Source organism: Arvicanthis niloticus, chromosome 11 (assembly GCF_011762505.2).
Source record: "Arvicanthis niloticus isolate mArvNil1 chromosome 11, mArvNil1.pat.X, whole genome shotgun sequence".
In the NCBI taxonomy this organism is placed as follows: Eukaryota; Metazoa; Chordata; class Mammalia; order Rodentia; family Muridae; genus Arvicanthis; species Arvicanthis niloticus.
Genome location: NC_047668.1, coordinates 59,248,427 through 59,533,826, shown reverse-complemented (window position 1 = coordinate 59,533,826; position 285,400 = coordinate 59,248,427). Strand labels below are relative to the sequence as shown.

General features: G+C 46.4%; 2 protein-coding genes, 1 long non-coding RNA gene and 1 pseudogene across 11 annotated transcripts in view; 3 read left to right on the top strand and 1 right to left on the bottom strand.

The window, feature by feature from the left end:
* The first annotated feature begins 58,532 nt into the window (after positions 1-58,532).
* Plb1 (phospholipase B1) lies at positions 58,533-191,209 on the top strand. 5 transcript variants are annotated; one of them, XM_076942263.1, is made up of 59 exons: positions 58,533-58,614; positions 72,071-72,285; positions 84,405-84,466; positions 85,675-85,747; positions 87,007-87,065; positions 92,824-92,870; positions 93,364-93,407; positions 95,445-95,535; positions 95,806-95,857; positions 98,571-98,657; positions 103,899-103,961; positions 104,525-104,604; positions 108,626-108,701; positions 109,548-109,646; positions 110,619-110,675; positions 116,339-116,410; positions 117,720-117,794; positions 119,665-119,731; positions 126,388-126,446; positions 130,824-130,897; positions 131,543-131,586; positions 134,560-134,668; positions 137,289-137,340; positions 138,901-138,981; positions 140,677-140,742; positions 140,995-141,095; positions 143,353-143,434; positions 143,753-143,857; positions 143,962-144,057; positions 144,200-144,271; positions 145,272-145,310; positions 145,727-145,787; positions 147,258-147,316; positions 148,245-148,312; positions 152,575-152,618; positions 153,244-153,352; positions 154,938-154,989; positions 155,369-155,449; positions 155,971-156,036; positions 156,794-156,894; positions 157,730-157,811; positions 158,508-158,612; positions 159,919-160,014; positions 160,790-160,861; positions 165,581-165,646; positions 169,387-169,447; positions 169,959-170,017; positions 172,184-172,251; positions 172,625-172,668; positions 172,906-173,005; positions 177,044-177,095; positions 178,013-178,093; positions 179,183-179,248; positions 179,653-179,747; positions 181,164-181,242; positions 182,322-182,426; positions 182,867-182,962; positions 189,629-189,703; positions 190,834-191,209. In XM_076942263.1, the coding sequence occupies exons 2-59, from the start codon at positions 72,231-72,233 to the stop codon at positions 191,062-191,064; spliced, it is 4,413 nt and encodes a 1,470-aa protein (XP_076798378.1). In that variant the 5' UTR covers positions 58,533-58,614; positions 72,071-72,230; the 3' UTR covers positions 191,065-191,209. The 5 variants fall into 5 exon arrangements, with proteins under 5 accessions (XP_076798378.1, XP_034369996.2, XP_076798379.1 ...); XM_034514105.2 differs by having other exon boundaries at positions 58,534-58,614; positions 119,668-119,731; XM_076942264.1 differs by lacking the exons at positions 58,533-58,614; positions 72,071-72,285 and adding an exon at positions 77,983-78,068.
* A 5,402-nt stretch (positions 191,210-196,611) lies between these two features.
* Positions 196,612-201,093, bottom strand: LOC143443905 (large ribosomal subunit protein uL11 pseudogene; annotated as a pseudogene).
* A 5,303-nt stretch (positions 201,094-206,396) lies between these two features.
* Positions 206,397-223,795, top strand: LOC143443904 (uncharacterized). Of its 3 annotated transcripts, XR_013113302.1 has the most exons (5): positions 206,397-206,524; positions 207,246-207,375; positions 213,161-213,761; positions 216,540-216,803; positions 219,088-223,795. It is a non-coding gene; the product is annotated as an uncharacterized LOC143443904 (long non-coding RNA). The 3 variants fall into 3 exon arrangements; XR_013113300.1 differs by lacking the exon at positions 216,540-216,803; XR_013113301.1 differs by lacking the exons at positions 213,161-213,761; positions 216,540-216,803.
* Positions 223,796-280,861: 57,066 nt separating this feature from the next.
* Positions 280,862-285,400, top strand: part of Ppp1cb (protein phosphatase 1 catalytic subunit beta) — a 33,963-nt gene continuing 29,424 nt past the window's right edge. Inside the window, exons 1-2 of one of the 3 annotated variants that reach the window (XM_076942261.1) lie at positions 280,862-281,106; positions 281,222-281,355. In XM_076942261.1, coding sequence (XP_076798376.1) covers positions 281,304-281,355 — 52 coding nt within the window. In that variant the 5' untranslated portion in view covers positions 280,862-281,106; positions 281,222-281,303. Of the gene's footprint in view, positions 281,107-281,171; positions 281,356-285,400 lie in introns of those variants that run through there. The other 2 variants (XM_076942262.1, XM_034513970.2) reach the window with 2 other exon arrangements.

Below are 285,400 nucleotides of genomic sequence, written 5' to 3'. Positions count from 1 at the left end.
TCTCTTGGAGAGACCACCATCACCCTAAGTAGCATTACTTCTTCAAACTTACACACACGTAATATATATTATATGTTACAATTATTTTCACAAACATGAAATAGTATGTTTCTTTATGGTTTCTTCAAACAGCCTTAGTTTATCCCTCCCCCTGCCTGCCCCCCATTTTTGTTCCCTTCTTCATACCACCTGTGTATTTTTTTTGTAATTTAATTTTTGGTCAGCACACAAGGATACTGGCTATTATGACGTTTCCCATTATGATGTTTTCATGTAGACATCTCCTGCCGCCTTCTTCACCATCGTCCCGCCATGGCTTTCCCTCCTCCCTGCCTTCTGTCTTCTATCCTTCCATTCTTTTCTTCTCTCTCCCCCCACCTCATTCCCTCCCTCCTCTCTCCCTTGCTCTGCGTTTTCTCTCTGCATAGATTACTTAGTACTTTTACACGTGTGATATTGATCTGTATTTGTTACCTTTCGTTTTTTTGTTTGTTTGTTGTTTGGTTGGTTTTCCCCTTTTAATAAAACTGGCCATAATGTCACCTAGAGTATTTGAGCAGGAGGATTTCCATGATCTCAAGACCAGCCTGGGCTTCATAGTGAGACCCTGTCTCATAAGACAAAACAGATAATTGATATTTATATGTAAGCAGCATAATGTTCCCCCACACATGTCCCCATTCTGCTCCTGCAGATCTATGACTGGCATCTTAACATAGCTGAAGGAACTGTGTTGATGTGATTAAGGTTCCTGAGATGGGAAGCTGTCCTACACTATCTGGGCAGATCTGATGTCATCATAAGAGAGGAGAACCAATGAAGGACACATTTGAATATGGCTGCTGTTGAGGCTGGAGGAGTAAGTCAACAGCCAAGACTATAATGTGGGAAGACCCATGGAAATGGCTGCTCCCCTGGTGCCTCCAGAAGGAAGGTCGCCTGCTGACATATTGATTTTACCCAGTGACTACAGAGCAATACTTTACAGACTTAGGAGCAGGACACTCAGTAATTTGTTATAGCAGCAATAGGAAGCTCATACAGTGCTGAGACAATGTCATGTTTATGATAGCGATTAGCATGGGTTGAATATCCTTTGCCAGGTACAGTGCTTCATGTGGGACTTCTGGCTTCAGCCACAGAATTTATCTTTATCTTCTCGTGGTTCGGCAGACTGGAAATCTATGGTCAGGGTGTGTGTGGGACTCATTTCTACAGCCTCTTTCTAGCTTTGTAGATGGCTGTTGTGTGGCTGCCTGTTCATACCCTAGGTGTTCTCATGGTCTTCTTCTGTGTTTGTATGGGTCCCCAGTTGTCGTTATCATTTTCCTCCTCCCCCACCTCCTCTTTTCCTCCTCCACCTCTCCTCCTTCTCTTTCTCATCCTATTCCTTCTTTTTTGCTCTTCCTCTTTCTCTTCTTCCTCATCCTCTTCCTCTTTTCTTCCTCCCCTTCTCCTCCTCCCCTCATCCTCTTCCTCCCCTCCTCCTCCCTTTCTCCTCCCCTTCTTCATCCTTCTCTCCTCCTCTTCCACTCCTCCACTCCTCCTCCTCCACTCCTCCCCCTCCTCCATTCCTCCTCCTCCACTCCTCCTCCTCCATTCCTCCTCCTCCACTCCTCCTCCTCCACTCCTCTTCTTCCACTCCTCCCCCTCCTCCACTCCTCCTCCTCCACTCCTGCCCCTCCTCCATTCCTCCTCCTCCACTCCTCCTCCTCCACTCCTCTTCTTCCACTCCTCCTCCTCCTCCACTCCTCCCCCTCCTCCACTCCCCCTCCTCCACTCCTCCCCCTCCTCCACTCCCCCTCCTCCACTCCTCTTCTTCCACTCCTCCTCCTCCTCCACTCCTCCCCCTCCTCCACTCCTCCTCCTCCACTCCTCCCTCTCCTCCACTCCCCCTCCTCCACTCCTCTTCTTCCACTCCTCCTCCTCCTCTATTTCTCCTCCTCCATTCCTCCTCCTCCACTCCTCCTCTTCCTTTCACATGAGTCAGGTTGAATTCAGGTCGAGCCTAATGTATCCTTTTCACTCAACCATCCTTTTAAAGATCTTATCTCTGGACACTATTCCATCAAGCACTCCCGAGGGAGGGCTAGTATTTCAGAATATGAATTTTAAGGAGAACCATTTTGCGTATTCCGTATGGATCATCTTATTCACTGGTTACAATCACCTATCAAAGCAGAATACCTAAGGAAACTGGTCACAAAGTTGTTGTTACTTGCCAAAAATTCACACAGCAAGTAAAGAGTTGAGTCACGTTCAGGAATTTAACCTTCTCTTTTCTCCCCCTTTCTTGTCCTCCCCTTCCTCCTCCACTCCGTTCAGTAGCCGGATCAAGCCTGGGCCCTCACACATGCTCTCTGCCACTGAACTACCCAGCCCTTTTAGTCCCTTAAAATTTTTTTTTAAATTGTGACCAGATCAAACTTATAAAACCAGGTGGGTCTTGAACTTGTGATCCTCCTGCCTCAGCCTCCCAGAGATCACGGGCTTGTGCCACCAGGCCTGATTCTGACCATTTTTCTTTCTTTTTTTTGGGGGGGGGGGGCAGAAGGGGGTTAGAGTACATAGGTACTCAGTAGGTATTAATTACAGAAAGAGGGAACAGCTCCCAGGACTCTTAGAACATGGGCCAGCTGTGCCAAGCCTGGTACACTATCCCACAGCTGGCCAAGTGTGTCTATGGAGGAGGAGAACCAGACACTAAGAAAATGGGTGGAAAGAGAGGTCCTGGGAGAAATGGGTTTCACTCTCTATTCACCACTGAGCACAGCCCTAGAGGCTTTCTCAAGAAAAGTGGATTTGGTCCACCATCGTGTAACCCTCGTGTGAGATGTCACATGGACAGTGTGGTCACATGGACAGTGCTGGGATCTACTATCAAACCCTCCACCCAAATACCAGATTCTGAACTCCAGGTGCTCATACATCCGGAGAGAACGCTTCTCAACAAGAAGTATCCGGTTGGGCAAGACTGCATAGGACAGATGATCAGTTAATCACATGACAAGCTGAATCCTTCGGGCAGATGGTTGGCTGGCAACCTTGGTCAAGTTGAGACCAGCCTCTGCCCAGTCTAACACCTCATTTTGGTCACTGTGGCAAAGGGCACAGTTTCTCTCAGGGCCTAGGCAGGTCTCTGGCTCACTGTGGGAATGTTCTGGTTACCCATCAGAAAGGCAGAGAATGGTTGCCTCAGAGTGCTCATCCCTCAGAGGAATGGAGCTTAAGATGTGAATTCCGTGTCAGCCAAGCTTGCTGCAGCTCAGGAGCAGCACATGCATACATACACATACATACATACATACACACACATACACACATGCTCACACACATACATACACACGCATACATACATATACACATATAAACACATGCTTATACACCCATACACACCCATACATACACATATACATACACACACATATGCAGGGCATGTGGGACTGTGCTACCAGACAGGCATAAGAACCAGTGACCTGGGGCATGCTCAAACCCCAGGAATCTCAGAGATCTGAGCTGTTAGGAATGGAGATGCCCCCTCCCAGCTTCCAGTGTTGTTCTGGAATGTGTAACATGACTACCAGCTGAAAGGACCACGGGCACTCAGGCACTGTAGCATAGCATCTGGAGCTCTTCCCCCATGGTAATGATAGCCTTCGCCTTCAGCCAGTGACCTTCCTGGACATTATCATGCCCCTCCTCCCAAAAGTATATAATCCCTGGTTCACCCCAATTAAAGTGTATGACATTCACATCCACCCCCAATAAAGAACTCTGAACAAGCTAAGAACATCTCAGTGAACTGCTTAACTAGAGATCGCCATGAGGAAGGCCTTTGCCTAAAAGAGCCGGGACTCTAAGACTCCTGAAGAAGGCCTTTTCTTTTCTGCTCCCTCCAGTACTGGACTTGCTCCCAATTGGACCAGATCCCGCTCATTCATCTGAGCTCTGCCTTTCCCTTCTTGCCTGGTGTGCAGATACCCTGAGGGGAAATGTGGACCTCAGACCTCCGTTCCTGACTTCCTCTCAGGGTGGGTGTATTGAAAGCACCCAGGCACTCTGAGAGGAGACCTGGAACCACAGCGTTCGTCCCAGACTCTGCTTCCCCTTCCGGTTTACAGTGCAGTGGCACCTGATGCCCCAAGGAGAAATGTGGGCTGGGGACTCCCCATTCCAGATTTTTCCCTGCCTTCTCTGGGCCAGACATCCCCAGGAGAGAGGCAGAACACCAAGAACACCATACCACACACATATATACATACATACACACGTATACATAGGGTCATACACACACATTCATACATATACCTATACACACATATATACACATATGTACTCACACACATACACATATACCTACACACACACACACACACACACTCACACACACTATTCTTATTGCAGACTTGTTTTGTCATCTCTCTTTTTTTTGGTGAGGTGGTGGTGGAGTGTTGGGTGGTATCAAGACAGGATTTCTCTGTGGTTTTGGCTGTCCTGGAACTTGCTCTGTAGACAAGGCTGACCTTGAACTCACAGAGATCCACCTGCCTCTGCCTCCTGAGCTCATCTCTCTTCTTATCTCTTAACCAAAGGTAGTAGCAGGAAGAGCTCTCTCTTGCTCTAGGAGAGCTCCCATAGACAGACATCAGGGGCTCAAACAGAAGAAACAAGTTCTCATATTACACACAGGCTGTTGGTGTGAGAACACAGGAATACCATACATCCCATTACTCCCACTCACCCATGCATGGTTAAATATCCTCTATAACACTCCCAGGCACACTGTTACTCAGTCTTTGTTTGAACTATCCCATCGATGGGAAGTTCCCACCTTCCAAGCAGCCTGAAACATCCTCAGGCAGGCCCTGTGACTAGCAATCTGCCCTTATACTGACCCATCTCCTTCCTGTTTGGTTCTCAGGTGACTGCTAGCTCTCATGGCTGTTCAGGTATTTGAAGGCAGGTAAAAGCGTTCTTCCTTAAAGGGGGCTTGTCATGAAGTGCTGCAGCAGAGAGATCCACCTTCAGGAGAGGTTTGTCCTGCGTTTCTACAGATCCACAAATAGCCGTGGGATAACCACACGGCAGGTTTATAGGCCCTCTGAGAGTAGACGTAATACCCTTGTTCTGAGAGGGCCTTACCTCACTGTGTGGACTCTGGTGGAGGATCTGCAGGTCTCCAGTCTTGGAGAGAGGGACACCATGTCTGGGAGCATGGATTACCCTTTGCATTTATCTACCACACTTCCAGGCCCAGTTTAACTATTTCCAGGTTGGGACTGTGTGACGCTGAAGCTTCACTGTCGTGCTGAGTAGACTTGCTGTCACCCAGGAGACATGCTTCGGCATGTGTCACTGAGAATGAAAGACCCACTCTGGATGTACTAGTTTGCTTTCTGTTGCTTTGATAAACACGTGGTATGACCAAAAAGAAAGAAAGAAAAAAAGAAAAAGAAAAAAGCAGTTTGTGGAGTAAAGTATTTATTTTGATCTTATACTTCCAGGTAATAGTTTATCACTGAGAGAAGTCAGGGCAGGAACCTGGAGGCAGGAACAGATGCAGAGAACACAGAAGGATGGTTCTTACTGGCTTGCTCCTCCCAGCTCACCCAGCCTGCTTTATAGTACCCAGGACTACCACCCACAGTAGGCCAAGCCCTTCCACATTAGTCAGCAATCAAGGAAATACCCCACGGACAAGCCCACTGGTCAACCGGATGGAGGTAACTCCTCTGTTGAGTTTCTCTCTTCCTGAGTGACTCTAGCCTGTGTCAAGTTGACAAAAGCTGACCAACACTGGTCTCGAACAGACTAAAATGGAGCAAGCAAGCACAGGACTCACTATTCTCTCTACTTCCTAACTGTGGCAGCTCTGTGCACAGATACCTCAAGCCCCAGCTGCCACAACTAGAGCCACCCCCATCACAGTGCCTTCCCTGCCATGGCCAGAGTGGATTGCACCTTCAAACCTTGAGCCAAAAGAAACCCCTCCTCCCTTGCATTGCATCTTGGGTGTTTTGTTGTAGCAACGAGAACTAGAAAAGTAACTAATACAGATCCCTAAAGCAAACTGCTTAAACCCACCGAACTTCATCTAGCTTGCCATATAATGAATACATCTCTACTGTCTTGTTCGGATGCTCAGATGACGTTACGAACGTGCCAAATACTTTGTAAACCAAAATAACACCCTACAAATGATTAACCAGAGTGAATAAGGAGTAAATAATATGTAAATAAGAAGCTTGTAGAAATGCCTTTGTCCCAGGCCCTTCTAAGAGATGACAGTGTCTAGCAGAGTTGGCCTTAAGGAAGAAGACACTGGTACTCTGAGGCCCCCAAGGACAGTCAGTACTCCCATTCCCCATCTTCGTGACCCATCTGCTCAAGTTCTCTCTGCCCACATGTCCAGGAGAGGGCTCTGAGCCCAAGTGTCCAACCCTGGCTTTGGAGGCCTGAGTGGGGCCAACCTCATGAAATGGGTTTGAGATAGGTCCTCCTGGCTATTCATGGGCTCCCTCTATTTCTCTCTTCTGTCCTGAGGCCCCAAGGCTACCTGCTATGAAGTCCCACAGCCTTTGCTTATCACCACCACCATCATCCCTGTTCTGCCTCTAATTTAGGAAAAATTCTCCTCCCCAGTTAGAGTGGATTTTATTGAGAGAAGCAAGTAGAAACTGGGGTCCAGGAAAGATGGCCTCATGACAATGGAGGCTCACGAAGAGGCTCTTGTTATATGTGGGCCCCTGGTAACACACAAAGCGAGGTGGGAGACAGCCCTCTGGTTGTCAGTGGTTGGGTTCAGGCTATTGCATCTCTTGTCTAAATGAGGGCTCTTTCTGAGACCCTGGCTCTCTATTACAGACTCTGTGCCTTCCAGCTGGCCATCTATAGCTCCATGTTGGCACTCCGAACAGTCGCATGACCAGCCAGGGATAGCTGCCACGCTCACCTCCCAGTGTCACGGGAGCAGAAGGCCAGGAGCCTCTGCAAGTAGCAGTGTGTCACCACTCGCCTAACCTCAATCCGGTTTGTCTTGAGTTAGCAGAATTGCCTGGGAGATGTACTTCCCAGGTGGGGTTGGGCCAGGCACCCTGTCCTTCCTCATGCCACACGGTGCCTCAAGGATGGTAGTGCCATAAGTGAGGGACCCTGCCCAAGGGGCCTTGGAGACAGAAGATGTAGTAGCCCTGCAAGAGAGAAGAGCAAAGAGGTCTGAATTTGTGTGTGTGCCTCCCTCTGTGTCTCTGTCTCTGTCTCTGTCTCTCTCTCTCTCTCTCTCTCTCTCTCTCTCTCTCTCTCTCTCTGTGTGTGTGTGTGTGTGTGTGTGTGTGTGTGTGTGTGTGTCCTGCATCCCAGGGACAGCAGCCTGGCCAGCAGAGGCATTTCCCATGTATAGGACAGGTGCCGGGCAGTGCCTGACAACTTCCTTTCTGCCCATCCCCTCTGCTTGGCTTCCCCAGCTATAAAGTAGGAACAAGTCCCATCCCTTGCCTGCCCCAGGGGGATGTTGAACAGGGGTGAGATAATGTCTGCTGCTACTCACGCTCCACCAGGAAGGCAGATCCAGACTGTCTACTTTTAACACTGAGAACTCAGTCCTGCTCCCAATGGGATGTCTGCCTGCTGTGGCCCTCACTCAGGTGCAGGGGGCCAGGCCATCTCACAAGACCCAAAGGCCTCTTGGCATCCTGAGGGAGGATCTCAGAGCCAGCTCCAGCTCTCTGGGGCCTGAGGCCCTGGGCCCTGATTAACTACAGCACAGCCCATTGTTTGGAGTTCAAGGGGACCGCCTTGGGCTCCTGGCATTCTGGTTCAGCCAGGAATGGGGCAGCTGGGTGTGGCCATGGCCTAATGAGCTGGGTGTGCCCAGAGGAGTTAAGAGCCGGGGGTGACAGCTGTGGGCAGGTCCCCACCCACGCAGGTGGGCAGGCCGCTTGCAAAACAGTCACCTGTGTGCTAGGCAGCCATTCGGCATTCTTGCCCTGTATTTATTTTTACAGAAACAAGTGTTCAGCTTTGGAGGTGAGGGTGGGACTATTTCTAAATATATAAAAGTCATTGTGCTGGTGCTTTTGAACCTCGAAATCTATTGTGTGAAGAAAGCTGATGCCAATCTGAAGTTTCCACCAATTGCAAGAAGGCAGAATGCTGGAAATGCAACAGGTTTCCCTCACTCCCCACACACCCTCATCCCACCCCCACCCCATCCCACACACCCTCATTCCATGCCCACCCCCATCCCACACACCCTCACCTCACCCCCACCCACCCCACACACCCTCATCCCACCCCCACCCCATCCCACACACCCTCATTCTATGCCCACCCCCATCCCACACATCCTCACCTCACCCCCACCCACCCCACACACCCTCATCCCACCCCTACTCCCACATCCATACCCTCACTTCATCCCCACCCCCATCCCACACACCCTTCTCTACCACTATAAAACGCAAGAAACTTGGGTCTTTCTCTGTCTGGGTGGACAGGGACGCCGCCCTCTTCCGTCACCCTCTGCTCCTCACCCTCCACTCCTTGATTCTGTGAGGGGAGACCCTCCCTACCCTCTAGTGCTCTTGCTGGGAAATGGAACCATGACCTTCCTGCCTGGGTCCTCTTCCTATTTTGTTGACAACAGGATGTGAGTGTCTGGTGGCTTCCAAATAAAGACCAGATGAACTCACAGTATCGTCCATGGACCACTGAGTGAGGAGCCTTCCATGGGCCCTTTCTCTCCTCTAGAGGAGCCAGTCTTCTGCCACAGACCAGTTTATCACGGCAGGAGTCGGACCAGGGCACTTGTTGCCTGACTGAAATGCCCACATTTGTCCCTGGAGCCTGCATTCCAGGCTGTGAGGGCAGCAAGAGTTTAGGGTAGAAAGACTGGTTTGTGGTCCTTAGAGACCTTCATGGGAAAAACAGGCAGAGGACAATGGGGGAGGGGAGCCTGGGAAGGAAGGCGGGCTTTGTGAGAATGTGGTCTTGTCTACCCAGGGTGATGGCTAGTGAGGTCTAACAACAGACCATTAAGATCTGGAAACATGGGACTTTGGGGGTGGGGGAGACCCTGAATGCAGGTGGGTTCTCTAGATCAGTTCAGGCTTTCCAGCTCTCAGGCTCTGTGAGGGCGACTCAACATTCCCATCCATGAGGTAGTAATAGTGAACCTATCTCTTGGGGTACTGTGAGGAACAAATGATGTCATCCTTAGAGTTTTCAGTGTGGTCCTGACCTGTGGCTAGTGTAGCTTAAATATCATCTCTTCTCTTTTCCAGAGCAGCCATCACTGTTCAAGGCCAGGCCCTACCATTGCCCTGAGGGTGTTCTTAGGCCAAGGAAGAGACAGAAGGTCTAGTCAGCAGGGGTTAGGGAACTGTAAAGGCTGGGTGTCATGATAGCTCAGCACAGGCTATATGTCTGTCTTGTAACTGGCAGAGTTCATTAATTCATTGTGGTGCCAAGGATAACAGCCTTCTCTCTCCCCATAATCCACCATCACTGCTCAACCTACCTGCCAGGTTAGCTCTTCTCAGTCTCTTGTGTCCCTCCACCCTGCCCCATTCTTGGTTCATGAGTTGTCAGAGCCAGGAGGACTATGGATGGTCCTAGCCAGAGCTAAGGAGCTCGTCATAGAATGACCAGAGCTACTCCATCCTCAGAGTTCCTCACATCCTTACAGATAGTAGCTTAGCAAAACCCACAGAGTAAAGGTCATAGGGCCAAAGGCCATAGGGCAGAGGTCATGGAGGAAGGCTCAAGAGAAAGACAGAGTCCAGGCTAGTGGGACTGGGCCTCCCACAGCATGCTCCAGGGAAGCAGGCTCACCATACTTACTTCCCTTGACCCCAGCACAATATGAAGTAGACTTAGATCCAACGAGGGAAGTTTCCTTTCTTTGTATGTCCCTCCTGGGCTCAGACTGTCTCACAGAGAGTCTTCCAATCTTTGCCTCTTTAGAAAACAAGCTAGGACAGCCTATTAAAAGTTTAAGAGTGGAGGGCAAGAAGTCACTTTGCCTCTGAATCCCAGGGGCAAATCCGTAGAGGAAAACCTCTGGCACTCCTAAGGCTACAGGGATAGGGGTGGGGGGGGGGAATTGCCAAACCCCTCCCTTCTTTTTAACTTTACCCTTGGATACCATCAAGGCCAGAGGATGGAAGCAAAGGAGCATAAAATAGACAAGTACATTGTCTCAATAGAGAAGCCCGAGAGTCTAGCGTAAGTGGAGAGTCAGAGAAGGATGTCCCAAGTTTTTCAAGAGTAAACCAGAACTTCCCCCAGGGCTGAGCCTTGAGGTCACCACACCGGTCACCTCATCCAGACTTGAGGTGGTAAAGTAGGCCTTTCCAACAGCCAAAAGGAACCTGAAACAGAAAGAGAAGAGGAGGCAGCAGCCAGAGAAAGACGCTGAGGCCTTGAGCAGGACTGTTGATAAGGTGTCTCTGGGAGACACAGGCCCAGCACTCAGTGCTCTCCAAGGCTCCCAGCCCACCCTTTAGCTGCCTCTGATGCACCGGACTCTGCTGCCACCACAGAGAAACTAAGGAAGAAACAGTGGCAGGTGGAGGAGCTGGATCAGAGCATCCAGGCTGGTGAGGTCAGCCAGTCCATCAGAGAAGCTGGCCTAGCAGAGGGCGGGCTCTGTAGGAGGCGCCCGGAGGACTTGGAGCCAGGCCTTGAGGCTTCAGGAGTAGGGGAGTGGACTGCAGAACAAACTATGGGGTGCTCTGGGTGGGGTCCAGGGAGTGTGGGAAGGGCACCCCCAAACTGGCTCACTTCCATCCCCTGTGGCCCGACTGCATCCTCCAGAGTCTACACACCCCTTCTTCCCGTCCCCTTTTTCCTCAGCTCCTATTTTTGGACTCTCCCTGCCCCCCACCTCAATTCCCAGTGTTCAAAATCTGAGTGACAACTCTAGATACCTCTACCTCTGCTCTGGATGTTTTGTTAAAAAGAGAATGGGGTGAAAGGCTGTTAGAGAGCTGAGGCTGAGGTACAGTGAGTACCTTGAGTCTCAGAGCCTTGCTTCCTGTCCAGTGTTTCAGTTACTTCCCTGACCATCCCGAATTTCTTACCCCCTCTTTTTTTTTAAAAAAAAAAAAAGAAAGTAAGAATAAATTCAAATAGACACAACAAAAGATTTAAGAAGCCTATGACATCTCTCAGTCTGACAACTGGGCTGTCTTGTGTAGGAATCCTGACTCTATTGAGTCCATCTTAGCCCAGATGTCTCTGGTACCACAAATGCTGTCTTCACGCTCCCTGCTTAATATGTCGACACTGTGACACTAGGTTGGGGCTGCTGCCAGATGCAGTCCTGCATGCTGAGGGCAGAGGGACATTGGTTTTCAAGGTTGAAAGCCAAGCTAACCACTGGGAAATTTAAGAATTCCTCATCCCTTGTCCCTTCCTCCTGAATACTCCAGAAAGTAGACGAGATGCTGACTACAGCAGCCAGGCACACAGATGGACCGTGTCCTCTGCCGAGATTAAGGTCAAGAGCATGGGGGTACACCCTACGCCCTGTCAAAAAGACTCACAAGGCAAATGAACCCAAGCAGCTTCAGACTGTCCTTATAGGCTACCTCTTTACTGAAGGGCTTTGCTGGGTCAGAGGAAGTTGTAGAGGGGAGACCGTAGTCACCCTGATGAGTACCTGTTACTGTCTGAAGTGTCTGGAGGTGGGATTGGAACAAGAGAGGTCAGTTATGGAAAAGACCCAATACGGAGACACAAGAAACCAGCATCCTTGAGATTAGGACTTGTCAGCGCATAGTTCTAGAATTTGCTCCACTCAGTGAGGAACAAAAGCCATGCAGCCATTTGCTAAGGTCTTCCTCCAAACCATGTGGGAAGTTACGATGCCATCAGGAGCACAGATGCCAACAGTCAGAACAGGGCTGAGCCATGGGTGCCCGCGAGCCCGTTTAATGGCAGTTTTATACTTTAGTATATCATGGTAAGATGTGCCTCATATGACATGTTCCTCTCTTATCTTATGAAACAATATAACTGTCGAGTTAAGAAGTCAAATTGTGAATCAGGTGTAGAGGCTCAGACATGTAATCCTAGTACTCAGGAGACAGGCAGGATAGAGTCTGAGGCTAGCCTGGAATAAACAGTGAGACCCTGTCTCAAGTTAATAACAATTATAAATCATATTTTGGAACCTAGGGAATAGGACTTGGTTGAGAGGTAGCACACTTCTCTGTTGTTGTTGTGTGTTTTGCGGTGATAAAATGTACTTTTTGACCATCTCTAAGAGCAGAGTTTGCTGGTCCTAAGTACAGTCCTGCTCTGTGCCAGCACAACTCCTCCATGTCGTAAAGCTGGGGCTCTCTAGCCAGAAAACAATCTCTCGGGCAGCTCCCTGCTATCAAGGCATGGGCTACAGATAGCATCGAGGGTGAATCTCAAGAGTAAAACCCAATGAGTTTTGACAGACACAAACCCCAAGTTACCACTGCTGCAAGCAAGACAGAGTGCGCTTCCTCCCCCAACAAAGCCTCCTTTTCGCTCTTGACAGTTTCCAGCACTCTCCCCGAGGCAACCAGTGTTCTGATTTCTATCGTGGTAGATTAGTCTCGCCTGCTTTAGAGCTTCTCACAGCAAGCAGTCTCTTGTGGTGACCTCGTGCAGCAGAACACTTGAGATGGACGTGTTGCCTCCTTCGTCTGTCTCTTCATCTTTATTGCTGAGTAATGGTCTATCTTGTGGAGCGGTCTCGAAGCTTTTGTTTCTCTATCCCTTGATGGGCACCTAAGTTATTTCTGGTTTTTTTTCTCTTATGAATAAAATTGCTTTGAATTTTTTGGGTATGTTTTTATGGTAAAAAAAATGTTTTGATTTCTTTGGGGGAAAATACTTAGGGGCGGAATGGGTGACTCACAGTGTAGGTAGCTGTGTAACTTTGGAAGAAACTGCTAGTTTTCAGAACTGGTCTTCACTTTATAGCCCCAGCAAGGATGCATGGGTAGTAGCTGCTGTAGGTACTCGCTGGCATTGGGGATTGCTGATCTGAAGTTTAACCATGCTAGCAAGGGTGAATGATACTTCGTGTTTGGTTCACACCTTGTCAGTGAACATGGAGATGCTTAAACCATGCTTAGTTGCTCACCTACAATTTGTAATCTTTGTTTATGGCATGTTTCTTCAAGTCTTTGGCTCTCCTTTAATTTTTTTTAAACCAGGGTGTCAGTGTTATAGCCTAAGCTGTCTTCCAACTCACAATCCTCCTGCCTCACCCTCCCTGGTGCTGGATTGCAGGTACCTGTGGCCACCCTCGGCTGTTTGCCTCTCATTTGTCAGCTTTCCTCGTTTAGGTCTTTGAATTATCAATCGGTTGATATTACTATACCCTGGATGTGAGAATTTTAACAGACACACATTTTGTGATATCTTTTTTAGATTGGCTTGCCTGTTTATCTGTGTCTTTTATTTTGAGAAAAGAATCTTGCTGGCCTGGGACTCACTATTTAGCCCAGGTGAGCCTCAAATTCATAATGCTCCTGCCTCAGCCTCCCATGTGCTACTTCACCAAGCTCAACAATACTTTTTGATTTAAAAAAACCATGAATTTGTTTACTCCAATGAAAATATTTCTGTGAAACCCATACCTTGTATAAGAGTGAAGCTATGCCAGTTTAAATATGACTTTGGATGGGCAGTGTTGGACTCTTCGTGAGCTTAGACAGGAGGATAATGAATTTGAGGCCAGCCTGGACAAGATAGTAAGGTCTGATTTGAACAATAAGGCCAGAGATAAGCAGAAACATTCATAGCATCCAACTTATCAGTGGGTTTTCTGGTGTTTGTGTGTGTGTGTGCTCACGTCTGTGTGAATATGTCTGTGTGTGCATGCGAGTGGTGTGTATGAAGGTCAGAGGTCAACACTGGATTATTCTTTGAAACAAGGTCTCTCATGGAACCTGAAGCTCATGGATTTGGATAGACCATGTGGCTCAGGGATCCTCTTGCCTCTACCTCTCCAGCACAGTCATTACCAGCATATACCATTACCATGCCTGGCTTTTTACCTGAGTACTGGGGATCACACTCCAATCTCCATTCTTGTGCGGCAAGCATTTTATTGCGTCATCTCTCGTGCCTCCTCCCAACTTGAGACTTTATTTATGTATGTATTGATTGATTGCTTGATTGATTGATTTTTTACTGATTTGGATTCTTTGGGGTCCGTTTAGGAAACTTCTGTGAGGACTGGTAATAGATATTTGTAATCCTCGCTACTGCAGAGACTGAGGCAGGAGAATTGCATGTTGAAGTTCTTCCTGAAGTATAGAGTCCAGCTCAGGCTAATCTAGTTACCAGTGAGCTCCTGCCTGGGAATGAGGGATGAGAAGCTCTATGTGCACTTGTGTAGCATTCACAAGGCCCTGGTTTCAATATTTCCTTGTTATTTCTACGAAGATTGAGAAGACTTCAAGCTTTAGAGTTTTTACACAAGTCTGTGTCCATCTCAAAACAATGTTTGGTTATGAGGCGAGGTAATACTTTTAAATATCCAGTTGCTCTAGCAGCCTTTAATTAAAAAGGACTTTCCTTTGCTCACAAAAGCACACGGGTGCCTTTGCTGGTGGTACGAGTGCCTGAGGGTCCACCTCTTGCCTCCACTCTGTCCCCTCCGTCCTCTTGTCTGGTCTTCTGTCACTAGCATATGTCGTGACTCCTACAGCTTTCCTGAAAGTCCTAAATCAGGCAGCCAGAGCTCTCTGTGAGGTAGAGTTTTTGTGAATCTGGGACTCTTTCCCCTCAGTATCTACTTGGTGCTTTGCTATTTGCTCCGGGCTGGTGCTCAACCAAGAAAGCCTGTCTTGGATTTGATTTTCAGAACCTCTCGGTCCTTGAGGCAGCTAGGGCACAAATTTGGAAAACAGCATGGCGGAGCATAGCTTTCTCACCCTCCAGTCAGAAACTCTTCTAGAACTGGAGGGAGGACTCCTAGGCTGTGTGGAGAAAAGGGAACTGGGAAGAATTGGGGGCAGAACAGCTGTCTGTGCCTACATTGTGGGTAGAGTTCAGGAGCCAGGAGACCCAGGGAAGGCATGAAGCAGCTCCAAGGCCCACACCCACACAGGTAGCCCTGGAACAGCAGAATATCAATCCTGGACTCTCAGCTCTACTCAGAAAACGCCTCACTCTGAAGGCTCATTGGGCAGAAATAGTGGCCACCCCAGCAGAAATTTACATGGACAGGTCACCCCAGTGAACCCCTGAAAAATTACTCTTTACACAAAGAAAGATGAGGGATCCTGAGTCTACCAATGAAGCTGTTTGTTTGTTTGTTTGTTTGTTTGTTTGACGTTTTAGCATCAGAAATCTTCACTGAGTTATGGGGGGGGAAGGGTTTTATCTCTTATCTGCTGAGTAGATGGCGCTGGAGCTAATGGCATGAAACTAGGGGAGCCCTGGATAAATGAATCCTTGTTCTCTCTGCTGTCTTAGCCCATGCCTGAGACATAAAAGTACCATCAAGCAATTCATTTTGAAAGGGGGGTTTCACTGTGTGGCTCCAGCCAACTTCCAATCAATAATCCTCTTTCCTCAGCCTCTTAAGTGCTAGTATCGCGGGCATGTGCCCTGTTCCCAGACCAAAATATGTTCTTCTGAATTCTAGTCCCTCTGTCCTGAAAGGTTTAGATCATGTCCTTCTATTCTCGTCTAGATCAACTGGAAGAAAATCCGAAGGGTCCCAAGCAGCAGTCCTCAAGATCAATGTTTGGAGCAGTGGCTGTTTGGGGAGCATAAAAGAAAGATCTCAGAGGTGGGGCTGCCTCATGCTTCACGGTCCTGGTGTTATTTTCCATACCATTCGTGTCCTGGCTACACCCATGTTAGGTATGGGGAAGCTGGTGCTTCAGCCCTATTTACCGAGTGCCAGGAGAGGCTAGCTCGCGTGCTGTTTTGCCTCTATTAGTATGCTCAGCTTGCACTGTAACTCCAAGAATGTTAAAGAGACATTTCAAAATGCATTGAATTAATACATTCCTTTGCAGTGATCCCATGTCCGCTAAATGTTCCAAAATGAGACACATGGGAAACGGAAAACAGACCTAAACTATTTGTTTGAGTGACACTGTGAATTAGGGTATCCCTCAAAGTATAAACACACACACCCACTGCACGCACACACCACCCCTGCAAGGGTAAGCCCTGGGGTTAGAGCCCTTCTAAAGTAGCTGAGGCTAGATCACCAATTTCAGGACTGCTGCTATACCTCGCTGTGCTGGGGCAGAGCTGGGTAATTAGGTCAGTAGAACAGTCAGATAGGTCTCCAAGGGGGTCAGTCCTCTGAGCCTACTTGCCTAGAGAAGCATTCAGAGAGGTGTTATGGTTGTAACCAGTTGCTGAGAAAGGATAGCATCACTCAGGGATTAGGAAGAGAGAGCAATGGATGAGGGCTTATATGTAATTCATTGCTAAATAAAGGCCACCCCCCCCCCCCCGCCACACACACACAGGTACACACACATACACACATACACACACTGTACACACATGTACACACAGACACACACAGGTACACACACATACATGTACACACAGTATACATACATACACACATGTACACACATACACACACTGTATACACATGTACACACACAGGTACACGCACATACATGTACACATACACACACTGTACACACACATACACACACATGTACACACAGACACATAGACACACACAGAGGTACATGCACATACATGTACACACACATACATGTACACATACACACACTGTACACACACACACACACACACACATACACACACACACACAGACACACACACCAAGCCTGTTGTCTTGTCTGGACTCCTGGTGCACATCTATGTGACTGTGGTCTAGGGAGCACTGAACTCATTCACCCTCCCAGCAGTCGGGCCATGACGTGCACGAGCCTCTTACTCATCTGGATGTCATCAGTCGTATTTCCAGGAGTGAGTAATTCGGGGAGGGAGGTGTGGTGGTGAGTGGGGTGGGGTGGGGGGGGGGAAGGTTGAAGAGGCAATGTGGTCCAGGAAGAGCCCCATCCCTCTTCCTCCAAAACAGGAAATGCTCCTCTTCTTAAGAAAAGATGCACTCTGACTGTGCTCTGAAGTGGGCGGGCACGCATCGAGTGCCGGCAGTGTAGGGACAGCAGAATCCGAAGCTGCTGGGACCTGTCTCTTCACCCCACCCCCGGGCATTCAGGGAAGTGTGTTAGCCAGAGAGGGGCAGTGGACTCTGTTTGGACTTAGCAATGAGAACTCATGCTATCAAGCACATGATTCCCACTCTGGACTATAGGTTTCCCAGGGTTTCATCAACAGAAAATATAAGGCTAGGATTTGAATGCAGAGCCCTTGACTCCCAGTCCAGCCTCCCCATGGGCTGGGAAGATTTGACACGGAGGCCCTGCCCACTTTGGCTTGTTTTGCTCTCTGGGATTCCAAATTGCACTCAGCCTGGATCTGACTATTTCTTTGTCATACTTTGAAATCCCAAGAGTGAGTGATCATGGATGGGCTTCAAGTTCAAGACAGACCTGGACGCCTTTGAAATAGAGTCATCCCAGCCCCCCCCCCCCCCCCCCCAGTCCTCTGGTTTTTGAGACGGGGTCTCCTGTAACATCCAAGGCCAGCCTTGAACTTTTAATTCTGCTGCTTCTAATTCAATACTCTAAGATTATAGGCAGCCACCACCGTATCTAGCTTAAAATGCCCTTTGGACACAGTACTGGGCCAGAAGATCCTGAGTCAGATGAGGGTTAGTAATTCTGCCTATAGTCTTCAAGGTGCCCTAGTGTCTTAGTGCCTCCAGGCCTGAGAGGCTAAGGGCCAGCAGTCAACATTCAGCTGTGGGCTGACAGGGGACCTGGTATCCTTGTCTTTGTTTCTTAGATTTCCTACCTCATTCTTCCCCAGAGAGGTCCTAGGAAACATCCTTAGTTTCCTGTGGGAAGAATCTCCAGGAGGAAAACATGCTTAGGAAAAGAACTTGAATCTTGTGAGCATGCTCAAGGCCTGACACTGCCTCTTACACTGAAGAACTTTCTGGATTGCAACTTACATTGCCTACGACGCCAACAACATCTTCCTCGTGTTTCTGAGAGAACTGAGGCTATGTCACCTCGATACTTAAGTGAAGGAGTGAGGTGTGAACCAGATCTGGTAGAACCAGATCAGTACTCTAACTGCAGACACTCACCAAAGAGAAAGACATGGTTGGGGGTTGCCGCCTTCATCCCTCCAGATTTATATACTGAGACTGAAGGCCCCAGGACCCCTGAATGTGACATTTATTTTTTTGTATTTATGGTTTATTTATTTACTTTTTTTTTTGAGACAGGGTCTCATGTAGCCCAGGCTAGACTCAAGCTCAACTGAAGATGGCCCTGAACATCTATCAGCCTGACTGCTGGGATTACAGGTATGTGCCTTTAAAAAGGCCTTTAAAGACCCTACTCCAATGTGACCAATAGCCTTTTATTGTGTTGTTGGCTTTTTGAAACAAACTCTCACTGTGTAACCCAGACCAGCCTGGAACTCACTACATGTAGCTCAGGCTGGCTCAGACTTGTGGTGTTTTGACTTTTGCCTCCTCAGCGCTGGGATTACAGGAGTAAGACACCACACGTGGCTTGTGATTTAGACACAAACAGAGGAACAAGCAGGGGAAGACAAGGGGAAAGTTAGCCAGCTGTAATCTTGGAAGGCCTCCAGAATTTCAATTTCGATTTCTGTTGTGTGAGTTTGCAACCAGCCCCCCAGGCCCCAGGTCCGAGCCCCTCCCCTCTGCACCAAGTATGATGTTCTGGAAGATACTGCAACCCTCCCCAAACAGAAACTCTTCTTTTAAAATCCCCTGTGTCCCCAGGCCCTGCACACAGTAGGTGCTGGATTGTTTGTTGACCATCAGATTGGAACACTGAACACACCTCTCCAACAGGCAAGGACAATTTCAAGTGTTGATTTTTGCAACTGTCCTTCCTTCTGTTGAAACTTCCTGTTTCTGAGGAACGGATTTTTTTTTTTTTTTTTTCTTCACAGATCCCAGAGGGTGTCCAGTAAACCCAGCAGCTATTACCAAATTGTTCTGGTTTTGATGAGCTCAATGGGCGTGAATCAGAAGCGGGTAGACTACTGAGTTTCCCTTGAAATAGACTCAAATTAATGTTAGCAGGAGAAGCACAAATATGTTTGGGACTTTAGTGACTGGAAGAAATGGGCAATGATGGTGACCAAGGCCAGGTGGGGTGGCTTCTGGAAGAACAGGGTCTGGGGAAGCCCCTGCAGAAGCCACCGTAGCACCCGGGGCCCGTGGGAAAGTTCACGCCTGGTCTCCTCTTTGAAGAAAAAAATCTCAAGGCTGAAAGTCCCTCTTGGAGTCTGTGGCCTCCTGGGGTCTGGTTACTAGGAGGGAAGCCCAGTGATCTCCCTAGAGATGTGGAGGACTGACTGGGATAAAGTGTGGCAGTCTCTTCACAGAAGCAGAGTCTTCCTTTTGGGAATGACGAGCCCTGGAGTCAGACGGCACGCCTGAGAACTGAGGCTGGCCAGGAATGGGTGACTTGGGCTTGCCTGTTATTAAGGATACGATACTAGCAATGATCACACAAGAGCTGTGTCCAGAAATCAAGCAGGGCTCCTCAGGTGGCCACAAGCTCCAGTTGCTCTGATTCTACTGCTGTTGACTGTGGGGTCTGGCACACTCTGCTCTCCTCCAGGCTCGCCCTTTCCATCTCTCAGGGTGGACTCTGGGCTGCCTCTGAGGAAGGACAGAGCTGGTATGGGATAGGCTTATGAACCATCACTTACTGCAAGGACCAGTCTGTCAAGGTCACATTAGCCAGCCCTGAATGTGAAGGATGTAGCCACACCTCCATGGCCCTCTACTTTAGAACACTGTGGCCGTTCTCTCTCCAAGAGCATTTCTGTTTCCCTTTTACATTTTAAAGCATTTGTTTATTTCTTTATTCTCCCCTCACCCCCGTGTGTGTGTGTGTGTGTGTGTGTGTGTGTGTGTGTGTGTGTGCACATGTGTGTGCGTGCATACACACGTGTGTTCGTACACTCACTCATGTACCACAGAACACATGTGGAACGCAGAGGACAACTTTTCAGAATTGGTTCTCTTTTCTTCCACCATGTGGGGCCTAGGGATCAAACTCAGGTCAGCAGGCTTGGCAGCAGGTACCATTACTGGACAGGCCATGTCACTAGCCTTCAAGCATAAGTCTTGCTATAGTCATCTTGTCTCGGGTGCCTGTCAGTTCCCTATGCTTTCAGAGCCTGCCCTCCTTCCAGCCTTTCAGTACATACTCTTTCTACCCATATCTGGGTTTCTCCTCCTCTCCCCTTCTTCCTCCCCTCCCCCTTCTTATGTTCCTCCTCTTCCTTCCCCTCCCCCCACTCAGCACCTTTCCCTACCTTCCCTCCCAGGGGAGTCTTTCTTGGCCACTACCTCTTCCAACGAAGCCAGTCTGTTGCCTCTGTGTCTGCCATGCACTAGAATGCCTGTCACAGGTCCCTCTGCTCCTGCACACACCCACACACAGCAGTGGCCTCATCTCTCCCCTTTGGGCCTCGAGCTCCCAGTCCTGGCAGTGATCTCTGTCTTCTGAAGCCTGGTCCTGGGCCTGAAGCATAATAACGACTCAATAAACGAGTGTCGAAACAATTAATGGCTTACAAAATAAATGAGTGCTGCAGACACAAAGCCCATTCCTATAAATGAGTCACCGTGAGCCCCAGCCACTGGACCCCGCCCCCACCCACTGACCCCAGCAAAACCCTTCTGTGATGATGTCATCATGACCCTTAGTTCTCAGAATCCTCCAACCTCCTTCCTTCTCCTTCGTGCCTATCTACTTGTCATCCCCTCCCCCTCCTTCCCTTTCTCCTTCCTCCAGGGCACCATGTCTAAATAAGGCAAAGTGCTAGGGAACTCTGGGGTTTTCATGCAGTCACCCAGGATATTGTGGGATGGGGTCAGGACATGCTCTGCTGAGAAGCAGGACAAAGTTCCCCTGTGACATCGGTGGATGGACAAGGAGAGTGCCCTCAAGTTAACTAAGCAGGACACAGAGGACCTAGCTCAGAAGGACCAGGGGGGCTTACAGACAAGGCGAGGGGTTGGGAGAGTGGGTTGTGGGATGCTGGCGAGGGGTTTGACATTGAAATGCCTGCACCTTGCAAGCATCCCTGGTTCTAGGATAGGCATGTGACTGTCTCTAGCCCTTGCGTCAGGGCACCATCCTCCTGCAAAACAGTTCAGATGCCCCAGGAGGATCCTGGCCAGTGCAGGGAATACCATCACCTAGTTCATCATATATATATAGCAGAACATGGATTAGCACCACTTCTAGCTGGACATGGCACATGCCTATAATATAATGCTGGTTGACCAGATGGTTCAGCCTATAATGGCACTTACCATTAAACGTGACCACCTGAATCTGACCAAGAGACCCACATGGTAGAAGGAGAGAACCAACTCCCACAAATTGCCCCCTCTGACCTGCACCTGTAGGTGTACCCCTATACAGAATGTAGAGAACACACAACTGTTTGACCAGCATACACAGAGACAAATGGATAGGTGCAATTAAAAAAAAAAATTCCTCTGGGCTGGAGAGACGGCTCAGTGGTTAAGAGCACTGACTACTCTTCCAGAGGTCCTGAGTTCAATTCCCAGCAACCACATGGTGGCTCACAACCATTTGTAATGGGATTCGATGCCTTCTTCTAATATATGTCTGAAGACACCTGCAGTGTACTCATATAAATAAATCCAAAAAAAAAAAAATCCACAGTTCTTGGAAGTCTGAGGCAGGAGGATTGCCATGAGCTACATAGTAAATTGATTTTTAAAAAAGCAACTTATAAATCTGGAAAAATACTAAAATCCTATGATTCTGAATAAACCAAGAAAGGTAGATCTATCCAAAGATGTTTCTTGGCATGTTCTTGAGGGGACTTCCAGCAGCATGTCCAGCCCCACCTTCCCCATTCATTTCTCAGTCTGTGTCCTCAAGGAGTAGTGGAACCTGGAGAGTGGCAGTTGGTACATCATCTCCCTCCCCATCCCCCATGCCTGGCACCAACCCTGGCACACAGTTGGTGCCCAGTAGGTGGTACCATGTAGTTGATTCTCCCAACTGGGACACTATAAGGGGGAAGGGAAGGTTATTAATAATTGTGTCATCTGGAACCATATTGGACAAACAGGTGTCTGTCTGTTCTCTACCCTATGCATAGATGTCTGTCCATCGGAATGAGGCTCTGTCTGACACTGAGGCATCTGTGACTTCTATTATACAACTGCTTGCTGCTTTGCCAAAAATTTCGTCTGGGTTCAGTGATGTTTCCCTCGTGTCTTAATACCCATCTCTGCCTATTGCAGAGGCACCCCTCTACACAGAGAAAATTGGTGAGTCTAAGAACATCTCAAGCCATGTGTCACCATAAGAAATGGTCATCTGGGTGCCAGGAATGGAGCCACAGGCTTTTTGTTCTTTAGGGCATACCCTCACATGAGCCTAAGGAAGGAAACACTATTGTTATGAGAGTCAACTGGGCTTAGAGGGGTCAATAATATGCCTGAGGTCACACAGATAGAAATATCAGAAATGCAGCCGCGTCCATGGTCCATCCCAGTCAGTGTTCTAAGTCTTACTGTGGAGCCCAGCGTGCGGCCTGACAGGAGGATGGCCAGGCTGGATGGAGTGAGTCTAGTATCTCTCTTCCCTCCTGGACCCTCGTGCCTAGTTGAGCTCTCTCTGCTGGGCAGATGGAAGAGGTGGATCCAGCTGGGTTGTAGCAGGCCTGAGCAGAGCTGGGGTTCTGTAAGGAGGCTGGCTGGGTACTTCCTCAGCTGCCTCCACCTACCCTCCCACAGGACCAGTGCCTTTCCAGAGAGAAGCCAGACAAATCCAGCTCACTGGTGCCCTCTGGTGGCTGACTCTTTCGGCCCTGTTGCTCCTCTAAGGAACATCACATGATGCACAGGACGCTCTCTCTGAGCAGGGCTTGAGCAAGCAGTCACCCAAGGTAGAATCAAATTAGGATACCGAGCATGAGAATGATAGTCTGTCAGTAATGGTTCTGAGATAGCAGACGGAAGATGGAGCTATTCCAGGCTCGGTGGACATATGGTTTTCCCATCTAGGCTTGGAACTATCTCACTGTAGCCTCCAGAACCATCTCAGGGAACTGCTTGGTGAAGTCACCGGGATAACATATGTAAGTGCTAAGCAGGAACGTGAAGGAGTCACTGGCTAATGTGGGCAATGATCGACTATTAGCCCTTTTTAGGAGCAGTCGGCATCCTGGGATTGCTCTGGGAGTCCATTTCCAGTTGTTTAGACAGGAGAAGCTGCACCCAGAGCTGTCAATGAAGCAGGGATGAGGGGTCTGGTCTTTGGATGGGCTGAGGGGGTTGCTTCTGGGGCTCAGTCATGTGGTATGAGCAGCAAACCCAGCAGCCTGGCTTATGAGTGGTCCACACACCCCTCCTCTGGAAATTTGGGGTCTTGTCAAGGCAGGGAGTACAAGGGAAACTTCATTGTCACTGAGACAAGGCCATTTTGGAGTCAGCTTTTGTAGTGGTCCTCCTGTCCACTAGCCATGTCCTAATGCTAACCGAGGTGACCTTTGCCCTGCTGAGTACCCAGCAGGTATGAGAGAGCACCTGTCCTTGCTTCTGCTGCACACTCTGCTCTCTGTTTCCTCTTCACTGCCTCCATCCCCATCAACCCCTGGCCTCTGGTAGAACAGCCTCAAGGCCTTTGCTAAGCTGCTGGTACCCCAGGGATCTCTGATGGGGATTGATGCAGGATGACCAGCAGCTGCAACACCCCTAAAACCAAATGAGGTCTGGTACAGGCACAGGGCCTTGAGCCCTGCCCTCTGAAGCTGCCAATTACAGGAAAGGTGCCAGTGACCGACCGGGGCCAGGGTAGAAGGACCAACTTAGACATTGAGCAGAAGATGAAGGTGCCTCAGGAACAGGAAACAGAAAGTGTCAAGACAGAACTCATAGGGTCCCCAAAAGGGGGACCTATGGGTCTCAAAAGGCATTGGTGGGAACCAAGGAATGACCGAAATAGATCATGGGCTTCCGGGGGCAGGGGAGTGCAGCGTCTGGGTGGCTTGGACATTGTGTGTTAATAAGTAGGTTTGATTCAGAGGCTTGTAAGTGACTTTAGCAAAGACAAGAGAGGGGCGTACACCATTTAGAAAGAATTCTTGTGGCCTAAGAGAAATGGCTCAGGCCTGGTGCCTCGTCCAAGAAAGAGGAGAAAGCTTGGAGTTGGTTTTGTGTTCCTCAAACCTGTTTGCCCACATCTTTGGCATCTGTGCTCCGTGAGGAACCTTCAAGGAGCTGGGCAAGCCTGGGCCTGAGAGTGGCAGTCTCACAGGAGGCCATGCACTTCCTGCAGATCATCCCCAACTGAGGTCACGGGCCCCTTGAAAGGTCTTTGCTCACTAGAGCAGCGCAGAGCCCCATACCATAGCAGGCGGGTCTGCTTTCTTCCTGCCCACCGGCCCCTTCCTCAGTGCCCTGGCTCAACAGGAGTCTTCCTACCCATGCTCACTCACACTTGAGCTCTGCAGGCCAGCCACACACACGTGCCTGTAGCATTGAGTCTAGAGAGAGAGCTTGAGTTTGAACTCAGCCTCTACCATTCACCTGCAGTGTGGCCCTGGGCAGTTCGAACCCTTTGTGCCTTAGTTATCTCATCTGTGAATTGGGGATAATGAGACCTAATAACGCTTATCTCATGGGCTTGTCATGAGGATCGAAGGAGCTGAGGCAAGTACAAACAGCTCACTGAGGGCTCTGTGGGTGGGAGGGGATCTACTAGTGCTGTTTGCATCCCACACAGCACTTAGCCAGGAATAGAAACATGCATGGCTGGCATGTGCCGTTCCTTACTCATTCCAGAATAATCTATAGGGCTGCTGGGTGCTGGGCACTATCGCAATCCAAGATACCTGCCCTCTTGAAGATGCCATTCTAGGGAAGGCACCCCCAACAACACTCATCTACCAACACACATTCCCACCTCCCTGGGAGATTCCTCTGGATCTGAAGACCCTCAGGCAGGAAGGTGTGGCAACTCCAGGCCCCTGGAGGTGCAACCCCTAAGCACCTCCCAATCATCCTGTGGCCCAAGAAGCCCTTGAGTCAGAAAACAAGGTCACTCTGATCCTGGCTGGGACACGCAGAGCGTTGAGGCAAGACAGTGCAATTATTAAGTATAATTGCCCATTTACAGATGAGTAAATTGAGGTCCAGGAAGGTTTAACTGCTTTACCCTTGGCAATACAGCTGGTCAGTAACAGGGTTATTCAGTCAACAAGTATTTACTGCGCTCCTATGTATTATGCCCCCTGCTGTTGTAGGCACCGGGGACAGAATGTCTGCCTTTTGTGGTAATTACCTTCTATTGGTGTGAGTGGCAGAAGCCTGTGAACAGGTGCATTTTAGAGAGTGGTGTGTTTCCAGGCAGAACACCATACTCTGGAGGAGACATTGGGTGGGAGAAGGGTGGTCAAGGGAGACCCAGGAAGATGGCATTTAGCTGAGTGACTATGTAGAGGACTCTACCTGCAAATTGCCCTAAATGGCAACCCAGATTAAGGATGACCCTACCACACTAAAAAGCTAACGAGATTGGAGGCTGGAGAGAAGAGATTTTTCTGAACCCTGTGCTGAGTAACTGGTAAAATGTACACTGGAATGCCTTTGCTTTGTTTCTTTAAGTAGTCTCTGTCTGTCTCTGTCTCTCTGTCTCTCTTTTTCTCCCCTTTTCTCTGTCTCTCTCTCTCTCCTCCCTCCCTGCTTCTGTGTATTTGTGTATATATGTGTCAGAGGGAACTCTTACTTATGTTAGTTAGTTAGTTAGTTAGTTAGCTAGCTAGTTAGCTAGTTAGTTAGTTAGTGACTTTCACTAACCTGGAATTTGCTAAGTAGGCCAGGTTACCTAGCCAGCAAACACTGGGGATTCTACCTGTCTCTGTGTCCCCATCAGTGGACTTAAAAGCATTCACCACCATGCCTAGCTTTTTCCACATAGGTTTGCAGGGCTCAAACTTAAATCTCTTAGCTTGCAAGGCAAGCACTTACTGATCAGGCTATCTCCTCAGCCCAAACTACTTTTTAAAGAGCAGTTTTAGGCCCTGAGAAACTGACTACCAGGTATAGATGGTCCCCGGTTCTCCATTCTCCTGCGTGTGTGCTCTGTGTGTCACAATCAGTGGAGTTAGGTGTCACGGTCACCAAAGGTCTACCTCTTAGGGCTCATCTTGACATATGTTCTCTGAGTTTCACTGAAACTGTAACGACAGCTTGTTGTGAGGTCTGGAGAGTGGCATGTGAGAGCTGTGGTTGTGGATTTCAGTGAGTAAGTTTGTCAGGCTTACAGCAAGCAAGCACAAGAAAACTGTGAGCAGACAGTAGACAGGAGCTTCAGACTGGGTGCTAAGAGCATCCAGTTGAAACCAGCTGAGGACTGTAAGCTGGAATTTCAATTGTTCTTTCCGGGGATGAGTTCCCGATTTCCCATCTTCATCCCAGGCAGCTTCAGATAATAGAATAACCATAGCAACGGCTCAGAAACAGCTCGTCTTCTAGTCGTTCTCAAGGACATAGTGCTTTTATAATGATTTTTAAAAATTATAATATAATTACAAAATTTTACTCTTTCCCTTTCCTCCCTTCATCCATGAACTGCCTTTATATCTCTCAAATCTATGGCCTTTTTTCTTTAATTGTTGATATATGTATATATACATATATAGGCATATGTATATATACATATATAGGCATATGTATATATACATATATAGGCATATGTATATATACATATATATGTGTGTGTATATATCATGTATGTCTGTGTATGCAGGTATATGTATATGTATGTATATATGAGTATGTATGAGTCTATGCATAATTTTCTAAATACATAAATGCAACCTTCTCTGTATACTGTTCCTTGTGTGTATATGAGTCCAGGGCCACCTCTTCTGAGTTTCCCCTTCGTTAGCATGCCTACTGGTGCCATCGTTGTTCAGGTCTTAGACACCGGTGTTGATGAGACTTCATGGGCACAGCTTCTGACATTCCTAGGCGACACAGACTTATCGCAAACTTCCTGTTCCTCTGGTTCTTACAATCTTTCTGCTCCCTCTTCTGCAATGATACCAGAGCTGTAGATGCAGAGGTTGCATTGTAGATGCATCAGCTGGGACTGGGCTCTGCACAGTGTCTTGCTCTCTGCATTTTGATGGTTGTGGTTTCTGTGATGGTCTTCATCCTTGAGGAGGGCTAAGAACTACACTCACCTGTGGATATAAGGACTAAGACTTAGAATGCAGTTAGGGATTGTGCTGGTTTAGTTAAGTGTCAGTTGTAGGTTCTGCTGCAAGATCCATGACTTCTCAATCTTCATATGGTTGGCTACTTGTTTAATCCCAGGCATGATCTCCCTCTTGTGAGGAGGCCTTAAGTCTAGTTGGAGAGCTGTTGGTCACCATCAAGGTGTGTGTGACACTGATTGCTTCCTTAGGGTGATCAGGCCACGCTGGTCATTGTTATGGTTCATAGGTGTCATGGCTGCGTAAGACTGGTGATTGCTTCCTTACTTTAGATCTCAAAGTAATTCCTGGGGGCTTTCTTATGCCCCCTTTGCTCTCAAATAACTTCAGAGTGTTTTTACACCTCCTCTTAGCCCATTTTAGCTCCTGAATGAAAGACACAAAGACCTGGTATTTTTAATTAACAAGTTGCTAGCATTAAGCTGGGCAGATTCTGATCTATTGTAGCCTGTCTAGGCTTTGAGTACCCAGCCAAATGCCCCATTACTTGCCATCTGGTCTTGCCTTGGCTGTCACTGGTCCATGTGTGTCCTCAGAGCTGCTCTCTCATCTCGACCTAATGATAAATCCCCCTGGTCAATCCATATGGTGTCTCCACACCTTCTTCTCATGGTCCTCTTTACTCTGGTTTCTACCACTGGGATCAGAAGTTCCACCCTATTCTTTTCTAGCCAGCTGATTGGCTGTTCAACTCTTTATTAACCAATCAAAGGTGATGAAAAACAATTTTTACATAACTTTGGGACCTTTTGGGACTGTAACCTGGTGTCTGGGCACAGGAATCAGCATCTGAATACACAAGTGCCCAAAAAAACTTGGATGGTGCCTTCTGGTACCATAAAAGCTAGTTGTCAGGAAAGAGGATTTCAAGTCAGATCAAGCCCAGGACTTCTAGATCCTGTGTCCAATGTCCATGGTTTCTTCAGCCATGGGGACTTAACTTCCACTTCTAGGGGGCAAAAACCACAGGGCAATGCAATAGCCTATAATGTTTTGGGAGTCTCTTGGACAACCCTGATCAACAACTCTAATGGGGCCTTTGCATGCTTAGTGTTGGAGTTCTTGATAGACAGTCTATGGTGCTAAGGGGGACCATTATCAGCCCAGATGAGAAAATTCCATTTGAACTATGTATGAATATTTACACACCAACATATATGTATTTATGTAACTTTAGATGATGTAGCTAATATATGATTCCTTATACGGTTCCCAGAATTCTTACTGTTATTTTACTCTTCTTCCTTTCTCTTCTGTATACCTCTCTCTCCTTCCATGATTAACCACTCCCAGGGGAGCATAATTTTTCTAAGACGCTCAACTGTTGCTGTTTTTCATTTTTCTTGTTACACAGTTGGTGGGGGGTAGCCTGCTCTAGGACAGGGGCGGTGGTGGTCTTGGAGGACACTTGGAGATAAAGATGCTTGGGTCTAAAGCATGGTGGCAAAGAGCCAGCTTCCTGATAAGCTCCAATAGCACAGGATGATTTACCAACATAATGTATGTCACAGACAGGTGTCCAGCCCGATGGGATCCCAGGTGGATTCTCTGCCTTAAAAGTCTCCTATGACCTGAGTGTCACTCCTCCTCCCAAGCCTGGTGGCCACAGCCACTGGTCTTTTCATTGTCTCCATGGTTTAAGAACCCTATGATACATAGTCTTCTCACACTGGCTTCTTCCATTTAGTAACACACACACTCACACACTCAAACACACACTCACACACTCTCACAATACTCACACTCAAACACACACTCATACACTCACACTCTCTCACACACACTTATACACTCACACACACACATACTCTCTCTCACACACTCATACACTCACACACACTCACACATACACTCTCACACATACTCATACATATACTTGCACACACTTACGCACATGCACATACACACTCACACACACAGTCACAATACTCATACACCTGCATCCACACACGCTCTGTCACTCACACACACACACACACTCTCACACACTCATACCCACACACTTGAATATACTCACATATACACACACAGACTCATACACTCACACACTAAGACACACATATTCACACACTCATACCCATACACTCAAACACACTCATACACACTCACACACACACTCACACACACTCTCTCACTCACACACTCACATAGACTCACACACACTCATACACACTTACGCACACTCTTACATGCTCATGCACACACACACAGACTCTCACACACATATATCTATGTGTATCAGGCTCTCCTGTTACTCTTTTGACAACTTGACCACTTTTTCCTTCTAGTGTTGAATATGTCCCATTTCATGGATGCAAGGGCTGCCTTTCGTTGTATTTTGTATTTTCGTGTATTTTGGTTTTCATCTAGTTTATCCTAGAGGGATGTCAGCTCTTTCATCTATGGGGTGGGGCTCACGCACTACAGAGGATGAGGCTTTCCAGGGTTCCAAGACTGCTCTGCTCCTTGTGCCCAACAGAGGTGGCCACACTCTTCTGCTCTGCACTGTTGTAGCCGGTGGGCTTGAAGGCAGTGGCATGGCTTATTAGGAGGTTGTGTGAGAGAAAAAGAGACAAATGACTGCGACTTTTATAGTCTCCTTGTCTCTTCTGTTTCCGAAGGTGATTTCAGCTGGGGGCTTACTCAGTATTGTCTCCTAGAAGACTAGAGACTTCTGGGAAACCTGGTCCTCACAGTAGCCTCTGATTTCAAGTAGGTGCTTTCCTGTGCACATAGCTCTGAGTGTGGATGAGGAAGTTCATGTGCACACAACTCCACCTGCAGAGAGAGGCTCCTGTGGTGAGGGAGGGTATTGCAGCTAGCAGCCTAAATGAGAAAGGTTTTGATGAACGAAACTGCAAGTCTGAGCCATGGCAACAGTGAAACGGGCAAACAAAATGTGGTATGTCCATGCAATGAAATATCATTCAGCCCTGAAGAAGGAAATTCTGACACTTGCTATGACACATATGAATGTCGAGGACATTTGCTACACAAACAGACACACAAATAGCAGTACAACCCACAAATGTTTTGTGGATACACTTACGTAAGGGACAAAACTTATCATGGAGGCCACATCCTGATAAACTCACTGTAAGTTAAAATGTGCATTGGAAATGCATTTATCGAATGTACCCAACTGAACATCAGAGCTTGAGCACAACCACTGTACAGGGCTGGTCCCTTCCTTTTGTGGTCTCTCAGGGCCAACTGTGAGCTGTCACTGTTCAGCATCATAAGAGAGGACAGGAACAAACACCATTATTTCAGGGACAGGTTAACACCCCTCAACACAGTTTATACTGTGTGCACATTATAAAGCTGATATGTCACAAACAGAACTATTGTGAGTTCATGACTGTTTATAGGACAGATGTTATTGCCACCATGATCCTGTGCTGAAGCCCTCCAGGGATAGACATTCTAAAACAAGACACCGTGCCCTTCAGTACCCCTTCAGCAGTAGAAACAGTTATTCTAAACAATGGGTCAATGGATTGTAGGCATATACTTTTCTCAACCTACTTTAATAAGGGTTAAATCTCCCCAGAGGAAGTGGGAAAGATATGTTATTAGGATACAGGGGGAGTGAACCTGTTTAGAAATAGTTCTTTGCAGTGATTCTAATGTTTGATGTTCTCAGTCCAGTCCACTAGCAGACACCACACACGAATCAGCAGCTACAGAGCGGTCCACTCAGCAGACACCACACACGAATCAGCAGCTGCAGTCCAGTGCACTTAGTGGACACCACACACAAACCAGCAACTGCAGTTCAATCCAGTAGAAACCGGGATGCTCACCAACTGGCCCAAGTCCCACGAACCTCATAAGAAGTTCTTTGGTGAGTTTCTCCCTCTGTAGCATCACCAAAAGTGGAACTCAGCAATGGAAGGCAAACCAATACATGCATGCCCGTCAGTGAAGAATAGCAAGGAATAGCAAGGCAAAAGTGAACCAATGCTCAAGCTCCCACTGTCTATGGGGTTATATTTACATTCCTCCTAAACATCACATGTCCTTTTACATGTTTACTATAGCAAAACATATTCACCTATGTCTGCTTCAGCAAAACATATTCACCTATGTCTGCTTCAGCAAAACATATTCACCTATGTCTGCTTCAGCAAAACATCCTTACACCTTTGTGCCCCAGCACAACATCATTTGACACAACTGACTTTCCAAAGAAAGGAGAAGTTTCCAAAACTTCAGAGGATCACCTGCTGTGTCAAGTAGAGGGACTAAAGCCTGCTGGGGGGTCTCCCTGGGTTCTGAGGGCTTATTGCAAAGTGGAATTAACTTGCTTATTTCCTGGATTTGTTAATCTTTCCCAGAAACTGTTGAACTGCTAGAGAAAAGGCAGAGAGAAGAAATGAGTAGTTATTCTAGCCTCGCTTGCTAGTCAGACCACAGCCCATGGCTTGCCTATTCCTGGGTTTAGAACTCAGGGCAGCCTTTGGGTTTTGACCAGGTCCCACGTATGAAGAATCCCTGTGTTGTCCAGCTTTTTGAACCAGAGTTAATTCTCACAGTCTGGAGCTTGGTTTGCTTTGTGCTCTTGGTACAATTTGTAAAAGGTACATTTGAACGGCCTGCCGTTGTAACGGCTTGCGGATCTACTAGCTGGATTGTTTTGTTAAGCAACAGGACACTTCAGATCTTGTGTACTCTTGTACATCTGAGACCGTCTCAAAGCAGTACAATGGAGGGTGATACAGCAGGACTTAGAGTGTCCTCCTCTGGCCTTTGGACACACGTACATGTATGTTCATATTCCCATAAATGTGCATACACCACACACACACACACACACACACACACACACACACACACACACACAGTCTGTTTGCATTTAAATTTGAGTAAATTTTCAAGATACCCCTGCTATAGTCTGTGTAAGCATAGGAAGTAGTAAGTCCACACCACCTTGGTGGGGCTTGTTTGCTGACTATTCAGCAAGTAAGCCTTTCACAAGTCCTCTCTGAATTAATGCAGCTTCGTTATGGCTTGTCTTGTGAATACGTCCGTGTCTGTGATACCTGACTTCATGAAGGCTGTAGCAATGGACCCATTAGTGGTTAGAGGTTTACACACATAGAAGTTCTCTGGACTCCAAAGACAAGAAAAAAGTTCCCTGTGACCTCCCCTGGGGGGATAAGTGGCTTGCCTTGGCTTCAAAGTAAACCACATAAGACGAACACATCTCATTTCTAGGCTGGAAAAACTCTAATAGCTTGTTTGGGTATATCATAAGGTCACCCCTCACCTTGACTCACCCCACAGCCCTTGGTCTTGGGACTTCCTGGACGTGTAAGAGAGGAAACCTTCCTACCGAAGGCATTCTGGGAAGGAATCCCCAACAAGCTGCACACACAGATACAGACACTCTTCTGCCACTAACTTTTGCTTTAGCTGACAAGGTGAGCTGCTAAAGTCAAACTCAATTTGCCCTGAAATCTCAAGATAACCGTAAACCATAAAGATTAACCACTGTGGTGGTCCACCCCTCTCCTTTAAACATTTTTTTTTGAAAACTCATTGCACACTAAAAATCATACTTATTGGCATGCCTAGTTTAAAATATTTGAATTTTGGACCTAGGTCACCACTTTTTTGGGTCTAGTTCCCCAGCCCTTGAACCTAAAAACACTTTATGTTAATTAAAATATTCCTAAATCTCATATATTATAAAGGGTGTTCTCTTAGCTGGTTTAACTGTAACTCTTGAAATGCTAAATTCAAGCTTTTGATAGAATGGTAAATACCCAGGACTTTTTTAATTGATGTTTTAAAGGTGTTTTTAATTGATATAGATTGACAGTGATTACTTCACTTCTCCCCTTTCTCCCTCTGGCCTCTCCCCCAACCTGTTAACCTTCTCTCAAACCCCTACTGTGTTCTCCATTCTCAAGCTGGTAGCCTCTTTTTTTCTCTGATGATATTTGGTGCATACATACACATATATGTGTGTGCGCGCACAAATATGGATATAAATAGAATCTAAGTCTGTTTTCTTTGTTTGTGGGTGTGTCTGGTTTCAAGACCAACCATGCTGTGTTGGATGACTGAGCTGGGTGCTCCTCCCTGGGAGAGGCTCACTCCCTCTCTCCCAGCAGTCTGAAGCTGACTGCGGTTCTTTGTTCAGGGGTGGGACCCCACAGCAACTCCCCCTCCACAGTCACGGGTCCACTGACATTGCTAGTGTTCTAGTCTTGTGTGCGCAGCCGTTTCTAGGAGGGAGAGTTTCACCAGACTTCCTGGTGGTCTGGCTCTTGCGGTCTTCCTTTTTATCCCCTCTTACGATGTCCGATGTCCAATGTCCGGAGACAGAGACGTGAGGCAGATGTATCCTCTCCGGCTGGGCCGCCCACAGTCTGTTGATCTTGACACTGAGGACACGGCGCTTTCAAATGCTAGTTTGGGAAACTGAGGCTGAGAATAAAGCAAGCAAAGCAACACTTCTTAACAGACTACAAAATAATTCACAACAAGGTTTTTTTTTTTTTTTTTTTTTTTTTTTTTTTGGTTTTTGGTTTTTTTTAAAGTAGATGTTCTTCATTTGACATAAATGCAGTTTGGATTTAACTATCTGTTCCAAGACCTTAGCTGCCTCATACACATGGCACTCTTAGTTCCATAAAACCTATTAAAACGGTATTGATGAGCCAGGCGTGGTGGCAGTTCTTGGAGGCGGAGGCAGGTGGATCTCTGTGAGTTCGAGGCCAGCCTGGTGTACAGAATGAGTTCCAGTCCACCTAGGGCTACACAGAGAAATCCTGTCTCAAAAACAAACAAACAAACAAACAAACAAACAACCGAAATGAAACAAACAAACAGACAAAAAAGGTCTCTGGGGGTCTACTTAGTATGTTTTATAAAAAAAAAAAAAATTAAGAATGCTTTGAAATCGTCAGATTTTAGAAGAATGGTAAGCATCTAAAACACCTTACTGAAAATAAAAGGATTTTTTAAAATTGTAAAGTAGCATTCATTGAGTCTTACTTTTTTTTTTTTTTTTTTTTTTAAGTTACAAAATTCTGTATTGGCTACATAAACCTTGGTAAGGACTTTCTTCCAAATCGGATTTTACTAAGAAATTAAATTTTATTCATTTTTCTGAATAGTCAAGTCACCCTTAAGAGGAGCTAAGAACACAGGATGTTAGTTAAAATACCCTTAAATCATGTACATTATAGACCCTCTTCTGAAGAGGATTTCTTATAGATATGTTTGTTTTTTCCAGGAGTGCTCATATATAGAACTGATAAACAGGAGATTTTTTACTAAGGCTCTGATACATACAAAACGGTGGGTGTCTATATTTGTTAAAGAACCTCTTGTCAAATTTCCTTGTCATAATGGAATTACAGGAAATACCAATCTCTACAAACAGGAACATTTAGGATCTGAGTAACCTTATTTTTTATGTAATTGTCTTTGTAATTAAGTCTTACTCAGAAGAGAGATAGCTAATATCTTGCAGTTAAAGGGTGACTAGCTTGTCAAAATATGGGGCTGGCAGATGGCTCAGTGGGTTAACATACTGTCACTATGTGTGAGGACTTCAGCTTAATCTCCAGGGCCCAGGTCATGGAAGAAGACAGCCCCGTCCCTTTGGCTGTCCTTAGACCTCTGTGTGAGCCGTGGCACACATGATATTCCCTGACCCACCCCGACCCAGAAAATAAGTTATTTAAAAAGGAAAAAAGCTTTACTAAGATATGCCTTTGTTGATGCTTAGAAAATAAGCTATTCCGTGCTAGCCAAAATTAATAAATTAAAAAGATAAAAATATTTTGTCATTGTTGAGATGGGCTATTTTTTTGTTGGGATGATCAAGTTGTTCACCTGTAATTCACTCTTAGTAGGTAATGCATTTTATTATAAATGATTACAACATTCAAAAATTTTAATCTCTAACTTGGTATGTATATACATTATAAAATTAAGTACACCAGTACTGTTCACAAAGGGGCAATGTTAGAGCCACTATGTACATCGGATCATTAAATTCAATATTTATGTTTATAACTGACAATATCTTATGACACATGACGTATAATCCCAAATAAGTGTGCCTCTGACAGATGCAAAATGGGAAAAACATCATTTGAAAAAAATTTTTTATGGTTTTCAGATATGTTATGCTTTTTAACAAGAGTTTTAGAAATGTTTTATACTAAAGGCAATTAGACTTTCTCAGAATGCTGATGTACTTTTTGTAAACTTGTATGAGGGCTACTTTGTTTTGTTTTATTTTTGAGATAAGGTCTCAATATATAGTCCTCATTGGCCTGGAATTCTCTATATAGACCAGGCTAGCCTCAGACTCAGAGATCCACCTTCTTCTGCCTCTCAAGTGCTGGGGTTAAAGGTGTGACCATCTCACCTAGCCAAAAGGTTTGATATTCCTTTCTCTCTCTCTCTCTCTCTCCCTTTCTTCATTCCTCCCTTTCTCCCTTTGTCTCCTTTCCTGTCTTCCCCTCCCACTTTCCATCTCCCTCCCCCCTTGTGTGTCTGTGTGTTGTGTCTGTGACTGTGTGTCTGTGTGTGTGTGTGTGTGTGTGGTGTACAGGCACATGTAGGTATGTTTACATGTGTCTGTACATGCATGAAGACCAGAGGAGGACACTGGGTCTTACTGATCTGTCTCCGCTAGACTGGTTGGCCAACCAGACCAGAAAATCTCTGTCTCCACCCCTGCACTGCTGGGGATGTAGTCACAGCAAGGTTTCTCATGGATTCTGGGGATCCAGACTCAGGCCCTCAGGCTCACACCATGTGCCATCTCCCCACCCCCACCCCCCATGCTTCTGTCAGGCTTTAACCCTCATTTACATTTGTTTAGGCTGAAATCTTCCACAACCACGTTCTAGCCCTGGTTAAATAGGACTGCTGCCTGAGAGGGATCCTGGGCACCAAGCGGTGACAACGTCAGCACTGTGTTCACAAATGTTTTGTAAATGATGTTTTAAATTCCCAAAGGACTCTCTAAGGTCAAGATTTAAAGCACTAAAGTAAAATAGAACCAGATTCTCTGTGTCCCAAGCATTGCAAGCATAATTACCATGAAGGATAAGATTTCATGTTTCGTAAGATAACTGTTTACATTTTCTGCTGACTTTGTCAGGCCCTGTCTGGTTAGGTAAGAAACTAAGTCACGACAAACCTGAGATTTCTTGCAATGTGTGCTTACGTTACAGCTTTTTTTTTTTTTTTTTTTTCAACTACCTTGATACCCAGTTATTATTTTAAGGTGTTCTAGTACACTTACTGTCTTCTGTGTCTATGACTAAGAATGTGTAAGACTATACTCCTGAACCTTAACACTGTGCAAAAGTTCAAAGCTGGCAGAGTTACAGCTATGTGTAAAATATACGCAAGATGACCGGATTAAGTATTCTCTCCATACACATCTGGCCTTTAAATTTTTAAATGACATCTCAATTAGTTTTTTAAAGATGTATTTATTAATTTAATTTAGTGTGTATGTATGTGTGTGTGTGAGTGTGTGTGAGTGTGTATGTTCCTGAGTGTGTATGTGTATGTACCCCATACAAGCAAGTGCTCTCAGAGGCCAGAGGAGGGTGTCAGATCCCCTGGGACTAGAGTTACATGAGGATCCTGAGCCAGTGGTGATGGGGGCTGAGAACTCAACCTGGGTCACCTGCAGGAGCAGCGGGTGCTCTTACCACAGACCTATCTCTCTAGCTCCACCTTTGTTCTTTTCAGTCAGTACCAATTGGAAAAAAACCAGATATTGGGGCTTCCCTGCTGTTTAAAACCCTGGTCTGCTTCTGTTAGCTTTGAGTGAGCACTTGTACATGAGGAAGCTGGCTTGTATGTGGCCATTACCCTGTTACCTGCCTACGTTTCTAAGAGATACAAAGTCTTGCTTTCTGTCAGTGCTAAACACCTATTAGATTACTGACCTAGCTAGAGTTACCATTGCTGTGATGAAACACCATGACCCAAAGTGAGCTGGGAAGAACGGATTTATTCAGCTTATGTTTTACATCATAGCCATCACTGAAGGACGTCAGGACAGGAACTCAAAGGGAGAAGGAACCTGGAAGCAGGAGCTGATACAGAGGCCATGGAGGGTGCTGTTCGCTCAGCCTGCTTCTTATAGAACCAGACCACGGCTCAGGGATACCCCACTCACAATTGGCTCAGTCCTCCCCTGTCAATCACTAATTCAGAAAACATCCTTTAGGCCCAATCTTAAGGAGGCATTTTCTTACCTGAGGCCCTCTTCTCTGCGGTGACTATACCTTGTGTGGAGCTGACATAAAGCACAGTTATGGGGCGTACTTACTAGTATGGTGACAAAGATTACATGCCAGTCTTCTAAAGTTTGCTTTGAAAGTAGAATACACCTAGACACAGACACACAGGCACACAACTTCTATGTAGCCCTGTAATAATTGCTGCTGTTTTTTTTTTAAATGTTTTTCATTGCAATAGAATTACATCACTTTTTCCCACTCTTCCTTCTCTCCAGCCCCTCCTGGCTACCCTCCTTTGAACCCCTCTTATTCCCCCTCCTCATGTTGATAGTCTCTTTTTTCTTTGCTTATTATTGTTGTGTGTGTGTGTGTGTGTGTGTGTGTGTTGAAAGAGGCTAATTTCCCTCCTCCCTGGCCCTCTTGCATGCTGGGTATATTCATGTTCCTCCCAGAACACACTTAAGAGAATACTTGACCAAGATGGCATCCTCCAAACTAGACTTGTGAGTGGTGCCATCCTTTCCCAGGTACGTCCCTGTGTTCCTGATCATACCGGAACTTTCATCTTTAAGCAAAGGCGACTTCAATGCTCAGCAATTGCCGAGAATTCTGAAAAATTCTAACCCTGGGCTACCCTAGGTCTTCCTGTAAAGTTCAGCTCTGTTCCTTCTTGAGAATTTCAACCCCATGAGAAGGACTGCAACAAACACTTATGTTCCCAGTAGTTTCTCAGTCCATGTCTTCTTTTGGGGTTGTGTTTTGTGTTCTCCTTGTAAGACACTGTTTCTGTCATCTGCCAGCAGTCTACAGAACTCCTAACAAAAGATCTCGGGTGAACAAGGAAACCATCTCCAGAAGATGCAAAACTAAAGTCAACAATGGATCCCGGTTGGACTCCACCTGAGAGCTGGTATTCATCTACTTCCTCACTTATATTTATCTAGTGAGTATTTTTATTAGCACCAAGTCCTTGACATCTGTCATTTACCACCTACAACATGGGCTCAAATCAGACCAACTGGGGCTGAACTTATCTCAGATGAAGGGCGGCTGAAACCAGAACTACTATAGAGTGAAACCGAGATGCCTTCCAAGAAAATTGTTGTCAGAATGAAAACTGGACAACATGCCTCCTGGGTCCCAGCATCAGTGAGGCTAAAGCAGGAGGATCCTGAGTTTGAAGCTTCATAGTGCAACTCTGCATCAAAATCAATAGTGAAAATGGAGTTGCTTATGCCAGCCCTTACTTAAAGCTAAGAGTTATACTGAAAGAATTCTTACTCATGGTTACCTGGCACCAACCGTCCTCTAACCTTGGCTCCTACTTGAGTTCTGTTTATATTTGCTTCAGGCACAGGCATAGTTCAGGAATTTGCATACTAATTCCACCATATTACCCCATAGCCCCAAGATTCACATCTCTGACAGAGGAGAGTGACAACTCTGACAGGAGAGGAGTTGATCTAAAGGAGACATTGTGTCCGTCCCTTCAGCTGTCACACCACTGAAACAAGGGCCCCAAAGAATTAACATTTCCCCAGGAATTCCATGGGAATTCCCATGAGAAAAGGAGAAGGCTGGCTCCTAATGCCAGCCCGAAGAGGAACTTGCCTCCTAAGGAGAGATCTTACAGTTTTGACAAATTAGCTCACGTGTGTTTCCTGGCCTCCTTCCCATCTTTTCTATAAAACTGTGGCTACAGAAAAGGCAGGAGAAGCTGGAGTTGTCTTATCCTTAGTTTGTCCAAATAGTGGATATGTTTACCTTTTATTAAGAATTTTTTTAAACATTTTTTTCTTGTGGATCTAAGAGTCCCCATATAACTAGACCTTCTTGAAGAATGAGGTGTTATTTTCTTCAGAAAGCCTTCCCAATACTCTGTTCTCTCCCCTCAACTGAGCCAAAGTGAGTCTTGGGAGAAATGAGTGAAAAAAATATTATACATATGTAATCAATTATATAGTATATATGTTGTTATAGAGAAGTGGGTCTGAATTTTCCTGCTACCATTTAACATGTATCCATGTGTGATGCTGACAAAATACTAAACTTCATTGGGCTTTACCAACTGCCTATAAATGAGTAGTAATATATTACTTAATAGTATGGTATTGAAGATAAATTAAATACTATAAAGTAACAGGCTAAACATGCAGGCAGCTGAATCGGTAACAGTTTTGTTCCTTTGAACTTTCAGAGCTGTGTCTGTACTTTCTGATTCGAATCTTAGATGTCTGTATGTCCATTTGCTCATGTAATATAGATTTAAGGATGACGAAGGCCCCGAGTGTTAAAAAGAGACCTGGAACAAGGTGGGGTGGGACATGCTTTGTTTTATTTAGGGTAGTTTTGGAAAAAGCAGCATCTGAGTAGTAGAACTGAGGGAGGGAACCCCGTAGTTAGCAGAGATGACAAACACCAAGGAGCAGTCATGGTGGGGTGGGGTGGAATAGTGACAGAGCCAGCATAGATTTTCAAAGAAGCCAGAGTGGAAACCGGAAGGCCGGTTTGCAGGAATGGTGGTCCTTTGCTGGTCTTCAGTGGGCCGCCTTCCCCGTTTCCACCCCTTTTCCTTTCCTACCTTGTTTCCACACAGCAAACAACGGGACCCTTTAAACACTGGACAGCCCTTTCATTCTCTTGCCCACTCTGTCTCCGACTCGTTGGCTTCATTGCGGCTTTTGATTTGAAGACAGAACCAAGATTTTTGCCGGGAGAAACAGCTAATGGCAAGGTCAGTTAGGGGATCCCCAGTGTGAGCGGGGTGCAAGTGACGCAGAGCACGAAGTAGCATTCGTGGTTTTGTAATTGCCCAAAGGTCATTTGTAACCACAGACCCCCTCCTGTTGTTGCACACACACCATTCCTCCCTCCCTCCCTCTACCCTCTCTATTTCTGAGCTTTAGAAGATTTGATTTTAAGTTTTCTTTTTAAAAATTATGCATGTTGGTATTTGCCTGTATGTTAAGTCGCCAGGTGCATGCAGTACCTGCAAAGGCCAGAAGAGGGCATCAGATCCATGGACTTGGACAGTAGTGAACCGGCCAGCACGTGGGTTCTGGGAACCAAATCAGGGTCTTCAAAAAGAGGAGCAAGTGCTCTTAACCACTGAGCCACCCTCCCATCTACGGGTTTTAATTTTTTAAAATAACTTTTTGTTGATTATTTGTGAAGTTCATATGCACCCCAGTTCCAATCATCTTCCCACCCCCTCATATCTGTCCTTCGCCCTTGCAACCTCTCTTCCAAAATAAAAAAACCTGCACCACCTCCACCAATAAACAACAACAAAAGCCAAAAACAAAGCACAGAAAACATCGTGGGACCTGTAGCATGTCAGTATGTCCTACAAGTACATCCCTCTGTCCACATATCTTCACTTGCAAATGTTCATTGCAATGTGTCATCGTTCTGGTTCAAGATCTCTGGTTTCTGTGACACTCTCAACATTGGATCCTCATTGGAACTCCTCCCAATTATCCTGTTGTTGCCCTGTGTCATGGAGATCCTGAAGCTTTGAATCAACAGGACTGGCTCTTTTATGTGTCCCAGCTGTCTACAGCTGAGATAGATTTTGGGGTGGGCCAACTCAGTGCCCTGGGTTTAGGCCTGGGTGGTCAGCAAACTATTGTGGGGCAAGTGGACAGTGCCACCAGACAGAACTGGTGAGGCTGAGCAGGCTCAGACCCTGGGGAATCTCAGAATTGAGAATGGCAGGAGTGGAGCCAGCTCCCTGACAAGATCTGCTTGTTCTGGAACTTGTAACCACGACACCCCACTGAGAGGACCATGGCAGTCAGTCCCATAGCTTAAAAACCTGGAGTTCTCCATGCTAATGAGGTGTCTTGATAGGCACAGAGTGTTCAGCCAATGAGCTTCCCTTCCAGGGCGTTCCTTCCTGCGGAAGGTATGTAATCCCTGGTTCACCCTGAGTAAGGTGTATGCATACACATCCACCATCAAATTTGGGCAAGCCAAGACCATCTCTTCATCAAGGATTGCTGCAAACGGAGGGCTTCATCATAAAGAACTGCGTCTAAATCTCCTGAGAAGGCCCTGTCGGCGCTGTCTCTCCCAGCCCTTCCAGGACTCTCCGAACCAAATAGGGTCCCATTCCCGTCCTGGGTCCTGGACTCAGCCTTCCCCTTCATGCCTGGTTCATAGATGCCCTGAGGGGAAGCACTGACTGGGGATCCAGTTCCCAACTCCCAGCTGTATGCCAGCGGCACCTGGGTACACAAGAAACGACATCACAGCCATTGTCCCAGACCCCACTGTTTCCCACTCGAGAAAACATGGACCGAGGACCTTCATTACAGACTGTGTTCTGTCTCCCCCGAGTGGCTTGTGTGGTACTCTGGTGGAACTCCCGGCACCCCAGCTGCAAGGCAGACATACAGCCCAGCAAACCAGCTCTCCCTTAGGCACACTGCCAGGGTGAGCTCCCCAGCACTGCTCAACCTAGGCCACTGGAGCCGCCATTGGCAGGAGACAGGGTCCGCTTTCCTGCGCATGCCCTGGGGGCAGGCTCACCAGCACCCACACCTCAGAACCAGCTCTACTGAGCTGCCCAGTCAAGGCACAGAGCTGGCTCTCCCATGTGCTGCAGCCAGCCAAGGACAGGGACAGCTCAACTACTCTCATGACCCCAAGGCCAGTTCTCTAGACCGCTGGAGGAGGGGAGGGGGATGGGAAGGGATGGAGAACATCCCTCCTCCACCCAAGACACCTCACAGAGAAGTGGTGGGGCCAGTTCTCCCATGCTCTCACCCTCAGGCCTGGCTCACCTGGACCCCCACACCAGGGTCAACACGACTGTGCTGTCCAGGCGAGGTGCAGGACCCGCTCTCCCGAGTACTACAGCTGGTGAGGGGGTAGGTCTAGCTCTCCAGAGCTCATGACCTTGTGGGGAGCTTTTCTGACTGCCAGAGATGGCGAGGGGTTGGGGTGGGGAGCTCACCTCTGCACTTGTGCCACCCCATGGCAGATGAGTGGCAGGGTCAGCTCTCCCACACCCCCACTACTAGGCCCAGCTCCACTGTGCCACCTGGACAAGGCACAGGGCTACTTTCTCGAATGATGCCACTGGTGAGAGATGGGGCCAGCTCTCCAGGGCACAGCAGCCAGTGAGGGGTGGGGCCAGTTCTGCACAGCCACTGGATATCCACATGGTCCTCGGGCAGGGACATCCCCACATTCTGCGTCATCACGGACTCAGACATGGCCCTCAGCAATAGCTCTGGCTGGGACTGGCCACTCAGAACAGGATCCTCCTTTCTGACACTGAGTGTCCAGCTCCATCTCTCTCCATAACGCTCAAGCTGCTCCACTTCTTCTCTCCCATCTGACCTCACACATTGTGGTGGCCCCTGGGTGCCATCCTCCATCCCCACTGTGTATTGTGACAGCGACTATCTATGGCCTGCCTGTGCTATGCTGAGTACAGAGTGGGGGCCTGTGGTCTGGGTTTAGCCCAGGGCAGGGGTTAGTGGGGGCAGAAGGAGAGCTCCAGCTAGTCCCACAGGGGGAGTCCTTGGCTTAATAGGCAGAGGCAGGCTTGGTGGAGGTTATGGCTGGGAGCACAGAGAGGCCTTCTACGGAGACTGGACGGCGGCTCTGTAGGCAAAGGTCTTCTCCATGGCTTCCCACGGTTGATGAAAAGAGTCAGCCTTTGGTTCCAAACCATTTACTGTCATGGTGGAAAGTCGATGTGTAAAACCATACCCCATTTCTCAGGGTGGACCTTTTGCTAGGAGGAATGTCTGGGAAGGAAAGCTTATTGGCTAAGCCCTCCGGGCCTCCAGGTACACGATTAGCACGGAGACCTCTATATTGAGCCTATGTGTCAGGTCTCTTTTCCATTGTCTTGGTCTGAGATGTTGGAGATGCTCATCTACATGTGGAAGGGCTTGGGACCTTGCCCTTACCTGACTGATGACCACAAATCTATGGGGGTGGGTTGCAGCTAGTGACAGGGGCCTGGTGCCTGGGAGCAGGCGAAGCTCCTACAATCCCTTCAGAGTCTCCAAGGCTTCAAAGCCTCTAGTTTAACTGAGGACCAGGCTACCTCTCATGGTCCACTACCCACAGTGTCTCTTTGCCCATTGCTGGGGAGGAGGGGCAAGGTCTTAAATATCTGAAAGAGAACAGAAAACACAGACTCTGGCTTAGCTGTCTTCTGATAGGGAAGAACGTATAGAAAACTATTTGAAATACATACAATCTGTAAAAGAACAGACCTATTTGGGGAACCTAATCAAAGGCTCCATATCAAAGCCATTAAAAGTCACCAGGAGACTGTTTCACCAGAGATGATTTGGCCTCGTCAGTGTAAGTAAGACTGAAGAAGGTCTTGAAGCAGATGAAGGGCCAGAGCAGGACTGGAGACAATGCAAAGGTTGCTACAATGCTTGTGATCAAGCACTCACAGTCACATCAGCCACAGGTACTTTGCTCTCTGACGACATTCTGTGAGCTTTTACAACTTCATCTGTCACTGTGATAAAACACCCCAAACAAAAACCAACACAGAGCAGGAAAGGGTTTGTTTCCTCTTTAACTTCCAGGTCCCAGTTCATCTCTGAAGAAAATCCTGGCAGGAACTTGACGCAGAAGCCATGGAGGAAGGCTGCCTGCTGGCCCAGTCGCTGGCTCAGTCTCTGCCTTGTCCTCTTATACATTCCAGGACCATCTGCTGGAGAATGGTGTCTCCCATGGTGGACGGGACCCACCTTCATCAGTTAACAATCAAGACAGTCCTTCACAGATCCATCCTCAGACCAACTTAGGGACTGTCTTGATTGTTAACCTCTCTTCTCCTCTCAGATGACTCTCCTGTGTCAGGTTGACAATGAAAGTTAGCCAGGACAGATGCTTTAAGAATGCAAACTTTTCCTTCATTTTAATCCTCATTAGATAGACCAAAATGTCATACTTCTAAAATGAGTGACCTTTCTCTGTGACATTGATGTGACTTGGTGCCATGGATTAACCTTCTAACAGCACTCAAGCCAGGCATGACAGTAAAGCAATGGTTCTTTTTGATACCCTGCGGGCTCATGTCAGAGCAACCTACGAGCACACAGGTATCTGCTGACGTTTCAAACAAATGGAAATAATCTTTGTGCTATGGCTCCTGTGTGTCCACAGATATTCAGGAATGGCAACAAGTTAATTAATGATCTTAGGTCATTGTCAATAAAACCATAAGGCAGAAGGATGACCTGGCAAGATGTTTGGCATAGAACACAGATGTAGCATGAGTTAGCATTTCCAAGGAAGACTGCACTGATATCAGATCCAATTCGATTAAACATTGGTGATTCACATGTGTTCCAAGACCTCTTCCCATGAATCTGAAGTGGGGCAGGTCAGCTGAAGGGTCTGACAATGACAACAAACTGCTGTGATATCTCACTGAGGTAATCACAGAGCGCAAACAAGATGCCACCACACTATGAGGAAGGGACATGAGGTCATCTTATTGTCATGACCGTGAGCTGTGTCTTAACCACTGCCTGAATTCCATCTCTGTGGCCTCCCTCTGAGTGCATTGGGTTCTGACAGGAGCTACCTGAATTCACTCCACTCCACAGGACCTGTCACCCCACCACCCCACCCCCACCCCCAGCCACATGTCCAACCTCACTTCATCAGTCTGTGGTTGCCTTTCGGGATCAGGCTAGTGCACAACACAGTGGCTGAAGCTCAGCTGGAATTCATGCATGCTCACAGTCTGAGAAACAAATGAATATCAATGAAGGAAGGTTCTAGATTCCAGCTCAGGAAGGGCTATGAATCTCAGTATGGTAGCTTTCCCATGCAAACTGTGATCTTACTTCTCTGTGTTTCTGTTCCTAAAAGTTAAATATCCTCATAGCCACTTTAAATAGTCTAGATTGTTCCTTTTTGTTTTGTTTTTGTTTTGTTTTGGTTCTGGTTCTACAGAATCTGTTCCTGTGAGCTGGCAGGGGAGTCAGAGATCTAGGTCTGCAACAGAGACTCAAGAGTAGAACCACCTACTGAGCTTCCTCTGGGTTGGAAGCAACCACTCTGCAAGTTCATTATCAGATGTCCTTTCTAAAGATTTCTTCTCAGTTGGGATCCATGTCTTGGTAAATTCACACACACTAACCCTTTTGTCACCTTTGTCCCAGCAGCCCACTCTGGCCATAAATACCGGCTTCTGGTTCAATGGCTCCTGGGGCTCACTGGTGAGCTGGTCCCCCTCCCCTCACCTCCCCCACCTTCCTGCTGGCCTAGGTCTAGATTCTTTTAGTTTTTCTTTTTTTTCATTTACTTCTTTCCATCTTTCCCTCTCCCACACGTTGGAAATATCTTCATTTTTAACTTCATTTTTTAAAGTCAACTTTTGCTGGAAATAGATTTCTGAATTTTGCTTTCAGTATTTTAAAGATGTTGGTCACTGGCTCTGACCTCTGTTGGTAAGTCAGCAGTAATTTGAGCCATTTCTTCCCTCACTTGTAGTATCTCTTCTCCCCAGTGGCTGCCATGGCTTTCTCTTTGTTTTTGGCAGTTTGATTATAATGTGGGACCATTTACAATGTTATGCTTTGGAAATGATGATAAAAAGGGACGTTCTTATTCCAACTACTGGGGATGCTGAAGCAGAATTACAGGTTCAAGGCCTACCGAGGCGACCTAGCCTAAAAAGGAGGCCTTGCTGGGATGTGGCTCAGTGGTAGAGTACTTACAGAGCTTGGATGAGGGTGTGGATTCAATCTCCAGCACAAAAAAACGAAAGAAGAAAAAAGGGGGAAGGAAATAAGAGAAGAAAATGAAAATCCTCTGTGGTGGTTTGAATATGCTTGGCCCACAGGAAGTGGCACTATTAGGAGGTGTGGCCTGGTTGGAGGAAGTGCGTCACTGGGTGGGTGGGCTTTGACAGCTCCTAGTGCTCAGTCTCTGCCCAGCGTGGAAGAGAGCCCCCTGCTGGCGGCCTTTGGATCAAGAAACAGAACTCTCAGTTCTGCTGCCTGGATGCTGCCATGCTCTCTGTGATGATAATGGACTGGACCTCTGAACCTGTAAGCCAACCCCAATTAAATGTTGTCCTTTATAGAAGTTGACCTGTCATGGTGTCTGTTCACTGCAATGGAACCCTACCTAAGACACCCTTTTTGCTTCCTGGAGGACACTGGATTTCTTGTATCTACAAATGCATGTTTTCTCACCAAAGTAAGGGAAATTTTGAGAATTATTTCTTTAATTTGCTTCCCCCTGCTTCTTTCCTGGATCCTTTCACTGCTCCCTTTGATTCCAATCCTATATGTTAAATTTTGATATTGTTTTTCAGCTCTGCCCCAGGCTGGCCTTTCTCCTCCTGCCTCAATTCCCTGGACCCTCAGTTCTTCAGACTGAAAACATCTAACTTCAAGACCATTCACTCCTTTCCTCTGTCATTAAGTTGATCCAGATGATGTTCCATTTCAAAACTCACTTACAGCCCTGATATTTCCGCTTAGTTTTCTGTTAAATAAAGTTGATCACTGTGTTGCACTTCTACGTTGAAAATATATAACCCTTCACCAGTGAAGCAAACTTGTAGTAGCTACATTAAAAATTATGATCTAGGGCCAGGGAGATGGCTCAGTGGACAGAAGTGTTTGCTAAGTCCTGGTGGCAAGAGTTCCTCCCTGAGACCCACATAAGGGTGGGAGGGGAGAAGAGGCCCACAAAGCTGTCCTCTGACCTCCACACATGTGCTAGACACAAGTATGCCTGTGCATGCATATTCTCTCTCTCTCTCTCTCTCTCTCTCTCTCTCTCTCTCTCTCTCTCTCTCTCACACACACACACACACACACACACACACACCTTTTCTCTTAAGATTGAGTCACATTTTCATTGATTCTTTCATATGTTTAACAATTTCCTATATTCTTTTGGGGGTTTGTTTGGTTGGTTGGTTGGTTGGTTTGGTTTTTTTGAGACAGGGTTTCTCTGTGTAGCCCTGGCTGTCCTGGAACTCACTCTATAGACCAGGCTGGCCTTGAACTCAGATATCTGCCTGCCTCTGCCTCCCAAGTGCTGGGATTAAAGGCGTGTGCCACCACTGCCTGGCAATTTCCTATATTCTCATCACACTATGATTCTTTAGTTGCAGAACCCTTGGGCTCTGCTGAGCAGCTCCTAGAAGATGCTGCGTTTATTTGCATTTTTGTAGTAGACGATGAACTTCATCAAGTATAAACTGTCTCTTGAGTGACAGCATTAAGTCTCAATTCCATCTGTCTAGTCTTTGACAGCTGCCTGAGCACATTTCATGCTGGGATCAGGACCTCTCCTGAGTTTGAACAAAGTCTATTATAATTTATAGTCTGTTTTTCTGTGCATTCTCTCTCCTCACTTCCATGGCCGCAGTTGCCTCAAACACAAGCATTTGATTCTTTGGACCAGGATTCTATTGCCATCTTATCTATTTTATAAAATCCTATTAAAAATGGGAAATGCATCCTAAATAGTCTTTTTATTCCAGCATTGACTAAGTTCCAGAAACTGCCTGCTTTTTATTAATCAATTAATTTATTCATTCACTTTACATCCCAATATCAGCCCCCGTCTCCTCCCAGTTCCCCCTCACTCAGATCCTCTTCCCATTCCACCATCCTCACTTCCACACCCCCATGAAACTGCCTGCTTTTGTGCGCCATTCAAGGCCTTGTTTTTCAGAGCCTGCCCGGAGTTCGATAGTGTTATGTGCTGAGGCAAGGGCAGTGGTGACAATCAGGCTACACTGGAGCAGAGCTGCTGACAGCTCTGAGGATGCGTTATGTGTGAGGCAGGCAGCAGCCGTGCAGCTGAAGATGTTCACCAGCGGTTGGATAGATGCACCTAGAGAACTCTGGAGAGGATCCACTTAACCTTTGACAGACAGGAAATAGTGGGAGTGTCATTACCTATTGTGTGGGTGCACAGTACCAAACGAAAAAGCCAATTGTAGTTTTCCAGAACCAAAAGCCTATTGTACTCAGATGGTAAGGAGGTCGGGAGAATTAACAAAGCAGGCCTGGAAAGAATAAAGAAGAGGGAGGGAAAAACACAAGAACCATTCTCTTGAAGTTTAAGAGATTTCAGTTAAGAGAGTGGTTGACTGATTACTGCTGCTGATGGCTTCAGTAAGACAAAGATTTCAATGGACCACTGGGTTTAGCTCCAGGAAGGTCCTTGGTGCAGAGTGTTTTAAGTGTTGGAGGTAGAACCTGCTGAAGGGAACAGCCAAGTCCAGAAGAATAAAGTATTGGTCAAAAACTTTAAACATTGAAAACACACACACACACACACACACACACTACAGAAAAACAGGGTTGATGTTGGAAGGCATATGCAATTTAGAGAAGTTATATTTGAATGTTTTACCTTGAGTCATTGGGCTTGGCCTGGGCTTCTGAAACCTCAAAGCCCACCCCCTATGACATATGTTCACCTACCAACAAGGCCACACCTACCAACAAGGCCACACCTACCAACAAGGCCACACATCCCAATCCTTCTAAGTAGTGCCACTCCCTGATGACAAAGCATCCATGTGAGACTATGGGACCATTCTTATTCAACCATCACAGTTGGCCTTCTGCTGGTTCATAGGAAGTTCCAGAAACTGACAGAAGCCACCCCACTGTTTTGGGTCAGCTCCTTCAGTCTGCAGATCATACTAATGAAATCTGTTTGTAGAGCTAAACTACTCAGGCATGTGAAAGGGAGAGGTGGTGTTGGGGACCATGTTGGTTTTCAAATTAATTTTTCTCACACTCCTCTACCTCTACCTTTTTCTTCCTTCCCTTCCTCTCCTCTTTCCTTTCCTTTGTTTTTTGTTTTGTGTTTCCTGTTTGTTTGTTTGTTTGTTTGTTTGTTTTGAGACTGGGTCTGACTCTGTGGCCCAAGCAGTCTTGAAACTCACTTTGAAACCAGACTGGATTTGAACTTTGAGAAATCTTCCTGCCTCTACCTCTTGAGTGCTGTGTGTTAGTCACCATATCCAGCTCAGTTATTTTCACTAGTTTTGTATCATAATTTGGTGCATATAGAGATAGGAAACATAGACTCCCATAGGATCAAAACTTCAACAAAAGGGCTGGGGAGTTGGTAAAATGCCTACTGTATACCCATTAGGGTCTGTCTGTCTTGAGATGCCCAGCACCCACATAAAAGCCAGGTACTGAGCTGGCAAAATAGATTAGTGTGTAAAGACACTTGTTGCCAAGTCTGATGACCTGAGTTTGATCCCTGGGACCCACATGGTGGAAAGAGAAAACCAATGTCTGAACATTGTCCTCTGAGCTTCACACATGTATTATGGCATGTACACGCCCCCCCCCGCCCCCCGGCCTGGCACACATGTCCACATACAGGTACAAACCCACAAATGACAAATGTATTTAATAGTATTTAATGTATTTAAATATATTTAATAATTTTTAAAAGGTCAGGCAAAGTAGCCCATGTTTGTAACCCCAATTCTTCAGGGGCGGAAACAGGGGCGTCTCTAGATCTAATTGGCCAGCTCTTCTAGCTGAAGTAGTGAGTTCTATGTTCAAGTGAGAGATTCTGTCTCAAGAAATAAAGTAGAAAACAATAGAGATACCCAGCATTGACCTCTGGCTTCCAAGAACCCCCAAGAAACCTCGTATACTGTGCTTTCCTCTCTGCGGTGGCAGAGTGCATGACAGAAGCAACTTAATGAAGGAGGGCCTTTCTTGTGGCTCACGGTTTGAGGGTATACATCTGGTGGGAAAGGCGTGGAGGCGGGCGATGGAGGGAATGAATCTCTGTACTCGGCTTACTTTCAGCCTTTTCATTCAGCCTTGGACCCCAGCTCAGGGAACACTACCGTACACATTCAGGGTGAGTCTTCCCACCCAGGTAATCTAATCTAGATTATACCTCAAAGACAGGCTCAGAGCTTGTCTCCTAGAGGATTCTAGATCCTGACAATCATCACATGCACCATTGATCATCTCCGTGAATTTCTCTCCAACTTAGGTCAGCCTATAGGAGCTTTATGACATGTTTATGTAAGTGTGCAGTTCAGCTGCTGTATTGACCACTTTTCTGTTGCTGTAAGGAGACGATTGTGGTAGTTTGAATCTGTTTGCCCCAGACAGTGACACTATTTGGAGGTGTGGCCTTGTTGGAGGAAGTGTGTCATTATGGGCATGGGCTTTAAGATAGTCCTCCTGACTATGTGGGAGTTAGTTGTCTCCTACCAGCCTGTAGATGGAGTTGTAGAACTCTCAGCTCCTTCAGCACCATGCCTGCCTGGATGCTGCCATGTTCCCACCTTGATGATAACAGACTGAACCTCTGAACCTGTAAGCCATCCTCAACTAAATGTTGTCCTTTTAAGAGTTGCCTTGCTCATGGTATCTGCTCACAGCAGTAAAACCCTAACTAAGACAATGGCCAAAGCAACTTACGAATGAAAGCATTTAATTGGGCTTAGGTTCCAGAGGGTTAGAGTCCATGATGGTGGAGCAAAGGTGAAGTAGCAGGAAAAGCTGAGAGTTCACATCCTGGTCCACATGCAGGAGGCAGAGAGCATGCTGGGAATGACACTAAGTCTTTTGAAACTTCCAAGCCCACCTCCAGTGAGATGCCTTCTCCAACAAGGCCACACCCCCTAATCCTGCCCAAACAGTTCCACCAAGTAGGACTAAGTGTTCAAACATACGAGTCTATGGGGGCCATCCTCACTCAAACCAGCACAGCTGCCTTGGCCAGTATTAAACCCCACTCACTTTTCTGTGATAGAAGGAGTTGCAGCACCAGCTCACCACTGCCTTTCTTGGTTTACTAATCTTCTGCTTCCCTCCTCAGCTCTAGGGGAACCTCCTGAATTTAAACTACTCGAATCCCAGAATACCTGGCAAATGAGACCATAGGAGTCGGGCATTTGAGATACCTGTCCCTTTAGAGAGTGCATTCTGCAACCCCCAATGTACTCTTCCAGTCACAGAGCCCCCCACAGTGCCCCCCAAGGCAGCGTCTTCCACATGTAGACATTAATTTAGGTATGATCTGAATTTCTTTGGTTTCAATTGATTAAATTTATTGCATTAAAACTAGTGAGTGTGTGTGTGTGTGCTTGGAATATTGCCAAGCATATGGTGGGTATCAAGTGAGTCCCTGCTACAAATGTTATGATGGTATATTAATACTGAACCATTAGTGCTGGAGCAGGCCTGGCTGATTGAACCCACTTTTTTCTCATGACTTCCCAGACGAAGCAGGCATGATTCCTAGCCCTTCTTTACTCTATACTAGACATCCCCAGTTCTATCAATCACTTGTTTTAGGGTGTGATAGTTAACACTGACTGTCAACCTCGTGGGATTTAGAATCTTCATGGAAACAAACCTCTGGGTGTGTCAATGAGGGAGTTCCTAGATTAGGTCAAAGTGGGAAGATCCACCTTGAGTGTGGGTGGCACCATCTCATTGGTTGTAGCCCCGAGAGTGAATAGAAAGAAAGCAAGCCAGCCGAATACCAGCATGTGTTGTCTTCTGCTTCCTGGATAAGGGTACAATGTGACCAGTCACCGCCTACTCCTACAGCCACGCCTTCCTGTGTGGATGGACTGTACCCTCAGACCATGAGCCACAATAAACCCTTCTGGAAGTTGCCATGTATTTTGTCCCAACAACATGACTTGCTGACCCTTCATTTCCTATCCTCAAAATACAGGCAGGTTTCTAATCAGCTGGTGTTCCTCTGAAAATGTCAACCTTGAGAATTAGGCACCAAATCTCCCCCTTCAGAATGAGGGGGTAGGTCAGAGACTCTCACTTGTTAAGACCAGGCTGCTCAACAGTTTATCACACTACACTGCATTATCCACAGTCATGTCGGATAAATGGGAACATTGGGAGAAACAGGAAAATGTGGCTATGAGGAATAAGGAGCAGGAGGGACCCTGGCTCCAGAGCACTCCCTGGTAGGGCTGAGCTCACAAGCAGACCTTCTGGAAGGAACCAGGCCTACAGAAGTACATGTGGCCCACTCGGGAAGAGTTCAGTATCCAGTGAAGTTTGAAATCAAATAGTCCTAGTAGCCTGGCAAGATGCTAGCTGGAAACTGACCCCCCCCCCCAGCTTCTTTATCAGAGAGACAGAGGGAAGGGTGGTATGCTGGCTGGTTTTATGTCAACTTGGCACAAGATATAGTCACCGGGTGGAGGAAACATCCCACCGACTGGCTCTTTTTGACTGATGATTGACGTGGGAGGGTCCAGCTCGCCGTAGGTGTTTCCGTCTCCATGTAGGTGGTCGTTGGGTATATAAAGCAAGTTGAGCAAGACTCAGGGAACAAGCCAGTAAGCAGCACTCCTCCATGGTCTCCGTATCAGCTCTTCTCTCCAGGTTCCTGTCTTGACTTTTGTTGATGAACTGTGATATGGAAGTGTAGGCCAAATAAACCCTTTCCTCCCCAAGTTGCTTTTGGTTATGGTGTTTCATCACAGCAGCAGAGACAGGTGAAAACTGTCATGAGCTTGGAAAAGGCCCACACTGGGCTGAGGACTGCCAGTTATATATGAGTAAGATTATGGACCCCTATGTTCTAGATCATATACACTTTAAAAGAGAAGCCAGAAGCCTGCATTTAAAAGTACAGAATCATCCCATTTTTAAATGTCTTCTCATTTAACGCATTCTCAGAATGCCACGTGAGCCAATAGTGTCCAGGCTAAATGAGAGAGCTATGGTACAAAGGTCTTTCAGAACACTGCTCCATGGCCCCAGGGCCAGGAGCTGGGTGGACAAAGCATATCTTTCTGGCAGGTCTCTCAGATAGTTCTTAAGTCACTTACTTCTAAAGCCAGGGCTGAACTCGGGGGAGAAGACAGAACAAGCATACCTGAAGCTCCTGTGGAAGTTTTGGGTTTTTTTTTTCCCCCTGGCAGGTGGAGAAAGCTTTGAGCCTGGAATGTGGGGTCATGGAGGGCTCTGAATGGAATCCAGCCTCCACCCTGTAAGGGCAGCTTCCCTTTGTGAACTAGCCAGACACCTCAGCCCTGCCTTAGCCTCTGGCTTTGTGAACAATGTCCAATTTTCCTTCCCAAGATCTGTCACTCGCTTATCTGTTTGCAAAGTAGGGAACAAGGACAACAACTTAAAGGTTTTGTGTGTCTTCTGATAGAAGGCATGCGATATATAAAATTCTCAGAGAACAAATAAAAGGTTTTTTTTTTTAAAGCAAACACGAAACGGCAAGGTGTAGGTGCTTATCAAGCAGTTTAACAGTAGCAGAGAAGTAAACTGAGGCAGAGTGTAAGTTGCCTAAAGCCTCTCTGCTGGTTTGCTGACTTTATCAAGGAACCTTCCCAGTGCCCTGGGAAAACAAATTGTACCCTGCTCTTATCCCATTCTGCCCCCTCACACACTTGTGAGAGAGCTTGGTATTTTATGCAAATCTTAAAAACAATATTAATGAAATGTTCATAAAGCCTCAATTTGTATGCAACAATGACATAGCGTAAGTTCCCCGGAGATTTTAAGATGTCTTCACAAATTGCATGAATTTTAAACCTGGCAGGCAAGTGAATTATAAACCATCATGTTCTTGGCCCTTGATGTATGTGAGCCTGTGTGTACAGTCTCTGTCTCTGTCTCTCTCTCTCTCATGTGTGTACATGTTTGTGTGTGTGTGTGTGTGTGTGTGTGTGTGTGTGTGTGTGTGTGTGTAGGCCAGAGGACAAACTCAAGTGTAGTCACCCAGGTGCTGTCCACAATTTTTTTTATTGATGTCTCATTGGTCTCTCATTGGCCTAGAGCTTGCCAAGTAGGCTAGACTGAGAGACCCAGGGATCTGGCAGTCTCCACCTCCCCGGCTCTAGGATGACATATGAATGCCACCACACCTGTTTGGGTTTCTTTTTCCACATGAATCCTAGGAATTGAACTCAGGTCCTCCTTCATGCAAAGCAAGGCCTTTACAGAGCTAGCCCCACCCCCACCTGCCATCCCTCTCCCAGTGTTCATGGCCTCTGAATATATCTTCTCTGAAATGAGCCACCTTGTCTGCACTGAGCAGGCATTATTGCCCCTCAGGTTGGATGGAAACCTGAGCTGGCTTGGCGAGCAGTGTAGTGTGAGAGGTCATGGTTTCTCCTCAGCGGCTGCCCCTCTTTTCTCAGTATTAGATGCCAGTTTTGATGAATGGTCCTGAAGATGTGGTACACAGACACAATGGACTTTAAATCAATTAAATTTGAACTTTGAAATTGTAAAACTTCCAGGGAATTAGATGAATTGAAACATACTAAACCAGGTAACTCAGACCCAGCAACACAAATGCTGCATTTTCTTTTCATGTGGATTCTAGTTTGGGGGGTCTAAGAACTTCTTTGGGATACAGGGTAAGAATAGGAGAGGGGTCAGATGTTAGAGTCCTGGGGTCTGGAAACGAAGGACAGTGGAAACTGTTGGGTGGTAGATGGACTTTGGGACCAGGAAAACCTTGGTTTTATCTCTTCCACTTCCTGCAGGGACTTCAAATACTAGGTCGTAAGATATATTCTAACTCATGGCTTTTGGGCCTATTGGCTAAAATGAGAGGTCTAGTTCTTGTTTCAGGGCAGTTTTATTGAATGCTAGTCTGGGACAGTAGACTCTGACAACTGGGCTACAGCGGCAGAGCTTTCCAAGGAGCTGTGTCTGTACTGACAGACCTATGATCTGAGAGTGGGGATCATTGCTGGGGAGAAGAGGAGCATGGGATGCTGCTACCAGGCCTGGTCAGAGGGAAACACCCAGGGGGCTGGGACATGGCATATGGTTTTCAGGGTTACAGGGTACATTTTGTAGGAGAAGTTAAATAGGAAGGGGAGTGTTCTCTGTTGAGAAAAAGAAAGCCGTAAAAAGGACCATAAGACTTGGGTGGCAATGTGGGTAGACGGTGGCTGGCATGCCCCCTCTATGATGATCCCAGCCTTTGGAGAAGCCTTTAGCTAGGAGGCTGCTGGGTTGCCAATCAGTGCCCTCTACTGGGATTCTGACAAGGTTTCGTCTCCTGAGACTAAAGTTCTCCCCTTGTCTCTGGATGTGAATGGTACCTCTTTTCAGTCTAACAGGCTGGACCTCTCCAGAAGAAGAAAGACTCCACTGCGCCACTTTGAGCTTTGAGTTCTATGGACATCTATTGTCCCATCTTTGTACCACGGATAGGTAATCGAGGACACAGTTTAGGCCACACCTCCCATGTAGGCAGCCTCTAAAATGGAGCCCCATGTGCAGGCAGTGGGGGCATCCTGCTCATATGAGGACCACCGTTTCAAGGAATGGAGGCAGCTCCCTTTGAGGTCATTTGGTGGAGGGGCTTGAGAAGAAGCTGCCAAGATGAGAAAGGTTCCCTGGGCTAGTGAGGGAAGAAGAGTGGAAGGGATTTCCCTCCTCTTCCTTCCTTGAAGGGATTCTGGCCTGATGGATGGCAGGCTCTGTCTCAGTCATGACGCCAGCAGGACCCAGGGGAGCCTCTGCAGTGTGATGGCACAGCCATCCTCTAGCATACCAACCAACTGGCCTAAATTCTCTCTCAGAGAGTAAACTGTATCTCTTTGAAAACATTTTACTAATACAGACATTTGTTAAAAAGCCCCTTAAAGCTCAATTCCACTCTTGCTCTTCTGGAATGGCCGGGGTTAAAAATAACAGGACAGCTAGGCTCTGTGCGGACAAGTTCGCAGTGTTAGCTTTGCACTACTCTTCTTCTTTCTTGTTGTTTTGTGTGCAGATTTCGTGTGTATGTGTTTGTGTGTTTAGGTGTGCCCCACATGTGTGTGTGTGTATGTTTGTCTGGAGGTCAGAGGTCAACATTGGGACTCTACTTCAATCACTCTCTGGTTTATTGGTTTATTTTTAACTGACGCTTTTTGTTCTTGTTGTTGGTGGTGACGATGGTGGTGGTGGTGGGTTTTTATTTGTTTTGGGCTTTTATGTTTGGTTGGTTTGGGTTTTGGTTTTCAAGACAGAGTTTCTCTGTGTAGTCTTGGCTATCCTGGAACTTGCTCTGTAGACCAGGCTGACCTTGAATTTAGAGATAAACCTGCCTCTACCTCCCAAGTGCTGGGATTAAAGGCTGGGATTAAAGGCACATGCCCTTAATTAATTTAATTAATGTGGCCAGCATTCTTTTTTAAAAAGATTATTTATTGTGTGTTATGCTCTTGAGTGTTTTCCCTGCATGTGCTGTTATTGCACGTGTGCAGTACCCTCAGAGGCCAGAAGAGGGCGTCAAAGCCCCCCGGATCTGGTGTTACTGGATGGCTGTGGGTCCAGGGAACTGAACCGAGGTTCCCTTTAAGAGCATGAATGTTCTGAAGGGTCGAGCCATCTCTCTAGTTCTTCCATCTTAGTTTCTGAGACCGGAGCTTGCCCAGTGAGCTCCAGAAATCCCCCTGTCTCTGCTTCTCCAACACTGGGATAATCAACACATGCCACCATTCCCGGCTTTGTTTTAAAAACACGGGTTCTAGCGGGTCAGGGACTGGTCCTTTCGCTTACACGGGGAGCACTTTACAGAGTCAGCCACCTGCCCAACCCTGCTTTGTTTTTCTTGATTTAAAAAAGGAAGGAAGGAAGGAAGGAAGGAAGGAAGGAAGGAAGGAAGGAATTGTTCTTTCAGGCAGGTTTTGATCTTGTTTTAGAGAAATAAAATTTAAAAACACAGTAATCTTACCTCTGGCCCCTTACCACCGTTGGTGCCTCAGAATCTGCCCCACATATTTGGACACCATTTAATTTGTATAGTGGAGTGGCCAGGCTGGTGAGGTTGGATTCATTTCACAGGGTACAGCTGTGTCTCTGATCTTGTTGAGGTTCACTTCTGCCTGTCTAACCCTCGCCCTGTCCATGGCCAGTATGCTGAGCAACAGGGGGAAGCTAGAAGGCCAACATGGTAGAGCACAGGGCAAGACAGTTCAAGGTCTCAGAGCTGCGGGCAGGAGTCTTCTGGGCCCCGGGCACCTCCAGCCATGGCAGGGTGTATGTTCTCAGGACAGGTGGATCCTCATTTCCCTTAACAAACACTTTTGTGTATAAATGAGGTAGAAAGAAGGGTTCCGTGTTAGAGGTATTTGCTATTTCGATACTCTTAGGCAACCCCCGTGAAAGGGTCATTTGACCCCCAAGGGGGTCTTGACCCACGGGTTGAGAACCAGTACTCTAGATCTAACTTTTCAAAGGAGCTCATAGCCGATGGGCAGGACCTGGAAACAAATTCCAAGAGTAAGTGTCCCTGCAGAGTACAAGCGTCTAGTGTCATGATACGCATCCCCTATGCAGCACACGCTCCCCTCCTTAAGGAAAAGGTGGGTTCACTCGACCACGAAGCTTATGCAGTGGCTTGATCAGGGTACTCCCTGAAAAAAGCAAAGCAGGGAATCAGGGTCAGAGTTCTCTCTGGCTTGGGCTTTACTTCTCTGCCATGTAAGACGGGTGGAGCTTGCGGAAAACCTAGAGGTTGGGAAAGAACTGGTCAGATGTAGGTGGAGGTATTCTGTCCAGGATATGGCTGGGGAGATGACAGAGAGAGGTACCAGGACTGCTTATCTAGGTCAAGGGAGGGGGGTCTTTAACGAACTGGGCCAGAGAACAAGTCTTAGTCGTTGTGGAAGACTCTGAGGGGAGGGCGGGGGACTAGAGACGGTCTTGTGGTTCTTCTACAAGGCCACAGGAATAATACTAGCACGCCAAGTAGGAAAAGATTCACCTTTTGGCACTGAGGAAACACCCGGGATGAAGAGAGGAAAGGCCAACTGAGAAAAAAACTCTGGAAGATGAAGGAAATGAGGCATGTAGAGATGTGGGCGGGGCCAGGAGACAAAGGGAGGAGCCTGCCTCTGTCACGTGGGTATCCTGGGAGATAGATGTGCTCCTGAGAAGCCTGTGCAGCAGTCAGGACCTCAGAAAGAAATTTGTAACCACCACCTAGGAGGGAAGTGAGTGAGAAGAGGAAGACAGATGTACATCTCAAGGTGAGAAATGAGCTTGTATTGCGGCGGTCAGGGGGATGGAAAAGGAACAACGTCAGCACTGTTAGTTTTCAACTTTGCACGTGATGTGTGGTGAGCCCATGTGTCTAAGTGTCTTTGTCTGGACTCAAGTGATATGTCTGGGACTAACTTTTCAAAGAATATATATTCTCTCTGGCATTGGCTTGCAAGGCTCTGGCCGTGTTCTGGCCCTGGGTCTGTGGACTTAAATGAACACAGCGTGCTCCACTACTGCGCTTCTTCGAATGACTTCTGCCCCCACCTAGTCAGATGAGGCAGGCCCGGCCCACATCTGTGTGCGTACAGCTGGCTGCTCTGCTTTTGTTCACTGTAGGGTCAGACTTGTCATTTCTTCAAGATGGGGCTTGAAGTTGACTTGCTCCAAGCGGCTTCCGTGGGGGGGGGGGGATCTCTGCTCTCAGCAGCGTAATGCACTTCTCTCTCTCTTTCCTAATGCTTCTAGACTCTATTGCTGCTGGTGATTCTATCTAATCTCCGGAAGAGGTGATGATAAAGTCTTTGGGGGCGGGGACCACACCTCACATTTTTCCCTCCCTGATGACACCTAAAGTAGGGGTTGGCTCACTGAAATCCCAACATGCCCAGGATGCTGGGTGAGTCGGGAATTCTTTCCACCCACATGGGCCCTATACCTTGGGAAAGTGAGACCAAAACAGAGATATGAGGCTGGGAGTGTGAGCTGGGAGGAGCTAAAACAGCCCCTACCGCGATGACTGTGAGCAAACAGGATGCTCATGTGAGAATGGTGGATACAGAGCTGAGCTGAGATTCTGAGGAGCCTCATTTGAGCTGCCCTGAGCCCCTTTGTTAAGATTCCATTTTCCAAGCTTTAGATCCTTTTGTCTGCGTGTGAGCACACTCATGCATGCATGCATACGTGTGAGTACAAGATATGGTCAGAGGACTCTTGCCTCTACTTCCTATCTGAGTTTAGGAGTCCTGACATTACTGACACATGCTTTCATGTCTGCCTTGAAGTGGGTTTGGGGGACCGAAACTCTGGTCCTCACACTTATATGGTGAGCTTTTTACCGACTGAGCCATCTCTTGAAGTTAAAGGCCTTTTGAAGCCTCTTGAAGCTAAGCCTTTACTTTTGTGGTCAGTTTCTCTTTTGCCTGCTTTGTAGATCTTGGCTTTGCAGCCAGGTAATAACAATTGTTCTTCAGGTAGCAGGTGTTGGTGTTTTCTCTTCTCTAGTCTGTCCTGAGACAGGAGCCACAGCCTAACTGGCCTCCCAGGACTCCCGGATAGCTCTAGTCCAGAACACATCTGCATGCTCTCTCATGCTGTCTTTCTCTCTTAAGACAGGCTGATCTTGAACTCATCACCCTCCTGCTTCAAGTTTCCCAATGCTGAGTTACAGGTAGAAGCCACCACCACTGGCTTCCCAGAGCCCACTTTTGAATCTTCAATTTATGTTCTGATCTGTTACTGCAATCTCTCAAGGGAAGGGCTTACTGTAGTGTCTGAGTCTACATTCTGGTTTCCCCTCTGCATTCTCTTCAAACCCCTTAGCCAGGTCCTCAGATCCCTTCTCAAGGCATAAGACGACATCCAAGCCGGTGCCTCTATCTCCTTCATGAACATGCCTCCCACTTCACCATGACAAACCTCCTCCATGACTTAAGTGGTGGGCCACAACATCTGTCCTACATTCATTCTCTTCCTATATCCATGCTCCACCAAGCCATCAAAGCACTAGAAGCTGGGTATGTGGCTCAGTAGGTGGAGAGCTCGAGGAACATGTACTGGATCAGCCAGGGTGGCAGAGCTGAGAATCCTAGCACTCAGGAGGTGGAAGCAGGAAAATCGGGAGTTTAAGGGTTTAAGTTTAGGGGCTTAAGGAGTTTAAGAAGCATCCTTGGCTCTACAGTGAGTCTGAAGCCAATGTGAGCTGACTGAGACTTTGGTTTCAAAAAACCAAAGCAAAGCAAAGCAAAGCAAAGCAAACCACGAAGAGTCCTGATACTTCTCTCTTCAAAATTTCTACTTTCCCCACTGTTCTCTTGGGATAAAGGCCCATGGGCTACCCAGGCATGGAGAGCTTCTGACTCTGCTTCAGTCTCTTTCCACTCTATACTGCAATCACCTTGGCCTTTCTTTGAAGTTCCCAGGATCCTACACCACAGAGCTATGACTTGAGCCTACAAGAGGCAATGGTTATGCCTGCCCATTGTCATACAATATCCACGGATGGAACAGAAGCTCCCTGAGATATGAGGCCATATGCGGCAGGCAGACGTAGCTCAGAGAATGGACACTGACTCCCTGCAGGGAGGGTGGAAGCCCAAATGAACCTGGAACATCAGCTTCTGAGGAGATGCTAACTTCCGGAGTCAGCCTTGAATTGCAGAAAGAATGGTTTCATTCTCTGACTGTATGAGAGAAGGAGGAGGGCCACTGAGCTGTATTAAAAGGTGGCTGTCCTCTTTAAACTGCTATCACCTTTGGGACTCAGTCCCCTTCTTTTCAAGATATCTGCTTCTTGGGTTAATTACATGCTACGATATTGTCTTAGCTATGGTTTCTATTGATGTGAAAAACAAAGAAACAAACAAACAAACAAACAAACAAACAAAAAAAAAAAAAAAAAACCAAAACTCCAAAAAACAAAAAGCCACGACCAAAAAGCATATTGGGGAGAAAAAGGTTTATTGGCTTACACTTCTGTATCACGGCTCATCATCAAAGGAAATCAGGATGAAAACTCAAACAGGGCAGGAGCCTGAAGGCAGGAGCTGATGAAGAGGCAGTGGAAGAGTGCTGTTTACTCAGCCTCTTTCTTATTGAACCCAAGGACCACCAGCCCCGGAGTGGCCCCACCACAATAGGCTGGGCCCTCCCCTGTCAACCACTAAATAAGAAAACACCTTATGACCAGATCTCATGGGAGCGTTTTCTCAATTATGATTTCCTCCTTTCAGAGAACTATAGTTTGTATGTCAAGCTGACACCAGACCAGTCAGCACAGATATCAAAATGCCAGGTCCTACTGGAAATGCACTCCAACCCCATTCTCCAAGGCCAGAGGAGCTCTTGGTGCTGAGTCATAGAACGCATTCTCCTGTCCCTCTAGCTTCGAAAGCCAGGCTGCTCCAGGAGTGGGGGCTGGGGTGGGAAGAACGAGGCTTTTAGCGTCAGCATCGCTGTCTGGCACCGTTAAGGTTCTCAGGGCATGCTGGATGGAAGATTGGGGTTCTACCCTGGTGCTGGGGGTGTGGAAGAGGAGGTCTGTGGTGGCTTTGGACAGTCTCATTGCAGAGGTTTGTTGTCCTGTGTTTTTCTGACCCATATGATGCTTCAGTCAGCTGGTCATGAAGAATCTCCCAGGCTACTAAATGGTTTCACCCCACCCTATTGGGGTCTCCTCCAGCTCCACATCTTCAGACACATTCTCATGCTCGAAAACCAGGCAGGTCTGGCCCTAGCCCTCTTCCTCCTCCTCTTCTCTCCCTCTCTCTCCTCCTCTCTTTCCTCCTCACTCCTCTTCCTCCTCTCCCTCCTCCTCTCCCTCCTCCTCTCCCTCCTGTCCCTCCTCTTTCATCCCCCTTCTCCTCTTCTTTTTCTTCCTCCTCCTCCTCTTCTTCCTCTTCCTCCTCTTTTTTCTCTTCTCTTCCTCCTCCTTCTTCATATTCATGCTAACTTCTAGTTGAAGTTACCTAGTGAGTCTCTGGTCTGAGCACTGACCTGTCTGAACACCTGGGAACTTGGTGATCTCAGCCTCCTACAGGCAGAATATGTCAGAAAAACAACATCTTTGAAAGAATCAAAATTTCAGGTCAAGTAAGCAGGCAAAAAGGACAGTTTTCCTCTGGTTTATTTGTCTCGGGTGGGTAGGAGGCCAGTCTAAGGGAAGCTGCCAGCTCTCCAATCTGGGAGGCCAGCTGCTAGGAATCACTCCTGCCTTCTGCTCTGTGATCCTCTATGTGACACAATGACACTTAAGGACACAAGGTGGATGAAAGGAAGGGCTGCAGAAGACAAGTCATCAAGAACACAGATCTAGGGCAAGGTTACCCAAACATAAACACCTGGACTTGACAAGTCAGCAGCCAAAGGATTAAAAGCAGATCGAGCCGGTGGAGGCTCTTAAGTGGGACCTGCAACCCTCCAAGAGCCACGAGCTTGGTGATAGGCCTGTGAAACAAGATGCAAGTTACAGCTTCAGGATTATAGAAAGAATCTAACTAAGTACAAGACCAAGTTAGCAGATTAGTAAAGTGTATTTACTAACTTACAGCCAGGAGGGAATATCTGCCGGCGCTTCTGAACCCACAGGGGTTTAGTGGTACCTGAGAAGTGGTTTCTATGGCAAGTATTTTGCTAGGGTGGGGATTTTGACACTAACCTCGTAGAGCATGTGACAATCTTTGCTGGGTTCATTATTCTCATTTTACAGGACAGGGGAAATGGTAGGTTTTCTTGTTTTTCAGGGGAGTCTTTTAAGAGATTTCTCTGGAGGACAAAGGGACATATTTGGGTCCAGCAGCAGCAGAAACATCTCTTCCCTCATAAGGCAATGTATTTTTCTTAGTCTCAAGAGACCAACTCTGATGACCCTGCTCCCAGCTGAGTCGTTCTTGTATTAGGAGCTGTGTGGGAATCACATTGGTGAATGAGATACAGGGTCTACCTTTTTCAGCAAAGGAGAGAGCTCCAACTGGCCAACTGTTTGTTCCCCATCATGGTGAAGTAACTAAAGTGACAGAGCCCTAAGCAACCTGCAAGAGAGGGTGGGGACTAGCTAAGCTACTGAGAAGTAAAATTTGATTCTGCTTACTGCGGCCCCTGAGAACTCGAGTGGGAACAGATTTGTACAGCCAGTCAGTAGTAACTGACATCAGGCCTTATGCTATGTAGCGAGGACCCAGCAGCAGCCTGTTCTTGGAATTTAAGGTTAGTCAGACAGGATAATCTGTGGACACGTATTGAAGGACATACAGGAGCCCAGTGGTGTGTGTTTGCATATGTGTGTGTATATATAGGTGTGTGATTATGTGTGAGTGTGTGTATGGGTGTGTGTGTGTGTGTGTGTGTGTGTGTGTGTGTGTGTAAAACAAGGAGAGAGTATGGGATTTGAGAATGGGGAGAAGGCACACAGGACCTTATGGACCTTGCTGAGATGATCTGTCTCTGAGTAAAGCATAGTGGGAACACGACCAAGGGGTTTTATACAAGATGCGGCATCAGACTTGCACACTGATGAGATTGTTCAGACCAGTATAGTTAAAGAAAGAAAGGAAAGGAAAACATAAGAAGCAGAAATATAGCTGGAGGCATTTAGCCAGGGGGCAGTGACAGTAGGCTGAGCCCAGCTTGGTCCAGGAACTGGAGAACATGGGTTGGAATACAGAGTTGATGGGACTCAGCCACTGGTGATCTGCTGGATTGAGGAGGATATCCCACAGATATTGTCTGCGTCTGTGTGCAATGGCTGCTGCTGTTTCGTGTAGGGCTGAAAATGATGGCAGAAGAGTGATGTGGCCAGTTCTACACCCCCAGAGCCTGAAGAATCCACAGACATCAAAGGGAGGGTACCGAGTCAGTGAATGAGTTTATGGGGCTTGAAGCTCAGAAGAAAGGTCTGTCTGGAAGTGGGAATGTAAGAATGATTGACACACCAGCTTTAAATAAAGCCAAGGGCTGCTATTGTTGCCTTGAGAACCAGCAGAGGAGGGTCCTGGCCAGAGGAGGAGTGGCCAGAAGAAACCAGGGATCCCAGACAGAGCTTGTATCTCAAGAAAGCAGTAGAGGCCAGCACTCACACTTTACTAAGACTCCCAGTGCAAGAAGGTATGAAGATCCTTTGCTGTCTATTGGATTCAACAAACTCCTGACCTTCAAGAACTTTTGATGGCATGGTGGGAACAGAAGCCACATTGAAGGACAGGGATAGGTGAGTGAAAGGCGTTTTAGAAATGCCACCTGACAATGATTTGGGATGTTCAGCCTACAGAAATTCTTATGGGATTCAGATGATCAAATGCAAGAGTTTGCAGCCTCCTAAGTATTTGTGAGACACAGGTATCCTTGGCCAGAGAGAATTGACAGATGTTGGCCCAATATGGCTCTGCCTCAGAAGCAAAGAAGAAGGGGAACAGGAAACAGAGTTTACATGATTCTCACAAGGAGCATATTGAAATTCTAGCCACCCCGGAGAAGCATATAGCTGCCTGTTCTTGTTCCCACATGCCCATAAGAGGCTCCCAAATGTCAATCAAGTTTCAAACTCAAAGGGCCAAAAAAAACGAGGAAGTTCTGTGTCTTAAGTTAAAGTAACCAGTCTTTGGAGCAGAAACACTGAGACAAAACAAAACACGGCTTTAAAGCTGAGTATGGTGGCACACAGTTTTAATCTCAGGATCCAGAAGCCTGAGGCAGGAAGATCTCATGTTCAAGGCTAGTCTGAGACACATAGCAAGACTCTATCTCAAAACAAATACAAATAAAATAAAATTTGCTTTTGCCATCCACTCTCAGGAAGGTTTCTAAATATTCCTATAGATTTCCAGAAGTCTGAAAGGCTGGCGTGGTGGTCAAAGCTTGTAGCCCAGTGCTGGGGTGGTAGAGACAGGAGGACCCTTGGGGCTCACTGGTCAGCTACTCTAGCCTCCTTAGCAACTTCCAGGCCAATGAGACTCTCTCTCAAAACAAAAATGCATATTGCCAGATGAACAACACCTAAGGTTGTTTTCACACGTGTGTACATGAAAACCCCCACAAAACACACCATATATACCCATACACAACACCACCCACAACACAACACAACACACACACATATATATATAACATGCAGACACACAACACACACACACACATGCATACACAATACACAGAGACATATACAACACACACAAAGAGATACCCAACACACACACACATATATATACACACAGAACACACACAGAACACATATACAACATATACTCGTGTACACACATATACACAAAGAGACATACATATACGCACATACATATACATACATGGGCACACATATACACATATAGCCGCATACATATATAACACACATATACACACAAACACATATGTGAACACATATATAACACACACACACAAACATATACATACATGCAACATATACACAACACACACAAACACGCACATGTACACACAGACACACATGCAGACACAGACATATTCACACACAGATACACATATACACACATGCACATACATACATGCACACATGTACACACATACATACAACATATACACAACTCACACAAACACACATGCGCACACAAGACACACACACACACACACACACACACACACACACACACACACACACGAGTCTATTTTCAGAAATGCCATAGTCTGAAAATTAGCTTAAGAGAGAAAGGATGTAGAACTTGGGAATTTAATTTTCTGTAAAAACCAAGCCCTTCTCGCCCCTCTGAAGTGAAGAAAGGACAGGTGACAGGCTGATGTCAGTCAGAAGCTCCTGGAGTTTATGCAGTCCTTCAGGAAATATAACCTGAATGGACAGCCACTCAGTGAGCCACACACTCCCCACCTTGGATGTACAGATGGCTGGAGCCCAGTACAAACTTGGTGACTGGTCAGGACTAGGGCCCCAGGGGACAGCCCTTCTCAGTCAGCACTTCCCCCTCTCTCGCCTACTCTCTCACAGCCCTCTGCCCAGGTGGTGTCATCAAACGTAAACAGCCTGAAATGGTGCAGGTCCAATAAACAAGTTCGTACATTATTGCCAATGCTGTTAACACCCACAAGCTGCCTTGGTGTCCTGGGTGTTGGCAGTCCAGCCCTTGACCAAGTTGGTGACATAAAGGACAGCAATCCCCTGCCCCACAACCAAAGACCCAGAGGCTCTACTCTGTATCTGCTGTGCTACGTGAAAAGAGGGCCACCCAGACTGGTAAGCTGCCCCCGAGTCAGTCTGCAGGAATTGTTACCAGAATCCAGGTGAGAGATACCTCTTATGTGCGTGAACTGGTAATCTTCATTCCTGTCCCTCTCTCTGTTCTGAAACCTAAGGATGCTTTCTGGGCAGCTGCTCTACTGTGAATGCAGGCCAGGGAGGTGGATGGGGTCTATGTGGGATGCTTGGGGTCTGGGATCCAGGACCCTCTCAGCGTAGTAGAGATTCCCAGGCAAACACTGGGATATTTGCTTATTCTCTTTGGACTCAAAGGACACATTATAGATCCTGTGAGGGAAAGATGAGCTTCATGGCCAGGGCATCAAATTTGATGCCATCTGGCTCTCTGGACTTGCTCTGTGAAGCCATGGGTACCACATATAGGCATCTCAGCTCTGGGAGATCTAGAGAAGAACTTCCCATACCATCATTTTCCCAGGGACACCATGCCAGGGTAGAGATGAAGTGATTATGGGAGTTAGGATTCATGTTGAAACCATTTAGCACAGGTTTTGTATTGCATATCCATAGCTTGAACTTGGCCACTCCTGGCCATGGTGAGCAGGCAGGAGTTCTGGGCTCTACCCCTAGTAGCTAAGCAACCTTGAGCCAGTCCTATGTGAGTTTTAAATTTCATATTGATAAAACTAGACTAAACACACCATCGCTGCCATGGTCACAGTGATTCAGCCCTGAGCAATGAGTGGGAAGGAGGAACATTGAACTTGGACCGGAAAGTCCTTCTCCCAGTGTTGTTCTTACTCATGGACAGGCTTCACAAAAGACTCTTTTTTTGCCTCAGTTTTCTTCTGTGTACAGTAGAGGAGGAGAAAGCCTGGTCCAGGTGACTGCCAAGGACTAAGGGCTTCCCAAACCATTCTTAAGGTGTCCTACTTGTCCTTGAGAAGGGGAGAAGAAAGGATTAAGCTGGCATCAACCTTCCTGTGTTAGATTGTAAACTACTGTTAAGTTCTCTGGTTCTTCTGAAGTAGAGCCAGAGAGAGGAGTCCTCTGGTGTCAGGAAAAGGGGTGCTTTACCTCCAGATTCACCAGCACCCTAGTTTTAAGATTTAGCATCCAGGAAAGAAGAATCACACTGGTAAGTCTACTGCCATATTTGGTTTAAGAGCTAAAGGCTGGCCTCCCATGGCTCAGGATCAAGAGTCCTCTCTCACTTCCCCCTGGAAGGATGGGTAGATATAACAGGTATATCTCCCAGTAGTGCTGGGGAGAAATGAATGGGAGAGGCGGGTCAGCACCTCCTTCTACACTCTCGAATTGGGTGACCTTTGGCTGGATTTTTTAACCCCTGCCCCTGAAAAATACCACTAGTATGAAATAAAACATTTATTCTCTTGAATCAATCGAGGCCTGTAGCTTAGTAGGTCCTCAACTCCTACTTAGTAGATTTCAATGAATGCTGTTTAAATCTGAACCTGGGTGCATTCATGGGCCACAGGTAGGCAACGAGAATTTTCTCTCTGGACTTACAGAAAGGTACTGAGTTGGGCTGTTTAAAATGCCCTGATTGGTCATCTCAGGCTCCTGGCCATACAGACACCATTCTCTGTGTGTTGGGAAGGCACAGCTCTAATAAATGTTCCTCTAGAACATTAGAGTCTGGAGAGCCCTCAGCATCTGAAGTGCATAAGGCGTTGAGAGAAAAAGAAAAGATCCATCATTACAGTGTCCAAGTGATTGGCAGAGTACCAGGGATCATACTGTAGATCATTTGATCCCTACCTGTCAACAGTGGTCAGCCAGCCAGCCATAGTACCTTCTCTGCACAAATACTTGGTGTAGAAAGAGGGTATACTGCACGCATGAGGTAGACAAGCCAGAACAGCCCTCCTTCAAACACCACTGATGCGTCTGTGTGCCCGCTGCAGAATGAAATTCATGCTGTCAATGGATCTCACAGTATAGAAGGAAGAGAGAGAGACTTCAAGTGACAGCAGGCATCATAGCTGACCTGTATATCTAGCTTACACTTCCTGGTCTCAGACACTGGGCTTTTCTAGGCACCAGAATTCAGCTCTTTCCCCAGAATCTTGCCAGACGGTATATTCCAGTGGATTTCTCTCTATAGAGGTCACAGGGTCAGCCTCTTTTGCCAGCATTAATAGTCTGTCCTCTTGCCAGAGGGATTGTTCACTTGTCTGATGCAAGTCTTTGTCTTCTCAGTGCTGGCTGCCTGGTAGTACCTTGAGACTCTAAAAAAGGTAGCCAGGATTGAGAACCACCATGCAGATGAATACCGGCAGAGCCTTGGAGAGAGGCCATGATCCGCCACCCATGTTCCTTTGTGCTTCATGGCACAAGGGAAACATTCTCTTTGTCCTCAGCTGACTGTTCTCAGTCATGATTGTATTCCTTTTTATCTTCTCTGGTCGGTTCTAGGAGCTGATCTGTCTATAGTAGTCTTGGTCTCTGCTTCATTCCAACTTTTGCTCACTAATTTATTCATCCAACGCAGTGAATCCTGCTACAGTAGCCCTGGGCTAGCTTCTGGGCAGCTAGCAGAGACCAAAGCAGATTAGGTGTCCCTCTATGTATTCTTCTGGAATCTGCCACATCAATTTCTCTCTACTTACTAATAAGAATCAGGCACTTAAAAATCGTGGGTTTTCTCCTGATCCACACTGTTGATCTCTTCTTTGTTCCCTAATGAAGTCCATGTCTTTAGTATCTTGATTCATGAGCAGTCTCTGCTCATGGATAGTTGAATAAGCCCATTTCCGAGCATTGGGTACTGTTTTGTTAGCATGTGCCTGAGTCTTGTACAGGGAAACAGGCACAAGTAGATCCACATCCGAGATGATGGGCTAGTGATACACACCTCCCATCATGTGGTCCCAGTTCACTCAAGTGAGCCTGGTTTTTCTTATTGAAAAAATAGAACAATCTACTTCAAGCTCTGCTCACAGTCTTCAAAAAGCTTGACCCCACTTGCCCTCCTTCCCAAGGCCCAGAACCAACCACAAATGTTGCTTCTGGATACTCTGGAACATAGATGAATTGTGGCTAGCTGCATCACCAGCCAGAAGACAAAACAGACCTCTCTGTTTTCTACTAATATAGTGGTTTTCAAATATCAACTGTGACCTGAGTTAGGAACCACACACTTGACAACATGTAGCCGAAACAAATTTCCCAGGCACTTTTTTTTACCACTGTTATATTTGATACTCTCAAGTGTTCTATGGTCTGTTTTTTAAAGTGGCGTATTCATTCATCAAACTAAACTCACAAGAAAATACAGTCACTTATATCTGTCAGTTTGAAAACTATACTTCTAAGTCCTGCGTTGCTTCCGTCTGTGTGGGCTTGAGACTGAGATTTGGTCTAGCACCTCCTAGTGGGTCCTTGGGAAATAGCAACTACTTTGCTTTGTCTACAAGACGTCTTCTGAGCCAGGAATACAGTCTAACTCTGAAGACATGCATTCATAGGCCTGTTTCCTTCTCATCAGGAACATCCAAAGACGTTTGCTAAAGCAGATGATGATGCACAGTCCCTCTTTGAGGCCTTGTCCTCTTGACATATTTCATAGCACAACAACAACAACAACACAACAGAGAACAAAAGTTTCTGGGGAAGTGATGAGGTTGGCAATTGCTTGCCTCTGTCTGGGGAGGACTGCTTTCCCCCTTGTTTTCTCAGCTGTAAGACAACTAATAGATAGCAAGTGTCATTCAAACTGACAGATGCCTCCCCAGTGTTGGCAAGAATGCCTACACAATGCTACCAAGCCAGGGGTGGTGGCTCAAATCTGTAATCCTATACCCTGAAGGCTATGGTGTGTTGTTATGAGTTTGAGGACATTCTGAGATGCATTGCAAGTTCTAAGTAACCTGGAATACAGTGTGAAGCCATGTCTTGCTCCAGCCCCCACCCCATACCCCCCAAAAGGGAGGAAGAAATATTGCTTCCCCACCTTATTTTTGTTGGGACATCAATATTTCCTTGATCTAAAAGACAATTCAGATGGTCCTATGCCAGAATGCTCTCAGCGATCAAAATGGTTGTCATATCTCAATTTTCTAGATGTAAAAGAGGCTATATAGCATAGGTTCTGGCCAGCAGTACAGCCAAGGGACCGGAGGTGGGGACAGATGCATCTGCCCTTGCCCAATCACACTTCCTGCCCAATCACTACTTCTCCTGGCCTAAGCATGAGCAGAGTCTTATGGACCCTTTTTGCATTCAAGGAAGTTTGGTGATGTTCTTCCTGACTGTTGGTGGCACAGAGTGGGTGGTGCTGGCATCCTGAGTTGGGCAGCACCTGTGAGTCTGAGTTTGCATTTGTGGGCAGTGTAGAGCCAGTGACAAGTGTCCAGGTGCTCGGGAGTATCTGTGCCACACAGCCTCCACAGACCTTGGCACTGTGCTCAGTTTCCTCTTTCTTTCTGAGCCTGTCATCCTTTCCAACAAAGGTCCTAGGAATAGCCATGGGCAACAGGGCATAGCCAACAGGATCAGTGTGTCAATAGTGTCTACACTCTACCACACGGCTGCTCACCCATACAAAGTCCAAAGGCTGCAACTAAGCCTGAGATCCATGGTCCCCCATGTTACATTTCTGAGCAGCATAGAAGGGATGGCAACATCCTAGATCAGGACTTGATAGATGAAGAACCACGTAGCTTACCATTACTTTAGACTCAACACAGTAAAGCTATATATAGAAAAAAATACCTAAGTCAGAATGGAGAGCAGGATCTGAGTTGCATCATGGGAGCCAGTTCAGGGCTCCTAGTGGACTCAGCATTCAGCGGCTGCATCACAGGGTAATCGTTCCTGGCGGGGGAAGAATGAACGTGTCACTCTCAACAACTTTTGTTACGCAGGCATTAAACTCTAGCTCAGTCTAGCTTGGTCTGCCCAGCTTAGTCTTGGCCCAGCAGCCCCCACTTCATGTGCCCAGTAGAAACTGCTGATGGCGTCAGAGTGAATTCCACGCTGGCTCACCTCTCAGCCTTTTGCATCTCACAGTTGAATATCCAGACAATGCGTGTGCGCTGTGCCTGCCTGCCACTTCTGGCCGTCAGTGCGTTTGGAGGCGGCGTGGGGACAACAGAAAGAAACCTCCCTTAGAGGTTCAAACTAGAGAACCTGGTGGCTCCTGAGCCTGGGTGGGGATATATTTCAGACTAAGAAAGCTTCTGTTTGGACCTGGTTTGATGGGTCTACAATGGTCATGAAGCACTTTGGTTTTCTGTGTCCTTATTTTCTGTAAGCCAGGAAGTGAAGGGAGATGAGGTTCATCTTGGGGATGTGCCCAGGATTCCCGGGTTGTGTTACATAGTGGAATCCCTTCTCAACACATGGGATGCCAAGGTCTATCTTCTCCGTAGCTTTGTCTCTGCCAACAGCCAACTTTGGACCCCTGACATCATGGGAGGTAGCAGAGAGGCCACCATGTAATCCTGATCATTGGGTGTTTGCGATGAGAGCATGCTACCTTGTTGTCAAGCGTCTGCCTAAATGTTAATATTTATCATTTACAGCCAGCCACTGCCCCCTTTCAAAGGTGAACACAGTAAAATTTACGACAGGTGTGCTATCAGATCCCAGAGGGGCATAAAAGCAGGAGGGAGAGTGGTAAGCCATCCATCTGTGGAAGGAAGCCGGTTACTCAGAGGCCCCAGACACCTGTACCACTGAGGGATGGAGCTGTGGCCAGGTGTTTCCCTGGTGGGACTGCTGCTGCTACTGGGACAAGGTAAGTGTGACATTCGATGAGTCACCGAATGTCCCCTTCTGCTGAGATGAAGCTCCAAATGTAAAGTGAAACCACACAAGGGCTTAGTTTGCCTCTTGTGGGATGGGAGGCGGGGGGGGGGGGCTGCCTATAGAACAGCTAAGAGTTGGGGCTCTGGAGGCTGTGAGGGGAGGGCGGGTCTCGGGAGAGATAAGCAGAGGTGGGTTTCAGACTCTGGTGGGGGGAAAGCTGCGAGTTCGGAGTCACCAAGATTTCTACTACTTTGTGCTGTGTGGCCTGGAAAAGTTCTATCTACCTGGATCTCATTTTTCCTCTTCTTTAAAATGGGTGGTAGTGGCTGGAGATGTGGAGATACGGAGAGTGCTTGTTTATCAGTACAAGGTCCTGGGTCTAACCTCAAAAGATAGACTAGAATGGGTGTATCAGTATTAAGTCATGGTTATAGTTATCTGTGGCCTTTGCTTTTTCTGTCAAGGACAGATGAAGATGGATCAATGACATCAATCCTGAAGATGCCCGTAGGTCTTAGCTGTATGATGGACTTAGCCTGGGTTGAGCCGCATAGACAATGTTTCTCCTGATGCTGAGAGTGTGAACAGGTCCTGCCCCACCCTCTCTCTGCCCCATCCTCCTTGGTTTAGGAAGGCAGAATTTTTTTTAAGTAGTAAAGAGCCCTAAGCAGAACCTCCTGTCCTTTCCTCACCGAGGCCTGGGTCTGGAGCAGAAGGCAATTGCCCTGGAGCCACCCTAACAACAGAGAGGGTATAGACAGAACAAAGGCGGCACTGCCTGGGACCCCAGAGTCCTGCTGTGAACCTCTGGGGAGACTAGTAGTGCCCACTGGGATTGCACTTCGATGATCTGTAGTGAAAGCCACAAAAGCTTCTCTGCTTATTGACCACCAGGCTCTTTCCTTGCACCAGGCTGAGTCTGTCCATTTTTCTGTAGTTTTACCTTTTCCCGTGGATGACCCAGGTTCCTGTGTGTGCCGTCTACTGGCTGATGAGTGGACATATATGACAACTGTCTCATCACTCCCCAAAGCCCATCCCTTTGCTCTCTTCATGGAAAGAGGCAGAGTTCATTTTGTGGAAATTGGTGATTAGCACCCAAATGGAAACTATAAGCTGTTTACTCAGAGTTTGCTGGAAGACGCCATAATTTGCATCCCGTAGTCTCCAAGGATGACAAGGGAGTAAGAAAGCTTAACGGTAGAGAAGCAGAGGCTTCAGGTCCACCATGATCAGGGGATGTTGGCTGGAGGAAGCTGGAGACACGCTAAGAAGTAATGCATCTTTGGCAATTTACTAGCGTATGTTTGGTTTTCTCTAGTTCAGTGGTTCTCAACCTGTGTGTTGTGACCCTTTGGTAAACCCCTGTCTCCAAAAATATTTACATTATGGTTCATCTCAATAGCAAAATTGTAGCTATGAAGTAGCAATGAAAACAATGTTATGGTTGGGGGTCAGCACAACACGAGGAACTGTACTAAAGGGTCGCGCAGCATCGAGAAGGTTGAGAACCACTTCTCTAGTTGATCCTGAGCTAGAAGCAGTTACAGAGCAATAGCGACAGAGGATGTGGTTTGGTGGCTGTGGCTGGAGGTCAGACTCCCAGTATCTTTGTATATTCTGTTAGCGACTCCTAAGGTCTGAATAGTGCATCTTTTCTATACAGTTGTTACTCCGTGTCTTGTTCAAGCTACTCTGTGTCTTGTTTAAGCCGCCTTCCTTGAGATCACAAAGAGTTTCTTATATTTCCTTCTTCATTTGCTGTTCCCTTTAAGTGAACCTCGGTACATCTGGGATTGATATTCTGTGGTGTCTAGTGTAAGAGAGGAGCCCAGGGTTGTGTTTGTTATTGTTTCCTTTGGGCAGATCCTCAGCTGTCTCAGCACCATTTACTGGAGAGTCAGTTGTTCCCTACTGCTCTGATGAGCCATTTGTTTCACAGGTTAGGGGGTCATAGGGGTTGGATGTGCTTGGCGGGCTTCTTTGTCTATTTCTCTGCCTATAATACATTGCCATCACTTGGTAGCTTCATGGTGTGCTCTATAATTTTACAACATAACTTTCCATTTCTCTTTTGAAGTGTTTTGGCTTTGAATTCTCTTATAAATTTATCAGCTCAACCATTTTTACCCCAGAAAACTTGTTGAAATTTTGATAAAGATTGCTTTTGAGTCTATGAATCAAGTTGGGAGAAATAACCATCCTTATAGTACTGAGTCGCCAGTTCTGAGGTACAGATGTGTGCTGTGCACCCAGCTTTTAATGGGTGCAGGTGATCTGAACTCAGATCACCATGCTTACATGGTAGACATTTGACCAACAGAGCCATCTCCCCGGACACCAAGCAATGGCTAAATTTAAATCATTTTAAAGTCATATTTTTCTGCTTTCATCTTTTAAATATCTACAGTTTCTATCCTCATGCCTCTCCTTTTAAAATATATTTGTTATCATCATCATCATCATCACCATCAGCAGCAGCAGCAGCAGCAGCAACACTGTGTATAGGTGATGAGAGAGAGACAGATAAACAGACAGACAACAAATCACACATGTAAAAACAGGTCCTTACTTAAAAACTTGAACTTCTAAAACAGAAACAGCGTTGCCTCCAACTGGTCTTGTCCCCAACAAGATGGCAGGAAAGCACCATGGGTAATTAATAAAACACAGATTTTGTTAGAGTTTCATTTTCCTCAGATGGCTCGCAAACCCCCCCACCCCCACCCCAGGAGGCTGACAGATCAGTGGATAGAAACCCATTGCTTTGGTGATACATCCATGATACTCGTAATGCAAAGCCATGGGTAGGAGCTGAGTGGACCAACCGTTCGTGTTTACACCACAGATAGGAGGGAAATGAGGCGATGTCTGTCTGCAAGAATCCAGAGTCCTGCCTGGAGTTTGGTTCCCCTGCCCTTCCCCGACTTCTAGAAACACTACCATTACAAGTAAGGGTAGAAACAGATCTTAGAGAAAATCTTGTGACCCGGCTACTTCAAATTACTGGTGCAAGGAGGAAGGGACTGGCCAAGGTCTCTCATCATAGGCGTCAGCAGAGCTGTCCCTGAGAGCCTGTGGCCACACATTTCCCTCTATCTCTGCCTCTCCCATCCCTGTCCCCATTCTCGCCGTTATCCACATTTGCCCCACATCTCTGCTCTAAGCCTCTAGCACAGGTATGGGGGTTTCTCTCAGGGTTCGAGAGTCTAGTTTCCTGGAATGTCATCTGTACCTTGTAGGTTTTTTAGGACTTTCTGTCAATCATCAATTCTTAACTTGGAGTTTTTGCTGCTGTCAATTAACTGTCTGAGCACCCTGGGGAGAACCCAAGTCAGGCTGAGCCTGTTTAGCAGATACTAAAGAAAATGTTAGGAACCCTCTGGGGAGAGAGCTCGGGTCTCACAGAATCCCTGGAGAACGAAGCCCCAGCATAGGAGCGGGGAGCTGTGAAGGCAGCTGTAGGTTCTGAGAACTGAGGGACGGGTGCGAGCGAGCGAGAGAAGTCTGGCGTGGGATGCACTGCAGAACTAGTTGGCTTGAAATAAACCCAGAACAGACAAGGGGTGTTAAGGAAAGGAGGCACGCATGTCCAGTCTGTGGCAAGGTGCACCCCTTTGCTGAGGCAGCTGGTTGGGTTGGAGCCTGGTGTCCTTAGAGAATGCACACACCTAGCCCTCCAAGCTACACCTGGCCTCTGAGCAGGAACATTGGTGGACTCTGGGAAGGGCCAATGCAGTTCTCCCGACTTAGACTGCCATTTGCCCTTGTACGGGAGGTTCTTTTCTTTCCTGTTGAACTCTGCCCCTGTCTCTGGGAGGAGACCTTCCTGTCAGAGATATCCTGAGGGCCCCCTCACACTTCCTTGAGATTCCTCTCCTCTTGGGGCTCCCTTACTATCATTCTTTCCCAACCAATACCACCATTAACTTTAAGAGATCTCCATGGCCTTTCTGTTCTGGCCCTAATAGCTGCCATGGATGCAAAACAAAGTCAAGAAAAATACATAGGCCAAGGGCAAAACAGTCAGTCAGCCGTGAACATGCCCTGTCCCATGAGCACAGTTGCCATCCCTTCGAGCACAGGGTATGTGATGTTGGAAGGGGTGGGCCTAAGAAAATTGAGGAAATGGAAAGGTATACTGGTCTCCACCCCGGGCAGGTGGTGGGGTCTTTCTTGGCCATTGTCATTAGACACTCAATATTTAGACAACATTGGTTCAGGACTTTACAAATCATCTCAGATGACTTTCATGGCCCATCAGACTAGAGGCTGTATCTCCCCAAATGGAATGAGATTGTTCATTCTTTGACAAGCCTTGATAGCAAGCCTACCCTGGCTGTAAGGGCAGCTGAAAATTGTGGTCTTGTAGGCATAGCCCCAGGACACATTTCCAACTCAGGGACAATATTGTTAGATTTCTTGTTGTTGTGACAAAATGTCAACAAGAAACAACTTAAGGGGGCAGTATTTATTTGGACTCAGGTTTTGAGATGGTTCGATCCATCATGGGGAAGAGGGTGTCCATAGCAACAGGAGCATGTGGCTTGGTCTCCTCACATTTCTGTGGACCTGGAAGTGGAGAGCTCCATCTTGAAGCAAGGTAGGCTTGAACAATCTATGCCCTTTTTCTCACAAGCTACCTACATCCTCCAACGAGGTCCCACCTCTTAAAGGTTCTGGAAACTCTTTTAACTATCAGTACTACCAGCTGAGGAGCAAGTATTCACACACAGCCTGTGGCACAACTTACATCCAAATCATAACCCACACAATAAACTTCTTATATGTCCATTCAAAAGGCCCGTGGCCTCAGACTCAATTAAAGACAACTGAAAGCCACACACTGCTCTGCTAGTGTCTTATTGGGTGTCTCTGGCAAGTTTACTAGCCCATTAGATCACAGCATCCTGGGGCAACAAGCAAGGTAATTGAAGAGGCTCACCCCTTCCGTTACCCTAGAATTCAGAGACAAATATCCGGAAGCCAGTCCCATGCGTCTCTTTGAAGCTCAGCATCACCTTCTACTGACTGGCTCACATACCATGCTGACAAAAGGATGCCTCTGCTGCCCAGCATGCCTGGAATTCTGAGGTGGAAGCCACAGTCAGGTGTGACTTAGAGTTTTCTGACTCAGCAGGCACAGCTGGTCACAGAGAATGCCTGCTCACAGGTCACCACAACATTCTATAAAGGCGTGTGTATGAATGAGACTTGCCAATCACCCAGAAGATCTGCTTAGAGATTGCAGGACGACTCAGGCCTGCACGTGAGTCTGTAAAGACATGAGGTTCTCCACCTGAGGTGTCTCCCTTTCACAGGGGTTGAATATCAGATATTTACACTAAATATTGCAAAATTACAGTTATGAAGTAGCAACAAAAATAATTTTATGGTTGGGGGTCTCCACAACACGAGGAACTGTGCAAAAGGGTCGCAGCATTCGGAGGGTCTGGAGGACTGTAAACCCTGCCTCTAGAGTTGCCATGAGGGCATTACTGTTTACAAAGAACCCAAGAATTTAATGCACCCCAAAGCGTGACCTCAGTTCCACCTCTGTTGCTCTCGTTCTTCCTCCCTGCTGCCCAGGGCCCGGCCTCCCTTTCATCCAGGCAGGTGATCTTTGCTCACATACACAGCTCTTGCTCACGCAGCATTTTCCTGTTCTTTGATCCTCACAGAAACTCCGGGAAGAAAGTGAGGAAGCCAGGCTCATTCCCATTTCATAGAGGAGGAAGTCAAGAGACAGAGATTGAATGCGTGGTGATCAAGGTTACCAGATGGGGCTATTCTTCTTCAAGGAAGGGATGGATTGTGGGAAACTGTGCTTCCGACACACTCAAAGTGGACAGACATCAAGGGAATGTGCAAATTAGAGTGTGTAGCCTGCTTTAATTTGACTACATATAAAAAAAAAAAAAAATCACCCTACCTACCCGTGGCCAGCTGCTAGACTAGCACCAATGGGTTGTCCTGTAGAGTCAGGTTCTTAACTTAGAAGAACTTGTGTGCCACCCATTGGACTTCGGTAATGGTTGCCTAGCGTATTAGACCCCGTGCAGTCCAATGCAACCTGGATATTTTGGAGGGTTGGGGCAATGTCTAGATATCGGGGGACAATAGAGAACTGCTACATTGAAAGGACATCTCTGAGGGAATCACCTCTGTGCACTGCACCTCATTAAGACCTGCTATTATAATGGATCCTTTTAGTTTCCAGCCCCAAAGGTTGCAGCTCTGACTTGGATGTCTGATCTCTGCCAGGCCTGTGCCTCGGAGCACACACAGGTGGTTTTCTCCCTCACTTCCAGCAGGGTGGAAAAATACATGTTTTTTTCCCTGACTGACCTTACTGAGGTGGGAGTTTTTCAGGGACCCGGGAGCCCTTTACAGATCCACCAGACTGATGGTAAACAACTTTCCAGAAGGGAAACATTCCCTTGAGACCCCCATGACTGGAGGTCAGTGATGTTGCAAGTTCTTTGATGGTTTCTGTCACAAGGCCTCAGGCACTGGGGGAGCACAGACAGAGTTTTCTTTCTACATACCTGATAGAAAGGAACAGATCAGAATGAGTGAATGAGTTCTAAGTCCCCTGCCAAGAGTCAGTGGGGACAGGACAAAGGGCTGTAACTTTCCATGAGGATTGAGACTTACTGTCTCAATCCAAAGCACAGCCTCTCTGACAGCCCAAAGTCGTCATCCTGGAGATGCTATCATCAGGTTGAAAATGCAGGTTCTAGAGCCTTTAGACACATGGGTGATCTCAGGCTACAGAGACTGGGAGTGGCTGAAGGATTACCTATGTGAGCGGTCTCCCTGATGGTGATCATGCCAATCACGGCGACTCATCGCTGTATTTCTACCTTATGTCATCTTTAAAAGGGTATTTATTCAGGGGGCCGGACATATATGTCAGTGGTCAAGAGCACTTGCTGGCTGGTTTTCTAGAGGAACTTGCTTTGATTTCCAGCACCCAGATGGTAGTTTACAGTTCTCTGTAACTCTAGTTCTAGGGCATCTGATGCCTTCTCCTTGGCCTCTGTGGGTACCAGGCCTCATGTGGTTCACAGGCAGATGCAGACAAAGCACCCATGCATAAGATAAAAACAAATATCCATATATTCAAACTTATGTTTGTTAATGACAATTTCATGTGTATATACTGTATTTGGTCATATTCTGTCCCATTACCATCTCTCACTCCCATCCCATCCCACTAACCCCCCTTGACTAACTACTCTTCTTTCTACCTTCACGTGAGCACTGGCTTTAAATACAGTTGTTTGGTGAGTGGGGGTTTGGGGGGGCTACCTAAAAGAGCATGTATGGGTCATGCCTTACCAGTCTATATCACTGAAGAAAATGACTCCCCTTCCCCAGCAACCTTTACCCATTAATCTTTTGGGGGAGGAATCAGCCTCAAGAGTCCATATTACAGCTGTTTAAGGTTGGCATTACCATGCCCATCTTACAGATGAGGAAACCAAGACTTGGGGAAGTTGACAAGACTCAGGGTGTCTATGCTTTTAACCCTGTCTGAAATCTAAAGCTTCTGCTTGGACCAGAGTTCTGGACAGCCTATTGTTGTTTGACTGTCTGCAGCTAGTCTACCAAGGGACAGCCTGTGTTCCTATTCTGGTCCTGGTTCGGTAGCTGGAAGCTGTGTTCTTAGTTTGGGAGCAGCCTGGTGACATCAGCTCTCCTAACATCCAGCCCTGAAGATGTTAAAAGTGGTCTCTTAAGGTCCTCTTCACTTCTTACCTCTGGTCTTCCTTCTGTGCTTGAATGTAATATCTGCCTATTTATGTTTCAAGGTGCTGTCTGTTTCAGGTTCTTCTCTCTCCTTCCTCCCCTCTTTTAGATGCAATATTTTTACTTTCAGGTCTCCCACCCACCCCGAGAAGGCTAGTGCTGACCATAGAGGTCTATCCTCCTATTTTACCTGAACAACCTCTCTTCAGGCCCAGTGGAAATCATGGTTTAGTTGGCAAACTAGGGACATGGGTCAAATCCAGCCTGTTGTCTATTTTTGTGCAATGTATGAGCTAAAAGCCATTTTTACATTTTGGGGGAGTATCCAGCAACTCCAGCACTGCTTTTGAAAAGACTATAATTTCTCTACCATATCGTTTCTGTTTTGTTGTCAAAGATTTGGTTAACTGAGCCTCTCTAGCCTCAGATCTGCTTTGTTGTTGATCTGTTTATTCTTTTGCTAGGGCCACACTGTCATGGTTACAGTACTCTAAGTACTGAGTAAGATTTGGCATTGTGTTGTATTGGTCCTCGGGGTTGTGTGAACTATTTGAGGTCTTTTGCGTCTCCATGGAAACTTTAGAATCAGTTTGCTGGTCCCCATGAAGAGTTCTACACTTTTCTATGGCTCCGAAGGTTAAAAGGGAGAAAAGTACCTTACCACTCATGAGAACTGTGTAGGATAGAAACTGTAGTCTCTGCAGATGAAGTTAATGCATTTGCACACTGCTTGTGGCTGCTTTTGCAATATTGAAATCATGACTAGACTGGAATGGCCATGTCAGTGAAGAGACCTTATGGTCTACAGAACCCAGTCCTCCCTTCTCTAAGTATAGAAGGACCGTGGTGATTCTAATCTTGCCAAGGCGGGGATAGAGGCCTGACCTCTAGTGATTAAAGGGGACCTTGTAATGACTCTGGTCTTCCTGTCGCTGTCCAGTGAGGCATGAGGGCCATACCTGTCCCCAATGTCTTCTTCCTGGAGAGGGGATACTTTTGACATCAACCCCTATGCAGTCAGGCTTGTCCCTCAGGGAACCCAGAAAGATATTTTTAATTTTTATTTATATTCTCTTGCAGTACTTAACCTCGCACAGCCTAAACAAGAATTCAGATCGCCAGTCAGAGGGGGTTCTGGGTGGCCCCTCTCTGCTTGGTCTAGGAGCGGAAGTCCCCTCTCTTAGGTTGGGTGGAGATGGGTTTTGGTAACATCCTGGATAGAGTAACAACCTCATCTTGAGTCTTGTGGTCCTCCATAGCTAACTTATAATAATGTATCTGAATAGGTTTTGTTGCCAAATTACCTATCTGTTGTTTCACAAAATTGGTAAGCCTATTTAATGTCTAGAAACCAAAAGGAACAAGCAAAAATATCCCATCTAAGGGTCTCAAAATGAAAGGAAATGGGGTTGACAATCATGGAGGGGTTGAAAACCAACTCTTGTACCAGCTCTCATCTTTCTCTCTTATTCTCTCTTTATCCACCCCTGTAAAAGCAACATTCTTCTTTAAGGGCTGTACACAGTCTAGAACTGTACACAGTCTATTCTATTGTAAAAGAGTAAATCAAGTCCAATAAAGTCCTTTGCAGTTTTTGGAGATCACTTCAGACAGTGAAACGAGGGATTTCTTGAGATTAGTGATGTCAATCTCTAGCTGTTTGATGTTCTTGTCAATGGCCCATCGAAGGTCTGAGTAGTGTAAGTCAGAGGCCAGCATCATGGATTAGAGCTTCCAACAGCAGTCACCATGGGTGATTCATTTTTACCTGGGAAGAAAAAAGAAGGGAATTCTCAGGGAGGTTTCTCTTCCCTGGATGTTAATTGTTATTCATCTTATTTGTAATTGGGCCTGGCTTTTGTGGGGGTATCGATGTATTTCATTAATCTTTTTGGCAGCCATTTAGCTGTGCCTTCTTTGGAATCAAACAGGCATATCAGTCTTCGGCCCCATATGAGAACTGGGCGTGTGGCTTCTACTCAGTTTGTTGCTTAACATGACCCATGTAGCTAAGTGAGCTAGGCTGCCTGTCTTGAGTCTCTCTGCCACTATTTGCTAGCTGTGTCACTTTTAACATAACTTGAACCTTCTGGATCTTGCTTTGCTGCATATAAGGTGAGATTGTGACACTTATCTCATAGAACATCCTAAGAATTAAAGCAATTATTTTATGTCAGTGCTCTGAATACATCGGAGCTGTATGAAAGTGATGGCGACCACTTAGATGTGCATTTGCTACCCTGGCCCGGGAAGAACATAGGCTCTCAGCTCTCTGCCCTGCTAACCCATCTCTCTCAGCGTTGTAGTAACTCTTTAAAACCATCTCTTCAAGATTGGTCATGACTCCCCTTTACCCATGCTTAGCCTGGCGTTTGTGGCTTCCCAGCTCCCTCTATTTCTCCGTCACCCAGTTCTTTCTTGCCCTCCAGTCACAGACCCAGGGTCTCAGCTTTTTCCCAACACTTCACACTTGTCCACACCTCATTGATTTCCTACCATAGGGCTCTTTCTGCTCAGAAAACGGGCTTCTGGGAACTTGGAGAGCCAATGAGCTCTGGAGATGGGTTGTAGGCATTGTTCATGGAAACCGATCCCTCCGGGGGTAGGAACTGGAAATATACTGCTTCTCTTTCATGTGACTCTAGATAAATTATTCTCTGGGTCAAAAAGTAAAGCTACAGGAGAAGGCTGGGGTGGAAAATTAGTCAAGCTCTGTCTCTCAGGTCACGTTTGCCTTTCCCAGTCAGTGTCTGCTGCTCTTCAGATGGACTGTGCACACTGGGCAGAGAGCTGGGAGAAAGAGTATCAGAGGAAGCCAGGAATCTCAATCCATAGTCAAGTATCAAGCTTAAAATGTTCTGTGTAGCTGCTGTGACAGATATCAAGATTGTTTTACAATAGGAAAAATACACAGAGGCCGGCATAGCGTCACATAGCTTTGATCTCAGCAGTCGGAGACAGAGGCGGGCAGGTCTCTGTGAGTTGGAGGCCAGCCTGGTCTATGTAGTGAGCTCCAGGCCAGCCAGAGCTATATAGTAAGTTGCAGGCCAACAAGCGCTATGTAGGCAGAAGTGTACTGGGATGAAGCATGTGTCTCTGTGGTCTACCTGCCTGTCTTGTCTTCTCTTGTGCCTCAATTCAACAAGACCCCTTGAGAATTGACAGCTGTGCCTAGGTACTTAGCACAATCATAGCTTCTAGGAAACCCCATGTGCCTGCCCTGCTCTGTCCTAGATCTCCAACAATAGCGGCTATCTGTCCAACATTAAGATCTTGGCAAGGAAGCAATATGGAACTCTGATAACATGCCCATGCAGGATATGGGGTGATGGCCTTATCTCAGACAATACTTCTGTACCTTGACCTGGGAATTATTCTACCATAATGAAATGTATTAATGACATGTTATCCCAAACTAGAATAGTTAGAGAAATGGAGTCTGTGCTTTTCTATGGTAAAGGACATTACTAATCCAGGCATATAGATAACTGGGCTTGGTGGGGGAAGGTGTAAAGTTTGGATAAAAGCTAAGTTCAACTTCAAAAACCATCTCGGTGGTGCTGGTGGACTAGTCTGTGTGAACTCAGTTCAGTCCTTAGAGCCTGTGTAAAAAAGCTGAGAATGGTGGCACACTTGGAAGCCTGGCGCTGGGAGGCAGAGTTGGGAAGATCCCAGGGGGCTTGCTGGACAAGCAATCTAGTGAAATGGATGAGCACCTGGTTCAGTGAGAGATTCTGTCTCACAAAATAAGGTGGAGAATGATTGGGGAAGACACTACTGGCCAACACACACACACACACACACACAAAAACATACACACACATACACACATGTACACACATGTACACATATACACACATACACACATGTACACACACAAACACACACACAAACACATATGTACACACATGCACACACACATACACACATATAAACATACACACACGTACACACATACACACGCATACACACACATACACACGCATACACACATACATGCACACACATACACACGCACATACACACATATACACATACATACATATACGCAGACATACATATAAACACACATACATATATACACACACATGCACACATACACACATTCACACACACACACATACATATACACACATACATATATACACACGTACATATACATACACACACATACACACATACATATACACACATACATATACACACGTACATATACATACACACACATACACACATACATATAAACACATACATATACACACACATACATACACAAATACACCCGCACAAATACACATGTACATGTGTAAAAACTGAACTATTTCTGTTTACTCGCTTGTGTGTATTTTTAAGGGCCCTCCCAAATCCATGGCTCTTCTGGAAAGAATACACTGGAATGGCAGCCCCAACAAGTGGTAAGAATTTCACCCTGGTGGGAGGTGTGTGTAGAGGGGAGGGAAGGTAGGCTTTCTTGTAGTAAAAAAAATCTAAGTTTCTGAGCAGGTTAGTGACCCCTCATTAAGGCCTTAACAGAATGGGCAAAAGGAGCTGCTTCCCCAGGCCAGTCAGGCTGCCTGGCAGAATGTTACCATGGCTCCTGAAATTTGGGGCTCATCATCCTTACAGATGGATGGGTGGTTCCCAGAAGTGCCTTGCCAGCATTATAAATGGGGAGTGTTATCACCGTGAACCTTGAAGCAGATGTTGTAAGTTATCCGAAGGCATCTGGGTGAGGTCTTCCCAGAAGGTCCACAAGATAAGAGATGAGAGTAAGTGCTGTACATCTCTTACTGTAATCAGTAATTCTCAAGAAATTAACTTATGCTCGTGAGATACGGTGAGGACTTCATGTGCTGCCTGCTTCTCCTGCCAGGATTTCTAGTACTTCCCGTGTCCCAAAGCCTGCTGTTATTCCGACAAAGAACCCTCTCTGGATTCCTGTCACCCGTACCCAGAGAGGCCAATGCTGCCCTAAAGACTTGCAGACTGGCCACCGTGTCTCCCCTCTGCTCTCAGTGATCCGTTTGCTCTCAAGACACACCAACCTGGAGGAGACACAGGAGGCTCCTGGGTTCGTGTTTACCCAGTTTGTAGCAGCAAGGATGCAGATGCCTCACGTTCTTTCTTGTGTCAGAATAACAGAGGAACAGTCATTAATAAAAATAAACGAGGCACTGAATTTTTGTTTACATTTAGTCTCAATAAACTAGGCTCTTTGATTATTTCTTTTGAAATTAGAATAAAATATCCATAACAAACATTAATATTCACACTGCTTGAGCAGGCGCTGGGAATGCTGCTGTTGTGCCCCCATGGCGTCCTCCGGGAGATCTCATCATCCCAAGAGTTCAGTTTTATTTTCCTTCACCATCTGCCTTCCCTCTCAGCTGCACTATTCCAAGATGTGCACACGGCACTTGCTAAAATCCTCTGTAAGAGACACATGTTCTCGCTGTCTCACCAGGGGACCCGAGTATGGAAGCTGGGGAAATGTGACCATGTGCAAATGTTGCTTCTGAATTTTGAGCCTAGGTAGCCAAGGGCAAGGTCGTTTCTATGCCAATTGTTTTAGCAGGCAATACTTCTGTACATGGAAACTGATGTTTTATGTGTTTGGTTTCAGTTTCGGACCCTGAAGAATTTTCCATTCCCTTGCAAGCCAAAGAAGTTAAAATTGAGTGTGCTTTCTGAGTCAGGTGTGTGCTCGCTGTCCTTGAACAGGAATGGATGGCTCTGTGGCCAACAGAGGGTCCACCTCCATCTCTCTTCTACCTCTTGGTCCTTCCTTCCCCCCTTAGCCCTTTGCCATACTGTCTCAGCGGTTCTCAACCCATGGGTCATGATCTCATTGAGGAGTCGCATATCAGATAACCTGCATATCAGATATTTACATTGTGATTCATAACAGTAGCAAGATTATAGTGATGAAGTATCAACAAAAATAATTTTATGGTTGGGGGTTACAGCGTGAGGAACGGTATTAAAGGGTCACAGCATTAGGAATGTTGAGAAGCACTGGTCTATTTCCTCAGTTATTTCTATAGAGGGACAGAAATAATACCACACTTAAGGGTAAAAGATACATGGGGACAATCTCTAGGACCTTGACTCCCTTGAGGGATAAAGTGCCCTGGGGATTGTGGGTCAGGAACTGTCACTCATGTGGCTTCTCCACGCCTGCCATGTAGCCACATTGACCATTGTAGTCATCCCTACCTATTATGGGTGAGGTTTTTCTAAGACCTGGATGCTATAAATCACCTTTACATCTTAAGTGGCTGGCTGGGTTTAATGGATATGTGCACACACACATACACACACACACACACACACACACACACACACACACACACACACACAACCTTACTCTGGTTTCCACTTTAAAAAACTTATTTTTAAGAAAAATAGAAAATGGCATCTTTTAGTTTACATTTAACTCCTCCCCATAACACAGCCAGGAAGTTTGGTTTCTAGGAATTCACTCATGGGAGTTAAAGAGTTGTGTATGATTTGCATATAATTTGCATTTTGTAGTTACTGACTTAGAGTGCTAATCTCTGGTAATCTTTAAGCTACAGTTAATCATTGGGTACCCAGATGACCTTAATTTTAGTCTCTTGGCTCATCACTTATTAATGGTAGCTCAGAAATGCAGAGTCACAGGTAAATGAGGGACAAGAGGCAAGCAAAGGGCCAGGCAAGAGCCATGGGACATTAGCTTGGAGAGGCCGAGTCCAGGTCAACAGTGGCCTCCAGAGGGGAGGGGAGCCTTGCGTATGGATGGGTTCCAGGATTCCCATCCATAAGTATAGGATCCTAAATTTGCCATCAGACTTGACCTCAGTGGCTATACTGAAGCTGTAGGGTGTGGGTCTTGTCTGTGTACTCCCATAGGGCATTCTTTGCCTACCCTGAGGTAGATCTGACCTTGCCCTGTCGATTCTTATCTTCACAGTGCACTCTCTGAAACCCTCAGACGTTAAACTTGTGGCAGCCATCGGCAACCCAGAAACTGTGAGTATTTCATATGCTTGACCATTTGGTACTGGTGACACCATGAATAAGCTCCTGATGTCTTGACATAAGGTTCTATTGGAGGCCAGGCATGGTGGCACAAACTTGTAGTCTGAGTACTTGGGAGGTGGAGGCAGAAGAATCAGAGGTTCCAGGTCATCTTCAACTACATAATGATGTGAAGGCTGGCCTGGGCTGGTGGATTCTATATCTCAAACCGTGCTAGAGTGTTGTATGAATCAAAGACATGCTAAAAATCTTTGAGGATCTAATTTTTTAAAACATCAAATGAATGCCTAGGATTACCCCAGGAAAGGGGATGTTAGAAGTTTCTCATTAATAAGTTAAAGCCATCGACAAGAATTGCTCAGAATCTTTGCCAAACGTTTTGAAACTTATTGTTAAGTTTTCTCCAAGGTACTTATTTTTATTGTGCATATTCCCTTTATAACTTTTATCTCTTAATATCTACATTATCTCTTTCTATTTCTCGCCTCTCTTTCTGCCGTTAGTCACCCTTGGTCCCCTGGGCTCCCTTTTGCTTCTACTTTCATTTTATATATTCATTCGTGATTTTATGTATCTATAGAAGATATGGGCGCTACAAGCGAGAGAAAGCACGTGGCATTTGTCTTGCTGAGATTGGCCTAAGTCACTCAGTAGGATTGCCTCCAACCGCTTCTGTTTTTCTTTCAATAACATGATTTGATTCTTGGCTGAAAAAAAAAATTCCATGATGTATATAACCCACATTTTCTTTACTCATTGCTTTGATGTTGGATACCTAGGTTGGTCCCATAATTTGACTGTTGTGGATGATGCTGCAATAGACAGTGATCTGTAAGTGCTTTGGATGTGTTCATTTTGAATGCTTTGGGTACGTACTCAGGAGTGGATGTGGCTGAGCCATACAGAAGACTTATCTTTAGTTTTCAAGAAGTTTCCATACTGAATTTCATAGCCATGGCTCAGAATTTGTAACATAATCTTTTAAGCCTTGCATTTATAAGATAAAGGAAATTCCATGTCTGCTTTGTATGTATTTTTTAATACATTGAGGAATTGGAGTGTTGGCCCCATGGTTAGGAGCATGTGTTGGTCTTGCAGAGGTCTCAGGTTCAATTCCCAGCACCCACAAGGAAGCTTACAACCATCTGTAACTCCAGTCCCAGGGAACTGGGCACCCTCTCCTGACCCTTGACTTCGATAGGCACTGGGCCATCACAGCAATGCACAGACATGCATGAGCAAACACTTATAAAGTAATTTTAAAAACACATTGACTTCAATAAAAATGTGTAATTGTGGTAAATAAGAATTTATATAACTTACTATCTTAGCCACTTAAATTTTCATTTATGATGTAAATATGGGAAGCAGTGACAAGAAAATGTCCACACCTAGCAGGGACACAGCCCTTGTGGCTTCCTCACTTCCCTCCCTGCACTTCCTTAACTGCACCCACCACCCTCTTGTAATTACCCCCCCCATATATCATGTGTTCTCTTGCTCCCCACCCCCATTTCTCAAAGCCTCTTTCCCCTCTCAGGCTGCTCCACACCCCTCCTGGACATAAGGAAGCTGCACTCTGCCACAGAAACTCACATATCCATGTGTAAGCAACTGTGCACAGAATAGCAGGGAAATGGGACCAGCCTAGCTGTCCATCATCACGTGAATGGGTGATGGACACATGCTATGTATACACCATGGAATTTTACTCAGTCACAAAGAAAAATAAAAATGTGAAATTTGCAGAAAAGTGGATGGAATTGGAAAATACTAAATGAGATGACCCAGGCCTGTAAGACAAATAGTGCGTCTTCTCTCATATGCAGATCATAGCTTCCGTCTGAGTCATTTTTCAGTGTGCACTCAGTAACATAAAGTATGCTCTCATTGTATGTAACCAGTCTCCAGAACATCCTTCACCTTACAAAACCGAAGCTCTTCACTCATTCGGTAGCAACTCACCTTGTGTTTTCCCAGCCCACAAACACCACATTTCCACTTTTGGATTCTGTGAGTTTAACTAGAGACTTCACATCCTTGAAATCATGTAGTATCTGTCTTTATGTAAATAGCTTATTTTGTTCGACATAATTTCCTCCTGTGCCAGATACTTCCTTTTTATGGGTGACTAATATTCCATTATACGCATGGACATACCATATTTTGTTTACCCGTTCACACATGGACATGAAGTTATGCCACCCTTTGTTGCCAATCCTGCTAAAAAACACTAAGTACAAACAATCATCTCGAGATCCTACTTCCATTCTTTTGGAAAGATATCTTGAAATATAATTACATGACAATTACACTTTTAATCTTTTTTAAGGAAGTTGAAAGTGATGATGCGTACTTGTAATCCTAATTTAGGAAACTAAAGCAGGATCAAAGCAGATTTGAGGCCAGCCTGGCTTAGATAACCAGTTTCAGGCCAGAATGAGATATTTAGTGCTGTTTTGTCTACAGAGCATTCTCCTTTCGAGGATGTGTTGTATGGGTTTTCATAGAGGCTACACAGTTTACATTCCCATCAGCAACGCACAGAGTTCCTGTTTCTCCATACTCTCGTCTAATTTGGGCTGTGGGCCCAGCCTTTAACAGCTGAGCTATGTTTCCACCCCTCCCCATAGTCTTAACACTTATTTTCCTGTTTTTGTTTGTTGCTGTGGTTTGGGCTTTTTAAAGATTTCTTCTTTAGGTTTTATTTTATGTGTATGTGTCTGCGTGTATATAGCTACCATGAGAACGGCTTCAGAACCAGAAGAGGAAAATCAGATCCCTTGGATCTAGAGTTACAGGCAGTTGTGAGCCAGCCGGTATGGGTGCTGGGAACCCAACACAGGCCCCCTCTGGAAGAGCAGCCAGTGCTCTTAACCACTGAGCCATCTCTCCAGACCCATGTTTGCTTGCTGTTTAGCAGGCACGAAGTGACATCTCATTGTGGTTTTGGCTTTAATGTTTCTAAGGATTAGTAGTGGTAGGTACTGTCTTAGGGTTTTACTGCTGTGAGCAGACAGCAGGACCAAGGCAACTCTTATAAAGGACATTATTTGGGGTTGCTTACAAGTTCAGAGGTTCAGTCCATTATCATCAAGGCTGGAGCATGGCAGTGTGCAGACACACATGGGGATGGAGAAGCTGAGAGGTCCACCTCTTGTTCCAAAGGCAGCTAGGAGAAGACTAACTTCCAGGCAGCTAGGATGAGGGTCTTAAAGTCCATGCCCACAGTGACACACCTACTTCAACAGGGCCACACCTCCTAATAATAGTGCCACTCCCTGGGTTGAGCATATACAAACCATCACAGGTACCTTTTGCTTGCTTTTTGTTTATAAACTCTAAGTGGCATGTCTTATATGGCCATGCAAAGGGGGGAAGAGGAAGGTAAACTCTGTAAACTAGACGACACAGGACAATGTCACAAGCTCTGATCAGTCCTTTGTGCCCCGATGCCACATACCCTGGAGTTAGCAAGAAGCAGAATCCTGTGTCCTTCAAGTCCTCATGACCCTGGCTGAGCAGAGGACTTGTCACAAGTTGGCCTTTGTCCCAGAGCCCTCCTGAGTCTTTTACACCTGAGTCAGAAAGCTCTCCCTTCCCTCCAGGCTCTTCTTCCTCCATTCCAGCCTGTGCTCCCTCACTCACAGCCCCTCCCTCTAGGCCTGGCTCAACCCACTCAGCTTTGGCAGGACAGGGCCACCCAGAGCTCCTGAGATTCCCAAGTCTCTGCCCCCACTCCTCTTGAATAACTGGCCTGTTTGGAACCTGCCTGGGATGCTCGCCCTGCCATATTTATGAATACCACCTCTGCTTGAGCAGTATGTGAGAACTGCCAGATCCAGAACCTCCTCTAGTCATCGAGCGGCTGTGAATGACATGAACTGGGGAAATGACTGAGGCCGTAGAAGGGGGTAGAGATGTAGTGGAGATACAGGTTTGACTTTAGGAAATAGCCTCAGTGCCTGGCATCTGGCCAGCGGTGCTTTCCCTTGTGACTGTGTTGATGGGGTAGAGGAAGCTCACCACAGGAAACATGTCAAAGCAGGGAATGGGAAGCAGAGAGCAGTGATCTCCCGTGCCAGATGACAGCTAGCCTCTGCTAAGCCTGTGCTGAACACACTGAAGCCCACTTCCTGGGGAGACTCTCTGGTTGAGTTTCTGGAGTCTCTGAAATGAAGACATGTTCACTTATTTTAAAACTAGTTAGTTGTTTTAGATTTGTGTTCTCTCTCAAACATTTTGAAATAAGAGATGCAAATATTTACAAAATTTATTTTCAATAGTCTCCGCAATTATATATTCCATATAAGAAAACTTCAGATGTACAGGGTGAAAAAGAATGAAAAGATCCATTCACGAACACTGGCCATTCTCACAGCTTCTGAGACCTACCGGATGAGCTTGCCCGTCTCCTGGCCTGCCTTATTCTCTCTTCCTTCCTTCTCTTGACCACTACCTCTCCTGTGGGGGCAAGACATGCTGTCCATCAGCCAATTACAGAAGAAACAAATTTGTGGTCCTAAAGTACTGTATGTCTTTAGTTCAATCAGTCACCAACACTGAAGCCAGGAGGTTTCAAACATTTGTGTTTCCAGTATCTGAACTATAAGATCTCACAGCCATAGGTCCCCTGCCACTCAGGCAACCACACACTCAAGCTGTCAGACAGTGTCCCCTTTGATCTGAACCAAACTGTCTAACTTGCAGAACCAAAGACATCCACTCCCTCAACTGCCTTACCCACAGCTCCCTGTCACAACCCCTAGTAATTTTTGTTCAACTTGTTACTTTTTCCTGGAAGATTGACCTTCTGAAGTTCCTCTAACTGACAAATAAGAGACTTAGCCCCCAGGGAGAGGAATTTTATGGTCAGCCTATGCTCCCCAGAGAGCTTTAACATAATGACCCAGTTCCGTGGGCTGGCCAGGTTGGAGCTGGTGGCTAGGATAGCTGTGCTCCTTAAAGCACCCTGGACTAGGACAGTGAGGACATAACTATTTACATGTTGCCACTATTCCTGTTGCCTTCTAGTTACCGTCTAACCACCTTCTAGTTACCAACTAGCCACTTTCTAGTTACCAGTAGTTACCTTCTAGTAAACTTGACAGATCTAATCTTAAACAGATCTAAACTTTGTGTATGTTTGTGTGTTTAAAAAACCATGAAAATACTAATAAGAACTAATATTTGTGGGTGTTTTCAATGACTTGGCCACAGCTCCAAGTCTCCCTGGGATAGATTGAAATTATCTTCCTTTCTGCACTGTGATTACCAACAAGGAGTAATCTGCATTATTCAGTATTTCATCAAGGGGAAACCAAATTTATTTGTTAAGAAAAATACCTATTTGTTCAACATTCACCGAGTGCTTGCAACATGCCAGGCACTGAATGAGGTCAAAGAAATACAGCCAACTGCAAACAGATGGGAGCAGCTGCCTGCAATGGCTCTTACATTCTAGCCAAAGGAAGAACAGTTACCCTTAGACCGTAGAGGGTTTTACTTTATAGATCAATCTTTTGATTCTATGTAGAATATACTGTGACTTACATTATGTTTAAATCTATGCCCTGAGGAAACTGTCAGCCAATCTGATATGAAGGTCTGACAGACAAGCTGTAGGGGAGCAGGGTGTGCCTTCCTCCTCATAAAGTGAGCAAGGTGGACTTGGTCTTCCTATGGACTCCCTGCATTGTGCTGGCTTCCCCTGGCTAAATTACTCACACCAAGTATCTATCTCTTTCAGCCTCCAGCCCCCGGCTCTGGCATGGTCAACATGGAGAAACCTCAAAGGTACCCATCCTGGAACACAGCTAGCAGTGACACACTGCACATGCTTTTCTCTAAATCCTTGCTTGATTGATGAGGGACACCAAGGACCAGAGAGTTCAAAGTCTTTGCTTAAGGGTTGGGGGACAACAGTGACCAGAACCACTTCCTGCCTCCCCACATCCTCCCAGAACCCATGACTCCTGTGCCTCCTCTGGGTGAATGAGAGAAGAGTGGGAAAGACCAGAAAAATGGAATTCCTGTGACTGTCACAAGGCTCTTGTGGGGATCATGTAGGGTTTGGACCAGAGTCATTTTACACTGGACTCAAGTGTCCTCTTCAGCTTTGGGCAGAACTAGAGAGCTTGGGAAGAGGACCCAGAGGGATCTGTTTGTCCTTCACTACCCCCAGAGCAAGGATAGGCCAATGCTTGTTAGGAAGTGGCCTACGATGGCCAAGGAAAGGGCTCCTGTGGGCGACAAACATAGTCTGATCCTGTGTGCTCACTTCTTACAGCGTCAAGCAGGAACCACAGAGTGTGTGCATGGCAATCATGACAGGTGAGTCTTGGGGTTCCAGCCAGACTCCAAACTGTCCCCCGCCCCTGAGACACAGCAGATGTTTTGTTAATAAAAAAGATGCACTTTATTGCTTCATTACATTACTAGTGCCTGGGAAGAGGGGAAGACATTCTAGGGAGAGAGAAAAGAGAGCCAGGGGACAGAAGGTCACATGTCCTGAATAGAAAGTATGAGAAATGTACAGGGTAAGGGGAACTGGGGGGACTGGACCAAAGCCTTTCACTTTCTTCACTTCACTTCCCAGAGCCCAGAATATGTTTTTATGGCAAGTGAGAGAGAGAGAGAGAGAGAGAGAGAGAGAGAGAGAGAGAGAGAGAGAGAGAGACAGATTATAGAATAAGGTTTTATTTTACAAATAAATGGAAAATTAGGCTTGGGTCTTCCTCTTGGGCAGGAGGAAGAATCCGGGTCATTTTTCTCAGGTAAACACCATGAATCCACCTCTGAAGTAGTCATACAGGAGCAGCCACCATGTCTATTCACAGTCAGGAATCCCAACTGGGCATAGGGCAGCGGAGGTGATGGGGAGGGTAGAACTTGCCCCTGAAGCCCTCGGCATCAGGACTTCTAAAGCTGAGGTTGCCCTGAGTAGGGAGGAACACATAATGGCTGGCAGCTGTTACTGACAGCCGAGGCAGGAGTTCTGCAGAGAAAGTGGTCCAGGGATGTCCAGACCCATTAAGTATGATGAGGTTGACCCAGGCTCAGCTCTTCCACCCTCTGACCCGAGTTTTAGAGAGCTCTAGTGACCTCCACATCAGCCACACCCTTTCCATCTATGAGGCCATTTTGCAAATGGAAAAGCTGAATGCTGAAAATAGATAAACAGACTTTTTCCCAGAGTTGTACATTCAGTTAGTAGCAGAGTCCCTGGAAACACAGGGCATCTATCTCCTTGTACTTTGCCTTTTGTTCTGTCCCTACAATCAGGGAACCCCAAGACTAAGCAACCATAGACCAAGACCCCAGCAGATGAGACAAATTGATAGACAAAGTTTTATGGGAAAGTTTGATCACTTTTACTTTGGAAAGTAGTTCTTCCAATGACTTCCTACCACGACTTAGTATATGTGTATTCTCACCAGCCTTTAGCAAGAATTCTCACATGAGGGATGAAGTGCTCCCCACATGCATACATGCATACATGCACACATGCATACATGCATACATGCACACATACAGGTCATTCTTACAATGTTAAACTGAGTCCAAAGCTCTGCATTTCCCACCCTCGGGCCTGAGATCCTGCAAGCTTGTCACAGATGAGAAAACCTGGGTCATGTGCGTGGGGTCAGGATGGCAACCCTGAATTGTGTGAGTTAGGTGACCACCTGTGTCATGAAGCCAAGCAACCAGTCCCATGACCTCCAGCCCAGCTTTCCTTCCTCTCCCTACCTGTTATCTGCAGGTGTGTACCCCCATAGAGAATTCTCCAGAAGCCCTCTGGATCATGCTTCCATAAACCCTGGGGCTCCTTGAGGAGCCGCAAAAGGAAGAGGAAGGAAGAGGCATTTCTTTCTGCAGCCCACCCTCCCTGCCCCACCCTGTCCTCTCTGAGGAGCAAGACACAACTTAAACCTTCCTGACAGCCCTATTTTTAGCAGTCTTCTGGCTGTCAGCTAGGCGACATGTTCTCTACGTGTTCCCCGGAGCTTTCCCGCCCTGCTGTCACTCACGGGGAGCAAGGGAGACGACAGGAAGGCAGCCCTGAATTCTGGTTCTAATCCCAGTCGTTTCTGTCAACTGGGGGACCTGACACGGCTTGCTTGATGTCTCCATCTCAGTTCCCTCAGGAGTAAATGAGAGTCTGCCTGGAGAGCAGTCGACCTTGGGCCTGGCCCACCTAGGCAGATGCTCAATTTAGCTCCTTTTGCTTTTCAGGGTCCGCCTGGGTGGGTGGGGGGATGACCTGACAGCATGGTGTGGAGGTTAAGCCTTGCAATGGAGGCAGCAAGGCTGTCTGGTCACCCTAGGGAGTCATTTATCTTTTGAGGTGACCCCTGGCTTTCTCTGTAGCCCTTTCAGATATCGTCAGACATTTCAATCCTTCTGTCCTGATGCCCGCGTGTTCTCCCGGGAAGGGTACTGCAGCTCATACTACTGCTGAGTAAGTATGCTTCTTCTCCCCCTCTGGGGGTGTGCACTCTTGCTGGCCTTGGGTGTGTAGGGACTTGAGGGGACTGACAACCATCAGACAGCGTTAAAATAGAACTCTTCATTAAGTCACTGCCCACATACCTTCCCCCTGCTGATTTCAGTTGGCTTAAAGAGTTAGGTCAAGTCTGCCTCTCAGAAGCCAGCTGTGCTGAGGGTAAAAGCATCAGCTTCCTGGCCTTCAAAAATATGACTTTCTTGATTGTGCTTTCCACTCCTCCAGAGACTTGTGGATTCAAGCTAAAGAGTTGGTGGGACGTCTGAAGGACAACCCGGTAAGAGGCTTGCGAACTCCGGTGTGGGCAGGCTGTCCGGGTTTACTGCAAGACAATGACCCCAAGATACAGAGTGCTGACGGCCCTGGTGCACAGCAATGTGTCCTGGCTTCTGAGGAAACACCCCTTCCACTGTAATACTCTGAAGGTTCCTTTGGAGATAAGAGTGACTGGTTCTATTGAGAATGCTTTATTTAGGATGGCTTCCTGTGTAGAACTGCAGAAGCTCAGCGGGTGGACTAAATGACCTTTCCATAGAGAGGTGGTTGGGTTCTAGAGAGAGACTGGTTTGCATATGACCTGGACTTTCCACTTATTCCACTGATTGATGTGTAAGGTACAGTCGAAGCTCAGTAAAAGCCAGTAGCTATCGTTGTCATTGAAGCAAGACTGCTATCATCAGTAATCACCACCATGCTGGGGAAATGGCTCTGTCAGAAGAAAATGCTTGTTATGCAACCAGGAGAACCCATGTTCAATTCCTAGCACCCACATAATAACTAGGCAGAATGGTATGTGCCTGTAGCCCCAACGCTGAAGAGGGAGGAGACAGGAGGATCCCTGGGTCATGCTGACCAGCAAGAGACACTGTCTCAGAAAAATAGCGAGTGGTTGAGGGAGATACCTACAAACACATGCACATGCACACACACAGAGAGAACAAATTACCTGACAAGAAACAACTCAGGGTGGGAGAATTTATTTTGGTTCATGGTGTGTGGGGTACAGTCCACCATGGTGGAGAAGGCATAGCAGTCGGGGCATGAGACATCTGGTTACATTGTGTCTTTCTCTCAGTCAGAAGGCAAAGAGGGAAAATGCTGGTACCCTCTGGCTTCTCCTCTTTCCTCTTATTCGATCTAAGCCTGTAGACCATGGGATGGTGCTAGCCGTGTTTATGGTGGCTCTTCCCTCAAACCTCTCTAGAGCTGCCCTTAGAGAAGTGTGTCTCCTAGGTGATTCTAAATCCCGTCAAAGCCAGGGATGGTGACTTACAGCTTAATCCCAGCACTCAGGAGGCTAAGGATGCACATCTTCGTCAATTTGGTGCCAGCCTGGAGCGCAGAGTTAGATTTTGTCTCCAAAAACAAACGAACGAACAAACAAAACAAATGCAGTCTCTCTGGCAATGGGTGCTGGGCTAACATAGTGATAACGAGAGTGCAATTGTTCTGTATAATGACTGGGCAGTCTTGAACCTAACCCTGTAATTTTAAAGATGAAGAAACTAAAATTCCAAGAAGTCATGTGACAAGGCCAAGTTCAAGCAATCAGTTAGAGCTAAATGCTAAAGATCAGAATTCATAGCGTTCCCTGGCAACACAAGGCGTTTCCCTGCCTCGGAAAACAAGTTTGTTTTGTTATGCGTGCAGTCTGTTCACTATAGAAAAATCAGAAAGCAAATGCAATATTAAACCCATCCTTAAGCCTAATACCTAAAGATAATACTAGTAATGATTTTGTACATATTCTTCTCCACTTTTTTTTCTAAGTATGTTTATCTGTGTAAAACGGGGTGTTACAGGATATGTATGCCTTCTGTAATCAACTTTTCTCATTTTTTTCTGGTGATGCTAGTCACGGTTTCCATTTTTATTTTAACAACCACGTAGTGCCTTCGATTACATGAGTGTAGCGTAGCTTACACAGGGATACACGACTTCAGGTGTGTGTGCTGGTTGCTGGTCCCTATTCCTATGGACAAGGCGTCATTGTAGCTGAACCTTGGATAGCTCTCCTTCCCTTAAAATATCCTTCAAGAGTTGGGCCTGGTGGTACAGGCCTGTAAACACAGCTACTTGATAGATGGAGGCAGGAGGAGGACAAGTTCAAAGCCTGTTGGGTTACAGAGTGAGTTTAAGACTAGCCTGGGAAATTTTGTGAAGATTTTAAAAGTTTTAATTTGTCAACATGAAAAGAATGTAGGTGTAACTTGGTGGCAGATTACTTAGCATACACAAGACTTTAGGTTCAATTTGACATTGTAAAAGACTTTTTTTTTTTTTTTAATCAAGGTATGTCCCTTAATACAACAAGGTTCAAATTGCCTTATAGAACAGTTGTTCCATGTTAGACTACCAAGTACTACTTCTGACAAAAAAAAAGAAAGAAAGAAAGAAAGGAAGGAAGGAAGGAAGAAAGGAAGGAAGGAAGAAAGGAAGAAAGAAAGAGATCTGGAAAGATGGCTCAGTGGTTAAAGAGCATTGGCTGCTCTTCCAGAGATCCTGAGTTCAATTCCCAACAACCACATGGTGGCTCACAACCATCTGTAATGGGATCTGATGCCCTCTTCTGGTGTGTCTGAAGACAGCTACAGTGTGCTCACATACACACAATAAATAAATAATTCTAAACTCCCCCTTCCCAAAAAAAGGAGAAAGAAAGAAAGAAAGAAAGAAAGAAAGGGAGAAGACAGAAAGAAAGAAAGAAAGAAAGAAAGAAAGAAAGAAAGAAAGAAAGGGAGAAGACAGAAAGAAAGAAAGAAAGAAAGAAAGAAAGAAAGAAAGAAAGAAAGAAAGAAAGAAAGAAAGCCACTAAGCCAATAGACTCACGCCTATAATCCTAGTACTCAGGGGGCAGAGGCAGGAGGATCAGATACTTGAGATTAACAAAGCAGCCCTGACAGTGACTTAAGGTAGTGGGTGTGAGATTGAGAAACACCGACAGACAGACTTCTGGTCCAAGCTCTTATGTCTCTGTTGTTACGCTGCAGCAACTTGACTTTGAGAAGGACTGGAAACTCATCACCGTGTTCTTCAGTAACACAAGCCAGTGTCACCTGTGTCCCTCTGCACAGCAGGTAAGCTGCAGGTGGGGAGGCTGAGGTGCTGGTGTGGAGGAGGGGCTAACCCTGTCTGAGCATCGTCTACAGAGTTGGGGATGAGGCCTCCTGTTTCAGAACTAAAACAGGTGGATTAGTGAATAGATGGACAGACATGTAGATGGACAGATGAATGGATAGATGGGTGCACAGATTCTCAAGAAAACAAACGAAAAATGATAACATCTAGCTGCTTCTTTTTCCTCCAGTATTTTAGTGTGATAGCATGCACAGAACGTAAGATTGACCATCTTAACCGTTTTGGTGTGTTACGATTCCTGTGGGATAAAATACTGTTGTGTGTCTCAAAGCTGCACATTTGTCACTGTCACAAGAGCCAAGAACGCTTTTAAATTCTGTATTTTAGATTTTAAAAGAAAATCTAATGTTATATTCATTGTTTGAAATAATAGGTCTTGTGGGATTTTTCTGCCTTATTTATTTATTTATTTATTTATTTATTTTTACTTCCCAATCGCTGCCCCCTCCCGGTCATACATGTATATAATGTTCTATCATCTACCTCCATACACACCCATTACCCTCTCTCCTTCTTTCTGCTTTCTCCATCCTTTCTTGCCAAATAGGTCCCCTTCTACTTTCATGCCTTTAAAAAAAAATCTAGACTCTACGTAGGAGAAAAAAATGTATGTTTGTATCTCTGGGTCTGGTTTATCTGATGATCTTCAGGTCATCTACTTTCCTGCAAATGACTCAATTTCATCCTTCTTTATGGGTGTATAATACTCCACTGTGTAGACATACCACATTGTCTTTATCCATTCATTTGTAGTGAGCATCCAGGCTGATTTCCTAACAGTGTCATGAGACCTCTCTACTGATTTTTCAGTAGTTCAGTAATTCACTAATTCACACCGCCACCAGTGCTATGTAAGGAGCACCTTTCCCCTCACCCCTGCTATGTAAGGAGCACCTTTCCCCTCACCCCTGCAGCTCTTGATGCTTGTTTGATGAGAGTCTTCTGAGTGGGCTGTGATCGATTATCAGTGTGATTTTGATTTGTACTTCTGTGTTGACTCATGACATTGATTACTTTGTCAGGGATTTATTGGCCATTTATAAATCTCTCGAGAGCTGTATCCAAGGCACCTGGCTGTTTGTTGATAGACAATTTGGTTTTTGGTGTTTAACTTTTTAATCCCTTATGTATTGTGAATATTAACCTCCTGGAAAATGAACAGATTTTTTTTCTTACTTCTAGGTCCTGGATTCACCTAGATATTGTTTCCTTTGTTGCTCAGGAGCTTTTACATTTAATATGATCCTACTACGGATTTTTATACTCTCCAGTCTCTTGTATTGGGAAAAGAAATCAGGGTCTAGGGAAACTGAGTCAATGGTCATCCTGCATCTGAAGAGAACCAGCCTGCTAGTTAGCTACTAGTTAGCTACTAGTTAGCTAAGAATTGTTTTGCCTTTCTCAGTTCTGCCTTCATGCAAGCAGTGAGTTTGTGGGCTGGTGTAGGATGCATACACTCACCTCACACTAACTAGTGTACAATTCATACACTCACCTCACACTAACCAGTGTAGGACACATACACTGTGTCCTCCCCCTATCCCCGAGTCCCAGCTTGGGTGGAAAGGCTTGCATTTACCAAAGGCAAACCTGTGGGTCTTATTGTTGAGGCTCATCGGCGTTCCTGGGTGCAAAACAAGTGACTTCATCTAATATAAGTGTAGATAATTATATCGCAGATTGTGACTTCAGTGTTTATCAAAGACCAGCTCCAGTCAGCTGGAAGTGTACGGGATAGCTGGGGAGTATAGGCTGTGGTATTATGAGTGACATACACACTCTTCTTTGTGAGCCTAAAGTCCAGCTGCCACTAACCTGTCTCTGTCAACTTGTCTACTGCTCCCTCAGGACCTCTGTCAGGCCGTGGCTCAGCCATGGCTAAGTTTCTTTTTGTGCCTCTCCTCTGCCATGTTTTGCCTTCTTTCAAATGCTGCATGCTTTCACTCATCCCTGGGCCACTATTAAAGCTCCCTTTCCTTTGTGCCATAGGACTCCAGAAGAATTGTGGTTAAAAACCTCCCTTCCCTGGCCAGTTCTCACTGCCCACTGTTCCTGCAGATCTCCTGAGTGTGTTGTGTACAGACTAAGACAGCTTCTGTTCACTAGGGCCAAGCGAAATTTACATGCTGTTTGTTCTCTCTAGGGTCATTATGCATATTAACGTTAACTCGTAAATTATGCATCCGTGCATTGACATATTCAAAGCATGTGTTTACACACTGCCATATACCCCTGTATCTTCTTCAGCCACTCACACATTACCAAGCATATATGTAAATCTGCCCTCTTATGTGTAGACTCAAGCACGTGCTATCGTATCTGTGGTGAGTTTGTTCAGAATGGCATTCGATTGCTTTTCCATGTGTGAGAGCGCAGTCACTCATTCCTAATCTCTTCTCTGCACTCTAGCTTGCAGCTAAGCAGTCTTACATGATTGTTTTTTTTTTTTTTTGCCTTTAATGCATTTGTCCCTTCAAACATTATTGAGTTCATGATGCATTCTAAGTACATGTGTCCCACTTATGTGACTTGGTTTTTTATTAATTTTTAGTTCCACAAGTAATACACAAGTCTTGTTTTTATCTTTAATATTCTTTCTTTTCATTAAGATGTATTCAGTATGCATATCACCACTGATCACAATCCACTGTGACGTTCCCATATAGGGGTGCTGGGTGCACTTTTCACCCACCATGTATTTTCAAGACCTTGCCATGTTGGTACCTGCAGGCTAGATGGATTCTTGCTGAGTGATCGGCTCCAAGGTGTGGCTTGACCACCTCTCATTTCAAGCATGCATTTACACATGCATGCACTATCCACTGGCCTACCAACAGCCATTTATCTCTTTCAAATTGTTCACAATTTTAAACACATAGAATTGTTTTTCTAAGTTTTTAGGTCATGGGTGCCAGGACATTCGTGAGTGTCCACAAATAAGTCAGAAAGGATGCAACAAAAAATGTAAAATAAAGGGAGAAGGGAATGAGGTAGGAGATTAAATACTCTAGTTCATTGCATGGATGAGGGGGGCTGTGGACTCAAGAGCGCTTTGCTTTCTTTGTCCTGGATGCATGCACTGGACTTGCTCTGCAGCTCTTGTCCTGGATGCATGCACTGGACTTGCTCTGCATCTCTTGTCCTGGATGCATGCACTGGACTTGCTCTGCAGCTCTTGTCCTGGATGCATGCACTGGACTTGCTCTGCAGCTCTTGTCCTGGATGCATGCACTGGACTTGCTCTGCAGCTCTTGTCCTGGATGCATGCACTGGACTGCCGTGGGAGGCACATAACATACTGAATCATGATAAAAGCAGTCTGAAGACAAATGTCTATGACAGTCATTATAGGTATATAATGTCTTCCATTTGGACACAGGGTAGTTGCTGAGCCACGTGACAACCATTCTACACCTGTGGTGGCTGGATGAGACTTAGATTCCCCAAATGTCTAAAGATAAACCCTTGGCCCAGAGGTTTCTAAAGCAAGATCTCACTCGGGAGTGAAAGGACCATGCTCTTCCAGGGCCCCCAGAGAGGATGGATGCCCTGAACGAATGCCCCCAGATGAGTTGCAGAGACCCACGTCCTGCGGCTCCTTAGGAAGAAAAGTGTGTTGCTCAGAAGAATCCAGACAGAGTCTTATCACTGGCCATTGCCAACAGATGGGCTGGGAGGCCAGCGTCTTAGCAAAGCAGGAGCAGAGGAGAAACAGACATGGGCACTTCTTCTAGACTGTGGATGGGGCGTGGCCCTCCCCACAACCCTCATCTGATGATTGGCAGCTGCCTCTAGAGTGCCTGCCCCTGTCCCCTCAGGTAATAGCACAGCTTCTTGCCCTGCCTTGTCTTGCTGTCTGAGCCACATTGCTGCAGGGGACAGCTAGTCTGCAGCCAACTGAGGTGTTTGTCTTCTTGTACATTTTATTTTTCACATTGAAATGATAACCAGGGGTCAAATTTAGAGGTCCCCATCAGCTTATTTTCTCACCTGCTAAGACGGGGAGGGGGCTGCACTGGGTTTGGGGGGTTGGATTTATACATCCTAGTAATGGGGCCCTTGCAACTGTCCTTCCGAGACTGTTTTTCTTACTCAGGGCAACTACTGCCCAGGGATGGGGGTGGAGAAGGAGGGATCTGGCAAACAGCCCAGCTTGGATTTCTGATTAGAAATCCAAAAATCCAAAAACTTTTGAGCATTTCAGATTTGGGATTTTCAGATAATAAGTACTCAGTTGGTAAAAATCTATGCAAATTCCCCACACCTGACAGACTCCAAATCTCCAGATAAGGAATATTTAGCCTGTACTCTGGGGAAATTTTGGATTTTTTAAAAAATTTATTATATTTTGGGGTGTGTGTGTGTGTGTGTGTGTGTGTTTGCACATGGTGTGCATGTGAAGATCAGAGGATCTGTCACTTCTCTCCTTCCACCTTGTGGGTCCTGGAAATTGAACTTGGGTTGCCTTTATCCAAGGAGCCAGCTCACTGGCCCATTCCCTTTTTTTTTTTTTTTTTTTTTTAAAAATCTTGTTGATTGTGCATGTGTGTGTGTGTGTGTGTGTGAGAGAGAGAGAGAGAGAGAGACAGAGAGAGACAGAGAGAGAGAGAGAGAGAGAGACAGAGAGAGAGACAGAGAGACAGAGAGAGACAGAGAGACAGAGAGACAGAAAGACATGCATGATGTGAGGAGATCAAGAATAATGAATAATCCTGGGATCAAACAGGTCACCAGGTTTCAGTGACAGATGCCTCTCACCCACCAAGCCACTGCTCCAGGTCCTGTTTTGGAAGTTTTGAGATCTGTCTGAGTCCCCAAGTCCAGGTTGATTGTGTTTCCTCTTCAGATTTATTTTCTCATAAAAACAGCTCTCTCAGCCCTTGGGAAGGAATGTGTCTCACCCTTGCCTGAGCATCAGAGCCACCACAGTGGCTCTCATCACATTTCAGCCTCGGGCTTCTCCGATGTGCAACGCCTCCCTAGTGGAGGATGGATTATAGAAACAGAGACTGGACCTAAAGCCCAAACCCAAACGAAGCAGCTCAGAAAGTCTACACTTGTGGGGAGCACAGCCTCTGTTAAGCATCTGCCATAGTCTCTGTGGGGTGTCTGAGTCTGGGTCCCTGGGCTTTGTGTCCTCCCTGTTACTGCCCTTGTTCACCCAATTTCTTCTCTCACAGAAAAGGCACTTGACAAGGCACATGGAGATGCTGTGGGGGGTACTGGACTACCTGCATCGTGAGGTAAGGCAATGGCTCCCCAGCCCCTGGGGTCTTGGGACACGGAGCATGAGGCAAGCATCATTTTGTCTGCTCTTGAGACCCTTCTCAGGGCAGCAGAGGTGGGATTTGGTTTATTCTCAGTGGTATTTGCTGGAGTAAGAGAACAAGACCCTGAGGTTGGAAAGCTCGAAGGATTCCATCTTCTCACTCGTTCTGAAAAGGGATGCTCCTGGGGTGGGGGGGCTGGGCACTCTCAAAGAGTTAAGCACCATTGCTTTCTGACTGAGGCTGGCCTCTCTGGAAGCTGCAGTCTCTGAGAGCCCAAGAACAATGCTGTGGTTCACCTTCCCACATACACCGTGCTTCCCCAGGATCTGGGCCTCACTGACCACTGGAGAGAGGCAAGAGGTGCATTCTAAGATGCATAGCTGAAGGAGTGACACTGTTGGACCAACCTCATCCAAACCCTCCAAAGGGTGGTTCCCAAACAAGGCTCACAGGGTTCCAGAAGTCCCAGAGGCAGCCATGGCAGCTTGGCACATGCGTGTGTCTCTTCCTGTCACTTACGTCTCTTCATCTCCTAGGTCCCCAGAGCATTTGTGAATTTGGTGGATCTCTCTGAGGTTTTGGCCCTAGATCTTCAGCATCAAGAGACTGGCTTCAGGTAAAAGAGAGCAGGGGACAGTTAGACAGACAGACATAGAGTAGGACTTTCATCTATTATGTGGTTGTCACATGTACTGTAGGGACCTTGAAGTAGGTCAAGACACTCTAAGACCATGTTCTCAACACAAAGGAGATTATTTACCTCAGAGGGACAAAGGGCAGGGATGAGGGATAAAGAAAGGGGACAAGGGAGATGGGGAGGGGTATCTGTCCTGGAAGACAAAGGACTGCCTCTGGATAGAGAGGAGACAGACATGGCCCATAGGAAAATGGTGGTTATAAACACAGGAGGGGAAACCGTGTGTTAGGATGAAGTGTTTGATTTTAATTGGGCATCTTAATTAGGTGAACCAAAGCAGGTATCTGGTTGCTGGACTATGGTAGTGAGCCTCAGGGGGAGGTCTCAGGAATTGGCCGAAAAAGGGAATGGACCTCGGGGGGCTAGCTTTAGGAATGGAAACTAACAGTTTTTTTTTTAGCAAGACAGGGGAATGGTGGAGAAGGGCAAGGCTTGCCAAAGCCATGTTTGCCATGCTCAGCCTGGCTAGAGTCTTTTCAGGTATTTCATGGGCTCTCCACATACATTGATCCCCCCACCCCCCGGGGAGACCCAAGCTTGGAGGCTGGAGAGTTCAGTAGCTGTCTGGCTCACATACTAGTGAGCACCAGAATCAGTGAGAATCTTGCAATATTTAATTTGGTTGACTTAGTGATAGAGCCAGAGCCCCATCCCCCGCCCTCAAATGATTTGAGAATTTAAACACAGTTGAAAGAGTGCTTGTCTGGCATGACCAAACTGGAGTTACGCCAGCACTGCATAAAACTAGGCATAGTGCCAGGCAGTGATGGCACACACCTTTAATCCCAGCACTTGGGAGGCAGAGGCAGGCGGATTTCTGAGTTTGAGACCAGCCTGGTCTACAGAGTGAGTTCCAGGACAGCCAGGGCTATACAGAGAAACCCTGTCTCAAAAACCAAAAACCAAAACAAACAAAAAAAAACCCAAAAAACCAAAAACAAAACAAAGCAAAACAAAAACTAGGCATGTAGTCTCAGCACTTAGGAGATGGGGGGGGGGGTGTCAGAGGGCAAAGCTGTATACAACTCATTTGAAGCAAGCCTGGCCTCCTACATGAGACACGGGCAAAGCATCTCTAGTGATAAGAAGTGTTACTCTGGAAAATGACTAGGAAAAAAAAATCACTGTATTTTAATGTCTCATAGCTTGATTCTCGTGTTTTTCTGAAAAATTTCAAAGGATTTTTGCTTTAGCTTCAGAATCTGGTATTTGATTTTGGGGAAGAAGTTCATGTGACGAAGGCCAGCTGAGAAAGGAAAGAGGGGTTCTGAAGGGGAAGGAGAACAGGATCGTAAGGATGGGTGTGGGTTTCTGGGGTGGCGAGCAAATGGGAAGCACATGGAAGGGAAGGAAGAATATCTTCATAGCACATCCTGACCCTGTGGACTGTCGGCTCTCCTTGCTGGCAGGTCCAGGCGAGAGGAGATCAGTCCCATTCTGTGGGTCAGTCTCTCTCTCTCCGGGGCTGAGCAGGATGGTGAGTGTCGATGGCAAAAGAAACACCCAGCTGGGAGTCTTGTCGAAGCAGGAACTCAACTTTAATGTATCATCCTCTCACTTATATAAACTCGGAGCATAGGGAGGAGGGGTTTTGGTGGGGTGAGATGATGTAGGGGGTGGGGAAGGGTGACAGAGGGTATGGGGTGACTGACAGGGCCAATGGCAAAGCTCTACATCAGCAACAGGGGGGCAGAGGCAGGGCCAAACAGGTCTCATTGAGTCACCCCAGTACGGAAGTGACCGAGACAGGTCTAAAAAAAAAAAAAAAAAAAAAAAAGCCAGGCTCGGGTTTGTCCTCGAGGCCCAAACCAGGGCCAAAATGGGGCCCAACAGTGGACAAGAGCTCCATGGGGTGCATTCTGCCCTGAGCTGGCCATTTATGTCAACTTGACAAGCCGGAGTCTCCTGAGAGGAAGGAACCCTAATTGAGAAAATGTCTTCGTTAGACCAGGGTGCAGACAAGCCTGTAGGACTCATGTTTAGCCTCATGAGCAAGCCATGAGGAGCAAGCTACACTCCCCCATGGCCTCTGCATCAGCTCCTGCCTCCAGGTTCCTGCCCTTTTTGAGTTCCTACCCTGACTTCCCTCAGTGGACTGTGATTCAGGATATGTAAGCCATATAAATTCCTTTTCTCCTTTTTCTCCACTGTGCTTTTAGTCACAGGGTCTCATCACAGCAGTAGTAACCTGAAGAGAAATGGGTACCAACTTTGTGGAGTATCTCTGTGATAGACCTGACCATGTTGTTTTTGGGAGGAATCGTGGGATCACTTTGGAACTTTGGGCTAGAAAAGCCATTGAGGGTTCAAAAGGCTGGTGAATGAACCTGGGGGCAGGACAGATGACAGAGGTCTGCCTTGTGAGATTTCAGAAGGAAGTCTGAGAGTCACTTGACTCTCTCTTGGGGTCATTGCATATTTAGAATTAAGCCTCTGTGGTTCTGGTTAGCTGGGGCTGAAGAGTCAGTCATGGTTAACAGGAGAGCAGAAATGGAGTGAAACCTTCCCTTTGCTGAGAAAATTGATGCTGGATTGGAACTGAGAAATTAGTGGTGATTATGAAGAGACCATCATGGTTGAAGTGAAATCTTCTGGGAAATGTTTCCTGAGAGCACACAGAAGCTGGGTTCCAGAGGTGGCCAAGGTTGTACCCACGCATGCTGTCAGCCGAACTTGATAGTGTAGGAGTCACCCAGGTGGTACTGGTTTTGAGCACATAAAGGGATCATGGTAAACAGGTGAGGTTGGGACTGTGTGGCAAGGTCCCTGAAGAGAGTGTAGGAGAGGAGAGCTTAGCAGTGAACGTGCAGCCCAGTTGCAGCAAGAGGCCCCAGAATTGTGGAGATGCCAAGGACAGCAGGCCATGCAGCAGTGTGGGCCTGAGCTTAGGAGACAATCCACGTGTACTGCAGTGGGCAGAACTGGAGAAGTGACCGAGACCCTTTGGAGGAGCCCAGAAGATTGTGAGTGGATCCCAGACATTGGACATCGAGTGATTTACACAGTTGGAGTGTGATTTTTCTTTATTCAGAGTGTAATTGTGCCCTGCTTTTCCCCTCTTGAAGTAAGAAAGTTTTTAATTTATTTTGATTTTACAGGAGCCCACAGTTGAGAGACCTTGAACTTTTAAAGTGATTTTGGAGTTTTATGGAAACTTTATATTTTAAAAGAGATTTTGGATATTTTTAAAAAGAGACTGAATTTTGAAGTGTTTGAACTCGTAAAGGCTGCGGGACTTTTAACTTTGTAATATGTTTTATATCGTGATATTTATTAATATGAAATCTAAGAGATGAACAAGAAAGGAAAGGTTATGGCTTGGTCGTGATGTGTTTGTGTGTCAGGTTGACAAGGGGTCAGTTGTGCTGGCCAGGTTTATGTCATCTTGACACAAGCTAGAATCATCTGAGAGGAGGGAATCCTAAGTGAGAAAATGCCTCCATAAAATGGGACTGTAAGCAGGCAAGCCTGTAAGGCATTTTCTTAATTAATGATTGGTGGGGGGAGGGCCCAGCTCATTATGGATGCTGACACCCCTGAGCTAGTGTATAGCGCTCCTGAGTGCTATAAGGAAGCAGGCTGAGCAAGCCATGAGTGCAAGCCAGTAAGCAGCCCCCCTCTGTGGCCTCTGCATCAGCTCCTGCCTCCACATTCCCTCCCACCTTGAATTTCTGCCTTGGCTTCCCTCAGTGGACTGTGTTTCAGAATAGTTGAGCCAAATAAACCCTTTCCTCCCCAAGTTGCCTTCATCACAGTGATTCTAACCCTAACAAGACATTCCCCCAACCTTCCTACTCACCATTTGCCTCTCTTCTCTTGCACCCTCTAAGGCTGCAACTTTCCTTCTTCCTAAGCAACTCTCTGCACCCCCTATCCCCCCACCCCCATAGCCCTATCCCACCAGTGTAATCCCTCATGCTTGGCTCATTCTGACCTGCAGCCCTGCACCAGAGGTTTGCAAATGCTCAGAGAAGACAACCAAGTTATCCAAGGCTGTCATGCAGTGGTCCTATAAGGTGAGTCCTGCTTGGAACCTGGGCTGCTGGCTCTCTGAGGGCGGGGAGTATGAAGGAGGAGAACAGGATGGTGGGAGACAGTGAGCCAAGCTAGCTCCAGTAAGACTTGGCTGAATTCGGGACTGCTGGGAACCAGTGAGAGGTACCCTGACAGTACTCCCTGTGCTGAATGCATACAGTTATCATATAGGGGAGACACCACAGCATGTGTGATGGGGGAGAGGATGGCGCTGACATTGGCTGGTGAAAAGTTTTGCCCATTACTTCTGAGATGTCTTTTGCTGCCTCTGTTGCTGGCACTGCTAGGCATGTGTTTTTTTTCCACCCAGAGGGTGCCTGTGTAGAGTCAAGCCATGGCTCCTGAAGTTGACCAAAGAGGCCAAGTAGGGTGTAGTGGGTTCAGTGAAAGCCACCCTTCTTACACTTGAGCTGGTGAACAGCTCAAAATACAGTGCCTTGCTGACGTGCATTAACACTATTTTCATGCAATTGTTGGAAATGCAGCTGTGTGACAGTCTAATCTGGAGATCACAGACTGGGAGAGAGGGTTGCAGACCCAGCCCCCAGGAGAACATGACTCCTCCTTGGCATGCAGGGCTGTCTTGTACTTTTTGAGTTTCCAGATAGAGTCTCCAACTCTCTGTCTGGTACACCCTGGTGCTGCGGCTTCAGAGACAAGGGAAAACTCATCTTTAGTCATCAATAGACCCTGGGTGTAGGGCAAGGAGGCCCTTCCAAGCACATGACTGTGTACTGTGTGTGGAGGTGGCTGACTTGAGCGGTCCTGGTGCATTAAACAACTCTGGCTGGCTTGGGCTCTCGACATGCACTCTCTTCTCCCTTCAGGAAGCCTGGGAAGATCTCCTGGCCTCCAGCAAGTTCAACAAGCGTGAGTCCTTCGCCGTGGTTTTCCAGCCTTTCTTCTCTGAGCTAGAACCACCCTCGGTGAGTAAGCTATGTGAGGTGTCAAGCGTCTGGATAGCAGATAGGAGGAAATCTGGACCACACCACATACCTGCCCCTGCCTCCAACTCTGACTCCTCCTCTCCCCCTGCCTCCTTCCCCTCCCCCATCCTCCACAGAAGCCCCAGACTTTACTGAATGCCAGAGGTACAGTCTCAGAGACAATACCACAGCAGTCTTTCACCCTTTCCCCTGCAGTTCCCTCACAGGGTTCCATAGCCCCATGAGGCAGATTCTGAGGCACAGGGCAGTTCCTAAGTAAGGAGCAGGGACCCAGAGCTGATAGTGTGCCCTAAAGTCCTGCTTCTGGAATGGACCAACTGTGTGAGTTCAGGGAAATGGCTTGACCTCTCTGTGTCTTGGCCTCACATCTGCTAAACGAGGACTGTGCTGGCATTCCATTCATCTAGAGTGGATGTTGAGATCCCATGAGTTAGCACATGGGGAGAACTCAGGGCCTGGGGTTGGGAAGCCCTGGGTACCTCTCACCTCTGTGCGTACTGAGGGTGGGGTCTTCAAGGCCACCACCTCTAGCTTTCCCCTTCAGGGCTGCAGCTGGGAACAGCGCCCAGCTCCTATCTGTTGGCATCGTGGTGCTACCTTCAAGACTTACTTGCTGTTTAAAGCCATGGCTCATAAGGGGGAAAGGACTCCCTGCACGGGCCCCACTTTCTCATTCAGACCACAGCTGGGTCACATCTCTGTTACCTGCTCCTGTCCGGAGTTCAGGCTTAGAGGCTCCATCACAAGGCAGAGCAACCAGAGACTCACCCTGTGTCCTGCAGCCCCGACCACCAACCCCTCACCCCAGACAGCACTCCTACAAACTCACTGTTAAGGAAAGGCTAGGGGACAGAGCTGGATGGGTCACAGCCCTGTTCTCGTGGGTCAGTCGGTATGGAGGCCATTATATCCTGGGGGCGGGGAGCTGACACAGAGTCCCTTCTCTTCCAGGAAAGGTCCTCGCCACAGGATCCTGCCACGCTTGCCCTCAGGATCTGGAATAGCATGGTGAGTGTGGAGCTCAGAGGCTCACACCAGCCTGTGGGCTGATTCACAAAGGGACAGCTGCTGCCACTGCACCCAGGAAGAGGTGCAGGTTACCCAAGGGATGCTAGCCAAGGTTACCCAAGGGCTTGACCCCCACCAATGACAGGACCTGGGGGAAGGCTTCATCCTGCCTTCTCCAGAGGCAGAGCCATGTCCTAGGAGATTGGGTGATTGGCTCTCTTCCTTTCATCTCAGGGCACATCTCAGGGCACAGGCTCCCCCACCCCCATCCCCACCCGGCAGCTCCTACCCGCTCTCTTTGATTAGGTGGCACCATGCAGGTCTAAAGGCCTGGGTGGTACCCAGGGCCAGCTTTGTCTTCAATGATGATCTGGACTCAAATTAGATTCTTCCTTCCATACCTGCATCAATTCAGGGTATCAACTCTCCAAATAACACAAAACACAAACCCCTGACCCCACACATTCAGTGTATCTCATCCTTTATGTCACAGAATGTGTTGATCTCCGTAGGGTGTAGCAGTGATAGACTTTCCCAGGTCAACAAAGATTTCCCAGGGCCTCTGGGATTAATAGTGGATAGAAGGTACCCCAAAGCTTGATGCTCTTTCAGGGTGCTGGGTCATTATCCCCTCCCTGCCCCCTCCCCACCCTCTGTTCCTGTTACCTGAGCTTTACAATCCCAGCAAGAGAAATTGGTTTTTCTTCTTCCTTGGATTAGAAATATTTCACTGTGTGGAGTATACTGAGTTTCACATTAGCCCACAGTGGCCTGTGGAGGTCATAGCAGGGAGGTTAGGGACCGTGGAAGTGACCCCATGTGTGAAACACTTTGCCCTTTGATAAAGGCATCAGGTTTCACTGACAAAGACACTTGCAGGTGGAGTAGGCCTTTGGATGGAATAATCCTTTACTGGTGCTTCTCAACCTTCCTAATGCTGCAACCCCTTAACATAGTTCCTCATGTTGTGGTGACCCCCAACCATGAGATTATTTTTGTTGCCAGATGGTGGTGGCACATGCCTTTAAAATCCCAGCATTTGGGATTAAAGTGCTGCAGAGGTGGGTGTATCTCTGCGAGTTCAAGGCCAGCCTAGTCTACAGAGTGAGTTTTAGGACAGCCAGGACTACACAGAGAAACCCTGTCTCTGAAAAACCACCCACACACAAAATTATTTTTGTTGCTACTTCATAACTTTGTTCCTGTTATGAATTGGAATGTAAATAGTTTTTGGAGATAGAGATTTGCCAAAGGCGTCACCTACCGCCCACAGGTTGAGAACCACTGCTAGCCTTTCTCCCATGAAGGACGGAGAGCAGACTTTGGGCTCCCCAGTAGGGGCTTGTCCTCCAACCACGTTCTCTTAAGGAGACGGGGTTGATGGTGCCAGCTCAGCCAAACCTTGGACCTCTACTCACACCATGCCTCCTCAGCCAAGTGTCTGACCACAGGGTCAGGAGAGGCTCTGAAGATGGGATTTGAAGTGGTGTATAGGAAGAGAGCAGGGCAGACATCCTTGGCGAGGGGCCTTTTGTGAGTGAAGGGTTTGAGGAAGATGAGCTGAGTGTATCAGCAGATGGCAGGAGGGAGGGAGGCTGATCTGCCAGAAACTGGGGACAATGGGACCTAGAGCACAGACAAGGCCTGGAAAGTGAGAGGGAGAACAGCTGGAGAGATCCAGCAGGGCTGGGCTCCTTTCTGTGTCCTTTGATCCTGCTGTTAACTGCAGTGTTGGCCGCAGTAATGGTGATAACTGTCTTTATCAGGCAGCCAAGGGACAGCCCCATGCTTCTGATCCAGTTTCTTCTAATCTGCTCAAGGGTCACAAGGAGCCAGCGCCCAGTGGGAAGAAGGTGTCTCCTTTAAGGCCCAGTGACTGGGATACAGCAAGTGTCATAAGGACTCTGGAGAAGGGCTAACAGTCATCCCAAGTGGCAGTCACCTGCCTCTCTCTAGACTTACCCAGACACCCACAAGCCCACAGTTCTCCAATAAGTCCCCAAAGGCTCCTTGTAGCCCAGAAAGGGAGAGAGGAGTTCCCCAAGTGTTTTAGTCCTCCAGTTTCCTCACTGGCAAACCACCAGGCCACCCACAACTCTGCTAGACCCCACCCACAGGCTCCTGCAGGCTTGAATCTGCCGTGAAGGATCAGGAATGTGACAGGTTAGGGCGAGGTGAGGGGTGTCAGAAAGTGGTTCTGGCTCCAGTCCTCTTTCTTGATGTAAGTAACATTTTTCTCTCTGTCTCAAGACTATGATGACCTTCAGCCAGCCTCAGAGGGAAACAACGGGTGCCTGCGGGCTCCCTTCACATCTTTCAGCTCTGTCTCCATAGGGAAGGCTGGAGCCCCTTTTTTGGTGTCCTCAGTTTACCCCCAAACCACTATGGTCAGTCCCGGGGTACATGTTCTATGCCACATTCTCAAATACAGAGGCTTAGGGGAGAGCTTTCCTAGGAAGGCAGCAGAAATAGGGTCAGAAGATGATGTCAGGGACCAGAGTATCTCCTGACTACATACCTGGTACTCATCTGTATCCAAAGAAATCTCTGCAGTCCACAGAGCCACGTGAGGCTAGGCACAAGCCACATCGATATTGTCCTTCCCTGCCCTCAGACAGTAGGTGTGAGCTCTGGGAGCTACACAGATGCAGAGGTGTCCAACAGTTTTATCTGTCCACACTTGGACTAGAAATCTCTCTCAGGTGCATGGTCTCCGACCCCCAGCCCTGGCTGAAGCTTGCACCTCCTATATGATGCTGAAGAGGCTTTTGTGTCTGGGCAGAACTCAATCTCTCAGGGCCCTTTCTGTTGCTTCCTCAGCAAATTCTGGAAATTCTTGTACAGTGGTAGTGAAAGGGACACACCCCTAAGGGCATAAAATCTCAGGTCTTTGCATCGATCACAAATCCCTACATGAAGCCTCACAGTAAGATGCTAGAGTTACCAGGCAGGAGAGAGAACTCAGATCTGAGTTTTAAAATTTTATTGTGTTTATTTATTGAAGGGAGGGGAGCACTGAGCCATGATACACATGTGACTTACTTCAGGCTTGGTGACCAGTGCCTACTTGCTCAGCCATTTCACTATCCCACAGAGAGGATTTCTTAAGATCACCCTCATCCGTCCCCATGTACTAGCTAATTTCATGGTGACAGAGCAGAGTGGATGATAGAGCAAAAGCAAGGAGCAGATGCCCCAAGGGTGGGGCAAATAGTGTGTGTAGCACTGGGTGGTGTCGGAAGGACGGGAGATTCTGTGAAGTAACTGAGTTTTCTATCTCCTTTGAAGATTCAGGGTCAGAACTGGTGTCAGAAAACTGAGTGATACAGAAACACTTATCTTGAGGTTTGTTGTTGCCTTAGCCCTGAGACATGATCTCACCCTGTAACCAGGCTGCCCTCAAACTCGAAGCAATCCTCCTGCCTCAGCCTCCCAAATGTTGAATTTTCAGGCAAGCACCATTGGGCCCATTTAAAGATACAGTTCTAACAGTTTTATTGGGTAAACCTATGAATTCTCCTCTGAGGATCTTGAAATATCTTTCAAGGCTCTGCTGGATTCATTCCTTTAGAACAGATGTGGTTTTTTTTCAGATTCTCTCATGGGTTCTGACTTTCTTGAAAGATTGAGGAGGAAAAAGATACTTCCCAGTTGACCACCTGACCCTGGCAATCAGCCTGGTCCCTGGGCACTCCCTTAGTGAGCAGCCTGTGACACCTCATGGCTCTAGGAGTGGCCACTGTCAAAATAAAACTGAAAGGAGTTGCAGAGGTTTAAGAGCCCAATCCCTTCCTCCTTCTCCCCCCTCCTCCCCTTACTACTCCCCTCCAGGGGCCTGGAGCCACAGGCTGCCACTCCTTCTTCAGAAGTGACAGTAATTATACCCCCTTATCTGACTCTGCTTCCATTGGCTCAGAACAAAACACCAGTCCCTGAACACTCCTTTGGCTTCTGGGATCTGGGGTACAAGCACAGGATTAGATCTTGAAGGGAATTTGACGTCTTCATGGTGTATACGTGTGGCAGACAGACGGGGTGTCCAAGCCAGTGACTACCTACATCCCTGTCAAAAGTCTTTGAAAGATGAGAGGCAAAGTTGCTACCTGAGCCTAGCACTCTGGGTGCAGGGAGCTTCAGAGCAAAGCATAAAGCTCCCAAATGGGAGGGAAAAGGCATGTGCAAAAAACCACTTTGATCCCTGTCTCTCTCATTTTCATTCTCCCTCTCTCTCCCCCTCTCTCTCCCTCTCTCCTCTCCCTCTTCACTACCCTCCCTCTCTTATCCATGCTGACCTTGAACTTGAGTTTGTGAATGCCCCCACCTCTACCTCCAAAGTGCCAGGATCATAGGCGTATACTGAAACACAAGGTCTTCATTCAGTTGGGGGATCAAACCCAGGGTTTAAACATACCAAGCCATCACTCTCCTGAGACACATCTCCAGTCCATACAAAGTTTTTAAAGCATCCCCCCTTGGGCTTGACCCAGGGCTTAGTAATAGAAAAGTTGCCTAGCATGTAGAAGGTCCTGTTCCTGAAGCCCAGCCATATAAGCAAACAAAACAGCTCTGTCTAATTCTCCACTTGCCTTTGTTCCCTATCTCCAGTGCTTTTCTGGTTCCCCCATGCTGTTGCTCTCGGGCACGTATGTCTGTTGTTAGGTGGCCTATGCAGTTACTGCATTGTGGCATTCTTTTTCAAGTCACCGGACAGCCTTGTCCATGGGCATGGGGGCCAAGCCTCACTCCCTGTCGCTCTAGCTCGGCAGCCCAGTTAAAGACTGGGGCCTGTTTGGCTTCATGCGAAGCTGTGTAAACTTCAATGCAGAGGCATAGGCTTTGGGTTTTTGTTTTTAAACTGAACTTTGGTTTATGTGCACGTAGACTGGTGGTTCTCAATCTGTGGGTTGCAATCCCTTTGGGGGACACATCAGATCCTGCGTATCGATATTTACATTATGATTCACAACAATAGCATGATTACAGTTATGAAGAAGCAGTGAAGTGATTTTATGGTTGAGGGGGAGGGTCACCACAACATGGGAAACGGTATTAAAGGGTCGCAGCATTAGGAAGGTTGAGAACCACTGATACAGGAGAGAAGCAGCCAGAGAAAGGACACGTGCTTTTCACACCCTGCCTCAGACTTGCCCTTCCTCCTTGCCTCTATTCTCGTTGCTGTGGAAATCTTGATCAATGAGGCAACCAAGAGCTGGGCGTGGAGGGGAGGACATGACAACCACCCTAGGGTGATCATGAAGCCATGCGACCAGCTGCAGGATATCTGGTTGACTTCAGCATACCAGTGTCAGTCTGCCTAGGATATCTGCCTCAAAGCATGTTCAGTTTCTCCTGTGTTTCTTCCTGAGGTGGACTAGGAACTCCTCCCTATCAAAAAAACAAAACCCAAGAAGCCCACTAACCCTCATGCAGTGGTCTTCAAATGAGAGCTACGGAATCCCTGGGGAGCAAGCAGTAGGCTGCACCCCACTAAGGGCTAAACTTCTGACCCCCAAGTCTAAGACAGAGCTGGAAATGCCACCAATGGGCTGCTGATCCAAGAGTAAAACTCTTGAGACACCCCCACTCCCGTGGAGGGGTTGGGGGAGTGGGCTGCTGCCTGCTGAGGTAGGTGCCTCTGTTTTAGATCCGATTTTCTTTTCTAGATGGAACCAGTGGGTGGAAAGGATGAGTCAATCAATGCCGCAGAGAGAAAGACAATGAAATGTCCCTCTCAGGTAGGAGACACTGGACTGGGGGAGCCGGAATGTGGGCAGACACATGGAATTTGCTGAAATGTGGGGTCTTACTGAGATGTTAGCCCCCTGACAGTCTTGGGTCTGTTGCCCTGGGCCTGAGCATAGGTTGTACATGTGGCTGTCCTAAAACATATTCGTGTGGACCGTGAGAGCAGGCTGGCAGAGGGAAGGCCCTCCGTACCCATGGAAGTCACAGGAACAAAGCCCACAGCTCTCCTGGCCTCCAGCTATGGTCCTGTTCACCTCCTCAGGGGCCTGATCTTGTGGCCCAAGTGCCATTCATGGCCCTTCCTTTCCCTCAGGAAGCAGAGTTGATGAGTTGTTCCTAAGGAGTCTTGAAGGCTGTATCTAAATATGTGCCCAACATGTAATATAATATTATATATATATATGTGTATACACACACACACACACACACACACACACGTATATATATATGTAATCTTTCCAAAGACATGGATGAAGAAATTACCAAACATTTAGTGATGGAAATTCCTTCTATCGTAGAATGTGGGTTGATTCTTCTTGATGAATTAGTAAGTTTATTATGTGTTGTAATAAGAAGCAATAATTTACCTTTTCCCTCTTCACTATGGCTTCCAAAAAGCCTAAAATGAGGTTCTCTTTTGGCTGAGATACGTGTGCTTAGCCCAGCGACACAGACCTTGTTGCTGGTTTGCAAATGAGTCATTTCAAAGTCTCAGGGAACTTCTTCAGAGGGCCAAGAGGCAAGTAGAGGAAAGAGCCAGGAAAAGGGTCGGTTTCATTGAGAGGATGATGTTTGAGAATTCAATGTCAGAATCCAGCCACTGCCCGGGCCATAACACAGCAGCCATTTCCCAGTCACAGAACCCAACAGGCACCTCCTGGGTCCTTAGTTGCAGACCTCTGGGACCAGGGTTTGTTTTATGAGAAGTAAACTTACAGCCCAGAGGGTATTGCTCACATGCATCCTAGCTCTATTCCTGGCTTCCGTCTCGCCTACAGGCTTATACTGTGAAACCTCCTCATTCTTATTCCGTCACATGGGCTCTATATCTTTCTTTAGCAATGCCAACATACTATCTCTCTGTGGTGCTGGAACCTGGACTGTCCCTCAAAGCCCATGCCATGACATTGTGTTTCTGTTTGCTCGTCTGTGACAGTCATAACTTTTTAAATAAACTCCTTACTCCCCAACAATCCTCCTCAGTTCTCTCTTGAACCCCATCCCACTGGCAAGTTTGATTATCATGGAGGGAGAGCTCTGGGTCACCGTTACATGTTGCCATTTTTTTTTTTCCTGCAGGAGAGCCCCTATCTGTTCACCTACAGAAATAGCAACTACCAGGCCAGACGGCTGAAACCCATATCAAAGCTTCAGGTAAGGAAAGGACAGTCTTGAATCTTAGTAACTTTCTATTTAAAGGACAGCCTTGAGTCTTTGTAACCTTCTATTTAAAGGACAGCCTTGAATCTTTGTAACCTTCTACTTGGCTCTGTGTTGTCTCTGGGCACACTGAAAGCTATAGTGTTGTGGAAACTGTAACAAGCTCTTGAAATTCAGCCAGCTGGCTGGGGGAGTGTGCGTGAGTATTTCTTTGGTGGCCTGAATCAACACAGTCCTTAGACCTGGGTATAGTTCTCAAAGGGTGAGGTGTTGGGGTCCCACGGCACTGTGACAAGATAACTCAGACCCTTCACAGACCTCTGGTTAGTCCTTGAGCCTTTACTCTAAGGAGAAAGGGAAAGAAAACTTATCTGAGTAGGAGAAGTGAATTGAGGTCTGGAACCCAGAGAGTCTGGGAGCAGAGCAATGTGGAGTTGATTCACTCTCATACTGTTTTCTTCTCACTTGCAACTTGATTATGGGTTATCTCAGCTGCTTTCAGAGTCTTCCTGCTGAGATTAGATAGGGCACTTTGCACTCCTCAAGGGACTCAGTTACCTAAAGCTTGGTTGGCGTCTTCAATCCAGGACAAAGGTAGATAAAGGTGAATGAATTTTGCCCTTCTCATTCCATCTTATGAAAAAGGGAAGTATTCACTCCAAGCTGTAGCTTGCACTTCTCTTACAGACCCAGTATGAAAGATTCTTGAATGACCGGTGGGCCCTGTATTTTCTAATATCATAGATACACCTAGAAGGAAGCAGGCCCAGTGAGATGAAGCCACTGGCTCTGTATTCAAATCCAGACTCTTCTATAGCCTGGCTGTGTCAATAAGCAAGGCCTTAGCCTTCCCGTGCTTTGGGTTTCATCTGGGAAGTAATCCAGTGTCTTGCATGCAGTGAATGGAAGAGAAGTGTTGGTATTGTCTTCTCTGTATTGCTCTTCTCCCTCAGACTACATTAAGTCTCTTCCACACCTCTAAAGTGCAAGCTCAAAGAGGCAAGCACTCAGGCTGACTTGTTGAGTGGCTGAGTAGATGGATAGATGGGTTGCAGACATGACACTTTAAAACAGAAATAAAATACACTGCTGATCCAAAAGAATACAGTTTGGTAGAGGAAACGGACACCCCAGCCAGCAATTGCATGTACTGTAATAGCAGCTGAGATTAAAATTTGTGTTGGATCTTCTGAGGACACAGAGGAAGAGAAAACAACTCAGATGGTGGAAGACAACTCTCCTAAAGCTGCCCCTGGTCTCATTTATAAAGAGTGACTAGGAATGAGCCTGGTGGGTAGAAGGCTAAGAATTGGGGAGAAGAAAGAGTAGGGGCAACTGTTTACACAAGGTTCAGAGGTATGGGGGAGGACAGAGACCTTGGTCAAGGACAGACTGGAGTAGGGGAATGGGATCAATGGTTTTATGCTGAGGTTGGTATATGGTAGCCATTTGTTCAATCAACAGATAGTATTAATCTTCTGTGATGCTTGGCCCCATTCTGATCTTTGGGGTCACAATAAGAAACAGCAGGGATGGAACAGCCTGGCTTTGCTGAAACTATAGGCAGGGGAGGGTCACAATTACAGCTTCCTGAGAGACCACTGTCAATGGGGAAGAGGAGGCCACCCAACCTGGGGGTGGTGACATGGTTGAGGGTTGCAACATTCCAAGCTCAGGTGGAGCGGCAGCCCTGGGCTTGAAGAGACAGCCTGAAGCAAGATCTTAACAAACACTGAAGTTCTATTCCATCTTAATTGTATATGGTCTTCTCCAATATAACGGCCCACTTCCCACCCCATCTCCCACTGCGCTTCTATCCCAGGACATGCATTTACTTCTAACTTCTCTGTATGTCTCGTTTCAGAAGAAACGAGAAGGAACAGAGTTCACCTGTGTTGACAAGGACCCCTCTGACTCAATCCCCACAACAGGTACATGGCTGTCGTGTTCAGTGTGAGCTTCAACTCAACTTGAGGTCTGAACGTCAAGTCAGAGCAACTATAAAATGCCGAGGATTTCCAAGATATGAGCTCAAGATGGGCAAGAAGGCCTAGGGTAGTATTTATGGCTCTGCATGAAGCCACAAGGTCACGTTTATGCTTGATTATTCTTTAACTAAAATAATAGCAACAGCATCAGAGAGCATTGACCCCACGCTTAGGCCTAAGGGTTGTCGAGTGCAACACTTCTGTCTTAAGACCTTCATAGGTGAATTTGTTCTTTTATAAAAAAAAAAAAAAAATAACTTTTAAACAAGAAGCAAAATTAGTCAGTCCATACTTCTTACCCAAGGAATATGCAGAACGTGTTCAAGGGCTGCACAGAACATTATAAATGTGCCATTCCCATTGTCTCAACTGTCTTTCCTTCCTTTTCTTCCTTTCCTTTTCCTCCTCCTCTTCCTCCCTCTTTCCTTCCCTCCTTTCTTCCTCCCAAGACTTGGTTTCCTTATATAGCTCTGGCTGTCTTGGAACTCACTCTTGTAAACCAGGCTGGCCTTGAACTCACAGAGAGCCACAGAGGTCTGCCCCTGCCTCTCAAGTGCTAGGATCAAAGGTGTGCACCACCACTGGCTCCACTATTTTCTAAAATGTTGCTGGGCTCTGAATATGAGGCTCACAGAATGTTCTAGGCAGTCACTAACAATCTTCCTAAAGAGGAAACCATGTGAGCACTGCAGCTTTCTTTGCTGTGAAGCAGCTTGGGAAATGATGTCTGTACATCTGGAAAGTCACATGAAGGCCATAGTGGGGCCCAGGTGACTCAGGACCTTAGCTGTGACAGAAGTGCTATAGGCCCCCATGCTTGGCATTGGAGGCTATGGTCAGGTCTCAGTTCACTTGTGGACAAATTGTTGAGTCTCTCCTCTAAGCCATTTGGGAGTCTCTGTCCTAGCTGATCCATTTTAACCACTGATTACTGAAAAGAGAAAATTAGGTTTGGAGAAGCCACAAAACCTATAAGGAGTCTTACATTTGTAGTAAAATGTCTCCTTTGTAGTAACACTATTTCCTTGTGATTTTCTCTGCTGGATGGTGGTGGTGCACACCTTGATCCTAGCACTCGGGAGGCAGAGGCAGACAGATCTCTTAAGTACTGAGTTTGGAGCCAGCCTGAACAGAGTAAGTTGCAGGACAACCAGGGCTACACAGAAACCCTGTCTCAAAAAAAAAAAAAAAAACAACCCAAAACAACAAACAAAAATCTTACTAGAGCCTGGATACAAAATTTACTCTTCTTCAAAGCTATAGCTATAGGGTAACACAATAGACAATCCTATTTAATCCTTTGCCTGTTGTTATAACAAAATAACCTGAATCTGGGACCTTAAAAGTGTTTAAGCTCTCTTTAGTCTATGGCTTTAAAGCCTGGTATTCAATATTAGATTACTTATCTGTTTGGCCACTGGTGATGGCCCCTGTGGCAAAGTTAAAACATGGTAGAGAAATGGCAAGAGACGTGACAGAACCGGGCACATGTTGGGGTAGCTTTTCTTTGAACCACACATTCTAATTCACCTTGCGTGACCAGCATTAACTCTGCCCACAGGCACAGTTTAGTCTGTATATGTTGTGCTCCTGTGTTTGATGACACTGCATTTCTATTGATCTATTTACTGGGTGGACTTTAACAACAGAAAGAGACAGTCATCTTTCTATGTGTGCCCTCCCACAGTTAAAAACCCGTATTCTAAGACATGATAGAGGTCTGCGTGTAGAGATAGTGCATATATCTCAATAGATAGAGTATCAGTTTGAAGCTTTAATAGCTGTACTTTAATCTTTATCACTCTGAGAGGATGATCTGCAAAGTATTTTGCAATCTCCCTAAATTGTATTTCTGTCATGGTAACCATCCATTAGAACATATCTCCACATCTAAAAACTAGATAAAGTACAGTCTCTTTCTTACTCTCTGACCCTGGTGACTATTGTGTTTATTCGTGCTTGAGGAATTCAAGAGCAGATCTCAAGGCCTTACGATCTGAGATACCTTGGTGATAGGCTCTGTTTAAATAAACACATAGCTAGGTTGACCCAAGCCTCTGCTGAGGTAACCAGATGGCCTATGACTAAACCAAACATGCCCATCCAGTGAAATTCACATTCATTTATGAGTGTTGGGGTGCACCTCTCAGTCTCTTGGGAAGTATCACTCAGGAAAATGACCACAGAGACATAAACAATAAGGAAAAAATCTTTTTCTTTTTGTGCCACTGATCTATGACTGAGTGCTCTAACCATATTTGGACCTGAAGTTGCTTACATGTTTAAAAAAAATAAAATTAAAAAAGAAAGAAAAGAAAAAGGGAAACCTTAGTAAAAGAGCACGTTACTATTTTCCTTCGATTGTTACTATGTTTCTGGTAAATTCTTCCCTCTCTGGAGACGCTGTTAGTGATGTCTAATTGAAATGGGAACATATGGCATACATCCTGATGGAGCTGGCCACTTCTTACATCCCCACTGGCTTAGCAAATGAGAGGAACCACTAAATACTTACTGAATAACTCTGAATAACGGAGAATTTTGCATTCATCCAATGATCCTCAGAGTTGATAATGTAAACTAGGTCACAGCACCACCACCCAAATGCCTGACTATGGTGTAAAACAGCTATTTTGCCTTCCAAATTATTTTCAAAACCCTTTTGGTAGCTACCATTCCTAGTGTGTCCCCCAACCCACAGATGCGCAGATCAAAAACTATGTTACAGAATAGGATACTGCCTGTCACCACTGGTCGTGGTCCCTGGTGGTCTGCGTCCATTCTCATCACACACCAGAGCTTGTGGATGAAGAACCCCCACCTGCTCACCTGTGGGGCTGTGGAGGATGACGTATAGAAAGTTGGTGGGAGTAACTATAACTTTTTATAACTAATCAGCATTTGGAATTCAGTAAAGGATAACGTCTTGCAAGGTCTCCCTCGGCTTTTATAAACACTGACAATATATTGATTCTTGCTAACATATAGCTGAGATAACTTAAATAGTCACTTGTGTGTGTGTGTGGGGGGTGTCTACTGCTGATTTTTTCCCCAAAACTGAGTGGCCCCGAGGAGTGGAAGGGAATGTTGCTCCTTGGTTATCTGTTGGACTCAAGCTGCTTATTCTAATTGCGTGCAGAAGAAACAACCCATGCTTTCAAAAATGGAAGGCATCGCTATGCTGCCTGTGTGTGGCTCTCAGCAACAGTATGGGACAGGAAAAAGGCATTTACCTCAGTTACTGAGTCTTGCTAAACTCCAATACTATTATTTTACCCCAGGTAGGTAAACTGAGCCCTCCCAAAGCGAAGGTGAGAAAGTGGCCATGCTCCAGCAGTAGGCAGTCCTTCACAGGCCTTTCACCTCATTGTGACCCAACTGCCTGTGTTCAGTGGAGGTTGCAAAGCCACCTGGCCACAGGAATTGTGACTTGGTATAGCCTATCATCAGCAAGAAGTGTTGCTCTGTGGGGACTAAGAGCCTACCTTAATATATCCAGATGACTGAGCAAATTCAAATTCTTCCCCCAAGAGGCTCTTTTTTTCTGGGTGTTTTCCTCAATGTTATTTTTTTTAAATGTTATTTTAAAAACATCTAATATGTTTAAGCAAATAAAAACGAATTGAGGATTTGTTGAAGGAACTACCCGAATGCTAAAGGATAGAGTCGAACTTTTAAATATAAGAATAGGATTGTAGGAATTGGAACTGAGACCCCTGCTGATAGGTTAGACACATAGATGAGTAGAGAATGAAATTGGTGACCTGGAGGGTAGATACGAAGGTATGTGGATGTCAGCATCACTGAGTGTCACAAGGGAGGGTCTGATAGCTACATTGGTAGATTCAGCCTCTGTATCCATAGCCTCCACATCCGCAGATTCAAACAAGAATGACTCAAAAATGTTTAGGCAAAGAAGGAGAGAGTTCCATCTATAGAGAGCTTACAGGTTTTGCTTCCTTTCGTTATCCCCTAAACAATCCATTATACTTTTTTCTTTTATTTGAGATAATATACTTACATCATTTCTCCTTTCTCTTGTCCCTTCAAGCCCTCCTGTATGCCCCCTCCTTTCTCCCCAAGTTTCTTAGTAAACCTTTGAAATCTATAAAATTACTATTATAGACCACAAGACCTTTAATTCAAGCTAATTATGAATATATTTATAATATTATATTTACGTTTGTAATTTTATTTATAATGCTTCTCAGGAGCAAGGCGGCCTTTAATACATGGGTACAGCGTGATAGCCAACTGCAGGAAGCTGGCCCGTCACCTCAGACCTTAGTGTTTCTTAGTGAAATTCATACATTTCTTGTACTTCTCATATGTGCAAAGTCCCATCTATCCATCTATACTTAGATGAAAATCTCCAAAGGCGGGATTGGGGTTTCAGTCTAATGTCAGTGAATTACCATCATTGTGGAAATCTTTTCATAAAATTCTTAAAACCGGAGAGCAAATGGGTTGGGAAGCCTTAGCTAATAATTTACTTAGCAAATTGGTTTTTTTTTTAGATTACAGTACTGGATGGTTCAAGTTGTTGGGCTACCCTAAAATAAAACACCAGCCTGCTGCCCGCTACTCATGAGTATGGTTCTTCATGGGCTGAGGCCATGTCCCCGTCTTCACTTTGTGCAGGCTGCTCACTGTTCATAACACAGCACCGGAGCCCAGATGGCCTCCCGAGAAGGGCTCTGTAGACAGGTCCATGAGCTAACGATGAGTGTTAAGCTTCCTTCAAGGAACTGTTTGTTCCAGATAACGTTTACCTAATCAGCCCACATAAATTCAACCTTATCTGGAAATAGTTGTCTTTCCAGAGAGAGCAATTGCTAAAGCTTTTATTTCTAAATTTCCAGGCTGCATCTTTGACATATTCGATGGCATCACTAAACCTCAAACCAAGGGCTACGGAATATTAAGCCAAAGAAATGCATGGGCTCAATCTTAACCTTAGAACCCTAGATAAGTCAACTCCTCCCACCAAGCCTTGCTTCATGTGGCCTGATCTCTCCGCTGGGAGTCCTACAGAGTGGCCAGCTAGAGATCACCACTGCAGGGCCGGAGAGATGGCTCAGCCGTTAAAGGCTAGGCTCACAACCAAAAATATAAGAGATCACCACTGCAGAAACAAACTGTACACAATCATGTGGCGCACGCGCACACGCACACATACACACGGTAGGGGAGCAGGGGAGTTCTGTATATGTGTGCATATTTTTTGTTTCCTTTGTATCCACCCAACTTTGAGTTAAGTGTGAGCTGTTTGAGATGCTTTTTACGTTTTTTAAAAAAATGTTATTCTGTGTACACATGTATGTATGTGTGTGTGCTTGCTTGTGGTGTAGAGTATGTGTGGAGGTTAGAGGCCACCTTACAAGGGTTCTCTCTGTCCACCCTGTGGATCCTAGGGACAAAGCTCAGTCTTTAGACATGGTAGCAAGAGCTTTTACCCACTGAGCCACCTTGAGGACCCTAGACCGCTTTATCTCTCAGCCTATAATAAATATTGAAGCTTTGGAGGCAAATCTGTCTGTCTCTTTTACACTTAACCAGCTCCAAAGACCTTCCCCAGCCTGTCAGCATTCAGAGAATCCACCATTATGGCCCTAAGAATATAGTGATTGACTGTCACCACAAGCTAAAATAAACCACTCTGGAGTTGAGGGAAGGAATTTTTTTTTTTTTTTTTTTTTTTTGCCTCCCCACCCCCATAGCCTGATTTCTTTGGGAAGAGGTCATTTTAAAGTTTCCATGCTTAGCCCTGTAGGCGTGTGTTAATGTGTGCAGCTGGGTTTGTGATTTGATATTGTTCTTCTAACCGCATAGAGTAGCTGGGAAAGGCTGGGAAAGGCCACGTAGGCTATAATCACATAAAAGGGAATGTGTGTGTGTGTGTGTGTGTGTGTGTGTGTGTGTGTGTGTGTGTGTGTATGCGAGCGTGTGATGAATTCAAGACATGATGATGGAGGAAGAAAGAGTAAAGAAAGACACTTGGTTGCTCTAGAATCTAAGAAACAAGACTGTGGAGCTGTCATCAGGCAATGGCAGTCACAGTTTCATGAGGCAACCTGTACCTAGACCAGGAAGGAAACAGTTATGGTCTCTCCTACAAATGCAGAGATAAACCACTGTCTGTGGCTTCCAAATAAAAGCATTGCTTCTCAATAGTTCTCAGACAGGACTTGGCCCTGTCTCAGCCACAGTCCCTGAGCATCAGACATGCAAAAATCTTAGACTCACCACAGACCTGCTGATTCTGAAGCTCTTAGTAGTCCAGGAGTCACAGGTGATTTCATTGCCCAGCCCAGTTTGAGGACCAGTAATCTCCATATTCTCTCAGGTATACGTTCATGAGCCACGCGTGTGTCAGTCTGCATCCTGTCCTAGGACTTATCTGGGACTTTCCCTCCCCAGTGCAAATCCTCAGTGGGCGTGGCAGCTGCCACTGTGCAAGCAGTGTGAAAGTGGGAGGGAAGCCTGAGTTGGCACTGCTGGGAAAGCTAAGCCTCTTGGAGGCACAGGGGACTAGATCCAGGGGCTTCCTGACACACTCATTTTCCATTCATTTCCATTCACCCAGATTTGCTTTCCAGTTCACAGGCTGAGGCCAGCTGATATCAAGATCATCGGAGCAATGGGTGACTCAATCACGGTAGGTGACCTCAACTGTAGAAGAGGAGAGGAGATGATGTTTATGTTTTTGAGACTGAGTTTCATGTAGCTGGCCTGAGATTCACTATGTAACTGGGGTTGACCTTGAACTCCTGATCTTCCTGGGTCTACCTCCTAAGTGCTGGGATTACAGCTGTGAGCTACCATGTCCAGCTAGGAGAGATAGGAAAACATGAAACTGAAAGTTGAGGTTTTACTCTTAGCCTGTTTTGGGTTTGAATCCTCAAAGGCTTCCTCTGCCTGGCATCTAGTGTGCCTCACCCAGCAGGATTTCATTCCAACCTCTACACTCCTCTGCCATGCTGAGGTGAAAAGAAAAGTAGAAGGGACCCTGAAGGAGCATGAGCGACAACGTGAAGTTATACAGCATCTCCTGCCATAAGTGTTTCCCAAGACCCAGCCAGTCCTGTCTGTCCATGTAGAAAAGCTAAGAGATGCCTGCTCAGATTGGCATACAGAGATGACAAGCTAGGAGCAAGTGCTGATGGGTAAGGAGGTGTCAGTAAGAAGGGAGGGTCAATGGAAGAAGCTGAGGCTCCAGAGATGAACAAACCTGCTTCTGTAGCTGCCCCAAGATGATACTCTAGACCCCTTAGATGCAATACTTTTTAAAAACAGAATCAAGTCCATAGAGAGCCTGAGGGAGTTGGTCCCCTGAGGTTTCAAGAAACAAGTTTTTAAGGTCACTTACTCCTGGGTGGAGGCCAGCTGTTGTCTCCAGCTGCTGCCCTCTTGATCAGGTGTGAACTCTCCAAGAAGCAGATACCTGGCCACAACTGTGATTTACAGTGAAGTCAGCTCACTCTGTAGCCCCATGACAGAAATCCTGTGAGGTCTGACATTCCTCGCATTTGGCCAATAAGGAAGGTGCACTGAGTGCCCAAGTCACTTAGCTTGTGAGTCTAGAAGCCAGGCCCAGGGTGTAGGATCTGTAAGCCACATAGCATTCTTCACCATGAGACTCCAGCAGTTCCTTATCCCAAAGGTCCTACTATGTGTTACCCCTGGGAGAGATTGGCAGACTGGTCATTGGCACCTTACCAGCCATATATCTCAGCCACTTCCTGTTCCGTGAGGTCTAATACCCTCCCCACCCCCATGGTCACTGGAAGATGCTCTCAGGACAGACAACCACAGAGAATCACAAGGATACTCAGGACTTTGTGGCCCATGTGACCTGGTGGCAGTTAGGTACTGTGGTAGTTTGAATTTGCTTGGTCCAGGGCATAACACTATTAGGAGGTGTGGCCTTGTTGGAGGAAGTGTGTCACTGTGGAGGTGGGCTTGGAGACTCTCCTACTAGCTGCCTGGAAGCCAGTCCAGTCTTCTCCCAGTTGCCTTCAGAACAAGATGTACAACTCTCAGCTCCTTCAGCACCATGCCTGCCTAGACACTCATGCTTCCAGTCATGATGATAATGGACTGAACCTCAGAACCTGTAAGCCAGCCCCAACTAAATGTTGTCCTTTTTAAGAGTTGCCCTGGTCATGGTGTCTCTTCATAGCAATGGAAACCCTAAGACAGAAGTAGGTACTAGGGACTGGGGTATTGCTGTTATAGGCCTGACCAGGCTTTTGTTTGGCTGAATATGGGTTTCGTGACTTTGGTTTCAGAAAGCCATAGAATACTTTAAATGGGACTTGATGGGCCATTCTAGTAGGAATATGGAAGACATTGGTGCTAAGGGTGATTTGAATTCTAGAGATCTTTCTTATGATGTTTTGGTGAAGAATGTTGCTGCTTTTTCCCTTGTCCAGAGTCTGCCTGAGACAAAGGTAAAGAGATTTATATTAATTGCATTGACAAAAGAAGTCTCAAAAAAGCCCAGAATAGTCTTTGTCCTCTGGTTTATTTTCATGAAGAGCGTTTTGATCAAGCATAGCAAGCTTAGAAAGGCAAAATACAAAATGTAGGTTCAAAGAGTAAAGAGACAACAGGAAGTGAAATGAAGCTATATCCTGTGTTCAAAGATATTAAGTGGAATTAGAGAGTGGTGGCCATAGGCAAAGGTCCCACCCAGCTAAACTCACACATTTGCAGTTGCATGAGGGAGAGTTATATCCTGTTAGACATTATTAGGTCCTGGTTACTGTTTTCATTTGAACATGAGGAGTTATGAATATGTGTCAAATTGACAAGGGATGGATTCTGATGGATATTCTCAGATTCAACTTGATTGAGATCTATATAAAAAGCTTAGGTCCAGGCATGGTGGTGCATACCTTTAATCCCAGGAGACAGAGGCAAGCAGATCTTGAGTTCAAGACTAGCCTGGTACAAAACAAATTCTGGGTAAAGAAAAGTTTAAATCCAGGTAGGATTGTACATGCCTTTAATCTCAGGATTCAGGAGACAAAGCCATGCAGATCTCTGAGTTCAAGTATAGAGCAAGTTCCAGAACAGCCAAGCTTAGGCAGTAAAGTAGTTAGAAAACCAAAACTGATGATAATGTAATAGAACAGAGAGGCTGTGTTGCAGCTCCAGCAAGCAACAGTACTTGGCAGCATTGGCCATGTGGCTCTGGCTTTAGAGTCAAGAATAGAAGGGACTACGGGACAATTGATGTCGGTTAGCAGGGGCTAAGAAATTATCAGTGATTAAGAAGAGACCAGCATCACTGAGGTGAAATCTTCTGGGAAGTGTTTTCTAGGATCACAAAGAAACTGTGTTCTAGAGATAGCCAAGGCTGTACCTTGTGCTACAGCTGGACTTGGTCATGTGTAAGAGTCACCCAGGTGGTACTGGTTTTGAAGGCATGAAGGAGTCATGGAGAGTTACTGAGGCTTGGCACTGTGAAGGGCCTAAGAAGGCCATTGGTGAAGGTGACAGTTGCAGTTGATGGCCTAGGACTGAAGGGGTCATGTAAAGAAGTTGAGGCTTAGCGCCCTGAAGAGAACCTATGAGAGGCTATTGGTGAAGCCTAGTAGCAGTTGAAGACTCCATTGAATTGAAGATGCCAGTACCATGGGATGATTACCAAGAACAGCAGCAGCAGCAGTGGAGTAGAATCAACCAGAGCCTAGAGTGCTACAGAGGGCAGAGCTGGAGATGTGACCCAGGCCCTTTGGAGGAGCCCAGAAAAAGAAGATCATGTGTGGATCCCAGATATTAGAAGCTGTAAAGTTGAAGTTACATCAAATACTCTTAAGATGTTAGAGATGCCAGAACCGTGGGCTATCTGCTGGGGAAAGGTGCTAACAGGGAGTGGAACCAGCCCAAAAGAAGTTGTTGCAGTCAACAAAGATGAAGGGAGTTGTGGATCCGAAGAGTACTTTGACATCAGACATGGAGGTGCAGAGTTTGGAGTTTGCCCAGCTGGTTTTTGGACTAGCTTTGATCCAATATTTCCTCACTATAACATTTTGGAATGCTAATATATATCTTGTAATGGAGGTATATGATCTGCTTTTTGATTCTGATTTTATAGGGGATTCCAGTTAAGAGATTGCAGACAAGACTTTGAACTTTGGACTTTTAACGATGTTGAGACTGTTATAGACAGTTGGGTTAAATATATTTTGCATTATGCTATGGCCAAGTATAGCCCCCAGTTTGAACAAGTCTATGGGGACCTGGGATCGGAATATGGTGGTTTGAACATGCTTGACCCAGGGAGTGGCACTATTAGGAGGTGTGGCCTTGTTGGAGGAAGTGTATCACTGTGGGAGTGGGCTTTGAGACCCTCCTCCTAGCTGCCTGGAAGCCAGTCTTCTCCTAGTTGCCTTCAGAACAAGCGCCATGCCTGCCTGGATGCTGTCATGCTTCCTGCCATGATGATAAAGGACTGAACCTCAGCCAGCCCCCATTAAATGTTGTTCTTTATAAGAGTTGTCTTGGCTATGGTGTCTCCTCACAGCAACGGAAACCCTAGCTAAGACAGGTACTGACCTGCAGTGAACCTAACCAGGGGATTTCTGCTGGAGCTTAGAAATGTATGCTTCAGGGAAGGAGATGGTCTGAATATGAAGTACACCTTCCCGCTCTTTCTCACCTGCACGTGGGTGGGATGTGATGATGTCAAAGGCTTAATTCCTCTGATTATAGGTTTCACAGTTTTAAATAATGGACACAGCACCTCCAAGCATGTGCTTTGGGGGGGGGGGGAGGAATGCATGCTACAAGCTCATGATTCTCCTACTTGCTGTCCAGGCAGGGTTTCCCTGGAAGCAGCATAGCTGTGGATGGTACTGGGCTCCCCCCAGAAAGGGTGGGAAACATCCACAGGATGTTTCATCTGGATCCTAGAACTTTCCTAGGTGTCCTGACCAGGATAAGGGTATCGGCCTTCAAATAGGCTGACAGCCATTGGTCCTGAGAAAAAACATGGATACCACCAGCTATTTGAGTTCTCTTTCAGGCAGGCAATGGGGCTGGGGCCAACCCGGGGAATATCTTCGACGTCTTAACGGAATACCGAGGCCTGTCCTGGAGGTGAGTGAGCAAAGAAGGCCCTGAACCTTCTAGAAAACAGTACCTCAATGGGGGATGGGCCATCTAGTTCTTTCTATAACAAACTTCTAAATTCAATTTATTTGCCCCACCAAAAGACTATAATACCCGTAACAAGAGGTAATGTCGCCTGGGCAGGACTTTGGGGGGTGGGGGTAAAAGTGCACGATTGGTTTGTACCTAGAAGAAGCCAGGGGGATCTCCCTTGGAATCTTAGCCTTGGGTTTCGAGACCCTGACTCTCCTAAAGGCACTCTTTGAACAAGGGCTTTTCCAAGCTAAGCAGGAAGAGACAGACCCGAGGTAAGCTATCAACAGTAATGGAGAGGCCAAGTGGTGCCCTGGTGGCCCCCAAAGAATCCCTCTGGGTTGGAAAATGTACTGAAAGAGACTAACTTAGTTCTCCCTGCTCCAACATCAGAGCAGGGCTCAAAGCTGAAAGTACAATAACAGCAGCAGCAACCGTTTGAGTTCTTTTGTCTGTTTGCTCAGGAGTCCATGGAGGGAGGAAAGGAATTGCATTTCTGTGATGGGTAAAGGGCGAGTCCTCGGGGCTGTGATTCAGGAGGGAACTCTGTCTTGCTTGGCATTTTAAACCTTCATTTTCTTTCTTGCTTCTCAACAACAGTGTGGGCGGAGATGAGGACATCAAAACCGTGACCACCCTAGCCAGTGAGTACCCTGGTGCTCTGGGCAGGTAGGCTACGCCTGAGCCCACTGCGCCACCCGCTGGCAGGCACCCAGCCTCCCAAGGCAGCAGGATGCAGCTGTGTGCAGTAGGGGGCGCTGCTTCCCCGAGGCTGCTGTCCTGGCTTAGCTCCTGAGCTAACTAAAACCTTGGAGGGTTTTGTTTGCTTTTTTGTGTTTGGCTTTGTTTTGTTTTGTTTTGTTTTGTTTTGTTTTGTTTTGTTTTCCAACGGGAAATCATCTTTATCCAATAAATGAATTGAATGAGAAAAGAGAGCTTAAAGCAAATCTTAGGACAGATCATTTAAAAGTAATCCAGTAAGGAAGGTATTCTGGACACATCACTCACCTAGATTGAGAGGTAGGGTTGTGTTGGGGCGGGGAGGGGTGTTCAGCATCTCTGCTCACAAGACCTTGCTGTGTAAACCCGCGCTATTGCAGCAGTGAGAGATGAAGCTACCTTGCTCGGTCTGTGCAAACACTGCCATACTTTGGACTCAATATTTTCCTTAATTGCTTTGCCAACATCCACTTGGATGGGTTTTGTTAAAGCCTGGCTACATTTTTCTGAGGGGTCTGCCTTTGATCTTTTTTGTTATAGCTAATGCCAATGCTTTCCATTGTGTTATTTGATTCCCTTTAGTACTGGCGAGCCCCACGTTTATTCCTAAAGTACACTTTCTTTTAATAAGGTGTTAGACAATATTTACAGTATATTCTTTGCTTCTTAGAAACCCTTAAGGATTTTACTTGGGAGGGGCTTGATTGCTTTTATTTTGACTACTTTTTCTAATATCTATCCCTTTCATACATATCTTGGCCTAAGAAACAATTTGAGTTTTAAGCCAGCAAGAGATACGTAATGTCCACACTGGCACACCTGATCAGATTTCAGGTCTGTTATCTATTTTACTTCCTAGAAAACTGTGTTGTATTTAAATAGGTACAGTTCTGTGTCACAGGTACTCCTTGTTCCCTGTTCCAGGAGATGACTTAGGCTGTTCCCATGGCTTTGAGATGGCCCAACAAGATGACTGGACATCGTAGTGTTTAAGATCATCCACCAAAGTGCTTTACAAATGACGGTGACAGTGTCACCCGCTCAGGTGGACTCCCCTGATATACTTAGCTTAGATGTGTACTTAGCTTTCTTTCCTAAAGGAGGGAAGACAACCTGATGGTCGAGCTGCAGGATTTAGGGCACAGCAGCTATGTAAACAGATAAAATGTGCTGTGTCAGTGCAAGGTCAGGACAGAACTTGTCCCCAGTGCCTTGTTTTATTTAACACAGCAGATGCTCTAGCACAGGGCATGTGGGAGACAGACCTCTGCCCTAATCACATCTCCAGGGCAAGGCATGCCACCCCAAAGACAGACACATGAATTGATCATCAACAAGTGTGGATGAAAAAGTCTGCAACATGGAAAAAAATCAGCAAGGAAATTGAGATTAGGGGTTAGAACAGAAATGTTAGATATTAAAACACTCAGTGAACCAAATAACCCAATGAAAGCATTGCCAATAGCTATAACCAAATCGAGAGAGCACTGGGGATAGAGGGCAAGGCTGATGAACTCTCTGATCAAATTTCGATTAAAAAAATAAGTGAATTTGACCACAATGTCTAAGAATTCTGGCATATGATCAAGAGGCCAAACCCAAGAATGGATAAGATAGAAGGAGATGAGATAAATTCTAAAGGAATACAGAATTATCCAGTTAAGTTTATAGCACAAGATTTCTCAAATCGAGAGAAAAAATTCAAACACAAAAGTCATGTGTTTGACACCCAAAATAGAGCCGACCCTAAAGAACCTCTCCACAATGTGTTATAGTCAGTGTATCAGAAGTTAAAATCAAACAATATTAATAAGTAGGGAATGGCTAACTCACAAAAGCAGCTACATCAGAATAACAGCAGCTCTCATTAACAGTCGTAAAAGTCAGGAGAGCATAAAATAATGTATTTCAAGCCCTGAAGGTAAATAACTGCCAATCAAAACTGCTCTATCAGCAAAACCATCTTTAAATTTTGATTAAAAAATAACATTTTAAGAACAAAATGAAGAAACTAACTTTGATGAAGAAAAGCTCAGAAATGGACAGATTCACTAATGAATTCCACCAAGCCTTTAGAGAAGAGCTAACAGCTGTCCCCAAACTATCCCATAACATGGAGAGGGCAAGAACATCACCTGACTGATTCCACGGAGCAAGAATCAACCTCATGCCAACACTGCTGAACACAGAAATAGCAGGAAAAAAAAAAAAAGATCAATTTTCTTTGTGATTATAGATGGCAAATTCTCAATAAAATACTTGTAAATTAAATTCAAGAACACATTGTGACCATACGCAAGTTAGTTTCTTTTTTCCAGAGATGTAAGGATGCATTGCCATAACAAATTAGTATGGACAGAAATCACATGATCATCATCTCAGTAGATGCAGGAGAAGACTTCAGCAGTAAAATCCCAAAAGAAACAAGGACCTGAATGTAGTGAATTCTTATGTGCTATGCATATTTTCAACCTATGGGTCCTGACTCCTTTAAGGGTTTAACGACCCATTCACAGTGACCACCAAAGACCATCCTGTATGTTGTAAATTCACATTACAATTCATAACAGTAGCAAAATCTCAGTTACTAAGTAGCAACAAAAGAACATGAACTGCATTAAAGGGTTGCAGCATTAGGAAGGTCAAAAGCCACTGGTGTGGAGTCTCATTTCTGTGCTGGGCTGTGGCTTTGGGTCTGTGTTCTGTCCTCCACACTCAGTGTTCAAAGGACCTTGACAGTTGGCTGTGTAATCCCAGCACTCTCAAAGCTTAGGCAGGAAGATCACCAGTTGGGGATAGCCTGGGCTATATAGGTGTCCCTATGGCAAAAGAACAAAAGAAAGGGTTTGGGAAGATTGCTTTGGGTCCATTGGTAAACATGTCCCTTGTATTTCCAGACATCCTCCGGGAATTCAACCCCTCCTTGAAGGGCTTCTCTGTTGGCACTGGGAATGAAAACACTCCCGGAGCATCCTTCAACCAGGCCGTAGCAGGAGCCAAATCTGAGTGAGCCTCGGTGTCCTGGAGGGAGGGAATGTACGTTTGGGGTGGGGGGAGAGAAGTGAAAGTGCTTGAGAAAGCTGGCTGTAGCCTGGGATTTTAGTGTAAGCTGTGAGAGGCTTGCTCTGGGTATGGAGTTGGGGGTAAGAAGCTGGAGTGGGCTCTCCTGAGAGCATCCTTTGCTGTCAGACACACAGACCTGGCCAGTGTACACTCAACCCTACCCTAGCAGCTTGTCAAATTCCTCTGATGCCATGCACACACTTGAAGCAGATAACTCAGTGTTCTCTGTCGACCTTATTCCCTTACAAAGTATGGCTGTAAGTGGCCTCCTGGTGAGTCCCGGTTGTTAGCTTGCTGTTGCTGGTTTTGAGTCTTACACACCCTGCCTTCATCAGAGGGGCATTTGGGCCTCTGCAGTCCATATGCTTCCTGTGTCATAGGAAGAACACTGACAGGGGAGAAGAGGCCCTCTGTGTCAGACGCATTTCTTCCGTGGCCTCTGCAAACCTCTGAAGCCAAGAGGTAAGGCTCTTGCAAGCCTCTCTGGTGGAAACTGTGGCGTTGATGCCATCTTAGATGTGAAAGCTCCTGACGGTGAAGCCAGCACTAATTCACCAGGGCTGCAGGGTTCTCCTGAGGAAATTCCTAGCAGCTCAGAGACCATGCTCCATGGTGCTGACCTGGTGGTCCCTAAAACTAGCAGGTCAACCCTCCTGGTCCTGCCATCCCCACCCCATCCCACCTGCCCTGTTCTGCTTGCATAGTATTCAAAGCCTCAAGTGTTCCTTGGAGCCTTGTTTTCTAGCCAATGAACATACAACACCACATCCAGTTAAAGGGAACATGTTAAAAAAGAAAGAAAGAAAGAAAGAAAGAAAGAGACCCCTTTCTGTTTTACCAATTTTCTTTCAGATTCAGCACAGGCCACACTTCTCCTCATGGGTCTTAAGGTTCTTACAGTTTGGTTTCTAGATTCCCTGATGTTTTCCCAGCTTTCAAGGCTGTCCTGGAGCTATCAGCTACCTTTAAGTAGCTTTCGCTTCTATGCCCCATAGGAAAGACAGATCATACCAAACCCAATAGGTTTTAGAATGGATTTGAAGGCTGCTTCTCCCTTTGGTGGGGATAGGGGTGAAAGAGATTTGCCATTTTAAAGCTAAAGGTTGCTTTAACATTAACAGGATGTCTCTGTACCAGGTAGGTACCAGCTGGTAGCAGCAGAAGTAAGGCGTGTCTAAGCACGGTTAGATCGGGGAGACACATATGTGAGAACGGACCCCCAGAGGCAAGGACCTATGATAGCCACAGTAAGCATGGCTCATGGCCTTCAATCTGGGACTGTACTTGTCCCTAGGCTCTAGGGAAAGCATCCAGGTGGCAGAGAAAAGCAGGGGCGGGCCAGTTGTTCCCATAGCTCACTTGAAACTATAACACAAAGTAGCTATATGCCCTCAACACGGTCTAGCCTTGGTCTTGCAGGCTTTATTCTAGGCTTGATCTTATCCCTATATACACCCAGCAGTGCCTGAGTTGCAGAATACCTTCATGATTGTCATCCTTGTGTCCTACACAGTAGCTCTGTCAGATGGACAATGTAGAGAGCCGATTGACTGTTTTATCAGTGACTAAAATCTAAGCCCCTGAGCCATGGAGCACCCATTCCAAGCCCTGGTTCTTAGAAAGAGGGGTTGCCCTGGCAACCTCTGGTCCACAGGTGCGGAGCAGGTTAAGTGACTGATTCACGGTCACCCTCCCAGGTATTCTGATACCCAGCGCTCTAGCTGAATCAGAGCAACTGGGCTAGTAGATAGCCGTGTTGGGCATGGTGCCAGGGAACTTTGTGGATGGTGACAGTGACAGTAGAAATTGTTCCAAGGATGCTTGCCTTGTGGTAGGCACCAATGACCCTCATCTGACTCTCTCAACTCCATGAAGAAGGCATAGCTACTGCTTTATTTTGCGAAGGAAAGTCCTGGGTTTGTAAGGTAAAGGTCTCTCCAAGGTGGTCGTGGGTAGACCTGGCATTCAAACCTTGTTAGCTAGCAGAGAAGTAGCTCTTATTCAAGGGGCTGCTTGGATCTCATTTGTACTCACAATGACTTTCCATGAACAGGCTGATCTATGTGTTTACTGTCTTTGCTTCACAGTGTAGACGCTGAGTCTAGGGCCTTGTTTACACTAAGCAAGCACTCTACCAACAAACTCATCCCCAGCTCTGTAGTCACTTTAAACTAACGTCACCTTTGGTGAGGGGGGCTAGGTAGGCCATGACATCTGATCACATGGGCATGAGTTGAGTGGCACATGACGCAAAATAAATACGTAGCTACCTATTTGTGTTGAACAAGCCTGGCTTGGAAGAGAAACCAAAAGTTTATCATTAACTATACCAACATGAAAATAGATTCACTGAAAGTCAACCCCTCAAACGTGCAGGCCTGTGCCCCTCTCGGGCAGTCTGTCATCTCCAGTGAAGCCTGGGCGGGGATGGAGCTGTGTGAGGTGGGACTCAGTGATGCCCCAACCTTCCTTTCCTAAGTCAATTGCCAATTGCTTCTCTCTCTGCTACACTCACATTCTAGACTTTGATGCTCACTCATCTCCTTTCTGTGTGTTCCCACAGTGGCTTAGCTGCCCAGGCCCAAAAGCTGGTGAACCTAATGAAAGCAGACAAGGTGAGTCTGGGAGCATCAATGACTCCTAGAACAGCAGGAGAAACACATAGACTCAGAGAAGTCAGCAGCTGGGTGAGAGGGACAAAGGAGTCAGACCAGGTTTCTAGCGGAATCTGAGCCTCTGCACCTCTGTTCCTTTGCAGGCAGAGTCCCCATTCTCTGTACCACTCAGCTGTACAGAGTAAACATGTGTGGCCAGGCAAGCCTGGGGCTGTAGACATAGAAGGACGATATAACACAGGCCTCTCCTCCAGGAGCTTTATAAGAGGGGACAAACAAGAAGAAGCAAGATTATGAAGCAATTGACTCATATTTTGTAAAGAATTTGCACAGGATAGAGGCGGGCACCATGGGCACAGGTCCCCTCACCTGACTGAGGGATTCAGAAAGGAAACAGAGGTATTTGAGTTGGGATCTAAAAATATGAGTGTGAGATCCTCTCACAGATCAAAGTGCAGGCTCAGTGTATACCTGGTTGGGGAGGTGGTATCCAGCCTGGTTATCTTTATGATGCTATGTACCACCACCCCCCCCAAAATCCATTATTTCAGAATATGTCTATGTCTAGTGTCAGGCTTTCCTGATCCCCGCCCCTTGTACATTTCTCACAGTCATTTGGAAGCAGAGGCCAGAGACAATGTAAGAGACTGTGAGCACCATGGCCACCCTGGACCATGGTGTGTGGAATGCGTATGCCCACGTTCTTCCACACAATCCTTCAAACACTTCTCTAGATCTCTCTTGAAGAGATTCTAGAGGTGGCCAAACTCCTGGAACCTCTGTGTTGCTCTAACCTGTCAGTCCAGCTGGAATCAACCTTCCTTCCTTCCTCTTCCTTCCTTCCTTCCTTCCTTCCTTCCTTCCTTCCTTCCTTCCTCTTCCTTCTTTTCTTCCTTCCTTCCTTCCTTCCTTCCTTCCTTCCTTCCTTCCTTCCTTTTTTCTTCCTTCATGTCTTCCTTCCTTTCTTCTTTTCTTTCTTCCTTCTTTTCTTTCTTTCTTCCTTCTTCCCTTCCTTTCTTGCTTCATTTCTTTCTTCCTTGTTTTTTTTTTTTTTTTTTTTTTTTTTTTTTTTTTTTTTTTTTTTTTTTTTTTTTTTTTTTTTTTTTTTTGAGACAGAGTTTCTCTGTGTGGCTTTGGATGTCCTGGAACTCTCTCTCTCTCTGTAGAGCAGGCCAGCTTTGAACTCAGAGAATTACCTACCTCTTCATTGCTAATGCCAGGGATCATGTGCACTACAATGCCCAGAACCAGCTGGGACTTTTTCACAGGCACCATTAACTACTGGGTTAGAAAAGTCCCTTCTTAATGGAAGATGGTCCTTCTTCTGTAAAGCAATTTAAAACTCTGGATTTCTAGAAGATTCTAGAACAACCTTCCCTTCCCAGGACCAGAATCTAATTCTCTATCTCTCACACAAAACTCAAAAGAGCTCCTCCTACCAGGGTGATGGAAACAGACCTGTGTCCTACTGTGCCACAAACCCGTTTGAACTCTATGACATGGGGAGCTGCCTCTGCAAGACTTTCCTACCTAGCCCTATTTGTTTTCTATCTATTTCAGACAATAAACTTTCAGGAAGACTGGAAGATAATCACTGTGTTTATAGGGGGCAATGACCTCTGTGGCTCCTGCAATGACACGGTAAGTCTTCGACCCTGACCCTCAAGAAAAATTCTATAGCTGGCCACTGGGTCTTGACCTAGCTATGCTGTTCAGGATGAACATGGCTTGGCATGGATCCAACTGGGGATTCATTAACCTTAAGACCCAGAGGACATTCATCTGAAAGATTGGTCCTGATGAAGTTCCCCTCTGAGGGAGCCTGATTGCATCATTCTAGAAAACTAGATAACCTTGTCTTATCTGGGAAAGGCTTGCTTGTTTTCGTAGCTAGTCGCAGGTTGGCTCTTTTCTGCAGTACTTACTGGCCTTGCCAATTGCACCTTTGTGCTGTCTCTAGAGAAAGTGATTTCCCAGAAACTTATTAGTCAGGTCTGCACCCCTTGGGGCTGATGGGAAACCCACAATGGAGCTCCACTATGGCTGCCACGTGTATTCTTCCTGGATTCCCAAGTCCCTCTGAAGGAGATCTCTTACACCAAACCACCTGTGAGTCTCACACTCAGAACCTGTGACACATGCTGTGCCCAGAGGTGAGCAGTGGCAAACAAGACACAAGCTCTGTCCTTGGGGTTTCCCTTAGCCAGGGACCAGAAACAAGCAACTCTTCATAGCACAGGAGAGACATCACTATTGGGTTCTGACAATACATAAGTAACTCTGCAATCAAAGTAGCCATGGCATGTGGAGAGCAAGAGGATTCTCAGCAAATAATGCAGGAGACCTCCAGCTGGACATACATTGGGCAGGGAGTGTCTTGGTTAGGGTTTTACTGCTGTGAGCAGACACCATGACCAAGGCAACTCTTTTTTTTTTAAAGATTTATTTATTTATTTTACATATATGAGTACACCATTGCTCTCTTCAGACACACCAGAAGAGGGCATCAGACCCCATTACAGATGGTTGTGAGCCACCATGTAGTTGCTGAAGTTGAATTCAGGACCTCTGGAAGAGCAGTCAGTGCTCTTAACCACTGAGCCATCTCTCCAGCCCCCAAAGTAACTCTTACAAGAACATTTAATTGGGGCTGGCTTACAGGTTCAGAGGTTCAGTCCATTATCATCTAGCATGGCAGCATGCAGGCAGGCATGGTCAGAAGGAGCTGAGGGTTCTACCTCTTGTACCTAAGGCAGCTAGGAGAAGAGTGGCTTCAGGGCAGCTAGGATTAAGGGTCTTAAAGCCCAGGACCATAGTGACACACCTACTCCAACAAGGCCAATAGTGCCACTCCTAATAGTGCCTTTCCGTGGACCAAGAATATTCAAACTACCACAGGGAGTGAGGGACTAACAGAGTAAGGCAGAAGAATGTGAGCTCATGTCCAGAGGATGACCTGTCCCCAAACCCTTACGATACACTTTCTTGATATCAGAGTCATCTAGGGCTAGGAACCTTAAAGCTGAGATTTAAAGATCTCTGACAGGCTTCTGGGAACAGGTGAAGTTTTGGAACCTTGGCCCCCCTCCCAGCTTCCTGGGGGACACAGCTTTAACCTGTTATAAGGCGGGGTTCTTGGATATGCTTCACCTAGAGAAGGGGTTCCATTGATTTCTTTTTTCAATGCTCTGAAAATGGGGCTGGGGATGAAGGCCTAGTCAAGCATGAAGACCTGAGGGTGGGTTTCCTATCACCCACAGAAGAAGCCAGCCAATCCTGCTAATAGGAAGGAGATGGGGTGACGAGGGTCTCATGAGATTCTTCCTCTGCCTGCAGGCTCGCTCTTCTCCCCAAAACTTCGTAGACAACATCAAGAGGGCCCTAGACATCCTCCATGCAGAGGTATGGTTAGACCACACAGGCCTCTGAGTTGCTCCATCAGAGCTGTTGTCTGTGACCTCAGAGGCCTCACAGCAGTTCTGAGAACTACTCAACAGAAGCCTGCATGTATCCTCGAACAGCAGAAATGAGAGAGAAAGGAAGTAGGTGGGGCCAGGAGGAAGTCACAAGTTCTGAGCTCCAGCCCCCACGTGAGAAGTGAGAAGCCGCTACCATCTCACCACATCATCTTGCTGACTGATTCTGTTTCTGCAGGTTCCCCGGGCCTTTGTAAACTTGGTGAAGGTGCTTGAGATCACCCCCCTGAGAGAACTGTTCAATGAACCTTCAGTCAGCTGCCCACGGATGATCCTCAGGTCTGGTGGCAACTTCACCCATGTTCCTGAAAGGACTGTGGACCTTGGCAGATTCTTTTAAGAACCCCCAGGGTAGAATATAAAGCTGGTTAGAACTACCCTGTACTTTAACCTGAAAAGGTCTCCCTGGGGGACAGACATCTCAGGTTATCTTCTGTAAACATCAGTATAGACCTCGGCAGTCTCTCTGAGAGAGCACATAAGGAATCTCTGTCTGCTGCCAAGTCAGCCACATGACCCTTTCATCAAGGAAGAGAGAGGGTATTAGCAGTAAGATCACTCAGCCCACAGCATCCAGAGCATAGTGACCACCTCCCAGAGGCTGGTCCCCAGGCCAGACAGTGTTTCTGACTGGCATGTGTGTGCTCCAGGTGGGACAAACAGAAACACAGGGCTACTATTCCTCTGTAAAAGAGAAAGAAGTGAGATCAGAATTGGCAAGATCCAGGGATGAATCTTCTCTCAGAGAACAGAGCATTCTGGTCCTCAAAGGGGTGCTCCCAGGAGGCTGGCATCAACTCTCGGCCTCCAGAACCAACCAAAGATGGCATTCCTCTTTAGCACCAGATAAGTCTATGACTTTAGGAAGGAGGATGCTATTCTAACTGGTCATGGTGGCTGTGAAAACCTCCCTCCCCTGCGCTCTAACCCTCACCGTGTTTCTGGGCATAGCACGTGGTCATTAGTCACCTCAGTGTGGTGATTGTTTTCCACAGTCTGTGAGCACTGAGTCACTGCCAACACAGCATAGGGGCTCAGGGGCTGATGAACTGAATGAATAATTCACAAGGGCCAGCCTTGTTCTTGGAAATTAAGGAGGCATACTGGCTGATCCCTGGAGAACTATGCCAAATCTTCTGTAGGGGAGTAGGGCAGACCGCACAGGTTCCCTAGAGAAGGCTCAGGATACTGTGAGCAGACACAGGCGGCCTGCCAGGGCTGGTGGCAGGCATGCTATTTTCAACGCTGACTCATCTACTGGATCCCACTTTCTTCAGTCACTGGGACACATGGGGGGGTTCAGTATATTCGTTCCACTTCAGAATAGATTCCCCCCCCCCAAAACCTCCCACTACTGGTCACTGCAGAGATTGAAGACCACCAAAACCAGTGTGGAGAAATCTCTTGCCACGTGCATTTGAAGATGAGAGTGTCGGTGTTAATATGAAAAGCTTCCTTGTCTTGAGACTGGCCTCTCTGCCTCTCTGCCTCTCTGTCTCTCTGTCTCAGAGGTCAAGCTTCCTCTGTGCTACCACATCTACACAGAGCCACCTGGGCTATTATCCCCCAGGGATGGAGATCCAGATTTGCCAGATCCAGACAAACCAGAGTGGCATTGCAGGCTGACAGAGCCGTTCAGTTCAGTGACTGAGAGTTCAAGTCCCAGGTCCCACCAATGTCAATATGGCTGTGTGACCTTATGGACATTACCTAACCACTGAGACTTGGTCATCTCCTCTCCCTGACGTCCTTGGTACAAGCAAAGTCTGCTGTCGCTGAACTATATGCCTGGCTCTTTTTGCTTTTGTCTTTTTTTTAGATGGAGGGTCTTGTGTATCCCAGGCTGACTTCAAACTTGTCCTAGAGCTAAGAATAACCTACACCTACACTTCTGGTCCTCCTGCCTCTACCCACCAGAGTCCTAGAATTACAGGCAGGGACCATCACACCCTGCCTGTATTGGAGATAGAACCCAAGGTTTTGTGCTTGCTAGACAGGCAGTCCTTAAAACTCTTTATTTTTTCTGTTGAGATAGTATCTTGTTCAGCTGCCCAGCCTGTCTTCAAACTCATGATCCGCTTCCTTAGCCGCCAACATTACTAGTTTGACAGAGTGTCCCATCTTCAGATTGCTCACCTATAAAATGGGGACAATAAAAACTTCTGGAATGACTAAGAGATTTAAACATAATAAATACATGGTGCTTGGCACTGTTAACATGTAATGTGTACTAGCAATTACTGATGTTGTTGTTATTACTGGTTGGGAGGAGGGTGTGTCTCTCTGCACATCTTCACACAACCTTTGGGTGAGTCAGCTCCATAAAATCACTCCTACAGACATCAGGAGGATGTCTGTAGATTTCCAAGAGCAAATTTAGGCCATGGACGTTTTTCTGTGGCATCCTTTGATCCAGACTCAGATTCCTGATACCCTTCAGCTTACAAGAAATACACAGAGTCTCAGGCTAGAGCTTTTTGTATTACTCATTTGGAACAATGACCTCAGGCTGGGGGCTCTTTGGTTTTGTTGGCAGGCGACTGTGTCCTTGTGTCCTGAACCTTGAAGAAAACTCAGCAGAACTTGCCAGCCTTGTTGAAAGGAACAGGCAGTATCAGGTAAGCCTGGAGATGTTTTGCCACGGTGCAGGACTCTCAGAGGTCTATGCACCCCAGATAGAGTCAGCTGATACTAAGCATCTTGTCCTTGGCTGAGTGGTGACTACTGAGGACTGTGCCAATAGACACACATTCAAGGATGACAGGGGCCAGAGAGCAGCTTCTTTGAATGAAGCTTCAGTATGAGATCACCGAACACACTTCACTGAGCCCACCCCGTCTTCCCCTGTGCCCCCCTCCTCCCTTAAAGTAGTAAGACTTGAGACTGGTTTCACTGTTTCCCCAAACATTCCGACCTGTCTCTGTCTCCTCCTACAGAAAGAAACTGAAAAACTGATTGAGAGTGGGCAATATGACACCAGGGACGATTTCACCGTGGTTGTCCAGCCCCTCTTTGAAAATGTGACCATGCCACGGACCCCGGTAAAAAAATTTTACCTCATTGAGGATGAGGGGAGCCCCCAGAGGGTGAGCACCTGAGCTTTCTGACACCTGTACCTGCTCCTCCCTTTCTGCCCGATGACTAGGAAGGCATACCCGACAGCTCTTTCTTTGCCCCTGACTGTTTCCACTTTAATGTCAAGCTTCATGCCCGCTCAGCCATTGCCCTCTGGAAGAACATGGTAAGAGCCATAGGGTAAGAATCCCCCCTTCTGGCCCAGCTGCCTGCATCCCCCTTCCTCCCCATACCCTCACCCCCAGCATCTTGACCAGTCCACCTGGTCTACCCATTACTCATTCCGTCTCCTTGCTTTTTTTGTTTAGCTGGAACCTGTGGGTCACAAGACAAGATATCAGAATTTTGAAATCAAGGCCCCTATCAAGTGTCCAAACCAGGTAGCGTGGGCTCTCCTGACAACACCCTCTGAGTATAGCATCTTCTCTACCCAGTCAGCCCATGCCTTCACCTCAGCTCCTCTCTGCCCACCCATTCCACCCCATTCATATTCCAGGTTGACAATCCAAATCACCCCCTTTGGTTAAACAGAGAGAATGGTAGACCCCATTCTCAAGATAGTGACTTGAACCCTCTAGTGTTTTCCTCAGCTCTGAATGGCAAGGACGTCAATACAAGTCTGGACAGGTTACCCCTCTTTGGGGCAGGCAGGAGTGATACGGTGGCTCTTATGAAAAGGATAGGAGGTTTTCTAGGGCAAACAAGACAGAGGGATAACCTGTTTCCATGTAGCCGCTGGCTCATGACCAGCTGGGAAGAGCAAGAGACCAAGCATCAGAGCGGTGAATGCTTGGGTGGAAAGCGGACGCAGGCAGGATGTTAAGATGGAAGCCAGAGCTAGGAAAGCAGGTCTTCACCATCAGCAGAGTAGGACCCCAGTGCCACTCACAAAGTGTCAGATTCTTAGAGTTTTGTAGCTGCAGCCTCAAAAACCTGTGAATTTCTCAGGGTCCCAGGATTCTCACTGGGAACTACTGGACCAGGGCTTATGTGGAAAAGAAGTTGGGGGCTGACGGGGGTCTGCTTGCTTAAGCACAAAGGAACTCAGGCTGCTATAGGGCAAAGTAGGTGTCAGATGGCAGGCATCTGGGGGGTGGGGGCGGGCACGGGTGCTGTTAGGCAGGGTGGAGAAACAAGGCCCAACATCCTTAACCAATTGTTTGAGTGCAAGAAAGAATATGCACCCATTCCTAGTAGCTACTTAAGGGTTAAGTCTGAGTTCTGGGACTTGGTTCAGGTTGCAGAGAAGACCCTGATGCATCCTGGGTGGTCAGCCTTTCTGGAAGGGTCTAAGCTCTGACTGTGGCCCTGAGGAGGCTAGGGAAGAGCATGTCCAGGCTGGTGTGATTTCTTCCATTGCTTACTCGCCTCTTCCCACAGGCCTGGCCATTTCTGAGCACCACCAAGAACAGCAACTTGGTATCTATCTGTGGCTTCCCTTTGGTTCCTGGGGCAATGGGGTGGGCAGCTTCTGCTGATGGGAAGATGGGTAAGAATTCCCAAAAGAAAGCAGAGGGTTCATTCCCTTTTCTAAAACCATCTCTCCACCCACACCTTCCATGGGGGAGAGCAGAATCAACCTAGCCTTACACAGCTGAAGGAGAAGGCAGAGGGTGGGGTGGGTCATTTGTTATGACCCTGAGTCTTGCCTTGGATGAAAGAGAGGTCAGAATTATAACATCTCAGCTTGGTTGTTACTCAGTATCCCTGGAGACCCCTCCCCAGGAAAAGGACACAGGGCTCTGCTGAGTAAGCCTCATGCCCATCCAACTTTTCTGCTGCCCGATTCCCACCTGCTTAATCCTAAGATTCTAGGATTGGCCCTTTGTATTTAGGGTTATGGATCCTGGATGTTTTGCAGTGAGAAAGACCCTTCTGCCTCACCACCAACCTCAGGTAAGCCCCTGTCTTAATTAAGATTTTTTAGCCGGGCAGTGGTGGCACATGCCTTTAATCCCAGCACTTGGGAGGCAGAGGCAAGTGGATTTCTGAGTTTGCGGACAGCCTGGTCTACAGAGTAAGTTCCAGGACAGCCAGGGCTATATAGAGAAACCCTGTCTCAAAAAGCCAAAAGAAGAAGAAGGAGGAGGAGGAGGAAGAAGAGGAAGAGGAGGAAGAAGAGGAGGAAGAAGAGGAGGAGGAGGAGGAAGACTTCTTTTGCTGTGAAGAGACACCATGACCACAGCAACTCTCAAGAAAACATTTCATTGGGACTGGCTTACAGTACAGAGGTTTAGTCCATTATCATCATGGCAGGCAGACATGGCACTGGAGAAGGAGCTGAGAGTTCTACATCTGGATCAGCATGCAACAAAAAGAGAATGCCACACTAGGCCTGGCTTGAGCTTAGGAGACCTCAAAGCCCCCATCGACACACCCTACACACACACACACACACACACACACGCACGCACGCACGCACGCACGCACGCACGCACGCACGCACGCACACACACACAAATTAACACATCCTCCATAAGGCCATACCTCCTAATAGTGCCACTCCCTGTGGGCCTATAGGGGCCATTTTTTCAAACTACTACAGCCCCTGTGACTCACCAGGACCTAACACCCCTCCACAAAAGCTTATATACCATCTGCTAAGGCTTCATATGATAACCACTCAACACAATTCTGACCAGTGCTTGATTCCTATTCTGGGTGAGCTATTTGTTCAACTTTGGCAGAATCATGCCTGGAAAGCCCCCAAGGCATTCTGTGCCAGGAGCCATTTCCCATCCTCCTACTTTCAAGATTTAAGCAGGGGCACAGAGAAAACATGAGAGCTTGCTTGTCCATGGTTGGCCCAGTCCTGCAAGGTGGTGAAGTCTAGAGGTGAATGAGACCAGGGAGTCCCATGAAATGGATGGCTCAATGGAAATGTGTCCTTAATCTCTGCCTGTGGAAGGGTCTAGAAAGTTCTCTGGGCTCTTCAAAAAAGGACTTGAGATTAGAGAAGGGCCTGCCATGACTATTTCTTAGATTCATGTAGAAATCTAAAGCCCAGCTCTAAGTGGCCTGTATGTGAGACAGTGCCTGTCTAGTTGGGCACTTAGGCCACCGCCGACTTCTCCTCATTTGACCACCAGTGCTAAAGTAGAATTCTGCCTTATCTTCTCCAGCCCTGCTTTGTGTTTACATTTCTAGCACCCACTTCTCAATCTTCTAGCCTGACACATGCCTAAGAATTGCTTGTGTCTCTTATAGGAAACTTGCATGAAAATTCTGCCAACACAGTTTAGGCTTCCCAGCTCTGCATGGTCTAAACATACATGCGGTCTAGTTTCTGGTGTTGGCATGAAGCAAAAGCAGTAGACTGTACCCTCGGCTCTCTTCCTATCTCAAGCATGTATACTTGTCTTTCAGTTCATGCCCTGAGACCTGCAGACATTCAAGTTGTGGCAGCTCTGGGAGACTCTCTGACTGTAAGAACTTTTGAGCCCTGGGGGTAGAGTGGGCCATGGTATGGTGGGGCCAGTTCCAAGTCTGCCCTCCTAACTTCAAAGCCTATATTTCCACCTTCTGTCATCTCTAATCCTCCCTTAACTCTATGTGTACAAGAGAATGGCAACAATGTGAGGTTTTTTTCTTTACAACTGCTTTGTCAAGTAGGTGTGCAGGAAAAAGTATTTTCAGAAATGAACTGAATATTTTCAGTTGGCAGAATTTTTGAACACCCAACAACACTTTTTGACATATGCAAAACTATGTCATTTTGACTCAAAATTCTCCTAACAATACCCATGTGGTTGCTATTCTCCCTCCATTTTGATCTGCCCAGACCTTTCTCTGTCTCCTCCAAATCAGCGCAGATAAAGCACCCCCAAATAAAGCACAGTAGCTCTCCTTCCATGGTGGATAAGGCTCTGCTCCTCACTTTTAACAGTTCCATCCCAGGGCTCCACCTCCACAGCCAGGGCTTTATAAATGCTTTCCTGGAGGTTGGTTCTAAGGGAGAGAAAAAGAGAAATGAGGGATTTTATTGGAAATCTCTCCACCACAGTGGCTGCAGCCTAATATTTTGGCCCATGTCCATAAAGACCTGTGTGGTATTCGCGCTGGCAATATTGTCAATTTCACTCCCATTTGTACAGCATTTGAGAGTCTCCTTGTCTTTACAACCATAATCCCAGTTGGGCCCCAAGCCTCTCCTGTGGAAAGGCATGCTTATTCGTCAGTTCTGTAACTGGGCAGCCATAGCGAGGGAAGGCAAAGCTGGGAAGGGGGGGTCACAGACCAGGCCCCTCACTCCCAGTCTTAGTGCCATTCTTGCTGCCCTGAGTGCACTGGGGCCATAGCCCCCACTTTCTCTCTGACTTGTTGATTTTCCCGTGGCATTTGATGTTCTCAAAGGCTGGCAATGGAATCAGCTCCCAAGAAGGTGATGATCTCACCACACAGTATCGAGGACTGTCCTATAGGTAATGTTGACCTTTTACCTCTTCTTCCCGGGCCTTGTTTGTTTTGTTACCTTTTTTGGGTTTGTGGATTTGTTTTTTTGCCAGGGTCTCAGGGAATCTGGGTTGACCTTGAACTCTCCGTAAGGGAGGCTGACCCTGAGTTTCTGACTTGCCTGTGTCTACTTCCCACCTGCTGGGTTGCTAGTATCCACTGGCTGGGTTTAACTCCTATAAATGCACAAATCCCAAAGAGCAAGGACCAGGTCTAGAGAGGCTTTCAGAGGGACAGCTATATATTTCTGCAAACTGTGAACATTGACTGGATGGAGAAGATATTTCACTGTTAATAATCTTTTTATTTTTTTAAATTATGCAGAAAAAGTAAACCAAGGTTCTTACCATACTCCTGGGTCAGAAAATCCAACATGAAGTGCGCCGGAAAAACACCAAGTCCCTGAGTCCCTGCCTGTCCGTTTGCATGTCTGTTTTCATATGTTGCTGCTACTATGTTTGTCTGCATGTATGTATTCATGTTGTTTCGCAGTCACACCTCTGCCTGTATGTATATGTACACAAACTCACTTCCCAAGGAGATACTGGCGGCAGGTTGCCATCCATGGGTGACTCTGAGCAACTCCTGTGTGCTAGCACAGAGTTAGGAACTGAGTTGGGTATCTCAGGGAGAGAAGTCTGTTAGCTAAGCACTCACCTGGTTCGTGCTCTTTCGAAATGAGAACTTCCTGAGTGCCACAGGATGGGAGAAAAGAGAGGAACCGGCCCCATCAGCAAGGATGGAAGGCTTCTGGGAGAAAGTGGTACCCAGCATGCCGTCAGACAAGGGAAAGGGTGAGAAAGGGTACCCCAGAGAGGAGTTCAGGTGACTTGGGGTGTCAGGTGAACAATTGAGTGCTAGTTGTGTTCCTTTCTTTCCTAATAAAGTTCCTGGTTCTGCACGATTCAAAGTACTTAGCCAGTATTTAAGAATTTACCTGGGAAAGCTATACCGAAGCCTGCCACAAGAGGGCAGAGCCTTAATGGGCAGTTGGTCGCACAGGCAAGCATGCACCACTTCCCTCTTCAGGGTGTGTTCACGTCATCACTAATAGGATACTCTCTAAGAAAGAGACAGGGAATGAGGTAGGGTGGTCAGAGGTAAGGAAAGTCCCAGAGAGACCTGCTTGCCAAGGTAAGAGAGAGGCAGGGCCAGCATGGCTTGTAGCCACCACTAGGAAGTTCCAATGTGCCCTCAGCATGAGGGCCATCTCTCCTCCCAGAGAGAGGTAACTGCTTTTTAGCAGAGCCCCCACATTTCCACAAGTCTTAGCCAGGTCAGTGGTCTCTAGTGGGCTGCCTGGAACAAAACAGAACCTCCTTTACTCAGCCTTCCCCCGAATGTTACTGAAGCTATGAGGGAAAGGAAGGGGGGAGGGAAAACAAAATTTACTGTAATTCAGAAGTGGCCTGGGTTGCAGCAGCTGCTCCACCTCCACTAAAGGAGGCAGTGAGATCATCATCACGTGGAGGAAAACCATACACAAATGTCAGCTCCAGAGGAACACCCTTGGGGGCAAAAGTGACTGCTGCAGCCTCACAGGTAGCTGAGATAGTGGGGCTCCCAACGCAGATACAAAGTCAGCCTCCTGGTAGACTTCCTGCCCAGCCCTGTAAATAAATGTTCAGCTGCTGTCTGATCTTTCCCAGGAATAAGACGCTTGAACTTTCTAGTTATAAGCCCAATTACCCATGGCCAATGACTGTTGCCATTTCAAGTAAAAACCCTGAACTTGTCTTAAATGTCCCAAACATCTTCCTCCAAGTGCACCTGTGTTGAAGACAGAGTGTTCAGTTAGAGTCTAAGTGACAGTGGTAGACAGGTACTCCAACAGGTGTTTCTCCGAGTTCTTCCATGGGATGTTAGCTGTCCAAGAGGGAAATTCCTTTGTATTTGAGGTAACCTACTATGTTCCTCATGTGCAGACCAGCATAGAAACGGCTCTGAGAGATGCTGCAATGGAAACCTCTCTTTATGTCTTATGTTTGATTCTCAAGTTTCCTTAATTCTTGAATTTTCTTTGTTTGGAGTATCTGTTAACAAACCCTGGGAAATGTCCATGAAGTAGACTGACCAGAGAAAAACAATTTTCTGGAGCTCACTAAACTGGAAATACCAGGTGATTAAATGATTCCAGAAAAATTAAGAAAGTACCTTGGGCCTTTTCCTCCAAGGAAACAATATGGAAAAAAAAATGGTCCTCATGTAGACAGCAAAGAAAGGACCCCAGAGTTCTTGGGGTATGGGTGGTTGTAAACAGGACCTGTAGAGGTTTGGCTGGCTCCAAGGTCCCTTGGTCTGTGAGACCCTGTGCCAGTGGATCTCCTTGCTGTTAGCTAGCTTACCAATGAGTCAGTCAGAGAGCTTTCTTGCAGTGGTTCTCAACCTTCCCAATGCTGTGATCATTTAATACAGTCCCTCATGCTGTGGTGTCCCCCAACCATAAAATTATTTTCATGGCTACTTCATAACTGTACTTCTGCTACTCTTATGAATTATAATGTAAATATCTGTTTTCTGATGGTCTTAGGGCCACCCCTGTGAAAGGGTCATTCAACCCCCTAAGAGGGGTCACGGCCCACAGGTTGATAACCACTGCTTCCGAGTATGGCTTTTTCTCTGGTAGAAATACATTGGTTTGTTTGGGATTATTTCATGGACCAAAAATAAAACTGACTTACCCAAGGCAAAATGCATTTTCTTGTTTTTGTTCTGACTCTTCCAACACACATCACTAAACATCTCCTGTACCTTTCTGCACTCTGGATGACAACAGATGTTTGTGCTGACATTCTTCCAACACACATCACTAAACATCTGTACCTGTTTGCACACTGGGAAACAACAGATGAGGGTCTAACCCTGAGCTCATGTGTCACATACCATGTTTGATGAAGAGTATAATGTAGCCCAGATGACGTGACTGTTTCCTCTCTTGTTTGCGTAGTTCCAATCAAAATGGTGACATACATACTTTTGAACTTCTCTGGGTTTGTTTGTGTAAGTGTCTTTTATCCTCTTGAACACACTGTTCTAAAATGGCACTGGGAACTCTGCAGGTCTTGTTCTGGCACCTTCTTTTTTCTTTAAGTACCAAAGTACCTTTAAGAAATGCCAGTAGGAGGAACATGGTAGATATATGTATTTATGTGTGTTACCTTGTTTATTGAGAGAAACATGCAGAAGAAACAGATGGGACAGTATATGGGTTTATAATTTCCTCCCAAGTCTAAAATGCTCCAATTTGGTGACTATGGTTGGGAGAAGAGAGGATTCCGAAGCCACACCTGCCTGTAGAGCTAGAAAAGACTTGGTGACAACTGACAAGAAAGAAGCCCAGCCACTAGCCCGGGCTACGCATCTGATGGGCTGCGGGGAGGGGACAGAACAGAGTGGTGGGGTGGGCAGAGCTCGCCCCAGCTCCTTTGTCTTACGAAGCTGTGTGTCCAGCTCAAGCCCTTGACCACCAGGTACAGAACAGTGGCCTGCATTCCAAGCATTCCTTGACTGAAGAGCAGCTTTGATTTGTGGCATCTTTGAGGGGTCTCTTCCAGTGGGCTAGATGCTAAGTAAGGCTGTGTTCTCAAGCTCCCCTGGCTTGAAATGATATCCTGGAGCTGAGCAAAGGGGCACAGAAAAAAAAACAAACAGTAAATAACAAATATCTGAGCATCTAGATTTTTTTTTTAAGACAGAACTAAGTATCTCCTTTAAGCATGTAGGAGGAAATGACTGCCTCTTAGGCTGTATGTCCTGTGGTCAGGCCAGATGACATGAGACAGGACGTTAGACGGCAGCAAGCTTCCTTCTGTCCCCCGAGCCTCCCACTGGAATTTACGTGACACCAGGCAGAAGACGCTTATCTGTGCTCCCAGGGTTTCCAGCTCAAGCTGGGTTTGGATTACCCTTAGAAATGAACCTCCTGGTACTTTCTACTCTGTCTCAGGGAGATGTCCACAGTTAACTCCTAAGCTTGGGACAGGAGAGAGAGCCAAGGCCTACAATGTAGTCCATACTGGGCATTTAGTGTCCTCAGCTAAGTACTCCCCTCCAAAGAGAGTGACGGAAAGTCCTTTAGCTTCAAATCCTAGACTAAGCAGGAAATAGTCCACTGGTAAATCTAGAATGTTCTCAGGATCCTGAAAATCTAAGAACAGTAGGGATTATTCTTTGTTAAGGTTCATATACTAACTTGTTTTCTCTCCCTCCCTGCCTTGCTCCCTCCCCACAGTGCTGGTGGAGACAATACCCTGAAGAATGTGACCACTTTGCCCAGTAAGTAGATACCATAGGCTTGAGTGACACTGTTTGAGAAAAAAAAAAATAGTGTATTCATGGGGACAAGCCCTAAAGTGGGAGAGGAGGCCCCGGTTGTCAGCCTGGGGGGTGGGATGGGCAACAGACATGGAGCCTACGGGCCTGAGTTCAATTCCTGCTCTTTCTTGTGAGGTGACCTAGGGTAGCAACCTATGGGTCAAGACTCCTTTGGGGTTGAGTGACATTTTCACAGGGATCACCTAAGATCATCCTGAATAGCAGATACTTACATTTCAATTCATAACAGCAGAAAATTTTAGTTATAAAGGAGCAATGAAAATAATTTTATGGTTGCGGGTCACCACAACATGAGGAACTGTACTAAAGGCTCACAGTGTTAGGAAGTGTGAGAGCCACTGGCCTAGGACAAGCCACCAAATTCCGAAAGCCTTGAGGTTTTTCAATTTGGCCCAAGAAATCCTGGGGCACATCTGATGGGGGGGGGGCGGGGATCTTCACTGCTCTATAAATTGGGCAGAGAAACGTGTTCTATAAGGGAGACTTCCAATGTTGTCATCATGTCATTCCAACGGAGAGAGTTTCTGTCAGACATGTGTGTTAGAGTTTACCTTTCCTCTTCCAGATATCCTACGGGAATTTAATGGAAATCTCACAGGCTACTCAGTAGGAACCGGTGACGTCAATTCTGCAAGCGCATTCCTTAACCAGGCTGTCCCCGGGGCGAAGGCTGAGTATGACATTTGGGGGAGCTGTAGAGGGGAAGAGAGACATGTGGTCAGTTCCTCAGATACCAGTAGAGACCTACAAAGGGGCACTTCGCCTCTCGGCAACAATGGTTTTAAGGGTACTCTTTCTTGTCTGTCTACAACCAAAGCTATAGCATGGAGTTTAGAGTGGCCTTGGACACCGGAGGGGTCATGGGAGGGGTCACATCTCTACAGTTGTTACCTGGCTCCTCACCAGGCTTTCACACACCACATCATCTAAGAATTGAACTGACTGAGCATCTCAGCAAATTTTGAAGCTCAGTCTGAAATAATGGTGCCAGAGAATCCCTGTCTCCCTGGAGCCTCTCAGGTAGCAATTGCCCTATATGATCAAGGACGGCGTACTATATCAAAGTCAAGATCTCCAACCTGAGGGAGCCTCTGGGCAAATCTCATCTTCTCCCCAGCCCTAGAGTAGAGCTAACAAAAAACATACTGAAGATATCCAGCAAGTGCTGAGGCAGAACTGTCTCGCCTCCTGGGATGGTCTCTCAAGAGGGCATTAATTCTTTTCCTAGAGGCCCCAGAAGTCTGGGGTTCCTGCTCCACACAGTTTTTGCCCCCATACCTGTTGGTGGGCAACACCTGTTTGCTGGGCTCTATAAGAGCTTGTGATACACAGTTCCACTATCCTATCCGAGGGGACTGCAGTGCTATGGCTTCCTTCAGTCAGGCTTATCCTGAGAGCCACAAGTTATAAACCCAGGCACGTGTGGGTCATGCGTTTACTCTCCACTTTTCTGAAAGTGGCTTGCAAAACAAGTTACACATGTAACACATAATGAACATATATGTATGCACATACATGAGTACATAATACAGGCACACGGGAGGAGTCACAGCCATTGTGACAAACAAGAAGGGATTGTGTCCATGTGAGTGTTTTCATGGTTACCGTGCCTGAGTATCAAACCGTCAGCTTCCAGCCAGCTAGGAGGCAAAGGAAACATTCTAAACCTTCATACATCCAAGTGCACGATCTGTCCCAACCACTCAAGACAGACAAGTGAGCCAGCTGAAGTGGCGCTCGCCTGTGATCCAAGCAGTGGAGGACCTGAGCCAGGCTAGGTTATATACTGAAAACCTGCTTTAGAACAGAACAACAAAGGCAAATGTCTTCTTAGTGAGGGACCTTAAGAAGATCATGAACACTAAATGAGACCAGCAGTGGCTTTGATGGATCTAGGACAACATCCCAGCTTGCTGCTCACAAGGCTATTCACTCAGTATTTCTGAATATTTATTTAGGATGTGTTGAGATGTATTTCTAAATGTGTATTTCATCCTTTCCGTTCGCGACAATTCTCTTCCTGACAAGGAGGCTGGCTCGGGTGTTCTGCCTCTTGCTCTCCATCGTGGTTCAGCTACACATAAAGACCACTCTGGTTTGATCTAGCCAGTCGCTCCGAGAGTAGCCCCTGTGGCCTGTGAGCCTTGGGGTCTCTGCAGCTCATGCGGTGTCATGGAAGCCCGAAGTGCGTAGACCCCGTAGGGTAAGGGGACAAATGTACACACTCTCTCAATGGAAGTACTGACTTTCTCTCCTCAGGAACCTTACAAGCCAAGTCCAGACTCTGGTTCAGAAGATGAAGAGTGACAATGTGAGTCCATTTGGTGGATACTGATAAACAGCAGTTGTCTCTCCCACTAAGGTTTTCCCAAATGCTATGGTCTGCTATGAAAAGCAGTGAGCGCCCTGTAGCTAGAGGCATTCAAGCAGAGCTAGGGAAGACCCTGCCTGAGGCCCTCTAGAGGATATTGCATCAATGGGGAGAAAGTGGCTGCCAGTCACAATGACCTTGAAGGTCCCTCCTGTTGCTAAAATCCTGGTCTATAAATATGTCTCTGAAATGTCATCAGCTTTGAGGTTCTCACTGTATTATTTCAAGTGGATCAGGAAGTCACAAGGGGCTGACTGGATTTCCTAGAGCTGTGATGGATTATCAGAAACAATGAGCCCTTTCCTCCCCCCTCATGCAGAGAGTGAACTTCCACCAAGACTGGAAGGTCATCACGGTGATGATTGGGGCCAGTGACTTGTGTGACTTCTGCACGGATTCGGTAATGAGATAGGGTCTGGGCCTGACCCTGACTTTGACCATTAGGCTTTGGAGATCTTCTCTAAGAAAGATCCCTACAACTCACCCAAGGGGACATTCAACCCCAGCTGCATTGTGTACTTGTACACATAACTCATGCATACATTCATGCATGCACACTCCATTCTGTCTGCCTTGTGAGGTCGGGGGACGACACGCATGTCCCAAGTAGTGAAGAACTAGGTGCTGCTTCTCTTTCTTACAATGCTTGAAAGAGAAGAAACTATATAGACACCCAAGCATTTGGGAGAGTGTCTCCATCTTCCACTCTGGTTAATGGTTCCAATTTTCTGGCTGGCCTGTCCCTGACAACAGTGAGTGGTTGGGCATTCGGTTTAGATTCTAGCATGCTCATAGATTCATTGAAGGTGGTAGAGGGAAACAAGTCCTTGGGACTGGACCCACAAGGGAAGCCCACCATTCCCCTTCTGCCTTTCTCACTGGAACCAACAGCTCCTTCCTCTGCTCTCATTTTTCTTCCAGAATCGTTACTCTGCAGCCAATTTTTTTGACCATCTCCGCAATGCCTTGGACATCCTGCATAAGGAGGTGGGTGAGAACTTCTGTAACTTGATTGTGGCTCCAGATTAATAGAGGTGCAGTTAGGAGAGGAGGGAAGGGTGGAGCCAGCCAAGGGCATGGGCTCTGCACCTGTCCAGAGGCTGCAGTCTTATTCCCAAGTCAACTGCATTCTATTTGGAATGCGCCCCCAGAGATCTATGGTATGAAGAAAGAAAGGTACTGCATACTTCCGTCTCTCTCCAGGACAACTGTTGGTGTTAGCAGCTAGCCAGTACCCAGGCTTGGCACTGCATTTTGAGCCCCAGAGTGTATCTTGAATGAGCTTCTATACCTAGCCTCAGTTCTACTCCGCTGCCACCTTGTAGCAACAACAAGCTGCCCCTGCCATGCCCTGGAAATAGCATTCTGACCACCAGATGCCCTGCTGGGTATCTGAGTCCCTGTGTCTTCTCAGAAGAAGTTGATCCACATCAAGTCGGCAGAAGTTGGTCAGGAGCCAAAGACCTGGCAAATAAGTTGCCTATCACACCGTATCTTGGCTTATTAAATGGTGGCTGAACAGAGCTGTGCATTAACAATTGTTATCATTCCAGAGGTACCATCTATACTGACCTGTGTGGGGCACTCCCCACCCACTGCTGTATGGGTCCACAACCCCATAAACTAGTTCTGTGTGTGTGGACCTATCTTTTGAACTTAAGGAATTAGCTGAGTTGGAAGTTTGGATAAAGGGAGCCTCTATTCAAACCCTGGGAGGCCTTGTCTCACCTGCAGCCTTCTCTAGGTACCCAGAGCCCTGGTCAACCTTGTGGACTTCATGGACCCCAATATCACTCGGCAAGTGTTCCTGAAGAACCCAGACAAGTGCCCCATGAATCAGGCCAGGTAAGGCAGGCACCATCCATCCTATCCAAGAGATATTCCAATCCCCAGTCTGGCCTTTGCATTCAGCAGTGCCTCTCTGGGGTCTCAGCCACTTAGTCTGCCTGTGCCTATAAACAAGGACTGTGCTACCATCATTCTCTCCTGGGGGGTCAAGGCCCTTGATCTGATCCCTTTACCATACCCTAAATGCCAGGTAGAAACTTCTCTCTCTCTCTCTCTCTCTCTCTCTCTCTCTCTCTCTATATATATATATATATATATATATATATATATATATATATGTGTGTGTGTGTGTGTGTGTGTGTGTGTGTGTGTATGTATATATGTGTATATATGTGTATATATATATACACACATATATACACATGTATGTACATATATATGTGATATATATATATATATATATATATATATATATATATATATATATCACAATGTAAGGAAAGGAGTTTGGATAGCATGGGTGGAAGCCTCTCAGGGTATGAGTATCAGAGTCCTGGTGTCCTGCTTCAATACTAGAGGATGCATGGCTGTTTTGTTTTTTAATTATCATATTCTCATTGTCTGAATCCATTTACTCGACAGACTATGTGATCAGCCTAGCCCCTGAAATCCAATTCTGGTACTTATTAAAGTGAACTCACTCCAGCTTCAGACTCCTCTCTCATCTCATCTCTTTCTCTGGTATCTAGGACAGGTGCCTCAGAACCTTCAGGCACCTGTGCTTCCAAACCAGGGCTTGAGTGAACGCTGTTTACCCCCAAGCTTTGGGTAGCCAGAAGCAGTCCCTGAATGGGGCTTCAGCTATGAATCTTCTTGCCTCCCCTTTATACAGTGTCCTGTGCAACTGTGTTCTGACCCCAGGGGAGGATTCCCATGAGCTGGCGAGATTGGAGGCCTTCACCAAATCCTACCAGGTAAGGCAGAGGGGAGCCCCTTAAGATGCCCGCCTCCTCCTGTGTTCCTTGTACTTCAGCCCAGAGGCCCCACTAGGCAGGGGAGGGCATGAAGGAAATGGGGCAAGATGTCAGCCATCCTGGGCTCTCTCTGCTCCAACCTGGCTGAGGGTCTCAGTTTCCCTGGTTGTAAATGGCCCCAGTGCCATCCAAGGTGACAAAACTGGTGTGGTTGAGACACTAGAATGGCAGGAGGGGGTGGCAGGAGAACTCTCGTTGATAGCCAGTAGGCCTGGGGTGCCCTATGAAGCCACACTGGAAGGCAGCTTCTCCCCATATCTCTGGCCCTGACTCTCATACCAGTCCCTACAAACAGGCCACGAAAAACGTGATTGCAGGCTAGGAGGCGGATGAGCTCTGGAGAATCTTCTTTGTTTTTTTTGGTTTTTTTTGTTTTTTTTTTCCTTTGTGGGACTTTTTACCCAGCCCTTTAGAGATGCCAGGTTAAAACAAAATAAAAACAAAACAAAAAACTCATTTCCAAAATCTGTAGAATGGGATTTGCTGTCAAAAAAAAAAAAACGTTTACATCATATGAAAGGCTGAATCAGCTTCCCTGTCCAATCGGATGGGGACAGAGAGTCCATGTGCCATCTGCCCTTACACTACCCTGTGTTAAAAGCTGCTGTTTGTGTGTGTGTGTGTGTGTGTTCCCAGAGTATCATGCTCCAACTGGTTGAGTCAGGCCGATACGACACCCGGGAGGACTTCTCTGTGGTACTGCAGCCCTTTCTCCTTAACACCAAGCTCCCCGTCCTAGAGGTATGCTCCCCCAACCCCAATCTTGAGCTCTGGAGGAAGAACTGCTGTGGGCATTCTTGCAAGAGAACAACCAAGGCAGGAGTGCATGTGCCTCCAGGGCCTGAGAATAAGGCAAGAAGGCCACAGGGATATCTGCAGATGCTATGTCAGCAGGCACATTTAACGTCTGATCCCAGGCTTCCCACAGATAAGATTGCCACGACTGTCTTTGGGGACACCGTGAGCCTCACAGATCAAAAATGCAGAGATGTGACATACCCTTCCTAAAATCAGATAGAACTCTACATTAGTGACTTTGGGGCCACAGATGGTCTCTCTGTCACATGGCCCTGTGGTTATAAAGGAAAGTTCTGGTGCTGTGTTTCCACCTACTGGCCATGCTACTTTGTACTTCCTCTCAATGCAGAAGAGCTCTGTGGGCAGAGCAGGTAATGCCTTTAGCCCAAGGCCTTATTCAGTTTCAGGGAAGCTGGAAGGAGAGCAGAGTGCCGTGTCTGGATGCTGCAGAGAGAAGAGCTGGAGTAGAGAGCCCAGTTATCCTGATGCCAGCTCTGTTCAGGCCTGCTTGGTGCCCACTTCAATTCTCTCTACCTAATTGTGGAGGCTGAGGATGAGGAAGGAAGCCCTGCCCCCACCCTCCCACCCTTTACTAGTTTAGTATTCTCGTGATAGTAACAAAATACCTGGCAGAGCAATTTAAGACAGGAAGGTTTGTTTTGGCTTACATTTTAGTTTAAGATACAATGTATCCTGGCAGGTAAGCCATGGCGGCAGGAGCATGACATAGCTGGTCACATTGTATCAGGAAGCTGAGACTCAGGAATGTGGGTGCTCAGAGAGCTTTCTCTCTCTATGCATTCCAGTACCCCAGTCCATTCAATGTTGGTCCTTCTGCCCTAGTTCACCTAACCTAGAAAATCCCTCACCAACATGCTGGGAGGCATGTCTCTGGGGATTCTAGATTCTGTCTGGGTTGATGTCATTATTAACCAGTATGCTACCCAAGACTCCCCAGCCCCCACCCCCCAGAAACTGAGAAATGTGCTTCTTCGGTACAGCGTGAGTTAGGCATTATACAGATGTGCCCAAACATAGAGCACTATTAGAATTAAATATGGAGAATGTGGAGGCCAGGTGCCGGCTTAAGGTCACCCAAAGCTATCTATCTAATCTGTGGGAATGCCCTTATGTTCCTCAGGGGTTCCCATGGGAAGACAGTATCTTGTGATCAGTCTCGAGGATCACAGAGCCCACAGCTCCCTCTAACCTCACGGGACCTTGAGGAAGTATGTTTTATCTCTCTCAGAATGGGAATCCAGATACATCCTTCTTTGCCCCGGACTGCATCCTCCTAAACCAGAAGTTCCACACTCAGCTGGCAAGAGCCCTTTGGGCCAATATGGTAAGATAAAGGACTGCTCCTGGTAGGGTATCCTAGTGAAAGGCACCAGCCCTACAAGCTGTGGGATAGACCTGGAGGATCAGCAGCTGGCACATCTGTGCAAGTCTTATAGCATAGCCACAGGGGATCCTGGAGATCAGTTTGGCCAGGTTACACTGCCTGCTGTCCTCTGTGCTTCTTGGATATGCTGCCTACACAAGGATGCAGCTCCTTCGAGGGCTAGAGTGATGGCTCAGGGGGTAAACTAGAGTTCAGATATTTAGGGCTCATGTAAAAGTGGGGGAACTCCTCTATAACCCCATGGGACAGAGATTCTAGGAGCTTGCTGGAACAGCACACTCATCCCCAAGTTTAGTCAGAGTCCCTTACTCAAAAAAAAAAAAAAAAAAAAAAAGGTGGAGAGCAATAGAGAAAGACCCTTGTCCTCGGATCTTCATATGAGCACCTACAAACATGGGCACACACTCATAAATGTGCATGCACACACCACACACACACACACACCACAAACACACCAGCAGAAACCCTTCGTCCAACCTTTTCTATACACTATTACTTATGCTAGGCAGTTGAAACCACATGATCTCCTTTTGGCCCCTGCACAGCCCCTCGGAAATGTTTTGAGTTTCCAGAAAAGCTAACTGACTTGCTCTGAAGCCCTGCTGCCAACATCTGCCAAAATGAAGTTCTGAGCCTTCCTGCTGCAGGAGGCTGCCAGGGAGTGTTCAACAGAAACAAACAAGCTTGGTGTATTTTTCTTTTCTTCCCTGATCAGCTTGAACCCCTGGGAAAGAAAACTAATACTTTGGACCCAAAAGGATTCATGATTATGGCCTGCCCGACCAAGGTAATAAGAGAGGGACTGCTTTGCCTATCCTCCTCCTCCTCCTCCTCCCTCCCTCCTTCTCCTTCCCCTCCTCCTGCTCCTCCTCCTTTCCCTCCCCTCCCCTCCCTCCTCTTCCCTCCTTTTCCTTCTTTCCTTCCCCCTCCTTCCCCTCTTTTCCCTCCTTCTCTTCCTCCTCTCCCTCCTGTTCCTTCTCCTCCTCCTCTTCCTCTTCCTTCTCTTCTTCCTCCTCCTCCTCCTCTTCCTCTTCTTCCTCCTCCCCCTCTTCCTCTTCTTCCTCCTCCTTCTCCTCCTCCTCCTCCTCCTCCTCCAATAGGGCTTGCTCAGCCCTTAGGCTGAGAGATGGACTTGAAAGAGGGGGAGAGGGAAATGCTTCCTTGAGCTGGATGATAAAGGTGGGTCCACACAGAGAAAGGAGCCTGGGCAGCAGAAGCCAGGAGTACAAGAAAGGGAAGAGCAGATGGGAATGTGCGTGAGGCCAAGAAAGGGACTAGAGCCTAGAACCTGGACTGAATGTTTTCCCCATGAAAAAGAGGCACAACAGAAGCCACAGAGGAAGACATGGGGGGTGGGGCTCGAAAGGGCCAGCCTGAATTGGCATAAGGGATAGCTCAGGTCTCCTTTTAAGGAGGAATATGTTAAACGTGACTTCAGGCCTGGCGTGGGGGCAGGTTCATGTTCCCATTGCCTTCAGCTCCTGTTTCTGGTTTTGTCTTATGGTTTTTTAACCAAATAAGGCCAAGGCTAGAGAGCCTTTAGTGGTCATAAAAGCAGAGTGCCTGACCTAATCTAGGAGGCTGGGTTTCCAGCCTGGGTCAGGCAGCTACCAGCCTTTCCCACCCTCCTTAGCAGGCAGAGCATCAGCCTAGGCTTGCAGCTCTCTTGGGATAGCTGCTGGGGATCCCAAGTAAAGGGGAGCCCCTATCCTGCTTCATGCTCCCTGTCAGCTGTCTTTGGGATAAGAGCTATAGTAGCAGAGAGGGTCCAATGGCTGGCTCTGGTGCTCCAAGCACAGAGAGTCGAGTCATGTGATTATCAGTGTGCATGGGTGCCTACCTACCCAGCGGCATTGAGGGAGGGGCCTGAGGAACTTGGGTAGTGAGGAGCATTTGGGGACTTAAAGTGACAATCATACCACAATAATTTTGTTTTCCATATCTGTGCACCCTTGTTTGTATGGGTGTGTGTGCATGCACACACGGAGGCCAGAGGTTGATGTTGGGTGGTTTCAATTGGTCCTTACTTTAGTTTTTAAGACAGGCCCTCCTAATGACCCTGGAGCTCACCAATCTGCCTAGACCGGCTGACTAGTGAGTACCATGAATCATCCCGTTTCCACTTCCTCAGCTGTAGGATTACAGGTCACACTTCCACATCTGGTTTCTTGTATGGGCTCTGGGGATCCAAATTCAGGTTCTCATACTTGTGTGGCAAACGCTTTACCTACTGAGCCATCTCCCAGCCTATAATTGAGTACCTCAGTACTTTAATGATAGCCACCCTGAATATCAACCATGAGAGTCCCCTCCAGTGTGTTAACTCTCAGCCATCATGAGCTCTCCCTCCCAACAAATATATTGTTTGCCAAATTGAGAACCTACCCCCCCCCGTCCCCGGGTCAGAGAGACTCCCTTCATTTTGAGCCCCAAAGCAAATTAGGCCTCTGTCCCAGTTCAAGCAAGGAGCCCCACAAGCGGGTAATGCTTTACCTAGAATCTCAAGCTTACTTCCTCCATTCTGGACAGAGCCTAACCTAACTATTGATAAGGTGGGGAGAGAGATCCAGCCTCTTAGAGCCTGTTAAAAAGCCCAGCCCAGAAGAAGCTGTTGCTAAGCAACCTTGGAGCCCATTCCAAAACGGTCCATCTGTTGGCCAGACCAACTTCACTGCACAGTGTCTCAGGTGCCATCTGCCATGTGCCTCAGAGCTGTACAAAAGTCCATCCTATCTCAGTGTGAGCTGGCGGGGGCCAGGCAGCGCATATTTTCATCCAGGCTGTGTCTAAACATAGAAGCAACAAGCAGGACGGGGTGGGGGTGGGGCAGGCAGCAAGCTGGAAGTGAGTACTTCCAGTACACACACACACACACACACACACACACACACACACACACAAATGATCCCCAGCCTCACTGTTAACACGTTCTGCCGTGCCAGGCAGGGGGACTTCACAGTACACCATGGTTTGGTTTTAGGATGTATTTGCAGGTTGGGAGAATTACATATAGCTGAGTCTTGATTGGTTCTGTGGACTGTTCTCCTTCCCTACATTAACTGTCTTTCTGGCCCCTTGTTTCTCTAACTCCAGAGCTGGAGAATGAGCTCTGTCCTCTTTCAGCTTTTCTTCTTTGTCACAGTTAACTTCTTCTTCCTTGGAATCTCTTCTTCCCTGGGTTTGAGAAGCCTTAAGCACCTCCATTTTTTTTTTTTTTTTTTTTTTCTGATTGCCTCTCTTCCCACCTCCCAATGGCATACGTATGTCTAACCCTGAAAACAAGGCTCCTCTCTTCTCGGACTCTCCTGTCTCAGTCTTATAGTCTTCTCTCCGCGGGTGTGCATCCTCTCACTGAGGCTGATCTATTTCTAGAGTCGCTCCACCCCACCCCCAACCCCTCCCACCCCACCTTGAACTTCCATAGCACAGGCTTCCTTCTCTCTCACTCCACCAGTTTTTTTTTTTTTTTTTTTTTTTTTCCCAGACACCAACCTTAAATTTCCAAACCCTTAAAACACATTTCCCCTTGGAAGCATATGGTATAAGATTACTGCTCCTACCAAAAGAGGAGTGGCAGAGTAGGGTGGATTAAATGTCTCCAGAGCCCAGGGCCCAGGAGAAAAGACCCCTTCCTTCTCTCAGAAGTTCCCACCTATCCATGCAGCAGCCTGGCTCACCAGCCGCTGACTCAACTGCTGGCTCTCGCTCTGGACTCTGCCTCCACGCAGCCCACAGAAACCAGGCAGCGTCCCTTCTACCTGTTCAGGCTTGCAGCCAGGAATCTCTCATGAAGTCAGCTCCACCCCAGGCCTTTAAACCAGTCTGATTCACATGCACCAAGCAACCAAAAGCCAATAAAGGCAGAAGTCCAGGGTTCCTTTGTCCTCTGACCTCTTCAGCACCCTCCCCTCTCTCCCAGCTAATGGATCTTATGGTCAGATAAATGCTTGTGTGACTCTAAGCTCTTCTAGAAAGGAGAAAAGTGTGGCTTCTGCTCTCTCTCTTGTGCTGGCTAACTAGTACCAGCTCCAGCCAGGACTTCTTTGTGGAGAGAGACTCATAATTAGCACCCACGCCCAGTCTTGAGGGATGTATGTCCCCAAGTCTTGCATCAGCCCCTCAGCAAATTACACACTCCTAGGTTTTCAGTTTTTCATTGCTTAGGAGTGTCTCATGCCCTTCTCCCTTGTGCCTAGGGGACAAATCTGCTGCTCACCCCTCAGCACTGCCCTGGGCACAGGAACTGGACAGGGTTATAGGTCTGTCTTTTATACAAGGCACCCAGGCTGCCCTCCTGGGGGGGGGGGGTGCTGAGGACACTGATCAGAGACAGCCTAATTAACTATGCTGGGTGCCACTACAAGCTTCTCTGTCTTGTACTCGTGACGCCACCTGAGTATGGCTGGCCTCTGCTTCAGATGGGAATGCTGCCACTCAGAAGAAGAGGGGAGACAGGCCCCATCATTTTAACTCTTCTTCTTCGTCTTCGCCTTCGCCTTCGCCTTCGCCTTCGCCTTCGCCTTCGCCTTCGCCTTCGCCTTCGCCTTCGCCTTCTCCTTCTCCTTCTCCTTCTCCTTCTCCTTCTCCTTCTCCTTCTCCTTCTCCTTCTCCTTCTCCTCCTCCTTCTTTTCTTCTTCTTCCTCCTCCTTCTTCTTCTTCTACTACTACTACTACTTCTCCTTTTCCTCTTCCTTTTCCTCTTCCTCCTCCTCTTCTGGAATCCATCTCTAAAGACATCTTTCCCAACAATCTGGCTGTCCCCTCTTATGTCCCCCCACCTCTTCCTGTTTGGTTTCCATTTTTTCCAGCCCTGGTCTTTCTATTGCACAGGCATGTTCCCCGAGTGCCCCCTGGCCTAGATCTACCTTAGTATTTGCTAGTCTAGATCTTAAGTTGACCTTGCTTCAACTCCATGTTGGATTGTCTCCTCATTTGGTTCCCCCTGGGGGCTCCCTCCTCCTGTCTTTGATTAACCCATCACCTGCAACTGGGAGGACTGGGGATGTTGACAGGGCTTGTATCAGCACTGATTGTACAGCAGATAGGTGCAGAGGCCTGGAGAGCAGGTTTGTCAGGGAGAAAAAGAAATGACTGAAAACAGGAAGCCAACTTAAAGGGGGTAATACACAGCACAAAGAAGACAGAGAAAAATGACAGATAATAAAATACATTGATAATTATAACCCTCCTTCGGGAAGAAAGGTCCTGATTTGTGACTCTTTTGCCAGAAAAAAAAATAGGAAGAAAATACGTGTGATTGCTCCAGTCTGAGATCATGGAGCCCAGACCGCAGGATGTGTAGAACTTTCTCTAAGCCTCTATTTGTGCCTCCCTGGTTAACAAGCGTTTACAAAAACCCTTCCGGGAAGGACTGAAATTCTGTCTATGCAGCTCTTTCCACTTCAGTGCAGAACCCTGTTAAATAAACCTAGAAGGCGGGGTGGTGAGCTCATCCGCAGCCTTCATGCTGTGAGATAACCTCAGTGTAATTTCTCTTTCCTCCTAGAATGAGCCCTTCCTGAGAACCTTCCGGAACAGTAACTACCAGTATCCTACCAAGCCAGCCATTAAGGTAACCTCTGACTCATGTCTATGTCTCTCAGACACAAGTCAGTTCCACCTGCCAGGGACTTGGGGCGTGGTGTAGATTTCACTATTAGTTTAAGCACAAATATACCCGTCTTACATAGTGGGAATTGGAATGTACAAAAAAAAAAATCCGGAACTAAGGCTCCAGGATAGTCCTGACTTGTTCTCAAGTTGCCTACCTGACGTCAGCGGCCAAGCAGAGGAAGTGCTGGGATCAGTGTGCACTGACCTTTGCTCTCCTCAGAGACGTTGTTTTTAATTAAACAGTTTTAGCCTTATAAGATGGAGACAGCAGGGATAAGGGAGATAGGTATTAGTGTTGAGGGTGGGGCAGGGGGCATGAAGTGCCATCAACTTCCTGAAGGTGGAACCCTAAACTCAGTGGGAAGGAAGCTCTGTGCCAAGGGTGGGACCTGACAGGAAGCTGTCATATCCATGCCAACCCCGTAGCCCTACTGGATATGAATCAATCAATCCCACTCTGGGCTTTCAGAGCCCTGTGGCTTTAAGGATTGACACTCCAAAGATGGCTTGCCAGATCCTGGACTGCACTACACCTCGAAGGACCTAGGCCTGGTCCACAGAGACCAAAACATTTCACATCCATGCTGAGAGCAGGTGGGGATTCAGGGAAACATTTGCTGTGGTCCTGACCTGGGTAGTTAGGGCCCAATAGAGTTTACAACTGTTTAGTAAGCATCTAATATGTGTCATACACTCTTTCAGGGAGTTGAGAGTAGGACCAGACAGATGGGACTTAGCTTTTACAGAGTCCCATCTGCTGAGTTGAGGCATCTAGGACATAGCTAAAATGATTCTTTAGGATAGGGACAGCCATTGTTCAGAGGATGGAGATGACGGGACAGAGAACAATGAACCAAGTGGCGGATACTGATGCATCTTAGATGCTGAGCCTGTCTGAGAAGGGGAGATTTGAACTGCCACATGCAGGTCAAAAGATGGCAGCTGTGTGGAGGGCCAGAGAGAGTACAGAGGTGGGAGCAGGGGGTGACATCAAGGTGATGATCAGGGCCACCCCCCACCCAGCTGAGCACTTGGGAATGGAGGTTAGGGTCCTGGTGGAGAGTGAAGGGAAGCCCTGGAAGGATTTGGTACATGTCTTTAAGAGATGTCCCCAGCTGCAGCATCAGTGACTGGGGGAAACTTGCCTTTTGAGAAAGGGTTGCATGTGGTCCCAGTAGATCTAAATTTGTTAAGGATGACCTTGAACCCCTGATTCTCTTGGCTCCACCACCCAAGTCCTGGATTACAGGTGTATACTGCCACACCTAGCTTTTTAAGTCTTTGTTTGGTTTTTGAAATATGATCTCTGGGCTCTAATTCACAATAATCCTTCTGCCTCAGCCTCCTAAATGCTGGGACTAGAGGCAGGAACTGCCACACCTTCAAGAAAGACTTTTCATAAGCCAACTGAAGCTTAGGAGAGCAGCCTCTGTGGAGGTGCCAAGGGGCTGTCAAGTGTGACATCCTGACTATTGCAGCAGTGTGGCTGGAAACTGTCACCTTCAAGCTCTCTGGGTTCTGACTTAACCTAAAGGAGGTCCTGCTTGAACCAATGACCAAATTCCTGTGTGACTGAAAGAGTCTTGTCAACCCTGCATCCTTCTTTTGTTTATTTCCCACTTCCTTGTCATACACTGAGATGGGCAGCCACCATGCCGAGTGGGGGATGGGCAGGAGTAGTGAACGGGGTGGGTAGGACCCATTCTGCTGGATCTTCAGTCTCAGGGATCTTTCCTCCCACAGTTGTCCAACTTTAGAAAGGATATGTGCTTGTTTTAATAGATTGTTGCGTAAAGTAGGCAACATCGACACTACCTTTATTACAGTGTTATTCTGTACCTACTTGGTATACATACAGCAAGATGGCAGTACCCTGAGAAGTCCCGGTTGAGGTCACAGCACAGTGTCCTCTCCTTTGTGACAGGTCTGATCTGTATGTGTCGACCCCAATAGAACATGTTTGACTATAAGTGTTTTCTATGACGCTGGTGGCTCTAGAACTTTCTTTTGCATACTCACATTTCCCAAGTGCAACTTTCCCATCTGCCTGGTTTTTTTTTTTAACTCCCATGAAACGTCTAAACCAACCTGGTGACATCAATGTGATCTGCTGAGTAGGCCCGTGAAATAAACTAATCTACCAGATGAAGCAAATGTTTAAGACACTGTTTGAAGCACCCACCAACCCCGCCAACCCCCACAGGAAAGCCACGATTATGTTGAAGATTCTTCAAGGTTGAATGATCAGAATGTCACCAATGTAGAGAGTTAAAGGGTTAGAATGTTGCAGATCCAGGGCCAAATTATCTCCTGCTATCTTTAGTCCTCTTAGTAGCTATTCATTTTCTAATTCTGTGCTCAACCCAGATCTTTGAGATTATTAGGGAAGACTTTAAAAAAACCCAAACCCACATTAGCTAAACATGGCCCACTAGCTCCCATCAATCCAACAGCTAAAAATGACATCAGATAGCATCTGAAAGGAAATTTTCCTTCTTTACCTTAACCCAAACATCTAATGTTTCCATCGATTTTTTTTTTTTTTTTTTTTTTTTTTTTTTTCTGTGACTATAAAAACTTCACAGAACCACTTCTTTATTGAACATGTTATTTGGGGCAACCTAAATCTATGCCTCCGGGCCATGGTCACTCTTTTTTTTTCTCTTTCTTTTTTTTTGGGGGGGGGGAGAGGTTGCTGAAAATTAACTCCTAATCCCTTTGAGGTAAGAGTTGTGTTTTGATTGACAGTTTACACTCCCTCCCCTTCAGAGTGAAAGCTGTTTTGATTGACAGTTCCTCCTCAGTTGCTCAAGAGGGTTGCTTTAAGAAGGCCTAACTTCTTATGATCTTTGGAGGCAGTCCCTCACACTCTGAGAAAATCAGTCAAGCCATTGTGGGGAGGTGCTGCTGCACCCCTAAGTGTGCACATGTTTGGGGAAAGTCAGTTCTCCATGAGCTCCCTTTGGATTGTCATTTCTGTGTCCTCTACCCCACCCCCGACCCCTGCCACCACACCCCAACTCCCCTGGCACCTGGAAAATCCACTCTGTATTAGAGACAAGTTGACTAAAGTGTCCATGGTGGCAGGCATTCATTTCTGTAACAGGAGGGGTTGATGGCTCAGGGTTAAACAGGCACAAGGAAAACAGTCTGTAGCAGAGCTGTGCAGCAGCCACAGGCTTAGCAGTTACAAAACCTTGGCATTTTTCTAAAAATATTTTAACGAACGGTTGTTTAGACTCTAGCATCATAATTAATGTCAATCAGCTTAACATTAGTAACACCCACCAAAGCATGCATGTTAGACATAGAAAATATCTCGTATTAGACATGTAGAATCTCTTGTGTTAGATGTGTAAAATCTGGGTCCTTCGCTGTGAAGAATTCAGTTTTCTCTCTTATTTTGTGGCTGCTGGCTCCATTCAAATATAGATAGGTCAGGAATGAAAAGGCTGTGCTAGTGTGTATGTGTGTGTGTGTCTGTGTGGTGTGTGTTTTGTGTGTATGTGTGTGTGTCTGTGTGTGTAAGCAGAAGCCCACTTCTCCCCTCGATTTCCTTTCTCCACACCTACCGATAACCACTCCTACCCATCCGAGAGCTGTTTCAGTGTTGTATTTCTAGGGTCCTTGGGTGACTCTTCTAGGTGCACTTTGCCTACATGTGAGTGATGGCCCTTATCTTTCTTTCCCCTGACTTAGAACTGGGGCAGTGACTTCCTGTGCACAGAGCAGAGTCCTTCCAGCAAGGTACCCACCTCAGGTAATCGGAACAACCACACCTCCTACACTGAATCCCATGTTGGGTGCCAGACTTATAGGTACGCCTAAAGTGTTGAGTGGACTTTGCTAGTTCCAGTGCAAGGCAGAGCTAGATGCTCTAAAGCCCCAAGAAGCTGCTCTGTAGTTACTGCTGAACTCCTGCATGGAGGGCTCAGGCCTCTCCTCTCAGTAAGACTTTATTTAGTTTCTTTGAAGTTTCAACACAGCTCCTCAGGCCTCCCTGATCGGTGAGACAAGTGCAACCAGGGATGTGGTCCTAGCTGCTTATTCCACGTGACCCACACTGGAATTCTGCTGGACCACTCATAGGGTACTAGATGGTAGTTATCAAGCCAATGCTATTCAAAGCCTTAGTGTTCTGAATGAAAAGAAGGGGCAGCAGTGGTAAAGCCTGAGGCTAGAAGCAGGCAGCACAGGGACCTATGGGCTAGGGCAGACTCAGTGTTAACAGGCCGGCATCTGCCAGGTCTCCTCTTGCCTGTCTCTCCTAGTTCATGAGCTCCGACCAGCAGACATCAAGGTGGTGGCAGCAATGGGTGACTTTCTGACTGTGAGTACTAAGCCACAGGCCAGCGTGGGCTTCATAGAGTTTAGCCTGGCTGGGCAGAGTCAACTCTACTTCATCACCAATGCTACATTCAGGTCCAGCAAGGGAGTCCCTTCCAGGCATGAACTGTGTATCCCAGAACCCCATCTTCCTTTGCGGTAGATGCACTTCACCCTCTGCATAAGGTCCCCCTCCACCCCCCACTGCTCCCTAACATTGTTCATATAATGCACATGTCCACACTTGCCTGAACTCAACGCCATCAACCCTGTCCTAAAGTCTAATAGGTCTTATCTACACCTCGCCCAGAGCCCCTCACCCACTTAAGGACATGTTCCTTAGGTCCCTACAGAGGGAAACCCAACTCAGTCCTGGCACAGTTACATTAGTCTGCTGTTTAGCTACTGCTGTGTGCACCGTGCTCAGTCAGCAATTCTAAAAGGAAGAATGGGACCGCCATAGCCCTCTGGCTTCCAGAGAGGAGAATCGTGAGTGAATAGGTGACATGTGGTACTTTCACAATTCATGTCCATTCCTGTGGAAACAAAACTACCCCACGTGGAAGTGAAGGCATTTTAATTGTGCTGTGGACATGGGACAGTAGTGAAGGGTGTATTCCAGGCTGGATCATCCACGACTTCACCCTGGTGGGGCCTGTGCATGGGTGCAGGGGAAAGAGATGACATAGTAGATGAAGGAGACTGTCAGGACAATGATTCTTTCCATTTTGTTTTGTGAGTTGGGGGTCTCAAGAAATAGTCCTGACTGGCTCCAGCTTGCTCTGTAGCCCAAGCTAGCCTCAAACTCATAGCAAGCCTTAGTTTCTCAAGTTGCTGGTATTACAGGCATGAGCTACTAGGCCTGAATGAGGTGATATTGATTGTTTAATTTGAGGGAAGATCTCCGTAGCCCAGGCTAGCCTCAAACTTCCTGAAACTCCCAATCCTTGTGCCTCCGTATCTGGAATGCTGGGATTATGAGTGTATACCACCCAACCCAGCACTGAGAACCCACCCCACGTCTTCATGAATACCAGGCAAGTACCCTATTAGCTGAGTTGTACCCCAAGGCTTGGGGAAAGACTCCCGTGGTAAAATTAAATTGTTCTTTTGTTTGTTTTGTTCTTTAATCTTTGTTTAACTGTTTCTGATGGTGAGCATGTGTTACTTTGGTAAATTTTAAATGTAGAATGATCCTTTTTATTATTATTAAGAAAAATAAAAGATGGCAGCTTCAGAAATCTTCATAGAAAATAAATTAGAAAAAAATTAATTAGAAAAATTAAAAAAGGGAAGGTAGGCTGGAGAGTATGATGCCCCCACTGGGGATCCTGAGTTAGAGGGGACAGCAGGGGGAAGTGTGGTCAGAGATGAGAGAAAGTAAACTAGAGGTCTCTGAGGCTGGGGAGGAGGAGGATCAACACTCAGGAAGGGAGAAGGAAGGGAAGTGCAAGGACAGAGCAGAGCAGCTCCAGGCCCTCGGGCTTTGGAAGCAGTGACAGGACTGAGTCCCTCCATCTGAGGCTCTGCATGAAAGCACCAGGAGATGGTGGCGCACACCTTTAGTTCCAACACTGAGATGCAGAGGCTGATCTCTGAGTTTGAGGCCAGCCTGGTCTACACAGTGAGCTCCAGGACAGCCAGGGCAACACAGAGAAACCCTGTCTTGAAAAACAAATAAAATGGGAAGCAAACAGAGGGACAGAAAGTGGATGCTGGGTTATAGTGTCCATGCTGGGGACAGTACTTTGCTCTAGACCCTGAAGGTAAGATAGACACATGGAAGTGTCAGAGACAGGGGCAAATGGTGGAAAGTGGTATAGAGAGGTAAGGCAGCCCTGATGGCAGGAAGGGAACCTGTGGTACCCATGAAGTCAGATGGGATGCCAGTGTTGTCCATTGCAGGTATGTGAATGTCTCCAAGGGTATGATGAACAAATTCAGGACCTTCACTGGGGCTAAGGCGGCATATCAGAAGGGATTGGCAGAACCAAGTGAGAGTCTGTGGGGAAGTGCAGTCAGCAGAGAAGAGAGTAGACATACAGTGGAACCTTCCCTAGTGAACACTAACCTGACTACCAGCTGTGATGCCAGATTCAAAGGCCCTGGAGGTCCTCAAGCTGCAACACCACTGGGAACCCTTTTGAAAACTTCTCTTTGCTCTCCACAGGTAGCCACGGGAGCTCGACCAAGTGAGTCCAACAATCTAGCCACTCCCTGGAGAGGGCTGTCTTGGAGGTAAGGGTGCTCTTGGCTCACTCTCTATAGATAATAGTCCCCTAAAGAGGTATAAGAAGCTAGACACTGGTGGCACATGCCTTTAAGCCCAGCACTTGAGAGGCAGAGGTAGGCAGATCTCTGTTAGTTCAAGGCTAGCCTGGGTTACAGAGCCAGTTCCAGGATAGCCAGGGCTACATAAAGAAACCCTGTCCCAAACAAACAAACAAACAAACAAACAAAAGAGGTATAGGAAGTGGGTTTCCTACCGCTTGCTCAGGGGTTGGCCTAGGTGTTCTTAGCCCAACTCTGATATCCAAGGAGACTTGGTGATGCTAGTGTTAACCCAGAGGGTGGAAGGAGAAATAATTGACAGTTACTTTCTCTTCCTCAGCATTGGAGGAGATGGAACGCTGGAGACCCATACCACACTGCCCAGTAAGTAGCCCACACCAAAATGCTCTGGTACCACAACCACCGTAACCCTCACTGAGGCTAAGGGCTTCTGCCTACAGTGGGGAAAAGAAGACACTTTCTGCAAGGGAGAAAATTGGCCAGCCCCAGAGGATAAGGAACTCCCCGCCCCACCTGCATGTGACACACACCAGTGCCTCCAAACGACATGCCCGCCTCAGTTCCTTTCACCTGTGCTGTCTGCTTCATTCCTCTCTAAAGATATCCTGAAGAAGTTCAACCCTTCCATCCTTGGATTCTCTACTGGTACCTTGGAGGATACAACAGGATTAAATGTGGCAGAAGAAGGGGCCAGAGCTCAGTGAGTTGATGTGGGGACCAGCAAAAAGATTGAGGTGGGAATTTGGGAGTGACAAAGGAAAACAATGTCTAGGACCCAGCTGGGTCATAACCTCGGCATAACCAGAGCATCCCTGAGTGCTGGACCTGCATCAGATCTTCCAATGATTTGTCTTCTCTCATCCTTACACCCTTGGACACAGGTACCATCATGTGGGCTTTGTGGCTAGAGAGTTTCTTAAACAGCCAAGGTCACCTAGAAAGTTATGAGGGAAGGACCTGGATCAGACCATCCCTGAACATAGCACTGACCACTGCACTGTAAAAGAGACAAGAAGAGCCCATCTCCTTCTACACAAGCAGTCTGTCCCTGCTGACTCCAGTCCACCTCCTGTCTCTCAGGGACATGAGTCACTCGTGCAGAGTGGCTCACAGCATCATGAACCACTCAGTTCGCTTCCTCTGCTTTTCTCTGTCTTGTCTTTATTCCGATGCTGGGGAGTTGGATGTCAGGACCCCTCACAAGAGCCCAGCAGTGGTTGTTTTCTCTGGGCTTTCTGTTGTTGACAGGAACCCAGGTAATGAAAGCTGAAGTGCCTGACTGGGTTCATTGACTTCCTGCACGGAGCAGAGCGCCGAGTGTGCTGGGTATTTGCTTTGCAGAAGGATTGCTGCTGCGTTCTTGTCACCAGGGAGACGGCACAGGCTTGACTCACTCTGCTTACAGAGAACATTCCTTTTGGAAGCCTAACCAGGGCTCAGGGCTCAGTGTGAATCTCCATGCCACAGAAGCATTGATAGCTCCTTGGTGTCACACGAGGAAGGACTTATTTGTCTACAAAAAACTGGGCCCTGTGGGCCATTCTAGCACCTAGTGACAGTTAGGATTACTGTCCTGAGCATGGACCCCAGGCTTTAGGGCTGGCTCCTCAGTCTGTTAGTGCTCCTCCTTGTCCTCCTCCACCTAGTGACTGTCATGATCATAAAGCCCAGGCTTTGTTCACCAGGGCCTGGCTCCTCAGTGCTCCCACTCCTCCTCCACCTAGTGACTGTCATATGCATGGAGCCCAGGCTTTGATCAACAGGCTCCTCAGTCTGTCAGTGTTCCTCCTCCTCCTCTCTTCCCCTCCTCCTCTCTCTTTGGGGCAGGTATGGACACATGTGGGTGTGTGCATTCAGGTACATGCATGCATGTACTCCTTGTGCGCCTACAAGTGGAGGCCAGAGGACAATGTCATATTCCAATCAATAACTCACCACCATTAAATTTTCTTTTCAGAGATGTACTTTGTGTGTGTGTGTGTGTGTGTGTGTGTGTGTGTGTGTGTGTGTGTGTGCTCTTCTGTGCCCACAGAGGCCAGAAGAGAGGGTTGTTGGAATCCCTGGAGCTGCTTGGCATGAGAACTCAATGCTTGGCCATTGCAAGCAAACATTTTTAACTGCTGAGCTATCTCTCCAGCCCTCTGATTTTACTATTTGTGTGTAGTGTGGCGTACATGTGGAAGGCACATGGTCATCTTTGAGAAGCCAGTTCTCTGCTTCCATCATGGCTTCCAGGACTCAGACTCCAGTTTTCAGGCTTGTGTGTAGCAAGCACTTTCCCTCACTGAACCAACTCACTGCCCTCTTTACCTTGTATTCCGAGACACGGTCTCCCTCTGAGCCTGGAGCTCACCGATATGGCTAGTTAGCTGGCTAGTAAATTTCAGGGCGCACTGTCTCCGCCTCCTAGGAGATTACAGGGGTACACTACTGTGCCTGGCTTTACACGGGCACTGGGGATTCGAACACAGGTCCTCATGCTTGCATAGGGAGAACTTTACCCAATGAACTATCTCTCTCCAGGCTCCCACCTTCTTTTCCCTTCCCTTCCCTTCCCTTCCCTTCCCTTCCCTTCCCTTCCCTTCCCTTCCCTTCCCCTCCCCTCCCCTCCCCTCCCCTCCCCTCCTCTTCCCTTCCCTTCCCTTCCCACTTAGAACCTCTGCCTGAGCAGAGGCAGTGGTAGGAGACATTATTGACACCAAGTGTCCAGTGTCAGGGGAAGCAAAGGGTTTGGGAATCATTCTCTTTTCCTTATGTCTACTCTTTTACTCTGTCTTTTATCACTGTGGATAAATGTGAGTTCACCTGGAGGGAGGGAGGGAGGGAGGGAGGGAGGGAGAGAGAGAGAGAGAGAGAGAGAGAGAGAGAGAGAGAGAGAGAGAGAGAGAACAAACAGACACAAGGACCCGAATTTGAATGTCCAGCACCCATAGTACCTGTGTCTCAGAGATGTCAGGATTAAAGGGGATACATAAGATTTAGAAAGAATTCAGGACTATGTACTCCACATGCATATAAAAGTTTGCCACTATTGGGATATTTAGTTTCACAGTTTAACTTCCTTTCTGTTAATCAGCAAGCAAAACTGCATTCACTACCTGAGTTGCTGAGAGATAACAGATTCAGAAGGTGTAAGCCCCTTGCTCTGAAAGAATGAGTCTGTTGAGGGACTAGACAAAGAGTGGCTAACTCTTTCAGAAGGCCATGTTGCTTCATGGCAACACCACAGACTGGGATCACCTGATGCTGCCCCATAGAGCGCTTAGGAAGGCTGGAGAATATCAGACCTGCTGTCTCAGGCCTGGGACCTCTGCGGACTCACAGAGCCATGGAGACAGATTCAAGGAGAGGCCCTGGGCCCTGGAGGGAATGGGGAGATGAGACAGAAGAGCTGCGGATAAGGACACAGGAAACAATGAGCCTGGTGAGGGAGGGCCTGAGGGATAGAAAGAAGCTTGCTGGGGGGTTGGGGGAGTGAGGGGGTGCACAGTACCCCACCTCCCCAGGGAACTTTAAGTACTCATTACTATGAATTCCCTTGAGCTGACTCTGGCCTATTAAAAGTTACACCATATCTCCGGGTGCCTTTGCTTTATAACCTCTGTGAACCTGTCAGCACAATCCCGGGTGCTAAGTTCTCCATGTGAGAGGCAGCAATGGCACCTTGTGTGCTGATCAATGCCCGCCCACAGACTGTAACCACCTTATGTTGGTTCCTTATGTTGGCCATGTGTCCTTTGCTCACCTGACATCTCAAGTTTGTTGTTTTGTGACAGGGTCTCAGGTAGTCCAGGCTGACCTCTATTCACTATCTAGCCAAGGCTGGCCCTCACCTCCCAATTCTCCTGCCTCTGCATCCCAAGGCCTGGGATTGCAGGTGTGCTCCACCACACCCAGCTCAGTACATATGTTTTTTAAGGAATTGGCTTCATTGAGCTATGTTGACCCACAATGAACCATGGATATTCAGAAGTATACAGTTTGATGAATCTTGGCATCTGTGTACCCCTGAGGCTATCACTGCCATTAGGCAGTGAACAGGCTTGTCACTCACAGAGCTCTTTCAGGTCCATCACTGCTGAGGAAAATGATACTTTATTCCTTTTCGTTGCCGTGTGCTATTCCACCACCACTCATGATGGAATATCTGGAACCTAATAGTGCACCTTAATTTCCTACAGACAATGGGGTAATGAAAGGAGCCCCAGTCCTGCCTGAACTGCCTCTCCTGTCTTGTTGGAAGGGAGGGAGAAAATAATAGTGTCAAAATCCAAGTCAAGGCGGAAAAGAACAAAGGGATCAGAGAGTTGGGCGCTGGGCCTCAGACAGAGGTGAAGGGCTTATCAAGCCTGGAAAGGAGAGCGCTGGGAGATAATTTAGCAATGTGACTTTTTTTCAAAAATAAAACAGATTATTTTTAAAGCAGGCACCCGAGTAAGAATCAAACAGGCTCAGCTTGTAGTGAAAAGATTTGGTAAAAGAGGAAGGGGGAAAATCTCTGGTGAGAATGTTCAAATCCTAGATGCAAAGTCAGTGAGACCCTGTTCCTGCCCTGGGGGCGTCAGGGTCTGGATCAGTGTAACCCCCAGGTCCCTGGCAACTTCCTGATGAGAAAAAGCCCAAGCATATTTCTTAAGACTGACTCAGAAGAACTTTCATGGAGTTAGTATTCCTGGGGTCCAGCTTAGGGTCTCCATCCCAATTAAGTCTGAAAGCGACTTTTCTTCCTTCTCCCTAGGGACATGCCGGCACAGGCTCAGGCCCTGGTGAAGAAGATAAAAAGCACACCTGTGAGTGCAGACACCCTAAAAGTCACTCTTCCCTTTAACTTGGTAGTTGCAAGGCCTGATGAACCCCTCCAATGCCCCCTCAGCTTGCCTTCAGCCTTCAGCTTCAAGGGAGTCCATGGGAGTGCTACCTGCAGACACTGTGCCATGCCCCCACCATGCCCTTGCCAGCCCCACCCTGCCCTACCCCGGGTCAGGCTGCAGGAGGGCAAGGTGGAATGAGAAGTTGGCCAAGATCACAGGCCTGGGGCCTTTATTCCAGAGCTGGCTTCCCAGAGCCTCCTTATATAAACACCAAGTTCTAAAAATAGGCCGCCCATTCCAGGCCTTCCCCCTTCTCCCTCCCCAACACCTCAGAATCTCACTTGCACTTTTTCCTAATGCCCTGTTCTTGTGCTGTGGATTCCAGCTGGGAGAGGGACTCCGTTTATGGTGGACAGTGAGTTGGGAGCCACTGCTCCAGGGCCTTCCTGGACCTACCCCACCATGTAGACCCTGCTGGGTTTCCCCTCTATGAACCCAGGCCCTAAAAGCCCTGACCTTGTCTTCAAGTTCTGTCTTTTGACACAGACTCCTTTGAACACCTTAGAGCACATTTGAGGAACATGAGAATCCCATGAGGCCTTTCAAGAGCTTGGGGAAATGTGGGACACACCTACTCTAGCCCCTTAAGATTTGGGGGAACAAGTAACCTGTCTCCTATGTGTGAGCAGAAACCATACACACACGCACACACACTTACTCACTCACACACTTATTATAGGGGTGCACCCATCACCTCAGAGAAGCCTGGAGGAGACCCAACCTCATAGTTTGTGTGATACAGAAAAGATGACAGTATCTGAGAAGCTGACTAGGTAGCATGGCTAGTGTCACCAGCAGTTGTCCCCAGATTTTAAACTCAGGATCTGTCCCCTTAGACAATCGACCTACAGAAAGACTGGAAGCTGATCACTCTCCTCATTGGGAACAACGACCTGTGTCTTTACTGTGAGAATCCGGTAAGCCCCTGGCAAGCCTCACTGAGGGCCGGAGAATGAAGTTGCTGGCCCCCATCCTCCTCACCTTGGGCTCTGACTCATCTCCTTCCCTTGTGAATGTCATACTAGCCTGGGCTCCAAATGATTGATTCTATCCAGGCAGCCTCTGGTTTACATAAAGCAGGTAACACTCAGCTTTGCTAAGTGGTTCCCCAACTCAGAAGAGAGGTCTAGAAGGACGCAGTCTTCAGACACTGAGGTGATGGTCCCTTTGGGACATACAGATGGCACTTTCCAGTAGATGGCCAGTGAGTCTATGTCTTGTGCCTGCCTGGAGTCTGCCCTCTCTTGGAGGGGGAGGTAATACAATCTTCTAAATGGAGTTGGAAAAAATAGAACCAAACTGAGTGTCCTTGCTGCCCTTCAGGCCCATGATAATCTAAGCAACCAACCCCAGCCAGCTGGCCTGGGAGCTGACCCCATTCCTGGCGTGTCTCTATGGGGAAACATATCCAGATTTACAAGTGTTGGAACCTGTACCTTTTAGAATACATCTTGTTCTAAGCTGGGGACATCTTGTATTTTATTTTGCCAGGAAAAGGCAGCTGTCAGGACTCTGAAGAGGTGGTGGAATGTTTGACACTGTTGGGGATGGCAGGCAGCTCATAGCTCCTTGTCGATCTCAGAGAGTAACTATCAAGAGCCTGGCATGATTATCTTTCCATGCAGGCTCAGCTCTTCTAGAATCTTCCCTTAGTCCTTTCCCTTACTGCCCAGAACTGGGAGTCTGGGGCGCACAAAGGACCTAACCCCTGGAGCTTTCAATATTGCTGGGTCCTGGATTATAGGGGTCATTGGAAACCAGAAGATACCCAGAGCTGCCAGTAGATACATGGTGTAGGGAAATACCAACACACCTGCCCCTCATGTAAAGTGTTATCTCTGTTCCTGAGGGTGTATATTTATGAAAAAGGACACCATCAGGTCCTTCAGGCCAAATCTGAGGAATGCAAAAAGGTGGGCTCTTGGAGACAGCAGTCACCTAGTTCATCCTCTAATTCTTCCTCCCAGAGTAGAAAGCCCAAGAGAGCCTTCTTTTTCCCTCTACAGAAGAACTACTCAACCAACAACTATGTCAAGTACATCCAGGAAGCCTTAGACATCCTCTACGAGGAGGTAGGAGTGGGTAGTGAGCAGTCTGCTCCCGGGTCCTGCAAGCCACCCTGCTTTCCCACTATTGATGTGTGTGGAGGGCCCTGCCTTGGGTATTTCTTGGCAAGTTGTATTTGATTCTCTGCAAAACAGCTTCTAACTGGCCCTGAAGCTGGACAGTGGCATAGCAGAGAGCTCCGGGTGGAGCCAGCTGGCCTGGGTTTGAAGGCGACCACTGTGGTTTTTATTAGTGCTGGGACTTCTCTGAGTCTCAGCTTTTCTGCCTAAGAGAGACACTAGGAACAGTCAGTGTAATCACACAGGCCCCTCCCTGGGCATCCATTTCTTCCGTGGTAATGATGGGGAGGGGGAGGTTAGATTGAAGAGTGTCTTCCAACTCATGGACCCTACCCCTCTGCCTCCTGCAGCTCCCCAGGGTTTTTATCAATGTGGTGGAAGTCATGGAGCTGGCTGGCTTGCAGCACGACCAAGGTGGGAAGTGTGCCATGCCGCTGGCAGTTCAGTAAGTGTGCAGGGCAAGGCTGCCTGTGGTGGGCAGGGTTTTCATAGACACACTAGAAGGAAAATGGTATGGGCAGGGCTAGAAGCCAGGGACTTAGACAACACTTGGTAGACCTGCAGAACCATGTGCCTACCTAGTCCCTTCCCTGGATGGTAGCTTCCTTTCCTATAAAACAAGGCACTCCAAAGGACCTAGAAGACTCCCCAGCATTTTTGATTCCAAAGTCCACACTGGCAAGTCTACTTTCTTCAGAGGACAATGAACTCCAAGGACACCTTGAATTTGCCTAAAATCCTGGCTCTGCTACTGAGGAACAACTGGACCTGAACCCACAGTGTCTCTGGACCTCTGGGTACTTGCCTATAAAAATAGGAATAAACCCTCCCCCAAGAACGACATCACCAGGAAGTTCATGGCTAGAACAGGTTAGACAGATAGCCTTTATCCCATCCTCAAAAGCAGGGGTGAGAGGTTCTAGAGGGCAGGAATTACTGTTTGCTACCTTTAGGGGTACCTCAGGGACTCTTTCTACAGCTGTGACTGGGGTGTCCTATCTGATGACAAATCGATGTCCTGCAAAGGTGGCTAAGGAATCAGATCCTCAAGTGAAATGGCTATGGCTAGCTAGGAAAGTCTCTCTAATTCTTTAGATGCTGGTATCACATTTCACCTTGTCAAGGGCATCTTAGGCCATCCAATTGTCTTCACACTCTGGACACCAAGGAAACTCCCCAGTGCTGAGCAGTGAGAAGCTTCAGGACTGTGGGGAGGAGTCCAGAGGCAGAGCCACCATAGAAGTCTTGCCAGAACTCCACCAGGGCCTTCCTTTACAATTGGAAAATAGTCATCACAGAGAAGGAGGGTCTACACAAGAGGAAAGAGACCTTTCTTCAGGGGCTAACCCTTCCAACTGGAAACAAGTATCTTGTGTCAGTCTATGAGAATAGGGGAAGTTTGGTTCTAGGCTTCACTTTTCAATCCGTGGTCTCTTGACCCTTTGTCAAGACAGTTTTGGGTGGGACTATGTGGGGGAATGCAGTCGGTCACTTCACGGAGGCTAGAAAGCAAAGCAGGTGGGTGAGCAGAGGGCATAACTACAGTGACTACTTCCTTAGATTAGGCTCCACCCACTAAAGGCTCTGCCACCGTCCTATAGTGTCAAAGCTCAGGACCAAGCCTTCAGTCTACACTTGAGATTTTAGGACACATCTACCGTCCCAACCACAGCATACCTTTTTGACCAAATTCCTGAGTTAAGGCTTTGTGATTTAGACCCAAGTGTTGTAGGCATACTTGTGTGTCAGGCCCTGCCCACCTCCATTTAGCAGCACAGACTGTGCCATGTGGACAGAAACTTCTGTCGGGAAATCACGACCGGGTCAAGGCAGCCTCAGGACAAGATTTCTTATCTTGTAGGAAAAACTGCAGTTGCTTTAAACACTCTCAGAACCTCATAGCGACGCAGGAGCTGAAGAAACTAAACTGGAACCTCCAGGTGAGTCTTGATGCTCTCCTCCTCCTTGGTGCTCCTGATGGGAGCCCATGCTGTGCTCCCTGTGTTCGACAGAGCGTGGCTGAGAGCAAGCGTCTCCCTAAAAGGAGATCCTGTCCCTCAAAGTATTTACCTGGGGAAAGAGGGTATGGAGATCCCAAAGGGGCAGTTGGGAGAAACCCAGCCTTCAGAGTAGATGCCACACAGCAGGGCACTGCTAACCTTTAACCTTTCTGAGGAGAAGGGTCACTGTACCTGGCTCCCACTGCCTTCCCTCTCTCCTCTCTCCATAAACAGAAAACCTAATTCTACTAATATTTATTTTCTCCACCCTCTGTCTACTCCCCAACACTCCTGCATATTAGTGTTACTATCGTTTGCTTGGGACAAGCCCACCCAAAGCATAGTTGCAGGCTAATTCCTTTTAATGGGGCAAGTAATATTCCTCTTAGAAACTCCCTCTCCCCACCCTACCCCCTCCATGCCGGCTTCACCTCCGCAACCTTCCCAGAGCAAGTGAGGTCTGCACTGGACACGCTACCTGTGCTTCTCCTGTCTTCCCCTTTTGTCTCTGTTTCTCAGGTGAATCGTGAAGTCCCTACTGTAGGTATATTTAGTTTAATCCTTTAATATTCTATATTTTGGTACTTGAGTTCAAAACCCATGGGCTCTCTACCTCTGTTGTCCTAAATTCTTAGGCATTTTTGGAGAACTGAGGAGATAGTCCTCCTCGTGTGAGCTAGGTCTCACTGACTCCGACATGCAATGAGGGCAGCCAGCCCTGTGGCCAATTCGACATCATCGGTGGCTTAGACCTGGCCTCTTAGGATAAAACTAATAGAGCCTGGGAATGGAGAACTTCTCCAGCCAGGGACCCCTTGACTGTGATCCTAAGAGGTCAGCATAGGGCAGTAAGATGCAATGGTTCATTAAAAGCAGGATGAATCCCTGTGTGGGCAGGCATGCTCCCTTTAAGTCCCTTTAGTCTGTGGTGGGTCCACTCCTATCACAACCAGCCATGGCAGCCAAAGCAGACCCTGTGTAACCTTGCCAGTGGGATTGAGCAGCCTCTCCATCCTCAGAGTGACATCTCCGAGCTCTCCTACTGGCACCGGTACATGCAGCGTGAGGACTTCGCAGTTACTGTGCAGCCTTTCTTCCGGAATACCTTTATCCCACTGAGTGAGGTAAGCTGCAGCCATTTCTAGGAAGCTTATGAGTGTAACACTCATTTCTTAATATCTTCCTCCAGCAAGCCTCCCAAAGGTAGAGCTTTTCTTTCTAGCATGTGTGTATGATTAGAACTTAGACATTCTTAGAAAGAAGCAATAGAATAGTGACCAAGTGCCACCCTCGTGTCTTCTCCCCCATGTCACCTTATCCCAGGATGGAAATCTTACTAAAATTATCATAGTGTCATTTTCAGGACAGGGTTGAACTAGGAAAGTTATATTCATGTTTGCTTAAAAAAAAAAAATCTAAAACCCGGGAGATTTTCCCACCAGTGCCTGGAGCAGGTTGAAACAGGATCCAAAGGATAGGATGAAAAGGGACCTGCTGTGTCCCCTGCTGGGCAGGGAGGCTGGCAACTGAGTCCAGATGTTAACCTCCTTGTCTCTGGTCACAGCGTGGAGGCCTGGACCTCACTTTCTTCTCTGAAGATTGTTTCCACTTCTCAGAGCGTGGGCATGCTGAGATGGCCATTGCCCTCTGGAACAACATGGTAAGTGGGAGTGCTCCCGAGGGAGCACCCTCAGGCTATTGGCCGGTCGCACAAGAGGACAAACTGCTGCTATGACTTCTTTTTCTAAAACTCCACTATTGATCCTGGTGTATGTGTACCAGGGCACATGTTGGCTATCCTACCCTCTCTGCCTAGCCTCCACAGTGCTGGGGTTAATCACACACACCATGTCTGGGTTTTATTTGGTTTTTTACATGGATTCTACGAATTTGAACTCATGTCCTCATGCTTAGTATGAGTTTACCAGCAAGTTCTTCCCCTCGGAGCCATCTGCTCAGCCCCTACAATACATCTTTATTACATCGGAGTGTGGGACTTATATGGAGATCAGAGGACAAATTCAGGTATCAGTTCTCTCCTTCCACTATGGGATCCGGAGATCAAGTTCAGGCCATCAGACTTGGATGGCAAGTCACCATCTCACTACCCCACCCCTTGATGTAAAAATGTTTTAAGACATTAGATTTGGTTATTGTGTGTGCACATGCCACGTATAGATGACCACATCTATAAAAAAAAAAAAAAGTAGTCAGAACAACTTTTGTAGGAGTCAGTTCTCTTCAACCATGTGGTTTTTGGGCCCCAGACTCAGGCCATTAGGCTTGGCTGCAAGTTCTTGTACTTACACACCTCGTGTATACATGCCTTTCTAAAGGGGATGTGTACATAGACACACATTTGCACAATTATCACAGCTTCCCAAGAATTATGAAGAGAAGAATAGCTTTGCAATCAGACTGAATAAGACTGGATGACGGTACCAGCTGTACATCCTTGGGTACGTTCACCTGCATCAACACGTATGAAGACTGATGTTGATACAGAGACTCAGTACAAAAATCAATTTAGACAAACGTCAGCCCCATTACCCTTTCAGCATCCAGTCTCAACATCTCCAGCTAGTGTTTTTATAGGCAGCATCTACAAAGCCTGTTCTCACCAGTGGAGACCTATTCTAGTCCTTTCTGCTCAAAGAGAGAACCTTACGAGATGAACATGCAGCCCTGGGTACACAGGGGCAGCTGTCCTCATGCCTTGCCTATCACCCCTGATCCCTACATCATCTGTCTCAGCAAATGAGGTGCTTCCACGGTCTCTGATCTAGGCTCTATTACAACACCCACCTGGCCTGCATGTTTCCCTTGGTGACTGAACCATCGACATCTCTAGCCTTCATTGCAGTTCCAGGCCAAGGGTGTCTGTGCCAATCACCGCTGGGCAGGTATTCCCACACCTGTTAGCAACCCCATGCTTCCTGATGCCTTCCTCAGCTGACTCGCAACAATGACTTTCTTCTTAGCTACATTCCACCTCCTCCCTAGCTTCCAAAGTAGTATATAAGCCTACTCAGCTGCAGGCTCAGCTTCCCTCCTGTTGGCGTCATTTCCTGTCTTGTGCTCCCCCCACAGATCTTAGGGGAATCCACATGCTGTCATGAGCCAGGAAAACAAAGTTCTTGCTCGTGCCTCCCCGGCTTTTCCATCAAGTCACATCTGCTTCTAGCTGGGGACTCTCCAGAGAGTCTTCTGAGTCTCAGTAGCCCGATGCTCGGTCATGACCAGGCCCATTGGTCTCTGCTGTAAGGTTCTTGCCTTCTCTTCTGAAGCAGTCAGTGTTCTTTCCATTCACCCAGGTGAGAGAGTTTTGTTCAATGAGGCCAGGGCTTCAGATGTAAAAACAAAAGCTAAAACACTGGGAGCACAAGACAACTGGTGGTTTCCCAGCTATACCCCAAATTAAAAAAAAAAAACAAAAACAAAAACAAAAAACTAAAACCACCCCTGTCCTATATAATTTAGGGGAATAATTACAGGGTCCCATGTTTCATCCCAAACCACCTCAGACACAGCTCTAGCACCCTGCCAACTCTCCAATCTTCTTACTGGAATGCCACCTCTAGAGTCACGGCAAATAAATAATAGGCTGCTAGAGCTGGAATGTATCTGAGAGGTCGCCAAGCCAGAGCACTCTGTAACTAAGAACCAGAGACATGGGACAGTTTGCCTAGCCTCTCACAGCCGATTAGTGGCACCACAGAAACAAGAGTCCATGTTTTCCATGCCTTCCTCTGGTGGCCCAGCCATAACACCAACCTGATAAGCACATATTACAGCCAGTGAATTCATGTCTCATAATTAGAGCCCTATGACATAGTGTCTGCAGCTTCGGCTGATGTTCCCAGGGCACTCTACACTTTAAGTCACTGTCACTGTATCTTATGTGTCTCCTGGCTTTGTAACCCACAGTCCTTCCTCTAAAGACCTGTGCAAAGGTCAAGACCAGGAGCTGTTTCTCTCCTTCTGGGTCCTATTCTACCACTGCTGCCCAATACTCCTTATCCGCAAATGCTACACCAATAGTAACCACATCTCCTCCTCCTTAGCATCCCTGCCTCCAGACTCATACCCCCTGTACAAAAGTTCTCAGCACTGGTTCATACGAGAATCCTCTAGAGCCTTTAATTGCTGAGCCATCTCCTCAGACCATCCTCTGGTGACTTAAATATAATGAGTGTTTACAACTACTTTGGCAAGCTCATTGTATATCTAATGATGCTGAACCTGTGTATTTCCTGAGACCCAACAATACTGTCCTGGAGAGACGAGTCCACTAGAGTCCACTAACTACAAAGATGCATACTACAGTTTTCATGGCAGCACCACGCACATAGTTGACTTCAAGCTGGGAATTTCCCAAATGTCCATCAACAGAGTTGTGTGTCCATAAGCCAGAGAATTTCTACATACCAAGAATAAGAAGCAAACCCCAACAGCATATGCATACATGAGGCGTGTGCATGCACATATACATGCACACTCAGCCACCTCAAAGGCAAGCAGCTAACTGTAAAGCATCAGAAGTCGTTGTCTTTCATGATGGTTTCACCCTTAAGTGGATAGTTTGAAGGTGCAGGAGGACCCCTTCTGAGTACTGGTCATGTTCTGGTTCTTGTTTACCCTGCTGGTATGTTCTCCTTACCAAAATGATCAGCTGCTTATTTGCATGTACACTTATTGCTTCTGTCAGCTTCAACAGAGAGGATTTTTAAAATATAGCAGCGAGCTGGAGACATCTTGGCATCTGGCTTGAGAGTGCAAACAGTTCTTGCAGAGATCCCAGGTTCAGCTCCCAGCTATGTCAGACAGTGTCTTAGTTAGGTTTCTATCGCTGCTATAAAACACCATATCCAAGAGCAGCTTGGAGAGAAAAGGGCTTCCTTTCAGCTTACAGCTCCATAGTACAGTTCATCAATGAAGGAAGTCAGAGCATGAACCCAAGCAGGAACCTAGAGTCAGCAACTGAAGCAGAGGCCGTGCTGCTTACTGGCTTGCTCAGCCTGCTTTCTTATATCATCCAGGACGACTTGCACAAGAGGGACACTGCCCACAGTGGGCCAGGTCCTCCCACATCAATCACTAAGAAAATGCCCCATAGGCTTACCTACAGTCCAGTCTCATGGAGGCATCTTCTCAATCATGGTTCCCTCTTCTTAGATAACTATAGCATGCATCAAGTTGACAAAACCTATCCAGGACACGCAGTTTACAATTGCCTGTAACTTCTGGGGAGTTTGATGCCCTTTTCTGGCCTCTGGGGGGCAACTGTTTTCATATGCACACATGTGCACACAGACATACATCATTCATATATATATATATATATATATATATCATATATAATTGATAAGTAGATAAAATTTATCTGGAGTAGGTATTAGACTTGGTGTTCTTCTCTTTCTTTCAAGACAGGACTCTACTATATATCCTGATTGGCCATATAAACCAAACTGATCTAGAACTGATAGAAATATGCCTGATTGCTGGGATTAAAGTCATGTACCATTATGAATGATCTAGATTTATCACTTTTTAGAGGAACCCCCAAGACAATTTTAACAGACAGGGTTTATGAACTGCACTTTAGATCTGTTTTCCACAGAGCAGTCAAACAATCTGTATGAAAGAGAACCTGACCAAATCATTCCTTACCTTCAGTCTTCCAAGGTTCCCACCTTCCACCTTCCAAAGAAAGGAGACAGATTACACACTGTTGCAGTACTATACAGGGCTTTTGGGACTTGACCCCAGTTCCTTTCTCTGGCTACCATGCTAGGTAGCCCCTGCCTCTACTTTGCAGTTTGGCAATCCCTGTACCATGCATGCACCACCATCCTTTTACCTTGGGTTCTCACCTCCTTGCCTCGTCTAAACACTCAAGAGGCCAACTACCACTGGCCTTTAACCTCCCCAGCATAGGCCAGTGGCTTTCTGCTCCATGGCACCTTGCCTAGCCCTAAGATTGGCGGCATCACTGGTACCTCCACAGTGCCTGTGTTAAGAAAGGTTGTTTCTAGAAAAACAGCTCCACTCCCTGGGGCTGCTTCAAGCCTTTTCCCCTTCTTATCATTCCAGTCCTGATGACTATCCACTCATCAAACAACTCTCTGGCACTACTAGGTGGTAGGTACTGTTCCAGGTGCCCGAAACTGAACAACAGGGTAAAGAATACCCCTGCTTTCATGGAGTGTAGACAGTATGGCCAGGAAGAGACAGAGGATAAACAAGTCAGACAGGTCAACACAAGGTCATAGATAGCCGACTACATTGGGCTGTACACGCTGAACAGCAGGGAGGTGGGATGTAAGGTAGTGGTGAGGAGGATGGCAATTCACATGGATGGCGTGTGAGTTGAATGCCAAGAGGTTGCCAGCCAGGCAGAGGTCTGGGCCACAGTGTTCCAGGGAGAAGAAATAAGACCCATGTGGCATTGAGTCAGGAATGGGCTTGAAGCCTCTGAGGAACATACAGGTCCTTGTGATACTCTAAAATCAGGGACCAAGGTCAGAAAGAAAGGCAACGGCCACCTTCTCAGCTGTTTTAAACAAGGGGCTGACAAGTTCCCATTGGTTCTCTAGCTAATGTGCAGACACAGGCTGGAATCAAAGGTACTAGAGATGAGATCCCATGAGTGGAATGTGGCTGGGACCAGGGTAACAGCCTTGGAGGAGAGCTGTGATCACTTAAGATATATTTAAAACTGGCTGAAAGAAGTGACTAAGGAGGGACTCCTGGCTTTGGGGTCTAAGACACCAAAGATGGTCAGATAGCAAAAGAGACTTCTTGGAAGTTGCATTCTGTGTTAGGCATGGGAAGTATCGTCTGCCTCCTAGATGTCTACACAGAGGCATGGGGGTCTGCTACGTGCAAGAGCCTGGAGCTCAAATGGGAAAGTCTGGGTCAGACTTGACAACTACAACCAAAAAGTGACATTAGTACACCAGTGTAGTATCCCAAACCACAGAATTAGCTGAATGCCCTAGGGGAGGAGCCAGTAGTGGGGAGCATAGGGTCAAGTACCAAGGGGCAGGTTAGGGAGAGACTGGCCATGAATATAATCCAGCTGACTGCAAAAGAAGTCACAAAGACAACAGCCAAGGAGGTGGAGGGAAATCGGAGCAGGTGAAGGATGGGGAGGACGCACTCTGATGGAACCAACAGGAAGAGGACATGATAGGTTTATTGAACCTAGTCCTTGGAGCATCCCTGAGAAACAGCCAACCTGACCTTTAACCTCCATTCTGTCCCTAGTGGTTCTGTTCGCTAGAGTGCAGTTGTGTTTCCTTCACTCTAAGAAAGCAGAAACAGATCTCCATCTAGAACCCATGTCAGTTCATACATGCTTCCATGTCAACGTTTCTCAGGAAGCCCTAAGATGCATGTCCTAAAAAATTCTACCGCAGTTAACACCAGCCATCCAGCTTCCCTGGAGAAGGCACCCCTCCCAAGCTCAGAGCCATCCACCTCCTCTGAGTTCCTAAGAAATGGGTGTGGAGGACATTCAGAGAGCAGACAGTGAGATCACGGCCCAGGTCTGTCACCGGCACAGGGAGAGTGTTTACCTTCTGCATCATGAGGGCTTGGAGGCCAGGGATAGACCAGAAGCAGACCACAGGGGATGAATGTCAGACCAGTTCAAAGTGCCAGATCTCTTCTTCCCCTCAGGGCACAAGTTCGACCACCTAAAGTTGCTGGGGTGGGGGTACAGCAGCTTCCTGCTCATCAGTCTGATGTGGAAGCATTCAGCAGCACCCCACCAAACCACAGCTGCTCCCTGGGATATTGCTAGTAAATGTTTTCATCTGCTTGACAACCCAGAGAGTAACTCCAGTAAGATTCCAGTTTCTTCAGGGTTGACAAGCCAAGTGTAGTAAGAATGTCATGGTAACCAATATGCTTTCAAAGTGCTCCTGAAACTGACTAGCTGCACACCCTGAGACAAGTTGGCAAATACGACCACCATTTTATAAAACTGAAGATACAGCATCTGCAGTCACAGCCACTCACAAGTGGAGAGGGAATGGGCATTCTGGTCTCAGCCCTTCAAGAGATTGAATATAGGCTGACTGGATTTTCCCGGGGCGTTGATATCCTTTTGGATATGTTTAGAGGCATCAACTCAGGGGTTCTGCCCAGTTCAGACAGATGTTTCTCCCCATGAGTCAAAAGACAGCTTCAGCTCTGGCTAGAGCTGTGTGGCAGATCTTAACAGGTTGCTGGTCAAAATGCACCCTTCCAAAAGAGTATCCCGTGTAAGCCAGCTCCCAGCTTTTCTAAATAATCAAGGCATCCTTTTTCTCTTTTCCAGCTGGAACCTGTGGGCTGGAAGACGACCTCCAATAACTTCACATACAACCGAACCAAACTCAAGTGTCCCTCACCGGTGAGTGAACATGAATACCCTATCTGTCCTAAGTTGACTGGATGGGGGGTAGGGGGGTGGGCAGGACTTAATCGTACTGCCACTCACTGCATCATAACTGTCCTTTCTGATGGACACAAAACAGGGGAGGGAGGAGCCACCAACTCTAATGACAGAGAGTGGTCATGCTGGAAGGTGGTCTAGAGAGTACTAGCTAGATGCCTGCTGGAACTACAGGTTACCTCAGGAGAATCTGAGCATACTGTCCTGCCTAGCCCTACACCAGTGCTCAGGGATGGAACCTGATAATGAAGATACCGTCTGTTCCTAGAGTCCATGCCCCTGTCATTTCTCCCCTGGACCACTGACCATCCAGCTCTCCTCTTCTGCTTCCTCCTCATCCTCCACTTGCTTCTAGACACTGAATGACTGTATTGGCAAATTACTCCAGTGTTGTCAAGGACACTGGGATCCTTATCTGGTCACCACTGCCTAAGGGAGAAACCTGCCTCCTGCTACTACTACATACCCTAGGCAAATGGACCCACTTACCAGATGGGTCCCATTGTGTTTTGCTTCTGTTCACTACTGGCTTTGACCCCATTGGTCCCTTATTTCCTGGGCCCCTCTCTCATCTTGTCATCTTCTGCTGTTCCTGCCTCCAGACACACCCCTCTGTTGAACTCTCCCTTACCTTTGCACCCCTCTCCTGTTTAACATGGTTGGTCCTGTGCCTTCCTCCCGGGCACTGAGAGGATATCCTACCTCGGTCCTCAGGTGCTCATCAGGGCTCCCCAGGGCCATGCAGTGGTGCTCAGTGTTTGCTTACCGAGAACAGTAGGACCCAAGAAGGCAGGTTCAGATGCACCCCAAGGCTTTTCCAACAGTAGCTTACGAGCTCCCCACCTTTCAAAATCATATTTGAAAGGAAATGCTGGCAAGGAAGCAATAGGAGGTTATAGCTGGGTGTTGACCACTAGACAGACTCATTCTCATTTGGAAGGTTCAGGCACTGGGAGAAGAAAGGAGAGTTCCATGAGGACACTCTAGGAGGATGCATGAGGTCATTGCACTCTTGTAGAGATGGGACTTGGGCAGATGGATGGGTGAATATAGCCCTTAATCTCTGACCCTCCTGCCCCTACCCCCAGGAAAGCCCTTTCCTCTACACTCTTCGGAATAGTGAGCTTCTTCCAGGGAAGACTGAAGAACCCTCCAATGCACTCTACTGGGCAGTGCCAGTGGCAGCAATAGGTGGCCTGGCAGTTGGCATCCTTGGAGCGATGTTGTGGAAAACTGTGAAACTCGTCAAACTGAAGGAAGAGGAGGAGAGCCTTCCAAATACAAGTGTGGGCCCTGAGTTGATACAGGATACTGTATAAGGGGAGAGGCTCAAAGATGGGTCCTAGGTACTGGGCAGTAATTAAGTAATCTCAGGGATGGGGACTGCCTGCCTTCCTCTCCTGGGAGTTCATCATCTCTTTTTGGAAAGATAAACAAGAAAGAGGGGCTACACTCTGTCCGTGATCTTCTGGGCTTATGTTGAAACACTATGTGGAGTTACCTGCAGACTATCTGTAGTTGTTGATCCATTTGAAACAAAAGTGGGTCACATCTTTAAACTTGGGTTCCATTTTCAGGGTATCTCAACTACATATATACAAATATTACATACATATATACAACTACTCGAAATGCAGAATCCAAAACATTCAGATCAAATACATTGGATGTTAGCAAGCTCTTAAGTCTGATCTTTCTGCTACCCCATCATGACAACTCTGCCCCTTCTCTCCTCTGCATTTCTTCCCGGAGAATCCTAAAATTTCTCCTCTGTCCCCCCGCCCAACCATTGGCCGTTGGCTCTTTACTGATCAACCAAAAACCAATTAGGGACTGGGACCCTCAGCGTCTGAACACGGATTGTGATTTTGGGAGCCGAATTAAAACAAACCAATCCCCAACACAGGACTATGCCCGAAGCCACATCATGAACAAAGCCAGTAATTTCCAGGGAAGCTACACTCTGTTGTACACCTCATAGAGGGTTTTAAATTCATAAAGGAAAGATTAGGGTGGATTAAACCTAGTCAAAAATCCTTCATCAAGGCTTTTGGAATGCCAATTGAGCTCTGAAAGATGGAGAGGTAATCTTGTTAAGAGGCCCAGGGGGAATAGAGCCATCAAGACTGGTAATTGCATGTAGGTAGAGAAAGGAATGTACCTGATCTGTAGCAGACGTGGTTATGAGGATGGAAGAGCCAGCTGCTTGCTTGGGGGACCACCATGGAAAAGGCAAGAGGTTAGCAGGGATCTGTGGTTACGATTGGTGGCAGCATCGGGCTACCTGTGGGGACTGTAAGTGATAGTGGAAAAATTATTCAAAGGAAAATGTTCTAAAGAGGGTTGAGGTCTTGGGCTGTCACTCAACAGCGTAGTGCTCGCCCAACACAAATGAAGCCCTGGCTTGAATCCCCTACACCATATAAGCCAGAAGCGACGGCACACACCTATAGGAAATAACAGACAGGGGAATCAGAATTTCAAGGTCATCCTTGGCTAAGTTAGTGATTTCAAGACAAGCCTGGGCTATACGTTAGACCTTGAAGAGAGATATGGTGTGGGAGAGAGGAGGAGGAGGAGGAGGAAAGACAAAAAGGAAACTGACATGATTCTAGCACCAGTTTCAGACCACACAGCCACCCTTGTATGTAATAACGAAACCCACCCCTTCTTGTCATCACCCACTTTGTACAGAGACAGAGACTAAGGTCAAGGGAAGAAAGACTTGGCTTAGTTATGCTTTCCTCACACGGTGAAATATTAACCCACCATAGAATAACAACCTCCAAAAGAGAATGGCCACCAAGTCCCACCATGAATTGAATCCAACTACAAATGAATAGTCTATAAAATCTAGAAAGTAGGACAAAGTATCATGACAGTTCCATGGTTCCCCTGGGCAGAAGAACTCACCTGATTACACCTGATCTGTGATTTGTGGGGAAACGGCTAATTAAGGCGAAGTCTACCATTGGCCAGATAGCCTTCTGGGGCTTACCACACAATGGGGGACTTCTTTAGCAGAGTTTTTCTTTCTCTGTCCTTGTCTGGAGAATTCTAAACCCCCACACTGGCCTCTACCTGAGGAATGTCAGTTACTTTATAGGATCAATTTTTTTTCTCTTGACAAAACCTGTCCAGCTAGCACCTGAGATTCCTGAAATGCTTCCCCATGCTAACAGGGCATTTTAGTACCCGAGCCCCCATCCAGTGACCTTTAACCATCCTGGGTGTTCCTACCTTCAGTCCCCCAAAACTTTATAGGCCTTCAATCACCCTAAGTAAAGTTGATCTGCTTACTGACAAGCGGTCCGGTGTGGTCGTTCACCGTATGTATTCAAAGTTTTCCGCCCCCCTCCCCTCCCTACACTCCCCCGCCACATCCGAGGTCTCTGCTCCCACTACCCTCGTGGACTGTATTGGCTGATGGTCCACAAATAGGCTGTGTGTCAAGGAGACCCACAGTGATTTTAAAAATTAATTTCAGAGTAAGATTTGTAGCTAATCCTATCATAAGCAAAACTAAACAATTCTAGTAAGTGAGAATCATGTGTAACATGTCTTCGTGTGGACTGTATACTGGGACTGTTAGCAGTCAACCTGAGCTTGATGAGAGCCTGACACTGTGAAATTATGTTGACTTGTGGATTTCTGTTTTTAAAAATTGAAAAAAAAAAAAAAAACCCAAAACCAAAAACCAACCAAACACAAACAAACAAACAAACAAACAAACCTCAGCATGTTGGAGGCAAAGACAAGCAGATCTCTGAGTTCGAGGCCAGCCTGATCTACAAAGTTCCAGGATAGCCAGGGCTACACAGAGAAACCCTATCTTGCAAAAAAAAAAAACAAAACAAATATTTTTAAGAAGAGTCTGGAAAGATGGCTCAGCAATTAAGAGCACTGACTGTTCTTCCAGAGGATCTGGGTTCAATTCTTAGCACCCACATGGCAGCTCAAAACCATCTATATCTTCAGTTCCAGGGTTTCTGACACCTTCTTCAGACCAGACATGTGCAGACATATATGCAGACAAAACACCCATATACATTTAAGAATAATAACAATAATAAGCCAGGCATGGTAGCACATGCCTTTAATCCCAGTACTTGGGAGGCAGAAGCAGGCAGGTTTCTAAATTCAAGGCCAACCTGATCTACAAAACAGATTCTAGGACAGCCAGGGCTACACAGAGAGACCTTGTCTCTAAAAAAGAGCCATAATGAAATATAATAATAATATTAATAACCAAACATAACCTTATGGTGATACCACAGAACACAGTTTTCTGCTAGCATTGATCGGTTTTGTAACTGTTGGCAAGAGCACTGCAGCTTGTCAGCTCAGCAAAAGCTTACCTCATCTGCGTGCTCTCTAAGCAATGTCCTGAAGATGCAATCCTAGAAGTTTGTTTCACTGTTCTGGTCTCAGGCTCTGCCTCTTGCCCAGGGCCTCTCGTCCTCTTGGAAAGAAAGACCTGGAGTCCACTCCTTAGAACTCTGTCTGCTTCCTACAGCAACAAAGATGCTTCTGGAGTCACAGGACTCAAGGGACAGACAAGAAGAAACAGAAGCATCTCCTAAATGAATTCCCCACAAGTGGTGCTTTAATCATTTGGATTTTATTCCTGTTAATTCAGATCTCAAGTGCGGTCAGTCTCTGTAACTGAACAGTTGCACTTCTTGGTAGTTGGGGGTTAGATGAAATGAAGAGGGGATTCTAACCCTCTGTTATAAGGAATCAACCTTTTTTTCCCTCCAACTATAATAGAAAGCAAGAAGCCCCACAAAGGCTGTCTGGGGAGGGTTAATTGAGAAGCTACATGAAAGGCTGTAGTAGAGACACTTAATCAATAAGCTGCAATCATCCTCCTGTGTGCAAGCTTGGGCCGAGCACATGTCCACCCCTCCTCCCACCTCCTCTGTAGCCGTTGCCCATACTCTCCGTATGTCTCCAACCTGTGCCTAGACTAGAACCACTGGCCCTTTAAGAGGCCTACCAAGGCTCAGCCTCACACTGGTGCCTCCAGGAAGGCACCTCTATTAAGTGGAGTGACTGAGGCAGCAGCTTGCTCCCCACACATGGGGGTGGGGGTGGGGGGACAGGCCAGTTGAATTGCAGGCCTCTGTGAGTACTGTTAAAATTCAGTTTGGACTGGTCTGCCTTTGCTGAGTCCCAGAAGGCCAATGACAGAGATGAGTGGTATAATTCTATGTGATAGCAAGATGGGTGGCCAAACTCAGGGTCCAAGAATAAAGGGGGGCAGGTCTCTCCCTAACACCTAAACCTCCCCTAGGATTCAGCTGCCTGTCACATTGCCAAGGAACTTTGTAATATAACCACTCAAAGTCTGGTCTGAGGCTACACTTACTTCAAGACTTTACTTCCAACCTGGTGAAGGGCCTTGGCATTGGTTGCCAGCTCAGTTAAATGCCCCAAGCTGCCCCATAGGGACGACTCCATTCTGGCCTAGACCTAAGACCACCTACATAGTTCATAAGGCTTAGTGCAAAATTAGAATACAGGGACCTTTGTGGAGAAAAACTGATGAAAACATTTAAACAGGAACAATATTCAACCAAGAAGGTGGCGCTTTGAACCTACTCCCAGGTCCCACACCTACAAAGCTGATCACGCCTAGACCATTTAGTACCAGAGTGACAGGCCGTCACCACGCCTCTGTGCCCTTTATATAGTCAGGACAAATTGGCACTGGGTGTTAACCTTCTAGAGAGGAAGGTGCCCTGCCTGGGGCAGAGTGCAGAAGGCAAGCCTGCAGGGCAGCTAGGGTTGTTCCCACTTGCTGGGCAAATAGCTTAGAGCACATCTCTGGGGACTGGTTGAGGATCAATCATAACTTACATATGGAAGCTTGGCTTTGACCTTTCTTCTTGGGTTCTATTTTTGTTGTTTTACACAGCAGGGCACAGGCACAGGACCTGGCTCTCTACGGGACCGAAATCCCCTTGACACACAAAGAAACCTAAGCAACTTCCTAAATTGTCCAAAAAGGGCAGCCCACTACTTCCAGAAGGCATTATGGGTGCTGTGAAACCAATCCTGTGGGCATTCCTATCATGACTGAGACCTGGTGTGGCTGCTATGGGTGTATAGGGCAGCGTGGGGTGGGGCACAGGGCACCGCTTGGCACACAAGGCTCATGGGGCATCAGCTATTACTAGTACTATTCATGGGAAGCACTTCCGTTTCCTGTTTTATTAATATTTTATGGTTGCCTTTATTGCTCTGCCAAGACTCATTGATTCGGTGCTGCTGTTCTCGCTGTTACCATAACAAAGTCACCTGGACCAGTCCCACCCTTCAGACAGCCCCAGGCCTGCCATCAAAGGGATGGGATCCAATCTCGGGATTCTAACTTTTCCACTGTGTACCACACATGTACCTCAATATAAAATCTATAAGTATATCTATATCTATGTATTATTTTTGAGACAGAATGGTCACAAAAATAGAACTGGAGCTGGCAAGATGGCTCAGTGGGTGAAGATGCTTCTTACCAAGCCTGTGGACCTGAGTTCAGTCCCAGGAACAAACACTGTAGGAGAGAACTGACTCCTGCAAGTCGCCATCTGACCCCTGCACATGTTCCATGTTCCGTGTGCACCTACATACATACACCCACAAAAATCCCATACACATAAATATAGACACACTTACAGGTATGATTTTAAAGGGAAAATAGAATTTATAGTTATAACAACCATACAGTAATTATAATTAAAGTTACACATGAAATAATAATTTGGCTCTTGCCAAAACAGTACTCTTGTGGGGGAAAGAACATTTTGGGGGGGGAGGGGGGGTTTCGAGACAGGGTTTCTTTGTGTAGCCCTGGCTGTCCTGGCACTCACTCTGTAGACCAGGCTGGACTCAAACTCAGAAATCCACCTGCCTCTGCCTCCCTAGTTCTGGGATTAAAGGCGTGCGCCACCACCGCCCGGCTGGGAAAGAACATTTTGATGGAATAGATTTCACTATGTTTTACTAGCACCTAACCTTTCTAAATTTGATTTTAAAGATTATCGTAGCTGGAAAGATTTCTTACAACAATGGGCAGCCACAAGTGTCCCTTGTCAGTTAGCAGAATTACGATTCTCGTGCAATTCTCCAGAGACTTTGGTTAAAGTGCCTCTACGAATTGTTGAGCCAAGGGCTGTATATTTGCAGAAACAAAACAAAGCTCCTTGCCACTGAGCTGCACGACTAACCAGGTTTTGTTTCCTCTAAGCTTTTGAAAGTCTCTGTTGCACAGACAGGCTTTGAACTCACTCTGCAGCCCAGACAGACTGCTTTTATGATCCTCCTGACTCAGCCTCCCAAACAGCTGAATTACAGGCCTGCGGTACTAGGCTCAACTGTAGAACAGTCTCAGAGCATTTCCTTCTAAGTCATTTGAATGTGTACAGACGGCATTAGTAAAAGCAGTATTCCCAAACACCTGCCCCAACTTTTTTTTTTTTTTTAATCCACTTCTAGGGGCTGAGGAGACTCAGTAGATGAAGCACTGGCAGTGAAGAGTGTGGGGACCAGGGTTCGAATCTCCAGAAACCATGTAAAAACCATCACACATATCTATCATCCTAGCATACCTATGTCAAGATAGGAGCCAGAAACAGGAGTTTTGGAAGCTCGTGGGCCAGCTAGACTCCTAACCAAGAGTGAACAGAAGAGAACATGCCTATAATCAGGAAAAATAAGCTCTGTTGATGCCCGAGGATGTTCTGACCCCAACGTATGCACCATGGCAGGCATGTGTCCATACATGCATATCAAGGACACATGAACATGCACACACAAGTCGTCAGGACTGGCTCGTAGGTCAGGTGGCAGGTGCAGTGACTGTCTAGCATTCATGAAGCCCTGGATTCGATCCTTGGCACTTCATAAAACTGGGAGTGACCGCACATACTTGTCTAGCATTTGAGAAGTGGAGGCAGCAGGATCCAGAGTGAATATATGAGAACAAAACCTCTAAATAAATAAAAATAAACAGACAAGTTTTTTTTCCCAAGTTTCTTTTTTTTTCTCCCCAAGACAAGTTTCTCCATGTAGCCCTGGCTATCCTAAAGCTCACTCTGTAGACCAGGCTAGTCCTGAACTCACAGAGATCTGCCTACCTCTGCTTCTCAAGTGCTGGGGATGGGGGTTGGTTAAAAGCCATGATTGGGCAGGAAGTGCCCACCGAGCCACCGAGCAGGAAGTGACTGCTATAGGCTCCAGCAGCTTTCAGCTACAAAAACTTCAGGAGAGAATTTCTCTTCCCCAAAGTGTTATAGCTCTAAAAGACAGATGTTCTCAGATGGTCTTTGGTGAAATAACTCGTGCACTTCATTCCTTATGGACAGGGTCTTACACATTTTGGAGTGCGCTGGGGTCTAAGAGCAGATGCTTTCTTGACTTGCTCTGAGACATTAGGGATGCCTCATCTACATGTGGAAAAGTGTTTTAGGTGTTGTCCCCATCAGACTGATTGTCACAGTCCTCTCCATGGGGTGCTGTGGTCACATGTTCCAGGACAGGAATCTGGTCTGGAGTAGACAAAATGCCTACTGTTCTCAGACATGGGAGTATCGGGTTTCTGAATCACTCAACATCACCAAGTTTCCAGTCTGGTGGCACAATCCACTGCCCCACAATATACGAGGAAGGCAAAATTCTTCCGAACCTTATGAAAAAGACATGTATGTAAGCAGTCAAGTTGTTATTGTTTCCCATATCCTACTGGATCCTCCCACATACTCCAAACTGGGGTTGGCTTCTGCACCGAGATGTGCTATATCCTGGGAAGCACTGTAAGAATGTGCCACAAGCTTGCTTCACCCCACCATTCTACACCTGTAACCCCCTGAGTTTCCAGTGAAAGAGAATGAATGAAGTCAGAGCTTGTCTCCAAAGCCCCTGTTCACTGGACATGATGGTGAGAATATCTCAAGAGCATCCTCGCCCAGGATGGCAGTCATAAGCAGGGGGAGTATCTGGGCTGGTTGGGGAAGCTGGCATGCCATCAAGTGAAGTCGATGCTGTGATAAAGGCCCATACAAGGAGCCTTGTGAGAGGAGGAAGGAGAAACCCAGTGGGAAGGAGACAGAGCAACTGGAGCAACTCTGCCTCTACCTGGACTTGTGGGTAAACCATGAACATGTTTGTTTGTTCCTGTTTGGGGAACATCATGATGCTCAGAGCTTATCCAGAGTGAAAAGCATTTCTACTAAGTACCAAGGATATGGACTCTCCCCATTAACTTTGCACAGTGTTATTTTCTCTGTAAGATTTAATTTTTTTTTATATATTTTACATGAGTATTTTGCCTGCATGTATGTGTACCATGTACATGTTTGGTGCCTGTATACCTGTGGGAAAAGACATAAGTTATCCTGGAACTGGAGTTACAGGCTGTTGTAGCTGCCATGTGGGAGCTGGGAACCAAATCCAGGTCCTCTACAAGAAAGGCAAAGTGTTCTTATCTGCCGGGTCATCTCTCCAGCCCCATTACACAGCATGTTCTTGTTTTTTTTTTTTTAATCAGATGGTCTTTTATTGAAATATTTTCTTGTTAATCCTTAACTAGCTGGGCACTTCACTGTACCACTGTTGATGTCATCTATGATGTCATGAGGCAGCCATCCACATTGCAGCCCACAGACTGTGCGGTACCCAGAATCTCCTTGGTAGTTCCAGAAAGTTCTCTGGCCAAAGACCAGGGTCTCATCTGCCTAGCAATGTTGAGAATCTCATCCAAGTGATGTTTCCACTGTGTTTAATGTTCTTCTGCTTCTTTCTGTCTCTTGGTGGCTCCTTGAGGGCTTTGATGATCAGGGCAGAGGCAGGGAGCACCACCTCAGTGTGGGCCTGTCTGTTCTGGATGGTCAGTTTCACTGTAGCCCTCAGACCTTTTCAGTCACCAGTAGCCTTGGCAATGCCATCGCCAACTATTTTTGGAGACAGACCCAGAGGACCAATCAAGGCAGATGTGGTGCCGACCTCACCTCCAGTGCACCTCAAGGACATGACTTCAATCTTGTTGGGGTCAAACTTGGGCAGCATAGTGGAGGTGGCTGGTGTCAGAAGAACCCTGATTCAGGACAACCAAAGAAAGTTGCACCGTACACAGCATGTTCTTAAGAGACAGTAATGTGGTGAGACAGGGTCTCTTACTATGTTTTCCTCCCTAAGATTTGGGTCTGAGACTATGAAAAAGCTTGAGGACCTGACCTCCATCCAGGATGCATTTGACTGTTAGCTTCTCAGCAGCAGAGGGGGTTCTTCAAAGCAGGGGTGTAGCATGGAGAGCTATCTACCACAGTTATGTTCAGATATTGTCAAAGTTCCCCTGTCATCAGATTCCCTGGCAAGCTCTTTAAAAAAGCAGATTGCTGAGCCACCCCCAATCTTTAGAACCTCATTTTCCAAGGATGCATACAGAAAAACAATTTGTATCCCAACAAACTCTCCAACTTCTCCTACATTAACTACACCACTGGTTCATCCCCAAATGACTTAGGAACATGTTTAAACTTAAGAACATTAAAATCAAGTACATGGTGGGCCAGCTCCATAGTGGGTTTTAAGGACAGCATAGAAGAATGCATGTACACACACACACACACACACACACACACACACACACACATACACACACCATTAAACCTCCCAGTAGGAGGACAGTCAGGAACAACAATACTGCCACCCACCCTGTCTCTCCCTGTGGACTGTAGACAGGCCTCTGGAGGGCAGGGGAGGACATATCTCTGTTCTCTTGAACCCTACATGTTTCAGTCACTCAGATTCAACTTCACATATTTGTCTTTAATTAACCTCTAACTGCTTCCAGCCAGGAATCCTGCTCCCCTCTCCAGCCTTGGAATTCATATATGGCTATGGCTGCCTATTAAACAGCTGGATTCTACTGTACACACTACTGTCTTGTGCCCTGACTGCTCTGTGGGATGCCCTGATGTCTGAGTGGATTGTTTTAACTGCTGTTAATACTAGGCAGTGAAGATGTATCGATCGGCTGCTGTGATCCCACTTTTGCCTCTGAGCCAACACCCACAGCAAACTCAAGTCCTTTGTTCCTCTAAAATGCTAGAGTCTAAACTAACCAACCACCCCCACTGACAGTTTCTTACTTTGCTTCCCAAACCCCAAAGTGGTTTACATGTATGTGTTCTTATGCTCCCCCCCACACACACACACATACAAATCTCAAAGGAAAAGAAAGAATTGCAAGCTGTCTTAGTGGATAGCTTTATAGGAGATTCCTCTTCATGGAAATGGAACCTGTTTGGGGAGATCTAGGGAAGTGGAGGCTGTATATGATCAAGAAACAGTGTATACATGTATAAAATGGTCTAAAATGAATTAAAGTTTTACTAAAAACTACATTCTAAAAGAAGCTTCCCTTTCCTTGGCTGAAATCTGAGTGACTGAAAAATGTAGGGTTCAAGAGACCAGAGAGATATGTCCTTCCCTGCCCTTCAGAGGCCTGTCTACAGTCCACAGGGAGAGACAGGGTGGGTGGCAGAAGAATTGTAGTTATATTGACAGAAATTAAATGTAGGCCCTTTTGCCTTTTGCCAACTAAGGATAGATTCCTAACTCCTTTTGTCAAGCATGCTCCTAAGGACAGCCTAGTCAGTCAGATACCCATGCATAACTTTGAGCTTGACAATGAACTTTCAACCCACTCTTGTTAACTCATAGGCATCGTGAGAAAATTAATGGATGAATAAAACCACTGAGCTGCTGTCTCTGGGGCCTGTTGGGAGATGAAGGCTCTGGTGGACTTTAATCTTAGCCCCAACTGGGGTAGATGACTTGACTTGGGATAGATGACAAGATGACTTGGGACAAGGTACATTAACCTTGGTCCCAGTTGAGAGTAGACATTTCTGATTGCTTGAATGTGGTAGACCTTGATTTTGGTCCCAATAGAAAGAGAAGGCTCTGATTGATAGCTTGAATGTATAAGGCCTGACCTTGTCCCCTATTGGGAGTGGAAATCTCTGATGGCTTGTGTGTATTGGGCCTTGATGTTAGCCACATGGGACAGGGGATGTACCCAGACAAGCTGGATTAGAAGAGATCACAGGTATAAGTCTAGAGAAACTCACCATCAACTAAGATGATGAGATGTAACCATGAGTGGGTAGCAGGTGGCAGGTGAGCAAGCTAGAGGCAAAGAGACAAAGGATGGGTTAGAGACCAAGGGAGACCAAGGGCAAATCCTCCAGGATGGAGGCTAAACCCAGACTGGGATGGTACAGACATTAGTAAGCAAGTGCTGAAGAACAAATCTTACTTTGCTTCCTGGGGAGCCTGCCTTCTTGAAGGTTCTGTCAAAACTGTCCTAATCAAAAATGGAGGCATGCCAGGGGGCAGCTGGACTTGTTAAGAAAAAATATAGGATAGCTGATAAAAAAAAAAAAAACTTTTCACTTCAGATAAATTTTTATTTATATAAATGTTTATAGGTCAGTAGTTGCTCATGTGTGGATGGGGTATGAGTACTTGAGTATGTGCATGCATGTAGAGGTCAAAGGTTATTCTTAACTGTCTTCCTCACTCAACTTCCTCCTCACTTTCTGAATCAGAGTATGTTACTTTCTTCTAGAGCTTGCCAATTCAACTGGACTAGCCGGCCATCAGGCCCCTAGGCTCCTCCTGTCTCTGCCCCTCAGTACTGGGATGGCAAGCATACTTGACCAGCTTTGTTTTGTTTTGAGACAGTTGTCCCTCCATGCATCCTGGCTGTCCTGAAACTCCCTCTGTAGACCCAGCTAGCCTTGAATTTACAGACGCGCCTGCTTCTTTCTGCCTTCCCAGGTGCTGAGACTAAAGGCCTGGCCACTGCACCAGCCCAGATTTTATATGGTATCAAACTCAGGTTCTCATGCTTGTGCAGCAAGCACTAAACCAGCTTCCCAAGCCCAAGTAGCAATATTTTAATTAACTATGTCACCAATACTGCACAAGACATACACTAAGAACTTATTTGAAGCAGTAGGATAGCCCACCTAAAACCCAATGATCAGGAGGCTAAGGCAGGAAAGCTCATGAATCCAAGGCCAACATGGATCCTCACAGACACCCTATTCCAAACTTTAATACTCCACAAAATATATTTGTTGTTTCTTCTAAATCTTACATTTTACTGGGCACCTTGCCATCCTAAATCAAAGAATATGTTTGTGAGAGAATCAAAACTGACAGAAAGTTCCCACTGAGCAATATTGTGTGAATGCACACAGAGCAAGCTGGGAAAGAAGCCAGAGATGGGGTTTAAAGCAAGCAAATACAAGTATTCATAACTAGGAGACTAGGAAAGGTAGAAGAGCTGACCAGTCCGTACTGGGCCAAGGCAAAGAGAGGCAGGCAGGAAGAACTATGTCGTGACCTCTGGTAATTTTGATTCAATAGGTCTGAGGTGAGCCCCAGAAACATACACTTCTGGGGTAGTTAATATTGATTTGCCAACTGGACAGAATCTAGAATTACTCAGAAGACAAGCATATATATGGGCATACCTGTGATTATCTTAATTATATTCAATTGAGATGGGAAGACACACCTAAAAATGGGTGGCACCATTCCCTAGGCTTGGGTCCTAGACAGGATAAAAAGAAGAAACCAAGCTGAACAAGGGCATGCAGATACAATGTAACCAGGATTCTCACACTCCTGCTCTTAGAATTTTCCTGCCATATTAGACTATACCCTCAAACTGTGAATCCAAGTAACCCCTTTCTTTCTTAAGTTGCTATTGCTGGGTATTTTATCACAGCCACCAGACAAGTAGCTAATATAACTTCTTACCACACTTCCCAAACATCTCACATTTGGAAACGATGGCCCTACAATTCTCAAAGCATGGTCCTTGGGCCAGTAGTACTGTAATCCCACAGAACTTACTAGAAAGGCAATTCTAAGGTTTTATCCCACACCTCCTGATAATTCTGATGGTTGTCAAAGTTTGCTGCCCACTAGGAAGCTGTAGCAGATCAATGGTCATTAGATCTTTCCATTACAAGAGGGATAAAGGAACAAGCTGAGTCCAGACAGAACACTTGGTGGAGTTGCCAGGACAAGCCCAGCTGGGCGTGGGCACACACAAGGGCATAACAGATACAAAGGGACAACAGAGCCTGGCAGAGTCTGAGTCAGGCACTTCTCTGCTTCCTGCTCACCTGAGCAAACAAGGTGGGCAGAGTACAGCCTGGTAGCCAGAAAAAGGAGGAGGATCCCTAGGCTTTGTTGACCTTTAGATTGTCACATTAGTTGGAACAAGTGGGCAATTCCCAGGGGACAAAATACTGGACATTAGCTCAAAGTAAATTAAGTCTGTGGTAACAGCCAAGTTATAGCAATTCTAAAGCTATTCAAGACAGTATCCTGCCTTATTTATATGTCCAACCCACAACATGAGGTAAGAGGCCAGGGACTAGGTGTGGAAGGCACAAAGTATTGTGGGTGTGGCCATTGGCCCAGCTGATAAAATGTTGGATTGTGCTCTGGAGATATTAACCTGTGCCAGGAGTTTAAAAGCTGGGAAAACTGCTCCCAATCCCTCCTAGCTGGAATAGGCATTACACGTGTGCTTGTTCATCTTTATTCAAGGCACCCACTGAGCTTCTGTGTAGTCTTTACTAAACACAGACCCTCCTCTCTCCCTCCCTTAAAGGCATCCTGTAGAGTACCGCTCTGTTGGATGTCAGTTTAAGAAACAGCTCCTTAAAAATCATGCTAGGGACCGGGATGTGACTCCATTGGTGGAGCACCTGGCTAGCATGCACAGAGACCTGGGTTTCATCCCCAACACCACAAACATGGAGTGCAGTAGCACACACCTGTAACCACAGCACTCAGGAGGTGGAGACAGGAAGGTCACAAGGTCATCTTAGGGGCTACCTAAGGAGTTTGAGACTAGCCTGAGTTAGCAACCCTTTCTGTAGATTAATAAATCATCCCAAGAATATCCTTAGCTTCCCTCCACAGTACCCGCTTGCTTGCCTTCCCAGGCATTCCCAGGCATTCCTAGTCAATTTAAACACACAAACCTAACTCTCTCTTGGACAAGAAACATCTCTGCTCCATTCAACTCTGACTTAGCAGCCTGTGCTATTTTTTAATATTCTTGTCCTCTTTCTTCTTTTGCTCTGCTCCCTCACCCCGCATACACACACCCTTTCTTGGTACCAACTTTGTTGCCAGACACGAGTCCCTGACAATTTTTCCTCCAGAATTCTAGATTTTGGTTCTTAAAACCCAGATTCTGGCTGGAGCTTGCTTCCTCCGAATCTCTTCTAGATTTGACCCTGGCTGCCAGCTGCCAGCACACCTCTACCTACCCATCACCACACATCAGCTGTTGCTAGGTGTGAACTCTGATCTGCCAGGAATGTACCTTTCCCATGCGGAAACATTCCTGTCCTTCCCCCTGGGTGGACCATCTCCTGGCCTTACTTCAATGCCAGCTCAGTTCCTATGGCACTTTGTTGGGCAATTTTTGGGTGTTTTTCTAAAGGCTGGCTTCCCACCCCCCCCCTTTGGTAATAAGCAAATGATAAATTGCTGGTAATAAATCTGTCAGAACTGAGACACTTTCTGCTACATGGTGACATGGAGGCAGCCAGGACAGTGTGTTCAGTAGAACACCAAACCATTGCCTTCTGCATCAAGAGCTATGACCTTGGCCAAGCCAACCTCCTTGTTGAGCCTTTGTTTTTCATCTATAATGGGGACATAATAATATCTGTCCTGCCTACCTTAAAAGGAGGCCAGGGGGATGAAGGTGAGAGGAGGCATTACAAGGGCTTTGAAAGCCTACATCACCACGACAATGCCAGGCATTTATTATCACTATTTTATGGCCTAGCATCTTTCTGACACATCACAGACTGGGGATGGGGGTTGGGGTATGGAGTGTGGCTGGGGGTTTCTTGCTCTGTTTATAGAGATGCAAATAAAAGCCTTTCAAAGGGTGACTGTATAAAAAACAAAGTTATAGAGTGGCACCGACATCTCTGGCCATATCACCATCTATCTCACTGAATTAAAGGTCTGTTTGAATGAAGAGGCCCATTCAGTCAGCTGCTTTGGCACCCAAGCTTGGCCACAAACCAGGCAAAAAAAAACTTGATATCAGACCTGCCTATCCCTCTCTGCCTGAGAGGAGCTTGGCCCCTGCTATAGAAGGAGGTCTGCCCCTCTGCACAGAACAGGCCCTCCCACCAGAGTTCAGGCCACCAGCACAGGGAAGAGACTGGAAAACTGAGACAGACAACAGCAGTGAGAGCTGTGGAGTCAGAAGACCTGGATCTGACTTCCAGCCCTGTCACTTCCAGCTGTGAGACCTCCGACATTCCAGGACTTTCTCTTCGACTTCCGTTAAGAGTTCATGGTTGCTGGACCAGGCAGCTCAGCAGACAGCAGATAATGCTTGAGTCCCAAGCTTCCAGTGTTGTCTTTCTCTATGTATGCATGCACTTATCTGTATGTGTGTATGTCTGTGTGTGTTTGGACATGCATACATGTGTGTAGAGGTCAAAACTCAATTTCAGGTGAGTTCCTCAGTCATTCTACAGTTTCTTGAGACAGTGTCACTCAGTTAACCTGGAGCTCCTCAGTTCGGCTTGGCTGGTTGATCAGCAAGCTCCAGGGATCTACCTGTCTCCACCCTCCTGGTACTATGGTTACAGACACACACTCAGCTTTTTACATGTTGCTGGGGATCTGCACTCCGGTCCTCATACTTACATGGTAAGTTACCAACTGCATCATTTCCCTAGCTCCTCACATCCACTTCCTAACCGCCTCTCTGGTAGAGTTCATGTGGGATTTTAACAAGATCCTCAGGACATTAATATGCATGTTAAACTTCAAAGGCACTGGTATCATATATATTGTGTCTGGGCTGAAAGTCTCTCCTTGGTCTCTGGTGTTCTTTTTGTTTTTCAACTGAATCTCCATGCCTTACCAATCAGCAGATCCTTGGGAGATTAATTTACTATGCTCTCCCCTGCCCAGCATCCTTCCAGGAGACAGCAAAGTTGTTAACAATACTATCCAGGTCTCCCAAGAGCTTCTGGTGATGTCTTCGAAAGGAATGGAAGCCAAGGTCATGGTTATAGACAGTCTTCTGAGGCAGATGCCTCCTAGACTGCATCCAAGATGTTGTCCAGAGCACAGGATTTCTGGTGACACCTACGTGCCCCTAAAGACTCACTTTGTTGAGTGGCTGAAGCATCTTGCTGGGAGCATTAGAATAATAGCTGACTTTATACCTGGTATGCAGTAGGGGCACAATATATAGAGAGAGTCAAATTGCTGAGCAATGGCTACTTGTCTCCTGACCCCTCCCCTTCCTATTGTAGTCCCCTCTTCCTTTCCAAGTGTTTCCTACCCCTATGAGACCCCTTTACCCTTTCCTGCTATTTTCTTTTCCAGTTTCTCTGTAAATCTCTGCGCATGTTTTTCCTAGTCTAGGTAGCACAAAACATTGAGGACTCAACATCGCAGCTTCTGCATAAGCCTGGATGACAGTCACACACAGTACACGGTTCCACACAGAACACCCCTTCTCCAGAGCCTTGAGGGACATCCGAAGCCCTGTAAGTATTGGTGAGAGTGGCTTTCTGTCTGAGTACTGGGTTGCTCAGATGCACAGTAGGGGCAAGCCAGGGCAAGCGCCCTCCTATAGGTGCCAGGCTGCAGAGAGGCCTCCAGCTGCTCAAGATTTAATGCAGCTGCCATGCTGAGCTGTGAGCTCACGCTGCAGCTGGATTACACCAGCTGAGGGTCAAGGGACTTCCCCTTCCTCTGACAGACTCTACTACAGAAGAGAGCTCAGCTCAAACTCAAGAGACAACAAAGGGAACAAGGACAGAAGTGGGGAGGGGACCATCCAAGATCCCTGTCTTAGGAGAGGCAAGACTATCAGAAATGCACTTCAACAGAGAAGAAGAAACCCAAGTTTGGAACTGGAATTCCAGCTCCAGATTATCTAGCATACACAGAACCCTGGGTTTGATCTCCAGGAACAGTGTCGTGTGCCCATAATTATGCTTTCACCTCCCAGATGTGGACAGGAACTGAAGTTCAGGGTCCATCTTTGGCTATATAGGTTGTTTGAAGCCTGCTTAGACTGCTTGAGGCCCAGAGAGAGAGAAAATAGTTACTATCTGTCCCAAACTACTGGCATGGAATGAATGTCCTGCCCATATGCCTGAGCTCACTTTGATTCCAGGCATGAGACCACACTCTATCTGTGATCAATGTTAAGACAAGGCCAGATCCCAGCCTATCCTGTAATTGCGATGGATATCGAAGGACTGGGTTTAGTAGCCAAGCACGGAACTTGATCTCTAGGATGGAATATCTGACATAGATTGTCTCTATTGGGAAAGGAACAAACATTGCCCCTGGCTTTTCAAGTGCAAGGAAAGCTGGATTCCGTCACTTAAGACCCCAACAGCCAGTCTGATATACAAGATGTGTTCACCCCAAAACATGTAGGTTTTCAAAATAAGAGAGGCCCTCCAGCCTGGGCAGTATGAGCAGCCAGGCATGGGATGGAGAGTAAGAAACAGGACCAGTGACTCCAGATCCCAGCCTCCTCAGGGATATATGGTCAGCATCAACCCCACACCTTAATGGAAGGATTCTCTTAATGCAGGATGCAGCCCATTCTACAGACAAACAGGCCTAGCAAAGCCAAAAGACACTTTCACAAAATACCCAAGTTCACATCTCAAACCCATGGAGTCTGATTCCAAATGCTTTCCTCTGTAACCTATGTTGCAGGGAGACAACAAAGGTCTAGAAGCTTCCCTTGGGGCAGTGAGGGCAGGGATGTAGATGCAGAAAAAACAGGTTTGTAATTAAAGCTTGGAAAACCCATGACGTCCCTGGAAACTGGGGCTGAGGATTCTGTGTATTTGATGATGATGCAAAGGGGCGGGGCGGAGCGGGGAGGGGAGGGGTGGGGACTCAGACGTGAGGGCCCCGCCTCCTGCAGGCCCAGCTGCTTTTCATCTCCAAAGCCGATCCCTCCAGGTGTGTGCCCTGGAGTTGTCCTTCTAGCCACACCTCTCTTGCATCAGACACTCATATGCCCACCAACCTTTTCATGACATCCCTGGTCATCGTCCTCCCTCCTGAAGTGCTCCTTTCTCTGGGTACAACCTGCCTGGCCCCTCATTGAAGTCTCGCCATGCCCTGCCCAGATCCTGCTGAGACAGACTTCTGGGTGGCTGCCTACCTATCCATACTTGCCCCATACCAATGCCAAAGATGTCTCCTGTGTCCCACAACCAAGCCCTGAGGACCCACATTCATCAAGCTGATTGAGACATAATGATTTGGCCACCCCAAGAATCCAGCTCCGTGAAGAGTCTTCCCTCCTCCCCACAACCTCCCACCCTTTTTCTTGGCCTCACCTCTACTGCTACCAATACCTTCTAGCCTAATTTGTGTTAGTCTGCCTTCTCACTGATGACAAACTGAACAAGATGAGGATGCAGAAGACTGATGTACTGTTTAGTATACAAAACCAGACATGTACAATAGAACTTTTTCTGCCTGGCACAACAAACCAAGAACTTAACTGTCACACCGGACAATTCATGACTTCTCAGCAGGAATGTCATACATGATATATGATTTCACTGAGACACACCTGCAGGTGCTCCCTGACGAAATGGTTATCTCAATCTACTCACCAGAATGACTACACATTGTAGGAAAGAGTTTTGAAAAAGAAGCCCAAAAGCCCCTTCAAGTGCTTGGGGGCATCATGTCTACCTGCACCCTTCTGGAAGAGATGCTGCCTCACACAGCCATGGCACACTACCAGTAGGAGACAAGACAAGGAGTACAAGGAGGGGCCCAACTAACTGTAAGCAAGAGAAAACTCAAATCATCCATCTCCCATGCCAACTCGTGCAAGATTGCCAAGAAGGCCTCTGCTCAGTACCAGTCAGGAACCAATGCTTCACAGACAGCAGGATGGCCTGGGATAGCAGGGTACCCTGAGCCAGGGTAGAACAGAGACAACTGACCAGGAGACCAAAATGCACTCTGTCCTTGCCTACATGTTAGCCACAGATAGGCCTCGCAGAGCCTACCTATCTCTGCTTCTGGCTATATGTCCCTTTTCAGCATCTCCCTATGGAGCCCTTACCTCATGTCCCTTGCTGTCCATGATTCCTTCTTCCAAATGTATTTCCCCCTCCCAGAAAGCAGCACATAGCAAGAGAAGGCCTCCATGGCCTGCCACTCCAACACGTCAATATGCCAAGACACTTGGGAGGCTCTACAGTCTCTACTCAGCCCTTGCAGCAGCCTAGCTTCCCGCCCTTTTTAACTACCACCTGGGCCCCTCCTGGAGTAGCCTGGGAAGCTTTTAAAAACCCAGGTGGCTAGGATCTATATAACTCAGTTCTTGAGGAAAGCTAAAGATTCCTGTTACAAACAGGTGTTGGTACCAATGCTACTGAGTGGGGACCAACTTAGGAAAACCACCAAGCAGGAGGATGCCTGAGGGGGCTTTGAACATAACTTTGGAGTAACTCTATTGCACCTGCCAATGCCTTATCACCTTACAAAGCTTAATTCCCATGGCCACAGAAAGGAAACAGACAAAAAAATACATTAAAAGGTCTACTATCTATCAAATAAATACAAGACCTAAGAGGCTAGAGAGATGGCTCAGAGGTTAAGAGCACTGGTGCTCTCTCAGGGTACCAGAGTTCAATTCCCAGCACCCACATAGTGACTCACAAACTTCTGTGAGTCCAGTTCCAGGCGGTCTAACCCCTCCTCTTCTAACTTCTAACTGGAGGCAGTGCACACACACGGTACACAGACAGATATACTTGCAGACAAAATGCTCATGGACATAAAAAAAAAAACAAACAAACAAAAAAAAAAAAAAAAACAAATGAGGGCAAGACCTGTGCAGAGCCTTGACCGTCACAGAGTCCTGCAGTTTCCGTTTTGAGGCAGTCCAAAATTGAATGAGACCCTTTATGGCACTTCAATAACTCATCCTGTAGGACATGGTCAGGTCCTTGGCTTCCTGGGTATGAACCTGATGGGACTGCCCTGCCTAGAGAAGGCATGTCTGCAAGTTCCTCCTTGAGCCTCTTCTAAGTTTCTATTTCCTCCCAATGCCTCCTTCCACAAAGCCAACACAGCCTCTTGCTCCAGAGACAAAGCCTGCTGTGGCTCTCATCCTCCTAGGAAGATGCTGGGCTTGGAGGGAAGGCACACAGATGTGAACTTGCTGGTCATCAGCTAGAGATGTGATGCCAACAAGACCCTCAACATCACTCAGTCTGATGCCTCTTTTGTCAAAGAAAAATACAAGGCAAAACCCAGACAAACTCCATTGTCACAAATTATATAATGGCTGTGTATGGAGGAATTGGTTTTTTATTACAGTTGCTGTTATTTTCCCCCTGTAGGACAAAACTGTTTTTCCAAGAGCAGCTTCTCTTGATGGGACAAACGACTGTTCGCATAATGAGCTGTGCATGCTCCAGAGTCCTCTCCTTGGTGGTAGCTATGTACTGACCTTCACTGCTAAACTCACCCACTCTCTCCTTTCACTGCTAAACCTGCAGCCCCTCCCTTTTTCAGACAATAGCTAAAACCCTAAGCCTGCTTGCCCTCACTCTCTTAACATTCTCTCTCTCTCTCTCTCTCTCTCTCTCTCTCTCTCTCTCTCTCTCCTCTTCTCTCTCTCTCTCTCTCTCTCTCCTCTCTGTGTATGTATGTGTGTCTGTCTCTGTCTCTATGTATATGTATCTGTGTCTTTGTGTCTCTATGTCTCTGTCACTGTCTCTATGTGTGTTTGTGTGTCTGTCTGTCTCTCTGTGTATGTCTGTCTTTGTGTATCTCTGTCTCTCTCTCTCACTCGCTCTCTGTGCCTCTGTGTTCTCTCTCCCCCATCTCTCTCTCTCACACACACACCCATACCTGGCAGCTGCTTGCTGGCTTCCATTGCTCAGCCTGCCTGCTTCCTCGGCCTCTAATTCAAAAGCCTGACTTTCTCTCTTTCTCTAATCCAGCTTCATCCTCCTGGCAGCTGCCAAAATCTCCAGCTTGCCTGCTCAAGTTTAAACCCATATACAAGGAAGGGGTAGGGGAAGCCACAGGAACACAGCCTGAGTCCTCTCCTTCATCTCAGTTTTTTTTCACAAGGCATCTGTCTGTCAAACCTAGTGGAGCCCCTTCTTGCCAGGCACATCAAATACCACAGGCCACAGATGAAGGTACAGACAAGATGGGCAGCCCTCAAGAGCTGTCAGTGCAGTTGAGTGACAGTGACAGAGGATCCCTCAGTGGCTGTGTCCTATCATTGGAGAGTTCACCAAGGACACAGTAAGCCAGAGGGAGGCCTGCAGCAGAGAAGGCTGGAACCCATCTTCTATTCTCCCTTCTTCCTTAGTGACAGAGTTCCCAACTTTTCATGTTATGGATCCGCCTAGAATGCCGACCGAATGGCGGTTGGCACAAGGCCTTTCCTACCTCCTCTTCTATTCTGCTGCCTGGAATTAAGCTGGGGCTCCAACTGCATTTCTTGTGTTTGTGTGTTTGTGACTCTGTGTGTGTGCCTGTGGGTGTGTAAGGGCGGTATACATAGGGGCACATGTGTCGGGTGTGCACGGCGTATAGAGGTCAGATGACAACTGTAGACTTGGTTCTCCCCTCTATGTGTGTTCCAGTGATCAAATCCAGGTCAGCAGGCAAGCCCTCCAACTGCGTTTTAAACCATGAGAGCAGCGAGTATCTGGAGACAACAAATCAGGGAACTTGAAGAGGTCTGGATCCGTAGCAGCTGTTGAGGTTCTGCACCAATCCCAGGCTAGCTCCAGAATTCATTAACATAAGAGCAAACTTGAATGTTATTTTAAAAGTTCATTATTTTCTGGTTACTGACACATGTGCTGATCACAATCTCAGCCACTTCAAAGCTGGACTGTGAGTGGCCTGAGGTCTTTGAACTCATTATGTAAGAAATAAGAAACAAGAAACAGTTTATAAGCTGTGGTGTAACTTGATGTCGAGAGAGAAATGAAGAATGGAAAAGGCCCAGGATTAAAAGAGATGTTGGGAGCATATTTCCACTGACAGAAAGGAAGGCCCCTAAGGGCGCCATGTTACTTTTCTAGTTAGAACCAAATATATGACAAGAAGCAATTTGGCAGGGAGGGACATATTGTTGTCTAAGGGCTGAAGGCAGGAAGAGCCTGGTGACAGGAGCAGCCCCAGCTGTGGTGGTAAGAGACTGCCTGCTCACATCTGCTCACAACTGGGTGAATCCGGGAACAGGGAAAGGAGGATGCTGGTACTTATCTTACTTTCTCCTTCCTCCCTTTTGATGCCATCTAGGACTCCAGCACCTGGGATGGTGCCACCCACGCTGGCCTTCACAGATCTCAGGAAACACCCTCACAGGCACACCCAGAATCAACTCCTAAGTGGTTTCAAAGCCAGTCGAGCTGGCAGTGAAAATGGACCCTTAGAGGTGGCATGCATGGCTTTAGATTTGTGAACTTTGAAGCAATTGGAATATGTTCATTTTTTAAAAAAATTTTATGTGCATTGGTGTTTTGCCTGCATGCATGTCTGTGTGAGGGTGTCAAATCCCCTGGAACTGTAGTCACAGACAGTTGTGAGCTGCCATTTGAGTGGTCCTCTGGAAGAGCAGCTAATGCCCTTAACCACTAAGCCATTTCTCTAGCCCTACATTCATGTTTTAAAAGTGGCAGTTCTGTGTGTGCAAAATGGAAGATGCAGAAGCAAGCAGTAAGAGAAAAGCAAATCCTGGAGCTCTAGGTTTGGATCCATTCATGTACAGATAATCATGAGTCTGCTCCAGCATGCATAAACCTTTCTGGGTCTCTACTAAGTGAAATAGCCAGCCGCAAAAGCGAAAAGACGGTTTCAACACATGTGAAGTCCCTGTAAGCCAAATTCACAGGAACAGAGAGTAGATTTATGGTGGCCGGGATGATGGGAAGAAGGGGTGGGAGTTACCTAAGAGGACACTTTCAGTTTCATAAGATGAATGACAGTGGTGGTGATGTCAGAACAATCTAGAAGTGCCCAATACCACTGAGCATTCATTCAAAACTGCTGAGACAGTAAGAAATACAAACATACGAAAACTGCATGAATGAATAGACTTTTAGTGGCTTAAAAAGTAGTAACAGCTAAATCCCCCTAGTGTACGCGAGGGGTCAAATGAAGCAGAAGCACTCACATATAAGGGACAGAAGACGTCAATGCAAAGAAGAGGGGGGTCAGCAGGTCACGGGAGGAGGCTGAGAGAAAGGAAAACCAATAAGGGAGAGAATGGATGACGTGGTTGATCCTGCTCTTAGAAAAGAGTGGTGCCAGCCTGGGACCATGGAAAGACACTCCAGCACCCCAGCCAAGGCGCCTTGCTAGCAAGAGCCTTGGGTCAGCCAGAGCACGAGGCTGAAAGCACAGTTGATGCCCGTCGAAACTGGAGAAAGTTAGGCAAAGCAAAGTCCTATGCCATAGTACCAGGTCTACATAAAGGAAGGCCTGGGCAGCTCTTCCTTCTGCATCACTCCCAAGGTCAGGGGCTGTTGCATGAATAACAACATAAACCAGCTCAGAAGGGAATGCATTCACTAAGACAAGCTGGGTTTACTAGAGAGAGGCTGAAAGGACAAGGTGTCCCCTAAAGACAGGTGTGTGCTTTCTCCCTAAGGGAGACTGTAGTGAAGTAAAGAGATCCAGGTCAAAAGTAAGGTAGAGTTCCAATTCTAGGTTGGCAGAAGAATATGGTCACCATAAAGGTGGCTCCAGCCAAGTGGGGTGGCTCACACCTGTAATCCCAGAACTCTGGAGGCGAAGGCAGGAGGATCAAGACTTTATGATCATTCACAAGCCTCTGTCTAAAACTAAACAGATAAGAGAAGGTGGCTTCAGAATGTAAGAGCTCACTTGAACAGGAAATGAGAGACAGCAATGACCAGGAGAGGGCACCTGGAAGACCCTGGACAACATCCAGGGAAGACTAACACTGTGGTTTGGATGTCCCCTACAAGGTGCAGGCTGACACTGACCTGTAAGAGCGGGATCTTTAAGACGTGGTTAGACCATGATGGTGCTCCCTCCTGAGGGGGCTGTTCTAGAGGCAGTGGGTTAATAATCACGGAGTGGGAGCTGAGTAAAACAAGGTGGGTGTGTCTCATGTTCCTCTTGCTTGCTCTTCAGTCATGTGACAGAGCAATTCGAAGAAAGGCCTTTACCAAATCCTGGAGCCATACTTCCAGACCTCCCACTCTCCCAAACCTTATGAGCCAATTAAGCTTTTATTGCTTAGAAATGACCAAGAAGACTACCTCCTGAATGGCCAGCTGGGCTATGCTAGGGTTTATGGTCACCGTAATAGCCAGCGCTTTTCAGTAAAGTTATTCTATTGCTGGCCTGTTTCCTATAATTCTACATTGCTGGGTTGTAAGAGTAAGGGAGTGGCCACAGCGTGAACTGAAGGTCAGTGGTCAAAGAAGGAAAGCAGGGAAGTCAGCAGCTTGCAAAGCAGCAAGCCACTGAGGAAGGGGGAATTTTAAGCAGGCGTGGAGAGTGATGCTCCATGCAGGTGCAGACAGAGCACCACACAAAGGCAGTGTATCTGCAGGGCTCTGATCCTACTCATCACAGATGGGATGTTTCTGGAAACTTCCCAGTCAGTGTTTGTGAAGGAATGGGTCTCTCCTTAAAATTGGCACAAAGGTGACTTCTGGACTAGCAACAACCCGGACCAGGAACTGAGGAATGTGGCAGAAGGGTTGTAAATGAGGAGTGAGTGACAAAATTCAGACAGAGTATCTGGAGTGCCAAAGTGGGGATACGTGCTATTTACCTTCTCCTGCCTAACAAATCGCTCAAACCTTGACTGTGTGTCACCTCCTGGTTCTGTGAGGGATTCCAGATGCCTGCAACTGAGTGATCCCAGCTCAGAGCTTTTCCCAAGACCACAGTCATTGAGAGAGTTCATAAGAGATAGAGGATCTGGTTCCAAGCTTGTCATAGGGACCCTGGGAAGCCCCTATTCCCCCCAGGCTCCTGGGATGAGGGTGTCTCTAGACAGCTACTCACAACATGGCAGTTTTCTTCTCCCAACATGTGGAATTCAAGAAAAAGAGAGGCAGGGAGCAGAGGGAAGAAGGAAACACAATACAGAAGCCTATTTTACCCTACTATCCAGAGATACCCTATACCCTTTGCTGGATTCTATTTATTGGCATTACTGAGTAAGAATTAATGGGGGTCTGTTAGGAGCCATGCTGCGTTTGCTGAAGTAGCTATACGCTCGCCATTAGAAGATGGCGCTGGCTTCCTGTTCCTGGTTCTTCTTGGCCTTGGTGTCTGCAGCTGTGCGCACGCATAGGTGCAAATTCTCCCGCTGATAGTACTATCAGTGGATATGTAAATGAGACCCCAGTCTATAAGCCAATGAGGACAGATCATGTCTCTTTGATAGTATATAAGTCAGTACATTCTGGGGCTTGAGGTCCTTCCTTTGTTCTCCATCTTACATCCTTCTAACTAAAAGAGCTGTAACAATAAAAGACGCTGTCAGAAGAATCTTGAATGTGGCGTGCTCCTTATCGGCGAGGTAGCGTGTCACAGGGGTCACTTCAGGCTGCCTAGGAGGAGATAAAGACTTGGCCTTCCTTTTAAAAAGATGTTGTCTATATTTATTCATGTGCATCTGTGCACTTGTGTGTAGGTGTTTACAGAGGCCAGAAGAGGATGTCGGATCCCCTAGAGATGCAGTTATGTAGGTGATTGTGTGCTGACCAACATGGACATTGAAGGACTGAACTCCTGTCCTCTAAAAGATTAAGAGACACTAAACTGCCAAGCTATCTCTCCAGCTCCTCAACTATTCTTGAAGAGGCAAAAATCTTTCTCTTATCCTACAAATAAAGTATTCCAGACACAAAGGAAGAATTCAGGAAAAGTTCTAAACTTGCTTTACACAGGACCCAAGGTATGCTCAGGTAGCGGCACGATGGCTGAATTCAGCAGATGGCACTGGCTTGTCCCTTGGGGACGGCCTGGCCCTCTGTTTCACAAAGCTTTGGCTTTGCTGCCCCAAGTGAGTTTTCTGAGGCTTCCTTAGTATGAGTGCCTAAATACCAACAAAAATTTATCTAGAATGCACAGCCCACTTAGGGATGTAAAGAAGCATCAGAGGAAAATACAGTATGGTGGTTTGAATAGGAATGGCTCCATAGGCCTGTATATTCAAATGTTTAGTCACTAAGGAGTTAGTTACCAACTGTGTAAAAAGGATTAGGAGGTGTGCCCTTGTTGGAGGAAGTGTGTCACTAGGGGGTGGGCTTTGAGATTCCGAAAGCTTACATCAGGCCCAGTCTGTCTCTGTCTCTGTCTCTGTCTCTCTGTTTCTGTCTGTCTCTCTCTCTCCTTGTGTGTGTGTGTGTGTGTCCGTCTGTCTGTCTATCTGTCTGTCAGTCTGTCTCTGTATGTGTCTCTCTATGCTATATGTGCTTCCATGCTCCCCACCATGGTGATAATAGACTAACCCTCTACAAAACTGCTAAGGAGGTCCCGAATTAAATGCTTTCTTTTATAAGAGCTGCCTTAGACATAGTGTCTTTCTTACAGTAAACAAGGACTAAGACAAACAGCCTCCAAGACTGGCTCTGCCTCTACCTTCTATGGAAATAGATGCTGTTATGTAGAAGTAGAGAGGTAAGGACACTCCCAGACCAGCCAGTGGCAGGATGACCTGTTTCCAATAGCAAGGCTGGACAAACGCTGAACAAAGCACTGGGCTTAAAGCTTCCAGCTACTGCTAGATACACAAGTCATGTGCGGAAGATTGCTCCCATGCCTACCATGATACGGCCATCAAGACATCTGTCCCTTCCAAACTTGTGGAGCAGAGAGAAGCAGAAAGCCAGATGAAGAGCATTTCGACATGGAATGAGCTATCAGACTACAGCCAGGGCCTCTGGATTCTATTAGAGGCTCCTGGAATTTCTGAACCACTCCTAAGTTGATTCAACTTTATAAATATTTATCAAAGGCCTGTTAGGATGATGGATCAGCGACAGGCCATGGACTGCCGCTAATGAAGTGCACCAGGAAAATAGAGAACTAGAATAGGTGTATCAAGCTGGCAAGCATTAGAGCAGGAAGTTGCCCATTGCAGGTGAAGGGCAGTTCATCCGGGAAGGAGATGTATAGTTACTGTGGGCACAAATGTCAGAGCCAGGGGCAAATACTGGCATGAAATCATGCTCTTAGAGTTTAGAATCAAACACCTGAAATTGGACACTCTTAAAACTGAGAATCAAACACATGAATCAAATACAAAGCACATGCCTATAATCCCAGAACTCTGGAGGCAGAAGCAGGAGAATCAGATCAGAGATAATTACACAGAAAGTTCTGGGTCAGCCTGGGCTATATGATACCTTGTCTGAAATAAGACATCTAAATAAAAAGACCTGGAATTTTAGATTCAAAGCTGAATCTAAATTTCTACGAATAGAAAAACTATGCCCAGCCCTGACCAAGACAGAGGCTAGACCATGCAACACCCAGAAGTGGAGGTAACACTGCCTTTACTAAGTAAGCACTATCCCCAATATCTAGATGGTCAATTCAGATGCTCGAGCCAGCAGGAGAACATGGGTCTGTCTGTGTAGAGCAATGGTTCTCAATGTTAACAATACAACCTTTTAATGCAGTTCCTCATGTTGTAGTGATTCCCAACCATAAGGTTATTTTCATTGTTACTTCATAGCTACAACTTTGCTACTATTATAGATCATAATGTAAATATCTATGTTTTTCGATGGCATCTGTGAAAGGGTCATTTCCCATGATCATGACCCCGTGATCATGTTGAGAAGTGATGTCCTAGCATGAGCTATGAATCAATATCTGGAGTCCAAGGAGGGCCACAGGAAACAGAGGGAATAGTTTTAGGAATAGATGCTGAGAGAGTCAGCTCAAGATCCCAAACAGGTGGTTCTAGGACTAATCACATAACTAATAATTCTAAGACTCATTATTGTAAATAACCTTCCTACTTCTGTTAGCTGAGACCTGAACTCTGCTTGTCTTGTTTATTAGCTATAGCCTGGTCTAGCATAGGACCTGATTTAAAAATATAAATGAGTGCTTGGTTATATGTTGAGGGATCAGTGCTCCCAAAGAACAGTGAGAATCTGCATAGAATAGAGGACAACGTAAAACAAGATCAATCCAGATGTAGCTTTGTTTTGTTTTATTCTCCCAAGCTTTAGGGTATCCACGGGAGCCAATGAAGCCCAGCTTTAATCAAGTTCAAAGCAACTGATATGACGTCAGCTTTGTAGGTAAGCACCATGCCAGCAAGTTCAGTGTGAAACTTGAATATTCCCTCCATCCATAACTAGGTGGGGTGGCCTTGAGCAAGGGATGCCAACTGTACTAGAAGCCATGTCTGTGCACTGTGGACATCTGAGCCGTCGGGAGCTGTTTTCTCTGATGGTCTGTGATTCACTGATGCTGCTTTGTTTTAAAGAGAACTCAGATTAGGATTGAGCACCATGAAGCTCCACAGCGGTGCAGCAGCTTCTAAGGAGAATTGGAGTGGGCCTCAAAGAATGCTGTGCACACACGCTGTTTCCATGGAGTCGGCTCTTCTAGAACTCCGTGTCTGTGGAGGAAGCTGCAGCATATTTCCTGTGGGCAGTTGCTTCTGTTTCCTCACCCTCTGGGGAAGAGACAGCATGATAAAGTTGAAAGCTCGTTGGGTTTAAAAAGGACAAGACTGGGACTCTGGTCCCAAACCAGGTGTGTGTACTTGATCATTCACTATTGTGAATACTGTCTGTGTTCTTGCTCACTTACTAGTGGCTTGTCTGCCGTGGTCACTTCACTGGGAACCATCAAGAGAAAAAAAAAAAAAAAAAAAAGGCCTCTTCCCAATGAAGAGCTGAACTGAGTAATGTGAGCAGGGTTGGGAGAATTCAGTCAAAATGGCTGGCGGGACAGGGAAAATTCGGGGAGGAAGTAGGCCATGCTTTAAAGGTGAATTCATCTGATGCTCTGTTGTTATGACAAATACCTGATAAAAAGAACTGAAAGGACATAAGGATTATTTTACTTTACGGTTCTAGAGATTCCAGTCTATAGCTCTTGGCATCATGGCAGCCATGTGGAAGAGTAGGCTGTTCACCCAGTGGTGGACAAAAAGCAGGGAGCAAAGAAGGGACTGGATGGAGATCAGTTGTAACCTTGAAAGCACACATCAGTGATCTACTTCCTCCAACACTAGGTCCCACCTCCTAAGTTTCCAGAACCCCCCAAAACAATGCCACCAGGGAGCTAAGCACTGAACACACCATCCTGTGTTTGTTTCATACTCAAACCTCAGCAGGAAATGTGAAGGACTTGTTAAAGGTGTGTGAATTTTATCAAATGAAACTTAAGTTGGACGTTGCTAGTCTGTCTGGTCAAAAGCAGTACGGCAGAGTTGTCAAAACAATAAAACCAGAGGGTAACAGTTCCAACTCTGTACCCAACATTCACCTCTGAGTCTGTTTTACATATCTATAAAACATATATGATCTCTTTGCCACACCCACTTGCCAGAGCTGTCACAAGACAACCTTGGTCAACCAAATGTGATGAAATAATCCCCCAGAGACATGTGATTAAAAACAGTCCACTGCAAAGGCCCACAGAAACTAGGTGTCTTGGTTTGTTTCCTGTTGCTAAAACACAACACCTGAGACTAGGTAGCTTATAAGGCTAAGAAGTCTATTCTTGCTTTCGCTTCTGAGAACTAATAAGTTCAAGAACATGGTATTCAACATCTGATGGCTTCAAGGCAGCAGAAAGAAGGGAAATGTCCATCTGTAAAAGACACTGAACAAAAGGGGCAGCCTTGCTTCGTGACAACCCACTTCCAAGGAAAGTAACCCAATCTCATGAGTGAGTTATTACTCCCTCTTGGTGGCCTCCTCATCTCTTGGTGGTCCCACATTCTAACATGGCCACAACGACAATCAGGATTTAGCATGTATTTCAGAAAGGACCAACCATATTCAAACCATAGCATCAGCTGCAGTCCTTCTAGGTCTCTTAGCAATTGATCCTGCTAAGTCTGTGAGGCACAACCCAGCCTGCAGCTAAAGCCCTAAAAGTACTTGAAATAGAAAAAACGTCTTCATAAGCTGACTTGTGGGCAACTCCAAGGCTTTGTCTTTGTCTTTGTTCCCAAAGCATCCCTCTCCTCCTCAGTTCCATGTCACTTCTATGAGACTCCCTCCATAATGCTGAGAGTTTTGTGTAAAGGTGGCCAGGCACCAGGCAAGTCTGGGCTGGAGTCCAGCTCAAATTCCATCCAAGGCTTGTGACTACCTAGAGAAAGTATGCTTTTCTCTGCTCCTGAGGGTGGCCTGCTGTGCTAGCTAGCACATCCCTCACCTGGAGGTCAGAAAACAAGTTACCAGTGTTGAGGTAAACAAATGTTTCCTGGAATAGAAAGGTCACCCTGTCTGCCATTAGTTTATGGAACCTGGCTCTGGAATGTGTGTGTGTGTGTGTGTGTGTGTGTGTGTGTGTGTGTGTGTGTGTGTGTAAGAGAGAGACAGAAAGTCAGAGAGACAGAGACAGAAAGAGACAAACAGCAAGACAGAGTAAGAGAGACACACACAGAGACAAAGAGAATATATATGCACGGGCACATGTATACATGTTCAGTGGATGTATATAAATATGTTCATTCATGTTTTTGCATGTGTAAACCTTAGGGGAGTCCTTAAGGACAGGGAAGGCTGATACCGTAAGAGGGTGGAGTTCAGCCCAGCCTAGGAGCCAGGTGATATGGTTGACACTGGACAAGAGGCCAGGAACAGCAAGGCCACCATGCAGGTTCTAGGGAAGAAGTCTTAATTGTACCGTGACAGCACACAGGCTGGCCTCACAATCCTGCTGAAAGTCAGCCCTCCAACGTAGACAGCAGGAGAGGGATTGTAGCATACAGTGCTTGGTGAGGAGACACCAGACTCTATGCTGAAGTTTGCCATCACCTGATGCACTTGCCACAGCAGGTCCCACCCTCCTCCTCTTGGCAGCACAGTCAGAACCCTGAGCATTGAGGGGTGGCTTCAGCCAACCATGAACTTACAGTCACAGTCATCTCAAGGTCATCGTGGAGTGTGTCCACGTGGACCTGTGTGATTCCTGAAACTCTTCCTGTTGCTCTGAATGAGAAGCCTCATTGTTTGAAGCTTGAGAAGCTGGGAACCGGCTTGGCAAAACAATAAATAGAGATGGTAGACTGTGCCTATTGTGGGAAGAAAGGGAAGTTTGCCTGCAGGGAGGACAGCACCAGAGCTCTGGGTACAGCTTCCTATAACCTTGGCAATTTAGGCTATAACACCAAGGACATAGTCACTACAGCAAGAGGGAGGGACTGATGGCCAAGCAGCTTCCAGCCTCTAGACCAGCAATAGGACCAAAGAAGAGCAGCATCCCAGCCTTCCCCACGGACTCTGGTGATTTGATCCCAGCCTTCCCCACGGACTCTGTGGTGATTTGAATATGCTTGGCCTAGGGAGTGGTACTATTTGGAGGTGTGGTCTTGTTGGAGTAGGTGTGCCACTGTGGGTGTGGGATTTAAGACCCTAGTCCTAGCTGCCTGGAAGCCAGTCTTCTCCTAGCAGCCTTTAAATACAGATGTAGAACTCTTAGCTCCTCCTGCACCATGCTGGCCTGGATGCTGCCATGTTCCCGCCTTGATAATGCACTGAATCTCCAAACCTGTAAGCCAGCCCCCAATTAAATGTTGTCTTTATAAGAGTTGCCTTGCCGGGCAGTGGTGGAACATGCCTTTAATCCCAGAACTTGGGAGGCAGAGGCAGGAGGATTTCTGAGTTCCAGGCCAGCCTGGTCTACAGAGTGAGTTCCAGGACAGCCAGGGCTACACAGAGAAACCCTGTCTCGAAAAACCAAGAAAAAACAAAAACAACGACAAAAAATAGTTGCCTTGATCATAGTGTCTGTTCATAGCAGCAAAACCCTAACTAAGACAGACTGCATCTTGAGAGCCCAAGAAACTTTAGTGGGAGAAGGAAATGGAAGACACCCATAGACAAGGTACACACACTCCTTAGAGTAAGGTCCTATGGGCTATAGGTCCAGCTGGCTTGGAAGAATCCCAGAATTGAAAACTTAAAGCATTTTCAGATAGGTCAGTTCTGATGTAAAATTGATCTGAAGGTCACACGGGCACCTCTTTCCAAGAATGAATGTTATGTTACCATTTGCAGCCAAGTCCCTTTTTTCATACTGTTATCTATGCTTTTTTACATGTTTGAACACTCAAAGGCTTTTGGGGGAAACATAAAAAGAAAATGAAGAGAAAAAGAATACTTACCTATGCCTTTGTATTCACCAGGTTCCAGTGAGAATCCAATACACAAACACTAAACTGGAATTCCTCTTGGGACTCTCAAATTACGATGATCGAGGCCCTGATAAAGACTCACAGGACTCAGGACAGGAGGATACAGATTAAATCCCATGAACAATGGCCTAACGTCTTTAAGTTAACAGATGTCAATCAATATTCCATTGACTTATCTTGACAAATAGATATTCACAGTGACCCACAAGCCAGAGTGTAACTTAGAATTGTCCTTACTGCCCCGCTCCCCAGAGGATGCCAGCTCCCAGTTCTCATAGTCATCTCTTCCATGCAAGTCCAGATTGAAGGAGGAGTCTGACTCCCAAGGTTCCTGAACGTTAAGACTAAGGTGGAGGGCTCTGGGGAATGTAGTTCCACTGATAGAATGCTTGTCTAACAGACATGAAAACTGGATGTAGTAAAGCCCACTTGTAATCCCAGCATCAAGATGGGGTGGCAGCAGGAACAGAAACTTAAATAATCTTCAGCTGGTGAGCTTGAGGCCAGCCGGGGTTACATGAGACCCTGTCAAAAAAAAAAACAAAAAAAAAAAACAAAAAAAAAAACAAAAAAAAAAAAAACCCTGAGGGAGACCAGCAAGCATTTGGGAACAATGTTTCTCACCCCATTCCCCTCCCTGTTTCCTTAAGTTTCTTTAGAGCTTCCTGGCCCTCACTTGGTGAAAACGTAGCCTCTGAAAACCCAGTTCTTTAGGCCAATTGGCTTATGTTCACCTCTGCTCTGGTAGCTGGCTTTCCCAGTCTTCCCAGATCCTTGATCCTACTTGACTTTGGACAGCTGTGAATTCCCCAGGTCACAATTTGTTCAACAGCTTCCTCAAAGGCTTCTGAGAATCAAAGGAGGTGACACGTAGTCCAAAGTAAGCAGCTGTAATTGGCAAGAGTTGTATTATTTTCCTCCCAAATGAGAGAACAGGAAAAAAAAAAAAAAAAAAAGCCAGTTAGGAGCCACCCTATTGTCTGCCCTGAAGGGTGATGTGCTGTTCTTTCCCTAAGGACAAGGGACTGTGCCTGGCATGCCACACCAGGCTGGGTCCAGCTTGTAGTCATTCAGCTGACCAGCAAACTGGACCACACCCCCAAGGCCTCATCAAATATTGGTGACCTGTATGATGTCTTTGGAACACAATACAATACTCCTCATGAAAGACCTTCTATGGCCCTGTGGCGAGGGGAAGGCTTTTTATAGTCCTTAATCAGCTCTGCATCTGGGAAACTCCGCCACAGGCTCGGGGCGAACCAACCTACTTGGAGAACTTTCCTAAGTCTCCTTCCCCAACACCTTCCTGAAAGAAGAAAAAATGACAATAGACGGAACATGGCTGACAGGTAGGGGCCCTGAGACTGAAGGCGCTCACAGGGTAACTTGAGTGAGGTAAACTCCAGCAAGTATAGCTGAGTGGTAGGATGCTTACCCAGCATGCTTGAGGCTAAAGGCTCAGTCCCAGCTCAGCTGACACTACTCATGGAATAAAGAATACACTGCGTGCCCATGTCCCCACGGGGTATGTGCCAGGATCATACCCAGGACAGGCCCTTATAGCTGTGCCCATTTTCATCAAAGTTTTCATCCTGGAAATTAGAAGTAATTAAAGAATAATCCCTTCTGATTCATCATGCCAAGTAAAGACTGGAGTCCTCTTAGCCCCTGCCAAGCAGTCTCTGACCACTGCTCCCTTCCTGCCCCTCAGCAACCACCTTCCTTTCTTTCTTTGCCCTCTATGGAGGAAAAGATTCAGAAAGTCTCAGCTACTAGGGGAAGGGAGAGAGAGGACAGGAGAATGAAATAGGAGAGAAAAAAAATACTTTGACTCACATGGAAAACAATTTACAGCCACGCAGGCACCATGTAATTATCCACATGTGCCTATACGTTAGAGAGAGTCGAGAGATGGGTTTTGTAAGTCTTCATTGATCTATGCCCCCAGCCCTCTGCCTTAGTGTTAACACGGAGGAATCATGGAATTCATACTCCTCTTTCAAATTGAACTTGGATGAGAAGAGATGTCTACGAACTAGCATTCTGCTTGGGGCGGGGACAGTTCCAAGTTACAATCTGGCTTCATTTGAGGAAAGGATTACAAGAGGTGAACATCAACCATCAGGGAGAGAATAGATAAATATACCCATAAAAAAAAGCTGAGGGGCGCCAGCACCTCTCACAGGTAAAATTAGATAAAGTAGAGAATGGTATTCTTTGTGCTTAGATTAACCGTGGGAGCCAAATTCATTCATCATGGGTCACCCTACTGTATGCCTAGTACTGGGGACTGAGCCTGGAACTACACAAACATCGAGGTAAAGCAAGGCTAGGGTGACAAGCCCAAGGGGACAAAAGAAGTAAGAATGGACCAGCTTCCTGTGTGGCGGAGGCCTTTGGGAGAAGCCAGCTTCTCCCCTCAGGGTAAACTGGGGCTGGGCCTCAGAACTCTCAGATTCCTTTCTGAAGGAGGTCAAGAGATGTGAACAGGACTAAAACAGACTGGCCAGGCTGAGAGACATGATAAAATTGTGGCTTTGCTCAACCCTATACCTAACCTCATGGCAAGGGTGCCAGTAAGTAGGCCTGAGACATGGGGCACAGACTCATCATGGGGATTTCTGATTTCTCAGGCCAACAACAGTCTTAAGAAGTAGCTCAAGACCACAGAGCAGCAGGTGAGGTCTACCAGTGCCTTCCTCTTTTACAGGAAGCCTTCCCCAAAGCCATCTGTTTCCTGAGGTCTCTCTAGGCCATTTTTTTTCCCCATCCCTGGGTGCAATTAGACTGCTGATGACGTGGTTCCCAAAAAAGCCTGGTAGAAAGAGAGGGGTTTTGAAGAGTGTTAGGAGCCTCGGTTAGCCGTGACAACATTCGCCATTACAAGATGGCTCGGGTATCCTGTGCTCCCACAAGTAAACAACTAACTGTGCAGGTGCAAAAGGCAAACACGCGCCAAAGTCACTGCCCATCCCGGGGCGTAATATGGGGTAATGAGTGAACAGCCAATCAGAAGTGAACACGCCACTCTAGGGTACATATAGCAGTGCCTTTCCCGGGCTTGGGGTCTTTCCGCTTCTGCTGATACAAGAATAAAGCCTCGTTGTAGTAACCACCCGAACACTGCCTCACGTGTCTCTTTCGAGGGCGAAGGGGACACGGAAGAGGCCTGGAATAGAAGAGGGCCATGCACTCTGTGTCACATCTCCCTGACTACCAGGCAGAGCAAAACAGGGTCCCTGATCTAGTATTAAATGGTGACTGGTGACCACAACAGGCCAGGAGCCTTAAAGATGCAATTCCAATATGAAGGGATTCCAAAAGATGATAAACCAGGCTTCTTATAAATGGAGTTCAAGGACCAGAGTCACTGAAGAAGATCACAGAGGAAAGAGGTCCAAGGTTTGGCATCTGTGACCTGGGCTTAATTCCTACCTGGCTCTATCACTAAACTGGATAATTATAACAAGTTACTTAATCTCCTAAAGCCCGTTTCCTAAACTAAAAACAATGGAGATAAATATGTCTGTCTCCCCCAGAAAGTGACAAGAATTCATCCTGGGGGAGCACTCACAGGAGTCCAACATGTGGTCAGCCCTCCATGAGCATAAACTGTGCACAAGCTTTGTGCTCAAGGGCCCACAATCCAGGTGGATGCCATGGCCATGTGTGCTCTCTCAGGGGAGGAGAGGACAGGAGGTCACTTGTTTGGAGTGATTGGCAGGGCGCCTGCTCCCAGAGGGTGCTGGGCTCCAGCAGCAGCTGGGAGGATTAGCACTATTTTAAGTCACCCACCTCGGGAGCCTGGTTACTGTTTCCACCCATACGGGCCACCCTCCATAGTAAGCACAGGTCAGGCAGAGGAAGCTGTACACTTCCTATCATATCCAGGGCCTCTAGAGACAGATTTGTGTCTCCTTGTGTCTGAACAGCAACAGGCCCCACTGCCTAGAGAAACCTGTTTTCTAGCTGGGCTTCCACATTCCTTCTGGGTGGAATGCCTTGGCAGCAAATTCCCTAGGGGCTGGAACTCAACTCCTTACAAGACTTCAGACAAACACGACCAGGGAGAACAATTAATTCCTCCTCTCTCCTTGGAAAGCCACTCCCAGGGAATGTTTTAAAATGGTTCCTCTCCCAGGTCCTCCTTGGTGAGACCCTGTTGTGCGGATGAGCAGCTGGACTCTGGGACAGCAGAAGAGAGTTTGCTATACCGAGCATGCATGTGAGGTTGGCGAGAATACTGTGTGCCTGTGAAAAGCACAGCGTGGTGTTTACTCTCAGGAGTGGTGGATTCCTTCACACAGTCCTTAAGACAAGAGTGAATAAACAGATGTGAGCACAAAGGTGGAAGAGAGCTGACAGAAGGGTGGGGCCCTGGACTGCAGAGCAGAAAAGCTTTAGTTTGAGAGCAGAGGCCCATGGGAAGGGAAGAGCCACCACTGGGAGTTATATAATGCCCTCCCCTCCCTCAAAGAGCGTGGCCTTGGCTGAGGTCAGACTGGAGAGAGGATCCCCTTAATATGTAACATGCCTGCTGATATGCTGCTGGCCACTGGCTGGCCTATGTAAGTAACCTTGCCCTCCTTATCAGAGGCCCTGTCTAGCCCTACAAAGAGTCTGGGGAAGGAGGTTCAAGGGCCCATCATGACCATGAGCTACTCAGGTCAGCACTGGGCTAGAACAGCCTCTCAGGGCTCTGGCTTTCCACACCAGATAGGACTGTCACTCTGAAATCTAAAAGCCAGTTTGTGTCACATCAGTGTCAGCTTTCCCCCTTAGCTTCCATTGCTATATCATCAGATTTTGATTTAAACTTCTCAGTCCAGCACCCAGAGTCCTTCATCATCTGGCTCTTTCGCCCCAAAACTCAGGCTGGTCCCTTCATTCTTTGCACCTTGCTGCATTGTTAACCCCCCTGCCCACTCTTTCAGGTCAAGTTCAAGTGCTGTTTCCTTCAGCAAATCTTCCCAAATCTACCCGGGAGCAGTCTCTTCCTGCCCACCCCACCTACCTCCTGAAATGACCTCTGTCTTCCTGTACCTCCTCTATGCCTAGAGTCACTTGTCACAGTTCACCTACACCAGGCTTTAACTGACATCAGTGTCTCTATTTTGCTCTCTCTATCTGCCTTCACTGAAGTCCCACCCACAAAATGTTCGCTCCTAGAGGGTGGGCTCACTGCTAGTAGGGTCTCTTCCAAATGAGGGCCTCCAGTCCCTAAAGCTCAAGTCCCTATCTCCCAACATCCTCTGGGCCTTAGAACTCAACCATGTAGTTAGCGTCTCAGGGTCACTCTACAACACCTCGCCCCAAATGTTTGAATGGCTTTTGCGTATGTAAATCCAAAAGTGGAATAAGGACCTCCCAATTTCTGCCAAGTACCAATCAAACCCTAGGTTCTCAACTGTTCAAAAGTGCTTGAAGATGGGAGTGCTCAGAATCCGTGCCCGCCGCTCCCAGCTATGTCTGAATGCGCCCAATTTCATCTGAGCTGGAGGCTTGCAGTGAAAATTCTGTGAACTTCGGTTTCTTAAAACACACACACACACACACACAAATGTTATAAGAATGTGTTTTTGTTTTAACCCCAAGTGTGGGGATATGGGGCTCCAGACTGTCCACAGCAGCTGACTGTTATTTGCCTCATGTTATAGCAGAGGTGTGGCTTGTGCTCTTGTGTGTCATTTAGAATTCTGAATATTTTTCAAAGGGTATACAAGTGCTGGGGCCTGAGAGTGGGGGTCCGGGTTTGGTGGTTGCTGCACGGGGAGGGGTTGGTTGTGGTTTGTTAGTCGTCATGCTCAAAGAAGAAGAAACAAAAGGAAAGAAATTAGATTCTCTCTCTCTCTCTCTCTCTCTCTCTCTCTCTCTCTCTCTCCTATCCTTCTTCTCTCATCTCTAGTGACAGGAGATGAAACTGAGGGGATAAAGGGTAAAGAACCCACAAAGTAGCAAAGACCAGCTACAGAGGCTAAACAGTGTTGGACCTGCTCAGGCCTTGGATGCTGGATGGGAAGGCTTGGATGGGAAGCATCTCCAACTGCCATTTCTCCCTGCTTGGGCCTGACTTGCAGGCTTGCCCTTCTGCTCGCCCATCTTTCCAGATAAAACTTGGCACAGAAAGACCCTCTACCCTGACATCCAAATTTCTTGCTGTTCTCCAGCCTCAGACCTAGGCTCTCTTTCTACTCAGAAGGTCTACTAGTGAAGATAGACACTGTCCCTTCCTTATATGGAAGAGTGCTACCCCTAAGACACTCAAGCACCTCTCTGGAAGCTGCATGCTTCCAGCTAGAAGGTTCAGAATCTTTCTTATCTTCCTGTCCTTCAGTGCCAGACTCATTCTGTTCAAATACCATCAGAATTCTCCTCTCTGGTTCCATCACCCTCAGTCGTCCCTCAGGTTCAGTCATTTTCTGAATTGAAATTGTGGCATCCCCTGAGTGTGGTCCTTTTCCTGGGCTGGCGCCAGTAAAGCACAGCTTGACCAGCTCCTTTGTCTTGTCACCTAGCAAGAAGCAGGTCCTGACGTGCCCAGCTCTGCCAATCATTAAAAGACCTCACTGAGAGGGGTAATCAAGGGGCTGGGTCATTTTGTGTTCTTGGAGTCTGTGTCTCTTGGAAACTCACAATGACAACCAATCAACTATGAATGTCTTCCAGGCTATGGGAATGGGGCCCCTAAACCCAGCAAAACATATTTATTGGAGAAGAAAGGGAGGTGGGGTCAACTGTAGATCTGTTTGTTTGTTTTTTCTTTTTTTCTTTTTTTCTTTTTTCGAGACAGGGTTTCTCTGTGTAGTCCTGGCTATCCTGGAACTCACTCTGTAGACCAGGCTGGCCTCGAACTCAGAAATCCACCTGTCTCTGCCTCCCAAGTGCTGGGAATAAAGGCGTGCGCCACCACTGCCCGGCTTCAACTGTAGATCTGAGTTCACCTTTCTAACTACCTGTTCCTTGACCCTGTCTCAAACCAGAAGAGGATCACCAGGTCTTAAAAGGATAAGGATGGAAGCAGAGAAAGCTCTAGAGAGTGGGTCTGAGGCTAAGCACTGAGTCCTCTAAGTCCCCGTCATTTCCCACCACACACTCATATCATGGGAGTGAGGAAGGACTAGAGGAGACCAGGCCAGAATGTGTCCAGTGGATGAAGCTTGCAAATACATAATAGAGTGTAATCACTATGCATCTGGAGGCCATGGAAGCATTGTAGCTCAAAAAGCAAAAGTGGTGATATGTATTTATCTATTTATTCGTTTGTTTAATTGCATAGTCTCCTGAGGCAATACTCAGGAGGACTGGAAACTAGGAAACAGCTTAGAACGATGTTGCCATTGAGAAGACCCAAAGCAGAGAGAACAGAGGCCAAGCAACACCTGATCTTTTCTGGGCTGTGAACTCCACCTGTCCCCTCTAGTTCCCCTGTTTATTCAGTCCTTGAACCAATATTGACTGAGCTACTGCATACAGAGCCCATGCTAAACACAGGCACATAGGCTGCTGTCTCCCTTTCTTCTCTCCCCCTTCCTTTCTCCATACCTGTCAGCCTCTCTTACCAGCTCCGTGCTTCCCCCACATCTCCCTCTATGCTTCTTTCTCATTAGGAATTCAGTGAACTAAGGCCAAAAGCTCCAGAGCTTTCCTTGTAGATGCAAGGGAACAAGGTCTCCCCAAGACCCACACTCTCACAGTGAGCCCTCAGAGTGCCAAGCAACCAGCAATATGCCCTGGCCAGCCAAAAGCCCATCACCAGCTCTCCCCATGTGATTTAAAATATGCACACATCCTCACTATATAATAAATTAGGTGTGTGTTTGGTAGGGACATTCAGGAGGCAAAAGCAGGAGCACTGCAGGTTCAAGACCAGTCTGGAGAGAGGGAGAGGGGAGCATTTCCTCCAAGATAAACAGCGACCCCACCCCTGTAAATTAAGCTGCCAGTGTTACTCAGAGACCAGTAAGGAGAAGGGAACCTTTGCAAAACTTTCCGATGAGGAAGATTTAACCAGGAAACTGGAATTCGGGCCACAGAAACCACTGGGAAATCAGTTAGGAGGTGAGCTGGCCACCCAAGAGAGCCAAAAGCAATCTTCTCTCACAGATACTGGGAGAGAAAGAGCTAGAGGCAGGGATGGACACAAGTCTAGAGTCAGTAGGACCTGTGGAATGTGGGGGTAGTGGCCAGGCATGTGCCTGCAGGAGCCAGAGTAATGTTTCCAAGCTATAAGGCAGGAAAGATACCCACCCCCTGGTTTCCCACAAGTACTTTTTACTAGACAAACCCAGCCAGGTTGCACAGGCATAGCAGGGTGGGATAGCCCTCCCAGAGTACCAGGCAAGGGCTGGAACAGGAAGGAGCAGGTGAGCCCAGCTAGTTTGGCTCTCACCACACAGCCAGGTCCCACTCTGAAGCTGCCAGTGTGCTTTGGTCCACCGATAGAAGCACTTTCATCCTTGAGGGTGTGTATCACCAGAACTGCATCCCCTGCCCACTTTGAACATTCACTTCTGGATGCTTATACTGGCTTGTTTCCATCATATGGCCCTCCCTCCCCTCACCCCTTCTCTCCTCCTTCCTCTTTGCCTCCACCCTTCCCTTACTTTCCCACTTCCCTCCCTCCTTCCCTCCCTCCTTCCCTCCCTCCTTCCTTCCCTCTTTCCCCCCATGCCTTCCCCTCTCCTTCCCGCCTCCCTTTTCAACCTCTTTCTTTCAGTTTCTCATTCTCCCTTCATGTCTACCTCACTCCCAGTGCATCAGGGTCCCAGACCGAGCTTTGGAAACTTGCTAGAGAAAGAGACATTCTTGCTACCCTCACAGTGAATCCCTGTAATAACAATCTCCTGTAAAGAGGCCTGCACAGGGCAAGCACACCTGTACACCCCCTGAAGTAGATGCTAGGTGGGTGGTAGCATGGAGGGTGTGGCCAGTCATGCCTGAGTGATGGGGAAGAAAAGCTTCCCAGAGGAGTTTTAAATCTTGAAGAGTATCACAACGCTAAATGAGCAGATAGGGCATTCCTTTCGGAGGGACAATATGCACAAAGGCATGGGGACAAAGAAAAGGGCTACAACCAATCGGGGCAGAGGGTAAGAAAGTGAGGAGGGGGAGGGGCACATGCAATAGAAAAACAGTGTTGGTGGTTGGAGGGTTTTCATATTTCTTGGGGAAGCTAGCAAAAGGTTTGACGCAAGGTATGAGTGTGGCAAGGCTTGCAGACCCGGGGTTGTAATCCCAGCTACTCAGGAGGCTGAAGCAGGTAGATGAAAACCTAGAGGCCTGCTTGGAGTTCAAGGCTGGCCTGCCAATGAAACAAGACCCTGTCTCAAAACGAGAAAGAGGAGCTGGAGATGTACCTCAGTGGTTGAGTACTTGTGTAGAGTGTGTGAGGTTCTGGGTTCCATCGTGACTATTGAAGAGAGAGAGACAGACACATGGAATATCCGGCCAGCCCAGCTAGTACAGCAAAATGCCATGATTTGAGTGGTTAAGAGACAAGAGCGATGTGCTCTCAAAGGTCTAGAGCCTGGAAACCCAGCACAGAGGCACTAGCGGGTCCGTGTCCTTCTGAAGGAAACAGTTTCCCTATGCACGGGTTGACTTGAGTTCTTATGTGGGGAAAGTGGAAGCCAGCTAGCTCTCCTGGGCCTCTTTTCTCTTTCCTCTTATTTCCCTCCAGATTCAATTATTCACCAAGCCCCACCTCCCAAGCTATCACCTTGGTGGTTAGGAGCTAACACATGAATCTGAAGACTGGTCATAGTAGGAAGCTCATTAGAACAGAGCATTGTTAGCAAGGTTGCTCTGTCTACCACAGAGATGCCACCTGAGGATGGTGGATGGGAGGATGGGTGTGGTACCCACAGGAGAGAAGGTGAAATGATTGTCCCTCCTCCCTCCTGACAGTCAAAGACTGAGGAAAGAATTAAGGGGAATAAGAGATAAAGGGGGTGGGTGAGAGGAGGAGGGAGAGAAGAAAAGCTGGAAAAAAGCAAACAAACCTGCTTTGGGAGAGTTAAGCTTTTCTCCAATAAATCAGTTGTCAGGGGCTGGAGTTGCTAGGTTACAGGAAGGCGGAACAGCCTGCACTGGCTCAGATTGCTAAAAGGAGCTTTGGGGGAGGCCAGTGCAATCAGTCACGTCTTCCCTCCTCCAGGCCCAGATCCCCAGCATCACCCTAGGTAGGCTGATGATAGGGGAAAAGGGGGCAGGAGGGAGTGCTGCTCTACCTCCAGGCTAAGCCAGCAGGTTCAAACCATGCAGTGCAGCCCAGGGTTACAGAGAGGTTTGAGGCCTGAGCCTCAAAGGCATGAAGTGTACACATCCTTGGGATGGAGTACCAAAAGCCCAGGCAGCCCGTACATCTAGAGAAGTTCAGGTGAGCTGGGCTTGCCTCTTGTCCACCATTAACCAAGGCTACACAAGAGGCTACTGGGCATCCATCTCTAGGCCAGAAGCACAGGACCCTTCTGCTATTTGGGGTAGAAGGTACAAAGCATTCATTCATTCATTCACTCACTCACTCACTCACTCACTCACTCATTCAGTTGTTTGTTTTATAAGACATGATTTCTCTGTGTAGCCCTAGCTGTCCTGGAACTCACTTTGTAGACTAGACTAGTCTTGAAATCAGAGATCTGCCTGCCTCTGCCTCCTGAGTGCTGGGATTAAAGGCGCGCACGACTGTCACCTGGCTCACCAATCATTCTTCTAGTGTGTGTTGAGGTCAAAGGTTTTTCTAGTTCTCTAGAGTTCTGGATTTGCTTTGTATAAACAAAGTTGCTTTGTAAAACAACAACAACAACAAACCCCCCCAAAAAAACCAAAACAAAACTAAACTAAAAAACCCAATTGATTATATTGTAACATATTACAGGGGTAGAAGCATGTATGTGCAACATTGTATGTCACAGGTCAACTTTTGAGAATCAGTGCTTGCCTAATATAGGTCCTGCGGATGGAACTCAGGTGGTCCTGCTTGGCCGCTGGTGCCTTTGGCCACTGAGCCATATTGCCCCCCCCCCCCCCGCTCCTGTTTCGTGTTGCATTTGTTTAATGTAGCTTTTAAAGTAAATTCATATTACTGATACGAGGAGAGCTACATGATAAGAAGCCCAGGAATGGTTACTCGTTTTGCTTTCCTAGCCCAAGAATTCGTGAATGGATGGTTTTGCCACAAAGATTGAAAATTGACACCATGTGGCCTTCAGTGCATGTTGGGGCTCAGAACTTTCTGGGACCAGTGGCCTCCAGGTGTGCATGTCTTCAACTCTGTGCCCACAGACACCTACACATGCAAGTTCTGGGTGTGCTGTATACAAACTGGTGTTACAAAGAGAACTACCTAAAAGTCACCCACATCAGGCCTCCTGCCTTCTACTTCAACATGCAGTGATCCCTACAAGTTCCATCAGGTCCCTCTGGGCCCAGGGCTTCTGGAGGCAAAGTGTGGGTTGCTGAAAGAGATACAAATGGCTGTCCAGGGTCAGCCTCAAAGATGGATGGAAAAGAGATGGGGACACCAGTGGAGTGCAAGACAGGAAGCCAGGGCGGTGAGGATGGAATGAGATCATGCCGTGTAGTGGGACAAAGAGGATGTCCACACTCCCAACAAGTCTAGTTTTTAGTGTCTACAAAGAAGTATTGGAAGCAAGGTCTCCAAGAGATACTTGTATATCCATGTTCAGAGCAGCTTTATTCACAATAGCTAAAATATCAGGTCAATCCAGTAGTCGTTGATGGGTAAACGGGTAAGTAGATAATATCTAAATGCACAATAGACCGCTAGTCAGCCTTGCAAGGGAGATGACTCTGATATATACAACAATAGGGGTGAGCCTGGAGTACCACATTAAGTGAAGTACGCTGGTCTCAGAAGGACTAGTGCTAGACTCATCCACTTATACGAGATACTTAGAGTAGCCAAAATCAACAGACAGAAGGTAGAATAGTGGTTGCCAGGGACTAAGGAGGGAGCAGAGTGGAGACTTACTGTTTAAAGGAGAGAATTCTTCCATTTCCCAAGATGAAAAGAATTTACTGGTGGTGGTAGTAGGCACATAGTACGAACTGCACTTAATGCCACTAACCTGTCTGATAAACATGGCTACCATGTAGCTCAGCAAGCAGTGTCTGCCTAGCATGCATGAAGCACAGACTGGATCTACAGCGCTACCTAAAATCAGGCATGGTGGCACACACCTGTAATTCTAGCACTCAGGAAGTGGAAGCAGGAGAATCACTGAATGTCTAAGGCCAGCCTGGGATACATGAAACCAAGAGGTGGAGGATGTCTAAGGTTATCAATTTTATCTCACATGTAATGTACGGTAACAATGCAAAGAAAAGGGCTTAACATGGAAAGTCAATTGAGTTCCAACAGCTACAATGCAAGACGGTGATGGGACGGGTGTCCCACCTGCTCACCCTCACCAGGTGAAAGGGGTAATGCTTCCCACCTTTGAGGGTAGTGTCCAAACGGCAGTGAAGTCACCAGAAGAGAAACGGTAATTCTGTGTCTGGAGAAGACAATTAAACATCATTAGATTGGGGCTGGGGATGTGGCTCCGTGGCCCAGCAGACACAAAAGCCTGCGTTTGACCCCAAGCACACCACCTCAACAGGCTTGATGTAATCTCATCATGTTTGTAATCTCAGACCTTTGGATGAGAAAGTAGGGGCAGTCAGAAGATCAAGGTCATTTTTGGTTGCCTAGTGAGTTTCAGGCCAGCCTGGGCTTATATGTGATGCCCTTAGGGCTATACCTCAGCAGGACCACACATGCTTAGCACTGAGACCTATGCCCAATCCAGGACCAAAAAAGAAAAAGTAGACTGTTCTAAACCTCCTTCCCAACAGCTGTGACACCCTGGCTGCTTTCTCCTGGCTCCACCCCCTGCCCTGGGGATTCACCTGCTCCATCTATTTCTAAAACACATCTCTGCCCCTTGCTCATCCCCTGTGCTTCAACTTTCATCCCCTGGGAGTTTCTGTCCCTCTATGTGACTACCCCTCACTTCTCATCTCTAGCTGAGGCTACATCTGTGCCTCCTGGGGAAGTAATACTATGTCATCATAAGGTCCAATCGCAAGCATAATGGTGGCTTTGGGCAGAGCCTGCCTCCAAAGTCTCTATTTTTGTGCCCCAAAGCAAATTGTGGTGGCCTTCCCACTCTGGACCCCCGAGACTTGAGGCCTTTGGGTTTTCTTCCCTGTGGCCAACCCCAAACCTGAAATTCCTTCCCACTCAGGTACAAGTGATAATCCCTAATGCCTCCCAATAACATGGGTGTTGTAAGGGCTGGAATCTTCTGCTCAGGCACTAAAGACATCTATCCCATTTCACATTAGAATCTCCAAAGGGACTTATGTCCGAGACAGGGTCTTTTCTGGACAAGCCCTGTCCTGTGGCATCAGAACCCTCTTTTGCATCACTCAGGCCTTTGCAGTGTCTTGGCACCATCTCCTTGCCTTGTGGGCATGTAGTCATACTTGCCACAGCATTGCCATCTCTCATCTTTGTATCTCCAAGAGCTTTGGAAATGTTAATTAATAGAAGACAGCACCTACGACAGCAGACTTTCGGGCCACTCCCTCTCCTTCCACTTGCAGCTTCTTTCCTGCCTACCACTCTCCATTAACAAGGAACGTCATGACTCCCAAGGCCCAGTCAGCCCTGTTCCAGCACAGAGGTCTCAGGCCCTGGCCTGAAACTCAGTTTCAGCAGCTCTCCTTGCTGATTTCAAATGATTGCTTCCTATTATCTCCCCCATCTGGATTAGGCACCCTCATTAGCATGTGGGTTCCAGGCACCACCACCCTCAGTCCTAAGGGCATGACCTTTCTGCCTTAGTTACTTCATCTATAAAATGACATAATAGTTCCCAACTCTGGGGGTTGTTGTGAGCCTTAAATGAGATACTATCTACCGAGCGTCTAGTTCCTGAGTCCCACCCTGGTCTTTCCTCCAATCTCGGCCATCTTTCTACAAAGCTGTGCAGAGAAATAAGGAGAAAGGTCATTTGTCAGTACCACCTGTTCCAAAACAAGAAACATTTGGTCACTAACCGCCCCTTCCTTAAAGTTCTCTCTAGAAGGACCTTTCACCCTCCTCTACATACAGAAAAGATAAGACAGTAAAAATGGAAGATGCCCTGAAGGGCTAGCTATAGAGCAGGGTTTGTTGGGCATGTGTTAGACACACCAAAATACAGTGTTTTGGCCAGAGAGTGTTTAAAGTCTACCTATTGTAATTATTGACCTGACCACAGCTACAATGAGTAAGAAAGGCCCAGCAAACACATCTCCTTCAGAAGTCTATGACACAGTTGGTATTCATTCATCTCAAGATCGTAATAACCAAGACACTTGCCCAGCCCCTATGGCCTCCTTTAACCTTCTCTGGGCGACGCCATTGTACTAGATCCGGGTAGATGGGACAGACCAGTAACTGGGTATTCCTGAGAGCCTTTGAATACTGGATCCCTGCTAGGAGAGCAAAAGTGGGGGTAAAAATCTAATGAACAAGTGGGAAACTACACTCAGAAGGCAAAGGTACTGAGCCTTTAGAAAACAGAAAGGGAAATAGCTTCATCTCGTTCCTGGAGCACATGCCCAGCACGTGAGAGGTTCTGGGTTCAATCCCAAACAGCCCTTGGTGGGTGAAGGCGAGAGGGTCAGAAGTTCAAGGTCATCCTCTGTCACAAGTCTAGTTTGTGCCCTGCCTAGGCTGCACCTGTCTCAAAAATAAAACAAAATTTATGCTAACAAGGAGCAAAGAAAGGAAAAGAAAGCAGACTGGAAAGCCAGGGGTATAGTTCCCGACAGGGTGCTTCTAAATGGAACAGTGAGTACCAACTGATCCAGAAGTGCCAGTCAGGGCCAGGCATGTGGCAAGAGCCAAATGGCAGCCCTGGAAAGGGGAGGGGAGCTGAGGGGAGACAAACCTGGACCAGGAAATAGTCAAAGCGGAAGCAAACAGAACCGGGAGTGAAGAGGTGACTGGGAGGCGTCCTTGTTAGCTTTCTGACTGTATACCAAAAGCCATACTCACCTGAGAGGAAGGAACCTCGGCTGAGAAAATGCCTCCATACAACCGGACTGCAGACCAGCCTATGGGCCATTTACTAATTAGGGGAGAAGGAGACCCAGTCTACTGTGGGTGAGGCTACCCCTGGGATGGTGGTCCTGGGTTCTAGAAAAAAGTATGAGCAAACCGTAGAGAGCAGGCCAGTAAGCAGCACCCCTTCATCGTATCTGCATCAGCTCCCCTGCCCTGTTTTGGTTTTTGTTTCTGTTTTTGTTTTTCCTTTTACTATTTATTGATTCTTTGTGGATTTCACTTCATCTACCCCAATCCCACTGATCACTCTGTCCCTTCATAGTCACCCTCTACCCTTGCAACTTCTCCCTCAAACACAAACAAAAACACAACAACAACAAAAACAAGATCTCCTCGTGGAAGCTTCAGTGTGTCGGTGTGTCCCACAGCATACATAATACCCTTTTGCCCACACATCTTGCAAATGTTCACTACAGTGAGTCTGGTCTGGTTCGAGGCCTCTGGCTTCTGCTACTCTATCAGTTCTGGAGCCTCTCTTGGACTCCTTTTAGATATCATGTTGTTGGCCTGTGTCACGGAGATCTGCAGCTCTGGATCTGCAGGATGGGCCCCTTCATGCACCCCAGTTCATAGACGGGAGAGATGTTGGAATGGGCCAGCTCAAAGCCCTGGTCTGCTCGGGTGGGAGCTGAGTTGGTCACCCCACCAGCTCTCATGCACATACCACCAGGGCCAGCTCCACTGTGCTGCCCTGGCCAGCTCACCTTTCTTGCCATGCCAGCCTCTAGCGGCTCCCTGTTCTTTGTCATGTAACCCCCTGGGGCTGGTTCCCCTCTGGGTTCTCTCCTCTTCTCCCCATGTCTATCTTCTGTGGTTCTCTCAGATAGCTGGATTTAAAGCCTGTTAAAATAACCTAGAACACCCTCTGCCTTAGTTAGCTTTTCCATCTCCGTGACAGAATGCCAGACAGAAACAGCCTAAGAAAAGAAAGATTATCTTGCCCATGGCTTCAGAGTTAAATCCATCAAGGGAAAAAGGGCGTGGCGGAACAGAACTGTTTAAGTACAGCCAGCCAGGAAACAGAACAAAGGGAATACTTGAAGGACCCAGATATAGCAAAAAACAAAAACAAACAAACAAAAAAAACCCAAAACCCACCCTGGTCTACTTCCCCCAGAGATACCTAACTGGCTAAGGTCTGGAGAAACTCCCATATAGTAATTTCACTTCTAGATCCTTAACCTCTGTGTTTATGCAGACAGATCTTCTCTCCAAATTCTCAGCTCCCAGGAGGTGGGCTCCTGTTTGGGGACTCTCATTCAACTCACTACCCAGCTTCCCTTCCACAGGCTCTGAGTGGATGTTAAATATCAGCAGCCTGTGTCGCCTCCCTGTTGTAGCAGACAGTACACACAGACGTAGGTGACTCTTCAGAGGTCACTGGCCACAGTAGTGGTTCTCAACCCTCCTAAAGCTGGGACCGTTTGATACAGTTCCTCATGTTGTGTTGACCCCCAAGCCACAAAATTATTTTTGTTACTACTTCATAACTGCAATGTTGCAACTGTTATGAATCATAATGTAAATTTCTGATATGCAGGGCATCTGCTATGCAATGCCCCCCAAAGGGGTCGATACCCACAGGTTGAGAAATACTGGTTTAGGGTTCTATAATTCCAGGCCCATCCAGGCCCCTAAAGAAGACAGAGAGGCATCTCCTGAAGTCCTACCTTCAGCTTGTAGCTCTCAGGGGATTCATGTCTATTCCCCCTTCACTAGGAGTCATGGGAAAATTGCAAGTGCTGTCTGGTTTATCTCCTCGTCTCTTACAGATAACCTTTGCTTCTTTTCATTTACCTTTTCCCTTCTACACAACAGCCCTGGCTGTCCTGAAACTGCCTTTGTTCAAGGCTTTGTTCAAGGCTGGTCTTGAACTCACAGAGATCTGCCTGTCTCTGCCTCCCCAGGGCTGGCATTAAAGGAGTGTGCCAACACTGTCTGGTGCTTTCTCTTAATAGGGGTCAAGAACGTAGTTCAGTGTTCATCTAGCATGCAAAAACCCTGATCAATCCCCAGCTACAGAATAAACCAGCTGTGGTGACACGGGCCTGTAATCCCAGCACTTGAGAGGAGGCAGCAGGAGGATCAGAAGTTCAATGTTATTGTTAGCCAGCCTGGGCTATATGGGACACTAAATAAATAAATAAATAAATAAATAAATAAATCTACTTATTGATAGCCATCTACTGTGCTGTGTAACTAATAGGCACCTTATTTACCTCTGATAACTTTCCTATGAGGTAAGTATTATTACTTTTGCATTTTGCAAGGAGAAATTTGAAGTTGAAAGTCAAATAGCAGAGCCAAAACTCCAAGGACAGGCTCGAGTTTGCCTCGAGCCCCGTCCTGACAGCCCTTCCTATGAAGCCCCAACAGATCCTTAAATAACCTTTCACTTGGCCCAGGTTTGTAAGGCAAGAGCCTGTGAGAGGCAAGGAGGGTGGCTGCTGGTCTTGCTTCCTGGAAGGTCAAAAGTGATTGATTGCAATGGCGTGTGTGTGCGTGTGCGTGTGCGTGTGCGTGTGCGTGAAATTGTGATGGTGGGGTTGGGTCTATCACACTCATGGAGACCTTTCTATTTAGAACTAAACCACTTCAGTCTGACAAAGCTTAGAGACAAGGAAAGAAAGGGGACAGAGGGGGACAGAGCAGAATCCCTCTGGCTGTTTCCCTGTGAGCTCAGGGGACAGCAAGAATGAGGAAGTAACATTTAGAGTCGTGGCGGGAAGCCTCATTTCTGGTAAGGTAGCCAGCCCTTCCTTTCCATGCTGTCTCACACGGCACTGTTGTCTCACCCTGGGGCAAAAGAGCACACTGGTGGCTAGACTAACCGCTTCATCTATTAAGTAAGAAGACAAGAAGCCGGTGTTTATTTGAGCAGGCAGGTTCTCAGACTACCTCCTCTGCATTATTAATCCTCCAATTTATCCTCTCAGGAAGATGTTCCTGCCCTCGTTTTACAGATAAGGAAATGGGGCCCAGGGGGCTGAAGTGGTTTAGCCAATGCCTTTCAGCTAGCAGCGGGTGGCAGCGGATGGACAGTGTCTTATTACACTATGGAGCAACCCAACCCAGGGGAGGAAGGTTAGGCAAGGCCTTGGGGATCTGGGCCTCTTGTGCATTCCACCTCTGCCCTGAGCCCTTCCAATGTACTCAGGCTACCTTCACACGCTTCCTTACTCCATTCATATGGCTAAGTGATGTGTGACATCGACATGCCCTGATCAGAGACTGTTCCTGGGCTCCATTGTGTCACATAGCTTCTCTGATGACATCCTGGACACTGCCAGTGAGAGTCCCACTGGCCTCCTATATCTCCCTGGTCTATCCTGCTTTGTTTCCAACAACATAGGCTGGCTGTGGCTTAGATTTGTCATTGCCCTTGTGACACCTGTTCTCTCCTCCTCCTCACACTCCTGTCCCATCCCATCAGTCAGGCAAAAGAAAACTAGAATTCTCTCCCAGGATAGTGGCAGCCCCAGTATTGGGCTGTGGGCACATAATGCACACAGGAGGAAGAGGCAGGCAGATCTCTGTGAGTTCAAGGCCAGTGTGGGCTACAAAGTGAGACCCTGCCTTGAAGGAAAAGGAGAAGGAATAGGGAGAGATGGATAGGGAAAGAGAGAAGGGGAAAGAGGAGAGGGCAGGGGGAACAAGAAGAGAGAGAAAAAGGGTATTAGGTCTTAAGCCCACTAATGTTTCTGTAGACTTCACCTTGTCAGAAAAGGATCTCTGCAGATAAATAAAGGATAGAGAGAGATTGTCTTAGATAAATTCTAAGAATAATCATGAATATCTTTATCAGTTAGAAAATTAGGGAGACTTTACACACACACAAGGACACACATACACACATATGCGTACACATGCACACACATATACACATATATGTTTACACATGGGCACACACACACAAACACAGATGAGTACACACAGAGAAGGCCATGTAGAGCCTGAGGCAAAGAAGTCTTGTAACTGTAAGTCAAAGAACACCCACAGCCAGCGTAAACTAGAATGGCACAAAGCAGCTCGCTTCCTCCAGCCTCAGATCGAACACGGCCCTGGGGACACCTTGTTTTTGATGTGATGACACTGGTCTTTAGACATTGGGCCTCCATAACTGCGAGGGGGAAAAGTCTTGTTTTAAGCTACCAAGTCCCTGACAGTTTGCTGTGGTAGCCAGAGGAAACCTGTACAGGCCCCACAGGGGCTCGGCTTGCTCTCCTGCTTTCTATCTGCCATGCTCGGGTTACTGCTCTCCTATCTTCCTCCCTCCTCTGGTTTCACAGCCCCTTTTTCCTTGAGAGCTGGAACCAAAGGCTAGCACTTACTGAGCACCCCCTCCATGCCAGGCACTGAGCCAGGGGCTCCACCTGGGCTGTGTCACATTAGCAATCACACAGCTAGAAAATATTGAAACTGAAGTCTAAACACGGCTCCTGCTAACTTCAAAGCCTGTGGCTGCAACCCTGCTGTCTCACTGCCCAAGGAGGGGCCTTTTCTAGGTACTGGGACATTAGTTCCTGTGTATCTTTTTCTAGAAGCCTATTGGTATCTCGTACAATAAATGCGTGTGTGGCTGTGTGTGTGTGTGTGTGTGTGTGTACATGCACACTTATGTATGCTGGGCCCTGTGCTTAAGACATTAGGTGTAATGTTTTATGTTTATCATCAAAGCAACCCCAGGAGGTAGAAGCTATTTGTAGACAAGGGAACAACCTCTCCTGGAAGAAGCAACTCCCGGCCCTGGCCTCCTGGGGACCAGGACCAGTGTGATTTCCTCTGATCTCCCCAGCCTCTCGTTTGCACCACTGCACTGGGCTATAATTTGCCTTGGACTGTGTTCAGACTTCTGAAAGGCCTCTGTGTTGTCCAAAGTTTGGAGGACTTCCATTGAGTTCATGTGTGGAGCTTGTTAGCTTCCAGAAAGTTTAAAACACCCACAGCGCCACATAAATATCCCACTGCCTGTACACTCCCAAATGTCCCGACCATGTTTTCCAAAGTCTCTTTCCCTCATCCAACGTGTTCCCTTCTTTCCCTCCTCATTAGAAACATGGTGGCTAGTTCTCCACAATATTAATATATTGTGAAATTTCCAAAGGATTTGTAATCACAGAACATCATGGTGACCATCAACTAAAATTTAGAAAAAGAAAAATGTTAAAGATTTCACCAAAACACACATCCATATCTTTTACTTAAGAATGCATGCTAATGCAATTGGAGTGGGGGGGGAGAAAAAAGAGAGAAAGGAAGAAAGAAGGAAAGAAAGAAAGAAAGAAAGAAAGAAAGAAAGAAAGAAAGAAAGAAAGGGAGAGGAAGAGGGAGGGAGGGAGAGAAAGGGGAAGAGGAAGGGAAGGAGAGAGGAAGAGAGGGAGGAAGGGAGAAAGAGAGAGGTACTCTGTATGTATAAACCCTGGATACTAAAACCTATTCATTTAGTGTTTGTGGCAATTTGCATGTTTTTTACGTGAAATGTGGAAAACCTTAACTGAAACAGCAATGCATGCAGCAGCCAACAGAAGACAAACTGCCTTTGGAAGTGAATCAAGACTCCCAAAGGTCCCTGGATCATCCTGGCTGTTTTTAGGCTTGGCAAAGAAGCAAGAATCAACGGAAGAGAAAAAGACTTCTCCACTGATGTAGAAAGACAGATTAATAGTAACGAAAGCGTTCCAGCAGGACCCCAGGACTCCAGATTCCAGTCCCAGACCAGACAAACACACACTTGCTGAATAGTGCTGACCAGGTGCTTATCTTCCCTGGGTTTCAGTTTCTCCCACCTACAGGTAATTTCTGAGGTGCCTTCAAGTTCCATGAGGACATTTTAAAATGAGACTATCGGGCTGGGGATAGAACTTAGCAGGCAAGGGCATTTACTGCCAGTCCTGACTACCCGAGTACGGAGTAGAAGGAGAGACCTGACTCTGATGTCTGTTGCCATGGTGTATGTACACACACACACACTCACACACACACACACCACAAACACGATTAACAAACCAACACAGAAATGTAAACATTTTTGAGAAAAAAAAAACAGCCTTTTTAAGATTTTATAAAGATTTAGTGTTTGTGTAATATGGGGGGAGGGGAGGGGTGCCCATGCATCACAGACTACCCATGAGCCATGCGGAAGCCAGGGATAACTTTGTAGAGTTGGTTCTCTGTGCACTGTAGATTGCAGAGTTTAAGCTCGGGTTGTCAGGCCTGTGCCACAAGCACTTTTGCCAGCCGAGCCATCTCGCTGGCCCTCAGCCATGCTTTCCATTTTCTGTCTTTCCCCCACAGTTACATAACCCACTGAAAGACTGTGGCAAGATCTTACAGTGGAGGGCTGACTACACTATAACCTGGCCTTCTGAGAAGCGCTGAGCCTCACACACAAATCTCAGCTTCAGTGACACTGTTCTCAAGATGCCAGCTGGAACAGCCCTGCCAGGGAAGAAGCTGATGGTGACCTCTGTCTGAATCTTTCACTGGGACACTCCCAAAAAAGCACCCTGTCATTAAGTCTGCAAAGTAAACCCCACCCCAAGCAGAAGCCCAGCTAGGAGTCATCCCTGACATAAAGGAAAGGCTCTGGGGCTGCACAAATTCACCAGTGCCCACATTCACATGTGCAAGCTAACTGGGGACCCTCAAGGCTCTGCCCAGACTCCTGGCACTCTGGGCAACATTCAGAAGTGTGTTTCACTGGCCAGCTCAGGTTTCTCTGGGAAAGAAACAGACACAAAGAACCAAAGGACCTGTTAGGGTAACTACCAAGAAGAGTCCCCCTGATGCTATAGGCAGGATTTACATATTCAGGAAATCTCACTAAGTTCAGAGGCCCAAAGGGTAGTTCCATGGGTACAGAGCTTGTCCGCTGTGCATAAGGTCCTGAGTTTAGCCCCCAGCACTTTATAAATTGGCTGTGGTAGCTCATACCTAGAATCCCAGCACCTGGGAGGTGGAGGCAGGAGAATCAGTAAAGTCATCCTCAGTGATTCTGACAGTTTGAGGCCAACCTGGGCTAAATGAGAGAGGCCAACCTAGGCTATGTGAGATCCTATCACAAGAAAAAAAAAGTCCATAATTCAGATTTGTCAATATGCATGTCAAGCCTTCAGTGTCTCTCATGAAAGCATCGTTTCTGCCTTATCATTTTGATCTTGCAAATCCACATGACGCTTTACAGTTATGAACTTGCATTTGTCCTGAATCCCTGTCTTTTTAGCAAATTTTTTTTAAAGTGGAAGCTCCAGCTGTTGGGTTTCCAAACCTACCTGGGTGTTCTGTGCATAACTGAGCCAAGACAGGCAGAACAGTGTATCTTTAGCATCCGTGATGTGCTCCCGAAGCCCCTCTAAAGCAGTCCTCAGCTATCTCCGTGTCCCACGGAGCAGCAGTTTCTCCTCTGGGCCTGAGGGGGGCTGGGTAGGGGAGCCTGCTGTCCCAGCACTTGGGAGGCTGAGAGCAGGCAGGAAAATCTTGGATTTGAGGACACCCTAGGCAGTACAGTGAGATTCCATCTCAAGATCACTCCCTGACCACCCACCTTGCCCACAAACAAACAAACAAACAAACAAACACAGAAAACAGTGAAGCAGAGTGGTATCAAGCTCCTCCACCGCCCAGACCAGCAGAGATCTCATTTTGGACTTTCTGAATGAGATAACAAGAGCTGACTTTTATCGGGCACTTACTGTATATGAGCATTAAGTACTTTATCATGTGATATAATACTCAGGACAACTCTAAAACAAAACCCCATTCCCATTTTATAGATTAAAACAAAACAACAACAACAAAAACAAACAAATAAAGCCTTCAAAGTACCAAACTAAGAAATAGTAGATTGAAATCGGATCTGGCTGACTTGAATCTACCTACCTGCCTGCCTGCCTACCTACCTCTATCTATCTATCTATCTATCTATCTATCTATCTATCTATCTATCATCTATCTATCTATCTATCTATCTATCTATCTATCTATGTATGTATCATCTATCTATCTAGCTTATTGTTTTTCAAGACAAGGTTTCTCTGTGTAGCCCTGGCTGTCATAGAACTCACTCTGTAGACCAGGCTGGCCTTGAACTCAGAGATCCTCCTGCTTCTGCCTCCCTGGTACTGGGATTAAAGGCAAACACTACCACTGCCTGGCAATTCCCATGTTTTAATGTGTAAGATATATGGCTCTCCAAACCAAGATGTAAATTCCTTGAAAGCAGAGATTCTGTCTTTTCTGCTTTTTTGTACAGTTTAGAGGAAATCTCAACAATACATAGTGAGTTCTTAGCATTTGTCAACCAACCCATGATGAGGCATTCCTAGCCAGAGTATTCAAACACCAGAGGTAGGTCAGGCTAACTGAGAAGGTTTGAGAGGCTCTGGCTAAGAGAATTTGGAAAGCTAATCTTAGCCAGCCCGGTTTAGGATTCCAGAAAGCCCTAGCCAGAAAGGTGGACTTTCTCCTCTGAATTGCTCCAAGGAACAGTAAAGCATCCAGACTGTGCAGGCACAGGAGTGGCAGTGGGACCAAACCTAATCCAATGTCCTTGTCATTGGTGGTCATGAAGGAGCCAGTGTTGCTCTTTGGGACAAACGCTCCTTTGCTGTGCTGGCCGACATCCAGCTTGGATCCAGCTCACAGTGCATACTTGTTCCTGTCCTCTGGGCAGTCCCCTTCCTCTTCCAACAGTGACGTGTGAAGGAATGTCGCCCTGCATTCCTGACCATTCACGTCTCTGTGTTTTAGTCATAGGCCAATTGCTTGGAGCTGTGGACGAATTTCCCATGGGAAAACATGTTATTTATAGAGGTTGGTATCTGAGGCTGAGTCTTAAAGGCTTCATTTGTAATTTTGCTTGTTTGTTTGTTTGCTTACTTAAATTCTGGAAATGAAACTTAGAGCCTTGTTCACAATAGACAAGAACTCTATTACTGGGATAACATCTATTTTTTTTTTCATTTTTTTCTTTTTGTTTTGTTTGTTTTTTCTAAACAGGGTTATTTTGTTTAGGTTTGGCTGTCCTAGAATTCTCTGTAAATCAGGCTGGCCTTGTACTCAGAGATCCACCTGCCTCTGCCTCATGAGTGCTGGGATTAAAGATGTGAACCATCTTTATCTTGTCTTTTTTATTTTATCTTGGGCCAGTGAGGTGGCTCAGCAGGAAAAGGCATTTGCCACCAAGCCTGCCAACTTGAGTTCAGTCCCTAGAATCCAAATGTTCGAAGGAAAAAACTGACCCCTTCAAGTTGTCCTCTGAAGGCTATACATCTCTACATGTACACACACACACACTAAAACAAACAAACAAAGAAATGTTTTTTAAAAATAACAGTATCTCAAAGTCTGCCCCAAGTACTGGAATTACAGACATGCATCGCCACAACTACTTTTATTTAGTCTCTTATTAATCATTCAAGTTGGTCAAATTCAGGAATCAGAGGCCCCTGAGCTAGAACTGATTTGAATACCTCCTCACCGAGGACTAGCTTTTATGGTGCCAGAAGGTTCCATGCAAGCTTGCAAGGGAGAGAAGCAACCAACAAGCCGTCTGGATTTGCAAGGTGGCGATTGTGGTTCTCTGTCAAGACCCATGACTTCTCTAGCTCGGGGAAGTTGGCTAGGTGTCCAGTACCGGGCATGGTTTCCCTCTTGTTAAACATGTCTTAAGTCCAATTAGAGAGTTGTAACCATGCACCCTGAGGCCATGCAGGCCAACAGAATTCCTAACTCCAGTCTAAACATTTGTCCTCACACCCACAGATAAGTATAGTATTCACCCCTTACCACAGGAACTTCTCCGAGCAACAGATGGAGACCATTACAGAAAACCACAACCAATCAGAATGCAGAGTTGTGGTGCCCGGACCCAATGGATACATCTACAAAACAACTACTACAACTAAGGCTCAGGGAACATGCCTGAAGAGGGGTCAGAGAGATTGTAAGAGCCAGAGGATCATGGAGTCTGCTGTGAGGTGTGTCGCCTAGTAATATCAGCAGCTTCTTCCATAAAGTCTCACCGACATGACTGGGCAAACAGGAGCTGAGCAAGGACAACAACAGTAGACATGTCCAAGTGGAAGGGGAAAGAGCAAGGCCTCAATCCTACAGAAAGAGCCACACCACACGAAACTAAGGAGTGCTGAGAACAGGAGACATGGTCTTCCCCAGGGGAGAGCACACAACTGATTATCTAGTAATCAAATAGTTAGTCCTGAAAACATACATGTAAGTAACACACAAACTGAGCAGGTTATATCTTGAAACGTGTGTGTGTTTGTGTGTGTGCATGTGTGTGTAACAATAATAAAAAAAAAAAAAAAAAAAAAAAAAGAGTCCATGAGCCATGAACTTGAGAGTAAGAAGGGGTTTAGGGGAGAATTTGGAAAGAGGAAAAGGAATGGGGGAGATTTAATTATCTTCTAATCTCAAAAATAAAAGAAGTAATATATTTTTTTAAACAGTGCCAAGTCTGATAACCTATGAGTAGTCTTGTTCACATAAGAACATGCATTCCTAATTCTAACTCAGCCTGTGGTGACCGGCCGGCTCTCCTCTAGCCTGGAAAGCTGGGCTTCCTGGGAATGAGAAAGTTGGCCGCAACCATGGCAACTGAACTGATGCTCACTGACTGGACTGTAGAGGAGGCAGGATCTAGAGGAGATCACAAAGCCTTATCAAGGAGGCCACGCCCACTAAAACAGAGTTCCTCAGTCTCTGTGAGTCTGCATGTGCAGATCTCACACACACACACACACATCTAAGTCACATTCCTCAGATCCTCAGGCAACCTGGTTTTAGTGTGTGATTCTAGTTTGCTTGAGTGCACACACAACAGTAGCACCCATGTTAGGGTCAGAGGCCAGGCTGTGGGAGTTGGATCTCTCCTATCACCATGTGGCTCCCAGAGATGAAACTTGGGTCATCAGTCTTGGAAGTATGTGCCTTTACCTGCTGAGCCATCTCTCAGACCCCCTCAAGGCAACTTCAAAGTTCAGAAAGATTTCTAGCATACTTAGATTAAATTCCTGAAGCAAAGATACGGATTCTTACCTAGTGCCTAGTGCCATACCAAACCCTTTTCTCTGTCAAACTTTCACGAGTAACTCCTTATTTAAAATAATAAATAAATAAGTACATAAATAAATAGCTACTACAGTTGTTAGGTTTTGTCTTTATTTTTGTTTTTTAATAGTAATTCTTAGGCCGAAAGCTTTCTCTGTGTTTATTTACTGGGTTCTCTTGGTAATGGATGTGTATGTTTAGGCTCCATTAGAACCTGAGGAGAGTAACTGGGAGACATGACTAAGAAATGTCCTAGATCAAACTGTTGGTTAAAGAAGTAGTCTGGTCAGGCAGTGGTGGCTCACACCTTTAATCCCAGCACTTGGGAGGCAGAGGCAGGCAGATTTCTGAGTTCGAGGCCAGCCTGGTCTACAGAGTTCCAGGACAGCCTGGGCTACACAGAGAAATCCTGTCTCGAAAAACCAAAAAAAAAAAAAAAAAATCCCAGGTTTAACTTATTAACTGCTACATGCCACATTTATTTTTCACTTGGAACAGGGTGGGGTGGAGGTGGGGGTGGACCCAAAATGGAGACCACAAAGCAACACACCCTAAGAATAGAAAAATTATATCTTGTTGTGAACATGATAATCTTAAAAACCATGCAAGTGTTTCCATATTCAGGTTTACTAGATAATACAATTATAATTTAGTCTTGTCACAATGTTTAATGCTCTCCCCTTTGAGGGAATTACAGAAGGCTTGCTATACAGCCCTGGCTGGGTATGTACCTGCTATGTAGTCCAGGCTAACCTTCATCTCACAGGGATCCTCCCTCAGCCTCCCTTACACCCAAGTAATGGGATTATAAGTGCTAACCATCGTGCTATGCCTCTCTCTCTCTCTCTCTCTCTCTCTCTCTCTCTCTCTCTCTCTCTTTTCTTCCTTCTTTCTCTCTTATTTATTTATCTATCTATATATTTCCCCCAGTACTGGGGATTGAACCTAGGGCTTCAAGTATGTGTGCCATGGAGCTGTATCCCCAGCCCCTTCTTTTCTCTCTTTTGTATTTGTTCACAGTTGGTTTCTACATGCCACAGCAAATTAAGAAAGGTTTGGCAGCAAACAGAGACAAGTCATGGGAGAATGGCTTCCTCATAAAGTCTTGCCCCACAGCAGCTCATAAGAACCTTCCCCTGGCTCACCCTCACTGCCGCCCCCCAACTGGGAGCAGAAACTAGATTCCATTTTTCTGGATCCAGTTTCATATCACATTGACTCATCATTTGGAGAACGAGCTGCCTGGCTACCAAACTGTCTAGGTGGCCGGTGGGAATTGTTATAAACTAAGCCATCTCCACCCACCTTTCCCTTAGTTACTCTTATTTCCTAATGATACAGAGGATAATTATAAATACCGTCTGGAATCTTTCCCTTTTTCCAATTCATAGGAACTTTAAGAAACAAAACAGAGACTTGGGTGGTGGTGGCACAGGCCTTTAATCCCAGAAGTCAAAGGCAGGTGGATCTCTGTGAGTTTGAGGCCAGTCCGGTCCACAGAGCAAGTTCTAGGATAGCCAGGGCTTCACAGAAAAACCCTGTTTTGAAAAAAAAAACAAAAAAGAAAACAGGAAAAAAGAAAAGGAAGGAAGGAAGGAAGGAAGGAAGGAAGGAAGGAAGGAAGGAAAAGAACTGAAACAAGACAGCAGAGAGCTTCCATCAGTCCTCCTGCATGAGAACACTCCAGACCTGTTTAGGGAAAAGGAAACGTGTATGGTCCACCGTTAGGAGAAAATGGAAGAGAAAGCCCAGGGTTGGGCACTTGCCTGGCTTACACAGAGCTCTGGGTTACTTCTCCAACACCAGAGAGAAAGAGAGAGAGAGAGAGAGAGAGAGAGAGAATTTACATAGCATGCATGACATGCTTCCCTGTAATCCCAACACTGGGGAGATGGAGACTGAAGGGTCAGAGTTCAAAGTTATCTTTACACACACACACACACACACAATATCTATATATCATAATCATATATAAAAATATATAAGGCATATATATATATTATAAAGGCTGCTCTGGTCTACACGAAACTGTCTCAAACAAACATACAAAACATAGAAAGCCAGCTGTATATTTTATATAAGGGACTTACAAAATCTAAAGACTAAAATGTCAGGAAATAGAAATAAGGGGGAGGATAGAGAGATGGATGGCTCAGTGGTTAGGAGCACTGGCTGGCCTTCCAAAGGACCCTGATTCAATTTCCAGCTCTCATATGGCAGCTCACAACAGTCTGTAATTCCAGTTTCAGAGAACCTGACACCCTCATACAGACATCCATGTACGTAAAATAAAAATAAAGTCATTTAAAAAACAGAAATATAAGGGGGAAATCTGAGCTGGTAAATGGCCTCTTAAAAGCTATTGTTATTAACCAATAGTGAGTTTAAGATGAAAAGTACGTAGCCAGACCTGTAGTTCATGGACCTGTAGTTCATGGACCTGTAGTTCATGGACCTGTAGTTAGTCCTAGCACTAAGGAGACTTGGGCAAGACAACTGTAGGTTCTAGACAAGTATGGGTTGTATCATGAAACCCTGTCTCAAAAGAACAAACTAAGGTTGGAGGAAAGGGGGGAGGGGAGACAAAAGACATTATCAGGGTAAAATGAGTCTGTATATTTTTATATAAGCCTTCACTCATCGAAGAGATGCAAGAACTGTAACCTTCCTTTCCAGTGCTGGGGCTCAACCCCAGAGCCTTACATACACTAAGCAAGCACAGTACCCCTCAACTACAGCCACAGCCATACTCCAAACCCACATGCATTTAACATTAGCTAGTACATCATCTAAATCCGACACACTTTTACTCATGCTTCAGTCGGACAATGCATGGCTGAAAGGCCAGGTACTCAAGGAAGACCGGGAGTTGTGCCCCACTCTTATAACCCCAACACTCAGGAGACAGAAATAGGATGGCATGTGTCGGAGGCTATAGAGTGACTTCCAGAACAGCCTGGGCTACATAGTAAAACCCTATCTCAAAGTGGGGGAAAGACAGAAACAGAAAACAAGAGGGCAGGCTGGAGAGATGGCTCAGTGGTTAAGAGCTCTAGCTGCTCTTTCAAAGGACCCAAGTTCAATTCCCGGCACCCACATGGCAGCTCACAACTGTCTGACTCCAGTTTTGGAATACCAATATTCATACAGACATTCCTGCAGGCAAAATACCAATGCACATTTAAAAAAAAAAAAAAGTAAAATGAAACAAATAAACAGAGGGTATAGAAGTAAATGAAAGAATGTACCATTCTTTCAGAGAACCAAGTTCAATCCCATGTCAGGTGGGGAGGGGGTGTCAGGTGGGGAGGGGGCAAGCGTTAAGAAAAATCACTTAGGAGAAGTCATTTGAAATGGCTCTTACAGGATAAGTGAGAAATGACCAAGTAGACAGGGGCAGATAGGAGAGGACCAAGGAAAGAGGCACATCAGACAGAAGCATCCCACACTAAAGCCAGTGGTGAGGACACAAAGCCTGTACAGAACTCTAACTATACCAAAATAAAGCAATGATTTCACATGCACAAAGACCTAGAAGCCATGATGCTTGGGAGAGCTAGAGGAAGTTCCCTGTCCATCACAGCATCATCACTATAGAATGGGGGAGTGGGTGGTCAGCAAGAATGACAAAAGCCTAATAAACTCTCCCTTGCAAATCCTGCATGACAGGTATGTTGTGTTCTGTGTCATTTACTCTGGTGAGGTCATTTTAGTCTCAGATGATAGCACATTCCAAACCATCACATGACTAATACCTCTTGGCTGTCAGCAGGAGGTCTACACAGCACGAGAAACCTAGCCCAGCTTCTCAGGTGCTAGCAAGCTGCCTCCCTCCATTCCTCGTTCATTTCCTTACAATCTCACGTGGTGAGTGTAATGCACAGAAGAGAAGAAAGGAGAAAGATAAAGTGTGGCAACCATCCCCTGGTAGTGCTCTGACCTAATGCCTTGGCTTGCAGTTGGCAGAGGAAGCAGAAGATCCAGTTTGACAAAAGAAATGATGAACAGTTACACAATGGGGTTCTAGATGGAACATCTTTTATAGATTGCTGGTTTCTACCGTGACGGGTAATTCACTCAATTATGAGCAAACACCTTAGAGAGTAGCAGAGAAGTCTTAGGAGGCAAGAGTGCTTTGGGAAGGACTGCCTTTTTTTTTTTTTTTTTTTAACCCTTTCAGACAAAATTGCACAGATGTTGTGTCTTAAATGTTTTTCTGACCTAAGCAGTCGTCCAACATGAAGTGGGAGTTGACACTTGTCTAATCAGTTTTTATTTGGACAACAACAACTAAAAACCGAGAAGGCTAGGAGAATAGACTAGTAATGGAGGAATTGCCCCTCAAAACAGCCTCCTTTAACTGGCCATGGTGGCAAGAAGCAGGGGTGGGCAGGGCCTCAAATCAAGGCCAGTCTGGTTTACATAGGGAGTTCCAGGCCAGCCTGGCTATATGGTGACAAACTGTTTTGAAAAACAAAACACTGTTTTAAACAAAGTCCTTTTCTTCTGAATAGGCCTGGTTTGTACTTCTTCCCTCCCCATCCACCTCCCAACCCCCCCAAGAGTGGCCCACACTTTCCCAGAACAGGAAGGATATGGCTGGATGTTGAGGAGAAATCCAGCAGGGTAAATTAGAAGAGACGGAAAGTGGAAAATAGGAAATAAGAAAAGGAAGCTGGAGGTGAGAGAGGTGAGAGGCTTCTTGCCCACCTGAGGGTGCTTAGGAGGCAGAGGCAGGAGGATCTCCGGAGTTTAAGGCTGGCCTGTTTTACAGATCAATACAGCTTTACAGGTGCTTATGGAGGACATTGTTGATCTGTTAAGGCAAAAGCATATAGGGCCTTTCATCGAACATTTTGGGTTTGATTTCTACCTCCTGAATTCATAAATGTGGATGGACACACAGCCCACATTCTTACTCTGCCTGTGCTAGAACGCAGTCTTTCTTCCTGGGGAGCCCCAGGTTGGGAAGGTAGCCAATCAAAGGAATGTGTTGCATTTGCAGTCAATGCCTAAAGACAACTTTACCTTTCTCACCAAAACTAGACTTAAAATCCTAGATTTTTCTCTGGGTCGTCACACTTCTCTGAGTACCCTTAAAAAGTAAAGCCAAGGCCTAGGGAGATATCTCAGTCAGGAAAGTACTTGTGGGTTAGGCATGAGGACCTGAGTTTGATCTCCTGAAAGCCTGAAAGCCATTGAAAAGAAAAAAAAAGGGGGGGGGGAGGGGGGCAAGCCATGGTTGTTCGTGCCTATTATCCCAGTGTCTAGGAAAACGAGACAAGGAGATTCCTAGGGCTCACTGAACTGGTAACTTCCAGGTTCAGTAACATACCATGTTTCAAAAAACAGAATAGAGAGCAATTGAAGAAGATACAAAATGTTGATCTCTGGCCTTACACACAGGTATCACATGTGTACTTGCACTTTCATATATATGTGTGTATGTATATAAATATATATATATTTATAAATATATATATCCACATATGCATGCATGCACATGTACACATATGTATACATGCAAATGAACATTAATTTAAAACAAAAATCTTCCTAAGCAGGAAGTATCTATGGGTCTTCTTGGAGTGAATGAGCAAAACAGAGGGAGGAACAGGGAGAGAAATGTGGGGGCGGGCGGAGGGGGACGACATTTTGCATCCAGTTTCTGCACAAGTTTCCACAGTAGAGTGTCCAGTATTCACACTTTCCAGTGGGTGCCAAGGAGGCCACCCACAGCCTCCCTCATTTGGGTCCACAGAAGACTTGACTACGTGGTAACAGTACTCCTTAGGCCAACCCTGGGATCCTCAGCCAGGCAGGAGCGATGCAAACCCCCAGGGCACAAGAACCTGGAAGATAAGGAGGGGCTCCAAAGTCGTTCCCAAGTATCTCATCTTTGGATCTACGCTCCTGACTATAAACTAGTTCAGACAACCTTATCTCACACAGACAGGTGAAACTCCGAAAGGGTCTTCTCCTCGAGGAGGCAGCTGTATGTAGCCTGGGAACTGAGTTCAAATCGCTAGTAGTCAGTCCCCTTGGCTCTGTACCCAGCACTGCCATACGTGTGGCTGTGGCCTAACCTGGAGCCATCATACTGGGGCAGGCAGGTGGCCTAAATTCCAACAGTGGCACATCGGAGCAGAGAGTACCATACTTCATTCTTCAGAGCCCCTAGATTCCCTGAAGTACCCTTGACCTTCAACCTCTCCGACATGTGGACCCCAGAAAGCCCCTTCTACCCAAGTGTAGTGAAGGGAAAGGGTTGGAGTTTTGATTTAGGAAAAGGGAATATACAAATTGATAACAATTTGTTTTAAATTGCTAATGTAGACTGGCCACCTCCTAGTCTCCGGAAGGGATGGCAGGAGGGTCAGGATGGGAGTGGGTTAGCTCAGCAAAGACTTCAGCAATCTCTGCCTCTTGTCTCCAATCTCAGAGAGACTCAACACAGCTCTCCTTGACCAGAGCCCACCCCCAGGCAACTGAACTCTCCAGGTTTATGTAGACTTATCCAGGGTCTTAGATGGACATCTTCCTGGTCTATCTTAAGACGGAGCTGTTATTAAACCTTTCGCATGACCAAGCAGATATACAACACAGATGTTTTAACATCCATGTTAGAGAACTTCGCTAACTACACATGCCATTGTACTCCACAGTCTGAGAAACAACCACTACATTCCTGCAGTTTCATCACTAAATTTAGAAGTGAATGTTTTCAGAATATGAAATTAAACCATAAAGGTCAGAGGACAATGAATAATGTGTCGTTTGTGGTTAATTAGACTGGTTCTAAAAAAAAAAAAAAAAAAAAAAAAAAAAAAAAAAAAAAAAAAAAAGCTATCCTTCCTCAATATCAAAACTGTGTGTGGTAATTTCACTTTGAAATGTCACAGGGTTGCCCGATTTAAAAAGGAAAGTACAAAAGAACACAAGAATATTTATGTAATACTGAAAGAAAATATTTCTTAAGGGAATATGACATTTAATTCTTTGTGGCTTCTCTTGTCCTCTGGCTGGTTATAAATAACAATTCTCTGAGCTATGGAAATTAAAGGTTCATGGTAATTTTTTTCTTTTTCTTTTTCTTTTTTTTTTTTTTTTTTGTATTTTCAGAGAAAGGAGCCAAACTATTTAAATGACTGTTTCCCAACAGCTAATGGGTCCAGTGAACCATAACAATCATAAGGTAGATAGAATTACACTCCATCTTTTTCCAGGATGAGATCACCCATACTTTTAACTTCAAACAAGATGCTGTTTTTTTTTTACCCGTGATAGTCCAGACTTCAAAAATAAAATATTTCTGAAATACTCCAGTGAAAGTCCTTTGTCAACCTAATTTTTACTCCTGCTATAATTAAATAGGGGAGCTTAACTGGAAGAGAATTCATCCTAACACTCTGTTCAAACAAACAAACAAACAGAGCAGTGTTGCTGGTACCTACAATGGAAGCAGTATTCCACAACTGTCCAGCCAATAGTGACTTGTGATGGGTGGGTCTGTGAGGAGTCACCTTACAAAAGAGGGCAAGCTTGCTTTTGCTTTCTGCATGATTTTGCCCATCATGCCCTGGAAGAGCTGTGAAGCAGCTTCCATTCTACAAGGGAAACCACTACCCTGGAATTTAGATTCCTGCTCCTGCTTGATATAGCAAGAGCATTGAACAGTTAAACTCTAAGGCACTGTACTGGGTTAGGAGATGAAGCTAAAGAATATGGTCTTTCACAGACCATAGTAGTATATGCTTATAATTCTTGCATTCTGAAGCCAAGGCAGGAAAATCATGAGTTCAAGTCCAGCCAGGACTATGTAATGAGACACTATGAGGAAGAGAGAGCAGGAGACAAGGATGGAGAAGGAAGGAAGGCCAAGGTGTAACAGAACATCTTTATCAGCACAGCGTTTGATGGGTCATGGAGGCAAAAAGGCTCAAGATAATTCTCAGCCACAGAATGAGTTCAAGGCTGCTTGAGATCCTGAGACAGACATACAGACAGAGGGGGGAAAGGAGAGGGAGAGGAAAGAGATTGAGATTGATTTCTTGGTAGTCAAGGAGACTAGTCTATAGAATTCAGATGTATGAATGCCCCTCCATCTGTGCCCTGTGCTACTCTAGGGACATCACAAGATACTACTGAACTAGTCTGCCCCACAAGGTTTTAAGTTTACTGCAGAGATTTAGTGTCTTCATGACTTGGTTAGGGTTTCGTGATAAAACACCATGGTCAAAAAGCAAGTTGGGGATGAAAGGGTTTATTTGGCTTACACTTCTGAGCTTAGGTAGTCCCTCATTGATAGAAGCCAGAAGAACTCAAACAGGGCAGGGTCCAGGAGGCAGGAGCAGATGCAGAGGCCACAGATGTGCACTGCTTCCTGGCTTGCTCCTCATGGCTTGTTCAGCCTGTTTTCTTTTAGAATCCAGCACCATCAGCTTAGGGGTGGTGCCACCCACAATGGGCTAAGCCCTCCCTGTCAATCACTAATTAAGAAAATGCCCTGCAGACTTGACTACAGTCTGAACTTATGGGAGCGTTTTCTTAATTGAGGTTCCCTCCTCTCAGGTGACTTTAGCTTGTGTAAATTTGACATAAGACTATCCAGCACACTTCATTGGATTTATTTCTGAAGAGGCAAAGGCATGTTTTGGGTTTCCAGTTCTAGTGAGGACTCTTGGTTTGTCACTGTACAGTCTCAGATACAGTGTTCATCAGCGAGACTGTGTGAAATATAGAATTTATACTGCATGGATGACAATATGAGTCCTGGCCTTTTCCAGGCATGTCTCTATTTTCCTGATAACTATCGACCTTCTTAAAGTCCCACATTTGAGCCAGGTGGTAGCTTACATGTTTAACCCTAGCACTAGGAAGGCAGAGGCAGGCAGATCTCTGGAAACTCAATGCTAGCCTGGTCTACACGGGGAAACCCAGACCAGCTGGAGCTCCACAGTGAGACTCTGTCTCAAAACAAAACAAAACAACAAACGAACAAACAAAACCAAATGTCCATAGTTACATTTTTCCCCTAGGGAAGGTGAGGTCATGGGTTTGCCTTCAGTCCATCCTCATTTGGCGAAGAATGGCTTTATTACTTGACATGTTACTTGCCCCAGATTCAAGTTCTAAAAGATGTTTTGATCCTATTGAAATGAGCTCAGCAAGGCCGAGATGCATTCCTTTGGAGAGGCCTTAACATGGTCTCAACTTCCAGCTTCTTCAACTGTAGGTTTCCACTCTATGTGGGGTCACATCACTGAAAGAGGGGGGGCTCCAAAACACTGCAACAATAGAAGGTTTCCCAAATGCACAGTGACCAAAATAGGTGTTTATGGCGATACTCTCCTGTGGGTCATCACACAACTTCACGGCAGTCTTGGTTCTAAACATTCAGCACATGTACTTGCATTACACAGAGCCTCAGCTATGTAACACCAGTGCATGCTGCCTGAATCGCCTCAGCTCAGGCTCAAGACTATTGAAAGTTAGGAATTACAGCGATTTTACTGTAGAGACAATGAGAAGTGGCTTACTATAGAGAACAAAAACAGTATCTGCCTACCATCGTTCTTCAGTATTCTAAGAATTAAATTATAATAAATTATATATATATTATATATAGTAAATTATATAAAAGTATTGCATTGTATTATCATATTGTGTTTGATTTTCAAATTTTCTGTTTAGGTTGCTATCTTGTGTTTTATTTTTTAAAAATTATTAACTCAGTTTGGCTTGGTATTGGAATAAAATTTCCAACAACTTCTAAAGTGGCCTGCAGATATTTGTAGCATTCCGTGCCATGTCCTGATACTAAGTGGCATTCTCTCGGTGGCTATAATAAAATCAAAGTATCAGTCAACTCTGAGGAGCACTGAAGATGCTCTGTATTCACCAATAGCAAATATTCACTCAAGATTTAACTATCTGTGTAAATATAAATGAGAAGGGCCATCAACGTAGCTCATGGGCACAGGCGCGTGTTGATAAGCCTGACCAACTGAGTTCAATCCCCAGGGTCCACATGATGGAAGGAGAGAACTGATTTCTACCGCTTGATCTCTAGCTTCTACAAATGCACAGTGGCACATACATGATATGCCCACCCCCATAAATAAAATAAGTATTTTAATATTTATGGTATATTTTGTATAAATAATCACTTATAATACATAATTTTACATAAATAAATATATTTATTTTTATATAACTATATATAAATATATAATACATTATATATTATGTAAAAATCATAAAGCAAGAATATCAATATCATTATGCAAACATTAGTATGAAAATTTGCTTTAATCTTCAATAAGTCATAAAATTATTCATATATCAAAGAATTGTTTTGGAACAAATTTATTTGTAATTTATTATCAGTAAATTTTTGATTTGCACAGCTTTTTTTTTTTGTTTTGTTTTGTTTTGTTTTGTTTTTGTTTTTTTCTAGACAGGGTTTCTCTGTATAGCCCTGGCTGTCCTGGAACTCACTCTGTAGACAAGCCTGGCCTCAAACTCAGAAATCCGCCTGCCTCTGCCTCCCAAGGGCTAGAATTAAAGGCATGTGCCACCACCGCCCAGCCCTGCATAGCTATTTTAAGATACTTATATGCTGGTTAGTTTTTGTCAACTTGACACAGCCTAGAGTCATTTGAGGAACTGCCTCCATGACAGGCCTGTGGGTGTCTGTGGGACATTTTCCTTGATTAATCACTGGCATGTGAGGACTTGCCCACTGTGGAAAGTGCCACTCCTGCGTGGATGGTTCTGGATTGTATAAGAAAGCAAGAAAGCAGGCTGAGCAAATCAAGGAGAGCATGCCAGTGAGCAGCACCCTTTATGCCCATTGCTTCAGGCTCCTGCCTTGAGCGCTGGCCTTGGCTTCCTTCCCTCTGGGATGGACTGGAACCTCTAAGTCAAATGTGCTCTTTCTTGCCCTGAGTTGCATTTGGTCAGTATTTTATCATAGCAACAGAAACTGGACTAGAACAGCCACATATCCCAAGGCATGTAAAGGTTTCCGGGGTGAAAAAAAAAATTCGTGAACACAAAAAGTTGAAGAAGCCCTGCTCTGGCCAGCGGTTTATAAGCAAAGATGGAGAGCCCCATGGTGGGCTCTGCTGTCATTCAGCCAGGCTCAGGGTTGCCGATTCAAGAACTACTTGCTTGTCTATAGCTCTTCTGTGAACCACTTCTAAATCAGTGGGAACACCCTCCAGAACCATTGCAACTACTTGGGAAAGTTCTGTTTTGTTTGAAGAGGTTTCAAGACCCCCCAGTTAAAAGGAAAAGAAATCTAGATTGGTAAATTGTAACTTCAGACAAGGAGAGCTAAAGGCTTTCTCAACCTCACAGTGCTCTCTCTGTACCATCCCTGTCCACTGCTCATAGGACAATGACTGCGGCAACAAGTGACAACAGGAGGCTCTGTCACTGGTGCCCCACTCCCCGCCCAGTTCACTTTTTGACATCTGCCTGTTATCTACACATTCTGAGTTTCTTTCAGTGTACTTGAAGGAGAGTTATAGGAATAAATACAGTTAAATCATCTATAGTTACCCTCATGACCACCAGGAAAAAAAAAAAAGGCTTCAAAGGCCCTTTTCCCCCTTCTTCAGAAAGTCTTTTTTTCCCAGCCCCAACCCCCACCCATGAAGGAAATGATGCAAACCAATTGTTGCTTGGTCTGGAAGATCCGGTTTCCCTGCATGCACACACTGGGGTGCAATTCAGGTTATTATACAAACTGCTGGGCATCTCCCTTTGTCAGGATGAATGTAGAAAGCTGCCCTTTGCAGAGCCAGGCTGTTCCATGCCACAGAGACGGAATTGTGTTGCTAGAACTGTCTTGGGGATGCCAGTAGTCAGAGCTAAAGTAGTTCTAGTCCAGGGTCATTTTCTTACGAGCTGTGTTTTTGTGAGTATTCAGTAAGACAGAAGCTCCAGTCTGGCACCTCAAACCTGTATGTCCCTTTGGCTGGCCCTGCCTACCCTGCCAGCACACACTGCTCACACCCCCAGCTTCTTCAGAGTTTCCTACCCAATTTGCTCCTCACTGTGAGACCATCTGTCCTCACAGACAGGCAAAGGTACTCAGCATGAGCCTGGACGGGAATAGGCAGCTTATAAATTCATTGTCTGGGAGAATCTCTGGAGAGATGGCTCGGTGATTAAAAGCACTGGCTGTTCTTTCAGAGAACCTGGGTTCAATTCCCAACACCCACATGGCAGCTTCCAGCTATCTGTAACCTCAGTTCTAGGAGACCTGACACCCTCACAGAGACATACATGTAGGCCAAACACCAATGTACAGAGAGAGAGAGAGAGAGAGAGAGAGAGAGAGAGAGAGAGAGAGAGAGAGAGAGAGAAGGAAGGAAGAAGGGAGGGAGGGAGGGAGGGAGGAAGGGAGGGAAGGAAGGAAGGGAGAAAGAAAAGAAATTTTAAAAAAACCTCGCTGTTAAAGGGTAAATATATTCGGTATATTCAAGCAGCTTAATGACCATGCCTCCCCACTCCTGAGCAACCAGCTCAGGACGACAGCAGGGCTTGTCAAACTACAACCAACAATTGAAACCCCCCAACGGGAGCCTGATTTTGTACTGAGAACAAAGAATACTTTTATGTTTCTATGGCACTATAAACAAGTGGTAATAATAAACAGGGGGTATGGTCCTGTGTTGGATTCCCAGCACCACAACAAGTAGATGAATAAATGAATGAATGAATGGGAAAAAAACAACAAAAATCCAACAGAGGCTACATGTAGCCTAAAATACCTATGCTTATTATCTGGCCCTTTACAGCAAAAGCTGTCTGGAGGCCTGCAGTACTTGTGTCTCTCTGCCAGGTCAGCATGAGCTCTCGGAGGTGAGTTCAGCTATAATCACTCCTGACTTATCACTTTCCTCCACTCAAAGTCAAGTAGATGCTGCGATGCTTACTTATGCTCAAGAAGGGACTGGGCTTAGACCAGTCCTCGGTGGAAGTATCTTTTCCGTGTCAACTGGTTATACAAGTTGTGTAAATTCTTCTGGTTTACCCTTTGACATGTGATATGGGCCTCATACAAGGTACAAGTCACTGGAATATTACATCCAGAGGTAGACACATAAAAACCCAAGTTCAAAGAGACTATTACTCAACAAGAACTCAAGACCTGCTGCAAACATGAAATATAAACAGCAAGCCTTCAAGTAACCATATGAGAGTTCTTGCTTCCTCTAGATGAGCTGAGACCTCAGGTATGTATGTCCCCATGCTGAGTCCCCATGCTGAGTCCCCTGGCCGTGTGTAGAGCATGAAGGTTGAGTGAAGAGTCAGGTTTGTGATTTATCAAAGAATGACCTTAACTCAGAGATCTGTGTGTTCAAGCCCTTGGGCCTCAAGTCTTCCTGAGGAGTTCTAGGCAATGCCTCTCTACCAACTCCCCGTTTCTTACGGTGACGTCTCCCAGGCTTCAGGCTGACAACTCCTTGGCCCATCTACTTCTTACCATCTTCCAGGCTTCTTCTTGCAGTTCATAAGAACATTCTCTGAGCTCACAACCTGAATAACCCCGAGGGTACTGGGGCTGAGGTTACAGGCGTGCTCAGTGTTCAGTGATTTCCTCGTGATTCATCTGTTTACTTTCTTAGTTCTCTCTCTCTCTCTTCTCCCCTCTGATCTAACTCTCAGAAGGTAACCTTACTTCCTACTTCCAGGCCTTTTTGGAAGATATTTTATTGTTTTTCCCATCTGCTGGGCATGGTGGCACACACCTTTAATCCCACCATGGTGGTAGGAGGGGAGAGAGGCAGATGAATCTCTGAGTTTGAGGTCAGCCTGGTCTACAGAGTGAGTTTTGGGATAGCTGGGGCTACACAGAAAGACCCTGTCTCAAAAACAAAAATTAAAACAAATAGATAAGGTTATATGTGTGTGTGTGTGTGTGTCTGCCCTGTTGGGGTTTATTTTCTGTTTGGAAAGACAGACGTTTTTACAAAATGAGCTGGAGATGTTGTTCAGTTGGTACACACGAGGCCCTGGGTTTGATCCCCAGCACCTCCTAAATCAGGCTTGGGCTCTGCTGTGCAAAGTATACAACTAAAGGATGTGCTAGACAGTGATTAGGTGCGGTCATCAGTGACAGCTTCTCTGAATGAGGAAACTTGAATGACAGGAGTCAATCCAAAAAAAAAAAAAAAAAGAACAAACAAACAAAAACCAGAGGCAGGATCCCAGGAAGATGAGGATGAAGAACAGGGCAGGGGCAGCAAAGGTCAGGACAGAGCTCAGCAGTAGCAGCAGTCTGGGGAAGGACAGGTAGGAGAAGGAGACCAAGAAGAACAATCTTCCATTAAAAGGCTGTAAAATGTGCATGTGGCAAATACCACCTATGATTTCCTCATTTAGAAACCACAGCCATTGTGATTGCTTTATGCTGCCCTGTTTTATTTGCCTTGTTTTTAAAATATGTGATAAGGAAGGAGGGGTGTACCATATGGGCTGTTTCAGCCTTCATGACATCGGGCTCGGCCAAGTGCACTGTGTATCTTTTCCAAATTTACTAGGCTATGACTCAAGCCAACCATGACAAATAGCATTCGAAAAAGCAAAAGGGCAGAGATGTTTAAACTGTATTGACATGGGCCTCAGTGTCTCAGAGGTCACAGGTGTTGAAAAGCAGAGGGTAAAAAGGCAGGACCCAGGGGAGTGACTCCAGCTGAAGAGTTCTAGTAAGCTGAGTAAACTTTCCCCTCTGGAAGGACAGAAGCATCAGGATTCTGAATTTCTACATGTTTCTTCCTGCTTGGTGCATGTACAAATTAACAGAAAGATTGACTTGGCCTTAAAGTGTATGTTGGATCCAGGCATGTGGCTCAGCACCTAGAAGGCTGAGGCAGGAGCACTGCCAGGAGTTCAAGGTCAAGGCTGCAAGACTCTGTGTGTGTGTGTGTGTGTGTGTGTGTGTGTGTGTGTGAGAGAGAGAGAGAGAGAGAGAGAGAGAGAGAGAGAGAGAGAGAGAGAGAGAAGAAAATGGAAGGGGTGGAGAAAAGAAAAGGAGGAGCTAAGCAGTGAGGTCTGTGTATAAAATCTTTGCTGAGCAAACATGAGAACTTGAGTTTAATGTAAAAAAGCAAGGCATGGTGGTGCCAACTTGTAACCCCAGCCGGAAGAGTCAAGAATGATTACTGAGGCTTGCTGACCAGTCATCCTGACCAAATCAGTGAGACCCAGGTCTCACTGAGAAACCCTTGTTGCATATAATTTTAAAACCTGCTTCCTCCTCTGACCAGGACAATGGCCTGCGCTCCTGGCTTAGCTCCAGAGCACTCATAACCATCCCTGAAGCCCGGAAAGCTGGGAGCTGCTATCCACACTCCACTGGCCCCTCTCGGCTTCTTTCTTTCTCTTCCCACCTTAGCTCTGTGGACGGAAAACACTAGACAGATTTGGTTATTTAGAAATTGCCAGATAATCCAATTGCTAGGCAAAGAATCCTCCTGCCCTAACATTATCAGCTACCCTGTTTCAGCCATCCACCAGTGGCGGAGGCCACAGTTTCGAGTCACCCAAGATCTTACACGGTTGTTGTGTGCCTCCCATTCCAAAGCCTGGCCAAAAGACCTCCACTTTCCCCGAGTCCCTTCTCTTCCTCCTGAGACCCTGAAGTCCCACCTTTCCCTTCATCCACCTTCTTTATTGACTAAATCAAGACCTAATTAGGGAACTAGCACCTCTCCCTACAAACCCTTTCTCAACATACAAGGTGGATGGCTCCTGAGGAACCACACTCAAAGTTAACCTCTGCCTTCCACACCCACGTGCACACGTCGTGCATAGGCACCCTCTCACACACATACATTCATAGCATTCTTTTGCTAAAGTATGTTGGTTTGAGGTCAAGAGTTTATAATTCCATTGCTCTCAGCTCACTTAAGAAAGAGCTGGCTCTGAAAAGACGATTAGCATTAATCAGAATTGTAATGGGCTGACTAATAAGTCAATATAATTTATTCATTATTTATATCTGTTGGTCAGCACAGGCTCTTCCTGGTAGGATTTGTGGTTGTGAGAGGTCCTGGGGATTGAATCCAGGACTTAGTACAGGGCAGATAAGCACTCTACCAAGAGCTACACCTCAATCCTTAATTTTATTCTTTTATTTCTAGACAGAATCACTAAGTGAACTGGCTTCACTCAATAATCCTCTTACATCAGCCTCCAGAACTGGAATTAAAAGCAGGCACTACTGTACTCAGCTAGATCAATGTAGTTAGGAAACCAAATTAAAGCCAGTAAAGAGGCATATCCCTGTATTCCTAACACCTCAGAGGCTAATAAAGAAGAATAGCCAATTAAAGGCCGGCCTGGGATACATAGCCAGAACCTGTCTTCAAAAAAAAAGAGGGGGGGTGGGTGCGAGGAAGAAAAAGAAAAACTGATTTCCCATCAAGAAGTTGAAATTTTAGAAATTCTAGTATACTCACAGATTGGTGCCTAGCCCAATTGTCATCAGAGAAGCTTTAACCAGCAACTGATGGAAACAGATGCAGAGACCCACAGCCAAACATTAAGTGGAGCTTGAGGAATCCTGTGGAAGAGTGGGGAAGATTGTAGGAGCCAGAGGGGTCAAAGACACCACAAGAAAACCCACAAAATCAACCTGGGCTTATAGGGCCTCACAGATACTGAACCACCAACCAGGGAGCCTGCATTGGACTGACCTAGGCCCTTTGCATATATGTTACAGTTGAGTAGCTGGGTCTTTGTGTGGGTGGGACTCCTGACAGTGGGAACAGGTTGTCTTTAACTCTTTTGTTGGCTTGGGACCCTTTTCCTTATACTTTTAGTACCATCTCCCAAATCTCTTTTTATTAACATGTCAGTGCTATGATTCTTAAGGCTGGAAAAGCTGGCATGTGAACCCTCAGCCATTTTCCAACCATGCTTCTAGCAGTAGCCACAGAGTTTGACTTAAAGTTCACTCAAAGTTTGAGTGACCTTTGACCTCAAAGTTTGACATATTTTTGCCCTTCCTCAGAAAATGAGTTGCATTCTATTTCTGAGCTGAAAGGTGTGTGTGTGTGTGTGTGTGTGTGTGTGTGTGTGTGTGTGTTCCTGTGCAGGTCAAAAGTCAACCTCAAGTGTTGTTCTTCAGGTTTCAATAACCTTGTTGTTATTTGGGTTTTGTTGTTTTGTTTTTAGTTTGTTTTGGTTCTGTTTTTCTGAGACAGAGTCTCACTGTATAGCTCTGCTTGGCCTAGAACTTGCTATGTAGACCGGACTAGCCTTGAACTCATGGAGAGCTGCTTGCTTCTGCTTCCTAAGTGCTGGGACTTTATAAAGGCTTGCACCACTATGCTTGCCCTGCCTTGGTTTTGGAAACAAGAGTTTCTCACTGGCCTGGAACTCATCAGATAAATAAGGCTACCCAGCATCGAGGCCTGGGGATACTTCTATCCCAGAAGTGGGGTTACAATAGCAGCATGGGCCATTATGCTTAGGTTCTTTCTGTGGGTTCTGAGGCTAGCATCCTCACGCTTGAAAGGCAAGCACTGCACTGACTGAGCTGTCTCTTCAGCCCCAAGCTGGAAGCTCCTTGTTGACTTCAACAACATACCAACTTATTTAGAGTCATTCCTCCAAATGTTTTAATTACACACCATGTTATATTCACACTATCCTTAAAAAATGAGCAAAAATTAAAATTAGAGTTCCGTCTTTGGATGAGGAGCAGCAATCAGGAGGAGGCAGGGAGGTGATGTGCTAGCACAGCTGGAGGGGAGAGCCACACATCACTTTCTAACCTGGCGGGGCTTTGAAGGGAGAACTTACAGAGGAACTTTTGCACTGCCTCTTCATCGGAACACTTCAAAGCCATTTATGAACAGTTATTAAGCCTCAAAGCATCGCTATGACAGGGATAATTACTCCAACCAAAGAGGGAGGAAGACAAGTGGAGCAAATTCCTAGACTAGGCAGCAAAACCATCGGTCGAACCTTTCGTCCCTGCAATGCAACTGTTTCTGCACCTGTTATGCTGACCCAAATGTCAGCATAAGATTTAAAACTGAACTGTTGGGGGTTGGGGAGATGGCTCAGTTAATAAAGTGCTTGTCTTACAAGCACAAGGACTTGGGTTCAAGCCCTTCAACCTCTAGAATTCAATCCCTAGGATCCATACCTAAAAGCTATCTGGGCATGCAACTGTAATCCAGGCAGTGGGGAAACAGGTAAGTAGATCACTGGCACTCCATGCCTGAATAGAGTTGCTTACTTGGAGAACAACAGGCTGGTAAAAGACCCTGTCAAGAAAGGAAAGGAAAACGTCAGGCAGTGGTGGTGCACACCTTTAATCCCAGCACTTGGGAGGCAGAGGCAGGCGGATTTCTGAGTTCAGGACAGCCTGGTCTACAGAATGAGTTCCAGGACAGCCAGGGCTACACAGAAAAACCCTGTCTCAAAAAACCAAAAAAAAAAAAAAAAAAAATAAAAAAATAAAAAAAAAAAAAATAAAAAATGGAAAGAAAGGAAACAAGAAAGGAAAAGGAGTGAGGAAGGAAGGAAAGAAATAGGGATTGGTAAGATGGCGCAGAGACTAAGAAAAGTACTTGTCCGAAAATGTAAAGACCTGAATTAAATTAAGGAGAAGAAAAAAAAAAAACCTCTGGAAAGTTATCTTCTGACCTCTATACAATATGCCATGGTACTTAGACACACACACACCACAGACACACACGATATCTAGATAGATAGACAGACAGACAGACAGGTAACATAGTTTAAAAAATTTACAGTAGAAAGTGGTTGAGGACTATCCTTTGGCCTTTACACGTGCACCCAAACAAACATATTTGTACATACATAAAAGCAAAACAAACAAAGACTCCAACTTGCTGAAAAGTTGATCTAGTTTTACAAAAACAAAACTCAGCTAGTCTCACCAGGAGAGGAGAAAAGAAAAGTATGGCTGGTATATTGGGGGAATAGCCATACTCTGAGATCCTTTATGTCTGTCTGCTTTCCAGTGGACTCCTGTCCCTCCCTCACCCACACCTTCCAGTTACTGAGCTCCTACACTCTGATACTGGCCAGACTAGAACAGCTGGGGTTCCTGCTGGCTGGCCTAGCCTGGCTTAAAGAGCACCGCTGAGAGTCACCCCACCAGGCAGAAAGCATGTGCTCAGCTCTGCCCCCTTCTACCCTAGTTCAGTTTCTGCTAAACATAGCTCGGCTCCCAGCTGGCAGGACTTTGGACTATTTTTAGCTGGGTTCAGAGATCAGGGCAATAAATGGAGATAGGTACCTGAGATTTAGCTCTAGTTAAACACACACACACACACACACACACACACACACACACACAGAGCTATTGGTGTGTATCTCATTACAATTGATACAGCCTTCATTTTAGATTAAAAAAAAAAAAAAAAAAAAAAAACTACGCCAAAGGGAAATGTCACATATCGAAAACATGGCAACATGGTCTCTAGAAGGTCATTCTAACCATAAACTCACTATGTAGCTGAGGGTAACCTTGAACTCTTGATTCTTCTGCCTCTGTCTTCCAAGTGCTGAGATTGCAGGTGTGCACCAAGGTGCCTGGTTTAGTTTGACCTATTTCTAAATTCCACATAAAGGAAACCGTACCACTCACCATTTTTACACATGTGTGACATTTGTCTGTACTGTCACATGTAGTAGCTAGGGTCTGGTTTTACTGTGTGGAAGTCTACCATATGAACTTGCTGTGGTTTTGTTACAGGCATACTATGTGATGCTTAGCTTGTTTCTAATTTGCAGTTATTACAAGTAAAATTGAAAATAAACCTTTTGCCGGATGGTGGTGGCACACACCTTTAATCCCAGCACTTGGGAGGCAGAGGCAGGCGGATTTCTGAGTTCCAGGCCAGCCTGGGCTACAGAGTGAGTTCCAGGACAGTCAGGGCTACACAGAGAAACCCTGTCTCGAAAAAACCAAAAAAAAAAAAAAAAAAAAAAAAAAAAAGAAATCTTTTAGCATGTCTTTGAGAGATCGCATGCACTCATTTCTCTTGAATACATTTCAGGATTAGGGAAGAATTCCCTTGTGGTTATCCAATACCAAGTAGCCAGACCTGAAGTCACAATATATTGATGAATTATAAATTATAAAATTGAGCAGGTTGTATATTTGTATAATATAATTTATATTATTATACATAACAATTAAACAAAAAGAGGCCATGAACTTAAATGTAAGACAGAGCAAGGTAAGGTACACATGCAGGCTTGGAGGAAAAAAAGGATGAGGAAACAATAAAATTGTATTTTAATTTTAAAAATAAAGACTGGCATGGTGGTACATGCCTTTAATTCCAGCACTTGGGAAACAGCAGCAGGTGAATCTCTGTGAGTTTGAGGCCAGCCTGGTCTTCATAGTGAGTTCCAGGACAGTCAGGGCTATATAGAGAGACCCTGTTTCCAAAAGCCAAAATAAATAAATAATTAAATAGGACAAAAAGTTTTTATTTTTTATTAAATTTGTGTGTTATCAGTCTTTTTTTTCATAGCTTTTTAAACTGTTTGGGAGTCTTCCATAGCCCTAAAGTGATAGATATATTCCCTGATTCATTACTCACGAGTTATACTTTTTGTTATGCAGGACTTTAATCCACTCCAAGGCAATTTTCATAGGCTATAAAGTAAAGATCAAAGCTCTTTTCATAAGATGAGATAATGTAAGAATATTATTGATTGAATCCAGGAGTGGCGGCTCATGCTTGTAATCCCAGCACTTTGGAGGCCATGCAGGAGAATCACTGTGAAGTTGAAGACTGCCTGAGCTTCAGAGTATCTCTCTCAAAAGAAGGAAGGGAACAAGACAGGGAGGGAGGAAGAGAGGGAGAGAGGGAATAAGACAGGGAGGGAGGAAGAAAGGAAAGTGTAGGAACCCAAAGGCCTGCTATGCTCTGGCTGAGACTTTCCGGGCAGCGCCAGTGCTGTCAGGAAAGAAGTGAGGAAGGGAGGGAGGAAGGAAGAAAGAGAAGGAGGGAGGCAGGGAAGAATATGACATTTCCAAGACTCTTCTCGTATTGATTTAGAAGACTCTCAGGGCGGGCTAGGGGCTGGGGCTGGGGCTCAGCAGTACAGTACTTGCTCAGCATATGTAAGCCCTGTGCCACAAATGACCATCTACCTTTTTCTCCACTCTGTGTGTGTGTGTGTGTGTGTGTGTGTGTGATACTATACTACTGTATCTAGACTCTAAGCTCTTTCCTAACAAGTTGTCTAGTCCTGTGCCAATACCACACAGATGTCTTCATCTTGTCTTCATCTTGTATTAACCCTTTAACTTGAGAGCATAATCTGCTAGCTCTGCTATTTCTTGTCAAGATTGCCGCGTGTATTTTAAGTCATTGGCATTTCTACATATGTTCCAGTGTCAGCTTGTCAGTGTGGCTGCCTCTCAAACAAAAACAAAAAAAGGTAGTAAAAATTTCACTAGATGTATACTGAGTTGGGCTGGAGAGGTGGCTCAGTGCACATATTACTCTTGTCAAGAACCCAAGTCTGGTTTTCCCAGCACCCATATTAGGCAGCTCAGAGCCACCAGTAACTCCAGCTCTGAGACATCTGAAATGTCTTCTAGACGGTTCAGAAACCTGCTAGTCACACACTCACACAGCCACACGAAGGTGCACATCCATACACATAATAAAATATGGTAAGCCCTTCAAAAAGAAATCAAAATTTAAAATATATTTAAAAGTGTATTAAGTCTACAGATCCACATTGAGAAGGTGAATTTTTCTTTTGTTTATTTCCTTTTGTTTTGTTTTGAAAGGAGCATCTCACATAGCCCAGACCGGCTTCCAAATGCCCATGTAGACAAGAATGACCTTGAGCTCATAATTCTCTTGCCTTCACGTCCCAAGGGGTTCGTTAGAACTCCTTATATAGACCAAACTAGCCTTGAACCCATAGAAATCTGCCTGCCTCTGCCTCCCAAGTTCAGATAAAGGCATGTACCACCACATGGACTTCTTAATACTCTGTTTTCTAGTTCTTGTACACGAATGTAATGCATAGCTTTGTCTCTTCGTCTTATAGCTACCATGGTCTTTTCTCACTTTACAGTTAGTGTATGCATTACTCTGTCTTTGAAGATTCTCCTATTTACTGAGCTAATGCATTCTACTATATAGAAATAGCATAACTAACTTCATCCCTAAGCATAGGGCATTCATTTCTACTGTTCCCTTTTGTAAGACATTTGGAGAGAGTAATCACTGCGAATGACCTCAGAGCCAAATCACTGCTATGTAGGAGGATATGTCTGTGTACACGTATGTGTGCAAATGTGCGTAGCGCTGGAGACAGAGCTTGCGGCATTGCACAAGCTAAGCAAGTACTCCATGACTGAACTACATCCCTGGCCCTAAAAGAGACTTAAAAAAAAGATCGTGTATGTGCATATGTGTGGTGTATGGATATGTTCATGTAGGTGCGTGTGGTACACAAGGTCATGTGTGCACATGGAATGTGCAGGCTGAAGGTTGAAATCAGCTATCTTCTTCAGTGGCTCTTCAGTTTTTTGAGTCAGGCTCACATTGAATCTAGAACTCATTCATTTAGTTAGACTGACCAGCCAATGGGCTCCAAGGGCTCCATCTATCTCTGGCCCCTAAACCTAGCACTGGACTTACAGATTAACACCACTGTGCCTAGGTTTTCGTGTGAGCGACGAAGATCCAAACTCAAGACCTATTTGTGCAGTTGACACTTTCCAAGTCAACCCTCTCAAGAAAAGATTTCTGAGGAGAAAAAAACAAGACCTCCCACTTCACACATCGAGAGAGAGAGAGAGAGAGAGAGAGAGAGAGAGAGAGAGAGAGAGAGAGAGAATGAATTCTTGGTTGGTAGAAGATTAAGCTATATTAAACATTTTTTCTTGTTTTCTGACTAAACATTACATTAGACATTTTTTTATGACTCAGGCAAATTCTAGCCTATGTAGAAAATTCCAGATTCCTAACTGTGAAAGGCTAGAAAATGTTCTACTCAGTTCATGTATGGGAGACATTTTGTTTTTAACTGCCATTAAAAATGATACTTTTGTGATATGTTCTCAGACTTTTAATTTTCTCATCTATGCCATAGAATAAGGCACACACCTGTAATCCCATCGCTCTGGATGCAGAGACAGGATATTTGCCAGTTGCAGGCTAACCTATGCTCTATTGAGAGTTCAAAGTTAACCTGAGCTATATAGAGAATAGTGTAGATGGGGGTGTAGCTCAAGGGCATAAGCATGGCTAGGACTCTGGGCCCAGTCCCCAGCAGTTCACAAGGGAAACAAGAAGATGCCGGCCCTGACATTAAGATTTCCCTATCTTCTAACATCTCACTATTTCACTTCATGTGGTTTGTTAAGTTTATGGGGTCAAAATAGTAGAATTGAAACAACCAAAGCACATATAAGGAAAGCACAGAAGGCAGGAAAATATATATGCTAAACATAAACAGTAGGAGTTGCCCATCTCTGATGGCTCACATTGATTGTCAGCTTGGCAGAACCTACTATCACCTAGGAGACAGGCTTCTGGGTATTCCTGTGAGTGGTTATCTAGATGAAGTTAATTAAGGTGGGAAGGCCTGCCCTAAGTGAGGAATGCTATTATTCCACCTACTGGGGCTCTGAGCTGAATACAAAAAAGAAAGGAAGTCAAGCACCAGTATTCATTTCCCTCTGCATCCTGATCGCTGATGCAATGTGAACGGTAGCTTCCAGCTCCTGCATCGTGACTTCTCTATTATGGTGGACTGTACCATGAACTGTGAGCAAAAATAAACCTGCCTTCTTAATCGCTTTTATTAGACACTCTTTGCAGCAGTAGGAAACGCAGCATGCCATCCAAAATATGGAAACTGAAACAAATATATAGATTCAAGTATGAATAGCCAATGTCCAGTTATTTTCCTTAAGTAATCAAGAAAAGTGAACAAGAAGTTCATAAATTATAAATACAACAAGGCTCATTAAAATAGACAATTAACATGTCATCAGCCTATCACCAGATACTTGTTAAACTAGAAAAAATAAATAGAAATGTCAAAATGCCAATAATGGCTCGATGGTGGAGAAAGCCACCCTTTCATGATTATGAAGCATAAAATGATAGGTTTGACAAGGGTAGAGGACAGAGGGCAGGGCCAGCTCAGGGAGAACAAGATGCAAAAAAGGCAGAAGACACACCTTGGATTGGGTGAGGCATGGTACACCCAGCTAGGTATTGAGATGCTATCCCGGATGAAGTGCAGTGCTGGATCTGGATCAGTGAGCTGGTAAATGGCGCAATCCTCCCGTTCTGGTGAAGTGTGAGTTGGAGGACTATGGAGGAAAAGCAGGCTGGAACAATGCTAGTGCCCAAGAAGATGAATTAACATTATCCTCCTGCCAGCAAAGAGGCCTGGTGAAGAAAACCACCTGACTCTGCTGTCTCCTCATCACAGAGGAGATACCCAATAACTACATACTAAATGGACGTACACAGGTCATTGCTTGTGTCAAACGGCATTCAGTTCCATTCTCCTGCCTTCACATCCCAGCTCCTTCAGGACTGCCATCTTAATTATCCTATACTACACCATCTGCTCTGGGGGTTCCAGCCTCCTCACTATATAAACTTCACCTGGGACAGTGAAGAGCTCTTTTCAGTTCCTTACCAGAAGGAGTCTTTTAAACAAGTTTTACTGTGTTTCCTGAAATCTACTTCAGTGAGAAGTCAGGGAGGGAGTGGATAGTGCTGTGAGGGGATTTCCTGGGGCAATGTCACAAAAATACAACCTTGATTGATGTGGAGAAAGTTCCCTAGGTAATTCTTTGTTTTGAAACAGAATCTCACTTTGCAGTCAGTCTGGCTTTGAACCCACTTCATAGGCATGGCTATGCATGACCCACCTGGGTTTGTCTCCCATGTGCTGGGGTTATAAATGTGGACCACCATAGCTGGCTCCCTAAAGTGATTCCACAGCAAACACAGCAGTCACTTTAACTGCAAGTCACTGATCTAAATGACCCAATGCTTTCAACCCAGGTCAAATCCTCTCTGGCACTGGTGCTCTGAACACTTGTGTGACCTCCCTGACCTCCTGACCTCTTTTTCGTTGGAATTCTAAAAAGGGCTTAGGAACTGACCCACACCTCTCAAAGCAGTCTTGCTGGACTTACATAAGAGAAGGACAGATGAAGGCTTCTTGGGTTTGTTTGTTTTTGCTTTTAAGTTTTGGTTTTTGGAGGGAGGGTTTCTTTATATAGTCCTGGCTATCCTGGAACTAACTCTGTAGACCAGGCTAGACTCGAACGCAGAGATCTGCCTGACTCTGCATCCTGAGTGCTGGGATTAAAGGTTTGTGCCACCAATGTCTGGCTAGATGAAGGTCTTTTATGTGTGAGCATTAATCTGACCAAAGAACTATATGCAAAGACAGGCAACTCCCTGTCCTTCCCTTAGTAGGGGGCTTGGAATCCTCATAGTTCACTTTCTAGAGAACTCCCTCCACTGTCTGAATTGCCTGCATTCCTTTCTGCTGTGATTCTCAGCTAACCAGTCCACTCAGCTGCATCCCAGACCCCCAGATCCCTATACTTTCCTCTTCCTCTCTCTGCAGCTTCCAGGGCTGCTACCTAACTAGCCCTAGGCAGTTAGAGGCAATCAACATCCCTCAGCCTTCAGTTCCATATCTAGGAAAGAAAAACTACTCATTGTAAACATTCTCAGCCTGTGCCCTGGGATGTATCTCAGTGGGTTAAGGCTCTCACCAAGCCTAGGTTCAGTTTCCAGGACTCCGTAAAACTGGGTATGGTGGTGCACACCTGTAATCCTAGTATTCCAAAGGTAGAGGGGTAAGAGGCTGGGAGGTCAATGTGATCCTTGGCTGTATAGCAAGCTTAAGGGCAGACTGAACTACATGAAGCCTTGCCTAAAACAAAACAAAACAAAACACAAAAACAAACAAACAAAACCCCCCAAACAGCAATAACAAAACCAGCAGCATATGGCATCTAACAAAAGAACAATGTCTATAGTTTGGGCACTGGGACACAGAGCATCTGTATGAGAGTAATGGAGTTTGGGTTGCTCATCACATTCTCCAGGTGGATTATGTAAGCGTTCAGTGGAAGAGCAAGGACCAGAGAAACTTCTTGTGAGCAAGTAGGGTGTCATCCTCTGGGCAAGTGGGTGTTGTTAAAGTGAACCATGAGGACAACAGGAAAGTTTCTGGTTGCCCTGGAAAATAAAGAATGTGGGTGGGCGGGGGATGCCAGGTTCTAAGATCCCAGAGTAGGAAGCAGTTTCTTAGTATGTGTGTGGCTCTATATTCAATCCCCAGAACCAAAAGGAGAGAGTGGCAGGGAAGGAGTGGGGAACAAGAAAGAAAGGAAGAAGAGAGAGAGATCAATCTTCAATTTATTCTGTTTACTAGAGTCAAATGAAAGAGACACTTAGGAAACCAAGCAGTTAAACCTCCAACTGGAGAAGGTGAATGCAAAGATTTTGATTGCAAAAGACCCACTTGTATTTAAAAAAAAAAAAAAAAGCCGGTTCAAGTATTTCATTTGAAACAAAGTTTCATCTTGTATACTTTTCCTCACCAACAAGGTGCTATTGTTGTGAACTCCTGGTGTGCTGTTTGAAGGAGGCCTTCTCCAATGCTAAAAGAGAAACATTTTTACCTATGTAGATAACAGGTTTTGTTGTAACCAACTAAGGCTGACCTAAATACATACTGCCCCTGTAATCTCCTTGTACCAGAAAAGAAAGGGCCACAGACTCAACAGGTCAGCCATTAAATAGTCACCATTGATAGTGACTGTTCATCTAACTTTAACTACCCTCTGCTTAACAGTTCTCTTAGCTGACTGTGGCTAGTTAACTCCTTCAGTCACTAGGGATTTGTTTTCTATTCAGTTTATCTTGAAGGATAGTTAAATATAAAATGTTCCCCTGAAAATCAACTCCCCCAGACTCCAAGTGGTGGTGGTGGTTGCTAGGTGAGGGGAATATCTGTGTGTCCCCTTTAGGGGCCAGGATAAAGAAAAAGTCTTTGCCCAAGGTCAGGGAGAGGCATTTGATTATATTTGCTTTAATTATTTCAGAGTAGGGGAGTGTTGGGAGCCAACTTCTAGCAGAAAGCGGCTATCATCCTTGCAGCCATCTTGAGCCATATACCCTGACAAGAGACTTGTTTTCAACAGCCTACAACTGCTGAGCACACTCTGAAACATCTTGTTTTTCCCATATATCTTGTTTTGCTGTTTAGTGCCCCCAGCTACAAGATGCACGTGCTATCCACACCTACAAGGCATGTGGCAAAGTGTATAAATACCCCAGACTTCCCTTCAATGAACAAGACAATAAAGGAGAGACTAGACTTGATCAGAATCTCTGTCTTGTCTCCATCCTTCGTCTCTTCCCCTTCATCCCCACTCTCTCTCTTGCTAGACCCTGACCCGCAGACCGGAGCAGCATCTCGGGGCAGGGACATTTTGGCCCCCAAGCATAGGGCAGAGCAGTCCGGGACAGGGGTGGGTAGTGTGTGTATAATAAAAGTGCACATGTACATATAAATATAAAAGATGGGGAGTGTCTTATGCCCTAATTTCCTTTTCTTTTTTTCTTTCTTTTTATCTTTTTTCATTTGTTTGTTTTTGTTTTTGTTTTTAGACAGGATCTCATATAGCTCTAGCTGGCCTGGAACTCACAGAGATCTGCCCCCTTTGACTTCTCAGTGCTGGGACTAGAGGTGTGAGCCACCGCACCCAGCTTTAATTACTTTCCTATAGTTGCGCTAGACACCTTGGCCAAGGTGAAAGCGTTTAATTTGGGATTTGGGGTTTACAGTTTCAGAGGGTTAGAGTCCATGATCATTATGGTGGAGAACATGGCAGCAGGCAGGCATGGCACTGAAGCAGTAGCTGAGAGTTGACATCTTTTTTTTTCTTCTTGGTGTTTCTCTCTCTCTCTCTCTCTCTCTCTCTCTCTCTCTCTCTCTCTCTCTCTCTATCTCTCTTTCTCTCTCTCTCTCTGCTTTCTATTTTAGCCCTGGCTGTCCTGGAATTTGCTCTGTAGACCAGGCTGGCCTCTAACTCAGAGATCTGCCTGCATCTGCCTTCCAAGTACAAGGGTTAAAGGTGTGGGCCACCGGAGCCCTGCTACATTTTTACATTTCTTTTGAAGGGGCATTCCATAGAAAAGTTTATTGGACCATTAGTAATAAAAATTCTCTCAGCCCTGTGTAATGGCACACACATTTAATCCTAGCAGTACGGAGAAAAAAAACCAGGCAAACAGATTGCTGAGTTTGATGCCAGCCTGGTCTACATAGTGAGTTCCAAGCCAGCAAGGGGCTGCATAGTGAGACCCTGTCTTAAAATTAAAAAATACCAAAAATGATGCCCCTCCCTGCCAAAAAAAAAATGCCAACATTTTTTACTATGACTCTTTTCTTTCTCAGCCTTCCAAGACACTGAAAAATCTGATAGGAGTGGAAACCCTGAACTTCTCTTGTTTCCTCTAGCCCATAATTCTTTTGGACTGAATTGTGCCTCATTTACAGCAACTCTCCTTCCAATGTTCACTTTCTCTCTTTGCAATCCCATTGGAGGGGGGAGGTTCCCTCTGCCCTTTTAGCATGTTTGCATATAGCTGAACCCTAGTTGTGGATAAGACTTAAAGTTCTTTTCCATGGGTTTTATGAGTCCCATAAAAACATAAGACATCTATGTAAGCATTTCCAAGTATTCTAAATTCTTAAACTCATGGAAGATATTTGGAGAATATCCTCCATTTGTAACTGATGTGTCAGTTATAGTTTCTAGAAAATAGTCAATTTTGTGGTCCATCTTTATTAAGTCAACAAGATCTTCCAGCATGCATTTTGCAAATAAAGCTCCTGGTTTAATCTAATCGTTTCCATGCTGGTTTCCTTTTTTCTATTTTTCTCCATACTTTTAAAAAATACTTTTATGTATATGGGTGCTTTGTCTGCACCCATATACATATGCATGTATGTTTGTGTACTATCTATGTAGTGCCCACAGAGAGGACAGAGAGGGTATCAGATGCCCTGGAACTTGTTAGGTCTCTAACCTGGGACAAATGACAGAGGTACTTATTTGACATGTCAAAGTGGATGTTGGCCACCAGGTTCTCTCAGCCATTCCTATCTGTCACAGGGTATGGCTAGCATACCCACCCCCTACCCTAAGCTTCTTCAGCCCCGGGGGGTGGGCTGCCCTTCCCTATATAATCCAGCCATTTTGGTTACCTGCTTTTTTTTTTTTTTTTTTTTTTAAAACTTTTGCGCTCTTGGCTGCTGCACATGGTTCCCCTCTCTCTTCCCCTCCCCCTCAGGGTCATGTTCACTCTGAACTTTCCCAGATGTCTCTCCTTCTAATTATGCTCTCCCTTTTACCTATAATAAACCATCTTCCCCATCATACCTAGGAACAATCATGTCCTTTCCTATTTTATTTTATTTTTATCAATCAAAATTACAGATGGTTGTGAGTAACCATATGGGTGCTGGGAATTGAACCCATGTTCTCTGTAAAAGCAGGCAATGCTCCTAACCTCTGAGCCATCTCTCCAGCCCATGTATTTGATTTTAATCTACTCCAACTGCAAGCATTTATTTAAGTTAACTTAAATACTTTTTTCTTAAATAAAGTTGGGCATAAATGATGTGTACTTGAATAAAATATAGTGAAAAGGAGCCTCTCTTTACCTCTAAAAATCCCCAAATTCAAACTGCTAGTTTTCACAGATTATTTCAGAGTCTGTGTAGTCTACAGTAGTTATCAATATACAGGCTAAATTCTAAAATAGAGAAATAACTAAGGGGAGGGAGTAAGGAAATTTAAGCATTCATCTGAATGTATAAGCACTTGATTAGACATCTTTCCAAAACAAATCGCATATTCACACATGTGCACACATGTACACACACACACACACACACACACCCCTTAGTTTCTAGTCTCCAAGCTTGTAACAAAGCATATGCATGCTTGAGAAAGAATATTGCAATTTAGTACACATTCTAGTACTAGATTCCTGGGTTGGAGTCCCAGCTCTGATGTTTGTTTGGAGTGAGACTTATTACTCCATTCAGTGTCTGAAATAATCTTATCCACCAAGTAGATGTAATCATGCTACCTGACACCTAGGGCTTGCTGGAGGGATTAAGTGTGATAATATTGTATATGATATCTAAAATAGTGCCAGGGCCCAGGATCCCAGTAAGCATTAGCTATTAGTGGTATGTGAGCAAGGGACCCAGCATCAAGTCTGAGTGCTGGAAAAGCACAAGCTTGGGAATAGGTAAAGGCTTTGACCCGACCTCTTTAAATCTTTGCCTAGATCTTTTTTTTTTTTTTTTTTTTTTTTTTTTTGTGTGTGTGTGTGTGTGTGTGTGTGTGTGTGTGTGTGGCTACCCTTCCTTCTTCTTTTGATGGCAATATTAGATGTTGGAAGAAAAGGTGAGCGACGAACCTTTCCAAGTTCCTGAGTTTGTTTCTCCCTGATTCGTATGAAGCAAATACTTGATGGGTGCTGCAGACTCAAAGAAAGATCAATGTGGTGTGTTTGGTTGGTTTCTTGAGATGGGAACTTCTGTAGTACAAGCTAAACACACACACACACACACACACACACACACACACACACACACGCCAATTATGTAGAGGAAGATGACTTTGGGCTTCTGGATCTTCTGCCTCCATTTCCCAACTATAGGGATTACAGGCGTCTCATGCCCAGTAATTGTGATTTTATCCTCTAGGAACCGACTGCAGGAGAGAAATGTTTAAAATTACAAGATAAGAGGATTAAGCAATATTAAGAAATCAATGAACAGAAAAGAACTATAGAAAAGTGATATCCTGAGTGTACCGATGTGTATGATATGATGAAAGGGCTACAGAAACCCGGAGCATGTAAAATCTTAATTGCTGTTGACTGAGGCCCACTTTGACTCTTGTTTCATCTAGGGCCACCTGGCGAATCGGCCACACTGGTGACAGAGAGCCCCTGATCTGCAATGTCAATCTTTTTCAGCAAAGAAGTCTCTTTCTATCTCCAACACACCTGGGTTTCCAATGTGGGCAACTGCAGCCTGCGTTTCCAGGTTAGCGGAAATACGAGCAATCGTTTGGAAAACCAGTGAATGAAGCCAAGAAAAGCAAAGCAAGGCGGGAAGAACGCAGTCGTTAACTCTGCGGAACCACCAGGCCCCAGGGAGCTGGGAAGAGGAAGGTCATTCGTGTCTACGCGGGCTCCGCGCTCACTTTGCACAGCGTGGCTGGCTCCGCCCTGCGCCTGCGTAGTGGCGACCGTTTCGGCGCAGTGGCCCGGGAGAGGGAGGGAGTCGCACCTGCGCGTTAGCGGCCGCGGAGGGGAGGGCGAGGAGTTGGAGAGGCAGGAGTGGGACGTGGCGCGCGTGCGCGCGGCTCGGCGCGGCCGGGCGAGGAGGGGAAGGAGTGACGCTGAGGGCGGGATTAACCGCGGCGCTGGCGAGCTTTTCGGAGCTGGGCGGTGCCGAGGAGGAGGAGGAGGTGGAGGAGGCGGTGGCGGCTGGGGTCTGACGCGGCCCGGTTCGTGGGAGCCTGCTTGTTTATTTATTTATTTATTGCTAGTAGGTGCCGCCGGCGTGTGTGTGCGCGCTCTCGCTGCTCGGCGGGGAGGGGGTGGGGGGAGGGCCCGCGCCGGGGGGAGTTGGAGCCGGGGTCGAAACGCCGCGTGACTCGTAGGTGAGAACGCCGAGCCGCCGCCGCCGCTGCCGCCGAGAAGCCCTTGTTCCCGCTGCCGGGAGGAGAGTCTGGTGCCTACAAGATGGCGGACGGGGAGCTGAACGTGGACAGCCTCATCACCCGCCTGCTGGAGGGTGAGTGCGGCGCCGGGTCGCCTCCCGGCTCGGCCGCCGAACCCTTCCCGCTCGAGCGGAGCTCCGGGAGGAGGGCGGGCGGGCCGGGTGCCCCAGGAGGCCGGGAGCGCGGGCTGGCGGGCGGGCGGGGAGGCCGGCCCGAGGCCCATCGGCCGGTACAGCCTTCCGGAGAGGCGGCCGGGTTCCGCTTGGCCGCTGTGCTGACCTCCGCAGACCGTTCCAAAGAAGGTGCGAGGGTGCCTGCCGCTGGGCTTTGTGTGTCCGTGGAATGTGTGTTTCTCGGTTCTCTTTGTGCGTTGCCCTTGGCAGACTCCGATTGTCGTTCCGGTAGTGAATTTTACATTTAAAAAAAAAAAAAAAAAAAAAAAAAAACTTCCCAGTAAGGCTCTCGGATCGTTTGCATTTTACGGGGTGCTCTAGAAAGAGGGAGAGGATACGATAACTAGTTTACCGTTTATTATCCGGAGTACAAAAAATAGTAAAAATCTTGGATCAGGTTAAAGACGTCCGTTAGAAATACGAAACGCTCGGATACGTGTGCTGAAGGGATTGATTTGATTTGGGGGGGCTTACTTTAAAAAAATGTTTGAGCAGAGTTTAATTCTGCACAAACTTAGTAAATGTCTGTTGTAAAGAATCTCTTGGGCTTAAAAGGTATTTTACAAGTATTCGCAGCATTTGAAGTTCCGGATTCTTACGCTTATATTGATTAATTTTGTGTTGGTGAAAACATTCGGAGAAAAGATGGAGAGGCCAGTAGTTAAATGTATTGGTCCGTTGTGGGATACTATTCAAAGTTAAAGGCGGGTCTTGGTCAAAAGAACCCCTTTACTTTAAAATTTGCGTCGTCACTAATTGAGGAGTGTGCAAAAAAGAATTGTCTTTTTGAGTTAAGAGTCCTCTTTCTCAGCCTCCTAATGAATGTGTTTACTATAGCGAAGCAGTTTGTGTTTGTGCCTGGAATTTTACTAAAGAGCGTGGAGAGGAGTGACTTCTTTAACTGAAGTATGAAATATCTATTCTGTGTTAAAAACAAACAAACAACTCTGTATATTTGCTCCAGATGTAAAAGCTTTCCAGCAGCCTTAAGGCTAAGAGGCAAAACTTTTACCAGAAACTCTTATTTACCTTTCCTTTAGTATCAAGTTATTCCTGGGAGGCCCCCTGGTGCTTGCTGTGCTCACTACTCGGGATTTTGTGGTCTTTAATTGATAGGAACATCTTGCTGGGTCTGTGAGAAATTTGTTTAGAAAAAAATTATGCTTGTAGTACACGGCTGGCTCTGTTAAAGAAATAGAGTTAATTTTTTATATCTTGTTACTCTTCGGAGAAGGGGAATTTAAGCCCACTGCTGTTTTCATATAATTTAAATTTTAAATTAAATTTGAATCGACTTTTATCTCAGTTTATTAATATTTTTAATTTTTCATAAATACCTTATAGCAGATGCATGTTTTTAAAACCAACTTAAAAGCCTTTAAATCAATGTACTTCTCATGTGGGTACAGACACTTAAATGTAACTAGTGAAGTGGGAGTTGTAGAGAAAAGGGGAAAGTAGCCTCAGCTATGTCATTGTTAAATATTTACTTCTAGCATCAGTCACCACCACCCACCACTCCCCCCTTTTTGGGTAAGAATTCCTTGTCAAGATAGGTTGTTTTTTCTAATATAGCAAGTGTTTATTGACTGCACTGCCCTGTACCAGGAATCAAAGATAAGGCACGATCTCCTCACTCCTCACTCCAGGAGCTCCGTATAAATAAGTAACCTTCCTGCTCTTCCTGTGTTGAACATACAGTTATTAGTAGTTTTGTTACATTCTTGTTCCTTAATCCAGTTGAAGACTGTTTACCTTGACGTAGCCTTGTTGTTACTCTGAAATATTACTAGAAAACCCTCTCTTCCTCCCCAAATCTAAACCTGTTCAAATAATTTTCAAAGACTTGGATTTTCTAGTGAGTAATTTCAGTCTTTAAAAAATGTTTTTTGAGACTGGGTTTCTTGGTGTGGCTCTGGCAGTCCTGAAACTTGCTCTGTAGACAAGGCTGCCTCAGACTACTCTGCCTCCCCAAGTACTGGGAATTGGAGGCCTACACCACCTCTGCTGGGCAGTCTACCTTAGTTTTCAATGATGTTACGTGCTAATTTAACTCAAATTCAAGTGGTGCTATTCTGCAGAGTTGCTTAGCAGAACAGAATAACTGGGTTATATATTTTGTGTGTGTCCTAAATGAAAGTGAGCATGAAAAGATACATAATTACAGTTAGAATAAATTTCAGAAGATGTCTATCATAGCAAGGTACTATAGTTAGTGGTCATTGTATTGAAAAATGTGAAGAGAACTTCCATGCTGTGCTCTAAGGACAGATATGATAAAGGACAGCCTTGGGAGATAAAGTGTGTGAATTCAGCCTGTTCAGCCATTTCACAGTGTATATACACTTAAAACATGCGTTGTACCTAAAAGATGCAGTGTGGTTTATCAATTAAAGATTGTTTCTGGGTGGGCAAAAAAGATGTGGCTGCTACAGGTCTTTAATCCCAGCACCCAGTAGGCAGAGGCAGGCAGATCTCTCTGAGCTCTAGGCCAGCAAAGGAAAGCACAACACAACACAACAACAAACCCCTTGCTTTTGTAAAAATGTTTTTGCATTAAGAGAAAAAAAATTGATCAGTACCTAGTCTCATGTTAAAGTGTTTACTTTATATTACAGTATATTCATTTAAAAACATATTAAACTCTGATTGCCAGTTAAGTGCCCACACTTTCAGTAACAACTTTTTATGTTACTTTGCTTGATGTTAGGACATTTAAATAAAAATACTGGTGCATTGTTTGGACAAGGTCCGCTTCTCCACTATTATTTTCTTGGTTAAGTTTTACTTATAACTTAATAATAACTTCTACTGCTTTGTCACCTGTAGTGACCCTACTACAATATTCTTGTGATTTATCATAATGGTACTTAAGTTCAGATTCGTTTCTGTGGATGAGCTAGAAAGTCTAGTAAAAGGGTTTGCTTAGAATAGTTGTTCTCTAGATATTTGAAGTGGGAGTCACCTAGGGGCCTTAGGTCACATTCCAAATGCCAAGTTTATTTTGGAAGAAGTCAAAAGGGACAAGTAAGTAGAATCCTGATGTTTTGGGAAAGAGAATCAAATGGTGCCTTTGGAGGCCAGAAGATGCCCTAGAACTGGAGCTAAGATGTCTGAGCCACCTTATAGGTGCTGAGATTTGAACCCAGGTCTTCTGTAAGAACAGCCAGTGCTGTAACAACTACTGAACCATTGCTCCAGTCCAAACCTTCCCTTTTAAAGACAACTTTGAGATGCAGTTCACATATCACATGGTTTGCCTTTTGTTGTTAGTGAGTTTTAGTGTGTCCAGTGTTTTACCACTATCACCATAGTCAGCTTTAGAACATTCTCCCTCGATAAACACACACACACACACACACACACACACACACACACACCCCGTTTCTTTTTTCATTTGTCTCCCCCAGTCCAGGCTGTAGAGGAGATCATGAACCTGCCTTCTTTCTCCATAGATTTGCCTGTTTATGCACATATTATGTAAATGAAAGTGTATATGGCATGGTCATTTGTGACTAGTTTTCTTTTTCTGTCTTTTAGTTTTTGAGATAAGGTGTTACTGTGTAGTCTTAGCTGGCCCCAAACTCACAGGCTGCTGCTGGAATTAAAAGCTCTGTGACTCCTGGGCCTCTTTGAATGTTTTCAAGTTTCATCTATGTTGTAAAATATATTAATATTTCATTCCTTTTATGTCTGAATAATACTTCCTTGTGTTTGTGTAACAATTTTCTGAAATACTCACTGGTTGGTGGCTATTTGAGTTGTTTTCCCTTTTGACTTTTGTGGACAATCCTGCTCTCAACATCTGTGTTCAGTTTTTAAGTGGACTTAGGTTTTCAGTTCCTTAGGCTATATAGCTGGGACTGGAATTGTTACATAGGAACTCTGTGTTTAGACTTTTGGAAAACTTGCAGAGGGTTTAAAGCTTGTTTACGGGTTACATTGC

Bases quoted from the DNA above. Each gene is read 5' to 3' on its own strand.
- Plb1 (XM_076942263.1), top strand. From the start codon at position 72,231: ATGGAGCTGTGGCCAGGTGTTTCCCTGGTGGGACTGCTGCTGCTACTG. The intron at 148,313-152,574 runs GTAATGTTGACC...CCCTCCCCACAG, and splicing joins TATCGAGGACTGTCCTATAG to TGCTGGTGGAGACAATACCC. The intron at 154,990-155,368 runs GTGAGTCCATTT...CCCCTCATGCAG, and splicing joins AGAAGATGAAGAGTGACAAT to AGAGTGAACTTCCACCAAGA.